We start from the raw sequence: 244,873 nt of genomic DNA, 5'->3' as shown, positions 1-244,873 counted from the left end.
CGTGTTAGTTCAGATGATATGTTCCCCCTTTCTTGTTGTAGTAACTGTTTCAAGTATGCTTCACTTGTATGTGGTGCTTTCGTAGTCTGAACTCCAATTCACTCCATAGATGTTCGATGGGATTGGTATCCGGCGACTGTTGAAGTGTTTTTAATGTGTGCGATGTGTTGCAGAGTACCCACAAACGAACAATTTCCGCCGTATGTTTGGGGTCATTGTCGTGTTGGAAGTAAAACGCATTGGAAATCCCAAGATTTTCGGCTTTTTTGCGAACGTTTGTTTCAGGATATTCAAATATTGAAATCTGCCCATGGTCTCCTCGATAAATAGCAACTCCCCGGCACCTGAAGCGGCCACTGAGCCCCACACCATAACCCCACCCCCGCCGTGCTTCACAGTGGTTACGAGGTTCTGCTCATCGAGCTCTGTTTTAGGGCGTCTCCACATTAAAATGCGCCCATCACTTCGGAAAGTATTAAATTGAATCTCATCTGTAAAGTCACTGTCGACCAAAACGCATTATCTTTCGCCACATATTCTTTTGCAAATTGTAGTCTCTTCCGTCGATTCACTTTCGTTATGTGCGGTTTCTTTCTTGGGACCCTAGATCGATACCCAGGGAGTGAAGGACCCTCCTTACTGTTTTGTGTGAAACAGCATGATGGATATATTCTGCCAGCTGCGATGCTACTGCCAAAGATGTAGTGTGTGGTTGATTTTTAATTGTGGTTACAATGAACCTCTCTTCTCGTGCGGTCAGTTTCTTCGGACGTCCACTTCTTTTCTTGCTTATAAGAACATACTGTCCTTTTAACCTTAGTATGATGCTTTGCACAGTTGGTTTACTTCTTCCAATGATGTTTCCGATCTCGAAATACGATTTTCCTTGGTGGTGAAGGCATAGAATAAGTCGTATCTCTACAACAGACGTTTCCCTAGTTTTCCTCGCCATTGGACTAGTACCGTCTATGACCAGCTGCTCAGTCCGTCTCTGTCTGCATCTACTACACAACTAATGCCACGGAACAACACAGATTTCTGTTTACTCGTTCAAACCCCATTTTTACATGTAAGGTATGAATATTTATGTCCAGACAAGTAGTGTCATAGAGTACGCATTTGTTACTATGTTATGTACTGTTATTTATTTCCAGTTTATTTTGTGCTTCGTAATGATCACTGTTGTACAAGGTATACGTTCGGGTTTGCAATTTTGACCTGTACTTAGTATTGGTCGAGCAATGAAGCATTTTGTATTGGACGGGTAGGGGTATGAATACTTTTGTCCATATCTGTATATCAGAACTTTTAATTCATGCTGCAGTAGGCTTTCAAAATGTTCTTGAAAATGACCCCCCCCCCCCCCACCTTCACATGGCTTTCAATTCTTGTTGACAGTCACTGAGCCTGAAATTGCAAGAAATGATACAGATTAGCGGAAAGCCGGCTCCACTAATGGCAGGCTATTTTTTTTTTTTTTTCATAGTAAGATTCCTTGCAACTGGTGACTTGGGACATTTAACTTATATATTTGTCTAGAGTATCAGAACAATAAATTGTGCCTGAGGTGTTTGAAGCTTTATACAACGATCTTAAGGAACTGGTAAAGGTACGAAATAAAGAAAATCTTCACTTAACTTAGTTAGGATAGTATTATTTTAATTATATACAAGTGATTATGGAAGGTTAGCTTATTCAGCAAGGAGCGAAGCTGAAAATGAAACTATATTTAGAAAAATTGTAAATGAAATGGCATACGGTTTTTAGTGCCGGGAGCGACCGAGGGTTCGCCTCTGTGGTGTAGTGGTTAATGTGATTAGCTGCCACCCCCGGAGGCCCGGGTTCGATTCCCTGCTCTGTCACGAAATTTGAAAAGTGCTACGAGGGCTGGAGCGGGGTCCACTCGGCCTCGGGAGGTCAACTGAGTAGAGGTGGGGTCGATTCCCACCTCAGCCATCCTGGAAGTGGTTATCCGTGGTTTCCCACTTCTCCTCCAGGCAAATGCCGGAATGGTACCTAACTTAAGGCCACGGCCGCTTCCTTCCCTCCTACTTGTCTATCCCTTCCGATCTTCATATCCCCATCAAGGCCCCTGTTCAGGCATAGCAGGGAGGCCGCCTGGGCGAGGTACTGGTCATTCTCCCCGAAGGCCACGGCAGCTTCCTTCCCTCTTCCTTGCCTGTCCCATCCAATCTTCCCATCCCTCCACAAGGCCCCTGTTGAGCATAGCAGGTGAGGCCGCCTGGGCGAGGTACTGGTCATTCTCCCCAGTTTTATCCCCCGACCCAGTGTCTCACGCTCCAGAACACTGCCCTTGAGGCGGTAGAGGTGGGATCCCTCGCTGAGTCCGAGGGAAAAGCCAACCCTGGAGGGTAAACAGATTAAGAAAGAGTGTCCGAGAACAAGTTCGGCTCGCCACATGCAGGTCTTTTGATTTTTACGCCAGCGCGTCATGAAGAGGATGAAATTGTGATAAAGACGACACACAGACCCAGCCACCGTACCAGCGAAATTAACTAATCATGGTTAAAATTCCCGACACTGCCGGGAATCGAACACATGACCCCTGCGACCAAAGCCCAGCACGCTAACCATTTAGCCATGCAGACGGACTCGACATTCCAACACAGTTAAAATAATATCACACAGAATTAAAAGTACTGTATATTAGAACTTTCGCTTGCGATTTGATAGACATTTTTTAGAAGAAATTAGAAAGCATCGTATTCCACGCTATGAATTTGCGTGCTGTAATTGCGTCCTCGCGCATGTGTGAACTGAAATATTAATGAAAAATTTCATTCGCAAAAATTAAAGATATTTTCTTTATCTTCTTCTTAATTTGTTTACCCTCCAGGGTCGGTTTTTACCTCGGACTCAGCGAGGGATCCCACCTCTACCGCCTCAAGGGCAGTGTACTGGAACGTGAGACATTGGGTCGGGGGATACAACTGGGGAAAATGGCCAGTAGCTCGCCCAGGCGGCCTCACCTGCTACGTGCCTCTCGCTCTGCTTTCTCTCTCCTTGCCAGGCGCTCAGTACTTCGTAAGTGCTAACCAGGCTGCTGTACTTATTAGTACGACTTCGAAAGAGCTTTTGTCTGAGCTGAGCACTTCTAAGTGCTCGCTCTTCGCTTTTCTTTTTCAGGAGTTTATTTTTCAGGAGGACCAGGATGGAAAAGCCGACCCTACCAGTGAGACTGGTTGACCACGACTACGAGGGAGCCTTCGAGAAGCTACAAGACGCGCTTTATACGATCGATGCCCCCCGCTATGAACGCCCGGGGCTGGTGGTGTTCAACCGGTGGGGGGAGGACAACCACCAGGGGGCGCTCCGAGTATACGACCACCTCAATGCGACCGCGGAGTCCATCGGGGAGCCACTCCTGCCGATCATCGGCCATATGGTCCCCGAGTGGGCGATCATCATTCGCCCTAAGGACGCAGCTAGCTTCAAGGTCTACGAGGAGAGAGCGTCCCAGTAGTTCCAGGTTGCGCGGCTACCAGGACTCAGGGAGCACCTGGACGTCTCAGGCTACCAGGAGGCAGCCATGCAGACGGAGCCGGAAACAGAGGACGACGGCGACACTCCCGAGCGCCGCGACGGCGCGAGCCCAGTTGGAAAGCTGTACTTTACGAAGTACACGCAAACCAACAAGGCCGCCAACCAGGATCGTCGTCCATCTACCAGGATGAAGTGGACGCAGATGCAGGCCTACCAGGAAGGGCCTGTTACCCGGGCCCAAACCAGGAATGCGCCCGTGATGGTGGAGAGCAGCACAGCAGTGGAGAAGGACGCCCCCTGGCGTTCTGAGGCTGCTGCCCAGGTCCAGCCTGCCTGCAGTTATGTCGAGCTGCAGACCTCGATGTGCGCCCCACAGGACAGGGAACGCAGTCGAGTGCTAGCACCGACCGACGCCGCCGCCGCCAGCCAGGAGAGGGAAGAACACGGCGACGCAGCGGAGCCACCAGCTACCCCGGGGTCACTAGGCTGGGAGGAGGGCCACCAGGACGAGGCCTCTTCCCCTGCCGAGAAACATCCCCGGGAAGAAGAAGACGACGCCGTACCAGGAAGAAGAAGGCGACGCTGGCCCATCAGGAGAGGGCAGCCCAGCCGCAACCCAGGACAGCAGCCGACCGAGAAACCAACCAGGAGAGAGCCTCAGCGGGTAGCGGCATTCAGGTGAGATTGAAACGTCCCCCTCAGCAACTCTTGCAGTGTTTCCGCTGTCTGAGGTGGGGCCACGGTCAGGTCAGCTGTGGGCTCCAAGTGAGGTGCAACCGCTGTGGTGGTGATCACCACTACACGGCCTGCGCAACACTTAAGGAGGCGCCGGTGTGCGCCAATTGCGCAGGGGGCCACCCGGCCTCCCACCGCAGTTGCCCAGTCTACCGGGCCATGGCGCGGGCAGAGAGGAAGGAGGCCCGGCGTCATGACCCACCCCCTTCCAGGAGGCCCCCGCCTCGGCGGGCTTGGCCTCATTCTCCGGGATCGGAGACTGGGTACGAGGTACCCCAAGGAGGTGGAGCCGTGCGACAGGCCCTAGTGGTACTCGACGCATGGCTCCGCAGCCGGCAAGGACCACGCTAGCCACAGCAGTGCCCAGACGGACTGATCCCCTGGCAGACGGAATGGCGAGGAATGGGTTTATGACTTGTGCATGTTACCTGTACCAAACTAACATAACCTCTGGTCTTTTTCCAGTCCACATCCTTGCATGTGCTATCAAAAGATGTCAGGTTTTATATGTAGGCTATTCCTCTTTTCTGCCTATGTGGTTTTTCCCTGACCCTTCAATACCATACTTTAACACTATCCAACCAATACAAACCTTGCCTGATAGCGTGTCTGACATGGAAACAGGCAGATACTCCTTGTACCACTTCCCACTCTTCCCTGCTATCTCTTTATTCTTAGAAATAATAGCATGTCGGAGGCCATGGAGATTGAGTCGATGGTCACGCGGGGGGAACGGGCTTCGCCCCCCCCCCTCAAAAGAAGAATTCAGCCACAAACATAATTCTATACAGAAACTTTCTGGTGTGAGTACTGTATTTACTATTGTGTGATGTAATGGAGTTGACGGTTACAAATCAGGGAAATCGTTGTACACTTTACAAAGGTTATATGTTCAGAAATTATAGGGAAGTCAACCTGGTATCGTCACCTGGGTGTGTCTGAAGGAGAATAACAAGTGTAAAGGGCGGCTGAGGCCAAGAGGCGAAGAAATACTTCATACCGTCGTTCATAAGTGTGGACCACTTGAAGAAGCGGCCTTCACAGTGAAAACGCAGGTTCAAGAGGCAAAGAAGGGAACAAGAGAAGAAGCGACTCTACTATCACAGATTTACGTGGAGGAGTTGGGTGATCTGCATAACAGGGGCTACGACTTTGTCACTGATATGCCAGCTCAAGAAACTTTAAAAAGAACAATGCGTGGGCAACGAAATCATGCACGTGGACTTCAGGTACAGCCAAAAACAAGTGTTCAGATAATTCTTAATGTAGAGGCGTTAAGGATGAAGTATGCTAGCCCGTTTCTTTTAGCTGATGACGGCGTGGGAGAAAGAATTATAATTTTCAGTGCCGAAAGAGGTAGAGAAAGTCTTAGACATTATGCGCTATTTTTTATGGATGACACGTTCAAAAGTTTCATTTTTTTTTTTTTGCTAGTTGCTTTACGTCGCACCGACACTGATAGATCGTATGGCAACGATGGAACAGGGAAGGGCTAGGAGTTGGAAGGAAGCGGCCGTGGCCTTAATTAAGGCACAGCCTCAGCATTTGCCTGGTGTGAAAATGGGAAACTACGGAAAACCATTTTTAGGGCTGCCGACAGTGGGGTTCGAACCTACTATCTCCCGAATACTGGATACTGGCCGCACTTAAGCGACTGCAGCTATCAAGCTCGGTAAGAGTTTCATCAAACAGTTCGCCCCGATATAGACCATTCACGCAGACTTTGGAGGCCGGAGTGATGAAAGCAATGTTTATCCAGTCGTCTTAGCATTCCTGCCTAACAAAAGGAAAGAAGCATTCATTTCGTTCACCTTATCTTGGAAGCGGTTCCCCAATGGAATCCTAAGAAAATCACTATTGACTTCGAAGCAGCTACGACATCAGACCTACGAGAAGTATTTCCGTCAGCAGAGTTAAGTGGCTGCTTATTCACATGAAGCAATGTCCGTGGAAAAAAGTACAGGAACTTGGCCAAACGAGCGACTACAAGGAGAACGAAATATTACGTCTCCACACCCTAATGTGCGCTGCTCCGGCATTTTTGAAGCCAGATGACGTCAGTGAGGGATGGCTGATGTTATATTCTCAGGCTCCTTCTACAGAAAAACCTACTGGCTTCTTCGAATATTTTGTAGACGTATGGCTTGTAAACAGCGAGATACCAATCATTATGTGGAGCTGTTACAAAAAGCGACATCGAACAACAAATGCTGTAGACTGTAGAGGGATGTCATCACAAGATCAACTCTTTAGTTGGAAATCCACATCCTCGATTCGACGATTTGGTGGTTTGTTTAAAGAAGGAAGCAGAAGCGACGAATTGTATGTACCTGAAATTGGAGCTCAATCTTGAAGGTAAGAGGAGGAAGAAATATGAAGAAATAGGTCCTGCTTAAAGGCAATTTTTTTACATAGAAAAACTAGCGTAATCTTCTTGCTACTTCAGGTATTCCTAATGTAAATAGGTATGTACAAAGGAACAAAATTATAACGACGCTTACCTAAAGGCGACAAAAATAATTGACGAAGCTTAGTTGCAGCTGATTTTAAACACGCCAACACGCCAAAATTATTTTAATACAATATATGCCAGTCTAAAGCCTGGATAAAGTGTGATGGGAATCAGCATTTTAAAACATATAATTTACTGTCGACCAAATTATTGTATGTACCGGTATTCGAATTCGAAAGTTGTGCCCCCCTGCGGGTGGGGGACGCAGACGAAGAATACTTCCACGGTATCCCCTGCCTGTCGTAAGAGGCGACTAAATGGGGCCCCGGGCGCTCACAACTTGAGGGCGTGGGTTGGCAGGATCGAACCTGCCAAGTTGAGGCCTCAATCGTGTGAGCCATTAAGTCTAATTCTTTCCCATCCCATTTTCTCCGAAAAATATGTTAGCGTGACGTTAGACTACCAGAAATAAATAAATACATAAATCAGTAAATAAATAAACGAAAATCCACAGCCTGTTTCCAGTCATTTGACCGGGTCAGGGATGGAATGAATGAAGCTCCCATCTAGCGGCGAGGATAGGAATTGTGGCAGCTGTCGGAGCCTGCCGCACTCCTCTGGGGCACTCCTCTGACAGATGAAATGAAATGATATTGGAGAGTATTGCTGGAATGAAACATGACAGACAAAACCGGAGTACCCGGAGAAAAACCTGTCCCGCCTCCGCTTCGTTCAGCACAAATCTCACATGAAGTGACCGGGATTCGAACCACGGAACCCAGCGGTGAGAGGCGGTGCGCTGCCACCTGAGCCACAGAGGCCAGTAAATAAATAAATAAATAAATAAATAAATAAATAAATAAATAAATAAATAAATAAGTTAATTTAATTAATTAACGATAGATTAACTTTTGTTTTTCTAAAGAATGATGACTTGTAACTAGTTTTTCTAAAAATGAAGGACTGGTGCGGAATAAAACAGTGTTTCTTACCTTGACCTACCTTTAATTTCCACGATAAATAGGCTACATAGGATGTTTATTTTTTGAATTAGCCTCTGATGTTTGTATATAAAAATTCACTTTGTGGTGTATTAGAGTTTAAATATCAAATATACCAGCTTGTTTAACTGCGTGACTGTTTATATCGTGGTAGTGACGGGACCTTTCCGTGATGGTGGTGATTACTGCTTTTGTGAGAAATTAGAACGGTGCCACCATCCTCCCTTAAAACTAACCAGAAAAAATCGAATAGGTCCGACTCTCTTTTAGGGAAAAAAAGAAGGGAAAGGCCACAAAGGACGTGAAAATGTAAGACTGCCTGGGCTTGGCAAACATCGTACCGTGGGGTCGGAAGAGAACAGGAGTTGACCAAGAGAGGCCGGATAGGAAATAGAATCGAATATATTTATTTATCATCTGCAGAATATATTGTATATTACCAGGAACATGACATGACTTATTCTTCTCCTTCACACACGCCCAGGTGACGATTTTATGTTGACCTTCCCTGTACTTTCTGTACATATAACCAGTTGCCTTATTAGTAAATGTCAAATACATTACAGCACACAACAGTAAATACTTACACCAGGAAGTTTCGATATAGAGTTTTGTTTGTGTCCGGCTCCATGGCTAAATAGTTAGCGTTCTGGCCTTTGGTCACAGGAGTCCCGGGTTCGATTCCCGACAGGGTCGGGAAGTTTAACCATAATTGGTTAATTTCTCTGGCACGGGGGCTGGGTGTTTGTGTCGTCTTCATCATCACTTCACTCTCATCACGACGTGCAGGTCGCCTACGGACGTCAAATCAAAAGACCTGCACCTGGCGATCCGAACTTATCCTCGGACACTCCCGGCACTAAAAGCCATACACCATTTCATTATGTTTGTGTCTGAAGGTATCATTCTGTAAATAATGCCGGCGAGAGAAAAATGTTGATCTGCAAGGAGCGAGCAGTAACTCAGGCAGGTTTGCGGGGATACCCCAAGATTAAGCTAATGATGCCCACCCCCTGCTGCAGTGACCGCAAATGTCCTGTGACAACTGGGGAATTTCTGTGAGTGGGCACAAGTTTACCTCAGTGACCGCAAATCTCCGTGATTTTCTGATGACCGCAATTGTCCGTGACCGCAAATGTCCGGACACCACAGGCGCGACATACTTTACGTTACATGGTAACAGGGATGATCTTGTGGGAAGAATTAAGGCAGCAAGTGAAAATGTCACACACTCTATGCTGCCGGGAGTGCCGATAGCGTTATGAGGCATATAGATCTTTGTGCAGAACAAGAGGGAAGGGTATTTTGAATATACAGGGTGTATCAGAACTACACCGACAAAAAATAATCAGGGATGCTTTCCTTATGTGAAGAATGATGGTGCAATCGAACTGGCGGAGGAAGTTTTTCTTTTAGAGAAAATGAGGTTACTTCGTTACTTCTAGGCGCGTGATTCAAATTGACGAACTCTCCGTATTTGCTGTACCAGAGTACAAGCCACTACCGTGCTTCAGACAAGAGAAGGGGAGGGAGGAGAAGTGGGGTGTATGATGGTGACAGAGATAATGCTCCGTGCGAACGCACAAGGATTATCCTTGCGTCTTATAGGCAATATCTAGAATGCATTTATTTTATTTTTTTTGCTAGGGGCTTTACGTCGCACCGACACAGATAGGTCTTATGGCGACGATGGGATAGGAAAGGCCTAGGAGTTGGAAGGAAGCGGCCGTGGCCTTAATTAAGGTACAGCCCCAGCATTTGCCTGGTGTGAAAATGGGAAACCACGGAAAACCATTTTCAGGGCTGCCGATAGTGGGAATGCATTTATTAAACAGCCGTAATTGCAGACACAGTACAAGGAAACACTGTAATTAAGACACACTTGTCAGTCAAACAATGCACCAGATCGTTTCTCCTTTTGTCTGTTGGTCGCACTAACGTCCTTTATTATTTAACATGCTCGAAGATGCAACGCTGCTGCCCCACGATTGTGTATTCCTTCATTCACAACATTGTAAATAAAATGAAATACTGAACGATGTCAACAATACGCCCAATGGTTTGCTTACAGTGCAGTAGATGTCCAATATGCCCCCCCCCCCCCTACTACTTCGATGCACAGTTCACAATAGTATAGCAGTGAACTTTGGACTCTGTTAAGGATGTGCGGTGTGCTGTGAACGACCTGGGAAGCTGTCTGTAATCTTGGTACACGTCCATCTTCTCTTTCTACGGGATTCGCATAGTAGCCAATTCGTGCAGAACAAACTGTACACTGCCTAATGGGACTGGGAAGCGACTATGCGAAATGAACGAAATACTTGTGAATTCGCACCGAGCATTATCTCTGTCTCCCACTTCCCACTTCCCCTACCTTCCCTTCTCTCCTCAGAGTCACAGCAACAGACGGCGGCTGGCTCTCTGGCATAGGAAATACGGCAATCCGCCAATCCGATTGCACCATTGTTCTTAACATAACGCGAAGTGCTCCCCTGACATTTTTTCGGTATAGTTCCGATGCACCCTGTATTTTGTCAATAAAATGATATTTAACAGCAATGAAATTGCACTGTTCATTCATTTTACCTTCATTCCATTACACGGGGCTTTCTCCTTCAGAGTAGATTCGTCCCGCTGTACAGATTCAGTTGCCAGATTACCGACACATCAGGAGTTTGGACTGAAAATAACTACTCTTAAAAGCACCTGTTACTCTAGGCAACCCAACTTACTGACTACGTGTTTCTGAAGCATGGTGTACAAAGAACAGAAGGGCCAAGAAGGTCTTAGATACCGATAGGGACTCACAAGTACACAATCACTCCAGTGTTATTGCTATTTATAGACCAAATATTCTACATAATATTCTTAAAAGTAACACTTTGCAGTAAAATAGCAAAGCAAAGTCATCTCCGTACAGGCCATGAAGGCCCTGGGAGGGGTGGAAGGTAAAGGCTTCCACTATCCGTAACTTTTTTTAAGTTATAGACATATTCATTTATCAAATACCGGTAAGCCAATTACATATTTTTTTACTGTTGCGTCTTCAAATAAATATTGTAATTTCGGTACGTACTGGATTGTTTTTTCTATGCTATTTACATTTTACTTGTTATCGTTTGTCATTCAAATGTTAGACATACCTAGGAAGTTACACAAACTAGTTTCACATAGACAAAGACGTGACTGTACTGTGTTTAAATTTCTCTCTATTGGGGTTTCAGAGTCTGTAATGTGTTCAAAATTCCTGCTGCACTTTCGCAACTCCTGTAACAAAACCAAACAAAAACACCAACAACAAAATACTTAGTAAAAAATAAAATACAAAGCACTTAGATAATGTCCACACTCGGGGAGCAACCGACTTCCATCTTGTTCTTTTCAGGTATGCACCGTAAAGTTCCTTGTCCAGGTGTCCATCAGTAGTCATTATAAAATGGACAGTGTGTCCAATTATCCAGAGTGTAAAATTGTGTTTTGTTCTTGGGTTAAGGAGGTAATCTGGTCTTATGAATTGGTTCTCTCTAGCGATTGTGAAGTTCATTTGTTGTAGAAATGCTTTTGCTTGCATATACACCGGTCGGACCCTCAGACAAGTGGTCAGTCTGTGAAGTATTGAGTCACCTTGAGCACAATATGAGCAGGAGTCCAAATCAGTCATTCGTATTCGATATAGCTGTTCCGTTATGTACTACCATATACATGTAGATCGCACTTTGGCAGGGAGATGAGAAGCACTAATGTTTTTCCAAAGTTGTCGAAAGTCTGTGTTTGAAGGGACATGATGAAATAAACGCATGAGTGTTGTAGGTGTTATACGAAATAAATCAGCATAACCCCGACGTGTTAATTGTACTTCTGGTACGAATTTGGCTTCCGTCAAATAGCACCATTCTTGCAAATAATTGCGGAGATACTTCAGGGAAGACGGGACAATCCGAAGATCAGGTGGATTGCGCAAGTCCGTCACAGCAGACCAGTGTTTCAGCCAAGCAGATGAGAAGCTCCGTTGGTTCACTTCTATTTTTCTTCCACGACTCAAGAAGAGGGCTTGACATTTAATGATGACGTTTACCAACCCAAGTCCACCAGATGTTGGCGGAAGACACAAGGTAGTTATGGGTACTCGGAAGATATTTCCACGCCAAATGAACCAGGAAATAGCACATATTATCTGTGTAGCAAACGTTGCAGGCAGTGGTAGTACTTGTGCAAGATACCAGCCTTATGATAAAAGGTATGTGTGGGCAGTCCAGATCCTTTGGATTAGAGAGACGTCTCGGCAGTAGAGTTCCTTTGCATAGACTTTTATCTTGTTAACAACAGGCCCCCAGTTTTGTTGATTCATGTCACTGGTCTTTCGAGCGTAATATATTCCAAGTATCTTGTGTGTTTCTACCGTTTGTGGCGGTGGGAGTTGAGGTAATGATGCCCAGTCTCCTAAGGGAATCACTTTGTATTTACGATAGTTAATAGACAACCCAGATACAGCATTGAACTGTGCAAGAGCATTTCGCATGTGGAGTATATCGTTATCCGATGTTAATATTACACTGACGTCATCCGCGTAAGCAGCTGCCGCGAGCTTTGCACTCCCTTGTGTTATTCCTCCTATTTCCTTACGCAGCTTGCAAATTAGAGGATTTATGGCCAAGGTAAATAGCATCATCGAATCCTGACGTCCTTGTTTTACTGACCTATTAATGGGAATGGTTTTAGTGTGAAAGCCATTAATTTACAAAATCGCAGATACGTTTGTGTATAGACACTGAATGTAAGAGATAAATGTAAAACTAAGACCATGCCATTTTAAACATTTTAGCAGATACTGATGAGTCACACTGTCAAAGGCACGCTGATAGTCCAAGGACACTAGTAAGCTCTGTGAATGAGTGCGTTCGGTGAAGCTATTAAAGCTTGTTACATGTAACACTTACACTCAGCCCAGATGAACAACAGCCTCGACGCTCACCTTAAAATCGGTGGATGTACTGTCTGAGGGAGGGTATGATAGTTGCAGGGGTTCATTCTGCAGACGCTGAAGACCGGAGAGAATGGAGGGCGAAATGGAAGAAGGCAGACCCCACATAAAATAGGAGGAAGAAGAAGAATATCTGCCGGTTCTCAACTCGCTTGTCACGCACATGCGAGGGGATAATATTTTTTTTGAATTGGCTTTACGTCGCACCGACACCGTTAAGTCTTATGGCGACGATGGGATAGGGAAGGCCTAAGAGTGGGAAGGAAGCAGCCTTGGCCTTAATTTAGGTTCAGCCTCAGCATTTGCCTGATGTGAAAATGGGAAACCACGGAAAACCATCTTCAGGGATGCCGACAGTCGGGCTCGAACCCACTTTCTCCCGGATGCAAGCTTACAGCTGCGCGCCCCTAACCGCACGGCCAACTCGCCCGGTAAATAATAATTAACGAATAAATGGAGCATCACTAGAATGAAAGGGACATAGGGAAACCGGAGATCCCGGTGGAAGCCTGTCCGACTTCTGCTTTATCATGTACAAATTTTACATGTTTTAAACACGAAGGGGCCTACGGAGTGTAATGAAAATAAATAGCGAAATCTGAAAATGCATATCAGACGTCATAATTAAATTAATACCTTACTTAGGTAATACATTGTAGGCCTATTTTATCTTCTGCAGTACTATTAGGCGTATTTGAGACCGTTAGTGGGTCTTAAAATTTAAACCTATTATATTCGAGGTTTAATAAGAATTTCCTTCGAATATGAAAACCTACGAAAATGTTTCAGATTATTTCAAAATGTTCATACCATTTCTGACAGCACCCTTAAAATTTTCCATTTGCAGAAAACGGGTATGACCGCCTCTGTGGTGTAGTTGTTAATGTGATTAGCTCCCACCCAAGGAGGCCCGGGTTCGATTCCCGGCTCTGCCATGAAATTTGAAAAGTGGTTCGAGGGCTGGAACGGGGTCCACTCGGCCTTGGGAGGTCAACTGAGTAGAAGTGGGTTCGATTCCCACCTCAGCCATCCTGGAAGTGGTTTTTCGCGGTTTCCCACTTCTGCTCCAGGCAAATGCCGGGATGGTACCTAACTTCAGGCCACGGCCGCTTCCTTCCCTCTTCCTTGTCTATCCCTTCCAATCTTCCCATTCCCCTGCAAGGCCCCTGTTCAGCATAGCAGATGAGGCCGCCTGGGCGAGGTACTGGCCATCCTCCCCAGTTGTATCCCGACCCAGAGTCTGAAGCTCCAGGACACTGCCCTTGAGCGGTAAAGGTGGGATCCCTCGCTGAGTCCGAGGGGAAAACCGACCCTGGGAGGTAAACAGATAATGAAGAAGAAGAAGAAGAAGAAGAATAAAAAGAAGAAGAGGTGGTGGAAGAGGAAGAAGAAGAAGGAACGGGTATATTATAATTTCAATCTATATTCTATACTAAATCTTTAATTGTATTAGCCATTTAGCGCCTCAAGCCAAAACAATTAAAAATTTAAAAACATAGGAAAAATAGAATAACGGAAACAAAAATAATAAAAGCAAGCGAGTTTGCAAGCATGAACAAAAGTAATATAATGATCAAAGAAGTGTGAACGATTAAAATTAAATAAATACATACCGGATTGGCTAAGGCCTAAGACAACATTAGGCCTATTATAATGAATATTAAAGCCAGCAATTAAGCTACATTTCTAGTAACAAAAATAAACGGGCATTTAGAAAACTGCTTTCGTAGCGTAACGGTTGATTTAACAGCCGTCCTCGGGGTCCAGGTTCAATTCCCGATACTGCCGGAAATTAAAGAATAATATGTGGTCGAAATGGTACATGCAGCTCACATCTATTGCGGGTGTGTCTGAAAAAAAAAAAAAAGAGCCGCACTGCCACGGGATGACGACACGAGTTTACTGTTATAATGCAATATATTTTATTACAATTCTCTTTATATCATACCGAAATAGATAGGTCTTATGGCGACGATGGGAGAGGAAAGATCTAGGAGTGGGAAGGAAACGACCGTGGCTTTAATTAAGGCACATCCCCAGCTTTTGCCTGGTGTGAAAATGGGAAACCGCGGATAGCCATCTTCAGGGCTGCCGAACCCACTATCTCCTGAATGCAAACTGATAACCACGTGGCCGAAGACCCGCAGCCGCTTCCTCGGTGATATACATTTTATGTAATAATAATAATAATAATAATAATAATAATAATAATAATAATAATACCCACCTCTACCGCCCCAAGGGCAGTATCCTTGAGCGTCAGACTTTGGGTCGGGGATACAACTCGAGAGGGGTACAAGTACCTCGACCAGGCGGCCTTACCTGCAATGCTGAACAGGGGCCTTGTCGGAGGATGAGAAGATTGGAAGAGGTAGACAAGGAAGAGGACGGAAGCGGCCGTGGTCTTAAGTTAGGTACCAACCCGGCATTTGCCTGGAGAAGAAGTGGGAAACCACGGAAAACCACTTCGAGGATAGCTGATGAGGGAATCGAACACCTTTATAGGCTAATCAGTTGAACTCCCGACGCTGAGTGGACCCCGTTCCAGTCCTCGTACCACTTTTCAAATTTCTTGGCAGAGCCGAGGAATCGGACCCGAGCCTCCAGGGGTGGCAGCTAATCACACTAACCACTACACCACAAAAGCAAATATCATAATTAAACTTGGTGATTATTTATTTTTATCTAACAAAGGTTATACTAACTTCACACAGCTGCGAATATTCTGTGGGCTGCCACTTATCACGTCACCGAGCGAGCTGGCCGTGCGGTTAAGGGCCCGCAGCTGTAAGCTTGCATCCGGGAGATAGTGGGTTCGAATTCCACTGTCGGCAGCCCTGAAGATGGTTTTCCGTGGTTTCCTATTTTCACACCTTAATTAAGTCCACGGCCGCTTCCTTTCCACTCCTAGCCTTTTCCTATCCCATCGTCGCTATAAGACCTGTCTGTGTCGGTGCCACGTAAAGTCACTAGCAGAAACTAATCACGTCGGCAATTTTGAACCCATTTTGCCCTCCTGTTCTTATCTTTCGGGAATCTAAATAACCTAGTCCCTTCTAGTAACCTAGTAACTTCTACAATTTGGAGCGACACAATAACCCATGACAACTTAATCTCACTGTAGTGTATAACCACCGCTGTCTCGATCCGGTTTCACAGTTTGAGTTTAAGCCGAAGCTTTAGTAAGCCACGCACGCCGTTTAAGCAAGTCTTACTCTTTGGCTTAAACACTACGAGTTTCACAGTAGGGGGACCATGTGCAGCTTTACTAAGCTGAACATCTCCGAAGTTGGTAATGCTTGCGCATACGCAATGATTCAATTCTCATCTTTGTTTACATCCGTAGCCTATGATTGATTGACTTGTAGGTTATACATCGCTTAAAAACGGTCACTCGCCCGTCCGTATTCTACAGTCTAAAATGGCCATAACTTCTGAACCATTCATGCAAATAATGTCCTGACAAGGTTATTGTAATCCTTATAAAATACTGGAGGAGGTCAAACAATTTATTTCCATGAGGAATTCGAGGATAATATCGAAATATTTATTTAATGTTAAGGAGTTACACTTTTTTTACCGCTGAGTATAGCATAAAATCGCTTCCAGAGGGCAAACGGTTGGAAATAGGTATATACCATCGCGGACTTTTTTGTAGAGGTTTCTATGCTCTACAATTCGCACGCTTACACTTGGGGTCTATCGTTGATGGTTCACGCAGCGTAAGCCAAGAAAGTAAGTGACCGACCGACATTTTTGTCTCTTTTACTGTATATCGGAACACGGAAACTGTATTATTTCACGAGCCTCGAAATATTTTCAGAAATATAAGTTATTTAATGTTAATGTTATTGGTTTTACGTCCCACTAACTATGAATTTGAGTACCTTCACCACAGGACTGAGACAGGATCAAACCTGCCAAGTTGGGCTATAAGAAGGCCAGCGCTCTACTATCTGAACTGAATCCTTAGCTTAAACCTGTCACAGATAAGCTCGGCTTACCACTTGCACTCCCCACTGTGAAACTCGTCCAGATAAGCTCGGGCCTTATACTGCCTGCTCTATGCCACTAGTTTAACATAGGAAGGCTCGAATAACAATATTTCTTCAAGTCGCCGTAAGAGTGCAGTAGTAGACGCACAATCTTCGCTGTCAGTGTGGGTGTAGCAGTGTGTTACTGGTGCATGAATGTGTGTGAAAAGCTGAGTTATTTCGTACAATGAGTGAACGTGTCTGGTCACTTCCATTCGTACAAGATATATTTTGTATAGGACTGTGAAATGAATTAATCATGTTACTGTATGTTTATAGATATTTCAAAAGTAGTTTTAAGGTGTACTTGTTTCTTTCCGTTTGTGCAAAGTATATTTTTTTGTAAAACTGAAACTTCAGATTCTTTCCCCGAAATATTCAACTGTTGTATACCATTTTTCCAATCTCGGCAAGGTGGTTCGCAGCCAGAAAAGGTACGACATCATGAAATACCGTCTAGAAGGGAATTAAGAGAAAAGCGGCTGTCGGCTTTATCTAGACAAGGACCTGTTAAAGGAGCTAATTGGATATCCACAGATTACTCTTTCATCTCTGCCTTTGCACCTTATTTCAGAAGGTGATGGAGCCTCCGTGGCTCAGGCGGCAGCGCGCCGTCCTCTCGTCGCTGGGTTCCGTGGTTCAAATCCCGGTCACTTCATGTGTGATTCGTGCTGGACAAAGCGGAGAGGGACAGGATTTTTTTTTCAGGTACTCCGGTTTTCCCTGTCATATTTCATTCCAGCAACACTCTCGAATATTATTTCATTTCATCTGTCATTCATTAATCATTGCCCCAGAGGAGTGAGACAGGCTTCGGGAGCCGGCACAATTCATATCCCCGCCGCTAGATGGGGCTTCATTAATTCCATTCCTGACCCGGTCGAATGACTGGAAACAGGCTGCGTTTTTTTTTTTAATTCAGAAGGTAATTAAAGCCGTGGAGGATATTGGATTCCTTGTGATAAGAATTGTGACGGACAATCACAAAACAAACGTCTTCATGTTTAGACATTTTGGACAACCTCAAATATCCAGACGATAATATCCCAATTAGACTAGAAATAGGAAAACAAATCCTTTGCGGGTATTTGGTTCGTGTTAGAGAGGATGGAGTGTGACATTTGCGTCAGCAACATCTCACTGCCTAGAGCTTCGACACCGCTAAATGGAACTGATTATGCATCAGGACAGAGAAGGAGTTCGATACCCAAAAGCCTTGTTTGGTTGCTCTGGTAAAGCAACTGCAGGAGTTCGTTAAAGGGGAGGTTGTAAGCTATTTTGGGTTCAAAAAACCCATTTTTAGATTTTTGGTAATTTTGGTACATGGAGGTCAGTTTTATAATTTGCATGTGTTTTTTTGCTGAAAAACGCCCCAAACACCATTTAAAGTCCATTTAAATGCCACATGACGTAAGAGAGCCACGCCTCCTTTCTGGATTTGTTCCTCCAAGCCTGGGAATTGCAATATTTTTTGTCTTCCAGATTAGTTCCTTTTAAATATCTAGGGGATGGGGACAGCAAGGCTTTTGCAAGTGTTGTCCAAAAGAAGCCTTATGGGGAAATAATTATTGAGAAACTGGAATGTATAGGTCATATCCAGAAACGAATGGGGTCCCGTCCCCGGAGACTGCGCAGTGAATACAAAGGGAAAAAATTGGAAGATGTTAAGGAAAGGGTAGGCTTAGTGACAAAGAAATAGATACATTACAAGACTGTTGTGGAATGGCACCATTAGTGTGGAGGAAATGAGGAAAGCTGTCTGGGCAATTTTCTTACACAAAATTTCTACAGATGAAGTTCCCCAGCACTGTCTTTGTACCAAAGGTTTGTCTTCCTGGTGTAAATATAATAGGTCCAAAGTTACAGGAGAAAGCTATTCACATAAACATTCATTGCCTATGTCTGTGGCTGATGTAATCAAGCCAATATTCAGAAGTCTAGCACATCCTGACCTTCTGAAAAAGTGCTTACATGGAAAACCCAAAACCCTAATGAAAGATTTTAATAGTGTTATGTGGGCTAGGGTTCCGAAGCGAGTATTTGTGGTGTATCAGACACTGATTCTAGGAGTTAATGATACAGTATTGGCATTTAATGAGGGAAATGTGGGGCGACTTCAAGTGCTGCAGCAGCTAGGTATTCAACCAAGAATGAATGCACTGAAGATTTTCCAAGATCTCGACGGGATGCGGGTTACTAAAGCTGATTTAGATGCAGAAAAGCTGGCAAAGAGGGCCAGGCGGCTGCAGAGGTCTAGGAAGAGAGCCAGAGATGATGAGATCAACAGTGAAAGTCCAGAATATGGCTTTGGCATGCACTGAAGGTACTGTCAACTTTAAATCAATTTTTCTCAAAATATTACCATGGTAATATATTATTGCATTTTTTCAGGAAGTTCTTTACCGAGATGTGTGAAATTTTGTATAGTTATTCTATACTTAGCTATGGTGTTACTGACTTTCTATTGTTTTGTTCCTAATTTAATCATGGAAGTTGTCCAACATTTTATGGTAAAATATGGGGAAAATTCAGTGTACTTTAAAAAAATATATAGAAATTAAACTTTTCACTCGGCATTAAAACAAAAAAGTCACTGTATTGGCAAAGCATGTATCCAGCACTATTCATAAGTTCAACCTCATAGGTTTCTTAGTTTCTGAAATAACTGCAGTCAAATTTCGCCAATTTAACATTGCCAGTATAGGGCTTACAACCTCCCCTTAAGCTGCTGTGCCCTATTGTCGAAGTCCTTCAAATGTACGAGCGGAATACGAGGACTTGCGACGACTTCCTTTTCAGAATGTGTTTTGTTACAGTGTGAGGTCAAAGAACATCAGCAAACTGTTAGTGATATTATCCTAACCAAGTTCGTAAGATCTCGTATCAACTGATATTGCGTTGACAAGAACACCAAAAAGTACCGGTACGGTACCACTCCAATTCTCCGTCCAGGAAAATCTTTAAATTGTGACTGAAACTTCATACAAGTAATATTGCCGCTCTACTGATGTAATTTACGAGCTTCGGTGAACATATGACCATACTGCATAGTGTTTTGTAGGCTGCCGTCATTCGAATAAGTTGGAAACATTGTGCGTCTATGTCTGACATCTAGCGGAGAAATTTTGTCACAGTCTATTAGCAAAAATCCTCGCATAGACAATGCCTTCGTGAAGTACAGGCCGTACTGTAGCAAGCGCGGGAAAGCAATTAGCTGATCGTTAGGGGGGAAGTTTAGCACGTGAGCTAGTTGAGTTACATGTGAATTCTTTACTGTTTTATTGAAATGTTTAACGTTGGTCGCATATTTACTCGGATATATATCGGACTGAGTCGTTATCGACTACACTATTAAGTGGAAAGTCCTCAATTAGTGAAGAAAACTTAGTGTGAGCGTGTATTCACATGAGGCTATAGGTTAAGAATATCGCTCTGCAGTGTTTTAATTGTGTAGTTTATTTGTGTAATGTTATATCCCTAGTGTAAAATGAATTGAGTTAGTGCATTCAGCGTTTTATTATCAACTATGAAGTGTATATAATTGAATGAAGATTATCAGTGAGAGAAATCACCTTGCTAAGAGTGTAGTAAATAAACAATTAAAATTCGGTACATTGATGGAATCTTATGAGACGGATGTGGTGATAGGAGTGGAATCGTGGTTGAGAGAAGGGGTGGGTAATACAGAAGTATTTCCAGAAGGGTATACAGTCTATCGTAGAGACCGAGGAGATAAAAAAGGAGGAGGGGTATTTATTCTGGTGAAGGAAACTTATTGTTCGCATGAATGGTTTACTGATGAAAGGGATGAAATATTAGGGATAAAATTAGTTTGTGATAATATGAAGGAGGTGGGAATTATAGGAACATATAGGCCTGGAAGAGAGGAAAGAGATATGGAAATATTTGAGAAGATAATAGATTATACTCATAAAAACAATAATGATACGGTAATAATTGGGGGAGATCTAAACTTGCCTGAAGTTGAATGGAATGGAAATGCAAGTGAAGTCCATGAACAGAAACTGGCAAATAAGTTAATCTGGGAGGGAGGATTTACACAAGTAGTACAAGAACCAACTCGTCTCAATAACTTGCTAGATGTACTCTTGGTTAAACCATGGGAAATTGTTGATAAAACTGAGGTAATTGAAGGAATAGGTGACCATAAGGCTGTAATAATGGATGTAGGACTCGTACCAAAAATGTTTAATAAGAGGGTCACAAAAGACAAGAAATTATACAGAAAAACTAAAGATGATGAATTTGGGACTCACCTTAAATCACAATTCAGTTGTTGGATAAGTGAAGGGAATAATGTGGATACACTTTGGGCTAAATTTAAAGGAATCATTTGGGAAGGAGAGAAGAGATTTGTACCTGTTAAGAAGGGTAAAATGACCTCAGACCCTGTTTATTACACAAGGGAAATAAGAAAATTAAAAAGAAAATGTAGAATAGTAAACAGGAAAATCAAAGAAGGTAGGGAGAATAGAGAAACTAGAAAACAACTAATGAGAGAACTGAATAGAGTGAAAAAGGAAGCAAAAGAGAATTATATGAATGGCATTCTTCAAGAGCGTAATGACCACAAAGGGAAATGGCAAAAGCTGTATTCATATATTAGGAATCAAAAAGGAAAAGGAATCCAAATTCCTACAATGGTGGGAGAAGGGGGTGAACACTATTTAACAGATACTGAGAAAGCAAACCTCTTTAGTAGGGAATTCCGAGATTCAGTAGAAGATTGTCAGGACTTGGAAACCGTAACAGAAGATAGAGAGGGTGAGAGACAGAGGGAAACAAGAAGCTTCTCATTCACAAATGAAGATATTTTCAGAGAAATCCAACTGCTTCAGCAAGGAAAAGCAGCAGGAAGTGATCAAATTACTGGGGAGGTATTAAAGACAATGGGGTGGTATATAGTGCCTTATTTAAAATTTCTCTTTGACTATGTCATAAATAATAGTGTGATACCAAAGGAATGGAAGGAATCTATAATAATACCAATTTATAAAGGAAAGGATGATAAAGGAAACCAGAGAACTACAGACAAATCAGCCTGACCAGTATAGTTTGTAAAATTCTGGAGAGTTTAATAGCAAAGTACATCAGAGGGATATGTGATGATAAAAATTGGTTCATGAGGAGCCAGTATGGATTTAGAAAGAAATTTTCTTGCGAGGCACAACTGGTGGGATTTCAGCAGGACATATCAGATCAGTTAGATTCAGGAGGCCAGTTAGATTGCATAGCCATAGATCTTTCCAAAGCCTTTGATAGAGTGGAACATGGAATATTATTAAAGAAATTGGAGGGAATAGGATTGGACGTAAGGGTTATACGTTGGATAAGAACATTTCTAAATTCAAGGGTTCAGAAAGTCCAAGTAGGAAATAATATATCACAGGAAGAGAAAGTCTGGAAGGGAATTGCACAGGGTAGTATAATCGGTCCGTTACTTTTCTTAATATACGCAAATGACTTAGGGAGCAATATAACATCGAAAATAAGATTGTATGCAGATGACATAATTGTTTACAGGGAAATAAATAACATTGGGGATTGTTCAGAATTACAAAGGGACCTTGACAGTATCCAAGAATGGGTTGAAGAAAATAATATGAAGATTAATGGAGGCAAATCAACTGTTACAACATTTACAAACAGGAGCTTTAAAACTGAATTTGAATATACTTTGGATGAGGTAGTTATCCCAAAAGATGGCAAGTGCAAATACTTAGGTGTGAGATTTGAAAGTAATTTGCACTGGAAGGGTCATGTTGATGACGTTGTTGGGAAAGCATACAGATCGTTACATGTCATAATGAGGCTACTTAAAGGATGCAACAAAGAATTAAAAGAAAAAAGTTACTTAAGTATGGTTCGTCCATTATTGGAATATGCAAACAGTGTTTGGGATCCTCACCAAGAATACCTAATAAAAGAACTAGATGGTGTGCAGAGGAAAGCAGGAAGGTTTGTAACAGGGGATTTCAGGAGAAAGAGTAGTGTATCAGAAATGTTAAAGGAACTTGGGTGGGAAACTTTAAGTAAGAGAAGGGAGAAAAGTAGACTTATAGGATTATATAGAGCCTATACATGAGAAGAAGCATGGGGAGATATCCGTGAGAGGCTTCGGTTGGAAAATAATTATATTGGTAGAACTGACCACAAGTACAAAATTAGAAGGAATTTTAGCAGAAGCGATTGGGGTAAATTTTCTTTCATTGGGAAGGCTGTGAAGGAGTGGAACAGTTTACCAGGGGTAGTGTTTGATCCTTTTCCAAAATCTGTACAGATATTCAAGAAGAGAATAAACAACAACAGAGATAATAAATTAAATGTTAGAGGGCATTCGACCAGTGCAGGATATTGTAAATAATAAATGTGTGTGATTAAATTAATTCCATCCCCTGGTCTAAGGAGTTTGGACAGCCCAAGTAGGGGACTGCCTGTGGGGATGAAGTACAGTGGGGACTTCGAGGGCCCTGGGACCGCTACGGTAGCTGTGAAGGCCCTTCAGGAACTCTGAAAAGTGGTGGCAAAAGGGGCTCTGGTTAAGACGCAGCAGGTCGTTATGCTACTTAGGTTCCAAAATGGGTAAAATATAAATATGTAAATAAATTCAATGTTAATTTTAATCTTATACCAGTTGTATAGTATTATTAGACGTAATTTCACATACCGTACTGTATATGAGTTGACTATGTTTGTAAGATATTATAAGTAGAATTTTGTAAACAATATAAATTTATTAAGGATGATGTGTGTGTTTAATAGAAAAAATTATTAGCGTAAATTGTATAATATTGTATTCTAGGAAAATTTTCTTCGTCTCCTGTTAATTTAAAATTTAGTGCTTGACAATAATGTATTTTAGTGTACCATTTGCCACCGAGGTAGACACCTCATTTGCAAATAAAGAGATTTTGATTTGATTTGATTTTGAAGAGTTGCTGTGTGCCTGGCTGCAAGGCAAATTATAAACGGGGAGAGTACACTCCAGTATTTGTGTTTTTTTTTTCAGATGAAGAAAGAGTTAGGTTATGGAAGAAGGTTATTCCTAGGGGGAAATTAATAGTTAATCACTACACAGTTGTGTGTATCAACCAATTTCCTGAAGACTAAATTCTGAGGGAAATAAGAGTGTTTCGTCCAGATGGTGAGTTAAAAATGTGTAGGCCCTATGTCAAAAACATGGGTAACATTACATATATATTTATGTAATCAGACTTAAGGCTCATTTTAATTCGGTATATCTGGATATGTATTGTGAAATAACACTGCTGAGATTTTTCCTATCAAATTTCATATCATAGGTAATGGAAAAGGGTTATTCCATGAAAACTGAATATGAAAATAATTGTATATGTATTATTTGCTGTTTAAAACCTACATTTTTGAAACAATAACTGAATTTCATGACAGTGACAGTAAATGTTTTGTTATTCTTGGAGGTTAGCATACTCGTAATCTTTCTTGTAGGTACTGAATTGGTGGTACAGAAATAATTTACATTTGTAGTATACTGTATTGGTAAATGGCTGCTTGTTTTCTATCAGTTTGTATGATGTGAATGTTCCAGTTGACTAGAAAATGGATAGAAATCGCAAGAATATCTCAAGTGTTAGCCTGTACTCACGGAAACGAACGGATATACGCGAGGAAGGATATGCATTGTATGTCAGAACTAACAAATATTTATGAATAGTTTTTGGTTTTATAAGGTGTTAACAGTTTCTTAAGTAATTTAAACGAGTGTGTTATTCAAGCGGAGTGGATGCGTATCTCCTCCAAGTCCCTCCCAAAGCGTGACGTCATCAGAGCTACAGTACGGCCTGGAGATCACGAAAGCATTGGCATAGAACAGGCAGTAAGTTTATAGGAGGATCGAGACGGCGGTGTGTGTAACACACAGTGGAGACCTTTGGTCCGAATACGGCCGCAAATAATTCTGGGAGCGTGACCAGACATTGCCCGAGTCAAATACAGTAGGGATTAATACGCGACACTGAGCGAGATATCGAGGGACAGCTACTGGAGCTCACTCTAGTGGATACACCTGAACAGTAATGATTCTCTCATAAGAGCACGTGTATTTTTGTGTGAAGTTTTTGGTGTTATTTATGCGTTTTCAGTGAGTTGACATAAATAAATAGTAGTGTGTGTCATTCCTTGATATCTCCTCTCAACATGAAGGGAAAGGTATGTGCTGTGTTTGGCTGCAGTAATTACGAAGTAGACAAAAATGCGCGGTCGTTCTTCAGGTTCCCTCGTGACAAGAACATGTAAGTAATATTGTGTTTGCATATATATTCTTCCAGTGACAGAGATTTTTATAGTACTTCATAATCTTCTGACCTGCTCGACCCATATTTTAACTGGCATAAAATGTAATACGCATATTTTATTCTATAGTGCAGCAGTTAACCTTCAATACTGATGTGTTGTTGTAGGTGTGATCTGTGGGTTTTGAAATGTCACAAGTGATTTTGATAAGGTGTACAAGAAAGAAGGGACGTTACGCTTATATAAGAATTATAAGATCTGTTCAGATCATTTCCAGGCCAGCGACTTTAAAAATCCTCGACTATACAGCCAAGGGTATGTTACATTTTTACTCTAATTGTACGTAAATATTCCTCAAAGCATCACTATCGACAACATTTTCATACTTTTCTTTCTTTTATCCCTCTTCTCACATTAAAGCCGGGATTTTATAGATTTTCTTTCTGTTAGTAGGCTTCATGTTAAGAGGAAAATTGTCCAGCTATTAAATGTTAATTCATTGCATCATATGTGTAAGGAATGTGCCGATATTTTTATTGACAAATGTCTTAATGTGATGATACAATGTTTTTAAATGAGGAAAAAAGACAAATCCAACCGTAGGAGTTCAAGCAGGAATGCTAAAGCTAAAAAAGTAATGCATAAATGAAAGATCAAGCCATTTCACAGCAGTCCATTTCACACCTTGTTTATATGTCTAATTTCAGTCTTTGAGTAATAACCTTTTAAATAATTCTTCATTCATTTATCCAGAATTGCTTTAGCAACTTCGAAGTTAATATCTCAATAACACTTTCTTTCTAGACGTAATTTATTTATCCATTTCCGTATATACATTTCCATTGATATTTGAATTTAGCGCGATTTGTTCAGGTCAAGTCACTAGGAGCGCCACCGTCGAATTGTCTCCCATTTTAGCAAGGCTAAATCCGTAAGTGACGCGTATTATCTCTACTGTATTTGCCCGAGTGAAACAGCATGCCTGAATATTGGCTGAAAGTTACTGGGGAGTTTGATAACTTTGATCAATTTTATAACTTTGCACATTCCATATGGTTGTCCCGTCAACGACGGGTACTGTAGCTAGTATAACAAATAAAGAGCCCCTAAAATTCTGTGAGTTCATGGACTAAACGAGATTTGGAAGTTCTTGATAAATTTATCATCGACGTCATATTTGCAATTAGCTACGGTACTATGTTGTGTTCTCCTGCCTAAATATGCTCTCAGATAGAGCTGGGAGCGGAGCGGGTAATACCGATGAGTAATCCGGTTGTAGCGGTAGAGCCACTGCCTTCGTAAGATCCAGGCCGTACTATACCTCTGATGACGTCACGCTTTGGGGGGCAACTTGAAGGCGATAGGCATACGCTCCGCTTGAATAACACACTCGTTTAAATTACTGAAAGAACTGTTAACACCTTATAAAACCAAAAACTATCCTCAAATATTTGTTAATTCTGAGATACAATGCACATCCTTCTCCGTAACGTTCTATTTCTCGCGTATATACGTTCGTTTGCGTGAGTACAGCATAACACTTTGAGACATATTCTTGCGATTTTATCCATTTTCTGGTCAACTGGAACATTCACATCATACAAACTGACAGAAAACATGCAGCCAATTACCATTACTATTTATTAAAAATATAAATTATTTCTGTACCTCACTGCTTCCACTCCATGAACACTGCAGCTTTCCTAGACCTCTTACAGGAAGTTACACCAGTATGGAGTAGGTCTGCTCTCTTTGAAAGCACTTTGTTGAATACACAAGTCGGTGTGAATTTTGGAGAAGTTATTAAAAAATATATATTCACCCAAATATATATAGGCCTACACTGTCCGGCCAGGTCATCCAATTTCTTCCCGCAGTCACAAATGACTAGGGTATCTGCCAACTGCATTGACTCCAAAGCCAGGGATTTTGTGACACACTTAGGATCGTCTGAATTTAGAAATTCCATCTTATATGTATCTGACACTAACACACAAAATACTTTGTTCACCTGAATTTCAAGTTCTATTGACATGTCTTATGGATACGTTAAGCTTCTTCGATTCAGGAAATTCAGATATCTTACTTCTGGAGGTAATTCATAAATAAGATATGAATCTGTCAGAAGATAAGATTTACATAAATCACACTGCTGTTTGATACTCATAATTTTTTTTGCTATTTGCTTTTCGTCGCACCGACACAGATAGATCTTACGGCGACGATGGGGCAGGAAAGGTCTAGGAATGGGAAGGAAGCGGCCGTGGCCTTAATTAAGGTAGAGCCCCAGCATTTGCCTGGCGTGAAAATGGGAAATCACGGAAAACCATCTTCAGGGCTGCCGACAGTGGGGTTCGAACCCACTGTCTTCCGAATACTGGACACTGGCCGCAGTTAAGCGACTGCAGCTATCGAGCTCGGTGATACTCATAAATAAGACTTGCATTTTCAAATACACCGAATTCAGATAAGCCGTAGGTCTGATTACATACAAATATAGAGCCTACCTAATGTTACCCATGTTTATGACATAATAAAAAAATTAACTCACCATCTGGACGGGACACTCTTATTTCTCTCAGGATGTGATTTTCAGAAAAGTGCCTGGTACACACAACTGTGTTGTGATTAACTATTAAATTCTCCCTGGGAATAGCCTTCTTCCATAACTTAGCTCGTTCTTCTTCAGAAGGAAACACAAATACCGGAGTGTACTCTCCTTGTTTATAATTGGTTTTACAGCCAGGCACACAGCAACTTAGGCATGGTGATTTCCCTCACTGATCATCTTAATTCAAGTATTTACAATTCGTGGTTAATAATAAACCACAGAGTGCACTAACTCAATTAATTCTACACTATAAATATAACTTTACACAAATAAACTACAAAATTAAAACACTGAAGAACGATCTTCTTAACCTATGGTTTCATATAAATACACGCCCACACTAAGTTTTCAACACTAATTAACGACTTTCCACTTAATAATGCAGTCTATGACGACTCATTCTCACATATATCTAAGTGAACATGCGGCCATCATTAAAAATGTCAATAAAACTGCGAAAATCTATGTTTAACTCTACTAACTCATGTGCTAAACTTCCCCCCTAACGATCAGCTGATTGCTTTCCCGCGCTCGTTACAGTACGGCCTGGACATCACGAAGGCAGTGGTAGAGCGCACCATCGATCCCCTTCGCTTACAACTGCAAGTACTCGCGGAGGACCAGAGCACAGTGCAGCGCACGACACATGTTTAACAAGCGGAGACCGCGACGTTCGGATCACGAATTATCTTCAAACTTTGTACGCCGGGCTGAGTGGCTCAGACGGTTAAGGCGCTGGCCTTCTAACCCCAACTTGGCAGGTTCGATCCTGGCTCAGTCCGGTGGTATTTGAAGGTGCTCAAATACGACAGCCGCGTGTCGGTAGATTTACTGGCACGTAAAAGAACTCCTGCGGGACTAAATTCCGGCACCTCGGCGTCTCCGAAGACCTTCAAAAGTAGTTAGTGGGACGTAAAGCAAAAAACATTATTATTATTAAACTTTGTACACTTTTCTTTTTCTATTTGCTCTACGTCGCACCGACACAGATAGGTCTTATGGCGACGATGGGATAGGAATGGGCTAGGAAGTGAAAGAAAGCGGCCGTGGCCATAATTACGGTACAGCCCCGGCATTTGCCTGGTGTGAAAATGGGAAACCACGGAAAACCATCCTCAGGGCTGCCGACAGTGGGGCTCGAACCCACTATCTCCCGATTACTGGATACTGGCCGCACTTCAGCGACTGCAGCTATCGAGCTCGGTTGTACACTTTTAGTAGTCCATTAGGTAAAGATAATGTTCAAATAGTAAGGCGTACTACTCAGGCGTTTTCGAGAAAATCGCAAGAGAATTTTCGCGTCGAATATGTACCGGTGCCTTGCGGTCACGAGCACAAGATGGCGACGGTCGAGTGATTAGCGTTCAAGCTCCGTAATCGCTGGATCACTGGATCGAGTCCCGCTCGTCGCTTTTTTGTTTTTCAACACTGGTCATCACAGCCTCTGTGGTGTAGTGGTTAGTGTGATTAGCTGCCACCCCCTGAGGCCCGGGTTCCATTCCCGGCTCTGCCACGAAATTTGAAAAGTGGTACGAGGGCTGGAACGTGGTCCACTCAGCCTCGGGAGGTCAACTGAGTAGAGGTGGGTTCAATTCCCACCTCAGCCATCCTGGAAGTTGTTTTCCGTGGTTTCCCATTTCTCCTCCAGGCAAATGCCGGGATGGTACCTAACTTAAGGCCACGGCTGCTTCCGTCCCTCTTCCTTGTCTATCCCTTCCAGTCTTCCCATCACCGCCAAGGCCCTGTTCAGCATAGCCGGTGAGGCCGCCTGGGCCCCGACCCAATGTCTCACGCTCCAGGACACTGTCCTTGATGCGGTAAAGGTGGGATCCCTCGCTGAGTCTGAGGGAAAAACCAACCCTGGAGGGTAAGCTGATTAAGAAAGAAAGAAAGAACACTGGTTATAGTCGCATATAGATTGCAGGACAGAGCGTCCAGGTACAAAGCAGTTCCGGGTACCTTACCCGATTTCACTGTCATGTATGAGGGATTTCGCAAATCACGACAGGCATATATTTTCAGGAAAACTTTATGCATTTGGTCGTTTACTTGTTGATAATTATAAATGTAAATGTAAATGACTTTATTTTCCTCCGATCTACAGCATTGAAGCCTTATTGATCTACTAAAGAGAAAAATAATAATGCCCAACCTAGGCAGCTTAATCTAACATACACATATAATAATTCCTGTAAAATAAACATATCTGACACCAAAACAAGGAAAAAAGCCATATTGATATAAATAATAATAATCAAATGGCAACGAGGGAGAATGGTCTGTTGTCCCTAGTATAAGACAGTATGGCAGTATGGCAATGAAAAACTAACTGGTAACATATTGCTATGTAGAGTACAATGTTGTGTCAGATTTGCATCTGCACTTTAAACAAAGAGTATATCACTTCCGGCCGGGTTCGCACTCAGCATATTCTTTCTTGAACACTGACCTCTCTGGTTCTCTACTTAAGTTGCAAACCTGGCTTCGTATTCCCTCCACTGTAGTGCCGGTATGCAATTTTTCACCTTACGTTTCGTTACTGTTGACCACTATTTGAAATCTATTGTCTCACTATATTTATTATCTTTAGAATCCAGACAAACCATATTCGCTCACCATTAACTTGGACCCTCAGCTCATATACCAACCATCTCCATATATTAGCTTTATCCTTAACACTATCCCATTTACAATCACTCTCTTCCTCATTCACTGCACACTTTACCGCCTACGAATTTAACCATTTAATCACTCTTGTCATAGTTACGAATAACACACAAACTCCGCAATTCTCATGTGCACACCAATTTACTTTCTACTGCAAATTGCCTTTTTTGCTTCTTCTCACTATGCCTTCGTTCAATTTGTTCTTCTTACCCCATATCTCCCTTAGGCTCAAACTTCTCCCTTTCGCCAGGGTATCCCTCCTTCTTCCTGTCTCCCAGCCGTAATTTCACTTCCTTTTTGTGCTCTTGTCACATCTTGTGTTTCCGCCCCCACAATCACTTCCTGTATCTTCCTTTCTTCTCTCCCACAGGCCTTCGTCCTCTGCTCCTTAAATAATGCCCTGGTCTCGCTGGTTTCCTTCCTTATTTCCCTCCTCATCTCAGCTGTTACCTCTCTGGCTCCTTCTTCGATTGATTTGTAAATAGCTTCTATCAAGTTAATTTCTTCTTGCTGCGTGCTTTGGTCCAGTGTCTTATTTTCCTTGGTTCTTTGTTTATCTCCAGGTCCGTCTTCACCCACTTGACTGTCTCTGACTTGCCTTTCTTCCACTCTCTTCCCCACTACCCCTTCGTTCTTCCTATTCTCTTCCATTTTCTGTAATTTCTTCGCTGTCCACACTCTAGTCCATAGTCCATTGGATACTACTAGCTGTTGCCCCTTAATGTAGGCTCTTAACCCTTGTATTTTAGCCCTAACTAAATGTTTTTTACAGGGTGTTTATATTCTTTACCCCTTCTCTTCCCATGTCCCTTTTAATCCAAATTTTTGTGCTACGTATATTATCTGCGCCTCTTATCACTACTTCCGCCATCAGGGTGGAAAACAACTTCAGTTTTATCGGCCTATCACCCCGTTTTTTACCTATCCTTTCCACATCATCAATATCAACTTCACTAAAGTTAATTTTCATCATTTTCTGAATAACTTCCACAAATTTTTAGGTTGTCAGCACTTTGTCTTCCGGCACTCCATATATAAATAAGAATTTCTTCCTGCGTTCTCGGTTGCTGTCTTCAATTTCTGCTTTCAGCTTCACCACCTCTTCCTCCATCTATTTATTTTTGCCTTTAGTGATATCATTTCTCTCTCGCTGTTTTCCACTTTGTTCATTGTCTCGTCTGTTTTTTCCTGTATCCAACGCCTCATATGTTCAAATTCCTTCATTTGTTCTTTCATCATATTTTTAATCTGCTCAAACGGGCATACTTCTTCCACCACTTCTTTCACCACTCTTCTTATGACCTCCACGTCTTCCCAGTTCATGTTGCCACTGGAAGTCGGGCCGGGGTTCACCTCCACACCTCCTATGGCTAACAGTACCATAATCACCATTGCCACCAGTATCATCTCGCCCATCATTCTTGTTTCCACTTAACCTCCTTTATTTCGACCTGTTTCCCTTTTCCATCTCCCCTGCCATCTTCCAATAGCTGCACGATATCGATCCACACCAATCACCTTCCTCTTCCCTCCCGTCTTACTTTTCGACTCACCGGTCACACTCCACACCGGCTCTACCGGCACCTCACTCAGCACGTCCGTCACCGAACGCTGAGTAGGTTAGACTGGTTGATAATTATAAGTAATATGTATTTGTTGGTAGTCAGCCTCTGTGGTGGAGTGGTTAGTGTTATTAGCTGCCACCCCCGGAGGCCCGGGTTCGATTCCCGGCTCTGCCACGAAATTTGAAAAGTGGTACGAGGACTGGAACGGGGTCCACTGAGTAGAGGGGGGTTCGATTTACCCCTTCGCATTTCTCCACCGGGCAAATGCCGGGATGTAGGCCCCTACCTAACGCAAGGACACGGCCACTTCCTTCCCTATCCCTTCCAATCTTACCATCCCTCCACAAGGCCCCTGTTCAGCAAAGCAGGTAAGGCCACCTGGGCGAGATACTGGTCATCCTTCCCAGTTGTATCCCCAACCCAAAGTCTCGCGCTCCAGGACACTGTCCTTGAGGCGGTAGAGGTGGGATCCCTCGGTGAGTCCGAGGGAAAAACTGACCCTGGAATGTAAACAGATTAAGAAAGAAATATATTTTTTTGTAATTGTAAACATTAGTAAAGAGCCAAATAACATTGGAAATCCAATAAAAGTTCATGCAAATACATCTTTTTTTTCATTATATTACCGATGAATTGTAATATATATGAAAGAATATGACCAGTATTGAAAAACAAAAGGACAAGCGGGACGCGAACCAGCGATTAAACAGCTTGAACGCTAACTACTCGACCACCGCCGTTTCGTGCTCATGATCGCACCGCATCGGTACATATTCGACGCGAAAACTTCTCTGCGATTTTCTCGAGAACGCCTTAGTAGTACACCATACTACTTGCACATTATTTTGTTCTAATGGACTACTAAATGTTTACAAAGTTTGAAGATACTCCGTGATCCGAACGTCGTGGCCTCCCCCTTAAGGGTATTGTACCTGTATTCAGTCTGTGCTCCTTAATTTGCGTCTATATTTCCTCCGCTTGTTGTGTTTTGTAGATAATGCAAAGTACACTGACTGACAGAGCAAATGCAACACCAAGAAGGAGTGGTCAGAACTTTATGCCAATTGCAGGTTAGACTGACGTCACTGAGGTATGCTCATGATGTGAAATGCGCCGCTGTGCTGCGCACGTAGCGAACGATAAATGGGACACGGCGTTGGCGAATGGCCCACTTCGTACCGTGATTTCTCAGCCGACAGTCATTGTAGAACGTGTTGTCGTGTGCCACAGGAAACGTGTATAGCTAAGAATGCCAGGCCGCCGTCAACGGAGGCATTTCCAGCAGACAGACGACTTTACGAGGGGTATGGTGATCGGGCTGAGAAGGGCAGGTTGGTCGCTTCGTCAAATCGCAGCCGATACCCATAGGGATGTGTCCACGGTGCAGCGCCTGTGGCGAAGATGGTTGGCGCAGGGACATGTGGCACGTGGCACGTGCGAGGGGTCCAGGCGCAGCCCGAGTGACGTCAGCACGCGAGGATCGGCGCATCCGCCGCCAAGCGGTGGCAGTCCCGCACGCCACGTCAACCGCCATTCTTCAGCATGTGCAAGACACCCTGGCTGTTCCAATATCGACCAGAACAATTTCCCGTCGATTGGTTGAAGGAGGCCTGCACTCCCGGCGTCCGCTCAGAAGACTACCATTGACTCCACAGCATAGACGTGCACGCCTGGCATGGTGCCGGGCTAGAGCGACTTGGATGAGGGAATGGCGGAACGTCGTGTTCTCCGATGAGTCACGCTTCTGTTCTGTCAGTGATAGTCACCGCAAACGAGTGTGGCGTCGGCGTGGAGAAAGGTCAAATCTGGCAGTAACTGTGGAGCGCCCTACCGCTAGACAACGCGGCATCATGGTTTGGGGCGCTACTGCGTATGATTCCACGTCACCTCTAGTGCGTATTCAAGGCACGTTAAATGCCCACCGCTACGTGCAGCATGTGCTGCGGCCGGTGGCACTCCCGTACCTTCAGGGGCTGCCCAATGCTCTGTTTCAGCAGGATAATGCCCGCCCACACACTGCTCGCATCTCCCAACAGGCTCTACGAGGTGTACAGATGCTTCCGTGGCCAGCGTACTCTCCGGATCTCTCACCAATCGAACACGTGTGGGATCTCATTGGACGCCGTTTGCAAACTCTGCCCCAGCCACGTACGGACGACCAACTGTGGCAAATGGTTGACAGAGAATGGAGAAGCATCCCTCAGGACACCATCCGCACTCTTATTGACTCTGTACCTCGACGTGTTTCTGCGTGCATCGCCGCTCGCGGTGGTCCTACATCCTACTGAGTCGATGCCGTGCGCATTGTGTAACCTGCATATCGGTTTGAAATAAACATCAATTATTCGTCCGTGCCGTCTCTGTTTTTTCCCTAACTTTCATCCCTTTCGAACCACTCCTTCTTGGTGTTGCATTTGCTCTGTCAGTCAGTGTATATTAGATAATAATTGTGGTATTAGTTTGATACTTAATCCCATTTTTACCTGGTATTCATGTTTTAGAATAAGGAACTGAATACATTTTTGCAGAAATTTGTACCACAAATGCCACGAAAACCGTCTGATGCATGGCAGTTCTTTGAAATTACTGATGATAAATAAACAGAAAAATGCAAATACTGCGGCCGTATTTACGCGACGGGTGGTGGCGTATCAAATTTGTGGCATCACAAGGATGAAGTGAGTAGGTCGGCTTCTCCAGCAGAAAACAACATTGCTGTATTCAGCAAAACAGTTATGTTGTGAGAAAAGGGCAATGAATTTACGTTGCCATATCAATAACGTATTTGAACGTGCCGCCACATTACATTCACTCGGTATTTCACTCGGTACAACCGGGTGATGACGTCGCAACAACTGCTCCGTCCCTCTAATTACTCTCAGAAACCTTTTCGATGCACAAATACTATAAAAAGAAGAAAATTGACAATTACTTCAACATCCAGAGAGCGCGATGCTCGGCACGCACGGAATTTTTATATCAAAATTGAGCTACGTCACGAGCTAATGTGATACTCTGTGCCGGATATACGTCATAATCCGTACAGGAAGTACGTTACACATCTGTAGTTCCAAACTCAATGGATCGTGCCTAGAACTGTCATCAAACAAGCAGCTGATGTAAAGAGACTGATTCGAATTGACAGAATGGGAAACAGTGATACAAAATTGAATTTTCGAAAAGCGGTTGTACAGCTCACGTCTAAGACTCAGGTGATCCTTTTAATAAACACCATTCTTGATATAGAATTGTATTTTGTGTTGAAATATGGTGTGTAAACAAATTGCAGGTAAAATGTCACTTGAACGATCTTGAGCTTTTAAACGAACTGCTTTTTGTCAGATTCGAATGCTAAGAATTTAGCCGGTATAACAGCCTTGTACACGTTTGGCAATTTTTGTTACTCGTTAGCGGTATCATTGCCTAACTACTTTAAATTAGTGGTTCGAATTAGTTACGGTAATTATTGCTGAGGAGTTTTCACCTACACTTTTGTGTGTCATGAAAATGTCATTGTCGCACACGATTGCTCTTCATCGTGTTTGTATGCTCCTTAATTCTTATATTGATATTTTTGTCATAAATGTTTTTTACTGTCAGGAAAGTTCCTTGTAATATCTTGGGGAGATTATGGCAAAATTCGTCTCTTGAAGGTTATGTTTTGCAGTGACATACTGCTCGTCAGTGTTAAGGCAAATGCACACAGTCTTATTTCGAAATTGTTACAAGGCTATTAGCTGTAGAGATCACCACTGTCTTTAGATTCCTGAAGTTATCAACTTAAGAATCATGGATCCTTAATCCTTGGTTATAAATATAATTGTGTCACAGTTATTCTCAGGATGTGTGAATTTATAGTTTTCAGTTAATTATTTCTGCAAGTTATGTAATTGCTCACCTTGTCCCTATTTACTTTCACAACTATGGGTATCAGGTGATATGTTAATTTTAATTTATGTACTTAACTGGTTTGCACTTTTGATGTAGGTTCTTGTACCCAATATTTAATTATAGATTCATGTTTGTTTTTTCCCTTTTTTACAAGTTGCTTTACGTCGCTCTGAGATAGTTCTTACAGCAACGATGGTATAGGAAAGATCTCCAATCACTATCTTCTCTCGAATGCAACCTCAGAGCTGCACGCCCCTAACTGCACGGTCAAATCTCTTGGTGATTCATGTTTTCAAGAGTCTGCAGTTGGTGACAGCTTAAATGCAGGTTATTCAACATATGAACCTGTACTGACCTTGAACCCTAAATAATACATTGTTCATTTTCCAACTTTTCTGTTGCAATTACACTAGACATTTTGCCCCATGACCGAGGTAACTACCTACCCCTATGTTTCCTGGAAGTGTGATAGCTGAGTGACATTGTCACTGGCTTTCTATTGTAGCAACCATGGTTCGAATCAGTCAATTCATGTTGTGAGACTTTTGAAATGAAAAGTTACATCCCCGTTGTTCAGATTCCATGAAAAAGTGGAGGTCCTGTAGTTATGATCTTGGCAACAACAGCTAACTCATCTAATGTATGTATAGCCTACATGTAGGATTTATACCCATGCTGTCCAGGGTGTAATTCAAATGGCTGCAGTGTGTTTGGGGACATATCATTGTAGAGGTGTAATGTTATATACCATACATCTCGGTATGTTTGAATGCAGACAATGAATTTCCTTGTCTCCTGAAGTGCCTTGGAAAGTACACAATATTTAGATTCTCTTTTAGAAAGGAGGAGAAATTTTAGAGCAGTATCTGTGCTCTCTTAAGCAATACTAAGCACCTTTTTTTTTTTTCCTTACCGACACCAATGGGTCTTATGGCTACAAGGGGATAGGAAAGGACTAGGAGTGTGAAGAAAGCAACAGTGGCCTTTTTTAAGGTTCAGCCCCAGAATTTGCTTGTTATGAAAATAGGGAACCACGCAAAACTATCTTCAGGGCTGCTGACAGTGGGGTTCAAACGCACTATTTCCCAAATGCAAGCTCATGGCTACACAACCCTAACTGCACGGCCAACTTGTTCAGTACTAAGTACTTTTGTCCAGCCAGAAGTTGTAATAGTTTTCCCTCGCTAATTTGCTAGAGGGGAAGAAAGAACAGTAGAAGGTACGAAGAGCATTGACACCTAGGAAAATGTAATTAAACGAATGTAGACGGAACGTACAAAAAAGTAAAATACCTACAGAATTATCCATGCAAATGACTGTACATACAAAGTGCATTAAGACATTTAATAATAATGTCATAGGTTTAACATTAACTGCTTTTATGGCCTTTGGAGGTGCCAGAATTTTGTCCTGCAGGAGTTCATTTTCATGCTGCTAAATCTATCAACTCAAGGCTGGCGTATTTGAGGACTTCAAACACCACCGGACTGAGCCGGAATCAAACCTGCCAACTTGAGCTTGGAAGGTGAGCCACTCAGCTAGGCATTAAAAACACCTTACGAGCTACTGACAGTTGATAGTAAATTGAACACCTATAAGTGCTAGAAGCTATTTGTTTGAATTGATCAGGAAAATATATGTATGGAACCAGTGACCATACTCTTGGACAGAGGATGCCTGTTCAATGTGATGGATGCTGGGAAATGGTCATCAAATGTCTTATGGTGAATTTGTCATGTTCATGGCCTCTTATCAGTATAAGCAAAGCAGGGCATAAGGTATTAGACTTCATTCATTGATTCTGGCCATTTTTATAAGCTCTTTGTTATTGAGTGAAGGATGTTATATTCAGAGTCAGGAAAACATATTATTCGTTTTTATAATATTTTAATTTAATCGCAAATTTGGGAAGTCCCTAAAATGGTGGTTATATTCTTGATGAATAGGCTACTTTATCTGGACTTGTAGAATTTGGAGATGGAATATGATTTGTCAGTGACAATAGCTTGACAAATGTCGGTTAATCCCGAACATGGCTGAAAGGTTGAGTGCAAAAGAGGAAATTTAAGAACTATAAATGTTATTGGTTTAAGTCTCCTTCTCTTCTGTAAATTTTGGGCAATTGTTTTTTGCATTCTGTAGTAGTAGAAGACATTGGAAAAAATGCTTTAAACTCAGTCTTACCAAATTATTGTATTAAATAATTTTATTTGAACTGTTTTTTGTGTCTGTGTGAGTTGCACATAAGTGAGTTCATATTGTCAAAGTAATTTCCTAGTATTTCACGTATGCAAGCCTTTATGTAAACACATTTGCCCATTCAGAGTTATGGAAATTACTTGGTAATCTGAATGCAGTCTTAAACCATATTTGCTATTCAACTATTTGCACTTTCAAGAGTTTGATGGGACTCAGATCCTGCTGATGGTGATTAATTGTAAACACAAGTGAAAAGCAGTTAGTGATGTCTAGTCACTTACACTCTAAGCATGCTTATTGGAATTATTGGTACGGGCATTTTCAGCAATGGCAGGTTACTGTAAACAAACACAGGGTTTTTCTGGGCTGAGTGGCTCAGATGTTTGAGGTGCTGGCCTTCTCACCCCAACTTGGCAGGTTCAATCCTGGCTCAGTCCGGTGGTATTTGAAGGTGCTGAATTACGTCAGCCTTGTGTTGGTAGATTTACTGGCACGTAAAAGAACACTGCGGGACTAAATTCCAGCACCTCGGCATCTCCAAAAACCATAAAAAAGTAGTTAGTGGGACATAAAGCAAACATTAACATAAGGTTGCCTGCATATAGCATGTTCTCTTCCTTGTTTAGTGATGGGCAAGGTACCTTCCTATCTAGCATGACTACTATGCTTTCACAAGTCAACAGGGGTCGAATTGTTAGTATGTGAGAGGCACATATCTCTCCAAATCAAATGGCACATGCCACAAACCTACTGTGCTGGCGTAGCAGAGGAAGAGGTGATACTCCCACATGGCACGTCCCAGGTGGTGGATAGGTGGGGAGGGGTCCTAACCAGCTTGCCAGCAGACTTAAGCGAAATAAAATAGCTCTTGTGTACCATTCACACAACCCCCTGTGGGTGGGGGACGCAGACGAAGAATACACCCACAGTATCCCCTGCCTGTTGCAAGGGGTGACCAAAGGGATGATCGAATTAGGACCATGAGACTGCTTGTAATTAGCACCATCGCGCAGGGAACAGCATGGGTCATCTTTACTTGCAAGTAGTACCACTACGTTAGGTACACAATAGGTTTGTGATTAGTAGCAACAGTGTGTGAATCAGGATCGGTTTTACAGTACCTGTGATTTGTACTACTACATGCAGAACACCACAGGCTTACGTTGCCTGTAATTAGTACCATTATGTGAGAAATACCACAGATCTGGGCGTTGCCTATGATAGTACCCACTATGTGAGGAACACCATGGGATGGTAAGAGTCCCTGTGATTAGTCCACCTATGTGAGGAACACCATTGGTCTGCGTTACATGTACGTATTACATTACCTGTGAGTAGTACCATAATGTGTGAAGAAGTACTGTTATATGATTACAGTATTTTCTACCAATAGAAAATGAATTGTTTTAGTTTTCCTTTGGGTGATTTAAATGACATTGTGTATCATGGTATATGGTCCACCTCCTTGGCTGAAAGGTCAGTGTGGTGGTCTTCGGTTCAGAGGGCCCCAGGTTCAACTCCCAGCCAGGTCGGGGATTTTTGATTAGTACCGCAACATGACAAATACCATGGTTCTACTTTACTAGCGATGAGTATCATTATGAGGGGCCGATGACCTGGATTTTTGCTCCCATTAGACAACATGCATCATCGATTGAGGATTGTGCTTTAGAAGCAGTACCTTGGTCAGTAATACTATTGTTGTACACTAGTTTCTGGGAATGTGGGGTGTTGCGGGTTGGATCCACTGATAGTTTTAAATTCATATTCATCCATTCATTCGTCATCAAGTTTTGAATTCTGGTCAGTGGATGATTTTGGACTTAGAAATTGTCATTACATTCTGTCTCATTTCGTACCATTAAGGGGCCGATGACCTTGATGTTAGGCCCCTTTAAACAAGTATCATTATCATCATCATCAAATGGCACATGCTGCAATATCATGCGAAAAAGTAATGTTATATGATTACAGTATTTTGTATCAATAAAAAATTGTTTTAGTTTTCCTTTGGGTGTTTTAAATAACATTGTGTATCATGTTATATGGTCCACCTCCTTGGCTGAAAGGTCATTCTTGTAGTCTTCGATTCAGAGAACCTCAGGTTCGACTCCCAACCAGGTCAGGGATTTTAGCCACAACTGGTTAATTCATCTAGCTCGTGAAGTGGGTATTTGTGTTAGTCTTGATACACATCTTCATTTACATACAACATAACACACTACAGACTACCACAAAAACACATAATATTGAATACATTCCTCCACATAGGGCTGGCATTAGGAAAGGCATCCAGCTGTAAAATTGGGCCACATGTATTCAGTTGATCCCAGGTAATTGGGATAAAGCAAGGAAGAGATTAATTATATAATTTGAAAGTCTTATAGAAACTAAAAGCAGTATTTAGAGATCAATTCTCTCTGCTTGATGATATTTAACTTTCTAGGTAAGGTTTAAAATTATATTTATTGTAAAGATGTTACATATGTAATTAATTTTGTTTTGTTTGAATTGTTGATGTTCCTAAAACGTTTTGCTTTCATACAACTTACGCATAGCCGTTGGTTCTCCCTTAGTTTGTCAGGATTGGTAACGGCTGCCCAACCCTCGGCCAGACAGTCGCAGGTAGTACCGTCTACTGTCGCATACGGTAGCAGGATGTACCTGACCTGACAACATAGAAAGTTTGACGTGGCTAGAAGTGGAGACAGCAAAATGTAAAATGAAAAACAACAAGACTGTGGGATTGGATGAGTTCAGTGTGGACATGATCAAAGCACTTGGAGAACCTGGAGTACAATGGTTGTACAGAGTACTAAATAAAATTTGGGAAGAGTATGAAGTCTCCAGTGACTGGAGGCAAGGAGAGATTATTCCACTATTTAAGAAAGGTGACTGAAAGAAGTGTAACATCTATAGAGGTGTAAACCTATCTCATGGGTTAAAAATGAGACCATCCTGGAGAGAAAATCAGAAAATGCACTTAAAAATGCCAAAATATGCACTAAAAATTGAAATGTACATTGGAAAAACATAAATCTCGTGCAGATTAGCAGTGTACATCATTAAAATATAAACTGCAGAATTTAAACATTGCCAAAATAACAAGTAGTACCATACCATAGTGACTGCTCCAGTTTCTCAATTACATTTACAAGTCTTGATTACACTTAACCCTCCATTGGTCGCACCTCATCTCTTAACACCGCTGGTTGCAGGTTAGCACACTGCTCACCTCTAATATAATTTGCTTTTTGCAGCCTTTGTTCTTGTTTCTTTTTGATTTTTTTAAAAAAATTTTATGGATAAGTTCAGTACAATATTTGTTGAAGTAGAATATACCTAATTATTACAAACGTCATGGTAAAGTACTTCATGCTTTATATGCCATTTTTAAATAAACTCCTTACTAGTCTACCTATGAAACATATGCTTATACATTTTTACATCAAATAAATGGAAATCAAACTCTAAAATTTTATAGAATAGATTCTTGTTGTAGATATAATTATTTTGTATTCAAAGAATACATTCAAACCATTATCAAGAAAACAATTATGTATGATGATTATATTTTGTCCATTCATGTTATGGACTCTGGGTACATTTAATCGCTGTCTTCCATGCCTACCTCAACACACTCGGTGCATCTCGTAACAAATACTGACAGTGTGTCATTGTTTTTGATTCTTCTTTGGGCAGTAGGAACATTTGTCCTACCTTAGACTGGTTTTGGTAGAGGCGTTTGCTCTTCTTGTGGTAGCCCAAGACTTTTTTGCATTCTCATTTGAAAATCTGAATGAATGTCTGTAGTACACGCTCTTGTTTCTACGTGATTCTTGGTCAGGTCTAAGGATAAGGTTTTCAATAACTTTCCTCACTTTGTCTTTTCACTTGTGTTGCTTCAGAAAACGATCTGGGCACTGGTTCCAGTAATGTAAAAAAAATAATAAGAGGCCATCGATAGCACACCCTTGCCAAGTATATTGAGCTTTCAGTTTGCCTTCTACATCCACCCCTTCCTTATTAAGGTGGTGCTGGGCTGAGTGGCTCAGACAGTTGAGGCATTGGCCTACTGATCCCAACTTGGTAGGTTTGGTCTTGGCTCAGTCTGGTGGTATATGAAGGTGCTCAAATACGTCAGCCTCGTGTTGGTAGATTTACTGGCATGTAAAAGAACTCCTGTGGGAGAAAATTCTGGCACCTACCACTACAGAATGCAAAAAAAAAAAAAAAAAAAAAAAAAAAGCCCAAAATTTACAGAAGAGAAGGAGACTAAACCAATAACATTTATAGTTCTTAAATTTCCTCTTTTGCACTCAACCTTTCAGTCATGTTTGGGATAAACCGACATTTGTCAAGCTATTGTCACTGACAAATCATATTCCATCTCCAAATTCTACAAGTCCAAATAAAGTAGCCTATTCATTAAGAATATAACCACCATTTTAGGGACTTCACAAATTTGTGATTAAATTAAAATATTATAAAAACGAATAATATGGTTTCCTGACTCTGAATATAACATCCTTCACTCAATAACAAATAGCTTATAAAAATGGCCAGAATCAATGAATGGAGTCTAATACCTTATGGCCTGCTTTGCTTATACTGATAAGAGGCCAAGAACATGACAAATTCACCATAAGACATTTGATGACCATTTCCCAGCATCCATCACATTGAACAGGCATGGTTTTCTGTGGGAGATGTACTGTCATGTCTTTTTATCTGAATCATACATCTGGCTGAAAAATATTGCAAATTTAAAGGAAAAAGAAATAACACAAATAGACATGGTAAATGGTTAATAAAACATCAAATGTTAACGATGACACATTAAAATAAACTACAATAGAATACTTATATTTTCCTACAACACTGCTCTAATTCTTCAACAGTGGACTTCATTGGCTCTTCCCAATACACCCAATATATTTTCTGGATCCATTTCTGTCTTGGTATATTGCAAGCATGCCAGTCCATTGAAGTGGTTATTTGATATACTGTTATGCAAAAAAGATTTAAGTCTATGTAATGTGGTAAAGGACCTCTCACTTGATGCTGTAGACATTGGTAGAGCGGCAGATAATTTCAGCATTCTGTGTCTAAATGGAAAAAAGTATACTATCGCACATATTTATTGTTTCGATAAAATCACTTTGTTGTATGATTTGAAAGTTCTGTCCACTTTGTTTGCGTCATTTGAATTTCAGTAATAGCCACAGGCATAGGTTGGTCTTGAGTATATTGTTCTAATAGTTTGTGCACTGTTTTTTAAGTCATTGTTTGCAAGGTTAACATATTTCCAGGGAAGATCATAACACATTTTCGTTAAGCAAGGGTTACGTAAATGAATCATATTCATTGTAATTTTTGTCCTAAGTGGAGGATAGTAATTGCTTTCATGCAAATCAGGAGTAAAATTAGTGGGAAATTAATAAATACCATTATTGCTAGAGAAATATAGATACGTAACTACAGCAACTATTTTGTTGTAGACACAATATCTTATGGTATTTCACTCCTTCGTGCTGTCTTTTGTTTCCTTCCTGAGTCCAGGGCTAGCACCGATGAATGGGAGTTCTATGTCTGTGAATTCTCAATATCTTTGTCTATCGCGACTAGCACGGGCAGTTCAAACGGGGAAAATGGAGCTGAAAAGTATATTGTAACATGAACATTATTTTTGTTGAAAGAAAAATAGCATGATCCCTGGACCAGTAATTATACTAACAGGACACAAGTCAACAACTCTCCACTAAGTAACATCAAAGAAAGCAAAGGAGTTCAAGGAAGCTAAGTGAGCAAAGACTTCACACACAAAAGTGTAACATGAACAAAAGCACACAGAAAAATGTTACATGAACAGAAGACATACTGAAGCGCTGTGAAATAGTAGAATTCATAGTCATAATGTAGCAAGGTATGTATATATATATATATATATAGCAATAATAGTACTTATTAATTTACCGCTAATTTTACTCATAATTTCCGTAAAAGCAATCATGACAAAAATCATGTTTAAATTTCATGGATACGGTTCATTCATGTACCCTGAAGCAAGAACTTTTAATCAATTTGATTAATAAAATAATAATGTAGGAAAGGTATGTAAAATTCTCTGACACCATTTGTAGCATAGTTTGACCACTGAGTTTTTTTTTTTTTTTTTTTCATTTTCTTGGAATTATAAATGGTTGTCTGGAACCCATTTTATGGCTGCATAAAAAATATAGTTGAACTTTATGGTGGATTTGCTTTTCAGATCTTGGATTTTAGACTTTTATGTGTCACCCATCTTGACTTGTAAAAGTTTTGACAAATTGTGTGTTAAGCCATGAAAAAACCTACAACCTGTTTTCCAATCATTGATGGGGCAATGAATAATGACTGACAAATGAAATGATACTGGAAAGTGTTGCTGGAATGAAAGATGACAGGGAAAACCGGAGTACCCAGAGAAAAACCTGTCCCGCCTTCACATTGTCCAGCACAAATCTCACATGGAGTGACCGAGATTTGAACCACGGAACCCAGCGGTGAGAGATCGACACGCTGCCGTCTGAGCCACAGAGGCTTATATGTTAAGCCATATAGGTCTCTTTCATAACATATCCCAATTGAAATTTAAAACTTACTTTTTTGTAAAGCAGAGTAAAAGATATGGTTCATGTTCGTGGGTTACTGTAGTCATGTCCTAGTTCGTGAACCATGGGCAACAGCTGAGTGGCCTAGTAAGTGGTCCTGAGAGTCGGGATACCAGTTGCTATGGAATGGGAGTGGGCATCTCGGACATACTCTGAGTCATGGCCCTGCTTGTGCTCAGGCGTCTAGGACTATACAATTCACTGGTGGTCCATAACCCATTAGAGGAGAGATCCTCACTTGGACTTTGTGCAAGTAGGGTAGCATCCTGCTTCGTGAATTTACGGAGCTCAGAACATTTTAAGCAAGCCTCGGACCTATGGGAGTAATGGAGTCACACTCCCATTTGACAGGCGAGAGACTCCTTGGAAACAACTTGGCAAACGAAATGGAATTCGATGGGGAGCTATCAATATTAATGGAGCTTATGGAAGAAAGAAGGTAGAACTGGCTGAGTCGGCAAAGAGGATGCATCTGGATGTGCTAGGAGTAAGTGATATTCGGGTAAGGGGAGATAATGAGGAAGAGATAGATTATAAAGTGTACTTGACAGGTGTTAGAAAGGGAAGGGCAGAGTCTGGAGTAGGGCTCTTTATCAGGAATACCATTGCAGGCAACATAGTTTCTGTTAGGCATGTAAATGAGCGAATGATGTGGGTAGATTTGTCAGTTGGAGGAATTAGGACGAGAATTGTGTCCGTGTATTCACCATGTGAGGGTGCAGATAAAGATGAAGTTGACATGTTTTATGAATCATTGAGTGACACGTGGTCAGGGTCAACAGCAAGGATAAAATAGTGCTAATGGACGATTTCAATGCAAGAGTTGGGAATAGAACTGAAGGATACAAAAGGGTGATTGGTAAATGTGGGGAAGATTTGGAAGCTAATGGGAATGGGAAGCGTTTGCTGGACTTCTGTGCTAGTATGGGTTTAGCTGTTACGAATACAATCTTCAAGCACAAGGCTGTTCACCGCTACACATGGGAGGCTAGGGGTACCAGATCCATAATAGACTATATCTTAACAGACTTTGAATTCAGGAAATCTGTTAGGAATGTCCGAGTTTCTCGCGGATTTTTCGATGATACAGACCACTATCTGATCTGTAGTGAACTAAGTATCTCTAGGCCTAGGGTAGAAAAAGTGAAATCTGTCTGCAAACGAATAAGGGTAGAAAATCTCCAGGACAAGGAAATTAGACAAAAGTACATGGATATGATTAGTGAGAAGTTTCGAACAATAGACAGTAAGCAGGTTCAGGCTATAGAAAGTGAATGGGTGGCATACAGGGATGCTGTAGTAGAAACAGCAAGGGAATGCCTAGGAACAACTGTGTGTAAAGATGGGAAAAGGCGAACATCTTGGTGGAATGATGAAGTGAGAGCAGCCTGTAAACGTAAAAAGGCTTATCAGGAATGGCTCCCAACAAGGGCCGAGGCAGACGGGGATTTGTAAGTAGATGAAAGAAACAGAGCAAAACAAATAGTTGCTGAATCCAAAAAGAAATCGTGGGAAGATTTTGGTAATAACCTGCGAAGGCTAGGTCAAGCAGCAGGGAAATCTTTCTGGACAGTAATAAAGAAACTTAGGAAGGGAGGGAAAAAGGAAATGAAGAGTGTTTTGAGTAATTCAGGGGAACTCATAATAGATCCCAGGGAATCACTGGAGAGGTGGAGGGAATATTTTGAACATCTTCTCAATGTAAAAGGAAATCATCCTGGTGGTGTTGCAAACAGCCAAGCTCATGGGGAGGATGAAAATGATGTTGGGGAAATTATGCTTGAAGAAGTGGAAAGGATGGTAAATAAACTCCATTGTCATAAAGCAGCAGGAATAGATGAAATTAGACCTGAAATGGTGAAGTATAGTGGGAAGGCAGGGATGAAATGGCTTCATAGAGTAGTAAAATTAGCGTGGAGTGTTGGTAAGGTACCTTCAGATTGGACAAAAGCAGTAATTGCACCTATCTATAAGCAAGGGAACAGGAAGGATTGCAACGACTATCAAGGTATCTCATTGATTAGTATACCAGGCAAAGAATTCACTGGCATCTTGGAAGGGAGGGTGCGATCAGTCGTTGAGAGGAAAACCAGTGTGGTTTCAGACCACAGAGGGCTGTCAGGATCAGATTTTCAGTATGCGCCAGGTAATTCAAAAATGCTATGAAAGGAATAGGCAGTTGTGTTTGTTTCGTAGATCTAGAGAAAGCATGACAGGGTACAGAGGGAAAAGATGTTCACTATACTGGGGGACTATGGAATTAAAGGTAGATTATTAAAATCAATCAAAGGCATTTACGTTGACAATTGGGCTTCAGTGAGAATTGATGGTAGAATGAGTTCTTGGTTCAGGGTACTTACAGGGGTTAGACAAGGCTGTAATCTTTCACCTTTGCTGTTTGTAGTTTACGTGGATTATCTGCTGAAAGGTATAAAATGGCAGGGAGGGATTCAGTTAGGTGGAATTGTAGTAAGCAGTTTGGCCTGTGCTGATGACTTGGTCTTCATGGCACACTGTGCCGAAAGCCTGCAATCTAATATCTTGGAACTTGAAAATAAGTGCAATGAGTATGGTATGAAAATTAGCCTCTCAAAGACTAAATTGATGTCAGTAGGTAAGAAATTCAACAGAATTGAATGTCAGATTGGTGATACAAAGCTAGAACAGGTCGATAATTTCAAGTATTTAGGTTGTGTGTTCTCCCAGGATGGTAATATAGTAAGTGAGATTGAGTCAATGTGTAGTAAAGCTAATGCAGTGAGCTCGCAGTTGCAATCAGCAGTATCCTGTAAGAAGGAAGTCGCCTCCCAGACAAAACTATCTTTACATCGGTCTGTTTTCAGACCAACTTTGCTTTACGGGAGCGAGAGCTGGGCGGACTCAGGATATCTTATAAGTTAGAAGTAACAGACATGAAAGTAGCAAGAATGAGTGCTGGTACAAACAGGTGGGAACAATGGCGGGAGGGTACTCAGAATGATGAGATAAAGGCTAATTTAGGAATGAACTCTATGGATGAAGCTGTACGCATAAACCGGCTTCGGTTGTGGGGTCATGTGAGGCGAATGGAGGAGGATAGGTTACCTAGGAGAATAATGGACTCTTCTATGGAGGGTAAGAGAAGTAGAGGGAGACCAAGACGACTATGGTTAGACTCGGTTTCTAACGATTTCAAGATAAGGGGTATAGAAATAAATAAGGCCACAACACTAGTTGCAAATCGAGGATTGTGGCAACGTTTAGTAAATTCAGAGGCTTGCAGACTGAACACTGAAAGGCATAACAGTCTATAATGATAATGTATGTATGTATGTATGTATGTATGTATGTATGTATGTATGTATGTATAGTAAAAGGTGAATGCTTTTTGAAGAAGTTTGAATCAGAATCATCTTTTAGTTCTGTCAGTGCTTTGCATACATGATCATGGAGATCATTAAACGCAAAGAATCTTGGAGCTGAACCACTGATCTCTATACATGGATCGCTGATGGCAGCTCTCCGCTGCAGGAGAAAGTACGCTAAGTTGAGCACGCGGTCTGCCATGTTGGCGTACCCACCCTAGAGCTCTCCTTATGGGGAAGCAATGATAATATAGTCAATTTTAAATCGCAGTTAATGGCGCATTGGAATAATTAAATATATAGACATTTTCACTCAAAGCATAAGGACATTGGGATCACTGACATGTCATTCCGAGGTCAGAAAATCTCTGGAATAGCAATAAAAATGGGTGTATAATAACAGCCAAAAAAAAAAAAATACTACTGCCTGAAAATGACGTGAAACTAGGGGTGTAACAATGAAAGGGTGGGGAAATGTGATCAAAACACCCTCGCCACTTGCAAGCCTATGACATTGAATAGAGTAAATTAATGTTATGGTTTTATGACTTCGTTCCAGCTCATAAATTGGTACCCTAAGTAACTATTATAGACCTCTTTAATTAAATTCAGCTAGCAAAGCAACATTGATGGTCATCATCATAAAAATGTAACACCCCTTAAAAGAGCCCCACATACCACAAACATTATAATGGGATAGCCTAAAACACCCACCACACTTTCCCTTCTCACACTACTCCAGTGTCTGAAACCCATAATTATTACTGATGTAATAAGGCCTAGAACTCCTCCAGACTTCATTCTCTAAGATTGTTATAAGATCACGTCAATTATTTCAGCTAAACCGTCAGATTAATGATGACAAATAAATAAAAGTGTGTGTAAATCCTTACTTGCAGTAAATGTTCAGAAAAATTGAAAACAGTTGGCTGTGCATCACTTCTAAGGCATACAGTTTGTCCAGTTCTATCAAAAACAGTCTTCCTCGGAGTGATCCGACCAGAGAACAGCTGTTTTAGAAGTCTCCCAGTTCTCCCGCCTGATACTCCTAATCCATGATCTTAGAAGTTCGGGTATCGACAAAGGAAACCTACAAAAATTATTTGCCATTTTGTTCCCAGAATATGCGAAATGAGATACAATAAACCTAAAACTCAACCCTAGGAAGATTATTATGTACAGTATAAAAGTCACCATCCGCCTCCGTGGTGTAGTGATTAGTGTGATTAGCTGCCACCCCCAGAGGCCCGGGTTCGATTCCCGGCTCTGCCACGAAATTTGAAAAGTGGTACGAGGGCTGGAATGGGTCCACTCAGCCTCAGGAGGTCAACTGAGTAGAGGTGGGTTCCCACCTCAGCCATCCTGGAAGGAGTTTTCCGTGGTTTCCCACTTTTCCAGGCATATATCGGGATGGTACCTAACTTAAGGCCACGGCAGCTTCCTTCCCTCTTCCTTGTCTATCCCTTCAAATGTTCCCATTCCCCTGCAAGGCCCCTGTTCAGCATAGCAGGTGAGGCCACCTGGCCGAGATACTGGTCATCCTCCCCGGTTGTATCCCCCGTCCCAGAGTCTGAAGCTCCAGGACACTGCCCTTGAGGCGGTAGGGGTGGGATCCCTCACAGAGTTCGAGGAAAAACCGACCCTGGAGGGTAAACAGATAAAGAAGATAAAACGCACCGATGAAATTATTTCTCCTTCTGCTGATCGGTTCTGTTTGTACATCCATAAGCTGAATAGTGCGGCATGTTAATAACCCGTACTCTTCATTCAGATTTCATGTAAACACATGCACATTGAAATTGAATCTTGTAATTTACAGGCATACGAGGCAACGAACCTAAATTTGTAAAGTACACCACTATTTCCTTTGCCATAACACAGCACAAAACACCCGTGGAACTACAATCAAGAAGCCTGGCATCCCTGAACTAAGCACAAACAAAGCAAGCGCGCTACTCGTGGTCTACTGCACCATGCGCTCGCTGCCATCTTATTACGCCAGTCATCTTCTGTTCGGCTTACTGCTACCCAAGCTACCAGTCATCCATGTATAGAGATCAGTGAGCTGAATCCATCAAGTTCCAAATTTTTTATAGCCTAGTTCTCTGCCTAGTAGGACTCCTTCATTGTACCGATTTTTAAGAATCTTTTGCCATTTGGCTGAGTGTCTTAAAAATGTCAACTTTCTTTTCTGTTCCTATGTAGTTTCAAATTTATAGTAAGCTACAAGCGTTACTTCAAGCTGAATTTAAACAGTAGTTTGCCGTGAGATATGATTGACAAATTACCGATTGGTAACCTTCTAATCGCGCACTCATGCTTGCTGCACAATCATATCTTTGACCGTATAAATATTCTAAATCGATGCAGACATGTTTTAATAGATTTTATTTAGCTCCTCAACTGAGGTTAGTGCCGGGAAGGGCATCCGACCATAACCATATGCCATGTAATTTCATCTCGCCTCATCCCTGATGCTGTTTCAGGAAACAGAACTAAGGTGTAGACAAACATCTGTAACAGATGTGGTCATTGCTGAGGCAAGAGCAAATCCACAGAGCTTGTATACTGGTACAAATTTGAAAAAGTCCCCATGTTATTACATACTGTCAATATATTTTGCACAACGTGATAGTTATATTCACTGTTTCATGAAGTTTTAACTAGATTAACTACTCTTTGTAAAATTAATTCCTTGCAGGCGTCAGTAATTTGATTCTGAATATTAGGACATACATATGAAGCATTACCTCTACAACTATTCATACGTCCTCTCAGAATTTCATCACTGCTATACGTGTGAAATCTTAGGTTTTGAAAATTATAATTTTCTTCTTGTCGTTGATTCAGCAATGTTCCCCTGTCATTATGACCACATAAGATATAAGACCACCAAATATAACTGTCTTACAGGCATAAGTTTTTGTCTGTTTTCCTCAGTTTTTAATTTCCATGTCAAATCTAATTGTATAATGATATAGTCTTGTTTCTTTTCAAAAACAGGAACAAAATTAACAAAAGTGTGGCTTCTCTTGTGGTAAGAAGTAGATTCATGTTGCCTAAAGACAAGTCTTGGAATTTCTCCAATAAGTACAAGCTTTAGCTAATATAGCTACTACATTTTGAACATCTCCCTTTCCCATGGCCATATTTTCACTCCAAACAAACAATAAAAGCGGAAGAGTGCTCCTAAATTTTATGAGTTAGCTCTCCAGGGAAATTTGCTTATCCCGTGTCACTGAAACTTTAAATTTATGTTATCTGCAGGAAATTTGTAGGTTTTGCATGAATCCCGTGATGTTTTAATTAACATACATCAGGTTGTCTTCCAGGTTTTTGTTATTCACATATTATAACCCAACATCAAATTTATTAGAAGTTAAAAACATCATGCCACTTGAGGTATTGCTACTGACCAAATCAGGGGTAGCTGCTGTTGACTGGCCAAGTTGAGATAGTTAAGCCTGCATCCACTAATCAAGCTTAATTGAATGTGCTTGGAGAAATATCAGTACCCACTTTCTGTGCTACTTTAAAGGAGTCTGTGATGGTTTGCTTTTTAGGCTGCCTGATTCAGATACATTCAAAAGTACTCTTGTTTTTACATTTCTTTTTCACAACTTATTTTGTCATCACAGCTTAAGCAGCAACATCTTGACTGAGCATAAATTAAAACATTACTTAATTCCACAAACCGTTGTTAAAGGTGCGGTAAGAAGTAGCAGACATAACAAACCATGCAATCTCAACAATGCAATGAACAAAACAGGGCTGGTGCATAGCTGATCATAGTTGGGCCTGGTAGGAAGGAGAATATCAATATTGGGGGTTGCAGTGGAGTTGCCAGTTAGTCACCTTGCACGACAGTGTTGCCAATTTTATCATACTGCTAACTCTGCTGACAATGAATTGTTCTAATATTTGTGCATTTAACTAATAACCAATCTGTAATGTGAAAATAAATTTAACTTAATTTTAGCCTTGTTTTGACGCATCTTTTTGTTTGTTTGGGGAGATATGTATCTGCCTCATTGCCACCACTGCACCCCCCTCCCCTTCTCCCTTTGCCTATGCCCCTGGGCACACTTCTGACACAAAAAGTGGTCAGCTCGGTAATGATAGTGCAGTCAAACAAAAGGATCACATTTTCATTGGGATTTCTTGGTTAGTTAATAGGTTTATGTATACTTAAAAAACTTATGTGTTTTTAGAACATATTGAAGTGGTAACATTCACAAAAAATGCCATAAACTCTCCTTGTCACATTTTCCTAACATAATAGAACCACACATGTTTATGAGCACAGTATTTACTGGAAAAATATGTATTAGAGTAATTCAACATTTTTTTTTTTTTTATAAAAGACCATAGCACAGCATAAAGTACATAAAGGTTTGATGTCAATTCTTCCATACAAGAGTGCGCTCCAGTTCTTGTTTCAGGAAGTGTACTTCTTGCGGATGATTAATAAAATCAAGCAATTGCTTTTGCTTGATTTTATTGTTTTTTTTTTTTTCAGCAACTGCTTGGCATTTTATAAATAGAGCCTTAAGTCAAAGGTCATGTATTCCTTCAGAAATTGTTTAGCAATAGCTAACTAACAAGCTCTTGCTTGAAAATTCTCAAGCCAGGGCATTAGGAGCTTGGAAGTGCTAGACATCAGTTCAGCATGACTGCTTTTATGAAGATTCTCACAAAGGAGGTTACAAATTGCGTCAAAATACTGCAGTTGAGGATTACAGGAGGAGAATGTATCTACTGTAGATTTAGTGAAGAGAATGAGGAATGGCTAGGAAGGTACTTCCTGGACTGGACGAGTTGGCCATGTGGTTAGGGGTGCGTGGCTGTGAGCTTGCATCCGGGAGATAATGGGTTCGAACCCCACTGTTGGCAGCCCTGAAAATGGTTTTCCATGGTTTCCCATTTTCACACCAGGCAAATGCTGGGGCTGTACCTTAAGGCCATGACCGCTTCCTTCCCACTCCTAGGCCTTTCCTATCCCTTCGTCGCCATAAGACCTATCTGCGTCGGTGCAACGTACAGCCACTAGCAAAAAACAATTTCCTGGACGCGCAAGAAGGGAAACCTGGTGGTGCACTTTTGTTCCAAGCTCCTTATAAAAATATTTTTGAATCTCGTATCCGATCCTGACTACCAGAATAGTGTGGAAGCAGAAGCAGGTGTTCATCAGAGCACTGTAAGTAAGGTCATCAAAGAAGTGACTGGTAAAATATTGTACAAAGCCAACATATGGATTAAATTTCCAAGTACACTAGAAGAGTTCAATGAAGCTCAAGAAAGCTGGTTTCAAGGGGATGAAATTCCATTTGCCGTAGGTGTAAATTGATTGTACCCATGTGCGAATACTGAAAGTGAGAGCCTATTGTAAAAGGGTTTTTCAAGCATTAATGATAATAATAATAATAATAATAATAATAATAATAATGTTATATGGCCTCCGGAGAGGCCTGGTGCAGGTCTTTTGAAATGATTCCCTACATGCGACTTACATGTGTGAGGATGGGGCCCTACCTATGATGAATTCTAATGGTGAAAACGGCACACATACCCAGTTCCCAAGCCAGAGGATATAATCAGTTAAGTTTAGAATCCCCGACCCGGTGGGAATTGAACCTGAGATCTCTTGGACTAAAGGTCAGCATGCTAACCATTTTGCTATGGAGCCAGACTTCTAAGCATAAATGTACATGCAACCTGCAATGCCAATGAATTTTTCACTAGCATGGATGCGCAGTAGCTAGGAAGTGTTCCAGACAGCAGAATTTTTAAAAACTCGGTAATATGGATGGTGTTGAAGAATTCTACATCCAACACTTTGTTCTTGGGAGATGAAGTCTACCCAATATGTACTTGGTTGATAACCCCATGGAGGAACCCAGACACTGCAATAAGGACACTACAACAGCACATTCTGCAAGGATTGGGTTGTTATTGAAAGGTGTTTTAGACAGTGGAAATGAAGGTTTCCTATTCCATGGTACTAAGTGTGACAGGAGATCCATATACGAGGATTGGGGCAAAAGTCATGGCAACTATTTTTTTCTTGTAGATATGTGAACGGATCACAAACATGTGTCGTGTGGCAGTTCTGCAGGCATAGTGTGTATGCAGAACAACAGAGGGCTCTGTGATAGCTGGTAGTAGCACAGCGAGGGCTGTGAAATCAGTCAGTTGGTGAGTGTTATGCGAGATGGAAGTAACCCCTGTTGAGCAACGCGCTTACATCAAAATAGCCGTTCTCCAAGGGAGAAATGTGATGGAAGGTCGCAGTGAATTAGTGGAAGCCCTTGTGAATAATGAATGCCCTACCATACCGTACAGTAGCACGGTGGGTAGGAAAGTTTCAGCAAGGACGAGTGTCAGCCAGTGATGAGCAACGTTCGGGATGACCCGTCATTGTGCAGACCGATGTTGCACGTGCCGTCATCTAGCAGCTCCTGGATGAATACACTACTGGAGAGAGGGCAAGTGGCATCGAGAAGTGCACCGTCCACAAGATATTGCGTAATGAGCTGCAACTGTGCAAAATCGCATTGCAGTGGATACCGCATGCACTGACAGAAGTTCAAAGGTGGGTGCACTATGCAATATGCTCCGACCACCTTGCACGCTGTCAACAGGACAGCGATCAATTCTTGTCGCTAATAATCGCCATCAATGAATTTTGGGCCAGGGCATACGAATTAGAACTGAAACGTCAGTCTGCGGAGTGGCGACATCCTGGATCAGCAAGGAGGCAGAAGGTCCATTAGAATCCTTCCCCAATCAAATTGATGATGATCGTTGCGTATGATGTCAGGGGTGTCATTGTTTGCCACTTTGCTCCACATGGCAGAACAGTGACCGCACAGTACTACAGGGACTTCCTGGTGCGACAGATATGACGTGGCGTTCGAAGAAACGTCCGGATCTTGTGGGCAGTGCAATGATCCTGCACGACAATGCCAAACCACATAAAGCAGAGTGTGTAGGGCAGCTACTGAGACGTTGGGGATGGGAAGAATTGGAGCACCCACCATACTCTCCCGACATTTTGCCCTGTGACTTTGATCTCATTCGTAAGATTAAGGAACCACTACGTGGTAGGCGGTTTGCAACACGAGAGGACATTGCTAATGCTGTGCGCCAACAGGTGACCCGATTCACACATGGTGCGGCAAATGCTGAGGCAGATGGTGTTCAGCGCCTCCCACATCGTTGGCAGCGTGTGGTGTAAGTAGCAGGGGACTACTTTGAGGGTCTTTAGGCCCAGGTTTGTCATGTCAACTTTGTGTACTGTGTTGTCATTCTTTTGCACCGGGAAGGCCATATTGCCCTGTATACTACCGTAATAAATTAGTGTGTTACGATATTTCAGTGCTATTCATTGTCCACACATGTAGTTAACACCTTGTCCTTTCATCTGTATATGTCACATTTTCCAGACTGGTATCTTCAAGAAAAAAAATAGTTGCCATGACTTTTGCCCCAACCTTCGTAATATTCCAAACACGATTGTTTGTTCTGCGGTGCTTTATCATATTGCAAAATATCTAAATGATTCAGACTTCTGTTCAAATGAAGAGGGAGAGCAAGGTCCAGAGGAATGCCACATTGCAGGAAATGTGCTTAATGAATTAGGTGCTCAAGAAAAAGACTGAATTACAGAACTAAGCTAGTTATCCAAGAGTGAGAATTACAGAAATGTTCTAAATTTGTTATCCAAGAGTGAGCCAAATTGTTTTATAATCGCTTTATTTTGTGATGTGCAGTGTTATGTGCTCATGCATTTAAGCTTATAACTTCTTGTAAGTTGAGTCCCTTCCTTTTGTAATATCGCTTTCACTGCACTTGCACATCAAAATTTTATCCTGCTGCATGCAAGTTCATTTCAGTTGTTCATGTATAAGGAGCCACTGCAATTTGCTGGTTGCCATATTCTTCGTTTCCTCTGTCTCCGGAAGAACAGTCATTTTCTTCTTACTAGGTGGGATAAAAAGTTTCCCTTTTCTGGTGGCCTCTACAGAAGGGGATACAGGGGACGTAAGTTAGTTCCCACAGGTACAGCTCCTAAAATAAAATAATGGGTATTAGCAGTGTATAGTGTAAACTAATTTTGTGAAATAATGATATTAAAGTTGTTATGAAGTTGACTTCTATTATTTATTTCATATAAGAACAAGCATATAATAGTTAATTCAACCAGCCATATCACAACTGATCGTATGCAATAATTGGTAATGTAAAATCTACCTATATTACTTTCTTCCACCTCTTAAATTTATATGTTCCCAATACATGTCCAATCAACAAAATGTTTTAATTCCTCATGTTGGGGGTATGGATTTTGAAGGTACTTCTGGACCCTCTGTTGTAGTTTGAGCTTGAATAATACAATTAGCTTTTGTGAAAAACTTTACTCCTTAATTGAATATAAACTTCTGAATCCACCTATTTAATACTTCATTTGACCATTAATATTTTAAGTCATTATATAAATTAGGGCATGTTTTGGTTCATTTTGAGCCATCTTCAGCTGGAAATATACAACTGTTCTTGAAATATTTACAAAATTTTTGCCATTAAATTGGCACATAGTATTGAATACATATTAAAATCTTACAAAACTTAAAAATATGTGAATAAATGTAAATAATTAAGTCATTAAAATATTCTCTCATTTCTGAATTGTCCAAAATAAGTTTTGTTGCATTATCCAGGCGAAGTTCACATGATGTAGTTTCCCTGGAAGAAAAATCTACATGTGGATCAGGTCCTATTTCACAAGGAGATTCATATCGGTGACATTTTTAAATGCACTGAGTCCATACGATATCAGTCAAGCAGCTCGGCTAGACATATTGAATGGCCCTGAAAGAGTCCATTGAATTTCTGTTCTTCCAGAACATTCGATACATTTTACTAGAAAAAATCTGATGAAAACCTTTTAACTACATGAACATTGCCTAACCAGTTGAATCAATTATAGCACAACTGCTGATATGAGGTTATCATATGAATGTGGTTCAGTGCTGGTAGATGTTTGCATTTTACTAAATAACAAAACCATATTATGATGTACTATAAAGTTCTAACATAGCTTCCTTATTACAGCATAGTGACACAAGTGTAATAAACTCACCAGAAAGCAAAGAAAAGCTTGATGAAGCTGCAAGGGGTCCCTCGTGGTTGTACTTGCAAGGTTTCATGGAACAAAAGCAAGCCAGATTCAAATAAAAGATTTTTATATCCCCATAGAGTTCAGAACTATTGCAAGGTGGTCAAATTATGATCTGCAGACTGATGAGATTCAAGGTCTCATACACTGTCCAAAAATCACATTGTCGGCCAAAAGTGCAGATACGAGGTTTTCATGTGGATACATAAGATTTAGATTTGATCTTTGTATAAGCTAACGTGTATAGGTGGCCATGGTTGTAGCGATCAGGAAATTTTTGTGACATACAACTCTGACAGTTGTAGCCCACAATAGAATTCTAAGAAACCATTACGACACCACGTTTTGAGATAGGCAACAGTCCAAACGTATACCTCTGTAGATGCAATAATTATAATCATTGAAATAAGACTGTAATGTTCCACACGTGTTTCATCTTTGGATTTGATCAATTAGAATTAAGATATGTTTGAATAATTAGCAAGGAATATATGATGGTTAGGAGTTTTGCAAGGTAGTGCATGACTACCCAGGGACTTCATTTAGGCTCGAGTGGTGGGGTGATACATATATATAAGGAACCCCCATGGAGCACGGCAGCTTGAATATTGCTGCTTGACTTGTTCTATACGTGGTGTTACAGCACTGTTCATTCAGCGACATGTGGCACTGTACTTGTTTTCAAAGTGTGATTGAGAACTTTAAAATCTGTGTCTGTGAGTGAATACACACATCAAAAAAGTTAAGCATTACCTACCAAATAAACGTAAGGTATTCTGTACAATGTTGAAGTGGTACTTCAAAAGTAATGCATCATCCAGTTCATTGACAACCAAAACCAAACAAATCACTTCGACTGTAAGCTAACAGAAACACAAAGCCCATTGTGTAGCAACCTGATTCAGTACAGAGTAACATATTCCCTTGCATGAATGCAAACTTGCATCCTACTTGGCATGCTGCCTGCAAGTTCATTTAACCACTGCTCATCTGATTTATCCCATTCTTCAGTGGCAATGCTGTGTAACTCCTGTAGATTTTGTTGGATATTTTCACACAGCTCTTTTTGAATTTACTCAAGTAAACATTGTGGTTTTATTTTGTATTGGTCCGTATTGACTAAAATCTCAACTCCAATAAATTCATTGTTATATTTGAAATCAGCCTTGTCAATACTTAATTATTTATTACATAATACACCGTACATGTTTCAAGGACCTGACTGTCCTCTTCCTCAGTGGTTTACTCAAACTACCAAATATCTCTTTGGATCTATTTACTTTTAATTATTGTTAAACATCAATCGCATTCTTAACAAGTCCTCTTATAACCTGTACATCATATTTAATTCTAAACATCTCTTAATTGATATATAATGTGTTTTCATAAATAAACACAAAACTACTCTCTTCTATTTACAATATTAAAATGTCAGTTTTGTCCGTTATCTACAAATACTTAGTTTATTAAAATCAGGATCTCTTAAAAATGATTGAAATCTTCCAACCCAGAGTTTACATCTGCTAAAAGTTGCGGCTACATCTGTATTATAACCATCTGTCCGCGAACACTCCCTAGAGTGGTAGCTTCTCACTCCACAATAAATTAATATTCTGTTGTACACACACAAACATAGTTGGCCTTGACCTTTAGTTGAAGTACTTCAAGGTAGCAGGCTCATATTCTTTTTGAATTGTTAGCCAACCAATGGAAGTCAGCACTTGCTCTCTTGATGTATGTGAATAATGTGCCATATCAGAATGGAGTGAAGCATTTAACATTGAAGTTAGTTCGGCCAAACTTGCTATGTTCTTCGCCCGATGTCATCATGCTGTATTCATTCGGGAACAAAGAAAAATCTTTCATGCCTGTATTCAAACCTTAGCTGTTATGGTAGGCACAAATTTTGTACCCTACAGCTGACCCACTGCACTATGTGGAAGCATGCCATGTGTTTCTAGTTTCATAGTGCTTAATGCAAGTGCATGTCGCGATGATGAGGAAGAGGACAGAGTGAGAGAGAGACTGACACAACAAATGAGAAATACAAGACATGTTGCAAAATACATAGAGCTAACTGTACAAAGCCGAACATAGCCAAAGTGGACTTCTTTATATTTCACATCTCCAGAGATAATTTTTTATTGTTCATCTGTACCTTCCCTCTACCATTAGAAGCAAACTGAAGAACTAATATTGCTCATGTCTAGTTTACCACAAAATGTACAGTTCTTGCTCATAAACTTGCTTGTCTCGATTTACCAACATGTATTTATCGGCAGTAATGCCTTATTCTGTTCACTTTGACATCATATGAGAAGTAATGGAAGTTCTGCAAAATGTTCGTTCATCAACTAATACTCTATTTGATTTTCATAGCTGGTTTCCTTATGTTTTCCACATGTTTATTTGGGGGTCGGTGGACAGATTCGAACACAAGATACTGGGGTTGGGAGTTGAATGTCCTGACACACCACCATAGTGTTATATTGGACACATGGGAGGGGATATAGATGTTGATTCCCATAGGGAATCTGAAATATTTGTCCTGAATGAGCAAATTTATAATACCAATATGAATGGTCCGTTATTGGACATTATAAATTTTCCAGCTAGCTCACTCTTGGTTGCCAGCGTTTCGCCCTCGTGTGCTAGGGTGGGCTCATCAGTTGGTACCTAGCACACCTACCAATACGCTGGCTAGTGCATACCGTGGAGGCCACTGCGTAGGCTAACTGGAGCCACCGGCAGTGCCAATGCACTAAGAGACTTTGTCTCATCACTAAAAATTGATGCCTGCTTGGCCATCAGATGATATAGATGTTGATTCCCATAGGGAATCTGAAATATTTGTCCTGAATGAGCAAATTTATAATACCAATATGAATGGTCCGTTATTGGACATTATAAATTTTCCAGCTAGCTCACTCTTGGTTGCCAGCGTTTCGCCCTCGTGTGCTAGGGTGGGCTCATCAGTTGGTACCTAGCACACCTACCAATACGCTGGCTAGTGCATACCGTGGAGGCCACTGCGTAGGCTAACTGGAGCCACCGGCAGTGCCAATGCACTAAGAGACTTTGTCTCATCACTAAAAATTGATGCCTGCTTGGCCATCAGATGATATAGATGTTGATTCCCATAGGGAATCTGAAATATTTGTCCTGAATGAGCAAATTTATAATGTCCAATAACGGACCATTCATATTGGTATTATAAATTTGCTCATTCAGGACAAATATTTCAGATTCCCTATGGGAATCAACATCTATATCATCTGATGGCCAAGCAGGCATCAATTTTTATTGATGAGACAAAGTCTCTTAGTGCATTGGCACTGCCGGTGGCTCCAGTTAGCCTACGCAGTGGCCTCCACGGTATGCACTAGCCAGCGTATTGGTAGGTGTGCTAGGTACCAACTGATGAGCCCACCCTAGCACACGAGGGCGAAACGCTGGCAACCAAGAGTGAGCTAGCTGGAAAATTTATAATGTCCAATAACGGACCATTCATATTGGTATTATAAATTTGCTCATTCAGGACAAATATTTCAGATTCCCTATGGGAATCAACATCTATATCATCTGATGGCCAAGCAGGCATCAATTTTTAGTGATGAGACAAAGTCTCTTAGTGCATTGGCACTGCCGGTGGCTCCAGTTAGCCTACGCAGTGGCCTCCACGGTATGCACTAGCCAGCGTATTGGTAGGTGTGCTAGGTACCAACTGATGAGCCCACCCTAGCACACGAGGGCGAAACGCTGGCAACCAAGAGTGAGCTAGCTGGAAAATTTATAATGTCCAATAACGGACCATTCATATTGGTATTATAAATTTGCTCATTCAGGACAAATATTTCAGATTCCCTATGGGAATCAACATCTATATCATCTGATGGCCAAGCAGGCATCAATTTTTAGTGATGAGACAAAGTCTCTTAGTGCATTGGCACTGCCGGTGGCTCCAGTTAGCCTACGCAGTGGCCTCCACGGTATGCACTAGCCAGCGTATTGGTAGGTGTGCTAGGTACCAACTGATGAGCCCACCCTAGCACACGAGGGCGAAACGCTGGCAACCAAGAGTGAGCTAGCTGGAAAATTTATAATGTCCAATAACGGACCATTCATATTGGTATTATAAATTTGCTCATTCAGGACAAATATTTCAGATTCCCTATGGGAATCAACATCTATATCATCTGATGGCCAAGCAGGCATCAATTTTTAGTGATGAGACAAAGTCTCTTAGTGCATTGGCACTGCCGGTGGCTCCAGTTAGCCTACGCAGTGGCCTCCACGGTATGCACTAGCCAGCGTATTGGTAGGTGTGCTAGGTACCAACTGATGAGCCCACCCTAGCACACGAGGGCGAAACGCTGGCAACCAAGAGTGAGCTAGCTGGAAAATTTATAATGTCCAATAACGGACCATTCATATTGGTATTATAAATTTGCTCATTCAGGACAAATATTTCAGATTCCCTATGGGAATCAACATCTATATCATCTGATGGCCAAGCAGGCATCAATTTTTAGTGATGAGACAAAGTCTCTTAGTGCATTGGCACTGCCGGTGGCTCCAGTTAGCCTACGCAGTGGCCTCCACGGTATGCACTAGCCAGCGTATTGGTAGGTGTGCTAGGTACCAACTGATGAGTCCACCCTAGCACACGAGGGCGAAACGCTGGCAACCAAGAGTGAGCTAGCTGGAAAATTTATAATGTCCAATAACGGACCATTCATATTGGTATTATAAATTTGCTCATTCAGGACAAATATTTCAGATTCCCTATGGGAATCAACATCTATATCATCTGATGGCCAAGCAGGCATCAATTTTTATTGATGAGACAAAGTCTCTTAGTGCATTGGCACTGCCGGTGGCTCCAGTTAGCCTACGCAGTGGCCTCCACGGTATGCACTAGCCAGCGTATTGGTAGGTGTGCTAGGTACCAACTGATGAGCCCACCCTAGCACACGAGGGCGAAACGCTGGCAACCAAGAGTGAGCTAGCTGGAAAATGTATAATGTCCAATAACGGACCATTCATATTGGTATTACATGGGAGGGGATCGTCCTTGACGAGGAATACTTGGGAAGCTTGTTGAGTCATTGCCATGTCGGCTCCGAGAAGTTGTTCAAGCCGATGGATACTGGACAAGGTATTAAGTCATGTCCAAACCAGTCCTTATCAGGACTAACATAATTAAAAGAACAATGCCAGATGTTGCAATGAATAGAAATACACATATATTTTGTTGACACAACATACACTGAAAGTTAAAAAAGTAACACGTAGTGCAAGACTTGAACCCTCATTCTCACATTGACAGGCTTGAATGCTTCTTCAAAGGTAACTGGCACTCACATGAACACTCTTAATATTGTAAGGCTATTCCCCGCTGTGCATGTCACGTTACTTTGTAACAGTCCAGTGATAAACTACTCACTCATTGCAACCATTTGGAAGTATGGTACAGTAGAATAGTGGTGTCTAGTAAAAGTATTCAAATCCCAGATGTCCTGGTTGATAACCAAAAACTTTTCCCTACACTAACATAGACATGCCGTGGAGTGCTTCACAACAAGCTTCACTTGCCAGACATGTCTCCCACTTCACATATTTATATAACTGTTATGGTAGTTTCTTGTCCTTTTCATTGTATTCTTTTATGTTCCAATATGAAGACATTTGCATTGGGTACTGGCAGTCTCATTTCGTCAGGAACATGTTGTTTAACAATAAGCAAGTTGTGGATGTACTGCCTCACCTGACGATGATGATACCCAATACAGGACTTTAAAATGTTTCATGCATCTTTTTTGATTATTCAAATGTACAGTTTCCTTACCATGTGATTTTTACATTGTTTAAAAATGAACTATTTGGATTGTGATATTTTTCATACAGAGGTTATTTTTGCTATAGTCTATACAGCCCTGTCTATTTAAAAAAGAAACTAACACTGGTCAACAGTAAAAATGTTTCTGAATAAAAATCAGCCAATTCTTATTCATTTTGATGTGAAATAAGCAAATATAATGCCTTGAAAAACAAGAATTTTTTTTTTTACGGTTGGACATTGTCTGTTTAGTAAATAACTTTTTTTACAAATATACTGTAAGTTGTCAACATGTGAGTAAACTATATTTTATCCCTAATTTTGTATTCTAGGGCCTCAGCTGTGTTCGAAAAAATAAAACGCGCAAAAAAACGGTGCCGCATTTTTTTGGAATTTTTATATTTATACTAAAATGACCCCCACCTATTGCTAAGTCTACAAAAAAATCTTGGTGGTGATACTTGCAACCAGTTAGTATATAGTAAATTTTTAATTTTCTGGCATGGCTTTCCAAGAGTTAAAAATTCATAACTTCTGCAGTAGGCCTATTTGGGCTAACTCAATGAAATCAGGCAACATATATCCTGTTAGATGTGAGAGCTCAGAAAGAAAATGAGAGCTCTAGTGGCATAATTTTAGGTTCTAAATGACATTTCGTGACTTCTTAATGTGGTCCTAAACTTTTGACCGGTACTGTAAATGAATAAAGGTGCATGGGGTTGAGTTCAGTACACACAAATATCTTAAAACTAGGAGCTAATAAATATGTTCTGAAGTCATATTCCCATTCCTTAACCTGTATTTTCTTGTAATTGCTTTTTTTTTAAATAAGGAAACTGGCAACTTATGTCTTCTTCGACAAATGTAATCAACTCGTGGAGTTACGGAAAAGAAAATTATCCACTGTACTGTACCTGTGTATACACTGGAATTCTAAACGATTGTTGCTTTTCATATTCCTATTTCTAGGGGGTTTTTTTCTTCAGCTACACTGATACAAAGATGTCTCCTAGTATAGAACACGAATTGATATTGCCTTCCAATTAGTCTCCTGTCACCAAGCAAAGTTGCAGTAAAATTAATTAAATTCTTTTCAAGGTCCACCTATTCAATACAATGACGTTTTATTGTGATTTAGTCACATGTCAAATAGTCAAATGGTATAGAGTAGAACGCAGCCCGGAAGGCGGTTTCGTTGCGCAGAGAGAGACAGGAGTATGAGGTGCGGTGATGCCGATTTGCCTACTCATAACAGCATGTATGTGTAAACATTTTTTTCATCCAGTTATATCTTGAATTCCAAAGCGATGACCTATATTTTCCGTGGGCTTAAACGTTTCCTAAAAGTCCAAATTAATTTTTAACATCAAACCCCGCGAAAGTGTTGAGGAAAAGTTTCGAGATATTAAGGAAGGTAAATGTAAGGTGAGAGAAGTGAAAGGCGAAGGGCAGAGAGCATAACAGCATGAATGTGTAAACATTTTTTCATCCAGTTATCTTGGATTCCAAAGCGACGACCTATATTTTTGTGGGCTTTAAAGTTTCGTGAAAGTCCAAATTAATTTTTAACATCAAACCTCGAGAAAGTGTTGAGGGAAATTTTCGAGATATTAAAGAAGTTAAATGCACGGTCCAGTTTCAATCCCTTAGGATATTTGCTGTTTTTATACATATCAAATATTGTTGTACGCAGAACATTGAAATCATCGAGGACCGTCACTGGTTTCTTCCTCTAAGGGTTCTTCTCTGGCGACCTAAACACCACATTATTTTTATTTCCGAAGCTTGTTTTATCCTCTGTATTGTTCGCAGGCCGATACCGCACGCGAGTGCTGTCTTCTTTTGAAGCGTGGCAACATGGCGTTCCTCACCTTCTCCGCCTATGCACGCCTGCTGCTGCATGCTTACAAAATACAAATACACTTTAAATACTATTTCCCTCGCCTGTCGACGGAATACTTGTCCTTTTGCTCTTCCTGGATCTACCGTACACATGCAAATAGTTCCCTAAATTCGTTGATTATGATATTTACAAATAATACTCGAAACTTTCACTCGTGACCCGCACAAACATGCACCTCTTACTGAAATGATTCTATTGGCTCAGCGGAAAGCACGTCATACTACAAAGCGCGCGAATGTTACTGCGCAACCCTCTTCAAACCGCCGTCCGGGCTGCGTTCTACTCTAGTTTCGGCATCTATATGCCATCATCAGCCTTGAGTACAAATTAAAACAAGATATATATTCCTAAAACATCTAAAACACATTTTAACACATTATAAAATAACATACAATTAATGTGGTGATACATGAAATACGATAAAATTATGATACAATTGGTGTGATATAAAATTCTTAAAATTCCGGCTGTACGTTACATAATTCAGTCTGTGTGCATCCGGGATAAGTGAATTTTTGCAGTTGTATGCTGTCTATGTGAATGACATTTACTCCTTTAGATATTAGGTGGTTCCAGGGAAGTTTACTTTGATCATGTAAGATCGTGATGTAATTAGAGATGAATTCCCACTTCAATTTGAACCTGAAGGAGAAAATAGCCAAGTTAGACGTTGGAAGCAATGTATGGAAGTTACTAGAAACATTAGAATCGTTGAATGATGATTGACTCACCTTGAGCAGCATGTAAACGTGTTGTTACACAGACGGAGCCGGGCGAAGTGTGTGGGCAACGGTAAAGGAGGCGTGGGGAGGAAAGGAGGCGGAGCACTTGCGGGGGAATGGAACTAAGGCGGGGCAGAAGGATGGGGTAGTGGGGGTAATTGACGGGAGTGTGTATTCCGGATTACTTGGAAAATCGAACTGTTTTTCGATAGTTTGGTATTTTTAAGCCAATCGATTAAAAGATCGAAAAGGATATTGGGTTTCTTGTAAATCTCATTTAAATTATAATTGGGGTTAAAATATTGGTCGCAGTTGATGTAACAACTTTCAATGATATTCATTATGGGTCCCTTGTTTACTGTTTGAAGAACTTCCATATCTTGTTCAATGTCGGTAAATTTGTGATTAGTGTCGTGCATATGTATACCCATGGCGGAGAACTTATTGTGTCTCATCGCGTTGACGTGTTCCGAATATCTAATCATAAAGTTGCGTCCTGTTTGACCTATGTAGGAGCTGCTGCATTCATTGCATTTTAGTCTATATATTCCAGATTTGGAGTAGATACTGGGGGTATTGATTGATGCAGAGTTGTGTAAAATTTCGGAGGTTCTATTGTTAGTTTTGAATAAAATTCTTATATTGTGTTTTCGGAAAAGGTTGGTGATTTTGTGGACGTCTTTATTATAAGTGAAGGTGGTTGAGATAGTTTTTCTTTTTCTTTTATGAGTTTGGTTTTAGGCCGGTACCTATATTTGTTTATTATTTGTTCTATAAACTGCCTGTTGTACCCATTGAACTTGGCAATTTAAAAAAAGAAGAAACAAACGGTTTCACTTGTAAATCAATCTAAAGAAATCAATTTGACAAAAAATATAATCAAGAAATTTCATCCCCCTGTAGTTAACCTTTCCAATGTAAACTTTAATAAAGAAGAAATCGCCGTCTTATCAAAAGGCCCTAACAAAAACTGGCCTAACATGTATAAAATAAACCTAATGATTAACATGATTATAGAATCAGAAGCTACAATAAATAAAATGCCTTTGGAGAAACAAGACGAAACTAGATTTAAAAAAAAAGAAAACTAGATAAGATAGGCACAGCTAAAAACGTAAGTAGGAAAACTATTTCCACTAACTCTAATGACGACAAACTTACCTCTGAACACAAACAAATCACAGAACTTAAAAGTAAAATAAAACATAATGACTTAGTAATTACAAAGGCAGATAAATGTAAAGCTACTGTCTTGATGAATAAAACTGATTATGTATCCAAAACTAAAGAATTTTTCAACAACAACACATTTAAAATAATTAAGAAAGATCCTACCCAAAAAATCCAGAAGCAACTAAAGCAAAATTTAAAGAACCTAACATTTCTTTTTACAGACCATGAAAAATCTAAACTGATAACCATGAATCCAGGCCTTCCTACAGTCAAAGCCCTTCCAAAAATTCACAAACCTAATATTCCTATCCGACCCATTATCAACTACAGACCCAGTCCACTCTTCAAAGCATCCCAATTCATTCAAAATTTCCTAACAAAAAAAATTATCACTTTCTCTCCAACAAATCCATTAAAAACACTACTGAACTGATTGAGAAATTAAAGGTATTAAACTTACAACCTAACCACTCCCTCCACTCCTTTGATATAGAAAATATGTACCCGAGCATACCAATTTCTAAACTTCCAAAAATCATTGAAAATAATCTAAGTAAACATAGTTCTCTTAGCAAACTAGATTTCATTCAGCTTCTAAACCTGGTTATCACCAATAACTTCTTTGTTTTCGACAAAATTATATATCAACAGAATGGACTGGCGATGGGATCACCTTCATCAGGAATTTTGGCTAATATTTATTTAGATAACTTAGAACATACAAAAATCAATAATAACAACTTTCCAAATATTCTCATGTGGGCTAGATGTGTGGACGACATATTCGTCGTTATGGATGAATCAATCAAGAACGCGGAATCCACTCTTCAAGACCTGAATAGTATTGACCCATACATTAAATTCACACTAGAGTCAGAAACCAATAAAGCAATCAATTTTCTAGATCGAACCATTATTAGAAATACATCTGGCTTGTCTTACAAAATATACAGGAAACCTACACAAACTGCTAACACTATACACAAAGATTCCATACATCCCATAATGCACAAACGTGCAGCATACAATAGCATGGTATATCGAGCCTTCGCCATACCCATGGCAAAGAAAGATCTTAATAACGAACTTAATACCATAAGGGCAATTGCCAAGTTCAATGGGTACAACAGGCAGTTTATAGAACAAATAATAAACAAATATAGGTACCGGCCTAAAACCAAACTCATAAAAGAAAAAGAAAAACTCCTATCTCAACAACCTTCACTTATAATAAAGACATCCACAAAATCACCAACCTTTTCCGAAAACACAATATAAGAATTTTATTCAAAACCTAACAATAGAACCTCCGAAATTTTACACAACTCTGCATCAATCAATACCCCCAGTATCTACTCCAAATCTGGAATATATAGACTAAAATGCAATGAATGCAGCAGCTCCTACATAGGTCAAACAGGACGCAACTTTATGATTAGATATTCGGAACACGTCAACGCGATGAGACACAATAAGTTCTCCGCCATGGGTATACATATGCACGACACTAATCACAAATTTACCGACATTGAACAAGATACGGAAGTTCTTCAAACAGTAAACAAGGGACCCATAATGAATATCATTGAAAGTTGTTACATCAACTGCGACCAATATTTTAACCCCAATTATAATTTAAATGAGATTTACGAGAAACCCAATATCCTTTTCGATCTTTTAATCGATTAGCTTAAAAATACCAAACTATCGAAAAACAGTTCGATTTTCCAAGTAATCCGGAATACACACTCCCGTCAATTACCCCCACTACCCCATCCTTCCACCCCGCCTTAGTTTCATTCCCCCGCAAGTGCTTCGCCTCCTTTCTTCCCCTCGCCTCCTTTACCATTGCCCACACACTTCGCCCGGCTCCGTCTGTGTAACAACTCGTTTACATGCTGCTCAAGGTGAGTCAATCATCATTCAACGATTCTAATGTTTCTAGTAACTTCCATACATTGCTTCCAACGTCTAACTTGGCTATTTTCTCCTTCAGGTTCAAATTGAAGTGGGAATTCATCTCTAATTGCATCACGATCTTACATGATCAAAGTAAACTTCCCTGGAACCACCTAATATCTAAAGGAATAAATGTCATTCACATAGACAGCATACAACTGCAAAAATTCACTTATCCCAGATGCACACGGACTGAATTATGTAACGAACAGCCGGAATTTTAAGAATTTTATATCACACCAATTGTATCATAATTTTATCGTATTTCATGTATCATCACATTAATTGTATGTTATTTTATAATGTGTTAAAATGTGTTTTAGATGTTTTAGGAATATATATCTTGTTTTAATTTGTACTCAAGGCTGATGATGGCACATAGATGCCGAAACTAGTACCATTTGACTATTTGACATGTGATTAAATCACAATAAAACGTCATTGTATTGAATAGGTGGACCTTGAAAAGAATTTAATTAATTTTACTGTAATCCCACTTCAATACGGAACCAATGAAATTCATAACTATAAGCCAAGCAAAGTTGACTGTGCGATTAGAGGCGTGCAGCTGTGAGCTTGCTTTTGGGAGATAGTAGGTTTGAACCCCATTGTTGGCAGCCCTGAAGATCGTTTTCCATGGTTTCCCATTTTCACACAAGGCATATTCTGGGGCTATACCTTAAGGCCATTGCTGCTTCCTTCCCATTCCTAGCCCTTTTCTATCCCATCGCCACCATAAGACCTATCTGTGTAACGTAAAGCCAATTGTGAAAGAATAAAAGTTTCCTGTGCTTATGAAATGAACCTTAGGCCTACTACACTAGTGGGATACCTCTCGTAAGCTCTGGATTAGTACCTTGCAGATCTGATTTGTAAATGGTTGCAGCCTCTAGGATTGTATTGATATTTAATAGGATCTTTCAACATCAGCAATTAAGGATTTCATTTCTTGACTGTCTTGGGACTAATATACTGGCATTGTTGAACATTTTTACAAAGAAGCTATTTCATTTGCTGCATTTTAAAGGTTGTACTGACAACCTTTTCATTCTTCTGGACAGACCAGCTTTAATGAAGCTCTACAGTTCCTGTCAATTGTTTTAGGTTCTCTGGTCAAGGTGGGGGTTTTACGAATCGTCACTACATCACCCACTGTTCATTGTGGTGCCTGAAATCTCATGGATGGAATGACTGAATCCGTGGGCACTGATAGTCATGCCCCTGTCAGGCTCACTGAGCTCTTGTACGTTAATGTCAACTGCTGCAGCTAGTAAACATTTCTACTGAACACTCATGGCTTTATACTAAATTTTCCACTAGCCCCTTAAAATTCATGAAGATACCCAATCCCAGGGGACTATCAGTGTTAGATGAGTTACGTATCTTCGTGAATAATAACGGGCTGGTGGACCACCCTGTGTAGGCTCGCAACATGCTTGAGTCATGTATGGGATTAGTTATTTTCCTTTCAGAGAATGTCTGGTCATTTATTGCATTGTAGTGTAGTGCATATGTACCTCAATTCTAGGCCCAAATATTTGGTTATAGACACTGCTAGATCTACCGTAACATAGGTTCTCACACACACACACACACACACACACACACACACACACATGGCTGAGAATTCCTTTAAATACTAGAGATGAGTAAACAGATCAGTGAAACAATTATGATTATATAGTAAAGTGTCATACACATGTCACAGGGTCAGTAGAATACAAGTACCGGGCGAGTTGGCCGTGCAGTTAGAGGCGCGTGGATGTGAGCTTGCATCAGGGAGATAGTGGGTTCGAATCCCACTGTCGGCAGCCCTGAAGATGGTTTTCCATGGTTTCCCATTTTCATACCAGGCAAATGCTGGGGCTGTACCTTAAGGCCACGGCTGCTTCCCTCCAACTCCTAGGCCTTTCCTATCCCATCGTCACCATAAGACGTATCTGTGTCGGTGCGACGTAAAGCCACTAGCAAAAAAGAAGTAGAATACAAGTACAATCCTTATACTCCTAAGTGGAAAGGAAGGGAATATGTCCAGCTTGATAAAAACAAAATCAAGAAATGAATACAGTTCATTACCATACACAAAGAAAAAGGTAAAATCAACTTCGAGGATAGCTTCATTGGGTAGTTCATTACCACTTGCCCTCAAGTTTCAGGAATGAATCCTGGACCAGTTGTTTGGCCTGTTTAATCCCCTTTCCAAATCATTTTTTTCTGTTTATGTTCCACCGACTATGATGGGGTAGGAGAGGGCTTGGACTAGGAAGTGACCGTGGCCTTAATGAAAGTATGTTTACCTGGTGTGAAAGTGTCAAACCATAGAAAACCATCTTCAGGACTGCCGACAATCGGATGCAAAGGCTATACCTCTATGGCCTTCTCAGTCTTAGCCCTATCCTATCCCAGTGTTGCTATAAAATCTGTTAGTATGAATAGCCTAGTAAAACAAATCTTGTTCCTTACCTTTGAGTTAAATTCTTGGACTCTCAAGTGGAAAGGAAGGGAATATGTTCAGCTACACAGCAGAGAGGTAAGGCATGTATTGTGTTATTTTATTGTGGACCAAATGATAACTTTCCTGATTCAGATGTGATGATTATCATGTTACTCAGTGCACACCGTTCTGTTTTGTAGTGCATTTGTAATGACTATTAATGAAGTTTTAACAAACTGTTTGCAAGGACACTACTTGTAAATCCTATGTAACTTAATTAGTGCATGCTCTGGTCTACTTGTTTGAGATCGGGCTAATGCTTATCTATTTTATTTTATTCTGTTCTGTCCCGTCAATTTCATGTTGGCTGTGAGATATGACTACCCCATCAATCAGTGCCATCTTACAGTGTTAGTCACTTGTATTATTATTATTATTATTATTATTATTATTATTATTATTATTATTATTCATATCATTATGGTGGCATATATTTCAAATTGTGTTGCTGACCACATTTACATTGTTACCATGTTTAACACTAGAGGTTATACCATATTTTTCCTAGACTGTTCTTCATTGAAAGCAGTTTGAGAAGAAATAATAAACATGGCAACATCACACAGTACCTGCGTGTAACAGTGTTGTAAACAGTACTAGGAAAGCAAACAAAAGTGTGTGGTATGCGAGCCATCAGCCGGTTTCCTGTGCTATGCAGAGCTTTGCTACGCAACAGAGAGGTGAGGCATGCTTTGTCATGCTGTCACCATGCTAGGACGACCTAGATGTTAGGCCCCTTCTACGCAGACACTTTTCACATCTGCCAGTTGGTGTTATCTGCTACAAAATAGAACATGCCAAGCCCAGAAGAATGCTAGGACTGAAAGCATGTTAGGTAAATGTGTTCTTTCCCTTAAAAAGCAATCATTATGTATATGCTGGAAAAATAGCAATGTGGGCACATATGCTTCCACTGAAAACAAGTCTTGTAAATGAGAAATGTGTTGTCAGTTTCTACCATTGTGTGCTGAAACGAATTATCAATTTCCTTGAATCACAAGGCCCATTTTCTGTGAGCAGCTGTGAGAGCACAGTTCTCTATTCTGCAGTATTTTCAACAAGTTTCAGAAAGCAGGGTTATCTCTATACAGTATTACTTGCATGAAACGTTCACATCAGCAGAAATGTTTGCATTTCCCAGTGGCGGTGAACTCTCAGGAGCACATGAACACCTAGTTCTAATGCATATTTACGCATCCATGGATAATTCAAAATTGTTTCCTTTATTTCTGCCTGATTTCATCAATTGATCGATAGTATTTGACTTATATTGAAGCTCCATTACACTGACAGCTGTTCGTTTCAGTTGACAATGCAGGGAGCACATTGGAGATTTTGCTACGAGCCTGAAGATTATACGCATGCGCATGAAGATAACGTCATGGTTTAAGCAGAGATATCTCCATAAGCAAGGAGCACGGTTAGGCGTGTGCCTTTTAGTCTACAACTACCTTCAAACAAGTGATAGTATTACAGATGACCACAAGGGTCCGCCACCTCCCCTGTTACTGTTGGCCACAGCTCCCAGAAGTTACTATTGCATTACATCGCCGGAAGATTTCGCTAGTAGGTAATTGTGAACGCACAGGAAGAAGTTTGCTTTACATTGTGGGTGGAGAATTGTTTGAATTTGAGTACTGGTAAATGTGGTAATTGCATGCACTATTTTTATGCTTGTTGTCATACTTAGGTGAACTTCGTGCTATGTAAATCCAAGAATAGCGTTCGCATCTTTTAATATTCGCTACAATACATCTTTGTAGCAAAATTGCTCTGAATTTTACTTTTACCTAACTAAGTATTGAACCTGCCAACTTGGGGTCAGAAATCCATCTGAGCCACTCAGACCGGCAATGTAATTTGTTTTGTTGTACACTCACTGATTAGTCTTGGAAAAATGCATCCTCGGTTATAGGGGTTCTACCAAATTATGAGTGGAGAAGCAACCGTACTAGGAACTTTTAGTGAAATGATTTAAGTTGTTTTGTACTGATTTTAATTTTACTTTAGTATATTTGAGACGTGAGCACACATTTTGTTGTGGACACTCTGAAAATTTTGTCACGAGCCGCCACTGGCAATTCCATTGCATATTGCACATGCACAAATGTGCTGTCTCTCAGCAGGGAGGAGTTAAGGAATATCCTGGTCAGCTGGAGTATTGGAGTAGATCCCTTCATTCGTAAAGATAAATAACATGAATGAATAAGAGAAACATTATTACATTCCTGGCCAGAGTGGAATGCTGGATTTCTTGATATCTCCATAGTTGAACTGTACTTCATTAGGCGTAGCTAGGTTTTGGGTAAGTGACCACTCGGGTTTTATTACATGGCCATCCAGTCCCCTAATGTAGCTCGGTCCTTCCTGATGCTCCCTTGACTTGAAGCAGTACTGAAGGTCCCAACCAATCCATGGGTCATTAGGAATTGCTGACTCAAGAGAAGTAAAGAGAGGTACCTGTTGAGTATTACTGTGTGCCGTCTGATGTCGTGACTTCCTGACTGCACTCAGGTTTCCATGGTTACAGGTTCGAGCTCTGGTTATACTCTCGGGAGTATGATATTTAAGTCAATATGGAATCGTAATGAGGTTTATTGTGTACAGTGTTATAACCAAGTAAGGTTAAAATCCCCAATGCAACTGGGAATTTAACCCGGGATTCCTTGGACCAAAGGACTGCATGCTAACCGTTTAACCAAGGAGCTGGGCTGTACAGTAACGTTGTTGGAATGTTCTGCTTTTGTCTCACTAACTACCGTGCATCAAGTCAGTTGAGATAACCATATGCGTTTTTTTAGGCTTTATTTCATGTCACACCCCTGCAGAGAAGTTTCATGCCCTTTTGACTTGCTCTACCATTTACTGGACACCCTTAATCTTTTTATGTTTCTTCCTGTATTTTCAGCCAGCTGATGCTGACAATGATAGCTGCTGGAATCAGTTTTGGTCTGAGAATGTGACCTATGTTCAAGACATTTTTACTTTAGTGCCTGCAGCTGAGATTCGAGCGTTGAGAGAGGAAGCACTTTCAAACCTGGCAATATTATGCTACAAAGCCGTTCAGAAATTAGTTGACAGCAGCTGCATCCATGCCACACTCCGGCTTCAAGCATTGCCAAATCCTCACTTTCAGCACAATTTCAGTGGATTACATCTTCAAAACTACACATGGGATTTTGGAATAAAGTTTAAGTTTCCTTTTCAGAGAAGTTTCATGCCCCTTTGATGTGTTCTACAATTTACTGAACACCCTTAATCTTTTCCTGTTCCTTCTTGTATTTTTAGCCTATTGATGCTGGCGATGATGGCTTCTGGGATCAGTTTTGGTCTGAGAACGTGACCAATGTCCAAGACATTTTTACTTTAGTGCCTGCACCAGAGATCCGAGCATTAAGAGAAGAAGCACCGTCGAACCTGGCAACATTATGCTACAAAGCTGTCGAGAAATTAGTGAAAGCTGTTGACAACAGTTGCAGAACTCAGCATGAACAACAAACTGGTGAGAATATATGAGTAAAATATATAAGTATACGAGCAACACACTTAACCTCCTGAAGAACACATTGTATGCAGTGATAGAAGAAAGTCCTTCCAATCAAACTTGCTTTAATTTTAAATTTAGATGGCTTGGTAATTTTTATAATTTATCTTTGAATATTGCACGTAAAGATTCTAACCACTGTCTTTTGAGTGATCCTTCAAAATGGTCAAAGGTCGTTGATGATCATTACTGTTATCAAAGGACACAAACACTGACGATGAGTTGATGGAAGACGTGAAGCACCGTGGCTTGACACACGTCCGGTGTATTACGCGAAAAAAGTCAACGGCGAGGGCGTTGCCATGGGTGCGTTCATTGTCTCCTTCAAATTGTCAGTCTTACCAGAAAAAGTCAAGGTAACAACCTATCGCTGTGATATGAGGCATTACATCCCGCCTCCCATGCGCTGCTATCAATGCTAGAGGTTCGGGCATATGGTAACTCGCTGCTTGAATCCTTCGTGTGCGGTACATGTGGCAGAGGAGCTCACGGCGCGGAAGAGTGCTCAACTCCTTACAGGTGCACTTACCGCTCTGGTCTTCATTCACCCCGAGATCGGAACTGTTCGGTATATCTCAGTGAGAAGATGATCCAGGAGATCAAGACCATGGATGGTCTTTCCTACCAGGAAGCACGCCGTAAGTTCGATTCTATGAATGCATTCGCTAAGACGCTAGACTACACAAAGATAACGCAGAGTCTTGCAGTTTCATCGTTCACAACATCAACGCCTGTTACGATCGCAGTGCCCGTGGCGGCTGTTGCTCCTGTGAGCAAAGCCTCAAAGAGTAAAAGCTTGACCACAAGGAATTCTTTGCCGGCACAGCAGGAGGGGGAAGGCAAAGTCTCCCCCACAAAGAGATCAGCGAATGCCGTGCCCATGCCGGCGGAGGCGGCATTGTCGACCAGGGGTGGGAAAATATCTCCCAGCCTGTCTAAACAAGAAAAGAAGGCAGAGAAGAGGAGCGCCCTTACCTGGCGCTCCTGCACTTCTCCTGCGAAGGGAAAATCATGACCTCCTTCTGGAGGGTACGAATCAGCGCCAGCAGGTTCGCCTGCTCCTAAACCTGCAGGCACCCCTCGTAGAAGGAAATCCCGCCCCCAAAACGCGTTGAAGTTCTGGGCATTAGTCCCCTCGTCCATTGACGACTGGATGGACGTCGAGCTTTCATCAGCATCTGCGGATGTAGATGTTGATGTTAGTGCTTAGGTTTTCATGCATCTTCCACTTAAAACCTAACACTCTTCCCTTTTAGTCCACACTATGGCACTGTTACAGTGGAATTGTAACGGTTATGATAGGCATCTTGCTGAGCTGCGCCAGCTAATTAGCAAGTTTTTGGCGAGTATAGTCTGCATTCAGGAAACTAATTCTCAGACCAGGTCATCATACGGCCTTCAGAAATTTTTGACTGTATTCGTCAGAATGACATTACGCTAACCGAGCTTCTGGTGGCGTTGGCACTTTTTTCCATTCTGATACCTACAGCGAAGAGGTTCCACTGGTGGCGTTGCCACTTTTGTCCATTCTGATACCTACAGCGAAGAGGTTCCACTAAGAACCCCGCTGGAGACTGTAGCAGTTTGCGTTCTCTTGCCTGTCATAGCAACAGTCTGTAATGTTTATTTTCAACCAGGCCAGCTTCTTAATAAAAATGATTTAACTGATCTTATAGATCAGCTTCCACCTCCATTGGGTGATTTTAATGCCCATCATTGTATATGGGTCTCTGAAACGCCTTGCCCCAGAAGAAGAGAGGTGGAAACATTAGTAAGAGCTGGATTTATGTATTTTGAATACAGGTGAACCACTCATTTCAGTGTACGTTATGGCACATACTCTCGCATAGATGTTAGTCTATGCAGCCGAACGCTGATTCCCCCGTTTCTGTGGAATACACTTGACGATCTCGATGACAGTGACCATTTTCCCATTGTTCTTACTGTGTTGAAACAGAAATCTCCCGAGACTCCTCCTCGATTGATTCTTAAACATGCCGATTGGCCAAAATTCACATCTCTAACTGTCTTTAACGACATGACCAGGCGAAGCGTAGATGGTGATATAACTTACATAACACAAGTTATTCTTGCTGCTGCTGAGAAGTCCATTCCGTCATTTTCAAGGACTCACCTCGTCAAAAACTCGTTCCTTGGTGGAACAAAGAAATTGCAGCAGCTATCAATGAATGCCGTCGCGCTCATAAACTCTATCATAGGCAGCCTACTGTGGCCAGTTTGATAACATTTAAAAAACTCCATGCTAAGGCGCTAGTCCTTATTCGACAGAATAAGAAAGCTTCGTGGGAGAGAGATGTGTCTTCTGTAACATCACATACTCCGTCTCAAGTGTGGACTAAACTTAGACGTATTTCGGGTATACAAGGATTATCTTCAGTACCAGGAATATCCATTGCAGGCTGCATCGTCACCGAACCGCTCTCAATTGCTAATCATCTAGCCAGTCATTTCGCAGATGTGTCAGGCTCCGGGAATTACCATCGTGACTTCCTTTCTCTGAAGCAGGAGGCAGAAGGTCATCACCTCAGTTTTGCCACTCAAGCTTCAGAGGACTATAATGTGCCCTTTACAAAGTGGGAACTCCGCAGCTCCTTGACGCTTTGCAAGGACACGTCTCCCAGGCCAGACAGTGTCCATAATCAGATGTTGAAACACCTTAGTGAGGATAGTCTGTTATATCTCCTTCATGTGTTCAACCAAATCTGGATAGAGGGTGAGTTTCCATCTCAGTGGTGAGAGGGCATAGTAAATCCTGTCCTCAAGCCTGACAAAAATCCTAAGTATGCTGTTTACCCTACACACAACCTTCTTAGAACAAGAGAGGAGATGATTGGGTTAAAATATTCTTTGCCTTACTAGAAGTATCTCTCTCTCTCTCTCTCTCTCTCTCTTCGATTCCGGAAAATGCAGGGATTGTACCTCACCATTAATGACCGCCTCCTCCCTGATCTGAACTCCACATGGGTTTATAGATTGATTTCACGCTCACTAGGTACTTAGGGCTGTTGACCTTGACGTCTGAAGCCCCTGAAATGAAGCAAACAGCAAGAGCTATACAGGTCAGTATTATTGTGTTGAGAGTTACCCTTTAAGTATTTTGATGTTTGCTGGGTTTTGATTCCTGCAAGAATACATTGTATGATTCCCTCAAGAATGAGTTTTCTTATTTTTATAGTTGTTAATCATCCTTTATAAAGATACCATCAACCCCTCTTCAATCCACATGCTTCTGTTTTGCAAGGAAATGAGGTTCTTTGCAATTCCAGTATGTTCCTTGTTTGGTTTTAGAGCCCCCAGTAATATCTCCATTTTGTGGATTGGTTTTCAACTTACAAAAATTCTAATTAGCTAAGTTGCTCCTAATGTTCAGAAATATTTTTTGCAAAGATCTTGCATGCTATTATAAATCAAGCTAATATTTTTCTTTTATTATCAGAGAGCATGGAGAAATGTGCCAATTTCTAACAAAGCGAACCTGTATATTGCATTTACTAATGTTCTGCATGTAGTAGTCGTTCTCTCTCCAACATCCTTGTTTTGAGCATTGTCTTCCTGGATACAAACACATTTATTCAATAGTCCTTCAGCTGGGAGAAGGTGGATAGGATGCATGTGATGGAATGCAGGTCAGAGCAAAATAACAATGGGAGCAGTGTTTGGTATTGGATAAATACAGTTCTGACTGTTCTTGCTGGTGAATTAAAAGAAGGAGTGGTTGTATATATGCACAGAAAGGAACCTTATTTCAATTAAATATATGAAATAAATTACAGGTCTGCATTATCCAAATAATGTAGGTAAAATACAGCGGCGGTCAAAGTTGAAGCAACAAATACGAACGCAGAGGTGCCAACTATTACGGGTTGTCCGTAATTATTACTGATTTCATCTCACGATTACGGCATTACGCTCAAAGGGAAAATTATTACAGAAAAGCGACATTATCACGAAAGTCATTTTGTACGGAAAAAAAGAAATAAAGAAGTAAATATGTTCAATCCTTTCCAGCTTGTCTGATAAATCCTCGTTTCATTTCTTGTGAGTTGGCAACGGTACTTATTCGATCGTAAGTATTGAGAAATTCATTGTGCGAATGAAGGAGTTTCTCTGCTCTTTTCCAGAACAAATCCTTAAGTAATGTATTTACAGAATTGAAGGCCACATTAAGCACATGTACACTGGAATCGTTTATGGTTCAGAAGACGAAAATGTCATCACAGGGTTAAGGATGTTTCAAGAATAACTACACTGCAAAGCATCTGCTGGATGCGAAACAAGTTACAAAGAATATTTTATCATTGAATTAAAAGGTACTGTGCAAATGCTATTTCGCAATATGGTATACTTAAGAATAGATTGTGTCAGGAAGGAAAAAGGGAGTATCATAATCGAAAATGGATGACATGCTCTGGACTTAAACTCGAAAATTTTCTGAAGGGCGGAGGGTGATTACTGATAACCCACTTCAAAAGTTGGCACCTCTGCGAACACATACATACAAAGTGAATGAACATTATATTTGTTGGGCATAATGCGTATTTATTACATAAATCATAAACCAAGTAGACACTCTTAACATCATTTTTTGCTCCAAGAATGGAAATAAACCTAACCAGTTATGTTTTCCAAATTTGGTGCCACTCTCACAACACCAGTGAAACAGGATACATCTGCTTAATATTTTGTTAAGGAAGCCATTCTTTTTTCAGTGTCATCTCAGTTGATATAACTTAAAAAGTTTTTTATCTGCTCAGTATGGCATATTACCACCATTGGCAGCAACTTACGCTTGACAATGTTATGGCATGCTGTAAATAAGGTCATCAGTTCCATTTTGAGGTATTAACTCCCATACTTCCTGTAGAGCAGTCCATAACTCGTGTAGTGTGATTCGTGGATGTTGATATGAAGCATCCTTAGAGCATTCCAAGCATGTTCTATTGGATTTCAGTTCAGAGAGCAGGCAGGCCAGTCCATGCAAGCAATATATTTTGTTTGTAGGAAGTTAATTACCAACTATGCTTGGTAAGGAAGGGCATCATCATCCATCAGTAAGAAGTCTGAGCCCACAGCACCTTGGAACAACCAAACATGGTGCTAAGATATCGTCACAATACCCGGCAGCGGTTCAACCTTGCTGGTTTACCCATACAGCATCATTGAAAAATGTTTGTGCTGTTATTATGCTTTCCATCACCATTATGAATCCATTTCTATATTTGTCTCTTTCCATAACATTGGAGGCCCGAAAATGTGTATTACAGCGAACCTGGACTCATTTGTAAAGAAAACATTGGCCCATTTTTAGTCGATCCATTTGACGTTCACAGCTTCACCCAAGATGACGTCTTCTGTGAATGTATCAGGGGTACACACACAGCAGGTCTCAGGCAATCAAGGCCTCTCTGCCTAAGCCTTCTCTTTGCATTGATACACCTGTTCCACTGGATGATGCGAGTCTAGTGCCAACTGCCGTGCTGTAGAATGGTGGTACCATCTTGCCTTTTTGACCAAATAAGTCCTCTTGTTCTGATGCCGCTTTGGGTCATCCATCCTCTCATCTGTGGGCTATAGTTTTGGACTCTACAAATTACTGCCACATCCAGGGAAACAACAGAACGATGCTCAGTAAGCCATCTGGCCAAATCACCTTGATACTGTCCAGCTTCCATTCTTTTTATTGCCCTCAAATTCTGGGAGTTTTCCATGCTTCGTCCTAGTGTCTTCACAGAATGTTAACTCGATGCCAGTTGATGTTCGACTGATACAAGCTATGTTCGACTGATACAAGCTATTGACTCTGAAGTAGGGCCACAGACAACTGTTGTTGTTTGAAAGGTGATTGGAATGCCATTTTCCATTTTGAATATGATTATACAGTCATATGATTACATTGTACTGGGAGTTTTTTACATTTGAATGTCCTTTGATATGATTGTGTAGTGAATTGGACACAGCATGGAGACATGTACAGTCTCTCAAAATAATAATAAGAATGTTTGTTTTACGTCCCATTGACTACTTTCATGAATTTTGAAGGCTCAACATTTTTTTTTTTAATTAGTGCATGGTCTTGTGTAAGTTCCTTGCAAGTACACATATCTTAGAAACAAACAGGTATAATGTTCTTAAAAAACCAAACCCCATGGCACTACAGCCCTTCAAGGGCTTTGGCCTACCAAGCGATCGCTGCTCAGCCCGAAGGCCTACAGATTATAAGGTGTCGTTCGGTCAACACGACGAATCCTCTTGGCCGTTACTCTTGGCTTTCGAGACCGGGGCCACTATCTCACCATCAGATAGCTTCTCAATTGTAATCACGTAGGCTGAGTGGACCTCGAACCAGCCCTCAGGTCCAGGTATAAATCCCTGACCTGGCCGGGAATCGAACCCGGGGCCTCCGGGTAAGAGGCAGGCATGCTACCCCTACACCATGGGGCTGGCAGGTATAATGTTCTTATGTGGAAAAATTAAAATAACATTTCTAGAATTTTGAATAATAGTATAATTCCAGTGATGTGTTAAAATACTTCATCTATTCATTGAACACAGAAAAAGAAACAAAGATGAAATCAATGCAAGTTTTCAAAATATTAAAATAAACAACTTTCACTTTAACACTTTTTTCCCCAGTGTATTTATTGATCATAGAAAAATCACGAGAATGGAAGGAAATGAGTTAATGATTTAATTGTATTTATCCCATTATAAATGTGCCTTACATTAATCTCTCATTGAGGCATACATCTTTACTTCCAATTACAGATTAATAAAATGAAAGTAATTGACAATGACATATCCATGAACTACCTTACCCTTCCTTCAACAATAAGATCATTCCCTTCCTATGCTCACACTAGTGATGGGCAACGCTCTTGCTCGTGACTCTCGAGACTGATGTCGCAGATCTCGAGACTCTCGCGAGAATCTTCAGACCGATCCTCTTGTAGTGCAAGGTGTGCGACGTACCAATAACTATGACTGTAAACTTGATAGTATATCGTTGGCAGTTATTGCGTGAAATAATGTTCTCGTATGAAAACGTGTAGCCAATACATTTTCTCAAAAGCCTGGAAAAGTACTGCATCTTCAACTATGAACCCCTTAATAACATTAATGAAAGTGAAAACCGTATATCAGTATCTTAAATTGTTCACGACATTTGAGGTGGACATCTTAGCTGAATAACCCTGCATAATTTGTTAATAACTGTAGATAGGATGTACACCTACTTGGATATTAGAAGCGTGCATTATTCAAACTTGAGACGGGGAAGATATGCTTTGCTACATATGCGACCCCCATTACACATGAGTGGAACGTGTAGTCTAAAATGCCCGACTTTACTCCAATTCTTTCAGCAGGGGTGATGGGCAACACTCTCGAGACTGATTCTCATGTGCTGCGAGCTGTGCGACGTCCCAGTAACTACGAGTGTAAGCTTGATAGTTATCATCAGCAGTTCTCATATGTAAACGTGTGTGAGGATAAATTTTGTCAAAAGCACTGCACGTTGAACTATGAGCTACTGGGCGAGTTGGCCGTGCGGTTGGGGGCGCGTGGCTGTGAGCTTGCATCCGGGAGATAGTGGGTTCGAATCCCACTCTCGGCAGCCCTGAAGATAGTTTTCCATGGTTTCCCATTTTCACACCAGGCGAATGCTGGGGCTGTACCTTAATTAAGGCTACGGCCGGTTCCTTCCTCCTCCTAGGCATTTCCTATCCCATCGTCGCCATAAGACCTATCTGTGTCGGTGTGACGTAAAGCCACTAGCAAAAAAAAACTATGAGCTCCTTAATACCATTAACGAAAGTGGAGACAGAATTCCAGTATCTTAAACTGTTCACGAGTTATTTCAGGTGGACTTCTTAGCTGAATAACTCGTATAATTTGTTAATAACTGTTATTAGGATGTGAACCTACTTCGATGCCTCACAGTCATTGTCGGCAGGGTAGCTTCTTGTGATTCAGACCGGGCCGGAGGTGTTCTGTGACTATTCCTCTTCATTTACGTTATGTTTTTTCCTTTTTGCTAGTGGCTTTACGTCGCACCGACACATAGAGGTCTTATGGCGACGATGGGATAGGAAAGGCCTAGGATTGAAAGGAAGTGGCCCTGGCCTTAATTAAGGTATAGCCCCAGCATTTGCCTAATGTGAAAATGGGAAACCACGGAAAACCATCTTCAGGGCTGCCGACAGTGGGATTCGAACCCACTATCTACCGGATGCAAGCTCACAGCCGCGCGCATGGTCAACTCGCCTGGTCTCGTGTGTTTTTAAGTGTTGGATCATCCCCAAAGTATTTCTGCCTACGTATTTTACTTCTTTTTAATAAACAACACAGCGGGCTGTGCTATGTGGCATCTCTTCAAAATAACCAACATCCATGACTTACATTGCGTTTCGGACATCATCTGCAAGTTGTCGTGCAGAACTAGTACAGTTTCATATTGCACCGTCATATATCGAAGTACCTAATTATGACGGGAATACTCTATAACATTGTAAGGAATTATTTCCTTCGTTACCAAAATATTGGTAAACACAAGCAGTGGTCATGTTATTGAATGTGGGGTCTGATAATGATGTACACCTACCTGTCGAAAGAATTGGAGCGAACTGAAGCATTTTAGATTACACATTCCACTCATGCGTGATGGCAGTTGCATATGCAGCAAGGCGCATCTTGCCTCGTCTCGAGTTCGAATAATGCACGCCTCTAGTATCCAGGTACGTGTACCTACAGTAGCCGTCAGGTTCTGTACTTAAACCACTCATTCGTGTACCTACCAGTGCATACAATGCCAGAATGCATATCCTTTATAATTATATTATACTGCATCAAAAAAGACCTCGGTAGAAATGAACGCCCTAGTCGCTTGTTGACACGTATTTGAGATGAAGGCCCGTGCATGGCTATTCGCATACTCGGCACAAACAACATTCAGCTCCGACTACCTGTAGGTCTACAACACGCTGCTCGCCGCACAATGCGGGGACAACGCTCTCGAGAAATCCCGAGAAATCTCGAGACCTAGTCTCAGACTGCCCATCACTAGCTCACACGCCCATAACTCAGAGCTCATCCACTCCTACACAGAGATCTGGCTCATTGAATGCTGTTTGTGCAAGCCTGTAGAAGGTGAATTTTGTTTCTTCCTTGTTAAGGTGCTATTGTGATGTTTGATTGTATTTGATTTCAGTTCTGAATTGTGTTCGCCTTCTAACCAGAGTGTTGCCATATATCTTTGAGGATCCTGACTGGCGAGGTTTCTTCTGGTCTAGTTTACCAGGTCAAGCACCAGAACAGGAGGAGCAAGAAGAAGAGCAGTCCATGCCCTTAGCTCAGTCTCTCATCAATGCTATCTGTGTAAGCTCTCATTCAAATGCTGTTTAAGAAGCAGAGATATTTTAAGTAGCAAACTGTATCAAAGAAAGAAAGAAAGATGGTGACATTGAAAGGAACACGCAACAATACTCATTTGCAAGTCGGTCTCAAAATCTATTACTCCCTCTTCCCACACCAAGCTGTCATTGTTTCTCCATGCATTTGAGTTATATAAGCCAGAAGAATCTGGTATATTACTAGGTTGGCGGATTAACTTGTGTGTTTACAACTTACATGACAAAGGCGAAGCATGTATGAATATTTATGTGTGTGCATTTCGAGATGCTATTCCGACAATTGATCAATTGTCGGATATTGATAATCAAATTATTGGTTCTAACTTGCTTACTGCTTATGCACCACAAGACGCAATGACTGCTGCTAACAAATTATGTTGGTGTTCTAAAAGAAAGGCTAAATTATGGAGGGGACACGTACAAATATTAAATCTGAAGAGAGTTCATTAAAATTAAATTTGTTTGGTAATGCAACATTATACTTTAAAGTTTAACCCTTTCCTGATTCCTATCCTTGCCTGTCTGACCAGGCTTGCCTGGGAGGTCCAACAGCCCTTTTAAGGGCTCTTCCCACACCGAGCTGTAATTGTGTTTTTCCTGTTGTGTGTTCCATATCTGAACTCCAGCTTTTTCCAGATAATAGTTTGAGTGTTACTTCCCCCTCTCCCCTTTGGAGCTACTCCTGGGTAATCCAGTGTAGACACTTTCCCAAACTTAGTTCACCAAATTAAAAATTAATGAAAGAGCAGGTGCCTACTTTCTAAGACAATAAATGTACTCTACTTCATGTGATTAGGTGAATAATTTAAAAGAAGTTTGATTCTGTTTGGACTTGTGTACTATTTTAAGTACCACTAACAGGCTGCAACTTGCTGCAAACCCCTTCAAGAATAATTTGAATTCTACAGGCTGCAGTTTATACTCGGGAAGTAAAAATCTATGTTCATAGCACATCAAAGAAAAGTGAATGGTTTTTTAGAAGACTGTGCTTAAGAATGAAACTGTTCGTTTTGAAACATAAGTAAAACTACTGTGAAACTTACTCTTTGAAGGGTTGCGCTGATTTTCAGGGTCATTAAGGAGTGATCATTACTTGCATATTCATTTTGTTGTTTTAACAAATTTCCTTTAAGAATTTGAGGCATTTTGTGTCATTAGATCAGTCCACTGTTGCAAAAATTCAAATCCTGGATTAATATGTCCATAGAATCTGAACATGTGTTTGTAATATTACTGAATATTTGTGTATTGTTTGATTTGCTGTTTGCTTCTGAGTGGGTATTGTCCATCTGAGAGTTTTGGGCGTAGAACTCTTTATGATTTTGCATTCCTTTTTCTCATTGTTTCACTGTCTGGTTTCCAGTTCAAAAGTAGTGTTTTTGATCCATAAGGACATTCTGGTTTAGTGACTGTATTGTAATGTTTTAGTTCCGTGTGCTTGGAGATACGTTTTGTTGTAGATATTTTGGGTTAGTTAATATGCGGTTACCATCTTTTGGCATCTAATTTCATTGGATTTTGTTTCTATTCCATTTTTCTGAATTGTTTCATCAAGATGTTTAAATTGTGATACTCGTTTAATTTTGCCACATTTTGTCTCCATGAGTTTTGATGTTTGTTTGTTTGTTTGTTTGTTTGTTTGTTGCTGGTCATGTGTTCTGTCTTTATAAAAATATATGTGGAGACAGACATTTTGCACAGTTTCTTTTAAGAGTCCAGTGTGATTTTGGGCTGTTGAAATATCTCGATTAAAGATTGCTGGGTTGTCTGCAAATGTTAGGCTGGGCTGAGTCGGTTGAAGCGCTGGCCTTCTGACCCCACTTGGCAGGATCGATCCTGGCTCAGTCTGGTGATATATGAAGGTGCTCAAATACATCAGCCTCAAGTCTGTAGGAACTCCTGCGGGACTAAATTCCGGTTCCTCTGCATCTTGGACAACCATAAAAATTGTTAGTGGGGCGTAAAGGAAAATAACATTATTATTGCAAATGCTTGGCAATCTATCATTGATTTTCATTTGCCTAATGTAATTGGTTGTTGAATTTTGTGGACCAATTTCTGTTTGTGCCGTTCTTGTATCGCTTTGTTAAGGATGCAGTTGAAGAGTAAAGGAGAGAGTCCATGTGCTTATCTTGCTCCCGCTTTGATTTCAAAGGTTTCAGATATTTTCCCCATGAATTTCACCTTGGACTTCCTGTCTGTCAATGTCTGTTTTATGATTGCAAGTGTTTTCAGAAACCTTCTTCTTTCAATATTTGGAAGAGTGATTCATAATCAATTTAGTTGTGGGCTTTTTTGAAATCAGTAAAAGTGCAGATTAAATTTTTGCTACAAATTCTCAGTCTTAGGATTAGCTTTCAGTTCAAGATTTGCTCTGGACCCGATGGGCCTGACATGAATCCTGCCTGATATCTTCTGATTTTTAGTTCCAGTTATTGTGCTCTTTCGAGAAGACACTGGAATAGAATTTTGTATGCAACTGACACTAGTGAGATTCTTCTGTAGTTGTTTTTATCTGTTTTGTCTCCCTTCTTGTGTGATGGGTAAATTACTGCATTCGTCCAGTCTTCTGGGATTTATTCTGTTCGCCAAATGTTGTGCATGATAGTGGTGATTTCTTTTATGTTGTTTGGGCTTGCTTATTTTAGGACTTCCGCTGTAATTCCATCTTCACCCAATGTTTTATTGTTTTTCAGTCTTTTTATCTGTCATGTGATTCCTTCTTCATCTGGTGGTAATGAATTTGGATTAGTGTTTTCAGGTTCTTGTGGAAAAAATATTTGTTGTTTCTGAGCAGTTCAGTACTTCTTTAAAATACTTCAGTTTTGTTGGTTGTTTAGTGCTAGTTGCCTATTTACTTTCTTGAGGTAGATTTTTTCTTTCTTTTTTTACAAGCTGCTTTACGTTGCACCGACACAGATAGGTCTTATGGCGATGATGGGATAGAGAATGGCTAGGAGTGGGAAGGAAGTGGCTGTGGCTTTAATTAAGGTACAGCCTCAGCATTTGCCTGGTGTGAATTTGGGAAACCACAGAAAATCATCTTCAGGCTGCTGACAATGAGGTTCGAACCCATTATCTCCTGAATACTGGATACTGGCCGCACTTAAGCTACTGCAGCTATCGAGCTCTGCCTTGTGAGGCAGAGACTTTGTTGTTGAGATCCTGTAAGCTTAGGTTTGAAGTTCTTATAGAAATTTTGTGTATTGTTTTTTCCAAATTCTTTATTGATTTCAAGTAGTTGATCATTTGTGTTTCCTTTTGGTCTGTATGATTGAGCTGTCTCTTTCCTCACTGCCAGGAATGTTTTGCAGTTATTCTGTCTTCTTGATGTTCAAATTGCTGTATGCATTCTGTCGAGATTGGATGGCTTGTTCACATTCCTCATTCAACCCAGTGTGTCTCTTTTCCTTTTCTGCAGAGGTATTAGTATTTTTGCTGTTGTAATCATTTTGCTTTTGACTTCATGCCAGTTGTTTGCCTCCTGTTTCATTAATTCTTCTGTCTCTGATGGTTGCATCCTTTTGGTGTCAAATTTTGTGATTGGTGGCTTCTTTTTTTGTGAATTTCTGAATTTAACTGTAGTTTGATTTTTCTCAGGTAATGGTCTGAATCTATGTTTTCACCCTTTCTGACTTAAACATTCATAATTTCTCTGTGGTTTAGGTAAGGGATAGCTACGTGATGAATTTGGAGTTCTCCGATTAGTGTGTTAGATGATCTCCATGTAATTTGTTTTGATGGTTTCTTTTTGAAGTGTGTTGACATGATTTTAAGTTTGAATATCCTTTAGAGTTTGACTAATCTTTCTCAATTTTCTGCTTAACATCTGTTCCTTTATTTGTATCTTGCAGTTCTTAGTTCCTTTTTGTAACTAAATATTCATTAGTTAGAGCCATTATTATTATTATTATTATTATTATTATTATTATTATTATTATTATTATTTCTTTTCAGGACCTGTTGTTTTGCCCTGACTTCACCGTGGCTGCTAATAGAAAGTCTGGACCGGTAAGTGTAAATTCATGGTTATTCTTAAATTCAATTCTTGGTATCGTATGCAATTATCTTCATGTTGGTCCGTATTGATACAATTATAATAAATAGAAATAAGGATTCCACATATTCAATAGATATTTATTACGTGTGACTATTCTTATGTCACGTTGTGGGACTAGTTTCAATCACATAATGATCATCCTCAACCACTTATGGCTAAAAAGTGACAATGCATTAGACTCTGTTTATATACATAAAACAATGACAGAACTTAAACATTATATGAGAATGGTTAAGGCATTTGTCTTTCTCATAGTGACATATGGATGTGAAAGCTGGACCATAAAGTAAGTGTGATAGACGGTGCATTGATGCATGTGAGCTATGGTGTTGAAGGATTTTGCGTATGCCTTGGACAGCCAAGGAGACAAACAAGTTGTTCATTCAGAACATCAATCCAGGTATATCTCTAAAGGCATTTATTACAAGGTTACAGCCATTTTATTTTGGACATACTATGAGGCAGTCTGAATCATTGGAAAAGGCATTCGTGCTTGGAATGTTGGAAGGGACTCGAAGACGACAGCCAGCATTGAAATGGTTAGATATGATATGTCCTTGCAAGATCTGGAAGGCTTTGTAGACAACAGAAGCATCTGAAGACACTCCATCCATGTGGTTGCCAGGAATCTATATCAACTTGATGGCACCTAATCAAGTCAGGTCATTGTCACTTAACATATTTCAGAACATACCTGCCCAAAAATTCACAAAAGTACTGTACAAGACAGCAGTCAGATTAAAGAACAGAATACTAAACAGAATCAGACCTAGATAACAAATACCCTTTAAAAGTTGGATCATTCATCTTTTACATTTCCCACTTAAGTAACTAGAATTTGTTGTTACAGTCTCATCAGAAATTCTTCCTGTACTTTCTTATCCTTAAATCTTCACACTTTTATTTTACTGTGTATCTCCTTTAATTTTTAAGTTTTTGCTATCACAACTCTATGATCTCCATTGAATGTTTCTCCTGGTTGAGCTGTTGTATCCAGCAACTGTCTATGATTTGTCCTTTCCACCAGAAAGTAATCAATTACTAATTTTATTCGTCTCTCACCCCAAACGTATCTTATAATTTTCCTGCTTTTTTTTCTTCCGAAACCATGTGTTGCCCGACCTCTTACAACTAAACTAGTTTCTCTCCTTCATTCTTTTCCCATATCCATATAGTCAAGTTACTTCTTCATTTCCTTGTCTTTCATTTCCCACCTTTGAATTCAAGTCTCCCATTATAATTACTTCCACATCAGTTACAGTGTCGTATGTCCGGCGCTCCCTTCTCGCTCCGCCTGCCAGCTGCACGCGCGCCTGTGTATCATTCTGCTAGCTTCGACGCGCAGCCCTCAGTGCGCGTGCCTGACCATCGAGTGTACTATAAATAGGAGCTCCCTGCCTGCTCACTGGCCCACTTGCCCCGGTGTCCAGCTCCAGAATACACCCTACGTCGAGCACGGAGGCTACTCCTCTTGAAAATGTGCTTCGACCAGGTGGACTGAATTTCTGGCAGTACGAGGTTTCACCTCTGGTCACCGCTCCCTTACCAGTTTCCGCTGCCTATGTTCCGTAATTCTTTTACAAGCCATTTTCATTCCCTAACTTATGCAAGCTCCCTTAGTTTCGCTAGGTGGAAATTCTTCAATCAATTGAACTTGCTTTTTAGGAATTCAGGCACTTCAACAAACAAGGACTCTCATGAACATTTATGTTAGTGTGCCAGATAGTTCTCGACTATCAAAGTGTCAATTCACAAAGACTATCTTTTCGAGATAGAAGTGTATATAAAGACTGCAAACCTGTACATATTGTATAAAGACAGACTTTTCTCAAGATTCAATATTCCTTTTTGCTTCAAAATAAATTTCAGTTATTTATGTAAATATTATAAAGTGAAGCAAATAAAGTTGTGTTCTGTAAACTTCAACCTTGGTTACAACATACAGTATTTACTTTTCTAGTTTCTCTAGGAATTCTTCGATATCCTCCTCTTTCTTCCCTGTGTACAGTGCATACACTTGTATGAAGTCCTTCACTTCATTCCTTATTCTCAGTCTAATTTTCATTATCCTTTTGCTAATGTACTCTACCATACCCACATGTTCCTCCAGCTGTTTTGAAATTATCAGGCCCACTCCATTTTTTCCTTCTCGGCCACCATTCATTATAGTTTATATCCTTTCCTCATTCACCTCTTCCCTTTCCGCTCCCATTTAACTTTGCTCAGCCCCATCATTTCTATACCCTCTTTTCTCTATTAAATCCACCACTTATTCTGCCTTTACTGTCAAGATTGTAAGGTTGATTATTCCCACCTTCATAAGGTTGGCTACTGGTTGCACATTTTTCACAGTTCTTCACTGCCAAGTTTAGAAGTACCATATTCATATTTGGGCTATTACAGTGGGTCACCACTCCCAGAGGCATTTTATCCCTACTGCCCGGTGTACCTTTACCTTTAGGCCACTCATCAGGAGTACAGACGCCTTTTGCAACCACTTCACTGAAGTGCAGACGTTGCTGACAGGAGAAAATTTTTCTGCTTTATCTGCTGTTGGGACTGGGTTTCTCTCCTGCCAACTGAACCTTTGAACACGTTCTCTTCGGTAAATTTGTGTCATTTTGTACACAAAGGCTTCACCTGGCCTCCAAAAGGAGAATTCCTCCACCCGTAGCCGTTGGTCCCACCTTTGGGTGTCAAGTTTGGTAATGGCCGTTTGATCCTCGGCCAGGCAGATGCAGATGGTACAGTCTGTCACATACGGTAGCAGGATGATCCTGACCTGACTATCTTTGATAATTCCCTGAATTATATTCCCATGTTTTGAACTAAGATGCATTGGTACTTAAATATTTAAACTTATTGTCTTAAATTCTTTTCCTGTTCATACTATCCCAGAAACCTCTGCTAAGCCCGATTAGCATGTGCTGGACATGCTCATTGTTCTTTCCACTACTTGGTTGCCTCCCTGCTAACTCTCCGGTGATTTCTCAATTAAACAGGCCCTTGATTGCTGATTGCTTGATTGCTGGAGATGTATATTTAAGCACTATGGTAGAGACCTACCCTTGGAATCTGATATCGCTGTGTGATGGTATGTACCAAATAATATGCCATCAGGTACATTACATGGTAACAGGTGCATTACACTCATTAACTTTACTATCCAGCCTTGGCTTACCTTAAAATCAGAGATTCTAAATCTTCTGTGTTACAGTTATTTTGCATACTTTAAAATGTTATACAGTGATATCACATATTCTAGAAGATCCTCTTCTACTTGTGGAAATTTACCAGTTTTCAGGTTGCACACTTTACGAGACTTACTGGTAGCCTGAAGAGCGTTTTTCCTTTCCTGCCATTACCACATATTGCTGTTGAACAGTGAAAACTTATGGCCTGCTGCCCTATTCCCATGAATCTGGGCAATATTGATTACCGTGAATTTAAATGATGCGGTATTACTGCATACTTGCCCATTGTGAATTTAATAACAAACCGTTCCAAGATCAGAGAACACTCACAAAACACTTGCTTAGACTACTGTATATACAGTAGAGTCTTGATTATCCGACCTAAATGGGACCTGGAGTATGTCGGATAATACAGAATTACTTTGAAACAAACAAACTAAAACAATAACATGTTTTACAGCACTCTATTTATTGAATTATCAATTCAGTTGTACAATACATGCAGGATTGAACGAAAACATTCCAAATATCTTACGAAAAGAAACTTGCCTACAATCAAGGATGAAAGGAGTTTCAGTGTTTCCAGCACACCTTGGTCCACTGGCTGGCATAATGTCACGTTAGGAGGGAGGAACATGAATTTGATGTCACCACTTCTAAGTTGCTGTTCATTTGGGTGTGATGGAGCGTTGTCTAGTTGAAGAAAAGGTTTTCTAGGGAGATTTTCGAAGCTAGAAATTTTTCTACATCTGGAACAAACTGTGTAACAAACCAGTCTTTAAAGATGTCAGCAGATGTCCAGGCAGCCTTCTGATTCGTGTAATAATAATAATAATAATTTCGTGTGGCTATTTCTAGCCGAGTGCAGCCCTTGTAAGGCAGACCCTCCGATGATGGTGGGCGGCATCTGCCATGTGTAGGTAACTGCGTGTTATTGTGGTGGAGGATAGTGTTATGTGTGGTGTGAGAGTTGCAGGGATGTTGGGGACAGCACAAACACCCAGCCCCCGGGCTACTGGAATTAACCAATGAAGGTTAAAATCCCCGACCCGGCCGGCAATCGAACCCGAGATCGTCTGAACCGAAGGCCAGTACGCTGACCATTCAGCCAACGAGTCGGACTCTGATTCGTGTAACGGACTGGAAGAGCATTAACAGAAATATTTTTAAATGCCCTAGGTTTCTTCCTTGCTTTACCAATCATAAGCAATTTTCCTTTTAATTACCCAGTAATATTACTACTGGCAAGAACAGTAAATATTTCCTTACTACGCTTGTAGCCATTTGCAGACATCTCGGCTTGGGCTGTGAGAGTTTTTGATGGCAGCATCTTGAAATTTCGCCCAGTCTCATCACAAGTAAAAATATGATAACCGGTTAATCCTTCAGCAAGTATTATTACTTGATATTCCTTTATAAATTTCACAACCTCATCGGATTTAGCTGACAGTTTTTCTCCACGGATATTAAGCTGCCTAATGCCGTACCGTTTTTTCCACCGATGAAGCCACCCAGCACTGGCAGTAAATTTAGGGTCCCCTTCATTAAACTCCTTCTGGAAATACACCGCCTTTTCTTGCAGAATGGGGCCAGGTAATGGCAGGCCCTTTAGTCTCCACCAGAAGTTCAAAATTAAGTCTACTTGTGTCGGATAACGTGGAATGTCGGATAAGCGAAGGTCGGTTGAGCGAGATTCCACTGTATTTGTAAAATACTGCAAGTTGTAAATACCTGGTTTCAAGATAAAATATTACTTGCCAAATGCTGCAATTTGGAAATACCCAATTTCAAAATAAAAGGACTACTGCTTGATACTCACAGAACTGCCCAGTAAAAGCTTGAGAAAATGGGTGTGTTAAATGCAGGAAAAATCCCCCCCCCCCCCACTCCACTTTGAACTAAGAAGGATCAGGGTGCTTAGATTGTGCAGTTGCAAGAAATACAGTTTTAGCAATTTTACAGTTCTTCTTTTGCTGAAAGTAATGATTATCTTATTTATTTCTACAGGATAAGGCAGAAGATCTTCAAGCTATAGACAGTTGCGAGTATATTTGGGAGGCAGGTGTTGGTTTTGCACAGTCACCTCCTCACTATCCCCACCTTGATTCAAACAGAACCGAGCTGCTGAAACTTCTCCTCACATGCTTTAGTGAAACAATGTACCAGCCTCCTGTTGGTAAGTGAACATTTTTATCATATAATTGTATTCAGATTTCCGAGAATATTGAATCATATTAGGAACTGAGGGTATCTTTAATCATCTGCCGAATGAATTTTTGGGTTGAGAAGCTGTCTGATAACCTGCTGTTATGATGTCTGTAGTAATGTATGTATCTAATTATGCAGCTATTCATCAAAGGCCTTAGTGTACAAAATTTACCGATGCATTATCCTATGTTGACCGAGCTCGATAGCTGCAGTCGCGTAAGTGCGGCCAGTATCCAGTATTCGGGAGATAGTGGGTTCGAACCCCACTGTCGGCAGCCCTGAAAATGGTTTTCTGTGGTTTCCTATTTTCACACCAGGCAAATGCTGGGGTTGTACCTTAAGGCGATGGTCGCTTCCTTCCCATTCCTAGCCCCTTCCTGTCCTATCGTCGCCATAAGACCTATCTATGTCGGAGCGATGTAAAGCAACTTGTAAAAAGAATATCCTATGTTGCTGGTCTCGGTGAATAACATGAACATACGTCATATGTTGTTCAAATCTCCATCTTTGAAATCTATAAAATATCCATTCTGTTGACATATTTTTAAAAAGAAGTTGTAGCTACCTGAATTTCATTAAATATTTTACCATGTCTATAATACTATAATACTATATTTTCTTGCATAATTCACACTTTTTTGACAAAAAATATAGGCAAAGAATTTGGGTGTGTAAAATATTGAAGGAAATGAGAGGTACAAAAAATGTATTTATGCCGTATTTACATTTTAAAAATTTACCAAATATAATATAGTAAATACAGAACTACTACGAACATGAGGGAGGAACCAGATTTGTTTGCGTGCCCATGCCACCGCCACCTAATGGAATAGTACACTCTTACCTAGATACATAAATGAATGCACTGCTCACTGTGTAAAAATATATTTATTTCCATGAATGAAAATCATTACAGATTCAATTGTTTTGGTGATGCATTTTGACAGTGCTAAACATTTTGAAGCTGTCTGTGTAAATCCCGTAATTCTACAACTAGTTATTCGGGAGATATGATCTGCCATTGAACTACATCGCCAGAAACCTTTGATGTGTTAGTGTGATGTTAAACTACTAGGAAGAAAGTACTAATCACATAACATACTGGCAAAAAAAAAAAACAGGGGGGAGGAGTGGGGGATCTTACCTTTTATAGGCAATCATCTTTGATGTTGCTACCAGCACTGCAGAAAGAATTGTTGCTGTCACTGCTTGCATCTCTCCATGAGAAGTCATCCTATCTAACATAATCAAGATTCCCATTTTCGTGAAGTGCTTTTCAATCACCTTCAAAGAAATCTTGTCTCATGCATGCAATATCCCTTCATATATTATTTCCACTGGTGGTTTCCGAATCTTGCTTGTTGGAGTACATTTGTGCACACTTTTCGCCATCCAGCACTGATAGTTTTTGCACGTTGTCCTTGAATGTTTAATCAAAATGTCCAAGGGTTGAAGTACCATTGTCAGCGCACCAGAAATTGCTGCAAGTTCAGTTTGCATGGTTTCTAATAACTTTTTAGTCTTCCATCAGGTGGCTACGAAAACTGTCCAACATGAGGAGGGCTGGGTATTGAAGGAGAGACCCTGCTCTGTTTCCCCAAACCATTCATATCCAACCTTGTACAAGTGATGCGCCCATCTGCCCTGTTTAGCTGTGATACAAAAATGGTTCCCTCACAGAAATTTTACTTTTGGCAATGCTTTTTGTATTAGAACCATGTAAGGTGCAAGCTTTCTGCCATCAGCTGTTACAGCAAGCATTGCAAATATTTCTTCACTTTCTGCTTCCCAATCCTGGAATGATTAAAACCAGTGACTTTTTGCTTGAAATAATTCAACATTCTTGGACATAATGTCCTTCGCCAAAGGGGAAGTCAATTTCTCTTCATAAAATTAATCATTCAGCCTCAGCTAACCTTGAAATCAGACTGATCTCATCTGGTTTCTTGACCTTTAAAATGCAGCATTTTGTAAGGAACGGCATATCCGTCATTATGGAACAAAATCTCATATTTCTGCTGATCCTCCTCTAGGTGCAGAAACATGCCTGTTTTTGTTGCACAAATTGCTTTGCGCGACTTGTTGGGTCACTTGAAGTGCAGTTTCTGTTTCTGCCAGTAGCATACGTTGCACTCCAACACTGAACACTTGCAGCGCGCTGCCCTATTCCCATGTCTTTCAGCATAACCGATCCTTACGTGTTTATATGATGCAATATTACTCTAATACTTGCTCACTGTGGATTAACAAATAATTTTTGAGATCTCAGAACATTCATGAACTTGAAACACACATTAAATATTTGTGAAAAACCTACAACCTGTTTTCCAGTCATTGACCGGGTCAGGGATGTAATGAATGAAGCAGTTATAGGCTATTAGTACGATGGGGTCGCCACTCCCAAAGTGATTTATTAATGACTGATAGCTGCTATGAAATGAGAATGGAGAGTGTTGCTGGAATGAAAGATGACAGCGAAAACCGGAGTACCCGAAGAGAAACCTGTCTCGCCTCCGCTTTGTCCAGCACAAATCTCACATGGAGTGACCGGGATTTGAACCACGGTATCCAGTGGTGAGAGGCTGACGCGCTGCCGTCTGAGCTCTTTTAAATATTTGTATTTGACTGAAATAAAGCGTCACTAGTAGAGTCTATGCTGATTCTCTAACTGGGCTAGTCCATTGGTAAAGTAGATTCGCAATTAACGGAGTCCCGATTAACCGAGGCTTTGGGTTTACCATTTTGTTGGAAAATAAACATTCATTTTGTATCAGTTCAGTGTCAGGTGGCGTGTCACTGAAGTTGAATGGTAATCGAAGCGATGCGCGGTTGCTGGTCAATAATTAGGTCGAACAGTGGCTGCTGGTAGATCAAATAGTGATGCGCCTGTCCTTGAGCTGCTAAGTTGAACATTGTTCCTAGAATTCGCACTGCCCACAACCCTAACCCCCTCCGCGATTCACAGAACCCTGGTAATGTCTCACTCGTCTAACATCACACTTTGTTTAGTGTCAGTTGGAGTCTAATTCCAATTACATTGTCATTGTATCCGATTTGTAGGGTGGTGTTTAAATCTGCGCAGATCTATTCTAGGCGAGTAGTGCAGTATGAGTGGGTAACGGAAAAGTTTCGTGGTTTCTCTGGAAACAACATTTAACACAATAAAAGGGGTTTTATTTCCTTTACATCATCGGCACAGTTAGGTGTTATGACAATGGGATAGGAAAGGCCTAGGAGTGGGAAAGAAGTGGCCATGGCCTTAATTAAGGTACAGCCCCAGCATTTGCCTGGTGTGAAAATGGGGTAACCATGGAAAACCATCTTCAGGGCTGCCGACCCACCCGGTATAAAAGGGTTCAATAAAGGAGTCTACTAAAAAGGATGCTGCTGATTATAGAGTTGGGAAAATGACTGTTTAAAATTGGAGACTTAAACAGAAGGACATTGAAAAGTGGGTGAGTCAAAGTGTGAGCAAGGGCAGTGGCTTAGTGCAGAAAGCTGTGAAGGAAGGTGAATATGAGCAGATGTCTGAGGCTTTATTTTTGTGGTTTTCACACTTGTGAAGTGCGGAAATTCCAGTAAGTAGTCCTGTGGTCCAAGCTAAGGCAATGGAATTTCAAAAATAAATTAAGGACGGCAAAGGAGGTTTCGCCATGAGCAGTGGATGAGTGGACACATGGAAGAGGAGACATGGCATTAGACAGCTCAGCATTCGTGGGAAAAATTGTCAACTAATTCATCTGAAGAAATAAATTTACAATTTCAATACAATACATCACTTGATATATACTTGATATATTATATTGAAAAGGTGGACCCTCTGGTCAATTTCTTATAATTGCACTTCTATACGGAACAATAATGAAATTTATTGCTTACAATAAATAATTCATCTGAAGTTGCTGAATTTCAGTCAAAAAAATAGGTTTTTTAAATTTTTATTTTTTTTGCGTGATGGACTGACATTGGATCAAGTCTTCAACTGGGACAAGTCCGGGCTATACTTCAGAATGCTACCTACCAAGACTTTGGCAGCAAAAAAAAAGAAAAAAAAAACTCCTGGGTTCAGAAAGAGTGACCATATTAACCTGTGCTAATGCATCCGACTCCATTAAGTTAAGACGACTCCTGATTGGAATTTAAAAACCAAAGATTGTTTAAAATCTTTAACGTCAGTTATCTTCCCACCATGCACAAAAAAAATATGTTTGGATGCACAGCATGCTTTTTAATGAATGGTTCTTCAAGGAATTCATTCCTTTAGTTGAGGCATTCCTAATAAGAAAAATCCCCCTAAAATAAGTGTTTTTGTTGGACAACGCACCTTCACACCCAGATGTTGGTGAACTTTATAGCGGCGATATCAAAGCCATGTCCTTGCCACCTAATATGACCTCGCTGATAGACCCTGGATAAGGGGTTCTTGAGACAGTGAAAAGGAACTACCAGTGGGGGAATCTTCAGGTGTTGATTTCCAGAAAGGTTGAAATGAATAACTGTGAATGATGTTTTCATGTTTCAAAGATAGTGCCAAAAGCTGATTGGCATGAACAAATCCTACAAAACTTGCCAGGATCGGACAATGAAAATATCTCAACTTGTCCAGCTAGCTAATGAGCTACCAGTGGAAAAGCCAATTGAAAATGAAGACATCCTCGAATGGTGTAACCCAAGATCAACAAATGGAGTTTACTGTCAATGCTATTGTTGATATGGTAATCAATCCTGAAGAAAATTATGAGCAAACATCGACAAGAGCACCCTGAAAATATCACTTTCTTAGGGATTGAAGGTGATGGAAGCTGCTATAGCCTATAGTGAACAGCAAGAAGAACCTACGCCGCTTGATCTACGTTTACAATGCAGCATACAAAATACTGTGAAAGGCTTCATCTGAAAGTAATCTTCCCATTAAATATTATCTGTTCACCTTAAAATTAAGCATTCAATGTAAATTTTAAGGAATTACATTTTAATAAACAATTTTAAGTGCTTTTTCGTAATTTACAACCTAATAGCACATAGCCTCTGTATTTTTAGAGTTTCTCTGTATCCGAGGAAGTCTTGGTCCTATTTTGCTCAGAAAATCGCGAGTCCAGTGTACTTCCTAACAGGTGATAACAAGAAGTGCGGTAGTTTGTATACCAGGTTTCACAAGAGAAAGGCTGATATTTTTATTTTGAAATTAATCCAGAACTTCATGATGAATCATCACAGAAGTAGGCGCATCAAATATGCAAACATTTCTTTTTCCCCACTTTGTACCAAAAGAAAATTGGGGTGCAAAAATTATGCAGGGGCATTAATTATGCAAGAAAATACAGTATTTATATATATTTATAATAGTTTCTATGCATTAAAATTGCAATTATACAGGAATAGAAAATGAAAAATGTAGAATTCAATTAAGAACGTGAATGAGAGCCCATATTTGTATGTAGCAGTACTACAGGGCAGTAGCACACTAGAAAATTCGAGTTCAGTGGTGTGTTAAAATCATGAAGTTAATGGTGTCCTTTGAATATCTGAGGTGTATCAGCAGTTGTACCTCTGTAGAGGTAATAATAGCGTATAGTTTCTAGTGCCATACGTTAAGCAGGGGTGGCTGCAGAAGGCGTCTGTACTCTGTTAGGAACGGCCTCATCACCTGCTGGCAGCAGCTCTAAAATGCCTTTGGCAGTGACAAACTCATCGTAATAAAAACTTAACGTGAGTGCAAATATGGTGTGGCCTCGGAAAATGCTACGGCATACCCTGCGATCGACACGCAGTTCTTCAGGTACTGGGAAGAGCTGTGAGAAGTGGGCGACCAGTATCACAATATATCTGAATCAGGGCATGCAACATCCTGACAGAGTACATAGAAGAGGATAACATAGCCATCCTTGGTCTTAGTGAAAGATGATGGCAAGGAAGAAAGGGGGGAGGGGAGGGGAACTGAAGGAAGGATACATGCTATTTTACGATGGAGGACAGGATGCACTAAATGGAGAAGGAATAATCATTAGAAAGGATGTCCAGGAATATGTGGAGGAGGTGAAGATCAATGACAGAATGATTACAGCAGGGATACAGTTTGAGACAGGAACAAGAGATATGTTGAAGTATATGCTCCACAAAATAGAAATAAGGAAGAGAATACAAAGCAATTCCTTGAAGAAATGGAAAAATACATTGAAGACAAGGAAGTAATTTCATGGGAGATCTCAACATATAAGTGGAAAGAGAGACTGGAAAGAGAAAGGATTCTGGGGCCATATGGATATAGCTACAAGAATTAAGAAGGGCATATGTTAATGGACTTTTGCCAGAGGAACCAACGAATAATGGAAAACACTTGGTTTAGTTATGGATGGGGAGACAGAGGAACAAAAACTGACTGATTGCATATTAGTGGAAAAGGGACATCAGAAAGGTCTGGATGATAGCAGCTTTGCCTGCGGAAGCCTCTGGGGGTGACCATAGAGCAGTGATAGCAAAGTTGATTTATCTCTTAACCCAACATTATTTTTGTTAGTAACCATGACTGAAGTTTATGAGCTGTTCTCTTCAGGCAATATATATAATTTTTTTTTTTTTTTTTTTTTTTTCACTCCCATATTCTACTCTTGCTATTGTGATAATGCATGCTGTTTGGGTGTTTCAGATCTTCATACGGCTCCAAATCGATGGATTCAATACTTCACATGTGCTGAGAACAGACATGCACTTCCCATGTTTACTTCTCTGCTGAATACAGTTTGTGCATATGATCCTGTTGGTTTGGGAGTGCCTTATAACCACTTGCTCTTCAGTGACTCATTGGAACCCCTTGTGGATACTGCTCTTCAAATTCTTATTGTCACATTAGACCATGATACAAGCAGCAGTGTTCCAGAAGGAGAAGAGGTAATTTTGAGTTCGATTTATAAGATATTAATATTATTACAAGATAATTTTATTTAGAGCGCTGTTTACATGAAATATGCAGGCCTCTTCTCTTTTTGTGATGATTTATTTGTTAAAAATAATACTTCATACTGAACCCATAATTCTACCTGGCTAAAAAAATTGCAACTACAAGATGGAGTGCAACAGTATTTTTTATTGCAAGCTCGTCTCGCTCTCTCCGTGGCGTGACAACTCACAGTGGGGAGCAAGTCACCAAACATTCGAACAAGGTCGGGACCTTTCTGAAGACCTCGGGTAATTAATAATGAAATTCTGGATAATAACCTTCTTTGTGAGATATTTCGGCTCTGTCATTAAGAAATAAATAAATAAGAATTTTGGGAAATATCTGACGAAGCTAAAGTCCGCAGGGTGGAAATGTATTTAATTAGGCCTGAAGAAAAGTTGGCATCCATACTAGCAGAGGGAAACACATGTCAAGGACATACAGTAAAAATACGCGGGAATTCTCCTGCACGAAATTAATTAATTACACCCGTTAGAGTAACAGGAAAAATCAGAAAACACCACAATCATTACTGGAAAAATAGGTGGAATTTCTGGAGTGAGTCTCAAAGAAATCTGTCCAATGGTCATCAGTTGGAATGATTGCACCACAGTAGATAACGCCAAGCAGAGTGTCCCTAGAAAAGGCTTAACCCTCGAACTGGTAGCTGACGATAGATCGGCAGGTGTGCGCCTGTCTCAACCGCCGGTGACGATAGATCGTCAGGTCCACTTTACCAGTAAATACAGCTAGAAGAAGTTGTGAATATTTCTGTTAGATGGCAGCATTCACCAGGCATGTTTTCTCCTTGGAATGTGGAATGTTTCGTTGTTAAATGTATCCATTTATGTGCGATATCTTTGAAACAATTGAAGGTCGCAATTCGCACAGCTTTGAAACACGTGTTGATTTTGTTGTGACTTGCTTTCATTGTTTACTGTGTGTTACGCACACACGATGGCTACATTTTCGGATTTAAATGATGAAGATATTGTAATAGAATTAAATGCATCTGTAAATTCAAGGCCTACTCCAGAAGAATGGATGTGTTGTGCCACCTCATGTAGGTTATGAACACCCACCGGTTAGAGCTCGATCAAATACCGTACTTTTTATTGAATAATTCCTGAAGTATTAACACTATTCACTTAAAATTTGCATGCCTATAATCAAAATTAACTTCTCTATAAAATGTATATTTTAAAAAATTTATGAAAAAAAAAAGATCCGTCATTTATATTTGATGTGTAAGAAAAAAATATTTCTTGATTTTTTGAAAGGGCATTTACCGGGACAGAAAATAAAAATAATATTACATAGAGGGTAAATGCAAACCACTTTTCAAATAGTCCAGTTCATGCTTAATGTTTTGGTATATTATACGTGCATATTCTGTGAATAATACATCTGTCAAAGTGACATACATCAGGTACTGCAAATTTGTGGTGCACACCCACCGGTTAGAGGTATTTCAACTACCGGTTCGAGGGTTAAATACCCTTTCCTCAACCAGGAGCGTCAGTCGTCATTCTGTGTGCCGAGAAGGTGAACCTATGTCAGGTAACATTATGAAAAAGACTTAAAGTGGGCTTGTGGAATCTCTATAGCCAGTTGGCTTGAGGGATGAATATTTTACCTTGTGATAAATGGTGAACCAAGACAAAATTAGCTATTGAATCATTGTAGTTACGACGTTTATCATGGTCAGGGAAGAGAATCATAAGTTTAATCATTATAGGATTCCTGAACTTTTCATAGGGAGACAGCAGATTCATAAATAGCTTTTGTGAATTATTGCGGACAGTGTTAATTTTTTTGTAATCGATAAGGGAGGACGATAGTCTGGCGGAGATAAGCTTTGTGTCTCACGGTCAATCACACCTGTGAAACATCTGGATACGAAGGAGTTGGGAAGATTCCGCAAACTGCATTGTTCAGTTTTCGACACAAAAATCTGTGTATATATAAGGTAATACGTAAGTGTGATAAACTGATATAACTTGAAAACAATATTCTCTCACCCATGGGTAAATAATGCAAGTATAGAGCTCGAATTATTATTATTATTATTATTATTATTATTATTATTATTATTATTATTATTATTATTATTATTATTATTATTATTATTATTATTATTATTATTATTTATGTAGTCGAATGATTGCAGTGGTTGCGAGGTTACGCCATGAAACATGTACACTGTATATAGACATTTATATAAGTTCAATTAATGAGAGAACCTGTATATAATTTATCATTACCTGTATAAATGATTTGTAATTCGCTACAGAATTGTGTAACACACTGTAACAACCAGAATGGCACTAGATCAGACGAGATGATAGTAGAATATTCTGTACATTATAACCATGTTGTTAGGCACTCAAGAATTTACGAGAAGGTACTTTTTGTAACGTATTTTTCTAGAACCTGGCCAGGCACCTATACAAGTAGGCGGTCTTGATGGTAGAGACGAGTTATTGTTTAGTAAGAGTCTTGATTTAACAGGAGTTGTTCTGATCAGGCGTGCGTCGTGTTAACGAGTGTTTGAAGTATGTGAATTGGTTTAGTAAAGTTGGTAGTCGACATGCAGTCTCCATGTTGAAGTGATAGGCAGTTGTTAAAATGGTGGGTTGTTGATGTTTTCAGAGTGAAGTGTTTTGTTGTGACGGCAGTGATTTAGGTTATGTGTATTTAATTTGTAAATAATTGTGAATCAATCCGTGTACGCAAGTTGACAGCATTTTGTGTGCGTCATTGTGGATACATCATTGGCGACCGTAGGATGAGGCGTAAGGACTTACGAGTGAATGAGTAGAAGTACAAAATGATCAAAATGAAAGGGATATCAGAAAATATGTTGGTGAAACAGCTCAAAGACGAACTCACCAAGAGAAACCTCCCGACGAACGGGAAGAAGAAATCGCTCCAGACGCGGTTACGGGAAGATCTTGCTGAAAAAGGAGAAAATCCCAAAACGTTTTTCATTGAAGTCAAAGATTCCGATGAAACATTGGAAGATGAGGTAAATATTCCCAAAATGAGTTCTAACTTAATGAGCATGATGCAGGCACTCAATGATAAAATCTCAGATGTTGATTCACGAGTTAATTCCACCTTAACGGAACAGAATGACAAACTTGCTGATCAAATTTCAAAAGTAACTGACAATATTTCAGATGTCAGGTTCGGCCTAACAGGACAGAGTGCAGATCAAATTTTGAAAGTGACAAAATTTCAGACGAAATTTCTCAAGCTAACACATTTTTAACTGGACAAATATCACAAGTGTACAGGTAGGTTTACAAAGTTGAACAGGGCCTAGAATCGAAAATTTCAACCGTAAATGATGAAATTTAATTGCAGATTAGCGACGTCACCAATTGAATAACGCAGCAGATATCGGACATAACATCAAAACTGGGACAGGTTGACCAGATCGTAGTAGAGTAAGCCAGCTGGAAGGGGATGTCTTGAACCTCAAGGACGAGGTGGAAATTCAGGTTTCTGGCAAAAAGCAACAGGTTGAGGGGAGAATTTCTACCATTGAGGGAAATTTTGAAAGCCGGATTTCGACCATCAAGGGAGATGTGCAGAATATAAGGGAAAGCTACCTTCACACAGCCGAAAATAGATTAATTCAAACAGGACGTACCGCCACACCTCTAACCCCCTCAACCCTAACCGGCAATACAGGACACCTAGACCCAAAGGTGATTATAGAGAGTCTTCCAGAATTCCACGAGTGACTGGAAGATAACCCGACCGGTTTCATCAAGGGATCGGTCAGTCTGTTAGGAAGGACTAACCTACCAGAGGATATCTTCGTGCAGCTCATCACACTGCGATTAAAGGGGCAAACCGCTACTTGGTGGAATAACTTGAAGGGTCTAAATTTAATAATAATAATAATAATAATAATAATAATAATGCTATTTGCTTTACGTCCCACTAACTACTTTTACGGTCTTCGGAGACGCCGAGGTGCCGGAATTTAGTCCTGCAGGAGTTCTTTTACGTGCCAATAAATCTACCGGCACGAGGCTGTCGTATTTGAGCACCTTCAAATACCACCGGACTGAGCCAGGTTCGAACCTGCCAAGTTGGGGTTCAGAAGCCAGTGCCTTAACCGTCTGAGCCACTCAGCCCGGCGGGTCTAAATTTAAACTGGACGGACTTCAAGAGGGAATTCCTCACTAGGTTTAATCCCGAAGGAGTGAAGAGCTCCATGAAACGGAAGCTACTGACTGAGGCACAACCCATTGGCATGAGAGCTAGCGCCTTCGTCCTACAGAAGTACCAACTCTTCAAGCGTCTGCACCCGGAAGGAAGCAAAAACGAGAGCTTAGCAGACATCACAGAGCTACTCCACGATAAGATTCGACCCCTAGTGAAAATATCACAACCGAGATCCTTTGATCTACGCAGAATCATCGCCCAGCTGGAGGAGGAACACAAGAGCAATGCTACAGAAGAGCCCAGCGCAGTTAGGAAGTGCTACCAGTGTGGAAGAGCGTGACACCTGAAGAACAAGTGCCCAGCCTTGACATCGAAAACTAGGTCCGGCCCATTTTGGATTGAGCTGGGGAGATGGGACCACGATCAGGAGTGCGCCTCAAGACCTGACAGATGAGCAACTTTGGTCAAGTAGGAGATGGATTGGTCAGATTGTGAGTAGAACAGACAACCCCGCCCAGCTATCATCTTAAGGATTGGCAACGAGAATTTTTCAGCCATACTCGACAGCCAAGCAAGCCATTCATTTGTCAACGGGACTGTTGCCAGATTACTACTGCCTATGAAGTGTCACCACCTCGGAAGGGTAGTGGGAGCAGCGGATGGGGTAACCTATTCCATCCAAGGACAGATTAACGTAACCGCTAAGTGTATGAGCATGCCTATTGTAATTGATGTTGCAGTGATTCAGAACCTGATACTTGACATATTAGGGCATGAATTTCTGGTGGAATACAAGGTGATACTAGACCATGCAACTCGCAAAGTCTTTTTGGGAAAAGACAGACGTCTGAGGGTCGCCTGGCACTATGGAAATCTCTGGAATCGACTGTGTGTGGACTTCAGCAGGTTGAACAAGAAGGCCGTTAGTGGTGCCTACCCCATGCCTGACCTGAAAGACTTGCTGAAACAAGTGGGTCTAGGATTTTCGGCACGCTGGATCTCAACTCTGGATACTGGCAAGTGGAGAGCGAGGAAAGTTCTAGACCATTGACCGCCTTCATGACAGAGAGGATTGTACCAGTTTGCAGTGATGCCTTTTGGATTGATGAATGCTCCTGCCATCTTCATGCGACTATTATTATTATTATCAGGTATTATCAGGATATGTTGGAAATTTTTGCCAAGTGTGTGTCAACGACATTTTAATTCATAGCAAGAATTTTCAAGAACAACTTGTACATCTGAGGAAAGTGCTGGAACGACTGAAAATTCATGGACTGCCTTGCCAACTGGAGAAGTGCCATGTCGCACAGTCCTGCGTAGAATATCTTGGCCATGTCCTAACAGCTGAAGGCTTAGAAAGGCAACCAGAGAAGAATCGAGCTATCGAAGAAGAAGCTGAATGCCCGCATGGTATAGCAGCTTCATGCCACACTTTGAAGAGAAGGCAATACCACTCACCAACTTACTCCATAACAACCACCCATTCCGATGGACCAGCAAGGAAGAGGCAGCATTCCAAGGCATTAAGGCTGCGATATGCAATACTCCCAGTCTAGCCAATCCCGACCCTCAACGGAAAATGTGCCTGCAGACAGACACCAGCAACTCTGGCTTAGGAGCAGTGTTAATCCAGGAGAGGAGTGACGGCGGAAGGGATATCATCGAATATGCCAGCAGGGAGCTATCTCCTACTGAACTACGCTACTGCATTGCCGAGAAGGAAGCCTTATTGCATAAGACCACTTTCATGTTTTTTGCCCGTATTGAACTTGCTAATAATAGTGACAGTTTCTTGTTTTTATGTCCACCTTATTCAATACATAAAAATGTTTGTCTCTTAAAGGACATTTACAACAATACAAACATTAAATGGGACATGTTCCGCTCGTTGTGTCGAACATCTTCAGCCATTTTGTACAATTATCTCAAGATGCACAAATAGTCAAGTATTGTGCCAGTAGATTTAACAGCAAATAAAATGACTCCTGTAAGTGAAATTTTTGCACCTCCAAAAGCTGCAAAAGTAGTTAGTGGGATGCAAGACCATCATTTGTTAGTTCAGTTTATATTTCAGACATTCTTACAATCCAGACGCTATTCATTCATTCATTCATTCATTCATTTATTCATTTATTTCAATTAATTCCAACGAGCCTGCAGGTTCATACATAGGAATTGTACAGGACATTACATACTGGCGGGCACTTAGACATCAAAATATAGTTTGTGTATATAAGATATTAGTAAACGGTTGAACATATAAACACATACAATATATAAAATATGTACATCATCAATATGAGGATTACAGAGAATTATTTCTGACTGTATTTACATTTACATAACATGAAAGTTGCAAAGGTACAAGAATGGATTATGGAGTATTTTCATTTACGTAACTTAAGAGTTGCTGAAGTACAAGAATAGATTTCAGATTATTTACAATTACATAACATAAAAGTTGCAGACGTACAGGAATTGATTACAGAGTATTTACAGTATATATACATAACACATAGTTGCAGAGGTACAAGAACAGATTACAGAGTATTTATATTTACATAACATAAAAGTTGTAGAGGTAGAAGAATAGTTTCGGACAGTTTGCAAGATTGTTTGGGAGAATGACTTAAATGACAACTGATATTTTGATTTAAACAGCACTGTACTTTTCCCAAAAATAATGCTTGACTCTTTCTTTGAATTTTGCCAAAGTTGGTGCTGTTTTTATCTCCACAGGGATGTTATTAAATAACTGGATCGCAGAGAACTTCAAGCTGTTTATACCATATTTATAAGAGCAAACACTGTATAAGGCAAAGCCATTTGCATGCCTAGTACTATATTAGTACTACATTACATAGTTACATAACAATTTCAACTTTTATGAATTTCAATTAGTTGAATATATCTGCACAAGCTGATGAATAACAGCTCACCAGGCGAGTTGGCTGTGCGGTTAGGGGCCAACAGCTGTGAGCATGCATCCGAAAGATAGTGGGCTCGAGTATCACTGTTGGCGGCCCTGAAGATGGTTTTCCGTGGTATCCCATTTTTATACCAGGGAAATGCTGGGGCTGTACCTTAAGGCCACGGCCACTTCCAACTGCTAGTCCTTTCCTATCCCATCGTCGCCATAAGACCTATCTGTGTCAGTGCGATGTAAAGCCACTAGCAAAACAGACAGAATAACAGCTGAAACAGCATCATATGAGTGTCGGCTGGTGTAAGAATGATAATGAGATATTATAGAGATTACATTACTATAAAAACTAGGCTGAGTGGTTTAGATGGCAAAAAGGCCCAATTGGTGTGTTTCATCTCAGCTCTGTATAGTGGTATTTGAGGAGTAATTAATCAATCTCGATTCAAGAAGAACTGGTGTCTGTGGTCGAGTGGGTATCTTGCTAGCTTCTTGTAACTAGGGTAATGGGTTTGAACCCATCTGAAGTCAGTGGATTTTTGGACAGGAAAATCCATAGCATGTTATGTTCAGTTCAAATTGTTAAAGAACAATGCTGAATACATTACATGTTCATTCGGTTAAATTCTCTCGGCATTCTAATCCATCTGAGCGCCGACTGTTGTTACGTGCACAACCTGTTGATAGAGAACTGAATGTCAAAATTGATATTTAAGTAGCTCACTTGGCATTGTCTCCAAAGATTTGCTTTCCATCTGTAATCATACAGTGTAATATCGTGTGAATGACATCGCATGAAATCATCTGTTTCGTGTGTTTATGGGTCTCATGGGAGATCACAAAGTATTATTATTTATTTATCGTATGATGTACACAGAAAGATTATATAAATAAGTATGCAATATATACACAATATATACAAACAGAAGCCTATAGTTCCAAATCAAGTCCATTGATCCATTTTAAGGACCTCCTCAGTTGCGTTATGAATGTCCTCCAAAGGACCTTGAAATGCTCTCTGTGGACACTCGACAATTACATGGTGGATGGTCTGTGAGGTAGCTCCACAATCACACCCAGGAGACTTCTGCCAGCCCCATTTATAAAGAGTATAGTCGCATCTTCCTTGATTGACTCTAATCCTGTTTAGAGTCCTCCATTGACGTCTGGGTAGATGGAATCCGGGGGGGTTGAACATGAGGTAGGGTCACAAGATGTTGATTGGGAACAGAAGACTGTTGCCATTGATGTAATCAGGTGTTCGTGATGGAGAACCCAGATTCTTCCAGTGTAAGTGCAGCGCGCCAGGATGGAGATCTAGACTTAAGTCGTGGAGGGGCAAATTGATTAATATCTTGATGAACGGGGAGGTTGGAGTCCTGGCTGATCTTCTTCCACAATTTTAGAAGAGCTTCAGACCTTCTTAAGCAAGGCGGTGGAATATTGCTGAGTGTAGGCAGCCAGGCCACGTTTGTAGAGCGAATGCAACCAGTTATAATGTGCATTGCTTGAATTAGTTGAGCATCAATCTTCGCAGTATGAGCACTGTTCAGCCAAGTTGAAGCGCAGTATTCGGCAACTGAATAGCAAATGGCTAGAGCAGAAGATCTCAACACTTGGTTGTTTGCGCCCCAAGAGGTGCCGGCTAATTTTTGAAGAATATTATTCCGACTTTTAATCTTAGCGGTTGTGTTGTTAATATGATTATATGTTAGGGATCTGTCTAATGTGACTCCTAAATATTTTGGGAAGGGACAATGTTGTAACAATTGATTTCTGATTATTATTGAAGGCTTGTAGTTGGCAAATTTATTTCTGAGATGGAACACAGATACAAGTCTTTTGGAGGTTTGGACGAAGACACCATTTTTGGAAATGTGTGTAGCTTTTTTAGATCTGCTGTAAGTATTTGTTCATCTTCTGGAAAACTTGGTGTTTGACTAACCAGTAGTATATCATCTGCGTAAATAAATTTCCTGGACTTAGTTGCTGGTAAGTCAGCAGTATAGAGGTTGAAAAGTAAGGGTGCCAGAACAGATCCTTGTGGAAGTCCATCATTCAGATTGTAGATTTTGCTTACTGCATCATCTGAGAAGATCTGAAAGTTTCTGTTGCTAATCATATTGCCAATGAGATTTGTAAGCTTGACACAGGGGATGGTAGAGATAAGTTTTAGCAGAAGCCCTTCTCGCCAAACAGTATCATAGGCTGCTGATAAGTCTAAGAAGACAGTCATACTAATCTTCCGATTCTCAAATCCATTTTCAATATGAGAAGTCAAAGCAAAAATTTGGTCATCGCAATTTCTTCCAGGTCTGAAGCCAGCTTGTTCTGTGGGAAGGAGATTATTGATGGTTTCTGAAATCCTATTGTATATTAGTCTTTCCAGGAGCTTTAGAGTAACACTTAGCAGTGCAATGGGTCTGTAGCTTTCCACTCTCAGAGGGTCCTTGTTGGGTTTCAAGATCGATATTACTTTGGTCTTCTTGAATAATGAAGGAAGGTTACCTGTCTCCAAAATATTGGAGAAGAATTTGGTGAGCCAAGTGATTGTTGCAGGTCCAAGATGTTGTAGAAATTCTGGGTAGATGCCATCTATACCGGCTGCTTTCCCGGATTTTATGTTCTTGATGCCTTCTAGGGTTTCCTCTCTTGAGAAAGGGCAAGAGAATTGGAATGATTGTTGTTTTGCTAATTGCTTTTTATGTTTCAGTGCTGACCAGATTTCCCTTACAACTTGTTTATCTCTATTGATCTTTGAGATAGAGATCATGTGTTTGGCTAGGTCGTTTATGTTAACACTCAGCTTCTGTCCACCAGCTGGCTTTGATGAGTCAAGCTTGCTAATGAGAGACCAGGCCTTTCTACTTGAGTGGGTAAAATCAAGAGATGACACAGTGTCGATCCAGATTTGTTTTCTATTGTCATTCAGTGATTGAATAAGTTTTGTGGCTGTTTCATTGTTGCCATTTTCCTCAAATTCTTTAAGAAGGCTCTCGCTCTCTGCAGTCCATCCAGGAATATATTCTTTATGGCATCCTCTTGGAATGCAGCGCCGAGCAGCACCTTTTATAACTCCAACAAATCTGTCATAATTATTAAAGGTTGGCTTAATCCATCTTATATTTGCATCAGTTTGTTCTGTAAATTTTTTCCAATTAGCTTTTTTAAAGTTCCATCTAGGTTTCGGATAAGATCGAATGACAGGAATATACATGCCAGTTTGGAGTATGAGAGGCCGGTGTTGACTATGAGGGAAATTGTTGAGAACTGAGCGAAGTATCTGGTTTGGAGAGTTTTAGGATTAGGTTATGAAGGAAAGATCTGGAGTATATTCCTTACCCCATCGGGCAGAGAAGGAGGTTCCTTTTTCTTTAGCATCGTAGATTAGTTTAAGATTTTCCATATCCATCCAGTCAACAATTGCCTCCCCATTTAGATCATTTTGTTGATAGCCCCAACATGTGTGATGACTTGAAGTCTCCTATGATTACGGTTGGGTGTTGTAAGGATGGTAGAGGAGGTGTGGGCCACTTTGTGTTTGGTGGCTTATATACGTTCATTATTGTTAGATTATTAATTTTAATTGTGACAGTGAAAATGTCATCACTTGAGCTACAGCCGACTACTGCGTAGTTGGTAATATTGTTTCTCACATAGGTAGCTAAGCCATACATCTCGTGATTATTGTGAGCCACTAACTTGAAGCCTAAAAAGTATAAAAGCTGCTGAAAAATATTACCAACAAAGTGTTGATCTGCATTGCATCCTCCTATCCAGTATAGAAATAGTGGATAGCATGTTGCGCATGTGACATGTTAAAATTCAGTGTTTTATCTACTCGGTGATTGCAGTTAGATTTGTAGGATAAATTTCTATGTTCACATTCCTCAATTACTATCAGCTTATGGGCCATATACCTGTCCACAATCAGGAGCATCTTTCTGCCACTATTATACAATCTCGTCTGTGATTGTTTATGTGCATATTGCTATGGGCGTGACCTCTCCATTCACCATTCTCAATTTCTGACGTTGGGCGGTCCAGCATACGTCAGCTGTGCGACTTCACAGTCGGAGCCTTGTGGGGGGAGGAGGTCGGTGCCTGTTGGTTAGACGCTTACAGTGACAGTCATTGGCTGTTGCGTCGTAAGAGGCCTCAAGGATCAGAAACTAAGATTCCCGCGGATAGAGATGTTTCTGTAACTGGGGGCTTCCACGAGCTTCACGAGGCCGATGTATCTTGAAGGGCCGGCCAAATAGGAGTGACTTGCCAGTGAGGATTTACAGTTGAGACAGTTCAGTTAGTTTGAGTGGATTTGCCAGTGATAGACAGCCGGAGTTGAGAGGGGCAGTCTGTGGAGTGTTGGTTTGTCAAATTGAGGATCATCCTATTTGTCGTGTGTGCCTCTTTGGGCTGGCCACTCTAGTAGGACATTGGGTGTTCTGGTGCAGCGTGAAGGGTACACTGGGTGCTGACATGTGTAAGCTGCGAACAGAGTTCAACCAGGGTGCGGACAGCAAACCTCATCCTGAACTATGAGACTGTCATGTGCGGGCTGTGAACTGTGGACTGTAACAACGCCAATGAGTTTGACTGAGAGGCTAAGTGAATTTGTAGTGTAAGTGTGTACGTTGTGTGAACACTCCACAGACTGCCCCTCTCAACTCTGGCTGTCTGTGTAGACTGTGTGTATCAATGTAAATAAACAGTGAGGAACTAAGAGAGCACAAACTGTGTGTGTGTCCTGTGAGCTCGCTAATCCTGTGTGTTAATGTGTAGTTAGTAAAGAGTAAATACATTTTAGAAGTAAAAGGCTACCAGGTTCTGTCTTCATTTATTTACCCAGCCAACATGTTACATTATATTTTACTGATCTGCCATGGCTCACAGGTGTGCTATATGCTCCTCATTGCACTCCTCACTTTGCCATTTGAATGTTATTACTTAGCCTGGCTTTTAATTTTTATGACGATAGTCTGCCTCTTGTCAGCACTGCAAATTTCCTTTAATGCAGAACCAAGTTCTAATTTCACATAAGCATATGCAACTATTCACTCATGACAATGCTTCCTCAACCATGGTATTTGGTATATAAATTTAAACTGTTCAAGGATTTGGTGTTGAAAATGAGGATTGTAAACAGACATTGTCATTATGACAGTTTACAAGATAAATTACTAACATCTCTGATCTCCTTTTAGGTATCTGTACCTGATAATCTCTTCATCAATTACCTCTCAAGAATCCATCGAGATGAAGATTTTCATTTTGTACTCAGAGGGTTCACTAGGCTTCTCAATAATCCACTTGTGCAGACATACCTTCCTAACTCCACAAAGAAGGTGCAGTTCCATCAGGAGTTACTGGTCTTCTTTTGGAAAATGTGCGACTATAATAAGGTACTCTTCTACTTTTAAATATTTTGCTTCATAACGTTCTGCTAAACAATAACCGACTGTAACTGTTTCTTTTTTTAGAAATTCCTCTATTATGTATTGAAAAGCAGTGATGTTCTTGAAATCTTAGTACCAATTCTCTATCATCTGAATGACTCAAGAGCTGATCAGTGTAAGTAAATGATACAAGATATATTACATTCCTGTTTTACGTCCCCTGAAGTATGTGTAATGAATGTGTACTCCATCTTTTACAGCTCGTGTTGGTCTTATGCATATTGGAGTGTTCATATTACTTCTGTTGAGTGGAGAAAGAAATTTTGGGGTTCGTCTTAACAAACCCTATACTGCAACTATTCCAATGGACATCCCTGTTTTCACAGGTGAGAATAACCCATAGAAACTTCTTTCATTCAATATGTACACTCATCGTTTTTCACCACCACCTTCCCACGTCTGTGGGTTCAACAGACAACCAGACTTAATTTAAGCACTTGGCTTGAGACTTAAGGCCGGGTGCATTTTCTGCCACCACACACTGGTCCTAGTGAAAATTCAACCCAAAGTTGCTGGAATTTGAACCTGGATCACTTGGGTTGGGAATCGATTAACTAGACTACTGCATCAGCATACCTCCTTTTAGGAAAATATGGTAATGTAATCAGGTTAGTTTGCTTCTCTGAAATTAATGTAAAAATCTAGGAACAGGGACAGGAATATATATATATAAGGATAAACACAATGGCATGTCAGTGTGTGGAAGAGGGAGCAAAGGAAAGAAGAGATGAGGACAATAATATCATAAGACTAGACAAAGTTCATATCTTAAGATTTCTCTATCTTCACAAAGATGGTCTGTCTCATCAATCTCAGTTTTACATGTTTGACATCTAACAGACTTATCTCTGCTGTTCAACTTCTTCTGGAAGTGGAGATAGGCATCCATAGTTGTTAAGAGGCCATTCATGATGGACTTAGTCTTAATGGAAGAAGTGCAACGTGAAAGTTAAGCTTGAGAAACACAAAAGCAGTGGACGTAAATATCAGAAGTTAATTCTTGTATTAGAAGACTAGAAACAGAGAACACACCCAGAAACAGGAAGAGAACCCAACCAGAACGAAAAGAGGACAAACAGGTGACTAACAGAATCAATGTAGAAACCAGGGGACAAGGTTAGAAACATGTAGAGTACTAGAAATAAGTAATGGCACACCTGAATTTTTGAATTCCCAGATTGGCTCAGACCAGGGGACTGGTATTCCCTGTAAGTCAACCATTCCTCATTATTACATCCATAAATTGGTGCTTAAAATACCAAATCTGTCATCACAACAAACGTTAAATATCGCATCCTGTCGAAAGTAGTCATGGTAACGTCTGGTTTGAGACGGAGGATATATATACAGTAGAAGTCCGTTATAGCAAGAATTCATAACAGCGAAAAATTTACTCGCTATAACGGATTGTCGTTATGTCCGATTTTTGTATAAAAGTCGGAAAACCCTTCATGCACTTTAAAATCGGTATGAAACGGCAATCAGTTTGTTCAAAACTTGCGTTTCCTTAGATGATATCCACACTACGGCTTACTTGTTTGTTATTTTTCGTAATTCGATACTACGTGAAAGTGTGTGTTTAATTTCATTCTGAAAAAAATATAGTACTGTATATCTCCGAATCCAAGATGAACCCCACTTTTTCCTTCAAAAAATTAAAATCAGGCTCAAAAAGAAGTTTGTAAAATCATATGAATGCCTTGTCTTACTGTAGGCCTACGCATTTTAGACTATTTTTAGACGCCGAACATTGACTTTCGTCACGCCGTATTTCTTTATTTTTGGAGGCTGCACAATTATTTATTTCCGCGGGTTTAAGGACCATTAACTCAACATTGGCATCATAATACCAAAGAGAAATCATTGAAAATTTTCCGGCAATACCTATTCCATGCGTCTCTACAATACAACGATCCATCAGGAAATTATTCTTGCTGTCTATAAAACTGTTACTTTTACGCAGTGTCAGATATAACTGGTTGCCGCAACACGCACGTCTCGCTTGTCTGGTTTGGCCAAATTCAGCGGCTAGCGATGTATTGGCCTAATCGCGAACGTTGAAAGTCAACGACTGAGTTTATTGCGCCACGGTATAGCCATTCCGTCCTTGCGTTTTTCGTGCACATACCTCACAATTTCATCTTCGACTTCTTTAAAGCGCCCTTGTTGCAGACCACTGAACGTATTTTTTGTACAGTACGCATTTTTTTAGCTCTTTGTCTTCACGCTAACACCAAATATTGGCTTTAGTTAGGCCTATGCCGTATTTACGTGCGGCTGCACAATTATTCTACATTACCGTGTGTTTAATAGACATTAACTTATAATTGGCATCATAATATCAACTAGAACCCGTTGAAAATTTGCCGGCAATATCTTTTCCACGTATCTTTACAATACGACTATCCATCACGAAAATATTCCTGCTGTCTATAAACCTTAATTTTACTAAGCGTCAGGTACAATAGACGCGTTATGACTCTGCCACTGAGTAGCCATGGCTTTTCTAAGAATTCGAAGGGTCGCACGCTTTGATGCCATTCTGCAGATTTGAGGAACACACAGGCTCTGTACAACTGGTTTTCGCGGCTAGCGATGTGCAGTAAAGAGGCGGTCGTTTATTGTCAACGAGTTCTGTGCGCGTGTGAAAAGAAGCAGCGTGGTTACCACGGTAGTTGCCAGTGGTATCCATTGACTTACTGTTAGGCCGCGAATGCAACAACCCTTGCGTTTTCGCATGAGATTCTGAGAAATAAAAGTCTTGGATTCTGAGAAATACGGTATCACTCCAGAGACTTTTGTGGCAAACACCTCAGCTTTCTTCTTCAAACAGCGTCACCTAACCTAACCGTATATGTAGTCTATCATGAAAACATATTTGAAACGCATGTAGAGAAATAACCTCCTTGCGAAAAATTTACATGTAAATAGCCGTAACTATACGCGAGAAGATATGAAATATCCTCTGAAATCAGTGATGTACCGTACTCTGCCATATCTTGAAGTGCATCACATTATTACTTAATTTCCGTATATAACATTAAAATTGAGAGATCGTTTACTTCAGTCTTTATTTTTAACGAGTTAACAACTGCTATCGGCCACGTTATTTATGCATTTATTACGAAAACTTGTTTTCCTCTTTCATTTCGAATTTTCTTTAGAGAACAGCAGTCAATGGGTATTACTAATAAACTCCAACATTGCCTTTGAATGTCAACGAGAGAGCTCGCAAATGCACAAAGTGAGAAAACTATACCGTACCGATGATGATCGATAGCATTTTGTTGCAAACTTTTCAGTTTTCTTATTCAAACAGCGTCACGTATCCTAACTTAACCGTACTATACGTATGATGAAAACACACTTCAAGCGCCAGTAGGGAAATTATACCTTTCTCGCTATAAATTTTCATAATAGCCTTTCCGTAATTTAACCAGACGCGACAAAATATAAACTAACGTCTGAAATCAATTAAGCACTCTTCCATATCTCAAGGTGTATCCCATTCTTACTTAATTGCAGTATTTAGCTTCAAAATTAAGCGGCGGTTTAGTCAGCCTTATATTAAACCAGTTAACAACCGTTATCGGACACGTTATTTACGTATTTATTACGAAAATATGTTCTCTTTCATTTCAAATTTTCTTTACGGAACAACTGTCGACGGATATTACTAATCGACTCCGACATCGCCTTCGAATGTCAACGAGAGAAATCGCTAGTGCACATAGCGAGGAAACGATGCCGAAGGTAATCGATCGCATGCAATATCATCGCTGGGGTGCATAAATATCGGTAACGGAAAAAATCGCGCGCACTTAATCGCTCGTAATAACGGATGCGTCAGTGATAGGGTTCTCGCTGTAACCCAAGGACGATACACAGTTTAATATAGGAATTTTGAAAGGACAGAAAAATGTCGTCGCTATAACGGAGTTCTCGTTATATGCCATACTTGCTATAACAGACTTCTACTGTATGTAGTACTAGCTGAAGTACCCGTGCTTCGCAACGGGACATAAATTATGCACGGCTGGCAGGTAGGTGTGGAGGGGATAGGTGAGGTGCGGTGTGGAGGCCGTGTTTTATAGCACAAATTTAGGTTTTAATTGCTAAACGTTGGAGATACACGAAAAGTGATAAGGACCTTTCGTATAGGAAATTAAATTTTAAACCTCGTATATGCCATCAAAAGTTTGCTATTTCTTAGCGGTCTCTTTTTATTTTAAATGGAATTACGAACGTTTGAAACCAAAGGGTGTAGTGATGTCAATAAAATGGTGTCCATCTTTAAATAGTGCAAAATATCGAAATCAAAAGTAGCCTATATGTTAACCATGCAAATAAGCTATATTCATTCAAAATTTCATGTAAATCGGACCCGTGGTTCTTGTGTGATTAACACACCATTTCATTTTTATATATTAGATAACTCCGATTTTGCATGACCTCAATTTAGCGTAAACCCGCATTTAACGGAAGAAATTTCCAGTCCCGAAAATTATTCCATAAGAGCAATGCAATTTTATATTAGATTTAACATAATTCACAATAGGGCAAAACCTGCACTTAGCATTAAGGAAATGTTAAAATTCTCAAATATTTATTTCTATTCATTTTGGTTATGGGACATTAAGAATCTATAAAAGAGACTTCATAAGCTTCCTAAGGATGATTCAAGGCAGAAGAGGTATTTAGAGCACGGGCACTTCCGGCTAAAGTGGGAGGTCGGACTGGGATACACATCCGACCGCAGTCGCTGCAGTAGAAGAGAACAGCCATTCTAATGACAATGTTATTCTAACCTTCGAAAATTCCTACGTTAATCTGTGCACTATCCTTTGGTTACAATGAGAACCCTTTTACTGATTCATCTGTTATTACGGGCAAATTCAGGCATGTTAGTTTTTATCCGTTATCAATATTCATACACTACTCCAGCGTTTATGTTGAATGTGATCGATCTTCTTCCGTATCAGTTCCTCGCTACGAGCGAGCAAGTCAATCTTGAGCGTGCCTGAGGTCTCCTCACAACTCCAACTGGTGTAAGCAAACATCGGGATAATATGTTTTCACAATAAGTGCAATGACAGCAGTTGTTAACTCCTTAGAAATAAAGGCTAAAGTAAAAGATTGCTTAATTTTAATACTACAGTCCCTGGCCAAATTAATATGACCACCTAAGGAAACCTAGGAAAATAAACTTTAAATTGCCTTTCTGTATTTCATTCATGTTTTATTTATCTTAATTGTGTAAAATGTGACTAGACTTATACATATACACACAGAATAACACAACTAATCACAAAACTCCGATTTGAACCCTCATTTAATTGTCAATACTAGTATTTTGTCAGTCCTCCTTTTGCTGCAGTAACGGCCTGCACCCTGCGAGGCATGCTATCTATGCATCGTAAGCTCATATCTTCAATTGCTGGTTGTGGTTCCAGTGGAATATGATCCGTTCAATTAAATGTATCCTCGTAGTGACATTGTCTTTTGCCACTTCCCTCTTTAACAGTTCCCATACATTCTCAATTGGGTTGAGGTCGGGAGAATTACCTGGCCAGTCCAACAGAGGAACTTCCTTTTCCTTCAAGAATCTTTTGACAGTCTTTGCCGTATGGCATAAATCTTGCATAAATATTTACTTTTCATCTCCTTTAAACCAATCCCGGAGTTGTGGAAGAAGTCGAGTTTGCAGAACATTGATGTACTGTTGTTGTTTCATTGTACCTTCAACGATGTACAGCCAACCGAAACCTCTGCCACTAATCACTGACCATATCATCACCGAAGTTGGATGTTTGATAGTCTTTATCACACAATCTTCATTGAATTTTTCCGATGGCCTTCTCTTAATAAACCGACCCTTGTTCATTAAAATCTGGAAGGTGCTTTAGTCACTAAAGCATACTTGAAAAACAAAAGCACTTTGTAAAATTTTAAAAACTATGGATAATTTTCAAATCAGAATGAAGACTTGGAAAACATATTGATCTCCAGTCTTCTACAGTGAAGTGTTTGTGCACCTTAGCCCATTCCAACCGTTGCTTCATCGTCCTTGGATTAAGTCTTGGCTTGCGAGCAGGTCTGCAGCTTTTGTAGCCCAAGTCTGCCAGTCTCCGCCGAACTATTCGGATAGACACTGGAATTCCTGCATCGTTTAATTTCCTTCTTATGTTGCTGTTCGTTGCTGCTCTATCTTCTATTATTATTTTTCTCAACATTCATTCACCGCGAGGTGACAGCACCTTTTTGCTGCCACATTTGCCCTTATGACTCGATGCCAGTGTGTTCATTTTACGTAACCTACGACTGATATTAGCCACTGAAGTTTTTGAAACTCCAACTTTTTTTGCTATTTCTCGCTGTGAAAGATTAATTTTAGTCAAAAGACCTTACATCATTCCCCCTTTTGGTTGGTGACAGGTCCTTTTCTAAGTCCATTTCTGAAAACATAATGATATGAGGTTAGAATTGGAAAATTTTGTTAATTTTCTCCCAAGGAAGCACAAACTTATCGTGAACGGGCGTGAAATATATGTACATGCAAGCAGAAATTAAAATAATTGGTTAGGTTTAATTTACCATTAGAATTTTATGTTTAAAAAGCAACTTGTGTGCAGAGAAAATGAACGCAAGAGCGACACGCATTTCCCTCCATAAGTATAAATTGGCGCCAACATGTAAACAGTGTGACCGACATACAATATTTTTCACAAATCTGCTCAAATGTTTCCTTGATATATAAATGCACTTACAGTTTTCCTACTAACACTTTCCAGTGTCGAAAATGGTTAAATGAATCCATAAAGAGAGAAAATGAGGTGGTCATAAGTAATTTGGCCAGGGACTGTATGTACTGAAATAAAATAAGAATGGTACTTCTCCTTCTCAAGATACTGCAGTGTGCATAACTAATTTAAGAGGTTAGGTATTGTACCAGGAAAAGTTTTTGGGTAAAGGGCATGAGTAGGACCTCAGGGAGTGGAACTTGGTTTTGGAGCCGATACAGAGTAGGATAGACTCGCAGAGCGAATAATAGATGGTTAAAAATTTTTTTCAAAACAATTTATTAATTCTTCACCCTGCAATATGATTATTGGACTCAAATCTGGCATTGAAATTAAAAGTTTGAACGTTATCTTCCTGATTTCTGTTCATGAAAATGGAATAAATATCACTGATTCCAAAGTCTTTCATATGTGAGAATACGAGGTATTGAATTTCCACCTAAAGTCTTTCTAAACCTAAGCACACACTTGTAATTGTAAGTTGATATGAGAAATTAAATTTCTGTTAAAAGTTTTCAGTTTTCAGTTTGTAAACCTTGATATATAGCACACTTGAAAAGCCTAAAGTCTTTCTGTGAGATATAAAAATGAAATTTGAAATTAAGTTAATCACTTCTGAGAAATTATGAGAACTTTTGTTCACACGCGGCACTGAAGTTTCCACTGTTCAAAATTAATGAAAAAATTTTAGTCAGTTTGTTACTACTCACTTACTGAAAGAAATGTTGCTACAAAATGTCGAAGGATGGACATCTGGAATGTTCCGTGGAGAATCAGGATCGGCGATGTTCCCTTAACACACCATGTTGACGTTCCCGATGAGGTGATGACGGCTGGAACTGGATCATGTAGAATTGCAGCTTGTTAGGGTGATTTTTCGCACACGAAAATTCACTTAGTGCGAGTAGTTATCACTGACACTGTCATTTACTGTTGAACACTATTTATGGCGTAATTGAATTTCAAGACGTTAAATAAAGAATCACAGTCCTTCCTGTATGAAATACTATTTAAAGTCGTTACTGAAACGTTCATAATTACACAGTTCACACTTGAAAAGGCAAATCATAGTCGATAATCACAGTCATTAAGTCACTAAGGATTATTTTCTGCTTATCTTGTTATTATAACGTCATATTACCTCAGAAAAAGTTCTTAGTTTTCACTCAAATTACTACTGTAAGTCGTATACTGATGTGGCGTAAATAAAGAAATACAGTTCAATACTCGAAAAGAAATGAGTTCTGGTGATTCTACACATTAGTTTCTGTAGAAGTTCAATATCATTTGAAGCAACCTAAGTCTACACGTAATGACATATGCTGTGAACGTTAAATATTTGATGTTTGCACTTCAATAAGTTCACTCGTATTATATTCTTAAATGTCTTTAGAATTAGACTGTAGTCGCGACGCGATGTACTAAATACAGTGCGACGTCTTTTATAATTCTGTCGGCGATATAATTTCGTGTTCCGGAAATGCGACGGCAAGTACATTCACCGTGACTGCGCGAACATACTGTACGCGGGTCGGTCTCTCCTCTGTCTCACTCACACACATCTGTATACTCGTCCTTGTACTGGCCTGCTTGCTGGCTAGCCTTGACATATATAGATACCAGCACTGGGAGGGGTAGCATCTCTTGGCCATGTGACCGTGAGTGCGTAATTTCGTTGAGACTTTAAATTATTATAACTCAACAACCATGGGATGAATTAATTCAAAATTCACAGGGATTAACTTTTATGACGTCCGCTACGATTCAGCGTTTGTCCCGTTGAAATTGGTTAAGACGTTGAAAAGCTGGCAAAAGAAAATTCTTTTCGAGAAATATCTCTAGGGGAGGTGAGCTTCGAGCGACAGGTGACGTCACTTGACTCCGCCTAGTGCACTCGTGGGGTCTGGCACATACTGGAACATTCTTTACATAGATGTTCGTACGTCGGTCGGATCTTTTATGCTGGAATAACGTTTCTTTCGATTGATATGGACCAGGACCTAGGCTTTCCTGGTACATCTTCCCCTTGGTTGGACGAAAAGAAAATACGCAGGATTTTCTTTTCCAGGCTTTACTCTTCCTGTGGTACATATTGTCATTTTATGAATTAAGTTACGAACTTCTTCTCGATATTTCTCGGGGATGGGATATGGTTTCTTCTGATAAGGGGACAAGTCATTTACATCCAGATGATATTCATAGCCAGCTATCTCTCCAGGCTTGTCATCGAATACACATGCAAATTTTTGTAGAACGTCATTTTTAGCCTCCTCCAATTTTAATTTAATTTCCGGGTCTTCAACCACACTGGCTATTGACATTATATAGTCCGGACCTATGATGGAGTTCTCATTGAATAGGGACTCTGCATCGTCCTCACTTTGGTCACCCTTTCTACTTTCTGCTACGGCTGGCGCAACCTCGCTTACAGCGGGCTTAATAATGTCACCACCGGTTTCTTCGAAACGGGCTCCCTTCTCTTGAACTTCCAGGTCACTTCGTCCTACCAGCTGTAGTCCTACGGAATTATTCTTTAATCTTACGAGGTTGGCATCATAGTCAATGGTTCCTTTGTATTTGATCATAAAATCTGATCCAAGTATTAAGTTGAAGTTAAGACGTGATACTACCAAAAATATGTGTTCGAATGTCTGACTGTTAATTTCAAACTCTAAAAATGCCTGGGATTTACATTTAAGAATTTTATCAGGAACTATCCCTCTTGCTTTAATCTGAGCTGCAGGCAATAACAAAACATTGTTCTGATTTTTAAGCGAGTCTACAAGCCTATCAGAAATTAAAGAAGCTTGCGCTCCAGAATCGATGAGCGTAATCACCTGTAGGTTGCCTGTGCGTACTGTTATGACAGGTAATGAACGTGTAATAATTGGCCTTAGTGTTTGTGCGTCTTCGAATAGTAATTCGGAATCGTCAATATGCCAGTAATTGATAACAGCAGTACAATAATTTGAAATCTCGTCCTCATCGTGTTCTGTAGTTAATCTCCCTATTGCGAGATCGGCTTTTTTTTTTTTTTTTTTATAGCGCCTGTTGGTTCAGGATCAGGTGATCTTTGTTCTCTTGGTCCGAATTGACGTTGGTATTCCAGGGATGTAGCTCCAAGCTCATCAGGATTACGATTTCTCTCCCTGATGTATTCCCGTGTATCCTTCCATCTACTTTCGAGTTCTCGTAGTCTGGCCTCACGATTTCCTTCAGGAGTGCTTTCGTGCTGTCTCCATAAATTCCTAGGTTGGTAAGGGTGTCTATCCTGATTCCTCTGACGTCTAAAATTCCGAAATCTTGTTGGGTTGGTAGGGCTTAATCTGCCTTCTTCACGTGTCCTGGGTTCCTCTCTCTCCGGCGGTTTTATTTCTGCAGAGTTCGTATTTATTTCTCGACTCCTGTTAGTTTTCGGACTAGATTGGGTATTAGCCGTATCTAACCTATGCAAAGTAGCGTCAAAATGCTCCAATGTTTTAATGTTGGCAGCGACTAGTATCTCTTGAACATGAAGCGGATATTGAAGTGTCAGGATCTGAATAAGTTCGAGATCTGGCAAAGGTGGATCTAAAAACTGTAGCTTCTTTAATTGCATTAGGCAATAATCGGAATATCGGGAAGTATTGACTGAAGTATTGTATTTACTAGAGTAGAGTTGCATCTTGACAAGGTGCGTTTAAGAAGTGCCTTTTTAAAGTCGTCATAGTTTTTAAAGTTGCTCTTAAAAGCTATGAACCATGATAAGGCTCGTCCTTCTAGAAGTTTGGATACTACTCTAAGTTTCCTATCGTCATCGACCCTATTCTCTTCCAGGTAATCGTCGACATTTAACAAAAATTCTCGAGCAGTATACTTGTAACGTCCTGAAAATTTGACTGGTTTGTCATCTGGTATTTTAATAAGGGTTGTTGTACTGTGTACTTCCCTCGACGAACCAGGAATTGTGACGTCAGTTGTATGTTCTTTGAGTTTAATTTGATTCATTTCTTCAGACAAATTTTTAATTTTAGAATTAATTGAGGTGTCTAAATTTTTTATTTCATTTCTCAAGTCAGTTTTAATGACTTGTACGTCCTTACAGAAAGCAGCTCTCTGGGTATGCGTGCTGTCTAGCTGTCCTGTAATACGCTTGTCGAGTTCTCCTTGCCTGCTCTTAATTAATCCTATCTCGCTTCGTAATTTACCCACATCGTTCTTTAATGCATCCCGCAAGGTTTCCTGCACCTGAGCTAGCTTTACTTGAGTTTGTGAGATGTTACCATGGGATTCTTGAAATTCAGTCCGTAAATCTTTGAGTTCAGTGGAAAATGCTTGAACGGAAGGAAGAACATTTCTAAGATCTTTGTCTAAAGACTTGACGACCTCTGTCTTTATTTCTTCCTTGATAGACTCTAAGTTTTCAACAAACTGATCCCGCATGGTTTTCAATGTGGCTTCGACTTGTGCACTAGAATCAGTAAGTTTCTTTTCGAGGCGAGTTCCAGCTTCACGGAATCGTTGCTCGATAAGGGCACTAGATTCAGTGAGCATTTTATTAATGACTTTATCCGCCTCAGCAAACTTAGTGTCCAAGGTCCTGTCAATTTTAGAAGTTAAGTCTTCAACCTTACTATTTGACTCAGTTAACTGCGCTTGAAGTTGAGTATTTTGTGCCTGCATTTGTTGTTGAAGTTGAGAATTAGAGTCAACTATCTGTGACTGTAGTGCGGTTATTTGTGTATTTATTTGAGCCTGCAATTGGGAATTAGACTCTACCATCTGCGCCTGTAGTTGAGAATTAGACCTATCAATCTTAGCATTCTGATCGTTAATGCTAAGCCTGAGAGCTTCGATTGCTGCAAGTAAGTTATCCATGTTTCCGGAATATTCGAATAAGTCAAATACAACAAGTTCTTCGTGTTCGTAATAGTTGCAGTCGGATCCTGTGCTCAAAATACAATTTATTATGACTTGAATCGAACCCTGAATGTTGCGATTATTACTGGCACATCATCTATTATTATGGCACGGCTCCAAATCGAGCCCCACGTTGGGCGCCATCTATTATTATTCTATCCTCTCTGTACCAGGAAACGTTTTTGGGTAAAGGGCATGAGTAAGACCTCAGGGAGTGGAACTTGGTTTTGGAGCCGATACAGAGTAGGATAGACTCGCAGAGCGAATAATAGATGGTTAAAAATTTTTTTTCAAAACAATTTATTAATTCTTCACCCTGCAATATGATTATTGGACTCAAATCTGGCATTGAAATTAAAAGTTTGAACGTTATCTTCCTGATTTCTGTTCATGAAAATGGAATAAATATCACTGATTCCAAAGTCTTTCATATGTGAGAATACGAGGTATTGAATTTCCACCTAAAGTCTTTCTAAACCTAAGCACACACTTGTAATTGTAAGTTGATATGAGAAATTAAATTTCTGTTAAAAGTTTTCAGTTTTCAGTTTGTAAACCTTGATATATAGCACACTTGAAAAGCCTAAAGTCTTTCTGTGAGATATAAAAATGAAATTTGAAATTAAATTAATCACTTCTGAGAAATTATGAGAACTTTTGTTCACACGCGGCACTGAAGTTTCCACTGTTCAAAATTAATGAAAAAATTTTAGTCAGTTTGTTACTACTCACTTACTGAAAGAAATGTTGCTACAAAATGTCGAAGGATGGACATCTGGAATGTTCCGTGGAGAATCAGGATCGGCGATGTTCCCTTAACACACCATGTTGATGTTCCCGATGAGGTGATGACGGCTGGAACTGGATCATGTAGAATTGCAGCTTGTTAGGGTGATTTTTCGCACACGAAAATTCACTTAGTGCGAGTAGTTATCACTGACACTGTCATTTACTGTTGAACACTATTTATGGCGTAATTGAATTTCAAGACGTTAAATAAAGAATCACAGTCCTTCCTGTATGAAATACTATTTAAAGTCGTTACTGAAACTTTCATAATTACACAGTTCACACTTGAAAAGGCAAATCATAGTCGATAATCACAGTCATTAAGTCACTAAGGATTATTTTCTGCTTATCTTGTTATTATAACGTCATATTACCTCAGAAAAAGTTCTTAGTTTTCACTCAAATTACTACTGTAAGTCGTATACTGATGTGGCGTAAATAAAGAAATACAGTTCAATACTCGAAAAGAAATGAGTTCTGGTGATTCTACACATTAGTTTCTGTAGAAGTTCAATATCATTTGAAGCAACCTAAGTCTACACGTAATGACATATGCTGTGAACGTTAAATATTTGATGTTTGCACTTCAATAAGTTCACTCGTATTATATTCTTAAATGTCTTTAGAATTAGACTGTAGTCGCGACGCGATGTACTAAATACAGTGCGACGTCTTTTATAATTCTGTCGGCGATATAATTTCGTGTTCCGGAAATGCGACGGCAAGTACATTCACCGTGACTGCGCGAACATACTGTACGCGGGTCGGTCTCTCCTCTGTCTCACTCACACACATCTGTATACTCGTCCTTGTACTGGCCTGCTTGCTGGCTAGCCTTGACATATATAGATACCAGCACTGGGAGGGGTAGCATCTCTTGGCCATGTGACCGTGAGTGCGTAATTTCGTTGAGACTTTAAATTATTATAACTCAACAACCATGGGATGAATTAATTCGAAATTCACAGGGATTAACTTTTATGACGTCCGCTACGATTCAGCGTTTGTCCCGTTGAAATTGGTTAAGGCGTTGAAAAGCTGGCAAAAGAAAATTCTTTTCAAGAAATATCTCTAGGGGAGGTGAGCTTCGAGCGACAGGTGACGTCACTTGACTCCGCCTAGTGCACTCGTGGGATCTGGCACATACTGGAACATTCTTTACATAGATGTTCGTACGTCAGTCGGATCTTTTATGCTGGAATAACGTTTCTTTCGATTGATATGGACCAGGACCTAGGCTTTCCTGGTACAGTATGTACTTTCATGTCTTGTGAAATTTCAGAGAGGCTGTTCCCATGTAAATTTATAGTGAACATGTTATCATTATTCTATAGGGAGCTTTAAATATGTTTTCATAATACATGTTAAACCTAGGTTAGGTGATGCAGTTTGACGTAAGAAAATGGAAATATTTGCCACAAGTCTCTGGAGTGATGCTATTACAGTTTTTAAGAAAACATGCTAATGAGTAAGTCGCTGCTTGGAAAACATCCGCAAAAATGTTTAAACAAACAGATTGTTGCTTGATACTGAGTTTAATGTGTTTTTGTGCGAGTTTGGTATCTTTCCCAACTTTTATGGAAAATCATGTATATATAATGTTGTAAGAACAATCTTAAACTGAGGCGGTGTTGCATTCACCAGCAAAAATCTGTCAAAATGAAGCACAAACCGTAACTACAGTACAATGTGTAGGGTAGATATGCCCTTATTTTATTGCTGTCACTATGTAAATTATGTATGATAGTACAGTTTATGTTAATACAGGCAAAGTTCTCTGGAAAAAGGTGTGCTTTTTATCGAAACCTTGATTTAAGGTAAACCCCCATTTAAGGTCAAAATAATGAGGTCCTTGTAAAAACGTTAAATAGTGGTTCTACTGTATGTTTGTGTTTTACACATAACATTTAGTAATCATTCGATTTTACTATTAGTGACACGAAACCACTTTTTCTTCCTATTTTTACATGCATTTGAGTATGAGTTACGATAGTATCGTGTAGCTTCAGCTGCTGTGTGCAAGCACCTTGATTTGACACCATCTAGGCTGTCTGCACGTCTGTTTTGGTGTTCTCGTTTACTCTACCAGATGACAGAGTAAACTAGATCTGTTCAGTGATCTATATGCAAGTTTTGTTCATTTTGTCAGGTAAGCACCAGTTGTTGCCAAAAATGTTTTACATGCCGACATTGGGCATCATACAACATGGAGCGCCGAGCAGACCTTTTACGTTGTTAAAAAATCTGACTGCCTCTGCTGGTTTGAGTGCATAATCTTGGGATCCAGAGGCTAATGCTGTACCACTGATCTACAGGAGGATCAACCATTTGAGGAGTCGTAATATTCGTAGTTGGTTGGACCATTGGGAGAGTAACCACGACAGAGGAGCATACTGTAGACATTAATAATAATGTTATTGTTTATACGTTCCACTGACTACTTTTGACGGTTTTCAGAGACTCCGAGATGCTGGAATTTCGTCTTTTAGAAGTTCTTTTACATGCCAGTAGATCTACCATCATGAGGCCGACGTATTTGAGCACCCTCAAATACCACCGGACTGAGCCAGGATCAAACCTACCAAGTTGGGGCCATAAGGCCAGCGCCTTAACTGTGGACGTTGAATCCTTTGTCAGTTGGGTGAATGTAGATTGGGGAAGTGTCATTTTCTCCAACGAGATGTGCATCTGAACAGACTGGCAGGGCCCTATCAGGGTGTGTCTTGAGCCTGGTACCAAATATGGTACATGCTATGCAAACTGGGGCTAGAGGTTGGCTGGTTCTAGATCTCTCGCCACGGCACTGGCATGTTAACTGCTCATGAATATATTGATATTTTGGAGAACATGTTTCTTCCTTTCGGCCCAGACATTAGACGACGTGATGAAGAATGCACACCAGTCGTGGGATCAAGTTTTCAGGATCTGGGATGATCTTGCCCAAGATGGGGACTCCACATTGTAGAGAACCCAAAGAACTTGGGAAGCCAAGGGCATGCTTTGATTTTTCCTCCTTATTTTGGGAGGGAAGACAGATAAATTTTCCAGATTTTGATGTTCCATTGTGTTACTTTCGTTTGTGCCATGGGCATGGTAAGGTCTAGAACTAGCCCAAGGGTTGTTGGGCACAAATACTTACCCATTTTGTTTTCCTATGCTGTTTTAAGGATGGCCATAAGATAGCAAGTACATTACCTGTAACGGTACTAAAAGGTGGGAGTGGGGTTTCAAACTCTTACTTTCTAAGACATGCACTTTAGACATCTGAGCTACAGAGATATGTTGGACAAAGACAAGAATATACCTCTCTTATGTGGCTCGCCCAGTCTAATATTACCCTCGTGGCATTGGGTAGAATATCTTACACATTCTTCATGAAGTTTTACAGTATGTACACCAAAATTGCCTGTTGTCAGTGTGAATTCATCCTGTTAACTTCTATGTGATGGCCGTAACACCTTGTGTAGCATGGGCTATGGGACTTCAACTTTTGCAACTACAGAGATGGGCCATTATTTGTTTTCAGTAGTGTACATTTCCTAACAAAAATTCTGTGTGGACACTTGAATCAAATGTCCAACTTCCTATACTTCATCCTATGCTCTATGGTATTCTGTAGTAATATATTTCGTGTATTACTCTTCATAATACATATGTGTCTTGCCACTTACCAGTAAACGTGCGTAGTTCTATTCATGTTAGGAAAGGACAAGGAGTGCTTAGAATAATTTGTAATGAATGCCATCATCTGAACTATTTCTGAGAGCAGAGGCGTTCACACTCTTGTTGACAAAAGATACATAAATGTCTATGTACAGTACTAACCAAGAATTTCTTGATAGTATGCTTCTTCCTTTTGTTTGTTCTTGAATAGCTGATTACTTCTTATGTTGGAAAGTGTACAAGGATAGAAATGAGAGGAAAATGGCTGTAGATCTGGAATTGACAAAGACTGCATTTTACGAAGATTTTTAATTTGTTGTAATTCTTTTGTGTTTAGGTGTGTGTTTCTTTTGCTCCTTTTTTTTTTTTTGTTGCTTTCACTTTCCATCCTGATTTGTCATTGTGTTTATCATTATGTATGTTCCTATCCTTTCTGCATTGACTTTATTCATCATTTGTTGGTTCGTTTTCCAGTGGTTATCTAAGTGGTGATGACTCCTAGCATGTACACACCTCACCCCCACAACTCTTAGGATAAGGCCACACAAAAAGCAGGTTTAAGCTTGGAGCAGTAACAAGCAAGAGCAAGCAGGGGAGGCAGTGTTGAGCTGTGCTGGTGTGTTGGTCAGAGAGAAAGCAGTATTGCAGCAGCAATTAATTATTGACAACATTCTGCCAGTGCTGTCACAGTTTGAGATTATTATTGTTTAGCAAGGTTTCTCCAGTGTGGATTGATCTGATCGACAGTCAGAGACAGTGGACTCGCAAAATTAATTTACGACGGGAAGAACATGGTGGGTTTAACTTGTATAAAGAATTACTCGCCTGCATTGAACAATTTTTTGAAAACTTGTCAATGTCTGTTGATACATGTGATAAATAAAAGAATCTGTTATTTGAGAAAGCACACATGTTCACTACAACTAATTTGGAGAAAAGGGGAGAAAAACTACCTACAGCTTCTAAAGTTCGGAATTTGTCTGGTTTTTATACCAATTATTTATCAGATCTTTTGTAATAATTCTGATCTGTTTTGAAAAAGATAAGTTTTCAAAAAAAGGAGTGATATGGGGACTGAAAGTTACTGGGCATGTGTGATTTCTCAAGTACATAAACTCTTGATAGCATAAAACATAACAAAATGAGATCATTTAATGCTTACCAACATTTAAACACACTACATATCACACTTTAATTATGTAATTAAGTTTCATCTTTAAATTTCCCTTCATACACAACATTAAAGACAAAATTAAGAACATTTCCAACACAGTCCATCTTAAAAATATCACTTATTACAGTTGTTCAGGAATATGCTCCCTTTTAACAATAATGCCAAGAGAATGTCTTTTCATGCCATTTATTCAAAGTCCTCATTTATGTGCTGTCTATGAACAGTAGGCCAGGAAAAAATATGCAGGGTCTTGGTAAAAGCCATATAATAAGGCGGACATGTATGTTTTCTCTCTGAAAGATGGGAATATATATAATTTTAATATATATGCAGTAATCCTATTTTGTCCAAAAATGGACGTGTGGTTTCTCAAATAACCGATTCAATTACATAAACTGAAACCCAGGTTGCAGAGAATGGAACTAAATTACAGAAAAAGCATCATGGCAGAGGAGAGGCTTATTGTTACCTTGAGGCAAGTAAAATGCCAACACTCATTCTATTGTATTGGAATTCGATTTTTTTAATTAACTGAAAGAGGTTTATTTTTGTATAAAGATGGAAAATGCATATATTAACTGATCTGACTTAAGCAGCGTTGAGCAGTAGAGCCGGTTCTGCTCCTTGTCTGGCCATCCCCAAGTTTAACCAGTGGCTTGATTCTATGTGCTCAGGACTGCACGTTAATGCTCGCTGCTTCAAAACGCTTTCTGTGTGGGCTTACCCTTAATTCTGTGTCTATAATTCATCAATATTTTAAAACATTAGCTGTCAATATGACCCTGCAAAACATGTGCATACTTTGTATTTGAGGGGAATGTGATGTCACAGAGTAGTATAAACAGGCATTGCTTTACCCAGAGATAATTAAGGAGTTGAAATAATACAGTTTTAATACAAAAGGAGTGTAAAACAAAGAACATAAAAGTTGACTGACATCTTTACTGTTCCTTATAAATTCAGCCATAGGTTGAGTCCCAAATTTTTTAAAAGAAGAGATCATGTCTCTGTGGTTCTTATTCTACGTAAAATGGCTGTGATCACTAGAGCCCATATTTTAAGCAGCAGTAGGTTAGAATGCACTCGTATTTGTCAAGAAGCAAATGGCGTGTAGCCCGTTCTACAGTACGTAGTTGAGATGCATACATTTAAAGTATTCTAATAGGCTGCATCCCTAATATTAATGCAAACCTTGCAGCGATTTATCTTGAAGGCAGTGAGAAACAACTTTCATTCCTTTTTGAGATTCCTTGAAAAAGAGAGGAGGACTTGAGTTTGTTGTGATTGTTGAATTATGATATTCATGATGCAGCACATAATTAAAAAATATAAAATGTTACAAAGTGATTTTGCATATAATAAAAAGGATTAGCAACTACATTCGATAATCTTGACATGACTGCAGAACCAGTGTACAGGCTGGAAGGTACTTGCTAATCGCTTAAATAAATTTGCATTTATTGCTTGAAAATCCAGGTTCTGATTATCATAATATTAACGTAAAACTACATGTTTGCATGCTTTTGAATATTAATATGTACTCTTTGTCGAATGTTAAAATCTTGCCTGTCTTTGAGGAGTTTGGATGCCTTTAATTACATATTAACGTGAATATTAATGTAAGATATCTGACTATTGCACAGCTATCTTAATATAGAAGACTGCTACCAACATTTATTACATTGCACACTTAGTGCTATTTCTACATCGTCGCGTGTAATTCCTATACTGCTGATACAATACTTTTCATCATTATATGATTAAAGAAATGCAATAATAAGCCTATAAACACATAAAATTAAAGAAACTCTATCAAAAGAAAGTTTGTATAAATACACAAATTTATGCTCTCAAGGTATATTACATACTAGCAAGATACCCGTGCTTCGCTACGGTATTATAATGAAATTTATAATTGAATGCTTAACATTTTATGTATAAACCGCCAAAATTTGTGACCTAACTCGTTTTCTGAGAGAACCCGCCAAAATTCGTGATCTGACTCGTTTTCTGAAAGATTACGGCAAAGTTCCTCCCATTTTTCAATCTTTCTTTCCAGCAATCGATTTCGTACTTCCCGGGCTAGGTCCAGGTATTCCACCCGGCCAGTTGGGCCTCTAAATCTTTGCCATCTTTTCCTATAAGCATTTTAATATGGATCAAATCCTTGAGGAGATCCGGCATGGTGTCGTCTTGGGTGCCTTGGCGGTAGTGAACCCGCGGCCGGACTGCAATCGTAGTCATTAGCCGGCCAGGACACGTTTCCAGCGCGGTCCGCACATTTTGACGACGGTCCAGAACATTATTATTATTATTATTATTAACAATTAAACGGTCAATATCATTCATATCGGTTATTTCAAATGTGTTTAAATTTTTATTTATATGCCAGGAGTATCTACTGTAATCTAACTTTATGTACTTCAAAGGAAAAGATAGTTCTTGAAATCGAACCCAGGAATGATTAAAAATGATCAGTTTATGATCAGAATAAGTACATTATGAACAGTAAAATCAACTGTTCTCAACTCCTTTTTCACCCCACTGCCGTTAAGTTGATTTACCCCCACCCCCCAAAAAAAGACGGTGTGTTTCCTTATGTTTAAAGGAGATTTCAAATACCAATGTTCATGTCTGTTACCTTCAAATCAAATCAAAATCTCTTTATTTGCAAATGAGGTGTCTACCTCGGTGGCAAATGGTACACTAAAATACATTATTGTCAAGCACTAAATATTAAATTAACAAGAGAAGAAAATTTTCCTATAATACAATATTATACAATTTACGCTAACAATGTTTTCTATTTAACACACAGCTCATCCTTAATAAATTTATATTGTTTACAAAATTCTACTTATAATATCTCCTGTACTACTTACAAATATAGTCAACTGATATACAGTATGTGGAATTACTTCAAATGATGCTATACAACTGGCATAAGATTAATATTTACATTGCATTTATTTATTTACTTTTTTTTTTTTTTTTTTTTTTTTTTTACCCGTTCTGGATCCTAAGTAGCATAACGACCTGCTGCGTCTTAACTAGAGCCCCTTTTGCCACCATTTTTTTTTTTTCAGAGTTCCTGAAGGGCCTTCACAGCTACTGTAGCGGTCCCAGGGCCCTCGAAGTCCCCACTGTACTTCACCCCTACAGGCAGTCCCCTACTTTGGCTGTCCAAACTCCTTAGACCAGGGGATGGGATTAATTTATTCACACACATTTTTTTAAATTTACAATAACCTGCACTGGTCGAATGCCCTCTAACACTTCATTTATTTTCTCTGTTGCTGTTTATTCTCTTCTTGAATATCTGTACAGATTTTGGAAAAGGATCAAACACTACCCCTGGTAAACTGTTCCACTCCTTCACACCCTTCCCAATGAATGAAAATTTACCCCAATCGCTTCTGCTAAAATTCCTTCTAATTTTATATTTGTGGTCAGTCCTGCCGATATAATTATTTTCCAACTGAAGCCTCTCACGGATATCTCTCCATGCTTCTTCTCCTGTATAGGCTCCATATAATCCTATAAGTCTAGTTTTCTCCCTCCTCTTACTTAGTTTCCCACCCAAGTTCCTTTAACATTTCTGATACACTACTCTTTCTCCTGAAATCCCCTGTTACAAATCTTGCTGCTTTCCTCTGCACACTATCTATTTCTTTTATTAGATATTCTTGGTGAGGATCCCAAACACTGTTTGCATATTCCAATAATGGACGAACCATACTCAAGTAACTTTTTTCTTTTAATTCTTTGTTGCATCCTTTAAGTAGCCTCATTATGACATGTAACGATCTGTATGCTTTCCCAACAATGTCATCAATATGACCCTTCCAGTACAAATTACTTTCAAATCTCACACCTAAGTATTTGCAGTTGCCATCTTTTGGGATAACTACCTCATCCAAAGTATATTCAAATTCAGTTTTAAAGTTCCTGTTTGTAAAAGTTGTAACAGTTGATTTGCCTCCATTAACCTTCATATTATTTTCTTCAACCCATTGTTGGATACTTTCAAGGTCCCTTTGTAATTCTGAACAATCCTCAATGTTGTTTATTTCCCTATAAACAATTATGTCATCTGCATACAATCTTATTTTTGATGTTGTATTGTTCCCTAAATCATTTGCGTATATTAAAAAAAGTAACGGACCGATTATACTACCCTGTGCAATTCCCTTCCAAACTTTCTCTTCCTGAGATACATTATTTCCTACTTTGACTTTCTGAACCCTTGAATTTAGAAATGTTTTTATCCAATGTGTAACCCTTAAGTCCAATCCTATTCCCTCCAATTTCTTTAATAATATTCCATGGTCCACTCTATCAAAGGCTTTGGAAAGATCTATGGCTATGCAATCTAACTGACCTCCTGAATCCAATTGATATGATATGTCCTGCTGAAATCCCACCACCGGGCGAGTTGGCCGTGCGCGTAGAGGCGCGCGGCTGTGAGCTTGCATCCGGGAGATAGTAGGTTCGAATCCCACTATCGGCAGCCCTGAAGATGGTTTTCCATGGTTTCCCATTTTCACACCAGGCAAATGCTGGGGCTGTACCTTAATTAAGGCCACGGCCGCTTCCTTCCAACTCCTAGGCCTTTCCCATCCCATCGTCGCCATAAGACCTATCTGAGTCGGTGCGACGTAAAGCCCCTAGCAAAAAAAAAAAAAAAAAAAAGAAAGAAATCCCACCAGTTGTGCCTCACAAGAAAATTTCTTTCTAAATCCATACTGGCTCCTCATGAACCAATTTTTATCATCACATATCCCTCTGATGTACTTCGATATTAAACTCTCCAGTATTTTACAAACTATACTGGTCAGGCTGAATGGTCTGTAGTTCTCTGGTTTCCTTTTATCACCCTTTCCTTTATAAATTGGTATTATTATAGATTCCTTCCATTCCTTTGGTATTACACTATTATTTATGACATAGTCAAAGAGAAATTTTAAATAAGGCACTATGTACCACCCCATTGTCTTTAATACCTCCCCAGTAATTTGATCACTTCCTGCTGCTTTTCCTTGCTGAAGCAGTTGGATTTCTCCGAAAATATCTTCATTTGTGAATGAGAAGCTTCTTGTTTCCCTCTGTCTCTCTCCCTCTCTATCTTCTGTTTCAGTTTCCAACTCTTGACAATCATCTACTGAATCTCTAAATTCCCTACTAAATAGGTTTGCTTTCTCAGTATCTGTTAAATAGTGTTCACCCCCTTCTCCCACCATTGTAGGAATTTGGATTCCTTTTCCTTTTTGATTCCTGATATATGAATACAGCTTTTTCCATTTCCCTTTGTGGTCATTACCCTCTTGAAGTATGCCATTCATATAATTCTCTTTTGCTTCCTTTTTCACTCTCTTCAGTTCCCTCATTAGCTGTTTTGTGGTTTCTCTACTCTCCCTACCCTCTTTGATTTTCCTGTTTACTATTCTACATTTTCTTTTTAATTTTCTTATTTCCCTTGTATAATAAACAGGGTCTGAGGTCATTTTACCCTTCTTAACAGGTACAAATCTCTTCTCTCCTTCCCAAATGATTCCTTTAAATTTAGCCCAAAGTATATCCACGTTACTCCCTTCACTTATCCAACAACTGAATTGTGATTTAAGGTAAGTCCCAAATTCATCAACTTTAGTTTTTCTGTACAATTTCTTGTCTTGTGTAACCCTCTTATTAAGCCTTTTTGGTACGAGTCCTACATCCATTATTACAGCCTTATGGTCTCCTATTCCTTCAATTACCTCAGTTTTATCAACAATTTCCCATGGTTTAACCAAGAATACATCTAGTAAGTTATTGAGACGAGTCGGTTCTTGTACTACTTGTGTAAATCCTCCTTCCCAAATTAACTTATTTCCCAGTTTCTGTTCATGGGCTTCACTTGCAGCTCCATTCCATTCAACTTCGGGCAAATTTAGATCCCCCCAATTATTACCATATCATTATTATTGTTTTTATGAGTATAATCTATTATTTTCTCAAATATTTCCATGTTTCTTTCCTCTCTTCCAGGCCTGTATGTTCCTATAATTCCCACCTCCTTCATATTATCACAAACTAATTTTATCCCTAATATTTCATCCCTTTCATCGGTAAACCATTCATGTGAACAGTAAGTTTCCTTCAGAATAAACACCCCCCTCCCTTTTTATCTCCTCGGTCTCTACGATAGACTGTGTACCCTTCTGGAAATACTTCTCTATTACCCACCCCTTCTTTCAACCACGATTCCACTCCTATCACCACATCAGTCTCATAAGATTCCATCAGTGTACCGAATTTTATTTGTTTATTTACTACACTTTGACAGTTTACCAAGAGCAATCTCAGACCCCCTTCCTCCCTAAAACTTGACTGTTGCAATTGGGTAACTTGAAATTCCTTACTATCCTGAGTTCATTCATTCATTTCATTCATTTATTCATTTATTTCAATTAATTCCAACGAGCCTGCAGGCTCATACATAGGAATTGTACAGGACATTACATACTGGCGGGCACTTACACATCAAAATATAGTTTGTGTATATAAGATAATTAGTAAATGGTTGAACATATAAACACATACAACATATAAAATATGTACATCATCAATATGAGGATTACAGAGAATTATTTCTGACTGTATTTACATTTACGTAACATGAAAGTTACAAAGGTACAAGAATGGATTATGGAGTATTTTCATTTACATAAGAGTTGCTGAAGTACAGGAATAGATTTCAGATTATTTACAATTACATAACACAAAAGTTGCAGACGTACAGGAATTGATTACAGAGTATTTACAGTATATATACATAACACAGAGTTGCAGAGGTACAAGAACAGATTAGAGAGTATTTACTTTTACATAACATAAAAGTTGTAGAGGTACAAGAATAGTTCCGGACAGTTTGCAAGATTGTTTGGGAGAATGCCTTAAATGACATCTGATATTTTGATTTAAACAGCACTGTACCTTTCCCAAAAATAATGCTTGACTCTTTGTTTGAATTTTGCCAAAGTTGGTGCTGTTTTTATCTCCACAGGGATGTTATTAAATAACTGGATCGCAGTGAACTTCAAGCTGTTTATACCATATTTATAAGAGCAAACATTGTATAAGGCAAAGTCATTTGCATGCCTAGTACTATATGGATGGTTGTCAGAATTCAGAGTATATGTAGTGTTGTGTTGTATAAATTTATGTTTTATTTTATACATGAGTACAGCTGTATTGAATTCTGCACTCATGCTTAGGGGTGGTATTTTAGCACTTAGGTATAGATATTTTATTGGTGTTAAGTAGGGAAGATTAAGTATATTTCTAACAGCTCTATTTTGTACTACCATTAGCTCATTCAAGTCGGACTTCTTACAGCGCATCCAGATTACATTCAAATATTGTAGGTGACTATGAATTAAAGAGTAGTAGATGTGTTTTAGAAGATGTTGTGGGATAAGATATCTAAGTTTCTTTAAAATTCCTGCAACAGGTGTGATCTTTTTAGTAATGTATTCAACATGGTCTGTCCAGTTCAAGTTCCTATCAATCACCAACCCAAGATATTTGACAGTTCTAACTAGTTTTATTTCAGTATTTTGCATATATATTTTACTGTGTGGGATTTCATTCTGACCTTGTTTTGTCATTATCACATAATTAGTCTTTTGCACATTAATAGTTAATTTATTCGCTTGAAACCAAAAGCACAGAGTATTGAGGTCTTCCTGCATATCCTTAACAATGGAGTCTATATTACTACCAGTATAGAACAAGTTTGTGTCGTCGGCATACAGTGTGATACGTCCTTTCAAGCGGCAAGTTGCAATATCATTGATGTAGACTAGGAAGAGAATCGGCCCTAATACTGACCCCTGTGGAACGCCATGGGTTACCCTAATTGCTGAGCTCCTACAGTTATTCAGCACTACATACTGTTTTCTATCGGACAGATAATTATCAAACCACTTCAATGCAACACCACGAACTCCTGCTCTCTCTAATTTAGCTAACAGTCTTTCATGGTCTACTGTATCAAAAGCCTTCTTTAGATCTATAAACAACCCACCAGCAAAACTATTAAAATCTATTGACTCTTGCAGCATATTTATGATATCTACGGTTGCTATTTCAGTGTTAGAGTTCTCACGAAAGCCATATTGTGCATTGTAAAAGAAATTATTTTTGTTTAAAAAAGTGAGAAGTCTCTTTTTAACAATAGTTTCTAATATTTTGGAGATTATGGAAAGAATACAGATAGGCCTGTAGTTACTAGGATTCCTCCCGTCCCCACCCTTGAAGACAGGAACTACTTTAGCTACTTTTAGCTCACTAGGTAATGTACCAGATGCCAAGGATTCGTTAATGATATCTGTTAGCATCCCACTTAAAGAATCCTGGAATTCTTTTAGAAAGTTGGCAGTTATACCATCCTGCCCACAGCTACTCTTGTTTTTTAGATTTGATATTATAGATCTTACTTCTGTTTCATCAGTTGGATAAAGGTAAAATGAGTTCAAGTAACTAGGAACTGCAAGTGTTTCAGTGTTCTGGGGAGGGATTGCTGAAGCCAGGGTTTTAGCAATATTTGTAAAATATAAATTTAATGATTCACATATTTCCTGACTGTCTGTAATTATCTTGTTATCTATTTCTAGAGATGTACAATTATCGCCTTTTGTTGTTTTTCTGTTGTGTATGATTTCATTGATTATTTTCCACGTTTCCTTTGGGTTCTTGTTATGAATTCTAAATTTTTCAGAGTAATATTTGTTTTTTAAGCTCCTTTTTAGATTTGTCACATTATTTCTACACCTGCGATATTCCTGATTGAGATTGATGTTATTCTTTAGGGTGGGATTTTTAAGTTTTGCATGTAAAATGTCACGTCGCTTAATAAGGCTGAGAAGTTCAGGAGATATCCAGGGCAAGCTACCAGTTCTTTGTGTTCGATGACTTTGTGCTTTCTGTTTTTGTGTACCAAGCGGTAGCTGGTCAATAAAGGAATTATACATTATGTCAATTCTACTAGTAGTGTTGTTTATAACTTTTGTGTTATGTTCCGTGATATTACTACTTTCAGGTCTATCATTATTTTGGTCTACATTAGTTGCTTTCAGCCTTTTCAGTTCAAGCGATTGTGATGGAGATTTAGAATTTGGCAAAAGAATATCAAATATTAATATATTATGGTCACTTATATAGCTACCAACATTTGATAAATAATAATATATTCCAGAATTATTTATAGACACATGATCTATTAAAGTGCTTGTGGTATCACATATTCGTGTTGGATATACATTATTGCATTGCTTGAAATCATAGCAAGAAAGCAGGTTCATGTATTTTCTTTTTAGTTGGTCACTAGTTAAGATATCAATATTCGTGTCACCCAAAAATAGGCATAAATTGTTAGTTGTTTTACTTATAAAATTTTCGAGTGATGCTAGAAATGGTATGGCATTATTCCTATTTGGGTTATATCCAGCAATTAAATCAATACTTTTATATTTACTACTACTAAATTTATCCCTATAAATTTCAACCCATATCAAGCTATGATCAAGTTCACAATTCATTTTCACATTTGCTTTCCAACAGTGCGAAATGTAAATACCTAAGCCACCTCCAGCTTTGCCGTCTCTGTGTGAAAAGATGCTTCTATAATTTGGTATATTATAGTATTTCGCCTCCTCACTTTTTACCCACGTTTCTGTCACAACCAATATATCTACCTGGCCTATAATGTGCAACAGAATTTCTATTTCCTCAAGTTTGTTTCGGATACTCCTGCTGTTTAGGTACAAGCACCTAACCGCACTGTAAGATTTTGACGGGCCAGTAGAGCTGTTTCCGTCCAGGTGAGAAGCAACTGTATATGAACTGATGTTCTGTAAAACAAAATTATTTATGGAATCGTATTGTATTTCATAACAGCCTAATGGAAAAATGGAATATTTGTTGTAACACTTAGGTACTGCCATTAACGAGTGTTGGTATGATATCTTGGCTGTGCCGTTACACTTGTGTCTTCGCTCTGCAACTTTCTAATATCATCAATGCTCCTAATTCGCACTGATCGATGGTTTTCAGTCCTTCTTACGTAGATTTTGCAGTCCCTTGTCCAAATATATTTATATCCATGTTGCCGTAGATCCCTGGCCATCTTGTGGAGATATTTATTCCCCGATGTCAGATGTTCGTTGATATATACAGCTCGGTTAGCTGCTTGGATACCTAAATCTTTTGAGCTTAGAGTTGATTTATTCTTCCTTGCTGCGAGCAGCTGATCCTTTTCTTTTTCTAGTTGACTGAGCCAGCTTGAAGTACAGCTGGCTCTTTCTACTAGTTTTCCTGGTCAGTATTATAACTCAAGGGAGTTGCCTGTTTTACAGTACATATCTTAAGATTAATAAAATCTAGAACAATATTTGCTATCTTTCGTTTACCTGAATTGTTTAGATGGAGGCCATGTTTTGTATAACATTATCTCTCAAAACTGCTGCATTCAATAACCTGAGTATTCCGAAAATGTTTACAAATTTTAACAATATCTGTATTGACCTTGTCCACTTCAATGTTCACACACGAGTCTCTACTCAAATCATGCCTGTGGAGCACGTTCACTACAAAAACGTTAGTGTGGGTCAGCTTCCCTAGTGTATGTTTAAGTTGTGATCTTACATTCTTGGCGTCGTCGTGAGCTACGTCGTTCGTCCCACCGATGATAAGCACTGCATCGCCGCTCCCGAAGTTCCTAGTTGCTGCTTCTACGTTTTCCAGAACACTGCTGATAGAAGCTCCTGGATATATTTCTCCGGTTGCTGCTATATTCTCGTCGTTAATCACTCCCGCAATTCCCCTTCCTTGGCTATCACCAAACACAGCTACCTTCGCTGATTTAGGCCTAACTGGGTCTTGAATCTGAATTCTAGGCCTAAATTTTAAACTCGGCACGGCAACGACAGCGGATCGCGATGATTTGGTTTCACGCGCGCGATCACTTTCTTCCAGAATTAAATTATTTAAGGCAGAAAACCTATTTCTGATGTTTATTTCCGGAAATTCAGTTGTAGATTTCTTCTTAGCCGGCCATCCACGAACTACTTGACACCACGTGCTCGAGTTTACTTGTACCGGTATATCACTCGAAGAATGGTCAGTCCCAAATTCTAGCGATCGCAGTCTTTCTTTTAATTCTTGATTTTCAACTTTAAGAGTCTCATTGTCCTTTTTTAGAATGTTTATAATTTCTAATGCACTTTTATATGCCTCATCGACTGTTTTCGGTGCTTCGTCAACGCCGTCCCCAACAACAACATTCCGAACACACTGCTCACAAATCCAGTCAACATTTTCATTAGTTTTTACGTCTCTAGGGCAATTTCCGCACTTATAATGCCACCATCGATCACATGAATCACACAACATTCCATTTTTCACTAATCTTCGACATTTTCCGCACTTTTCGTCACAGTTTACAGTTAATTTACTCGGAGAATAAAACACTACGTCGTCATTACCGGGCGCCATTTCGAAAAAAGTTCTGAGATATATGTATCCCCATAAAGAGAATTCACTTTTTTTCACTTCCTTTCACAATCCCTCCCCTTAAGTGAATTTCCCGTTAAAAATATATGTCTCTTTAATAGTAAAGGATCTTCTAAATACCAATTATCACGACTCTAACATCTTCAGTTTTTGAGATATGTGTCCACATAAAAGGAATTCAACTCCTTTTCACTCCCGCCCCTTAAGATGGTTCCCCCCCCCCCCAAAACGCATTTTTCTTTGGTATTTCGATCGCCTTTATAAACAATTTTCACGTCTGTAACAACTTTAGTTTTTATTAAATGTATGTATTATCATACAATTAATTTTTCAATTCTCCCCCCCCCCCCTTCATTGGATTTTCCGAGAATACGTGTTTCTTTACTTTTAAAGCTGATTCCAAATATCAAATTTCACGTCTGTAACATCTTCATTTTTGAGATGTCAGTAGCCTAATTAAAAGAATTCGACACCATTTTCAGTCATTTCCCCCCCCCCCCCCCCTGCCCTCCACTCAAGTAGTATTTCCGAAAACTAAAAATACACGTTTCTGTATTTTTAATAGATATAAAAAATACCATTTTTCACTTCTGTAACATGTTAAGTTTTTTGAGATATACTGTAGAAATTCTCATTTTCAAATTTCACCCCTTTTTAGTTCCCCTTAAGTGGAGTTTCCAAAAACAAATCACCTATGTTTCTTTACATTTACTGGAGATTCCAAATACCCACTTTTTACGTCTGTAACATTTTACGTTTCTCAGATATTCTGTAGATATAGCCTTTCAAAAAATTCACCCCAATTTGTCACTCCTGTTTAACCGCCATTAATTGGATTTTCCAAAAACAAAATAATACGTGTTTCTTTATTTTTAAAGGAGATCCAATATACTAATTTTCAGTTCTGTAATATCTTCAGTTTCTGAGATATATGTATCCTCATTAAAGGCATTCAACCCATTATTCACCCTTTTACACCCCTCCTATTGGGATTTACAGAAAACAAAAAAATACATGTTCCTTTATTTTTAAAGGAGATTCTAAATACCAATTTTTACATCTGTAAACTTTTAAAGTTTTAAGATGTAGACACAGTCATTTTTAAAATTCACCCCCCCCCCCCCATTAATTGGATTTTCCAAAAATAAAAAACATACGTGTTTCTTTACTTTTAAAGGAGATCCCAAACACCAATTTTCAGGTTTGTAATATCTTCAGGTTCTGAAATATAAGTAGCCTCATTAAAGACATTCAACCCCTTTTGCACCTTTTTCCACCCGTCTTATTGGGATTTTCTGAAAACAAAAGAATACGAATTTCTTTTTTAAAGGAGATTCTAAATACCAATTTTTACATCTAGAAACTTTAAAAGTTTTGAGATATACTCATTTTAAAAATTCACCCCTCTTTTCACCCTCCCATTAATTGGATTTTCCAAAACCAAGAAAATACGTGTTTCTTTATTTTTAAAGGAGATTCCAAACACCAGTTTTCAGGCTGTAATATCTTCAGTTTCTGAGATATAAAGTATCCTCATTAAAGGCATTCAACCCCTTTTTCACCCCTCCTATTGGGATTTTCTGAAAACAAAAAAATGTGTTTCTTTATTTTTAATGAAGATTCTAAATACCAATTTTTACATCTGTAAACTTTTAAAATTTTGAGATATAGAAACACTCATTTTAAATTTCACCCCCCTTTTCACCCCCTTAGCGACGGAATATCCAAAAATCCTCTCTTAGCGAGCACCTACATGTTAATATGAATGTATCCCCAAAATTTCATTTCTTTATGTTCAGTAGTTTTGGCTCGATGATGAATCAGTCAGTCAGTCAGTCAGTCAGTCAGGACAAGTTATTTTATATATATAGATTGTAAACTGTTTGACTGAAGGCAACTTGCTTGGATTGTACGATGAAGGTCACTGGGTAAATTGTTGTTTCTCAAAATAATGTCATTGTTTTCTACTTGTTTGCAATGATAATTCTTTTTAGAATGACTGTTAAAAAAGTTTTTCTCAAAATATGGCAGATTTTGGACACAACACACCCTCACTTGTCACAGAAATTGCCAAGTTTTTCAGCCTTCATTTTCAAAACATTAAAAGAAACATCCCTATGATTTCCACTGTTTATATATTTTTTCCATAAGAACATCAGCACACATACTGTGTGTGACCACAAGGACATGACTTCTACAAAAATGGTAGTAGACATATTTGTACAATTTAGAAAAAATAATCACTTATATTCGTATGGACAAACACACAACTGCTTGGACTTATACTTGATGGAAGGAAAATACATCTTTCAATCATATATTAAGGTGTAAGTTAACATGAAGTGCTCCACAACTTATTTGAGCAGATAGTGTTGTTAATTATTTGTGAATAATCTGTCAAGTATTTCCCAAAATATCTCTCTTCTCCTTATCACTAAGAAACTCAAATGTTCAGATAGCCACATCCTTACTTGAATGGTAATTGGACGTACATCCAGGCACAGTACACTTTCATCCCATATTGCAAAGAGGGGCTTACACTGCACTAACACATATTATTATTTATTATTCTGCTCCGCCAGTATTTTTACCTGGCTATGGTATTAGAAAGACTTTACAGCCAGCGATTCAGTGCAGGGTGTTGGACAGTGAAAAATAACCTGATGCCCCAAGCAGGTCAAGGGCTCAAGGCAGATGAACCCTCTTGGGAGGGTGATGGCATCTCAGTGGAGGAATGCCACTGGAAGACATCAAGTAGTGTCTGATCTTCTGTGGAGGGGCTACAAATGTTGCCTTGCGGTTCATGATTGGCTTCCCAAAGGCTGAGGGAAAGAAACTGTGACAGAAAACTGAAGCAGCGTCTGACCCAGAGTGGGCGACTGCAAATGGCGACTGTACACTGTGTCTGGTGTGACCAGTTTGAAACTGATGTCAGGCTGTGGTAACAGGCCTATTGGTTATTTTGTTGCAACTATGGATCAGAATAGAATGTGCTTAATCAACTACTGTGAATATGGCTAGGGAATCCCCCTCAAGTGACACACGATGGTATTGCTCGTCAATCATGGGCTACTCCTTCATGAGCAGAGTCAGCTAAATAAGAGAGCCCAAGCTGAATAAAGAGCCCTTCACATTGTCACCCTAAATGTAGGAACCCTGACAGGACGCACCCGCAAAATTGCTGATATACTCAAACGTCAACATGTGAACATCGCTTGTGTGCAGGAAATGCTCTGGAAAGGGCAAAAGTCATGAGATATTGGAGATGGATACAGACTCGTCTATCATGTAACAACATACACCAAAGGAATGGCTATAATCGTTGATAGCAATCTTCAGAGCCAGGCTGCTCAAGTCCATTGACACTATGATCATGTTATGTCCATCGTATTAGTCACTGTGACACGATGACTGTGTCTCTTCTTAGCGTACATACCTCAGAGTGGTTATGAGGAAGCAGAAAGGGAGCACTTTCATGCAGAATTACATCATTACTCTTCTGAATGTCCTCAAGAATGTCCTTTATCCTGTGTGGGGACTTCAATGAACATGTTGGTAGCCCTAGTAATGTGTTCAACTGTCACAGAAACAATGGCTGTAGGGCATGCAATGATGGGCGATGGACCCTTGATTTTGCTGAAGCTAATATCTTGTCATCAACAACACCTTTTTCAAGAAACTATCACATTGTCATCACCTTCACTAGTTGGAATCACAGAAGTCAAATAGATTTTGTGCTTGTCGGGCAAAATGCCTTATCCACTTTCACTGATGTAAAAGTAATCCCGTCTGATAGTGTGGCTCCACACCACAAGTTTTATTGCTGGCATGAAGATTCAGAAATGCAGAAAATGCCTTAGTCTAACCGGGCGTGATAAGATAAAGTGATGGAAATTACGGACCAGAAATCTGCCTTTGCCACCAAAATCTTATTTCCTCCAGTAAATGCTTCCTCAATTGACAATATGTGGATTAATGTATGCAGAGCTATCACCATTGCTCATCTCTTGGCATTACAAAATCTGATCATCCTCTTGTATAAACAGACATGGATTTGGACAGACGAGGTGACAAACAAGGATGAGCAAAAGAAAAAGGCATGCAAAAAATGTCTAGCATAGAGAACTGAACAGAAATGGGAGGAGTATGTCATTGCATGATGAGAATCCAAGAAAACTGTAGCTACAGCAAGAGCTGCTCACTTTTAGGGCTTATGTGTCCAGTAGGGGTCCAGGGAGGGAGAAGAGAGAATTTACCAACTTGCTAAAGCCTGCAAAAGAGCAGCCCAACACTTAGACCAATACCAGTTTGTGAAGAACAAGGAAGTAAGGAGACTATTGGGGAAACTATTGGAATGCTGGCGTGAGCACTTCGATGGTATCTCAAATACTGAAATCAATCATCCACCAATCTCTGAAGGTCGCTCAATTGCTGGACCGATTCCATCTATCAGAACACAGGAGACTGCATAAACCTGTAATAAAATAAAGTCCCTGAATGCTCCTGGATCTGATGTGCTTCCACCAGATCATTGGAAGATCTAAGAATTAAACCGTTCCGCTGTAGACTAACGACTTTCTTTAATGCCATTGTGGATGTTTGTTATGTACCCACAGACTGAGAAAATTGTGTCGCAGTCCCAGTGTTCAAGAACAAGGGTGATCCAGCCAGGTGTTCTAATTATCGTGGAATCCACTTCCTGTCAAACACAATGAATTTTCAAGAGGATTCTGATCATGGAGTTTTGGAACAACTAACTCATTGGGTTCAGATGCTCTATGTTAACACCAGCAGTAGAATACGATGTGCTGCTGGTATATCAGATAGCTTACCTTTCAAAGTTCGCGTCCATCAATATTTAGCCTTGACACCTCTTCTCTTCAGTTGTGTAATTGTCACAATCACTTGAGTTCCATGGAACTTGCTCTGTGCAGATGTCATGCTTCCCAGCACCTCCATATATGATCTGCAACACCAGGTTCAAGTCTGGAATGAGTCCCTCAGCAGATTTAGCCTTAGTCTTAACATCAAGAACATCGAAATAAATTTCATTTTGTCTTTATTGACACTAATATTGATGTTAAGTAAAATAGGAATAGTTCACCTTTTCAATACAAATAGTATTCAGAGAAGAATACAGTTACAGAATCATCTCCAGTACATGTTTTGTCCTTTTGTGAGGGTCATATTCAGCTGTGTGAAGATTAGTTTCAAAAAACCCAAATAATTACATTAAAAATTGGCTAACAATACAAAAATAAGCATGTACTTATTGAAAAAACACTAAAGAGCACTGTATGTCCATTATTGGATCAAATTATATTGGAAAGCTTGGTCCAAAAGGAGTAAATACTAATTGCTAAACAGCCAGTGAAGAGCAGAGTTTAAACATGTGTGTTTTCAACTTTGCTAGAAGCCACAAGAATACTCATTAACAAGTGTATTGAAACTTAAAGGATAGAAACTTAGAGGATACTGGACTGTTAGAAGAATATCAGAGTGAATCTGCTCTTCAGGAAGGATGGTAGAGAAAATCTGGAGAACTACTGGCCCATTAATCTGCTATCACATCTTTAGAACGTTTCGACCAAGATTTTAACTCTCTGCAGAATTGGACTTCTATCATCCAGCTGAATAAGCAGGCACATTCAAACAGTTTGACTTCTTGAGAAAACCACTGAATATATTATAGACACTTACCTGTTGTAAAGCTTTTGATTCAGTGGAAATGTTGGCAATTATATAAAGGCCCTCAAAAATGCAAGGACAAACTCCAAATACATAATGCTTTTAAAAGGCATCTTTGAACAGTCAGTGATGACTGAGTGGATGAAGATCTGATAACCGGTAAGATCGCAGTTGGCAGAGTAGTTCTACAAGGGGATACAATCTCTTTGAAGTTATTCACCCTTGCCTTGGAGGATGTGTTCAAAATTTCTGATTGTCAGCAAAGGAATAAAATTTGATGGCTTTGTTCCTAAAGCATCTTCAATTTGCTGACTATCATACTGATAAGCGAAAACCTCAAATAACTCAAGACTCAAGACTGATTCAGAAATTGAAGACTGCCTCAGCAGTGATTGGTTTGTAAATGAACAATGAGAAAATTAAAATATTAAATCCCCCCTCAATGGCACCTCAGCCCTGAAGGGCCATGGCCTACCAATCGACCGCTGCTCAGCCCGAAGGCCTTCACATTGAGGTGTCATGTGGTCAGCACGACGGATCCTCTCAGCCGTTATTCTGGGCTTTCTAGTCCAGGGCCACCATCTCACCGTTAGATAGCTTGTGAATTGTAATCACATAGGCTGACTGGGCCTTGAACCAGTCCTCAGATGCAGGTAAAAATCCCTGACCTGGCCAGGAATCGAACCCAGAGCCTCCGGGTAAGAGGCAGGCACACTACCCCTACAATGCGGGGCTGGCAAATCCCCAAAACCAACATCTCAAAATTGGGCATGATACCATTAAAGCGGTTTATGAATGCATCTACCTTGACCATAAAATAAAATCCAACTAGGAAGTACAACCAAATCATTGAAATCCCTTGAAGAATAGGGCTGAGTAGGGTTGTGTTTAGAAAACTTCTATTTGCCCTGACCAACAGTGATATTCTGCTTAGCCTGAAGACCAAATCATACAACTTAATTGCTTGGAGACAATGACTGTAATGGAGGCAAGTTCTTTAAATCTACAGCACATAAATCATACTTTGGAAAGATGGATGCTCGGTATAAGTCTTAGGGACAAAATTTGAGTGGAGGAAATGCGAAGAGGAATGAAGGTAACAGGCGTGACAGACAATATTCCAACCGGTGCACTCCCAGGATTGTTCACTGGAGACAAGAACGTAGGAGTAGTGTAGCATGTCCATAGAAGAGATACTTTGATAATGTAAAGAAGATTGCAGGAATACAGTGGTACCAGGTAGCTCAGGATTGAAGATACTCGAAAATAATGGACGAGATTGTTGAGGATTGTAAATAGACAGTGCCCTGCTATCTATCGGGGAGTGTAAGAACTTTTCATGTACAAACATACCTGTATCGATTGTGTGCATCGAGTGTTGAGTGAATAATGAAGTAAATGTATTGAAGGTGTTCTTGGTGTGTCGTGTTTTTTTCCCCAAATATTTTGGTGTCAAAACTTGGGAGTTACTTTTACAATGAGCGATATGGTTGTGCGAGAAGACGGACGACAACCTCCAGGCATTTGGACGACCTTGCGGTGAGGGAAGATTTGAAAACGATGAATTTGTAACCAGTCACTCCAGACGCCAAGAACACATCACAGAGCTAAGCCGCATGTACTTATATTTGGGACATGGAAATAATGCATAACTGGAAATACAAAAGAGAAATCGCTAATGCTTAAATATAATGCATCATAACTAGACAAAACGTTCATACTAAAAGAATGATGCCAGTGATATCTAGTAGCAGTGAGATGTACTAACAAGCATGCGGATTTGCATCACAACCCTAGCGCCGAAGACTACTCCAAGACGATTGTTGCACATTTAGTGCCATCCGTCATCAATTCACTGTACTGTAATCTCAGCCTACGATCCTCATCTAATGGCTACTTAGTGTACTACTGCTGAGCCTGTACTGTTGCTTCATCCCTCTTACGACAACTACCCCTCTTATTCTAACGAGCAGGTAGTGGAAGGGATTACCGCCAGCCGGCCCTTTACTTTCGTGCTTAAAATATTCCAGGAGACTGGCACACCATGGCAGAAGACAAGCCTGATTTACAACTGAGGAATTTGAAAAGGAAAAGGATGACTTCCTGGACACTGCTAACTAGACTTAACACTGCAGTTAACAAGACTACTGTGGACACAGTAATCAGCTACGAATACAATAGCATAATCCTTCAAGATACACTAAATAATCTTATCACCGTGGACTCTGCTATTCACGACCTTTTATCCAGCAAAAAATACGAAACTGATGCCGCCAAGTGTGAAGAGTACATTGACACAGCCAGGAGCAATTCTTAAGGCAAAACATGGGATCGAAGAGACTTTTCTCATCGGTCGGCAGTTTAAACCTCATTGCAGTCACTCCAGCAGTACCAACCCCGCAACCCTTTCCGCATACCTTGAAACTCCCTGTCATCAGATTATTAGAGCCATTTTCTGGAGACATAGAGAAGTGGTCCCGCTTCTGGGAGCAGTTCCAGTCATCAGCAGATAGCAACCCTTCAATCTCTAGCATCGGCAAGCATGTCTTCCTCCACGGGTACCTAGAGGACGAACCTAAGGATTTAGTTGATGGAATAGCAATCACTGGTGATGCATATGAGAAGACAAAATGGATCCTAATTTCACAATATGGAGACAAGAATCTTATAATCCAGGCTCATCTGGATTATCTCGAAGCCCTGAAACCGATATCGCACGCTTCTCCTGATGCCTTAAATAGCACTTACATTGAGTGTGACAGACACATACAGGCATTACGAGCATTAGGGGAAAAGGTTGACTACGGATGGATACTAGCCCGCAAGATATTACATGTGTTTCTGGAGGATATTGTCCAACAATGGATCATGTATTCTAAGAGAGAAAAGATTGCAGAAAATAATGTAATGAAACTTATGGAATCCTTGAGTAACAAGGTGGAAGGTGCCATGACCTCGTACAGAATTAGAGGAGACTGTATCTTTTCATACACGTTTGCACCCACAGCTGCTACGATTCATGTGAGTGCGAAATCAAAAATGATGGACAGAAGAACGAAGAAGAGACCATCCGCATTCTGACAATCACGAGACCACTGGGGACAAAACTGTTCCAAGGTGTCCAACATTAAGGAACGAATTGATAAACTACGAGCTGCTTATCGATGCTTCTTGTCTCACATGAGGACACAATACAAAAGATTGCAGCAAAAGAAGCAAGGTAGCTTGCTTCAAATACAAGAAATCCCATCATGCGTCAATCTGCAATGAAGAACAGGAAGTTTCAGTAGGGAAGATTGACGTATAATTGACTCACTTCACACATCTCCAGACTGCCAGTACTTGGATTACAGGTCCGACTGGGTTGGGGAAACGTACACGTTGCCTCTTCGACGGAGGAAGCCAATCCAGCTTCATCAGCATGGACCTGGTAAATCAGTTGAAGCTAGACGTCGTGGGACAGAAGGCTATAACAGTTATGGGTTTCGAATCACCTCACTCTGCATCCAGGAATAGTCTCGTCCAGTTCAGTATTACCAGAGTTTGGACAAACGCTACAGTAAACCTCTCAGCGTTTCAAGGCGAGAATACATATTCACCACATCCAGCTGTCCCACACAACATCCAAAACTTACCACCAATTAGAAAGCTGCAGCTCACAGATCCCAAGGATGACTGATATGACCATCCCACTGAAATCCTAATTGGTGGATATCAGTATTGAACGGTAATGAAAGATGATGAACTGATTCATCTTTCAAATTCTGAAGTGCTCCTTCCATCGATATTTGGTTGACAACTCTGACAACGTGAAGACATTCCAGGCAGCTAATAAGGAACTGGCAGTTGTCACCCACCCACTAGTACACTCATGAACCAGCACTTCACTCACCTTCATGTCTCCTGGAAGTTCATTGCTCCACGGACGGCTTGGTGGGGAGGCTGGTGGGAAAGAATGGTTGGAACGACCAAAGGATACCTGAGAAAAGTGTTGGGATGGTCGCAGGTTGATGAAGAGGCACTACAACCTTACTGGTAGAAATAGAAACCGCCCTAAACTCTCGACCTATTATAAAAGATGGTGTCGAGACAGACACCAAGCAATTTTTTAAATGGTGAATAACTGACAACGTTGCCCGCTGGTCCTGAGCTCAATATCCTTAAAGACCTCAGGAGGGAAGTTAGACTCAGACAAAGCTGTGCGAGGACTTCGTGAAGAGATGGGAGGAGGAGTATCTTCTCAAACTCTGGAACTACCATGCAGTCCAGAGCCCGAAAGGAAGATTGACGGAATGCAGAGTAGGACACTTCCTTCTTCAAGATGACATGAGACCAGGGCATATGTGGCGGAGAGCTTGCATCACTGAGAGAACACCTGGACGGGACGGAAAAGTGAGGAATCTCATCCTACGGACAGCTGACGGCCCATACAACTGGTCATCCACCTATAGATCGACCAGGGTGGCGAGGATGTTGAGGATTGTAAATAGACAGTGCCCAGTCATCTAACAGAGTTTAAGAACCAATCATGTACAAACATATCTGTATCGATTGTGTGTATAGAGTGTTGAGTGAATAACAAAATAAATATATTGAAGGTGTGCTTGATGTGTCGTGTTTTATCCCCCAATAGAGACCTAGAATAGACACCAGAATGTACTGCTTCTCACAATTTAAGATTGCAAAACTAAGCGTTTGTCTGTAAAGAAATGGAAAGGTAGATTGAACAGAACATAATTACTGTTGATTGTGGAACAAATAAGCCTTGATAAGTTTTTTATATTTTAATTTTTTAAACTATTAAGTGCTATGATATTGAATATACTTTTAATCATCATCATGATCTGGTAAGCCAATAAAAGTGTATGTTACTGCATACACACTCTGAACTAATTAAAGCATAGCTGGAATTATTTCATTCACTCCTTACACAAAAATTACCCACTTTCTTTCGTATGCACTGGCGGAAAAAAATATCCAAACACCATGAAGTAACGAATGTAGAATACAGAAAATTTGCAATGTATTTGTGGAGGTAACATATTTAATTGATTAAAGTTACAAGACTACAAGTTAATATCCGCGCGAGAAAAGCCATCACAAATGTGCCATGGTCGTCCATTAATAACCGGTGTATTTGCCTGATGAATGCAGGCAGGCATGCATGCATTGTGTCGTACAGATGCCGGATGTCAGTTTGTGGAATGGAGTTGCATGCCTGTTGCACTTGGTCGGTCAATACAGGGACTGTTGATGCTGGTTGTGGATGACTCTGTAATTGTCGTCCAATAATGTCCCATACGTGCTTGATTGGGGATAGATCAGGGGATCAAGCAGGCCAAGGCAACATGTCGACACTCTGTAGAGCACACTGGGTTATAACAGCAGCATTGGGGCGTGCATTATCCTGTTGGAAAATACCCCCGGGAATGCTGTTCATGAATGGCAGCACAACAGGTCGAATCACCAGATGGACGTACACATCTGCAGTCAGGGTACGTGGAATAACCACGAGAGTGCTCCTGCTGTTACAGGAAATTGCTCCCCAGACCAGAACTCACAGTGTAGGTCCAGTGTGTCGACGTCGCAGACAGGTGGAATGCAGGCGCTCATCTGGCCTCCTCCTAACCAACTCACGGTCATCACTGGCACCAGGGCAGAACCGGCTTTTATAGGAAAACACAATGAACCTCCACTCCATCTTCCAATGAGCTCTTGCTTGACACCACTGAAGTTGCAGTCTGCGGTGGTTTGGGGTAAGTGTAATGGCTTAGAACTCTCCTTCAAGTAACCGATTTCGATCAGTTTGTTGCGTCACTGTGGTGCCAACTGCCGTTCAAATTGCTGCTGCAGATACAATCTGCTGCGCCACAGCCATACACTGAATAGGGCGGTCCTCCTCCTTGGTGGTGCCATGGAGACATCCGGAGCCGGTCTTCTTGCGAGCGTACCTTCTCGTGACCGCTGCTGCCAGCAGGCATGCTCAGTGGAGACATTCCTGCCAAGTCGTTCTGCAATAGCGCAGAAGGAAAATTCACCTTCAAGTAGCCCTATTATATGGTCTCGTTGAACCGCAGTGAGCTGTTGATACTGGCCTCTTCGTCATCGTAAAGCCATTCTTGACCCACTCACAGTCACTTCGTCGAATCTCACAGGTATGTAACGCTCTCGCACAGTACAGCCGCTATTGAAAACAAACCTGATGCACAACGTCTTGGGGCTACTACTAGTGCCACGCTAATGCAATTTGCAGGATATTAGAATAAACGTCATCTTTCCAATTTATAAGGACGCCTACCCCAACATTTGTTAATCTAGCACAACCCCTTCTTGGTGTTTGGATATTTATTTCAACCAGTTTGTCAGATCATGTTTAGTTGTTCCCTTCTCCTGATTTATCCTTTTCAGATCACAGGTACACAGATGTCCAGATCCATTTTTCATTATTTGGAAAGGGCTATGTTAACTGGGACTATAGAAACACATTTGTGAACACTTCATTTCATGAAATATAAAACTGTGGCTCCTTCCAGATCAGACTATGCTGGAGAGAAATATTTATCAGGCAGGATACATATAAAAGGTACCAGTATCTTTGGATGAATTATATATTTGAATACATTTTAATTGTTGTGGCCTACAAATATTTTTCCTCGTACCTTCTTGCTTGATGACCACATAATTGTTTTAGTAATACACCCCAAAATATTGTAGTAATAAAAACGTTATTGATTTAACATGCCACTAATTATTTGTACAATTTTCGGAGATATTGAGGTGCTGAATTTTTGTCGTCAACAGCTGTTTTACATGCCAGTAAATCTAATGATTTAAGGCTGGCTTATTTGAGCACCTTCAAATACTGCTGCACTGAGCTGGGAGCAAACCAGGCAACTTGAGCTCAGAAGGCCAGCGCTCTACTGTCTGAGCCAAAATATTGTAATTCAATGTAAATATTGGGTTAGACAAATTTGAAACGTCTTATCAGAACGGTCCCGTAAAATGAATTCTCTCTCCCTTGTACTAAATCTCTGTTGTTTAGATCATTAAGTCTTAATAAGGAAAGTTTAAAACAATGTTTGCTTCACTTTGCCTGGTCTTTGGTCTGTAGAGGTTCAACACAATGACAATTTAAAAAGGAATATGATTTCCTTATTGCTTTAATCAATTTCTTTCCTTTGTAATAGACATTTGTGAGCAGCTCTAGATTTTTTAAAATAATTTTCTTGATATTAAGTTCACTATTTTAAGAGTTCTCTCTGTAAGGAAGCGTGGTAAAGCTTTTACTATAAGGCCCTCAGCATAAATGAAATGATTTTAAAAAGTAAATGATATAAATCTTCTCCAGTATTACTTGTAGGAGAAGAATTAACACTGCCTTGCTCCCAGTGGTGATTAATAATGGATTACATATAACTAATCTTATCAGCGTTAAATTTTCTTCATATTGCTAATTTGGTAGACTTCTGTGGATCATTGGCTGAAATTCATGAAACATGGCATCGATCCTGAAAAAGAAAAACTTGTGTACACATGCATGCAAAGTCTTACATATTGCTTCGCTTGGCATGTTGTCAGTAGTTGTTATCTTGAGTAAATAAATAAGTAACCTGCTAGCAACAAATGAAGCGTAAGTCGCAGTACTACTGAAAGTATTAGCTTGTATTCACTGAGGGCCCTGTTGGAAAGCTCTACCAGAAGTGTCATCTTAAGTTGGTTATCTCTTCCTCACAAGTCTATTTTTTTCATCTGGTTCATTATAAGGTGCCAGTTAACTTGAGATAAAAGTGAAGAAGAAATATAGGGTAAACCTTGGTAATTTTGTGATAATTTGGAATTTATTTAAATACTGTAAAATTGTGCCAGTATTTACAACTTTGCATGTTTTATTTCATTAGACTGACATTTCAGTCGTTAATATTTGTGGACGAAATAATAGTTTAACTTACCTGTTCTATGCACTTATTGACATTGGTTACATTGTGATAACCTAGGTAATTTCATTATTATACCTTGGTAAGTTTGTGATGCATAAATAAGTCCATTAAAATACTATTAACTCTATTATTTATTCTATAACATTAAAATACCGTTATTTTAGCGCGGCTCCATGGGTAAATGGTTAGCGTGCTGTCCTTTGGTCACAGGGGTCCCAGGTTCGATTCCCGGCAAGGTCGGGAATTTTAACCATAACTGGTTAATTCTTCTGGCACGGGAGCTGGGTGTATGTGTCGTCTTCATCATTTCATCGTCATCACGACTCTCAGGTCGCCTACGAACGTCAAATCAAAAGACCTGCATCTGGCGAGCCAAACTTGTCCTTGGACACTCCTGGCACTAAAAGTCATACGCCATTTCATTTACCCTTATTTTATTAAACGACCATTACATAGACGTGAACAGAAAATAGAATGTGCGTGTGGGGAGGGGGAAGTAATTACTGTAATACAAACACGTTACAAACATCATGATGTCACAGTATCTTTCAGCTCATCAAAATACACAATAGAAAACTTCCATATTTGCAAAACTGTCAAACCAAATCCCAGTTCCTGCATATCGTGAACACATTTATACGTATTTGTTGTTCCATCTTCACCGACAAAGCAATCCTTCGGTTAGTTTTTAAAAATATTTTAGAGTGGACACTGGATTCTCGCACTCTTTCGAAGCTTTATCAAAGAGTAGATTTGCTTCTTTACCAGCTTTACTGAATTAAACAAGGTTTTGTTTTTGTATTGGCAGTACTGTAGAGGCATCTAACATGGAAGAGAAAAATAAGGGTATGGTAAGTTCATGATTCCTTGGCTAATTTGTGATACGTTAATTTAAATAGGTGTTATGTTTAAAACATAGTATATTAACACTATTGTTTATGTAAGTCAAACAAGGCAAAATTATGGTATTAAATATGCAAAAAAGAACAAAATACATTTCATCAGTGCCATATCGGTTAGTTTTCCCACAAAATGCTAAAATTTCTATCTGAAAAGCTAAGGGTATTAAAAACAAACTGATGTTCAAAAAATATTAAAATGCATCCAAAAATTATGGTAATGTTGATTGTACCTATATACAAAATTATAACTTCTTACCTTTACTATCGTTATAGATGTCTTTTATTAAAATAATGCAAGAATTTCATAGCACAAAAGTCAACAAAAACTTTCCCATATGGTAATAATTCTATGATCCATGCTATATGAAAATAGAAAGTGGATGTTACCAGAAATAAGACATACAGCACTAACTGTGGGCAAAAATTTGTACTTCTAGGATGAAGGATTACTTCGAGAAGTAATTTCAAAAACTTATCACCAAATTACCCTACTGGTATTTAGCTGAATTCTGAAATTAAATTGCTCAATTTTGGTATTTTTATCTAATGAGCAACAATCTTGTTGTTTTGTTAAAGTATAATACACGTTGGAGCACTTATTTTATTTTAGGGATGAGTCCCTTGTTCAGGTTTTACGATGTGTTTCCTTTCTACAATATGTAAAGAAATTGATTAACTGTATGAATCTTTTTTTTAAACTAGCTTTAATTTTTGTTTTACTGTATTTACAAGAAATTGGTCCTACGTAATTATGTACTCCAAAACTGAATACAATGAAATGTAAATTTATTTTAAGAATCTCATAATAATCTTCACATGCTGTTGGATTGGCAACCCGCTGATCAGAGTTGTCATGCGGTTTGCATGAACTTGTAATTGGCTAGTTTTGCCTGTGTGTTGTAATGAGTGTACTGCCTGATATTAGCTGTGTAGGCAGCCCTGAATATGGTTTTGCATGGTTTCCCATTTCCTCACCAGGCAAATGCTGGGGCTGTACCTTAAGGCTACGGTTACTTCCTTTCCACTCCTAGCCATTTCCTATTCCATCATTGCCAAAAGACCTACCTGTTTTGGTGCAACATAAAGCAAAATTGTAAAAAGATAAAAATAAAAAACCTCTGTGGGAACATGTCTGAAATGCCTGACGATTACTATTTTTTGAAGTCTTTTTTTTTTTTTTTTTTTTTGCCAGTCAGAAGTACAACTTTCTCTGACACTTAGCCTACTTTCTTCCAGCTGCACAATTTCCATTGTTGTCTGCATTTTCACCAACCCTAAGATAATCTTCAGCCTTGAACTTGCAGTTATGAGAACTTGTAGTGATACATTATGCATGGTTTGTATTTCACTTCTAACGTCGTACTGATGCCACACAGACCAAGTCTGGACAACGCTGTGTATAACAGGATCCATTGTGTGAGGCAAATCAGTACTATCTTTATTTCAAATAATGTATGCACCCAAGTTTTTCTTCACTAAATTCCGTGGAAAAAATGTGCAGAGTACGAGGACGGTTTGAAAAGTTCTCGAAATCACCGCTAGATGTCAGTGCTAGAGCAAAGAGGTTCCCGCGCAATAATCACACATCCTTTGTGAGTGAACACGTGGCGCGTCAGTGCTCTAGCTGCAGGAGTGTGTTAGTGACGACTCTGTTGTTCCCGCGTAGTGATTTGTGACAATGGAAAAAACTGAGATTCGAGCAGTGATTAAATACTTTGTAAAGAAAGGTATGAAACCAAAGGAAATTCATGCTGACTTTCAGAACACACTGGGGGACTCTGCTCCTTCATTTTCAACTGTTGCCAAGTGGACCAGCGAGTTTAAATTTGGTCGGGAGAGCTTGGATGATGATCCGCGTAGTGGACGGCCAAAAAGTGTTACGACCCCAGAATTTATCGCAAAAGCATAAAATGGTCATGGAGGATCGTCGACTGAAAGTGCGGGAGATTGCTGAAGCTGTAGGGATGTCTTCTGAATGGGTATGTTATATTTTAACCAAAGAATTGGATATGAAAAATTATCTGCAAGATGGGTGCCGCGGCTCTTGACATTGGACAATAAACGCACCAGATTGGAAATGTCCGAACAAAGTCTGGCCCGTTTTCAGTGCAACCAACAAGATTTTTTGCGCTGGTTTGTGACTACAGATGAAACTTGGGTCCACTACTATACCCCAGAGACAAAACTGCAGTCAAAGCAGTGGAAACATGCTGATTCACCACCACCACCACCAAATAAAGCAAAGGCAGTGCGTTGGGCTGGAAAGATCATGGCCTCAGTTTTCTGGGATGCAAAAGGCATTCTGCTGATAGATTATCTTCCTACTGGCCAAACAATTACAGGGCAATACTATGCAAACCTCCTAGACCAACTACAGGAAAAGATACGTGAAACAAGGCCTGGTTTGGCAAGGAAAAAGGTCATCTTTCATCAGGACAACGCTCTGCCGCACACAAGTGTTATTGCCATGGCAAAACTTCATGAATTGGGGTACGAATTGTTGCCACATCCACCTTATTCACCTGATTTGTCACCATCAGACTTTCATCTATTCCCCAAGCTGAAAATTTTCCTCGGTGGACAGAGATTTTCCACAAGGGAAGAACTGACAGCCGAATTGGAGAGGTATATTGCAGGCCTGGAGGAATCTCATTTTCGAGATGGGATCAAGGCATTGGAACATCGCTAAACCAAATGCATTAGCCTACAGGGAGACTATGTTGAAAAATAAAAGCAGTTCCACCGAGGTAAGATACTTAATTCTAGTACATTCCGAGAACATTTCAAACCACCTACATATATGCATATGTACGGTATAATGTATGTTTGAAAGTTCTGACATGTTCTGTATTCCTCGTTTTGAAATTCCGAACAGTTCATCCGATGTAGACTAATAGACATTCATTGCAGGTAAGTTATACATACGTGTGTGCTGGATTTAATTTTAATTTTGGAGTAGATTTATATTTTCCTCTTCTGTTTTGTTCTGAGTGCTCACTTGTTCTGTCATTTTTTGAATTAGTGGACTAGGTTTTGTGTGTGTAGTTTGAATTTTTTTTGTGATGTTTGATTATTGTTATGTTTTGGTGTGTTGTGTTCTTTGTTTATTTGTGTAGTAGGCAGTTATCAGTGAATATATGTGTGTGTAATGACTAACAACTTCCAAGTAGTTTTGTTTAGAGTGGTATGTTTAGTCTGTATAACATGAACTGGGATACCGAATACTTATGTTAGATGATTTGTAGTGTCGTTAATTAGAGAGATGGGCATAGTGGGGCTTTGTATATATATCTTGAATTTAAGTTTCTGATTGTCCTTCATGGTGGTGGAAGTTACTTGTAGTATATCCTTGTAGTTATATCAGACTTGTTTCTTGCTTATGGATGTATGAAAAAGCTCTTTCTGAGAAAGGTTTATGAATTCTGACATATCCATTATGTAATTTGCTGGGCAACAATATTCAACAGTGTTTATTAGAAAGAATTTTATTCTAAAATTTTTCCTTTCTTGTTCTCATTTGTCTAGGTACACATGCTGACCTACTTATTACAGTGTTCCATAAAATCATAACTACTGGGCATCAAAGGCTGCAGCCACTTTTTGACTGCCTTCTAACCATTCTTGTAAATGGTAAGTTTTAACATGTTTACAATTCTGTTAAATGTTTATGCTCAAGACTTTGATTCCTAAATTATTTCGTGTTCCATCTTCTATCCATATTAAAGAGTACATTTATTTTAGATAGGATTTGGAAATTTATGTTAAGTGATTAATAGTTTGGAATACAGTCTTTTTCAATACTAACTAGAGACTAATTTAATATAAATACTGAACGTTTCACCTTGTCACAACAAGATACATCATCCACCAAAAAGTAATTGGACACCCATGGTGAGTTGACTTGTTTACCAAGAAGAAGAAGAAGAAGAAGAAGAAGAAGAAGACTACTTGTTTAGCCGAAATACGCTTCTCGATGTACGAGAACCAGTTGACAAGGAGATGACATGAGGTACAGAGCTTTCGGACTTTGATAAGGGCGTGGTTGTGAACAGTTGAGCAGGACAATTGCATTGATGTTAAACAGGCCCAAATTAACAGTAGCATTCATCCTGTATAAGAGGAAGGTGCCAGGTACGTAAGCTACATATCATGAAAGAGACTAAAGCTGAGTGATTTGGGTGGTGTTTGGATTTTCATAATTGGTTCTGTGGAGTGATGATTCGAAATTCATGTTTTTTAGATGTGATGGACATGCACAGATGTGGAGTCTACACAGGGAATAGCTTCTGCTGGAGTGTATAGCGCCAACTTGGAAATTCGGTCGGAGTGATGATGTGGGGCTATTTCTTGTACATCAGCATGGGACTGCTGATGTTTGTCCCTGGCAGCATGAACATAGAGGCATATTGTAACAGTCTGGCTAATGAAATTCTCCCAACATTGTGGTGTATTTACTGAATAGACCGTTGTTACTTCTGGGATAACAATGCTAGATGCCATGTTTTGGAGACCACTATGCAGTGGTACGCAGACAACAGTGTTCACTGATTGGCCTGGCCCGTCCAGAGTTCCAATCTCAATCCAATAGAAAAATCTTGGGGACAAATTAGACTGCCGGATGAGGTCTCTGAGAATGGTTGCATGAGGAATGGCGATGAGTTCCAATGGATGTCCTGCACATACTCGTCGAGAGCATGCCGGACAGGGTGGCTGCTGTTATAGCCACAAGAGGTGGGACTATGTTTGTTTGGGGGTTGTCACCCCGTTAGAACCTCATTGTGGACAGACGCCCAGTTACTTTTTAGTAGTGTACTTACGCTCTTATAGTGACACTGAGTTATTGTCTGCTGGTGATGATAATATTGTATGAGCTTATTTTGGTCAGTAGCAGTGTATTTAACTTTCCTATTTGGTAGCCACCAGCTGTACATAAATTGTCCCATGCTTTTAAAATGGTGTTTAATCCTTTAGAAACCTATGCCTGAATAGTCAAGGGAACCCTGATTTCTGGTGCCCCGACTTCCGTATTGATCTACATAGTGATTTTTAAAAAGTATTCCTGGATTGGCTGTGTTCATCCCTTCAGGAAATATTTAGCGTCCTTCATGTTGATATGGTCCTGACCCAGTAAATTCCAAGTATCACCCAAAAAGAATGTATTCATTTATATCTTCTTAGCAAGTCCAGTCAGTTACCTTCTTGCTTCATATCCTGTTTGTTTTGTTCCCTGCTCAGTTGTTTGTTATAAACTAGGGCACAATTTCTTCATTCGGGTACCAGAAAATCAGAAGAGATACCTGGGCGTGTGCTGGCAGTGATGGCCCATTGTTCATGTTCAGGCTCATTCATCTGAAGAAGTGTTTTATGCAGATTTCTAAATTACAGACTATATTGTTATGCCATACCTGAACATACAGTATAATTGCACGATCTCTATTAAGGATCTTGTTAAGAAAGTATTTTCTGAAGATAATTGTAAGTCTCAATGTGTCGACGCAACGTGGGACTCGAATAAATTCAGAATCTGTTCTGAATGACAGCATATCATAGGTTCATATGGGAAGAGTATGCACATTTAAGCCAACGGAATTATTACCGGTAAATTTCAGGACTATAATTTTGTGATATATATTTGTATTTTGGGGATATGTCAAGGGATTTGAAGAGGGAAATTAATTTGAGATCGCGTACTATCACTAGTGAACCAAAGATGGACAAGGAAGACAATAACAAGTCATGTGACGACGAGGTCATTGTTTCTGCGGACATCCAAGGTGAAATTCAGAATAGGGAGCAGGTGAAGACGATGGAAGCTTCTGGGGTAATTCAGAAAAGTGCAGAAATTGAGAAGCACACTGAAACCCAAAAGGAGATCGCGGGGGGAATGAACCAAGATTTTATAAATTTGATGATCTCCAAATTTACCGAGATCAGTAATGAAAACTGTAAAAAACTGAGTGAAAATAGTAAGATAGAGATGAAAGAAATGAAAGAATTTTTTAGTAGTAGTAGTGAAAATAGTCAGAAACGCATGGAGGAAAATAATAAAGAGATGAAAGACTTAATTAGTACTAATAATGAAAACAATAAGAAAGAAATGAAAGAGATGAAAGAATTTTTTTGTACCAATAATGAAAATTGTAATAAACAGATTAACTCTCTAAGTAGTAAAATGGAACAAGTAATTAGTAGTAATGAAAATAATAAGAAGCAAATGGAAGAGTTAATTGGCAGTAATAAAGAAAATTTTAATGTGACCAATGAGAAAATAGATGCTTTAAGTGAATCACTAAATTATAAAATAGATACTAAGATAGTAGAGGTAACTAGTCAAATATGCAAGTTAGAAAATAAATTAAACAAGGAGTGTGTTGACCTTAGAGAAGAAATGGAGTTGAATCGGAGCGAGCTTCATACTCAAATTGAGCATGTCAAAGGAACATGTACGAACAAGATCGTACTGTTAAGTAATAAAATTTCGAGTAATCAGGAAGAAATTCATAAGGTAGTCGAGAAAAGATTGGACAAAATTTACAATGCAGTTAGGGAAGATACGAGGGAACAGATTAGTAGAATTGAACAAATTGAAAGCAAACTTGTGGAGGTCACTGAACTACGGAACGAACAGGAAACGCTATCACAGCAGGTAAGAGAAAGAGAGGAAGAATTGAAGGAAGAAGTGAGAATAGTGGAAGAGAATTCTGAGAGAGCAGCGGAAGAAGAAGAAGAAGAAGTTGTAAACTGCCAGGGAGTGATACGGCAGAAAGGTACAGGTGAGACGGCGAGAGAAGTGGTAATAGCGAGTGGTTTGTTCAGTAGAGATTGTGATTTAACCAGGTTTTCTGGAGAACAGTTCAATTCTATAGAATTTGTAAAAGTAGTTGAGAAAAGATTTGATAGTAAGTTGAGGAATAATAATACTGAATGGGAATACGTACTGGAAATCTTGTCTAATGTTTTTATCGGTGAAAGTAAAATATGTTTTCGAGTGTACTGGGATAATATGTCTAATTTGGGAGAATTTAGAGAAAATTTCATTGACAGGCTTTGGAAGGAATGTGTGGAAGGGCGCGCGCGTGAGAGAGAACGCATGATGTCTAGGGAAAGTAATATTGTAGAGAGAAGGGGGAAAATATTAGCCGTGTATCAGAGAAGTAGTGATCATGATCCGCAGAGGATTAACAGTTGTGTTGATGGTGATAGTGGTCAGAAGAGTAACGAGAGAGAATCGGAAGATGGGAGGCTTATGGATTTCAGTTGTGAGAGAGAGGATCAGAAGAGTAATCGGAGAGAATCGGAAGATGGGAGGCGTATGTATTTGAGTTATGAGAGAGAAGGTCAGAAGAGTAATCAGAGAGAATCGGAAGATGGGAGGCGTATGTATTTGAGTTATGAGAGAGAAGGTCAGAAGAGTAATCAGAGAGAATCGGAAGATGGGAGGCGTATGTATTTGAGTTATGAGAGAGAAGGTCAGAAGAGTAATCAGAGAGAATCAGAAGATGGGAGGCGTACGGATTTGAGTTATCGGAGAGACTATGATAGTCTTAATATGAATGTTATCCAGGTGTCGTTATCGAGCCAGAGTATTTCAGATTCACTGGGAATCGGGTAAGTTAAGTGGACAGGTCGAAGGTAGAAGATGAACTGGTATTTAGTATATGTAGCTATGTAGTGAAAGTAGATTTAAGTATAGTGTGATTGTGACCTAAGTAATGTTAAGTGAGATATTTAAGTAGTGACGTATTCATAGATAATGAAGTAATTAATAGTAGTAGTAAGGCAGATGTAAGAAGTGTTTTGTTAAGTGATGTAAGTACTTATAATACTGAGAATATACTGTAAGTAGTGAGGTAGTAACTCCGATTATGGAAATTGTGATGTGAAGAAGGTACTATTTTATAACAGCCGTTGGGTAAGTTACAGTGAGTAAATAAGATGATAGCGGTACCAGTCAATTTAAGATATTTGTAAGTTTCAGCTATGCCTTGTACCAAACTTGTGTATTCAGTTATTTTAGGGGCTGCTTGGTTGCAAATCATGGAAGTAGAGTAGACTTTAATTTAGGTAGTGTGTGTTTGTTCTGGGAGTAATCTAGCAAAGAAGTACGTGTTAATTATGATGGTCTGAGGTAAGTGTTTGGTAACGTGTGGTCTTTGAAAGATATGAGAGGTAAGTGAAGTTGTTCCTAGTGAGAGGAAATGTGTTGAAGTGTGTCAGGTGTCTATAACGACCAGGATCTGAGGGATCGTCGGTATGAGACAGTGGCGAGAAGTAATTTGAGTGAATTACAGGAGGAGCAGTTGTGTTCGATGTTAGGTGAGCATCGAGATGTATTTAGTGGTTAAGTGAGGAAGAACATGTATTTGAACATAAATTTGTAGTAAATGACCATTGATAGTTTGTGGGAGGTAAGTACCCCAGTCAACTTAAAAATGCTAGTGAAGTCTAGGAACAAATAAACATTATGCTGGATTACGGAATAATTGAACCATCTTGTAGCTATGGTATTGAACCTTTAATTATTGTTGCCAAGGAGGATGTGATCTATTGAGATATGTAAGTTAATTAGGGCAAAATTGATTCAGTTTGAGTGACAGAGTGCTACTCAGAGTTCCATTTCATCATCTGCAGAGGCGGGAAATATGTTGAAGTTATTCTTTAGTATCAGGGGTATTTCACTCTTGTGAACCGTATCGGGAAGTGTGCATATTCTTATAAATTCAGGAAGGGGATATTGTCGCTATTTATAGTATTATATATGTAAGGAAGTACGTCACGTGAGATTTGTTGAGATAAGAATAAGATGATTAATTTTGTGAGAAACTGGCAAAATAAAACTAACATCTGCGAATTTGCATGTGAACCAAGTGTCGTATTGGTGCATTGGAAGAATAAGTGCTACATTGCCATGTTCTGTATGGCAAAAGGCGGAGAACAGGACATTGGACAGTTATCTGCGATAACAATATGCGAGAACAGTTCTCATATAAGTGATATTTCACAAAAAGTTTTGATATGTTAAAAAAAAAAGAAAAAAAGAAGAATGTAGTGTAATCATTTAAAATTATTTGTATGTGTTAAATTGAGTGCTGTACTCTTGTGATTTGTATGAGAGAAAAAGAGAATGGGACACTGAACAGTTATGTACGATGGCAGTGTGCGAGAAAAATTCTCATATGTGATGTATTATAAAATGTATGGATGATGAAAACGAAAATTATTGTTGTATACTCATTTAAAGTGTTTATATGTGTCAGTGTTATATATATATAATTTTGTTCATAAATCAATCGATTCTTTGTTCTTCGATTTATTTATGAGGGAGGCGAATTGTAACGGTTCAAATCCCGTTACAAGATGATATCTGTATTATTATTATTATTATTATTATTATTATTATTATTATTATTATTATTATTATTATGTCCGTATTATTATGTTATCTGTGATATTGTTACTATTATTGTAATTATCAGTCTTATTTAATTCGATTTTGCAATTGCCTGTTGCTTGCAAGATTGTACTTAGATGTATGCATATATACGTATGTGTAGTATAACACTCAATACCTGTACAGTGAGAATTGTTGTATATATCAGAGATTGGGTGTGACGTTGGGACATTGTGCAAGATTAGTGGCGATTCTGCCAAGTCATCGCCGCGCCATGGCTATGTCATCGTATTTATTTAGAATATGCGCTCAGAGAGTTAGCCGCCACAGGGCTATTTCACCACTATGTAATATTTGCCGCGTTGTGGGAGTATGTCATGGTTATTTCTGGAGGTTACGTAGCTGTGTCAACCAACGTCTATATAAGGTGGATGCACATTGTAGCGTCAGTCATTAGTTATACGGATGCAGTACAGTGAAGTAGTCTACTAGATCAAGAGGCCTTAGTTGGTCAGTCAACCAGTGTGAACGAGAGATGGTGAAGACTCAGTGAGCCATTATTGGTCATTGAGAGAGTGAGACCAAATGGTTGGTCCATCACTTAGTGGAAGACACGGACGTAAGGGCTTACCATGAAGTCAGAGAGGGCAACCCAGGACCTACCAAGAGGTAATACCATATTGACTTACAAAGAAGTCAGATGAGATGGAGAAGAAGCAGTCACAAGCATGTATCACCAAGTTAGGCGTGACACATCTACAGTAAACACCAGATCAAAGGAATACGTCGTATACACTAAAAGTGTTAAAGGTACAGTCAAGTGAATCAGTGAGGGAAATATTTCGTATAAATTGTTAAATGTCCGGTCAAGAAGAATTCAAATTCATGCCTAGTTTCTTTCAGTTGCAATGTCATAATTTCATATTCTCATCTGTTTTATTGCTACAAGACTCACTATTTTTTGATATATTATTTAAAGAATATATATTGTTCTATCAAACGAATTCATAGTTTCATTTCATTGACAGTAAAATATCTTAACCTCAAAATTAATGGGGAAACCGAACGCCAATCTCCTTTTCCCAGAAATTATATGGTATGTTGTCAAAAGTAAGCTTATTACCCCACACCCTAGAGATAGTCAAGAGTCTCATTCTATTATTGCTGTACTGAGTGACAGCTGGCGCCCTTCAAATAACGTATGTGTAAGTAAGCAGGTAACAAGTAAGTGTGAGTACAAGGTTCGACGAGTGTGTATTTTATTTAATGAATGTTAATTTTCATAATTTCCATTTTAAATGCAGATATTTCAGATTTTTCAAGTTAAAATGCAGTTTTATATGTTTGTAAATTCAGTCAGACAGTTAGGAGAGTCTCACTGTATATATTTTCTTTAATATACAGATTGATACAGCTGCCCCTTTTCACTCAGTTTTATGCAACCCACAGATTATAATCTAACCTAAAAATATTGACCCTGGCTGCTCACAGTGATGTCTGGTTTTACTACACTTTCTATAATTCATTTATTAGTGTCAACAAAATCAGCATTAACGATAAAATATGAAATGATTGTTAAGAATCGTGAAAATTCTGTATCGTAGAAACTTCATGTACAGAGAATATGATAGCTGAATGACTAGAAGTAATGTTGATATAACGCTGGCAAAGCACAGTTCGTGATAGCCGAGCGTGCTTGAAGTCAAAGGAGAAAAGCGGTCCTCTTTAGTCGGAGGTTCGCATCCGATATAGGACGATTTTTTAATTTTGTTGTTAAATGTTCGTGAGAGTCACATTGTTGAAGATAAATTGAAATCATGATCAGTTTTCATGCTCCAGGTACTTTGTTATGTTCATTTTAAAAGTAATCCGGCTCCATGGCTAAATGGTTAGCATGCTGGCCTTTGGTCACAGGGGTCCCAGGTTCGATTCCTGGCAGGGTCGGGAATTTTAACCATCATTGGTTAATTTCGCTGGCACGGGGACTGAGTGTGTGTTAGCTTCATCATTTCATCAACACGACACGCATGTCACCTACGGGCGTTGCGTCGAAACTGCGAAGCACGAAGTTATAACACAAAAACTCAAACACTTCATTAAAATACGTCATAACCTTAAAAGGCCTTAAAAGGCCAAGGCAAACATGTCCTCAGATACTCCTGGCACTAAAAGCCATACGCCATTTAATTTATTTCAAAGTAGCTCTTAAAAGAACTATTTGCAGTAAAATAAGCTATTAGCGACAGGGGTCCAATGGACTTGTGCATTGCCATTCGATTAATGAAGGATGTAGTGAGGAAGGACCTCTGCTATCATACTATAGTGGGTGGTGTACTATTATACAATAGTGATAGGTAATCTGAATTTCGTAGAGTGGAGTATAATAAGATATTAGAAGTACCGTAGAAAGCTCAGTGTACCAAAGTATAGTAGTGAAATAGATAATGTGAATAATAATAATAATAATAATAATAATAATAATAATAATGAATGATTTAAACCAAGGAAACACACAGTGAGAAGGAGCTAGGCCAATAGGAAGACCAAAAATATAAGGATGTGAATAGAATATATATTTAACAATAAAACATAACAAGATAAATAAAATCGAAGATAAATTTATAACAAATGGTGAAAGATGAATATACCAGAGTAGAGAAAAATCCGAAAAGTGTGCCACATTTACAAATTGAATATCCAAAAATGCATAAGGGGAAAGCCTAATAAATAATTTACCAACGTACAATAAATATAAAAACTAAATAGGACAGCAGGAGTAAAGATCAGAGAGAAAAGGATGACAAAAGAAAGGGGGAAGGGAAGTGACATAAGGATTAGGGCGGGGAAAGGATTTTCTTCACCGGGTTATTCCAAGATTTACCAGTATTTTTTTTTAAAATATATATATAGGTCCAAGAAGACATCTGAAATGATTATAAATAATTCATAATTGTCTGTAGCGCATGTTCGTATAGTGATGCAGTCTATGAGCTTTAAAATGTAGCATACCAACTCTACAGAAGAAAATTTGAACTGGCAAGAGGCCGGATGAAAATTTAAAGTCCAAATAAAGATAAATTACAATAAGTCTTGCTCACCAAATAGCTTGAAGACAGAGTCCAGATGGAATAGACATGATTTACAAGAGGCACAGTACTTTGGCACTCCACCACTCCGCTATGAAAACCCGACTCAAAGGTGGAGAAGCGGAGTGGGCAATATATAGTGGAATAGAATATTCCAGAAAAGTAGAGAAGGCTACAAGCCATTGAGTTCGAGAAACATGAGGTCACGTGTACACACAGCGCACAAGCAACGGCGAAGTGCAGCGAGGATGACATAATCACACTGGTAGAGCACAGGTGAGTAGAATGCTGATGCGGCGAGGACGAGCTTGAGGCGAACAGCAGTATGTAAGGTAGGGAAATGTGCTGTAGATATGGCGATCGTAATAAGGAAATTATAAGAATAAATTATATGACATAAGTCTTGGGACTAGTTTCAGCCACTTAGTGGGCATTTTCAGCCAAATATAACAGATTATGTGATACCTAAAACATAGTCTATAACAAAGAAAATTTTGCAGGAATAAAATTAACATTAAATTACATATAATAACAAAAATTATGGTTAAGATCTTCTTGTCATGATATGATGTCTGATGTAGAACAATCTGGAAGAAGCAGGCAGGCCATGTAACAAAGGAGTGGGCAGGGAACAGGCACTGACCTGCTGTAGGAACTGTAGGAAGCCTTCCTACAGCAGGTCAGCCTTGGCCTTTCAAGGCCTTTAAAGTTATGACGTATTTTGATGAAGTGTTTGTGTTTTTGTGTTATAACTTCGTGCTTCGCAGTTTCCTGTATTTGTTGGATTAATTACATTCGTTCCAGTGACTGGGTGTACTGCTATTAGGAAATCCCATTAAATTATAAAGAAGAATTACATTCGTTTCATCTGTGTGTGTGTGTGTGTGTGTGTTTTTTACCACGTGCATATTCTTTGTTCACGAAGTTGGCATCGTGTTCATTTAATGGTTTAGGACTTTGTTTGCTTTGACATGTTTTAATGAAGTGTTTGACTGCCTTGAGTGTTTGTTATAATTTTATGTGATGTTCAGTGATACAGGTTCCTTTTGATGTTTTCACTGCAGTAGATATCGAGATGTATGTTCTCGGACATTTTCATATGCTATATTCCTATTGTAGATTATCATGAATAAATCCGATAAGGAACAGTACTTCCAGACATTTAAAAAATCTGTTGATTTTCCGTGCATACTAAAATCAAGAAAAGGAGAAAAATTTGCCTTTTGCATGGTATGTGGGTGTGATATTAATATTGCACATGATGGAAGAAGCTATTTAAGTGATGAGTTAGTTATTGGCATTCAGACTTCGAACATAATGAATGATCTCCAAGATACAGATAAATCCCTGTTCTTTTCATCAGTGAGAAACTACTTTTGTACTGCCTGTGACTACATCATCAAGTAGTTTCCACTCGAGGATGATGCGTTAAAGCATGCTCAAGTTGCTAGGTTATACAAAATTGAAGATGCACAATTTTCTTCCATTCATTTTTTCTTGGAAAAGTTTCCTATCATGTTATGCAAGGAAGAGAATGAAACTACAGATGAGGTGGTGAATGAGCTTCAGAGGCAGTTCACAGCTCTACAGGTAGATGACACTTTGGCTGCAAATCAAGATGCTGCAAGTGATTCCTGTTGGGCACAAATATCGAGAATTCGTGGAGCCGATGGACTTCTTAAGTATAACTGAATTTCTAGAGTAATGCTCTCTATTCTCACCATACCCTATCACAATGCAGAATGTGAACCTAATTTCAGCCAGTGAAGAAAAATGGAACAGAGTTCAGATCATCCATGTCCATTGAATCTCTGGAGAGTGTTTCTATTTTGAAGACCAGGAGTTCTGGTCCCTGTTATGACAAAACATTGTCTCAAGACTTTTTGCAGGAACCTAAAAAGGCCACAACTATGACTTTGAAGTCGAACTAGCATGTGATTTGCAGTGTGTATTACATTATTTCTTGCCTGTGTTATGTTAAACAAGTTTTACTGTGTACAGCCTTTTTCAGTTATCACATATCTGCTTAATTTATCAAGGAAGTCGTGTTATGTATGCTCGAAACTAATAATCACCACGCCTACTGCTGTTTAACATGGATTTCTTCTTGATTGTTATGTTCATCTACAAATCATTGGCCCTATGATATAAGTAGATGTGATTTCATTGAAGTATCCTGTTTAAAGCATGAATTATTGTATTTTGTAGCCCAGAAGTAGTAGTATTTTTGTCAAGCCAGGGTATGTCGAAAATCATTAGATTTTTTGTTGCGCGTGAGTTTTACTGATAGCCCTTTTCAAAAGTTGGCAGGTATGATATAGTGTAATACAATTCTGAAAGATATTCGAGGTAGCCTCCATTCATTTTATGTGAACTTGGACCAAATTTCTGCATATCCACACATTGGCATATATATATTTCTTTGCAAAGTAAAAAATATTGGTTGGTGCTATATGTGGGATAGAATTCATGCTTTCAAGTTGGAACTTTAATTACTCAAAAAGCAATTATAGAAGAGATTCTGAAGGATTCCTGTCTTTAAAAACATGTGACTTGTCTGACTGTAACATTGATACTTACTGTGAATTCCTTAAACAATTTAACAGTAGTTTAGAAATGTCAAAGAAATATTGCCTGAATGAAACATTTATGATGCCATTTTTCTGTAAGTCAGTCGAATTTCAAAGAGAGCTGATACGGCTTCAGTGTAATACCATTCTGAAAGATATTCCAGGTTGCCTCCATTCATTTTATATGAACTTGGACCAAATTTCTGCATATCCACACATTGGCATACAAATTAGTTTCAATGTTCGGCACTACATACTTTTTTGAACACATTCTCTGTCATGAACCTGAAGAAGAGTAAAATTTTGTCATCTTGGTCTGGTGTTGCATTGGAAGATAGGTTTCACAAAAGGATTTCACAGAAACCACATGGTATTCTGTGTCTGATGTAGTGAGATCTTCTGAATTGTTCTGATAATGTAGGGCAGGCCATTCCATGTGGGCAGTCCCCCTGCTTGGTCCAAGGCAGTGCCGGGCCCTCACAGGTGAGATCGAGCCCCAAATGTGAGTGAGTGAGTGAGAAAGAGATGGGTGGGAATGAAGTACTATGAATGGCATAGGTATATAGGGAGAATCTGAAAGAAGTCATTAATTGCAAAATCAGCCTTTAAAAAAATGATACAACAAAATAAAACTGTCCTTTCTTTGTCATTTACATCATCACAACATTTTGATTTCACCAACTTAATGCCACGGAAAATTGTGTGGGCAGAATGATTACAGAATACAGACTACGGAAGCTGCCAAACTCTGAGGAATTTCATGGCGGATGTGACGACTGCTCCAAAGCATAATCCTCAAGTTTCAAGGAAAGGTTGCTTTGAGCATGCTCCTCAAGACCTACTTCTGGCATCAGCTGTTGTAAATTCAATGCCCCTCCTGGAGAACCCAGTATGGAGACAAAATTTAAAATCAAAATAACTGTTAGGATTGACAGTGATCCTGAAGACCACATTTAGTTTACTTAGAAAAATAGTGGAGCAGCTGTATTTCAGACAAAAGCTTTTTGATTGACAATTATAGTTAAAAGAACAATATTAAACAGCAGTAGTTCATTACGGTAGTTGCAGGTGTTGGGGCCAGGAAATTGTGGAAGTTCCTAATGAAGACATAAAAGACCACACTGGAAAGTACTTCCCCTCCAAGTCAAAAGAAAGGAAAGCATTTGTAAAGAACGAGATCCACGCATTGCTTGGATGTGAGGACACTTATGTTTGGTTTGGTTACATACAAGTAGGAAATTCTACACAATTAACAATTTATTTTCCTGTTGTGATTCTGAATTTTACCTGTAAAATATGGTTGTATTAATACTGTGTTCATTTTTTCAGTGTCCCCCTACCTGAAGACATTATCAATGGTTGCCAGCACCAAGTTGTTGCATCTTCTTGAAGCCTTTAGTACGCCATGGTTCCTATTTTCATCTCCCACAAACCATCATTTAGTCTTTTTTCTTTTGGAAATATTCAATAATATTATTCAGTACCAGTTTGATGGTAAGTACTTTACATTCACCATGCTCTTTTTGTGGTATTAAACTTCTGATTTATGTTTCGTATATTGTCTGTTGAAGAATTAGTTTGGAATGTTTGTTCTTCTTATTTATGAACATAGAACTGTAGGATGAAAGTCATCTTGTAGCAAGTCAAAACTAATTTGCATGTATTGATGTTATTACTTAAAAATATAGTGTAACCAATAGCTTATTGTAGTTTAATGTTATAATTTAAAAGTGTTGTAAGTGGTAGCTTTTTATTATTTAGATGTGTGGCTGTAGCTAATGGACTGGGTTGTGGTGCTACAAGGGTCAGTGTGCCTATTTTATATATGTGTCTTAGCTACTTAGTGTTCTGGTGCTGCGGAGCATCCTAACTCCTGGGACACCTCTCCAGGGATTGTAAGTATGGATGGTCTGAGCTTAAGGTTATGAGTGAAGACCTCAAATTTACTCAGTGGAGGAGGAGGACTTTGGTATGAAAAGTGGATTGGAAGAAACTTGCATTTCTGGGTAGTGTCTCTACTCTTGTGGACCAGCTACAAAGATGTCTGAACTTCATATTGGGAGCAGCCTAAATCCTTGCTGGCAGTAGCTCTAAAATTCTTGATGACAGACTGTGTAACAAACCAGCCATAAAAACAAATACAATAAAATCTGTATCAAAAGACCACTGTCAGTTCCAGCAAACAGTGGCCTTTCAGCAGGGTGGTTGCTTAATAGATTTTTTTACACTTATGTACATGGTACTGCCGTAAGTTCTGTCAATATTTTCAATGCATATAACTTTTAATAAAACTATGCAAACCCATTAACATATATATATTCTGAAAAATCACAAAAAAATGCTGCAGAATGCACATACTCTTATTCGAAATGATCACCATGTGCAGCAACACAGTGACGAAGACTTTGAAGCCACTCGTTGATAGCTCAGAAGGAGAGAGACTGAGTGAGTGAGAAAGAGATGGGTGGGAATGAGGTACAGTGGAATATTTTTGACAACATACGTGATGGATTTTTTTCGACTTTTCAATATTGCAGTGCCGTTTTTGACTTGCTGTCATCTCAATTTTCTCCCACAGAGAATAATATGATGGATTGAGGTCAGGACTTCCACCAGGCCAGTCAGCAGCAGCGATGAAAAACTGTGGGACATTGGTTGCCAACCACTGCTGCATCGTTTTCGCTTTGTGTGCAGGAGCGCTATCCTGCTGAAAAATCCACTATTTCCCTTCAAACAGCTTTGAATTGATACGTGGTATCACCTTTCCCACCGTTGTCTGACAGGCAGCTGCAGAAGTCTTTACTCCACCTTCGCAAAAATGCACATCCAATGCTCCCCGCCAGGAAACTGCCCACCATACCATGACAGAAGCAGGGTGATGTCCATTCTGCACACATGGAACTTTCTTTCTTGCTTCTTTGGAGAACCGTGCATACACATGATCGTTTTGCTTGTTAAACGACTCTTCCACAGTGAATATTTTTTCATCTGTGAATAGGATGTCATGAGACTGGCTCTCTCCATACGTCGTTAACAAAGCCTGGGATCGAACCCAGCGTATCTCTTTTAATTTCTCAGTTAGTAAATGCCATGTGTATATTTTATATGCACCAACACTTAAATCATCCTTCAAATTACGTGTCATAGTTCGTGGAGATATAGTCATTTCACAGGACAAAATTGTTTGTTTACGCAAAGGATTGTGTTGAATCCTTGCACGAACAGCATTCACAACTTCTTTTTAGCGTACACACCTAGACGACCTGATCTGCCGCGATCAACAGTTGCATCCGTTTGTTTAAACTGTGCTGGTATCCGAAATACAAATATTTACGGATACCATGAGGTTTCAGCGTAGAAAAAATTTCCTTAGCTTGCTTTCCACAATGAAATAATGCTAATACGTTGATGTGATTCTTATACACTCCCCGCTCCATCTTTCACGGCTGCCTGCTGTTGGCACACTGCAAGCCGGTTACTACAAAGTCGTGAAGGTGACCTTGAGGACGAAGACCTACAGCGTTGCCACGCTTCCTTATTCTCAGTTACGATATTACAGCAAGTTTACATTTTACTGACAGAACTTATGGCAGTACTGTGTATATTATACTACCACACTACATTGATGCCTGGAATGAGTTAGTACTGTATACTAGACGTCATCACGTAGTTGCTCTAGGGAGCCGGTGTTACTTGCTCCGCTCAGTACGGGTGTTTGTCACGTGACAAGAGAGCAGCGGACAGGTGAGTTGCATACCATGACCGTACTGTACTTGACACTCGGAAATGTTACCATATGAACAGCTTTTGTAATAATAATAATAATAATAATAATAATAATAATAATAATAATAATAATAATTTGCAGCATGGATCATATAAGACGAACAGGACACAGATTACGAAGTATAACAGGACAAGAAAATTATTCATTGACAAAGGAAATATACAGTAGTGTGCAATATTTCCTGAATAAATACATTTTCATGATTAACTGAAGCTTTGGGACACGTACATTTACCGAAAGAAAATACAATTTGTGATTTGTACATATTCCTTGCACTCTCATTAACATACATTTCAATATTTGTATGGCATTTATGACTATGACAATAAATTAAACATGCGAACTGAAACATATCAGTGGTGTACTCCTCCTTCACGGGACCTTTAGGATCGTTTAGGTAGCAGTGTGTCAACGTTTGGTACTATCGCTTCCGCACTGACACGTCGCAAAACACATTTCAAGTTTTCATCGGTGAGCCTACTTCTGTGTCTGGATTTACAAATCTCATTAATGAAAACATATGTTCACATAAAGAAGTTAATCCGAATATACTTACAATATGAGCATTAAATGTATACAGTCTATGAAATCTCTCCTGTGGAAAACGAACATAAAATTCAAACTGTTTGTTTTTGCAAACACATCTTTCATGTGAGTATCGCACTGTAAGTCAGTCAGTTCTAGCTGCAGTTCTGGTCTAACAGTTAGCACATCCACTGAGAAGGGAATACCGAACACCTGCAGATCCTTTTCTAACGCTTGAATATCGTGAAACCTAATCTCATAATGACATTAAAACCTCTTTATATACTTCTAACGTTTTTTAAAATGTGATTCCATATTTTATTACATATTACACATTTTGTTGTGTTATTTTCTTGAACTATTAAATACTCTTCTTCCCAAGATGATTTGAAACTTGCTGGCGTCGATGGCATACGTTGTACTGAAATCTCTTCCATAGTAAATGCAACATTAACCGACTAGAGTTGAACGTCGTGTGGTGTGAGGATAAAGTCGGAAACACACTAGTGTCACCTGTCATGAGTTCACGCGTATCGTGTCGCAATCTAACCTGTCCAAAAAAATGTGCTATAGCTTTGCACCACTGACCTGCAGTGCTTACTACGTCTTGCACTTCCCCTACTTCTTCCCCTACTTGCTCGCTAAGCTGCTCTCTTTCCTCAAGAGCGGGGAGCAAACTGGCTCCGAAAGCATTTCACTCTTGATTGACGATGCCTGCTGTATGCAACTTGAAAATGCAGTATTAATTTACTATCATTACTTCTGTTGTAAAAAATCTGAAATAGAAGTTTAATTTTAATCTTTTTGCTTTCATGATTTCATTTTCTAACTTGTCCTTTAACATGTTAAAAAGTTCATTCATATGTAATCCAGTTGCATAGACTTGGTGTTGCTGATCATTGAATTCTGTCAATGTTAAGACAAGCATTTTTGAAGCAACATTACTTCATGTGCTTACTTTACACCACCATGGCCATCAACAGATTGGTCATTGGATTTTTCTAATTATAGGGGAAAATTTGTTAAATTAAAACTTGGCAAGCAACATAATTTAAGGGGTGTACCATTAAAGTAAATTTTACCTTCTAAGAATTCCTGCGCAGCCCTCTCATCTCAGATTTCCCTCAGGTCATCAGAGAATGCCAAATATTCATCCACTTGTACAACTGCAGAATCCTTTGGATATTATAGCCACTTCAAGAACAACGTTCAAGTCTTCTGGTACTTCTTGTGCCACTGATACAGGATTTGAATCTCCAAGAAATCCATCAAGATTGGAAACACTTCATGATCATTGTTGCGCAAACTTCTTCCCGAGGTGAACTGATCCAAGAAATAGCATCACTGTTATTTCCTTTGCTAAATATGATGCGTGGGCAACTTCATTTATACACCCAATCACATAACAAATAACATGCTTCCTGTAAGCATAATTTAAAAGCTTGGTTAATTCCCTGATAAAGTGGTTATTGTTTTGCATTTGTGTTGGGTGGCATGAACTGGAGTTTCACATTTTTCAGTTTCAATTAATTGACATGGCAAGGAGCATTATCTAATTAAAAAAAACTTTTCTGTTTTACTACACATTTTTTGTTGAAATATAATGCCTATTCTTAAAAGTTTCCTCTGTCATCCAACCTTTCTTGTTTGCTTGCTAGATAAGCCTGTTTTTTTGAAGCCTCTAGGGCGGAGCTCTCCAACCTTTTCATGTCTAGGGCGCACCTGACTCTTGGCTGTGGAGGGGTGGACGCCATTTAATGATTACAGTAATAATATAAAAACATGTAGGCTAATATTAACTGATTATTTTGAACACATCATACTTATATAATTAGTGTGAAATCTGGCACTGCATGTTACCTGCATGGTACCTCACATTGATGATTAAAACTGCAGGATCTTAACCATTTAGTCATGATTAGAATCACTGCATAAAATATTATTGTGAATTAATAACTGCTGCATACATTTTGCTGTCAGTATAAATAAAAATTCAGGTCATTGAGTATAATAGCTTAAATCTGTAAATTGAAGAGGAGAGCAAATAAAATGCACTTGTAGATAATTAACACACTGCTTTTTGTCACAATACAATCTGAATTCAACTGAGGACTCCGTGAAACTGTTCCACGGCCATGAACAGCAGATACTTTGTAAGAATGATGAGAAGGAAGGATTTATGAAACATTCACATTGCAATCCTGTATTGGAAGTTGTTCTAACTGGGAAATACCGAGCATCAACATATTCACCTCCTCCCTTAGCCTTTCTCTGTATTGCCTGGCACTCAATATGACACTTGAAATAATGACCTATAGGTAATGAGGTAGGGCAATCAACTTGCTCACATTCCTTAAGGATCAGAAAAGGGCCATGTTTCCATTCAAAGAAACTTTTCCGGGTTCCTACCCATAATTCTAAACCAGCAGTTGGTGATACATTGAGCACATTTGTAACTTTATGAGGTACTCCTGTACCTGTGCCACCATTGGCTTATGGTGGTAGGCAGGAATGGCATTGTATCGAGGTAGTTACTATATTACTACCATAAGCAATACCTGTTCATTGCTTGTCATAGGCTATAACTGATGGTGGCAATGTAGAGGGAGTTGACTGAACTAAGACCCCATGTTATCTGTATAACCTGTTCTGATTAATGAATATCATCCAAAAAAAAAAATACACAAAATGTAAATTTCAGATTCCCATGCATTGCACTGTAAAATACAATAAATCTTTTGTTTGCACAGCATCACTACTTTTCAATACTTTTGATCTTCATCAATTTACAAATTCTGCTAACATTACTTGTCTCGAAAAATATGTAATGACCTGCTTGGATGAATACAACAAAAGGCATTAATTAATGAATTCCGTTGCATAGTATGTTCACTAAATCATCTGATTTTCCGTAAGTTGCTGCTGCTATTATTATTATTATTATTATTATTATTATTATTATTATTATTATTATTATTATTATTATTATTATCCTTGTAAATTGATTCCTATCTTTTGGCAACACTTACAATACTTAGATTAACTCCATGTTAGTCTTCAGCATAGTTTCTTATTGCAACCAAGTTGACCGATTTCAGTGTTTTAAATATTGTTTCAATGCTTGTAATACTTGAGATTAACTGATGTATATTACTTTTATGTAGTTTGTTATAATGTTTGTTTGTTATAATTGTTCTGTGTATTGTTCTCAATGTACATGTTATATAAATAGGATCATTACCTTCAGTGGCAAATTGTAACCAATAAATTCAGATTTAAGATCAGTGTACCTGGCATGACTTCGTGTAAAGTAATTGCATTCAGCTTAGCCCAGTGTATTCATTCCCTTTCTCTCTTTATTGCACACACCCTTCTGTTATTTTTTCCAGTACTTAATGCTAGAAATCATTCATGCTACTTTCATATCCATTGCATTCAGCTTATATGCAAAATATGGCAAGTCTACCCAGCTTTTACTTTTAGCACAGCAAAATTGATGTAAAAAATGTGACAAAGGAATGATCTGGTCTGCAAACTGGTTTCATTCATACTAAATATAAATTGTCACAGCTTGGAACTCAGTTGTTTAGTTTGACTATAGTCTGTTTCAGCCTGGCCAAGGCAATAAAGACATGCTCAGTTCACCTGGTAGGACATGGATTTGATTCCCCATCAGAAAATCAAAAAATTTAAGTAATGAGAGTTCAACTTCTGGAGGTGCACATGGTCCTGAAGTGCACCCAACCTACGCCAAAAATGAGTACCAGGTTAATTTCTGTGGGCAAAGGCAGCCAGGCATAGAGCTAACCACTCTACCCCACCAAGTGCCAGGGTTACGGATAGTGGAAGCATTTACTTTTGATGCCTCCAAGGGCCTTCATGGTCTGCATGGAGATGACATTGTTTTGCTTTTTTATAGTTTCAAATGGAAAACTGTTTCAGTTGCATTTGTTCTTATGAAGTAAAATTATTTTTGCATGGCACAAGAAGACATATAAATAAATTAAAAATAAATAAATAAATAAATAAATAAATAAATAAATAAATAAGAGGTATTCAACGTAGTGAAATTTTCCACAGAATGAAATGTTGTGAACAAGTGGGATAATGCGACAGCATAGCAGCCTCTTGGTTGGACAATTCTGACTAGAATCTCCAGGCCAAAATGCTTCCTATTTGACATGGATTACATGCATTTATTCAAGTGCTCTCCCTACACAGCTGTTCCAGTAAAGTATGTATCATAATTATTTGAATAGTCCACCTGCTCTACCTTGATATTTCCTGCCTGGAATTTAATACTCTTGGTTTTATCGCAGTGATTGTCTTCCTAGTCTTCAAAGGCATTTACTTTCTAAATTCCAAAATATGAGATTGAAAACGTTTCATAGTTGTTTGTAAAGACTGTCCTACATTTCATAACGACTAGGTTACTGGTATAAGCCAAACAGCTTATTGCGTCCAACCTTTCCACTTCAAGTCTTTCGTCAAATGATCTATGTAAACTATGAAATAGTTAAGTTGAGAAATTACGTACAGCTTTGTTTAACTCCTGAAAATGCCTTGAACTATGATCTCATTTTATTGTCAGCCCTTTTTTCAGCCTCGTTGCTTACGTACAGTAATGATTTTGATTGTCTGCATACCAGAATCATTAAGCATAGTTAATATCTATCTTGCTGGTACTTTTTTTGGTAATCTTCTCTGTATCAACACACCATAGGCATTTGCTTCTCTCCCTCTTGTGGCAGTTCTCATTTTCTTGGGACAAACTGAAAATCTGGCCATTCGATCTTCTTTATGGTCTAGAACCTAACTGATTTGGATCTTATTCACCATCTGTGATGGTTATCTTACTGTATTTCCCTTGAAAATAATAATCACCTCTGCACTTAACCTGAAATGCATTTCAAAAGGAACCAAGTGAGTGTGCCATGCAGTTAGGATTGCACGGTTTTGAGTTTGCATTCAGCCCCACCGCCGGCAGCCCCGAAGATGGTGTTCTGTGGTTTACCATTTTCACACTAGACAAATGCTGGGCTGTACCTTAATGAAAGCCATGGTCGCTATCTTCCCATTACAAGCCCTTTCCTAGCCCTGTGTCGCCAAAAACCTTTAGTGTGTTAGTGCACCATTAAACCACTAGCAAGAAAAAAGAATCAAAAGGAATAATCTGATGTTCATTGTAGGCTGTGTTCCCTTGCCTTTGGATTGTTGTGACTACTGATTTCATTACTGAATTTCATCCGTTCTTGTTGGTTTCTTTGACTACATTTTTTCATTTCCTCTCCTGAAATTTGTGATCTTAGTTTTACCACAATCATAATGTAATGCAAGATTTGTCATGTATTCCCCCTATCATTCCAGTGCCTCCTCAAGTTCTACATTGTGTTTGTTCACCTTCAGCAAAACTCTAGGTATTCATTTCTCCTTTCGGTCCATTTCTCATATTTGTTACCATGCTTCATGAGTGTTGCCTTCTCTGATATTTCCAGGCTATTTCTAATGTTCTTAAAAGCTTATATTTTGGACTCTGCAGTTATTTACATGTATCATTTCTCTCTTGTTATGTGATGCTCCCTATCCATTCCATTTCTTGGTTGAAACCATTTTTATTCCCACTTCCATTTGACAGACGTAGCTAATTCCTTTCAGTACGTGGACTGGTATTTGTTTGGACCCACTATCAATATTGGTGGGGCTTGTGGAAATTGGCAGTAAAACTGTCAACAAACAGTGTAACTCAATACGTTGGGAATAATCAATTTGCGGACAACAGGGGAGGACGAATAAGAAATAGCAAGTTGTAAAGTTTTTGCGAGCAGCGATATATGGAACAGGATAAATAATGGAGTAGAATTGTTTGTAAGATGGAAAAGGGATTTATGCATTAAAAAGAGGGTAAATTAAAGGATTTAAGTCGTCATATGGATGACTAAATATTTGTGGTACTTTTTTCTAGGGTGTGTGGTAAAAGGAAGAGACTACAAAATATTTTCAGAATGGTCTCGGGTAATTGTGAAATACAAGATTGCCGGGCTGAGTGGCTCAGACGTTTGAGGCGCTGGCCTTCTTATCCCAACTTATCAAGTTCGATTCTGGCTCAGTCCAGTGGTATTTGAAGGTACTCAAAAGCGTCAGCCTTGTTTCAGAAGATTTACTGGCACATAAAAGAACTCCTGCAGGACTAAATTCTGGCACATTGGTGTCTCCAAAAACCGTAGTAGTAGTTAGTGGGATGTAAAGCAAATAATATTACAAGTTTCTCATGACATATACTACACCTGACTTGCCTATTTACAGTGTAATTCACAGGAGAGGATATTGATAGCACCATATAAATTCATAATATATTTAAATAATAGAAATATGTACAGGAAATTACCTGTTTACTACCAAAAATGTACAACAGTGATATATAGCAGACTTGGTCTTTCCCCCAATGAAGATGGTGATATAATAATAATTGCTTTACGTCCCACTACCTACTTTTACGGTTTTCGGAGGCGCCAAGGTGCTGGAATTTTGTCCCGCAGGAGTACTTTTACGTACCGGTAAATCTACCAGCATGAGGCTGACGTATTTAAGCACCTTGAAATACCTCCGGACTGAGCCAGGATTGAACCTGCCAAGTTGGGTTCGGAAGGCCAGCGCCCCAACAGTCTGAGCCACTCAGCCGGCTCCACTGAAGATAACTAAGGTTAAGTTATAAGTAGGTTCCCACCTTCCAATACTTATCAATTTCTATATAATAGTTTTTTTTTTTTTAAGAAATTGATAAGTACTGGAAGGTGGGTAACCTACTTATAACTTAACCTTAGTTGTGTTGAGCCAATACGGGATAAAATATGAGATTTATAAGCTCCACTGAAGATAACTTGAAGAAACGTTTCTTTTAAATCTATTGTTTCATTTCTCCTATTTTGTCTTATCTTTGTCCTTAATACTGACTACTCTTGTTTTCAGTATATTCTTTTATGCATTTTACTTCCATCTTTACAGGCAACTCAAACTTGGTATACACGATCATACGTAAACGACAAGTATTTCATGCTTTGGCTAACTTGCCATCAGATTATGGTACAATAGCAAAATCTCTTACGAAACGTACTCGACGTCATTTATCTAGTTCCACTTCATCGGAGAATGTTGGAGAATTACCCAGCATGGAAGGCTCCCGTCCTGCATTACCAGCTGAACCGGGAACATTGAAAGCTACTTTGCCAGATACTCCAGGTAATGTGTCCCATTGTTACATGTTGAATATCTTGTGTAATTTAAAAGCCTCTCTTCAGTATCTTATTCTTCTTGTTTTAAAGTTGAATTAACATTTTCTTCCTTAGTTTGTAAGTTTGTATTTATTCCGGGACAGAAAAGTGTCTGTACCTATCCGCAAACCCTTCGCTGTACTGTATAATTTCAAGCCTGACTTAATTATGAGGGCAAGTCAATAAGTATCTGCAATTTTACTCTGTCTTTAGGTTGGCTTTCTGGCATTGTGTGCTCATCAGCTGCTAGATGGCACTGTTGTCTACGTCTGTGGTAGGTTTCAGCATTATCAGATCAGTACAGCTTGCACTATTGCAACATGAAAATGGCCGTGCCACTCTCTGTTTTCACCAAGGAAGAACAGTGTTCCATAATCTGTTTTTTGTGGTCTGATATACCAGGAGCAGAAATTCATAGAAGACTTTTAGCACAATACGGGGACGTTTTGCCACAGCGGATACTTCCATTCCATGCTCTGACATTTGCTCTCTGGTTCGAAATGGTGAACCCATGTTTCATCTCCAGTGCTGATCCGTTTCATAAACATTTCACCTTCGTTAGCATGATGGTCCAGTAGGTGCTGACAGATTCTCAGACAATTGCGATTCTGCTCTTCAATGATTTGTTTTGGAACCCATCTCAAACAGACTTTGTGAAAGTTAAGCCTGTTAATGCATGATTTCATATGCAGAAACATGGCTAATGTGCATATGGTTTGCCACATCATCAGCAATCACTCATCTGTTATTCAGGATCATATCACGCACTTGTTCAATATTGGCATCTCTTGAGACCGCAAATGGATGCCTGGATCTTTCCTCATCCTTCACGCTCGTGAGACCCCTTTTGAACTCTTCAATCCACTGGTAAACACTTTGCTGTGGCAAAACATTGTCCCCTTATTGTGCTGAAAGTCTTCTATGAATTTTTGTTCCTGGTACACCCTCAGACCACAAAAAAACGGATTACAGAACACTGTTCTTCCTTGGTGCAAACAGTGTGTGGCGTGGCCATCTTTACGTCGCAATAGTGCAAACTATACTGATCTGATAACGCTGAAACCTACCACAGACGTAGACAACGGTGATATCTAGCAGCTGGTAGGCACAATGCCATAGAGCCAAACTAAAGACAATTACAGCAAAATTGCAGATACTTACTGACTTGCCTACGTATTTTGGTAATACAGTACTTGTTGAATAATCTAGGGCAACCTTTAAATAAGGAATGTGAAAATTTTGCTGAATATCTCTCACATTGTCATGGTTTGTTGGAGGTAAACGCTACACATTCTGCTTGATGTATGTGTTGGGATAGAGTTCGAAAAACTTCCTGTAGATATTCTAGGAATTTTTTTTTTCGTTTGGGGCGTGATAGTCTGAGGCTTAATCACAGGCTTCTCATCAAGGCAGCCATGGTTTGAATCCTGGCCAGTGCACAAGGGATTTTTTAAATGAAAAATCACGTCCCAGTGGGTCGGATTCCATGTAAAACTGGAAGTCCTGTGGCTATGATTACGATATCAGGTCACATAAGACTACAAGCCTACCTCTTTTTCGTTCTCAAGTTTTCTTAGGGTCACTGCAGTCTTCATAGTCCTTACTTTGCCATTTTTCAGATTGTTCGAGGAAATAGGAAATAATATTTAGGACCGGTTTCATTTACAGTTTTTAAATATGTACTAACAAGTTGTTAGTTATCACTGTGTTAAAAAAATAACAATGTTTTAAGATTCTTGTTTTTCTTTAAACTTTTCCTGAAAAACGCCGTTAACTCTTGCGAGGGTTATGAACAGTGCAAATCTAGAAAGTAGTGGTCAAACCAAGTATTTTTTTAGCGTGCTCCAGTGTTATTTTGTTTGAATAAGCTTTAAAATATGGCACGTGAAGTCCGTATAAACAGGTTGTCTCAACATTTGATTCGCAATCCCTGACTTAGAATGAGAAACTGTCTTTTACAGGCCTCTATCACCCTTTCCATGCTGTTCTCTTTTTTGTCTTCATTTATTATAACAGTTTTGAGGTCTTGTTTTTTGTATGAAAATGTGAGGTTAAAAGATATCTTCTTGAAAGAGATTACCTGTCAGGAACCCTTTCTAACTTGCCCCACTTCAAACCGTGCTGTGATATGGGAGTTATTAAGAGCCATACTGTTATCTACAGAATATGGCCATCTAATAACTACATCCCTGGTTTGGAGGTTACTTTCATTAATCAATTCAGCATTAATAGAAAAAGTATCCCTTCTGATTGTGGCATATTTCAGCATATAGGATTCTTGCGAGTGTACTATATGTTGCACCTAAGTCATTAGTAAAATGGTATATTTCATAGAAGTCATGGATGCTATTGCTGCAAACATGTTATTACGAAAGAAGCCATGTATTTCAGTATTGAGTCAGTTAATGTGGTAACATTTTTAAGTTCAGTCTGTCGAACACTAACATCTGTAACACTATAACATACATGTTAAAAAAAAAAAAAAAAAAAAGAAATGAAAAAAAACCATGCTATTAAACAATGACGTATTTCATTCTTGAAAGAAGATCAGATTCTATTAAATCACACTTTTTTTAGATTGATGAAAATTGTTCAGAAATGTGGAAACATTTGTTTAAATTCTGTTTATACCTTTAAATACTTGAAAGTTAGAACTTACTATAATGAAGTGCTCCAGTAATACATCCTCTCTCGTTGCTGATCCAGAAGAGTGCGAAGTGGTGTATTGCTCTGACATGGGCATGAGACCAGCTAGCTAGTTTGTTGGTAATTTTCTGTTACATCATACTCCAGTGATGTCACCAGCTATTTCTAATTGTACTTTTAATAATAGTATTATTTGCTCTACGTTCCACTAACTATTTTTACGGGTTTTGGAGACGCCGAGGTGCCGGAATTTAGTCCAACAGGAGTTGTTTAACGTGCCAGTATATGTACCGACATAAGGCTGACACATTTGAGCACCTTCAAATACCACCGGACTGAGTGAGGATTGAACCTGCCAAGATGGGGTCAGAAGGCCAGCGCCTTAACCACCTGAGCCACTCAGCCTGGCGAATTGTACTTTTAGCTTTATAATTTATGTTGTTGTTTTTATTATTATTATTATTATTATTATTATTATTATTACTGTATTTTAATTGTTTGGGAAAATACACTTAAGAAAATGGAAATTACAACACCATGAAGGCATTGGTTGTTCGTGTTGATTTTCATGATATGGAACAATGCCATGTAGGTACATAAACGATCAAAGTTTCAGACCCATTGGATTGTTGCTACAGGTCTCCCCACGTGATTGGTCGCGGAGGAATCAGCTCCAGTATACGGACTCTGGTGTAGCGTAGTTGACTTGCAGTCTGTGCAGTGAACTGTTCCCCGTCAAACATGTCTCGATGACAGAGAAGAGCACGCTATCAACAGCTGTCGCTGTTTGAGAGGGCTCGGATAATTGGGCTGTGTGAGGCTGGATTATCGCTAAGGACTGTCGCTGCACGTGTTGGCCGACAGGCATCATTCGGATGGTACCCCATGCAACAGCAGCGTGAATTCGAGCAGCTGTGGCACCTCACGTTACACAACAAACAGTTGGTAATCGCCTGCGTGCAGCTGGCTTATGAGCCCGTGTCCCTGCAGAAGGTGTTCCATTGACCCCACAACAGTGACGTGTAAGGCTGGCCTGGTGTCGAGAAAGATCGACGTGGTTTGACGAATGGCATAGGGTGGTCTTTAGTGATGAATCGCGCTTCTGTTTTGCCCACAGTGATCGCCGGAATCATGTGCACCGACGTACCGGGGAGAGGGGCCGCCCAGATCTTATTGTCGAGAGGCACACAGGGCCAACACCAAGCATTATGGTCTGGGGAGCTATCGGCTTTAATGTGAAATCACAATTAGTACTTGTTGAGGGCAATATGACTGCTCGACTGTATGTTGATTAGGGTACTCAATCCAGTGGTTGTCCCTATGATGGCGAACATTGCTAATGGGATGTTTCAGCAGGACAGTGCCCGGGTTCACACTGCACGCATCTCCAGAGTAGCTCTCCACGACATCACAACCTTAGAATGGCCCGCCAGATCCCCGAACCTCAGTCCTATTGAGCATGTGTGGGACATGATGGGTCGACAACTGTCCAACCGTCCTCAGCCACCCACAATTCTGGAACAACTGACCCGTGCAGTGCAGCAAGCATGGGCCACAATTCCTCAGGAAGCGATCCAGGGCCTTATTGACTCCATGCCTCGACGAATTCATCAATGTATTGCAGCTTGTGGTGGGCACATCCTGTATTGATTGTTGTCCAAACTTGCGGTCAGAGGGACCTGAAATTGTAATAATCGAACCACAACCGAACACTCGTCCTGCATGTTCAATTGCAGCAATGTAGCACCACTCCTTCTGGGTGTTGCAATTTCCATTTTCTTCAGTGTATATAGTGGTTGTTTGGAAAACACGTACTGGTAATTTCTCATTATGTCAGTTTCTGGTGCATTTTCTGTGCTGTCAACACAATTCACAGAATGTATTTGTAGATTATTATTATTATTATTATTATTATTATTATTATTATTATTATTATTATTATTATTATTATTATTATTATTATTATTATTATTATTATTAATTGGACCTATTTACACAATCCATCAGATTTTATGATTCCCTTTTCTTTGCACTCCTTCCAGATGTTCTTAAGTCTTTGACTTCTCTTTTGTCGCTCTTCAACCGAGATGTTGCTTGCTTTGATGAGTTTCATCAGTGCATCCCTCATTCCCACTATTTCCTTCCTAAAGGTTTGTTCTTTCCTGTATATTTCCCTCCTGGATTTAATTAAATTCATAATTTTAAACTCTTTAAAATTGAAATGATATGTATTCTATTTTTATTTACCTTAAAGGAATTGATAAAATGACAGAGAAGGAATCTGCTCATCCTTCAGTTCACCAGCTTTGTGATCTCTCTAATACTATGACAAATGGAATGGTTACATCACCTGGAAATGAGTCATCTCTCCTTCCCTTACCATCAACTTCAACAGCTCTGTCACCATCACCGCCACCTCCACCACCACCTCCACCAGCTGCTCCAGTGTCAGTGCTTGAAAGTGCAAGACAGGGTGATGGAGAAGAAATTCCTCATTCAAGAAGTGCTGTAAGTATCATACTGAGAAAAATATGTCCCTGATTTCTACTCCTTACTTTCCAGGTTGACTGAAAACAAGGTACCATTTTCTCATGAATTTTTTTTTTTTTAATGCGATGCACCTTGTACTTCTTCAGCTTTCATCGACATCTCTTTATTTCCTTATATGGCTAAACAGTCCATATGTAGAAAATGTAGATGGCCAGTTGAATGGTACTCTCAGGTTAATCTCAGGAACTGTTAGACCCACACCCACACACTGGCTCCCTGTGCTCATCCACATAGCTCCTGTAAATCTTTGTTGACAGGATGCTTAGGTTCGTGAGCTCAGGAAGATAAACAATGACTTCAGTCTTCCACTACTGCCACTGGAAACATAAAATTCAAATCACTAAGACCCCCTATAGCCACAGCCCAAACGTTGGAGCAAGAGAACTTCCACATTACAACAGAGTTGGTTCACTCTTCCCACAGTGTCATGGCAGAATGCTGTTAGAGCTGTGTGCGTGTGCTCCCAATTTTCATTGATCAGCAGATGTAGTAAATGCGTAAGCCGTCGCGAATGTATTGAATTTCAAGTGTAAAAGTGTGTGTTGTTTGCTTCACGACATCACTCAGTGCTGTGCAGTGGATTTTTGTAAATAATAACAAAGCTTTATGATGGGAAAAGACAAGAGGAATGCGACCAGCCGAGGAACCAGGACCGAGACAGGGCCTGGAGATGGAAGCAGGAGTGAGGCGACCCTAGCGGTCAGTATTGTTCAGCAGGTAAGGGAAGCTCTACAGTCCAAAGACAATCTCTCGGCTATCATTGAGGTATTAAAGTTAAAAACTTTTTATTTTATAACCACCTATTCAATACAAAGATAATGCACTCAATTATTTATAAAATATTCATGAGGTACATTGGTTAATAGGACATGTTTCGTTCATCTTTGCGAACATCATCAGCTATAAGTAACAAAGCCTAAGGTCAGGGCCCTGAGTTTATTTAAATGGTTAAAAATGTCGTTATATTAAAAGAATGGTAAAATTGTGATAAAAGTAGTTGTATAGTATTAAAATTAGACTGTAACATAGTATAACGATTAGCATCAAGAATTTTTCATAAAGTACAATGAATATTGATAATCTGAAAAGTAAAAACAATCATAAGGGTTATTAAATTAGAAAAGATGTAATAGTAGACATTAAAAAGACTTCGATGTTTGAAGTGTGGATTAATTGTAGAGTTACCGAGCTCGATAGCTGCAGTCGCTTAAGTGCGGCCAGTATCCAGTATTCGGGAGATAGTAGGTTCGAACCCCACTGTCGGCAGCCCTGAAAATGGTTTTCCGTGGTTTCCCATTTTCACACCAGGCAAATGCTGGGGCTGTACCTTAATTAAGGCCACGGCCGCTTCCTTCCCACTCCTAGCCCTTTCCTGTCCCAACGTCGCCGTAAGACCTATCTGTGTCGGTGCGACGTAAAACAACTAGCAAAAAAAAAAAAAAAAAAAAAATTGTAGAGTTGTTGGGTATAAACTTGGAGTTTGAAATCCATTAGACCGGTGAAAATATTTGCTAGCGGTAACAGCGTGAATAGGACAAGGCAGGCCACTTGTTATTGCCTCTAGTGAATTGTGTTGGGTTGAGACGGATCCCATGATTACTATTTGTTTTGGGGATAAAAACTTTGGCAAAACTGCTTTTTTCTAGATTAAGCGTTTGTAAAAGTTTAGGTAATTGTTCGTGTAAAGGACTTCTTATTTCGATTTCGTCATTTAGATTTTTTGCAGCGTTATTGTGTTCTAAGTATCTTGTAAGAAAGCCACGGCCAGTTTGGCCAACATAAAAACCTTTACACTCTACGCAGATGGGACATTGAAGAACACAACCCCTCCCTGAGACCTTACTAGACATTTCCCTTCCAAAACCACACCTACTAACAGTTCTCCTCCTACCCCTACTCCTTCCCCTCAACTCCTACCACCTCACTCATACAACACAAGGAGTAGATGCAGAACAGCAAACAGTTGCCGTACAACCTTAGTTAACACCAAACTGTCAAATGACCGTTGGAGGGGTAAGTAAAGTTCGAGAAGTAGGCAATTAACTAGCAACACAACTTCCGATTACTTACAAGATTCCTTTTCTTATTACAGAGTAACAACAAGATAAACTACTTAACAACTTTTAACCACGATCATCAATTTACATCCCTTTCAATCGTACCTTTTTAAATCTGCAATTTCAACGTATGGTCACCGACGTCAACAAGAGCTATGTATTCAACAGCACTCGCCGTGCTCAAATGACAACAAGTGTTTAAATGTCACAAAGATCAATATTATCCTGTTAAAAGTACAATTATCAAATCGATGAGATTTTTGAATCTTTATAGACTCTTATCCTTAAGGGATATAAAACTTTCACCTGACCTCATTGCAAAGAAATTTTCAAATTTTAGTTCTTAAAATTGAATTTCAAGTCTGTCTAATATATTAGACATGCTACTTGTTTTAAGTATTTTAGAACAACTCATTCTACCACAATTTTAATGTGTCTCTCTTACTAAACCCAAGTTATTAAGATATGTCACCAAAGATTCTGGATTTTATGACACACTAGTAAATTAAGTTCGAGTTTATGAAATAATAGTTTAATAATATTTGAGTCATTGTTTACAAACGTAACCATTCTTCGAGCTTCAGATTTGGCTGATCCTGTCACAAGTTCAATCATCAAATCGACGAGATCTTTGAATCATTATAGACTCTTATCCTTAAAGGATATAAAACTTTTTTACCAAATCTCATTACAAAGAAACTTTCAAATTTAGTTCTTAAGATTGAATTTCACCTATTTCAAAGATGTTAAACATGCTACTTGTTTTAAGTATTTTAGAATAACTCATTCTACCACAATTTAATATATATCTTCTACTAAGCCCATGTTATTAAGGCATGATCAAAGTTTATGTATTTTATGATATTCTAATAGAGTAGATTAAAGTTTGTAAAAAAATGTTTCAATAGTTCTGGAGTCATTGTTTACGAACATAACCATTTGTGACGGTAGTTCTAGACTCATACACAAGTAGTAATAAATATATCATATAATAATAATAATAATAATAATAATAATAATAATAATAAATATAATAAAGTAATAAAATATGAATAAAGGAATACCGGTAGTAAATAATATAATATAGACACTTAATAATATGAATTAGGAAATAGTAAAATGATGCAGTGGCGGTGAATTCACATCAAAATGTGGAAACGTGACGAGTATCTTTAGATACGCAATATTAAATCAAATACAAGGGAGCACTTACAGGCCTAAAAATGACAACTAAGAGAGGAAAGTGGAAGGTGCTTGGAACCCTATGAGGTCTATGGGAACGTAAAACGTTTTGGGGAGAAAAGACTTACAAGAAACACCCTCTAGCTCAACTATACTAAAAATAACAACGAAAAATTACAAAACAATGTTAAATCACAAAGCAGCTGATACTTAACGCTTTTGACAAACAGATACAATTATGAATCCAAAAATACAAATGAATGAATTATTGAATTTAAAAAAAAAAAAAAAGGTGAAAGACTTGGAATTATAAACAGCGGAAATCTAGGGCAATCTCGGACATGTTAAATGTAAAACTTTAAAAATGACATTAAGCAAGGAAATACCAAAAAACCAAATTAAATTAAACAAAACCAGAAAACATTGAGAATAACATTGAAATAACACTTACCGCGGAAAGGCAGGAGTTCCCGAGGGAAGCCCTCGAGTTTGCGCTCGCTAGGGCGGTCGGATGTAAATGACGCCGAGCACACGCATCAAAATTCCGAAGCCGGCAGAAAGTCCGGAAATGGCCCGATCACAACCGACCAATGGGAAGCAATTTCTACTAGATTCCCTATATTTTCGCCAATAGGAAATCTTGTTCTAGCGAATGAAATTGCATGACCATATATGGTCATATTAAGATAGTTAGCAACTTCTCGAGATTTCCTATTGCGACACCTATTTCAACACCCATAACTGCACATGCGGTATAGGATGTTTCACAACTAAAGCCCATTTTCATTTTCACCATATTACCATTTTCATATACAAAATTACAAAAATTAATTTTCAAATAATTCTTCAAGAAATTCTTCAAGTTAAAATGTCCCAAGTGTCTTTTTACATGTTTGATGACATAAATAAAATTACCAATTACAGAAAATTTACATACAAAAAAACAACTTCACAACAATTCTAGTATCTTGCAATGTTCATTTACAGTTCCACATTATCTTGATGTTTCCCTAAAAAAATATAATTACAATTTTAAAAATATTCCAGCAGAGTCCAGATAGTTCTGTCTCATCACATGTTACACCATTCTTCGAGATTGACCTGGCTGATGATGCTCTGTAAGGGAGCGAAACATGTCCCACAAATAACTTGTCAATTAATGAAGATATTTTAAATGTGACAACATTAAAATGTATTGACCAGGTGGATTAGAATAAAAACTTTGTTATTACAAATAACACATTTCAATACGGATTAAAACATGAGATTAGTCCCCATACAATGACGCCACAAGTAGCACCACTCTGCCTGTCCAAAACATTGGAAGAACGGGACCTCTGCCCAGGTCACCATCATATTCCCAGACGATGGTCATCTGGGGTAGTGCAGAACCACGATTCATCGCTGAACACAATGCGACGTCATTCATCCGCAGTCCATACTTCCTGGTCACGACACCACTCCAGATGCAGCCGTTTGTGTTGTGTTAACAGCAGCCTACGCATGGGAAGGTAAATCCCTAGTCCGACTGCTACTAGTCTCCACCCAATGGTGCGGGATGACACAGAATGTTGCAGGGAGTCCATTGCTTGTTCTCATATGGCAGGCGCAGGTTGGAAGGTTGAATGGCGATCCCCCTTTTGGTGGTCAGATGTGGTCAACCAGAAACTTGACAAGTGTGTCTGCCATCAGTTCCCATACAGTCCAACATCGGGACACCACGGTATCCAAATCCCCCACAAATCTGGATATTGCACAGTTCGACCAGCCGGCCAAATGGAGACCCACATTGAGGCCCCTTTCAGACTCTGACAGGTGCTAATAATACTGTCCCGTAGAGTGTGCTGCATCTCCATATCCATCACTGTGATCGCTGAAAATCTGATGCGGTTCACACCCCTTATGTACCAACCAGGCCTGGCCTGGCCTGGTAATTACACTAAATATGAAGAACACTAATGCACTCTGATGGCCGTTCTACCTGTCATAGAAAATTGCAACTCTAACCACTTACATACTCTCTGGTCGCGTGTACATGTACATTACATCCGACCATTTCTTCTGGGTGCTTAAATTTCTTTGTCAGGCAGTGTATTTATTAGAGGTGTGTATGTTTTTTTGTAGTGACTCGTTACGTGATTGTATGCACCAGACCATCTCAGATTTTCATGTTCGTCTGTGTTTATATCGCCTAGTGGTCTCCTTCATGTGGTCGTAGGCCATGTCGGGGTGTAGATTTTTTTCTCTTCATGTTGTCATGTAGTACTTCAGCCCATCATTGCTTTCATCATACTTTGGGTGCCTTTCCAACAATTCCTGGCCTGTAGCCCATCTTTACATCTGTCTCTGCTTCTGCTTGCCACACATGTCCAAACTACTGTAACCAGCTTCCATACATTTTCTCCTAAATCAGGTCAGTGCTAAATCATTTTATGTCTGTTGGTAACACAGCCCATCTAGTGATGCTGGCTGACCATGTCAGCATTTTTATTACCATGATGCTCAGTTGATGTTCTGTCTCTTCTGCAGTTGGTAGTTGCAGGCCTTTGAATTCTGTTGGTTTTTCTTCTAGCGATTGAAGGCGACATTGTTTCATTCTTAGGATGCTCTTAGAGATTGTTTATTTTCAGTGTCTACCATTTGCATCTGGAAGATGGTGTGTTCGAGCCCCACTGTCGGCAGCCCTGAGGATGGTTTTCCATGGTTTCCCATTTTCACACCAGGCAAATGCTGGGTCTGTACCTTAATTAAGGCCATGGCTGCTTCCTTCCCATTCCTAGGCCTTTCCTATCCCATCGTCGCCATATCTGTGTCGGTGCGACGTAAAGCAAATAGAAAAAAAAAAACCGTAATTCACCTCCTCAGTAACAACTATCCTATCTATGACAGTTGATAGTGGGTCTGTTGAGGATCCAACCAGACTTCGGGCTAGTACTAATCTACCGAAAATTCTGGATGGAAAGTAGTAGTTGTGAAGTATGGATTCCAGCAATGGTACTTGGTGTTGCAGTTCTTCACAAATCCAGCTTGATTCTAAGTCATTTTGACAGTCTTGTGAATCTTTTTGTCCAGAATGCTTTCAGGTATCATACATCATTAGTTCTATATACTGCTTGTCTATAAACTTTTCTAGTGACTTATACAGGTCTTGAAAGTAAAGATGTATCTCAGTATTTTCTAGTGTGAGTGTGTGAAAGAAATTATGAAGATCACTGTGTCTTGGCATTGAATCTTTGCTCTTCAGTTGTACCACGGAATGTGTCTTAAGCTGGGCTGCGTAGCTCAGACGACCTTCCAACTCCAAGTTGGCAGGTTCAATTCTGGGTCAGTCTGGTGATATTTGGAGGTGCTAAAATACGCCAGCCTCATGTTGGTAGATTTACCGGCAAGTAAAGAACTCCTTTGGGTCAAAATTCTGGTACTTCAGGGTCTTCAACAGCCAGAAAAACAGTGCGGCATAAAACCAATAAGTTTATTGTTATTTATTTATTATTAATGTGTCTTATCAATCAGGGTGTTCCTTCCTTGTGTCTGGTCCTCTTGGTGGTGTGATTTTTTTTTTTTTAGCATTCTTGTCTATTTTGTGACCAAGCTTCACTGGGGTGATTAATTACAATATTACTATATTATGTATAAAATAGTAATTGCTTCAGTGAATATTGCTATCAGTTCTATGATCTCTATCGTATTTGATTCAATTTGGTTTCAGCCTGTGACTTCCACCACCCCCACCTCACCTCCACAAACTCATAGCAGAGTACCTCGTGAACCATGTGATGTGATTGGTAACGGTGCACTTCTCCCCAGGGGTATGAAGCAGCAGGTAAAACAATGTAATAGTTTCCACTTGTTGACATCTTCCCTGCATTGAATGTCTTGGCATTCTTTTAAAGTATATTATAGGATGATTAATTTATGGATTTTTAAATTTTTTATTATTAGGGCCTGGAGGAGTAGTCCCAGTCCCTGTTGTTTAGCTAGTTATTTGGTGTAGTTTGTTAGGTGCTCACTGTAGCCAAGTTGCTCTATCATTATAGTGTACAGTTGGTCAGCATTTGTGCTCAACCCAATGGCTGCCAAGATCCGATATGAGCCGATGCTCCATGACTCATAATACTGCCATGATCCAATGAGATCCTATTCTGTAGAGGTCAGTTTTGAAATATAGTTTGTTCAGGTTTAACACAACAGATGTTTCGCATCTGCATGTTAGCTGATCCATGGTATCTCTAGCTACCAGTACATGTCATTTTCTCTCTAGCAAAAGAGATCGTAACATTCTAATTTTTTTGTTTCTTTGTGAGGTTGGCATGCGGTGGCCATATCACGTTCACCACGAGCGTTGTGCATCGATTGGGATTTTTTTGCACGAGATATTTTTTTAATTGTGTTTTTGCGTATTATACTGTGAATTTGTATAGGGTAAGATGGTAAAATATTATTTAGAACACTAGTGTGATGAAGACATTCAGACTACATTGTTAGAGGGTGATGGTGATGTTATTTCTTCTAGTGTAGATGAAAACAGTGACGGACAGTGAGAGTTCACATGACAGATATTAGGCCTAATGGTGTTATCCTTCCTCAACCTCCTCCTATTTTCTTTTACGTGCCAGTAATAAATCTACCAACACGAGGCTTTTTTAATCCTTCTCTGTTATTCATATTGATAACCTTCCATCCCTTATGTTCGATAATTCAATAGAGCAGTAGTTTGTTGACAACTGTTTGAATGGTAGAATGCATTGCGGGTAACACAACTTATGATTTATCATTTTATCTTTCATCTAGAGGGAAATAGAAGGGAGAGCTGAAAATGAACCAGTAATTTTTAAATAGCGCAGCTGCTGAGCGTACTACTGGTTCTTAAATACCATTATTGATATATTTAGAACTCCCATGCTCTAATAGTGTGAATTTTAGTTGAACTAATAAACCTAGGGCCAATTTGTGCAGAAGAGTATTACAATAATGAAATCAAATAATTGTAAAATTATGGTTTTACTAACTGATTACTTAACTCAGTGATTGGCATAATCTTATCATTTCTCTGTACTAGGATGCAGTGTTCATGTGGAAACGAGGGGAATGTATATGTAGATGTAAATTTTGTAACTTGGCAAAAACTGTGTCTAGAGATTAGTTTATTGAGCTGCTGTTGCTTCATTATGCTTTGTTTATGTACTTATTTTTCTGAATTCTTTGTTATTTTGATTCTTTTCTTGTCTATGCATTATTTTTATATTGCCTTTAGTCTTGTTTATTTCATCATTTATCCTCTACATTAACTGCACTTCCATTATTTTTGTAGATATGAACTCTTCTGTTATTTTGCTTTTGATTAATTTTTATTCTTCATTTTGCATTTATTTATTTTGGTTTGCTTGGCCATATAGCACCATCACAGAATCCGCTTGACGGACACCCATTCTCTTGCTCAGGGGAGCAGTGGAAGCAGCCCACCTCAATGGATCCCTACTTCAGAGTGGGTCAACTCCTGGAAGAGTAAACTTCCTCTGCAGACTATCATGCGATTACTACAAGTTCTTGTTCCACAGGTGGAAAAGATCTGTATTGACAAGTAAGTACTGCAATTAGTTTTAAGAAAGAAATTAGAAATTTGTCTTCTAATTTAAGCAGTGCAGTAATTTTATTTATTTCTGCCAACTGTTGCCTCTCACCATTGGCACAAATTCCTTTTTCTTTCTGCCAAGCTCTGTTTTAGCACTGTGTTGCCTACAATGTGTAATTCACTTGGAAGGCTTTGGACTCTTATTTCCCTTTGGAGTTTGGAAATACAACTACGGTAGCACTTATTGCTCTGGTCCTCATTCACCCTACAACAGGAATGAATACAAGGTTAACACATTCACGACCATCATCTGAGCGGGCTATATAAAGGGCTGGCCCAGCTATTCCACCTGTTAGTGGCAGAGCAAACAACAACAAATTTTTTGTTCACAATAAGTTCTAAACTGAACAAGATATAGAAACAAAATTTTTCCACATACCTTAATAAAGTCCTCTAGTATCTTTGTAGAGTGTAGTAGGTAATGTCACACTTTCCTGGGTGAATGGAACACCACACTTTCCACAAAAATAGCGTGTTTCACTAATAATTTTATTTTTGAAGCACACTTTCCGCTTTCTTGAGGGTAACTTGACTTTATTTGATGGTGGAAACTTCAAGAGAATAAGCTCTTTTCTCTTCCCATCTAACCTAAATGGTGATCCTTGGCCGGTGCCCTTTTTGGCAGCAAAATCGCGGGACGTTGACTTGGAGCTGATGAAGTAGATGGAGCTGAGATGTCGGAGAGAGGTGACTGTACTTGTAGGTCGGGTTCACTTTTCCTCCCATTTGAGAATTCCCTTATGTTCCTTTAGATCTTTTGGTACACCCCAATCTGACTGTATTGTTCCACATACAGCAGTGTTCTGTTCCCGTAATGTTTCGCAAGTTCAATGCTATTGTAATAATTGTCCATATAGACTGTATACCCCTGGGCAAGATAATTTTCAAGCAGCTGAAAAACTGTGCTTTGTAAATTCACACAACTTACATCATTTATATTGTTCCTACATGCCATGGTTACAATTCAGAACGCAATTATACACACGCTTGTGCAATTACAAACCACCTACACAGCTAGTTGGGTCGGTGGTAGGCTACCATCAGAAACAAAACAAAAGAAGTGTATTGGGAGGGAAAATTGCCGTGGCCATGTGGTTTCTGGTGAGTATAAACATTCATAAGGGTATTACCTTCATCTACTCGCACATATTTGTGACCAAAATAGATCCCAGCTGCGTAGGAATGGCTCCAGTTCAAGGTTGCGCTTTTCCAGTCTAACGCGGATACGGTCCACAGCATGGTCACGCGTTATAGGCAATAACTAGGATACGGGCGTGAATGTGTTAACTTCTGGGCCGAAGGTGGGCAGATATAGATTTATCATCGCTATCATACTTAATGACAGGTGGATGGTGGAAAACTTAACATTCACTCTGCCGGAATCTTTGTGAGCTGGATAGCTTTGGCTTGGCTTGGCATTGCTTTGCTTTAGCAACCTGAAGGTCCTTCATTCATTTTAATTGCTAGCTTTCAAATTATATAGATTTAGATAGAGAGGAACAAGAAAAGGAACGCATAATAGGACAAACACAGTGACAGAACATTGTGGGATGAACGTTCAGGATATAATGGGTTCAAACCGCACTGTCAGCAGCCCTGAAGATGGTTTTCCATGGTTTCCCATTTTCACACCTTAATTAAGGACATGGCCACTTGCTTCTCACTCCTAGCCCTTTCCTATTCCATCGTTGCTATCAGACATATCAGTGTTGATGTGACATAAAACAGCTTCCAAATGGAAATTCTAAATTCCCATGGAGGGAATTAGATATTTTTCCACCAATAGAGCATATCAAAAATCAGATCAAAAATTAGATGTATGGCTTTTCAGGCGTCTGCTCTATGCTGGTTAGAATGCTGGTTAATAGAGCAAACGCCTGAAAAGCCATACATCTAATTTTTGATCTGATAAAACAGCTTGTAAAAAAAAAAAAAAAAAAAAGCACAGAAAGGGGACACAAGGCCAAACATAAAAACACAAAAGGACAAGGACAATCTCCACATCTTCACAGACTACCATCTTCAAAGAGATTGGCTCTGTCCTCACCAGTCCCATATCTTCAGCATCTCCTCTCTCTCTTTGTCTGTCTGTCTTCCCCCCCCCGACGAGCTTGTTTCTCCTTCCCAGCTTTATCAGGAGGGCAGGCATCAACTCTCGTCGAGGGGCCATCTTGACAGTCTTGATGCAGAAATTGTAGGATAAGAAGTAAGCCGTATAAATACAGGAAAAGGGAAGAAGCATAAGATAAAGGTAAAACAGGGGAAGAGATTAGGACCAAAGAAGAAACGGAGCCCAAGAGGATAATATCAGTATTGGAAAGGAACAAACAAGTGTCAAAACAAATCATACCGTATTTCTCTGTATCCAATACCACCCTGAATGCAGGACTACCCTCACTTTTTCCGTCAAAAAAATGTAATCAGGCTTAAAGTGCTTTGTGAAATCATAATTTTGTTTATAAAAAATTTCAAATGTAATTCAAGAAATAAAATTCACATACACACAGGTATCTTGGAAATCCTACCTACTTCCCTAATCACTTTCATTAGAGATATCTGATACCACCTTCGAAAGTTCAGGGAATTCCTATTCACGAGCCCACATTCGTATCGCATCTCATGTTATGGCCATTCTGACCTTGTGTTTTTTGCGCATCTACCTCACAATTTCATGTTTGACTTCTTTAAAGCATCCTTGTTGCAGGCCACTGAATGCCTTTCTTGTACATTACACATTTTTGGACTGCCTTTGTGTTCACAACTACGCCGAACATTGACTTTAGTTGTACCGTATTTTCTTGCAGCTGCACAGTTATTCTTTATTTCTGTGTGTTTAATAACCATTCATTTAAAATTGGCATCATAATACCGAAGAGAACCCGTTGAAAATTTGCCAGCAAAACTTGTTCCAAGTGTGTGTACAACAATCCATCATGAAAGTATTCCTGTTGTCTATAAAACTCTTACTAAGCATCAAGTACAACCGGCTTCCATTAGATGCATGTCTCGCTTGCCGGTTTCAGCAGTCTTCAGCAGCTAGTGATGTACAGTATATTAAAGATGTAGACGTTAAAGGTCGAGTTTTGTGTGCCGTGATATGGCCATTCCGCCCTTGCATTTTTCGCACACATAGCTCAAAATTTCATCTTCGACTTATGTAAGTCATCCTTGTTCTGGGCCACTAAATGCATTTTTTTGTACAGTATGCATTTTTTAAGCTATCCTTGGCTTCACGCTAACACCAAAGATTGGCTTTAGTTATGCCGTATTTTCTTGCAGCTGGCACAATTAGTCTTCATTTCCGCATATTTAATAACCATTAACTTAAAATTGACATATCAACGAGAATCTGTTGAAAACTTGCCAGTAATACCTGTTACACATGTGTTTACAATACAGTGATCCATCGCAAAAATATTTCTGCTGTCTATAAAACTGTTACTTTTACTAAGCATCAGGTACAGTAGATGAGTTATAACTGAGTAACTGTGACCCTTCTAAGGGTCACATCCTTGCTATTCCGAATCAAATGTTATTTCTTGTGCAGCTGGGGCTCGGAAGAACGGTTCGTTATGGTCGACCTTGCAATTAGCTGAATGTAGTAGGCCTAACGTTTTGATGCCATTCTGCAGATTTGAGAAATGATTTTATAAAGGCTTGTAGAATGTCATTCTGCCTTCACTAATTTCCTAGAACCAGTGACATTATACAGAGGCACCGTACAATTGACTGCCGCAGTTAGCGATGTATAATAAAGACTCAAACACGGAAGGTAGAGTTTTATGCGTGCACAGGGGGTGAAGGGAAGTAGCGTGGATACCGTGGTAGCTGCCAGTGCTGTTCAATACTGTTATGCCACAAATGCAAGACAACCCTTGATTTTTCACATGAAATTCTGAGAAAAACGGCCGTCTTAGATTTGGAGAAATATGGTATACGTAGATAGAGAGCAGCATGATAAGGAACACACAATATGACAAACACAGTGCCTGGCCAGTGTGGGAGAGGGTAGGGTTACTACATTTCCAAATGGCAAATAAGGAACATTTAAATTTCTTTATCTCCAGTGCAGAAATGATCCACCATTTAATAAATGAAAGAAGAGATCAAGAATATATTAACTAATAAGCAGTAATATACCGGTGCAAAATATTTATTACAAACTAATAACTAACAATACAAATTTCCAGTATACTACCACATGCACTATTCTCAGTGGATGTGATGTAAATCCTTTGTGATTGGAACCAGTATTAATGAGTGATAACGGGTCAGAACCAAAGAATACAAAATATTTTGTACTCTTTGATCAAAACTGCACATTTTTTATAACAGCACTGTGGTCTTGAGCGTGAGATTTTCAAATAAAGAATCCATTTTCTGAGAAACTAAACATTCAGAGCATGGTTTAAAGGGCAAACCATACGCAAAACAAAATTAGATAAAACCATACATTTGACAACTCTAGAAGAGGGAGCACAGAAAGAGGAGACAAGGACAGACATAAAAAGAACAAAGACAATCTCCACATCTTCACAAACTGCCGTCTTCAGATAGATAGGCTCTCCACTCATCAATCCCAGTTCTTCAACATTCATCTCTTCTCAGCCCCTGGCGAACTTGTTTCTGCTTCCCAGCTTTATCAAGAGGACTAGCTTCAAGAAGTATTCTGCCTTTTACCACCATTTATCCGTAGAAGTTATTATACATCCTAAGTAGAGTAACAGTTGATGTCATGAATAATTAAGAGGTATAATTCAAACAAATTTAATATTTTAACTATTGATTTAATTCGCGTAGTTGTTGTTGTTAGGTACCATGTTTTTGGTGGACCACAGAGGGGAAGAAGCATGTAGAGGTGAACAGCCAGACAAATCATAAACCAAAGTTTAATTAGTGCTAACAAAATCTATGAAACATTTTCTTTCTTTTCTTATATTAGGATCCTTTAAACAACAACAGTGAGAATAACAAGGAACACTTCACCAGAAGCTCTGAGAAGCTCAAAAAGTTACAACCAGAGAGCTCATAAGTTCAGAAAATCTTACCTTAGAAGAGCTTGTAAGCTCGGAAACTTTACAGTTTTAGGGGAATTTAACTCCCTTTTCGTAATATTTAGTTATACATTCTGTCCTGTCAGTCTCATAAATTTACACTTGCATTTAAAAAAAAGGCTAGCCTATACATAATTTGAAAGTAAAGTCAATATAGAACTGAGAAAGAAGCCATAGCTTCTATTATGACTTTACATGAGACAGGTCTCGAACCCTGGAGTCCAATTTACAATTAATTTTACAAAAGCCGTTTATCGAGCCTATAGTCCACATAAATGTTAAATGGCTAATACTTGAAGCTGCAAATACACTCTACTGTATTAAGTTACTCAGTTAATACCTTTGCTACCCTCAAAAAGGGATAGAAAAGATCTATAAGCAATCAGAGCCATAAGGCCCACACTACATGGCCACGAAAGAGAAGGAAAAAAACAGAAAGGTTACATTGAGAACAAAATGAGAATGAAGGCTGAAACTAAGCACTCCAAAGTTCAACCGATAGCACCTAACCGGGCATAACACTCGATGACACAGAGGCTAAGCCATGCTAATACGTAACTAAAGGAAGAAAATATTAAAGGCTGAAAAGAGGGTAATAAACTTAGAAAGAAAAATTAAAAACTTAGTCACCAAATAGGAAAAAGGGAAACGAGGGTAAACACTCGCGCATCCTTACGTTTTACCAAATTCCCATCACACTCGCTCACTCACTCACTCGCCCCGTAGGCTTCTGAGGAACGTGAAGTTCCCATGCTGATCTCTCAGTCCTCTTCCATCCTTTTTGATCTTGAGCCTGTTCTTCCCACTTATCAATTTGGAGGGTTCGGCATACCTTGTTGACCTCCTTCTTAAGGTACTTCAGGGTCTTCCTGAAGGTCAGGTGAGAAAAATTTAAAGTCCAAAGACTGGCCAGATAAACCTACATTTACTTGTAAGGTGAAAGGGAGAAAACCCTACATTAAAATTAAAGAAAGCTGGACGACCTAACAGTTACATGCTAAAGGAAATGCTGGAATCTTCCCTATTTTTCCACACACAGTGTGTTCACATGTTTAAAGTTCTGCCATACCTTGATATAGCCACCTACTTACACCAGCCTGCCAGTCCCCGCGTTTCACTTCTCCCCAAGGGAGACTTCCCAGTACGTAGCTCACTTATCAATCCATGGTAGTCAGATCACGAAGCACTCCATTTATATAGGGGGCTGGCAGACAATTCCAGAACAATGTCGTCACGTCTTTTGTAGTTGGTGGAAAACTACTTGAGAAGGCAAACTCTGATAAGTGGAAAAGGTAAACAAGTGATGAAAAAACCAAAATAATCAACTAAACAATTGAAGGACAATTAGGTCACCCAACTGTAAGATACAAATTTTCTCAATAATAATTCTAGTCTCCGAACACAAGGTAGTACTAGAAAACTGATACTAGGGATATCTAGTCCCGAAAGGTAAAACTTTTGCATTTTGTCCCACAGGAGTTAAAACAGTAGGGGAGGCCTAACTCATGTCACAATTCTTCTTTTTCTTCTTCCTGTGAGTTACCTGGAGAGCTGATGTGTTTCAACATCTGAAACAGCATGAAGCTCAATATTGTAACTCTGGCCATCTGTTAAGATATTATCAAGAGAATTATTTAATTCATTTATATAGTAAATTTGTATTGAAAATTTAAGTAATTTTGCTAGTGAAGTTGCATTTAACAATGAGTTGAAGGCAGTATATTAATTAGATATTCAAGAGTTTCCACCAAAAGAAAGGAGAGAAGCATTATTCTACCACTTTTGAAGATAATATAATCCATTAACAGTGTGACATTCTTTTGTGTACTTTTCAACATATAGCATCATACACCCAACTTCCTCTTGCAACTATTAAAGAATGTCCACCCACTGGGAAATTATCTTCAACCTATATCAGTATTTTGGAGCTGATGACCCAAATGTTTCACTGCTTAAAACAACAATAATAATAATGCATTTTGAAGCAGGCCGCAAATAGTAATAAGCAACAGTGATATTTATGGCATAGGAATCGTCATTATGCAGTTTATGTGGAAACTTTCACCCTAAAGGTGGTTGAAAGGTCTGAAGATATTTACCTGGCAGAGGAATTCTTTCCACCTTTCAGTTACCACCTGATATTGGACCTAGTGACAAATAAAAACTGCTGGCCGACTTGTTCCTGATGCACATGCAATATGTCACTATGAAGACACCACACGTCCGTCCAACACGAATGTATAAGACGTAACGAGTCTTTGGGTCTTCATGGACACTTGCCTGTCCACAGAGACTGATTTAGTGGAATATCATACCTTGTTAACTGGTTTCCCTATTCTATCGTCTTTGTTCTTTCCATTTCTTTGTTTTACTAATAATTAGGGACCTGAAAAAAATTGCATTTGCAATAAATGCGAATTTTTGAATCGTGTACTGAATCCAAGCCTATGGTAATTCTAATGTGGAATAAAATCATTTTTATGCGTAAACAGAAGTGCGACAAAATGCGAATTGTGACCCAAAATGCGAAATTGGTATGGATATGCGATTTTGGTGCGAATTTTGCGAAAATGTGCTATTTTGCTGGCGAAAACAACATATTTTGGCACAATAGTCAGAAATATTCAAAATATGATGCATAAATCTTTCGACCGTTCCGATCGATGAAGAAAAGTAGCCGATCGTTTGCTGCTTGCTGACTTTAATCAATATTTACAATGGGAATAGCAAGGGGAATAAGACCTGTATTGATTATTATCGAAATGTAAATCGAGTGTCACGGAAATGAGATAGACGCAGCATTGATTTCCTGTTGTTCAAAATTGAAACTAGTGAAGAGTAGAAAGTCGAGCGATCATTTAGGTTATGGGGCGCACGACTAAAACTGCGCACTAAAGGGCTCAGCAATATGCAAAGGATGGTTTATATTCCACAGATTCAGCAACAGTGTTTTGCAAGTATTGTAATTGCCGAGTTGGGTGGGGGGGAAAAGAAAATTACATTGTGAAACGAGTTAAATCTGAAAAACACGCGGGTAAGTGACGCGATAACTAAAGTTCAACCCCTGCTGCTAGTACGTCTCAAAGAAAGAAATCTTCTGTGCTTGCACAGTTAGATAATTGTAAACGACGACAAAAATTCCAGAGAGAACTTCTCGAAATGCACAGTTGAAGTATTTGGCAAAGCAAATATACCTCTGGAAAAGCTGGAAAGCAAAGAGCTAAGAGCCTGGATTACTGAGTTTTCAAATGAAGAGCTGCCATATGTGAGAACTCTATGTGAAGTATATTTACCGGGTAAGTTTTGATTTCATTGATCGGGTACGGTTTAGGTATTAAGACATCGAAACCACGTGCAAAATTGAAGGATACCGAATTTTAGTGCAATTTGCATATCGAACTATCTTATCCGTATCTTTTGATCCAGTAATTTTAAATTATTTTGTTATAATTTGAGGTCTTTCTTCCTTTCTAGAAGTTATATCTGACCACCAGAAAAGAACAGCAGAGGCTCTAGTGGGGAAGAACATCAACATACTCTGTGATGAAACTACAGATAGAATGGGCCGTTGTGTTTTTATCATCATATTCCAAGTCCCAACGGGATCGAAAAGACAGCTGCACATTGTTTTTGTGAACTATCTTGATGCAGGAAATGCCAAAAACTACTCTTGTGCTGTTTTGGAAGCTTTGCGCAGTTGTAGTGTACTATATGATGCAGTTAAAGTGTTTGTTAGTGACAGTGCCCCGTACATGACCCGGTGTTATGAAACATTAAGTGTGTTCCTAGGGGATCATTTAATGCATGTACAGTGCTGGGCACATAATATCAGCTTGGTTGGCAATAGTTGGGTCGCAGTGATGACAGATTTAAATCATGTGGTTGTGATGGTAAAGTCTGCATTTTTGAACACAAGAAAGCGAAAATATAATTATTTACAATTCTCAACATCAAAGTATGGTGCTTCAAAGGAAGCAAAGCTTTTTTCTGCACCTGTCATAACCTGATGGAATACATGGTTTCAGACTGTCTTCTATTTGAGTGCTTACTTTACTGATGTTGTTACATTTTTCAAGATGTCTTATATGAAAGACATCAACAACTGTGGTATTAAGTACCTGACTGATCTGAGTGACCATGAAGTGAATAGGCCTCACTCCCACATGGTTTTTGTCCAGATCATGCGGCTGGATTGGTGGATTGGTTGACCTCCTTACTGAACTTGAAAGGTCCCTGTATCCTACCTCTCATCTCCTTTACCCCAAACTGCATTATAACCTTGACTCCAGTTTTACCTTCATTTGTGAGGGGAATTTTTCTGCGGCAACTAATGATGCTTTAATTAAGCTCACTCCTCTACAGCAAGCTGCATATAGAGACACATTTATCAAAGCTGCTCATTCTTCACAGTGCAAGCTAGCCACATTGAAAGCTAAAGACCCCAACCATAAGCATTTTGTGTCAATTTCTCAAGCTTTGTATCCAAAAAATATAATTTTGAATAACACTGATAAATTAGATGAGCTTGAGAAATTGTTTGGCGTAACAGATCTCTCACGAAATGATATCTGGTCTGGTTACTGTTCTCTGAAAACATGCAATTCAAACCCAGAGGAAAAAATTGAAAAATGTGATGTCAAGCTTGTATTAACTGCAGTTCAGACGGAATTCAGCATATTTGCTAAATACTGTCTTGAGTTGTTGTGGACCCCAACGAACAATGTAGATAGATAGCGAGCGCGTGTTGTCTCATTACAACACAGTGGTTACAGACAGACGGTGCAATTTGAAAAGAAGCAATGCCAAAGTACTGACAATGCTTTCATTTGAACAATGAATTTGTATTGTGTGTGAACCAAGGACACTTCATAAACTTGGAATCATTAAAATTAATAATACCCTGCAATTATTTTAACTTTGTAAATAGATACTAATTTTGGAAGAAATAGATGCCAATTTCGAAACAAATAGATGCTAATTTTTCAGGTCCCTACTGAAAATGGAAAATGAAAACCTACAACCTGTTTTCCAGTCATTGACCGGGTCAGGGATGGAATGAATGAAGCAGATGTGGGCTATTAGTACGATGGGGTCGCCACTCCCAAAGTGCAGGCCCCTACTAATAATGCTTAACTTTTGAACTTTGTGGATTTTGATCATCAATTTCTGTCCTTGCCACAGTCTTGAGTTGCTGTTCCTTTCTTTTCACTATATAAGTCGCTTATGTGTTGTGCTATCCTAGGTAAATCATTTTACATTTCTTTTCACTCTTTTGTATTTTCCATATGTCAGTGTATCATGTGTTACTTTTGTAAAGCATTGTTGACTAGCACTTTTGTTCTCAGGGGCTTAACTGATGAAAGTGAGATTCTCAAGTTCCTGCAACATGGTACTCTGGTTGGACTGCTCCCTGTTCCCCACCCTATCCTGATACGCAAGTATCAAGCAAATGCAGGAACTACCACATGGTTTCGCACATACATGTGGGGAGTTATTTATTTAAGGTAAGGTGATTTTTCTTTGCAGCCTTTATTTTAATCAACTGACATGTGTTTCAAGAACAGTTTGAGCTTTTATTATGTTATGGTTAAAGATGTGTGTCAACATTTCAGAATTGTGATGTTATTCATTTGATGTAGACATTGTTACAATTGGAGTTAAAAATGTATGTACAGTAAAACATTTTTAAGATGCTTCTGCAGGGGACAAGGAAAAAAAGGAACATGTCAAGGGAGAAAACGTACTACTGAATACACAAATAAAAACTATCTAGCAGGGATATGGAAACATGAGGTATGATTTTTTCCGACATGACTTTCTACATCGCATATGCGCAGATACACTGAAAACTGTACCTACCATTTCTAAAGATGAGAGTATTAAAAGATGTGAGAAACATAAGAGGACAAATATAAAAACTGTCCTGCTCAGGCTCATAAAACAACAGTGCACTGAAAGGTGTGAAAAACATCAGATAACACACATTAAGAAATATGCACGGGGGATCATAAAAATATCATAGTACTATTGCAGATCACACTCTTTCTAAAACAAAAGTTAGTAGAAGCCTTTTATTTCGGACCAGTGCGTTATTAAACATTATTTTGTGGTCACACTCTTACACAATGTATTGGAGGTAGGTCACACTCCACCATCAACTGCAATAGAATAACTTTGGCCGCCATTTTGAATCAGACAATTCTACCAGTTCGAGTGATCGAATTGGAACTCAAAAGTGCAAGTTTTAACATTCATGTTACATCTGGACGCTTAAAGATGCGGATGCCAGTCCACTTTCTGACAGATTTTATTTTTGTCTTCATTAATAAGGAATTTCACAACATTTTCTATATTCATAACTCAGCTATCACAAGACATATGCACCACGCTAGTCAGTTTCACACAATTTATGTTCCTAATCCAGATATAGGCTATCACGTGACAAATATCCGCTACCCTTCACTGTACCACTCAACACAAAATAAATTTCTAACTTCCGAATGGAATGTGAAATACAAACGCAAACATGCTCGCTTTGTTACCGATCAAGTTGGCCTAGCGCTTAGGGTGCGCAGCTGTGAGCTTGCATTTAGGAGATATTGGCTGCCGGCAGCCCTGAAGATGGTTTTCTGTGGTTTCCCATTTTCACACCGTGCAAATGCTGGGGCTGTACCTTAATTAAGGCCACGATCATTTCCTTCCCACTCCTGGCTCTTTCTTATCCCATCGTCGCCATAATATCTATCTGTGTCGGTGCGACTTGAAGCAAACTGTAAATTTAAAAAGCTCACTCTGTTATTCAGCAGTCTCACTGCTAACCGGCAAGCAAAACTAAACATTCCTGAAGCCAACGACTTGCTCCCCGAAGATGCAACTTATCCTGTGAAGTTCAGAAATTCAAGGCCTTTTCTTGTTGTCACACAACTCTGGCTACGGCTCGTACCCAAGTTGGAAATCACTTGCCTTTCACAAGGGATGAAAAATGTTTTCAGGGCTAAGAAAAATGTGATCGTACTAAGCAGTAATAGCAAACATTCTTGACGCATTAAGTGAGGTATTTTTATTTACATTTACGACGATGAGAATCATGACTTTGAATTTATGACGTGCTAAATAGGAAAACATGTTAATGAGGAATGCATTAACGAGGTTTCAATGTAGTTAGGAACTTGGCCAGGAAGCATACTCATGTTTATCTCATTAGTGATGGTAGCCATGTCAATTCCTGACTGATTGCATTTATTGTGGCGCAAGCTTTCGTACTTGACGAACACATTCGATGCTGTGTATCAGGGGAAATCTACTACATACTTGATCCACTTGACAATTACAAAAGGTTTTCCACCAGACCAACAGTCCACCGATCTAAGTTATAGATACCCCCCTCAGCTAGTCAGTAAGTATGTAAAAATCTTAGTCTTTACTCATCAGTGAACCAACTTGTTTCTACTCGCACCATTTTTTTACAGTTGTGCTGATTAACTGATTATCACCAGACAAGAATCGGGAAGCATTGAATGGAATGACAATATTTTAATGTTCATAATGATAATTGACAAAAAGCTTACGATTTTTAAAGTGCCTCCCATCATTTTTAGATGCATTGTTTTCCAGTGTTCATATATGTTTTTAACGCGTTTGCTGCTATGCAAATTACACCTTCCCACCCCCAAAAACTGAAAATGAAAAAATGATATAAAACTTACCAAATGTTGTCAAATCCAAATATGTGCCTATAAGGCTGATACATGCCTAAATTAAAATTTCTGAAGACGTCTAAGTCTGCGAGTCAGATTTGGCCCCTCAGCACCGTGCGCTACACCACTAATTGCTACTTTGTAGAAAATGTTACGTTATAATGAAAGATATTGCGATAATTACTGTTTATGGCATATTATAAATTGGAAAACTGTAAAAGCCACATTTAGCTTTAATAATGTTGTTTTTTCACTATGTACAATAATTTACAGCTCCACCCACCTTCCACTGTTAGGTCCACTTACGTTTCTTTGTGGTACTTGTCAAAGCAACCAACCGGGCAAAGCCCCGGCATATCTGGACAGCCAGAACAGACAAACATTGATTGTTTTTTACTTCCTGCTTTATAGCAGACCCTGTACTTTTTGCATTTGGTTCCTCCTTTGGAGTCTCGCTCATCATTTTTCACCAACCGATGTAAGTTGTTCTTTCTGAGAGGAGGGCGCACTAGCTCTGCTTGATGGGGTGGCAGAAGTGATTCCACTATATGTAGGCGAAAGTCGTATAAAACCATTTTTGGATTTCCAAGCCTGGTATTGTGCATGTTGTATAAGTGGAAAGCATTGATTATCATCAATTGAATGATGTGAATAAACAATTTTTTGTACCAGCGAAGGGTTTTCCTTTCGAAAGGATAGTATACCTTGAGTTGGTCGCACCGATCAGTCCGTTGCATCCCCAGAAGATGTGAACGACGAACGACGAGCGAAAATATATCACGCCAATACTACTCTTGGTGCGTACGACATACAGGCAAAGATTGAAATAATAACATTAAGTTATTTATTAGACCACCTAATCAATACAAAATAGTCTTGGATGATTTACATAAATTTGTTAGCTAATAATGGGACATGTTTCGCCTTCCCTGAAGGCATCATCAGCCATAGTCTTAACCTTAAATTAAAAATAAGCGTCTAAATAACATGTAGTAATGAAATGAATTTTAAAAATCTTGAAGAGATTTGAAGTAAAATAACATTAAAAATAACAATGATGGTTTGAAAATACAATGTGATGAGATACAATAGTGGAAGTATTAACAAAATTAACATTAGAAGGCTGCTAAAATAAGTACAATGGATAAAACAACAGATTGTTATACAACAAGTAGTAAGATTGCATAAAAGTAAAGTTGATAGTCATGGCGGTTATAATTAGACGATGGCGAAAAATCTTATATAATCAAAGTAAAGAGGAGAGAATAAAAGTCGAAGTTAGTCGAGAGATCCAAAGTTCATCATGATCTTGAAGATAAAAGACAAAAGTCAGATGCAAATGGTGAAGTTGTAGAACACATTGAGGATATGAAGTTGGTGAATAGAAGTTGAAGAACAGTTTCAAATAGGATCACTATGGACCATCTCAAAATTTGAAGTGATGTTCAAATGTTGTAAATTGTGAGTTTGTAGATATTCTAGTTGAAAAAGCATATAAAAGTGGAATCTGTAAATGGAAACAAGAAACGTAGAGTTAATTGTGTGAAAAGATATTTGAAAAATATTGAAGTAGAATCGTATGCACTTACCATTTGACGGTGACAAAGATAGCTTGTAATATTATGAGTTAGAAGAATTTGCAACCGTAGACTTCTTGCTACGTGTGTTATAACTGAAGTTTTGTGCTGGAGGGGGATCTGTTTGCGTTGACGTAACTATTGGAGGGGGGCTGCTATTGGTGGGAGGGAAGGAAGAGAGTGTATTACTGCGCGTGTTGTAACGGTGTAAGGCTATTGGAGGGAGCGATGTTCCGGTGGGTGTGGCTATGGGTTTATTGGTTGTATTTGAATTAGAGGTACTAGCGGCGGGGGGAAGGGAGGTGGGAACTCTAATTGATGTGAGGTTGAAGATTTTTAAGAATTTGTTGGTGAGGGAAGTTGATTCTTGTAATAAAATAAGAATCTGTTCATACAAGGGGCTTTTTTTATCAATAGTGTCGTTTAGATTTTTATCTTTATTAAAATGTTGGTCGAGGAAAATAAATAAGTTTTCATATTCTGTCATGAGTTTGCTTTTATCGACTCTTTTTAGGATATGGAGGTCTTGTTCTATTGTGGTGAATTTATGCCCGGTGTCCCTCATATGGTTGGCCATTGCGGAGAATTTGTTGTGTCTTTGGACATTGTAATGCTCGGCATATCTGGTAGAGAAGCTGCGGCCAGTTTGGCCAACATAAGAAAAATTACATGTAGAGCATTTCAGTCTGTATATTCCTGATCCAGAGTAACTATTGTCTGTGATGTTGATAGAGTTGTGATTGAAGAATAAATTACGATTAGTGTTTTTTGTTGTGTAGGCTATTTTTATTTCGTGCTTCATTAATGAATTGGTTATCGGGTAAATGCTATGGTTAGTGAACGTGAATTTAGCGTATTTTGGTTTGACGGGTTTTAATGGGGTTAAATTGGTAGCTAGTTTCAGTTTAGTTTTATTGATGATTTTATCAATCATACTCGTGTTAAATCCATTGAATTTAGCTATTTCCTTGATGAATAGTAATTCTTTCTTTAAATTAGTAGAGGACATAGGGATCTTTAATGCTCTATATATTAAACTGTGATAAGTGGCTTTTTTATGTGAGTTGGGATGTAAAGAATCATTTTTTATGGTTGTTGGAGAAAAGGTGGGTTTTCTGTATATTTGGAAGTCGAATTTGTTCAATGCTCGTGTGATTTTGATATCTAAGAAGTTCAAAGAGTTATTGAACTCATCTTCTTTAGTGAATTTAATATTATTATCTAAGTTGTTGAGGAATGATAGTATGTTATTGCTGTTGTTGATTTGTTTATCAATGATAGCTATGGTATCATCAACATAGCGATGCCAAAGACAGAGTCCGTTGATGTTATTAATAATCTTACTATGTTCGAGATTATCTAAGTATATATCGGCTAGTATTCCAGACAATGGGTCTCCCATCGCTAGACCTTCTTGTTTGTAAATTTTCTTATTGAAGGTAAAATAGTTGTTGTCTAAAACGAAATTAAGTAATTTTAACCATTCATCAATTTCGATTTTACTCAATGTGCTGTGTTTCAACAGATTGTTTTTTATGATGTTAATAGTATTGTTGATAGGGATATTAGTATACATGTTGGTGATGTCAAAAGAACATAAAACGTGGTTTGGTTGTAGACTGAAATTATTTAGGGAATTACAAAGTTCGATCGAGTTCTTTATGGGGTTGGAGTTGTGAAATTTGAAGTGTTTTTTTAGGAATTTGTGTAGGAATTGAGAGGTTTTATAGGTAGGACTATTGATACTATTAATTATAGGCCGAATGGGGACATCATTTTTATGAATTTTGGGCAGTGATCTGACTGTAGGTAATTTTGGGTTCATTACAGTTAATTTCTGATAATCTTGATCATTTAAAATGAAGTTAGAATTTTTAAGAAGGTTCTTTAAGTTACGCTGTATTTTGTTTGTTGGATCTTTGTTAATTAAGGTATAGGTATTGTCTGAAAAAAAGGTTTCAGTTTTATTGATGTAATCTTGTTTGTTCATTATTACTATGGTGTTGCCCTTATCTGCTTTTGTAATTACTACGTTGTTGTTATGGATTTTGGATTTCAGGTTTAGAATTTGTTTCGAGACATTGTAGTTATTATTAGATGTTATCTCATTAATCAAAGTTGGGAGTTTCTTTTTTACTTCATATCGTACGTCATTCTGTTTATCAATTGGGATTTGTTTATCGATATTAGTTTCGGTTTCAGCGATGGTAGTGATGATGTCTTCTGCCTTTTTGTGATTGGGCCAATTATGTTTGATGCCTTTATCTAATAGATTTAATTCTTGGTTAGAGAAGGTTGCATTAGATAGGTTGATTGTAGTGGGAATGTTAGTCAAATGGGAAGGGGACACTTTGTTGTTTGTATTTTGGTCAGGAGTTTTACATTTGTTTTCTTGAAGACAAAGTAATTTATGGTTTAGGGTTTTCTGTTTCTTGTCTAATACGTAAGATAGTTTGATGTCAGTGTACCTTAAAAATGAGCTCCATTCAAGTGGGGGTAATTTCTGAGAGATGGTCAAATGAGTCCTATATAATTGTAAATTTAGTAAAGATTTCTTCTTGTATAATAGTTTAATTTCATTTTTCAACCATATGTTGTTTACTTTCTTTTGAGTGGCATTAGCTTTTGAATAGGGATGACTTTTTCTTTGTAAAGATTTGAGAAATTTAGGTACCAACTCTAATTTCAAGCAATCTTTAAGAAACTTGATATCTCTAGAAATCTTGCCTATTTTAATTTTTAGGTTCAAGTACTTGTTAGGTTTTACTATTGCCTGGTTGGCATTGACATTACATGTAATAAATATCATTTTTGGTCCGTATTGATGATATTAGATTGAAATAATAACATTAAGTTATTTATTAGACCACCTAATCAATACAAAATCGTCTTGGATGATTTACATAAATTTGTTAGCTAATAATGGGACATGTTTCGCCTTCCCTGAAGGCATCATCAGCCATAGTCTTAACCTTAAATTAAAAATAAGCGTCTAAATAACATGTAGTAATGAAATGAATTTTAAAAATCTTGAAGAGATTTGAAGTAAAATAACATTAAAAATAACAATGATGGTTTGAAAATACAATGTGATGAGATACAATAGTGGAAGTATTAACAAAATTAACATTAGAAGGCTGCTAAAATAAGTACAATGGATAAAACAACAGATTGTTATACAACAAGTAGTAAGATTGCATAAAAGTAAAGTTGATAGTCATGGCGGTTATAATTAGACGATGGCGAAAAATCTTATATAATCAAAGTAAAGAGGAGAGAATAAAAGTCGAAGTTAGTCGAGAGATCCAAAGTTCATCATGATCTTGAAGATAAAAGACAAAAGTCAGATGCAAATGGTGAAGTTGTAGAACACGTTGAGGATATGAAGTTGGTGAATAGAAGTTGAAGAACAGTTTCAAATAGGATCACTATGGACCATCTCAAAATTTGAAGTGATGTTCAAATGTTGTAAATTGTGAGTTTGTAGATATTCTAGTTGAAAAAGCATATAAAAGTGGAATCTGTAAATGGAAACAAGAAACGTAGAGTTAATTGTGTGAAAAGATATTTGAAAAATATTGAAGTAGAATCGTATGCACTTACCATTTGACGGTGACAAAGATAGCTTGTAATATTATGAGTTAGAAGAATTTGCAACCGTAGACTTCTTGCTACGTGTGTTATAACTGAAGTTTTGTGCTGGAGGGGGATCTGTTTGCGTTGACGTAACTATTGGAGGGGGGCTGCTATTGGTGGGAGGGAAGGAAGAGAGTGTATTACTGCGCGTGTTGTAACGGTGTAAGGCTATTGGAGGGAGCGATGTTCCGGTGGGTGTGGCTATGGGTTTATTGGTTGTATTTGAATTAGAGGTACTAGCGGCGGGGGGAAGGGAGGTGGGAACTCTAATTGATGTGAGGTTGAAGATTTTTAAGAATTTGTTGGTGAGGGAAGTTGATTCTTGTAATAAAATAAGAATCTGTTCATACAAGGGGCTTTTTTTATCAATAGTGTCGTTTAGATTTTTATCTTTATTAAAATGTTGGTCGAGGAAAATAAATAAGTTTTCATATTCTGTCATGAGTTTGCTTTTATCGACTCTTTTTAGGATATGGAGGTCTTGTTCTATTGTGGTGAATTTATGCCCGGTGTCCCTCATATGGTTGGCCATTGCGGAGAATTTGTTGTGTCTTTGGGCATTGTAATGCTCGGCATATCTGGTAGAGAAGCTGCGGCCAGTTTGGCCAACATAAGAAAAATTACATGTAGAGCATTTCAGTCTGTATATTCCTGATCCAGAGTAACTATTGTCTGTGATGTTGATAGAGTTGTGATTGAAGAATAAATTACGATTAGTGTTTTTTTGTTGTGTAGGCTATTTTTATTTCGTGCTTCATTAATGAATTGGTTATCGGGTAAATGCTATGGTTAGTGAACGTGAATTTAGCGTATTTTGGTTTGACGGGTTTTAATGGGGTTAAATTGGTAGCTAATTTCAGTTTAGTTTTATTGATGATTTTATCAATCATACTCGTGTTAAATCCATTGAATTTAGCTATTTCCTTGATGAATAGTAATTCTTTCTTTAAATTAGTAGAGGACATAGGGATCTTTAATGCTCTATATATTAAACTGTGATAAGTGGCTTTTTTATGTGAGTTGGGATGTAAAGAATCATTTTTTATGGTTGTTGGAGAAAAGGTGGGTTTTCTGTATATTTGGAAGTCGAATTTGTTCAATGCTCGTGTGATTTTGATATCTAAGAAGTTCAAAGAGTTATTGAACTCATCTTCTTTAGTGAATTTAATATTATTATCTAAGTTGTTGAGGAATGATAGTATGTTATTGCTGTTGTTGATTTGTTTATCAATGATAGCTATGGTATCATCAACATAGCGATGCCAAAGACAGAGTCCGTTGATGTTATTAATAATCTTACTATGTTCGAGATTATCTAAGTATATATCGGCTAGTATTCCAGACAATGGGTCTCCCATCGCTAGACCTTCTTGTTTGTAAATTTTCTTATTGAAGGTAAAATAGTTGTTGTCTAAAACGAAATTAAGTAATTTTAACCATTCATCAATTTCGATTTTACTCAATGTGCTGTGTTTCAACAGATTGTTTTTTATGATGTTAATAGTATTGTTGATAGGGATATTAGTATACATGTTGGTGATGTCAAAAGAACATAAAACGTGGTTTGGTTGTAGACTGAAATTATTTAGGGAATTACAAAGTTCGATCGAGTTCTTTATGGGGTTGGAGTTGTGAAATTTGAAGTGTTTTTTTAGGAATTTGTGTAGGAATTGAGAGGTTTTATAGGTAGGACTATTGATACTATTAATTATAGGCCGAATGGGGACATCATTTTTATGAATTTTGGGCAGTGATCTGACTGTAGGTAATTTTGGGTTCATTACAGTTAATTTCTGATAATCTTGATCATTTAAAATGAAGTTAGAATTTTTAAGAAGGTTCTTTAAGTTACGCTGTATTTTGTTTGTTGGATCTTTGTTAATTAAGGTATAGGTATTGTCTGAAAAAAAGGTTTCAGTTTTATTGATGTAATCTTGTTTGTTCATTATTACTATGGTGTTGCCCTTATCTGCTTTTGTAATTACTACGTTGTTGTTATGGATTTTGGATTTCAGGTTTAGAATTTGTTTCGAGACATTGTAGTTATTATTAGATGTTATCTCATTAATCAAAGTTGGGAGTTTCTTTTTTACTTCATATCGTACGTCATTCTGTTTATCAATTGGGATTTGTTTATCGATATTAGTTTCGGTTTCAGCGATGGTAGTGATGATGTCTTCTGCCTTTTTGTGATTGGGCCAATTATGTTTGATGCCTTTATCTAATAGATTTAATTCTTGGTTAGAGAAGGTTGCATTAGATAGGTTGATTGTAGTGGGAATGTTAGTCAAATGGGAAGGGGACACTTTGTTGTTTGTATTTTGGTCAGGAGTTTTACATTTGTTTTCTTGAAGACAAAGTAATTTATGGTTTAGGGTTTTCTGTTTCTTGTCTAATACGTAAGATAGTTTGATGTCAGTGTACCTTAAAAATGAGCTCCATTCAAGTGGGGGTAATTTCTGAGAGATGGTCAAATGAGTCCTATATAATTGTAAATTTAGTAAAGATTTCTTCTTGTATAATAGTTTAATTTCATTTTTCAACCATATGTTGTTTACTTTCTTTTGAGTGGCATTAGCTTTTGAATAGGGATGACTTTTTCTTTGTAAAGATTTGAGAAATTTAGGTACCAACTCTAATTTCAAGCAATCTTTAAGAAACTTGATATCTCTAGAAATCTTGCCTATTTTAATTTTTAGGTTCAAGTACTTGTTAGGTTTTACTATTGCCTGGTTGGCATTGACATTACATGTAATAAATATCATTTTTGGTCCGTATTGATGATATTAGATTGAAATAATAACATTAAGTTATTTATTAGACCACCTAATCAATACAAAATCGTCTTGGATGATTTACATAAATTTGTTAGCTAATAATGGGACATGTTTCGCCTTCCCTGAAGGCATCATCAGCCATAGTCTTAACCTTAAATTAAAAATAAGCGTCTAAATAACATGTAGTAATGAAATGAATTTTAAAAATCTTGAAGAGATTTGAAGTAAAATAACATTAAAAATAACAATGATGGTTTGAAAATACAATGTGATGAGATACAATAGTGGAAGTATTAACAAAATTAACATTAGAAGGCTGCTAAAATAAGTACAATGGATAAAACAACAGATTGTTATACAACAAGTAGTAAGATTGCATAAAAGTAAAGTTGATAGTCATGGCGGTTATAATTAGACGATGGCGAAAAATCTTATATAATCAAAGTAAAGAGGAGAGAATAAAAGTCGAAGTTAGTCGAGAGATCCAAAGTTCATCATGATCTTGAAGATAAAAGACAAAAGTCAGATGCAAATGGTGAAGTTGTAGAACACGTTGAGGATATGAAGTTGGTGAATAGAAGTTGAAGAACAGTTTCAAATAGGATCACTATGGACCATCTCAAAATTTGAAGCATTAAAGATCCCTATGTCCTCTACTAATTTAAAGAAAGAATTACTATTCATCAAGGAAATAGCTAAATTCAATGGATTTAACACGAGTATGATTGATAAAATCATCAATAAAACTAAACTGAAACTAGCTACCAATTTAACCCCATTAAAACCCGTCAAACCAAAATACGCTAAATTCACGTTCACTAACCATAGCATTTACCCGATAACCAATTCATTAATGAAGCACGAAATAAAAATAGCCTACACAACAAAAAACACTAATCGTAATTTATTCTTCAATCACAACTCTATCAACATCACAGACAATAGTTACTCTGGATCAGGAATATACAGACTGAAATGCTCTACATGTAATTTTTCTTATGTTGGCCAAATTGGCCGCAGCTTCTCTACCAGATATGCCGAGCATTACAATGCCCAAAGACACAACAAATTCTCCGCAATGGCCAACCATATGAGGGACACCGGGCATAAATTCACCACAATAGAACAAGACCTCCATATCCTAAAAAGAGTCGATAAAAGCAAACTCATGACAGAATATGAAAACTTATTTATTTTCCTCGACCAACATTTTAATAAAGATAAAAATCTAAACGACACTATTGATAAAAAAAGCCCCTTGTATGAACAGATTCTTATTTTATTACAAGAATCAACTTCCCTCACCAACAAATTCTTAAAAATCTTCAACCTCACATCAATTAGAGTTCCCACCTCCCTTCCCCCCGCCGCTAGTACCTCTAATTCAAATACAACCAATAAACCCATAGCCACACCCACCGGAACATCGCTCCCTCCAATAGCCTTACACCGTTACAACACGCGCAGTAATACACTCTCTTCCTTCCCTCCCACCAATAGCAGCCCCCCTCCAATAGTTACGTCAACGCAAACAGATCCCCCTCCAGCACAAAACTTCAGTTATAACACACGTAGCAAGAAGTCTACGGTTGCAAATTCTTCTAACTCATAATATTACAAGCTATCTTTGTCACCGTCAAATGGTAAGTGCATACGATTCTACTTCAATATTTTTCAAATATCTTTTCACACAATTAACTCTACGTTTCTTGTTTCCATTTACAGATTCCACTTTTATATGCTTTTTCAACTAGAATATCTACAAACTCACAATTTACAACATTTGAACATCACTTCAAATTTTGAGATGGTCCATAGTGATCCTATTTGAAACTGTTCTTCAACTTCTATTCACCAACTTCATATCCTCAACGTGTTCTACAACTTCACCATTTGCATCTGACTTTTGTCTTTTATCTTCAAGATCATGATGAACTTTGGATCTCTCGACTAACTTCGACTTTTATTCTCTCCTCTTTACTTTGATTATATAAGATTTTTCGCCATCGTCTAATTATAACCGCCATGACTATCAACTTTACTTTTATGCAATCTTACTACTTGTTGTATAACAATCTGTTGTTTTATCCATTGTACTTATTTTAGCAGCCTTCTAATGTTAATTTTGTTAATACTTCCACTATTGTATCTCATCACATTGTATTTTCAAACCATCATTGTTATTTTTAATGTTATTTTACTTCAAATCTCTTCAAGATTTTTAAAATTCATTTCATTACTACATGTTATTTAGACGCTTATTTTTAATTTAAGGTTAAGACTATGGCTGATGATGCCTTCAGGGAAGGCGAAACATGTCCCATTATTAGCTAACAAATTTATGTAAATCATCCAAGACGATTTTGTATTGATTAGGTGGTCTAATAAATAACTTAATGTTATTATTTCAATCTAATATCATCAATACGGACCAAAAATGATATTTATTACATGTAATACAGGCAAAGGTTTTTCATTTTTTTGGCCCCTTTTATTTGTGACAATGACCATTGTGTTATCAAATTGCGAGGAAATGTATTGTACTACTCGCTTGTCCCTCCATTTGCCCACCATAATTCCCTCATCGTACTGAGCAATGGTTCCACCTTTAGGCAGTATTGCCATCTTCACAATTGGCGTGTTGTGCTGCCAGTCATCTCGGAGTGTTCCTGTACTGTATGTGTTTTCTGACAGCAGCTTAGACGCTAGAGCAAAACTATTATAATAATTGTCCATGAACATGGCATGGCCATTACTCAGAAGTTGCTCCAAAAGATACATGATCACTTTTGTAGAGTGTCCTTTCCCATACAACTGGTCATTGGCTCCAGCATACACAATAAATTTGAAAGTGAGGCCCTCAGGTTCATTTAGAGCATAAAGTTTTATGCCCTACTTACGCCGTTTCCCCTTTATATACTGCTTGAAAATCAAGCGACCCCGCCAAAATTCCATCGCTTCATCAATGGGCAGCTCCCGTGAAGGATGATAAATGCTAGACTTTTTATTGTCGAAACAATCGGTAATTTGTCTCACCTTTTCCAGCCTGTCTAATGACGGGTTTGGGATCATCGATAGGTCTAGCCGGTTAAAAGTGTAAGCATCATAATATAAGTAGAAAATGATCCTGGCTCATATACTGTTGAAACGCAGGAACGTTGAAAAGCCTGTGAATTTTTCAATAATCTTGGAATCTGCTCATTTGCAATGTTCCTGTATGAATCAGCAAACCCAAAAATCTCTTTAGTTCATCGACATCCTTCCATCTCGTAATGCGCGATTTCTCCTTTGTGCTTGGCACACAAAACAACTCTCACGACAAATTCCAAAAAATTGTTATCAAGCAGCAGTAGAAACCAGTCAGTTGGCTTGTTTTCTCCTGGTATCAGCACTAGCAGTTTTTCTTTGCTAAATGGTATATTCTTCAAGCCAAATGTTCGATTTGACCAGGTTGGATTGAGTTCCGGTTCGTCCTCACTTTCCGAACTTTCCGTTTCAGATTTACTCGTAAACTCATCATCACTGCCGAACAAATCAACGTGACAATGTGCCATCACACACTCACAATAAAAACTATTTAAATATAATTCAAAGTTAAAGTTTACTGCCACAATTGTAAAAAATCCCCAGAAGATGTGAACGACGAGCGAAAATATATCACACCACTACTACTCTTGGTGCGTACGACATACATTGTGTCTTCGTCAAGAGCTGACCTCACAGTGACTGCTTATAAGTGGCATGGCAACACGGGCCGGATCCGGGTCACGTGCGTTGGTGGGAAGCTCGCAAGGGGCCGGATCCGGTCCCTCAGCATTGAACGTGTTAATAATTGTTAAACTCTTCGTCAATTTCTTATGAGATATTCGCTGATCAATAATCAATCAGTCACCATTATAAGAACCCAGTGAATTGATGGACAAAGATTTACTGCTTTCATCTTTATTGTCAACATAAACTCAAGATTTCTGTGGGTTTCACCTTTATACTTTAGTGTTATTTGCTTCAGTTATTTCAATATTGTACCAATGATGGTTCTTATGTTATAGCTGAGGTTGACCTGACAACGTAGAGGTCAGAACTTATCCTATTAATGAATACGTTATGAATAAAACCTAGTCATACCATCTCAAGCGTATTGAATACGTTGAACCACTCCTACTTCATCAACTTGAGCCAAATCTCTATCAATAGCATCATATGAACACTGTAGAGAGTTTTGGAATTGAGTCCGGGTGTTTGGCACGCAATCTAGTGCCATCCAACAATTAGAAGGCAAACATTTTTTCCACCAGCGTGACTTGAACCATCTAACCATGGTGTCAGACCATACACACTTTTGACACCTTAACAAACATGGCCACTATGCAGGCTTTTGAAAGGTGATCTCTCGGTAGACATAGATGTAAGTCATGTATATTGCCTTACTTTAAATACGCTCCCATCACATTAGTCAACGTCGAGCATTATTTTACTGCAATTAAATGTAATCTATGAGGAGGCAAAATTTAAGTTGCAAAAATTTGAGAAAACATCTTGTGGTGATGTGCAGTAATGCAAATTAATCTTTTATTAGAAAGAATGCAGTGATTTAAAACTAGACTTCAAGAATAATCTTTCAGTAATGTATAGTGTATGAAACTGTAGTTTGTTATCGGTATATCTGAAAAATGTCCATTTTTAAAAGTTTAGTGCCTATTTTGCATGTTCTCTTTGCCTGCCCATTTTAACCATTTTAATTGCCTAGACATTTGATCTCTGACAATGATTATGTATATATAAGATGATTATGAGAAACGTTATCTTTTCTGGTTTTACTGTCTGTATCAACAGTTTATGTTGTCAAGAATCCCAGTTTAATATTGTCTAATCAGTGGGCTGATCTTAAAACCTCTTCTTTGTACTGCCACATCTTGGCCATTGTTTCATGATAAAAAAATATTGACTTTTCGAGAAGGAAGTCGTACAAGAATACACCAGACTGAGTGGCTCATACGGTACTATAGAGTGCTAACTGAGCCTAAGTTGGCAGGTTGGTCACACCTCTGTCCAAGTGGTATTTGAAGTTCCTCAAATACACCAACCTCGTGTTAATAGATGCACCAGCTCTTAGAAAAAAGTATTTTGGAACCAAATTGCAGCACCTCAGCATTTCCAGCAACTGAAAAAAGTGCTATTTAGTGGGATGAAAAACCAGTATTGTTACTATTATTATTACCGTATTTACGCGAATAATACCCGCACATTTTTTAAAAAATTTGAGGCACGAAATTGGGATGCGGTTTTTTGCGTCAATGTTAGCATTTTTTTTATTTTTTTTCAAAATAAGCCTACCTAAAGTTAGGGTGCGGGGATTATTCGCGTAAATACGGTATTATTATTATTATTATTATTATTATTATTATTATTATTATTAATGATATTATATTCATATGTATATCTCTCCCCGTGAAGAATTATAATCATATTCTTTAAAAAAAATGCCAGTTGTGATATGCAGAATCCATGTTGAGCAAGAAACAATAACTATAGAGTTTGCAAACAGGAAGCTCTTTTGATCATAGCTGTATAATATGAAAATAGCAAGGTATAGTTGCTGGTTCTCCATTTTACCTCGAGGAAGAATTCTGAGAATTGAGTCTATCAGAAGCCACTTTCTGTCTAATCCTAGTCACTAGTAATAAGAGATGAATATTGTCATGGTTTATTAGACAGAATTTGAATGCACATGAAATAACAGAGAGCTTATGTTCATTGTGCCCTAAGCTCCTAAACGAAAAGAAAACTTAAGTTTTACCACCTGACTGAAAACTGAAAAAATTATTGTTTAATTAAAAACAGAATGGCATGTTTCATTCTTGAAAGAACATCACACTTTTAATTACCTGTATTATTATTATTATTATTATTATTATTATTATTATTATTATTATTATTATTATTATTATTATTATTGTTGTTGTTGTTGTTTTTCAGGTATAATCTGGCATTAAATATATTCCCTTTCAGGTGTTTCCTAACTTTAGTTATCCTGCATTAGTTTTAACAGACGGGAAAATCTCATAGTAATAGATTAACTAAGCCAAAACTCAAAAATGTTTTCCACTATAACAAAAAAGAGGAAGTCATATCAGCAGTAAAGGAATTAAGAATCATCCATAGCTAATATTTATCATTTTAACCTACACCATAGAATGTACGCCCACGAAGAGTTGAGGTATTTTTTAAGCATTCACCACACAAGCCAGGATAATCTTCTGCAGAAATTCTGTGCAATAAGATTTTCAACTCCCATGGTCAAATTTTTCAGTTACTACCTCAGTGTCAGGAAACAGTATATCCATCACAAGGGGATATCAGTATGGAGGGTTGTAACCTCTATCCAGTTTTATTTTTGTTTTTTTATTCATTATCTCCCAACTTGCATTAAAAATTTAATTTCTGTATTTTATGTAGTTGATTTTAAACGCATAAAACCAAACTCATCGCTTCAGGATTGTGAAATAACATAAACGAGGTACCACTATGGAAATGTAAGTAAACGAAATATTAATAGATCAAAGTGCTCTTCATTGTCTTTCACCAGAAGTAGAAAAAAGAAATGGAGCTGTGCTTTTGATATTCTCTTGGAATAGCTACCCTAGAATAGGTGACTGAGGTAAACAACTTTGAAGTATTGTTTAACAAGGGGCTGTGATTTGGGCACCCCTACCTACCTACCTACCTACTGTCACACCTTCGTTAGCTGATGGTTCCTCATTCTGGGTTTACTAACGAAGGTGAACAAACCATTTTTGAGCGAGAAAGCTATTACGCTGCTCTGTTCAGTCTTACACTTTCTAAGTTGGAATATTCTAGTGTTGTCTGGAACTGAAGGTGTGATAAGCATGAGCAGATGATTTGAAACTGTCCAGATATTTTTAATAATTTTCTGCTATAAAATAAATCATAGTTACCCCTATTCAATATCATTAAGTGATCAATTTAAGGTTTGACTCACTGGAGAACAGATGACAAATTTAATGACATCAAATTCATATACAAGCCAGTAAACAACTTTGTAGACAATTCTGAGCTCTTATTCGAGGTTAACAGTGTGCCAGGAATTAATTCATATAAACATCCCAACATTCAGGAATAATTTTGTAAAAAGAGTGCCACGCAGTAATTCACCTCTCATCAGATTGTGTAATACATTACAGTATTGACACCTAGGAAAGAGAGATAGATTTTAATTTAGATACGATATGAGATACTTTTTAAGGTATGTTACTGCTTCCACAAGATCATTTGTTTGCCATTTTCTCCTTATCTTCTAATAAAATTATTTGATGTTTATCTTTTTTCATAATGTTAGAAAATAAGGTATCTGGTATTATTTTGTTTATTTTTGTATATTTTATTTAGGTTTTTTTTAATACCGAGCGAGCGGTTCCGTAGTTTGAGTCACGTAACTGTCGGGTTGCATTCGGAATGTAGTGAGTTCGAACCCCACCGTCGACAGCCCTGGTGATGGTTTTCCATAGTTTTCCATAGTTTTCCATTTTTACTCCTGGCAAACGCTGGGACTGTACCTTAAGGGCACATTCGCTTCCTTCCCACTCCTAGCCCTCTCCTGTCCCATCATTGCCATAAAGCAAAGTTGTAAAAAAATAAAAATAAAAAAAGCACATTTAGTAGACTAGATTTTTATGGATATGTTATAATTGGGGCTAATCAATATTGTATACCACCTTAAACAAATAGTATATTACTTCATTTTTTTTTTTCAGAAATGTGGATCCACCTATCTGGTATGATACTGATGTTAAACTGTTTGAAATTCAGCGAGTTTGAGATTTCGGCTGCTACATTGGTGAAGTAAGTACATTGTTGCATAAAACATGTTCTCAGATTAGAAATAAAATTCAGGAAACTCAGTCGTCAAAAGTTACGATTGAGTTTCCTGAATTTTTGTTTCTAGCTATCACAATCGGAAGCCATATTTTGGTCATGCTAGCCCGGGGGGGAAATATAGCAAGTGGAGATGCAATTCTCCCCTAGTACGTTGGCACTGCATTGTGCTTATCACATGTATGGCTTGCAGTGGTGTTGCTGCCGGCGTGCTAGCCGGCCAGTGTCATGGAAAAGGTGCGGTATCCAACTGATGAGCCCATGCCGCACTCTGGGCGAAACACTGGTAACATTCGACGATTGAGTTTCCTGAATTTTATTTCTGTCTATCTCAATTGGAAGCCATATTTTGGTCTTGTTCTCAGATTAATGATCAACCACTACATTGATGTAGGTTCCACTTTTCCTGGTTACAGATACTCATGATATGCAGTTAAAACACTAGCATTACGAGCATGCAAAACCAGCACAAAACTCGCTGCAGTATATACCACTAAAGTAGAAAGAAAGTACTGCCTTTGCTTAATAGAGACCTTGCAGGATATTACGCTTTCAGCAATATCATATCCCTCCTCCTCTCTCCTCATAAACGCTTGTACATTACTCATAAAATGAAATGCGTAGTTTCTGACAACTTGTCTGCAGCACCCTTTGTCAGGGAGGTTAACACATTGCTGACCAGTTGCTCCATAGACTACACATCCTCTCTGCCTGAGCATCTTAATGCTTAAGCACATGCATAGAAGTGAATCATAACTTCACTACTCTTGTACTTATTGTAATGAAATTTACTGTGTCATTTATTGTGAGACTACGTCACTAAAATGATGGTATGCGAGTGTAACAGGTTGTTGGATAAGTCGAGTTTGACAATTGAGATCGGGTAAGGAGAGCAAGAATAATAATAAAACAGTTATTATAGCAGGCATACACAGTGGAATATCAAATCATAAGCCCGGAAGGTTCCGGGAATGTAGTGTGTGGTAACGATAGTTAAATTGAAGAAAGTGCTAGTTTCAATAATAACGTTTACTTTTACTCCAATAAATATACTGTGTATATTTCCGACCAGTGGGAGATAACATTTAACGACAGCAGGAATAATTTACAATGTGAGTGTAAGTACACAAAAAATGTTAGCCCAAGATGATTAGGTGATAACATTACAAAAGGGGGTGATGAAGACAACTTGAGTAAAGCAGTTGACCTAGGTCATACATGTACATACATCTCCGCTGGAAATTTTTAGAAACACTAATTTGCCAGTGGAATATGTTTGGACAATAAATAAGTGCTATATGAATTGAGGTAATTTAACATGATCAACAATCAAATTCACTGAAAATTCCTAGACGAATAATGAAGTAGAAGTTAAAGTTGTTAAATTCTTATACAAAGTATCATAGGAATCTATGCGCTTGATACAAAATCTTTTAGCAAGATATAGGATAGGGTGAAACACGATCAGAAGATTTTGTTGTTAAATGCACAAAGCAATGAGTCCAAAACACATGAGGATTTCCATAATACGTTAAGGTTAGAACAGTTCGAATGCACTGAATGACAATGTGAGCCCTAGAGTAGTTCAGACGTCTGTAGCCCGTTGACACAGAATGAAAAATAGTGGCCTGTAAGTCTATGATGGCCCCAACTCCATGCAACTGAAGAATGGAATAAGAGAAGTTCGCCGCCTTCTTTTCCTACCGCTTTTCCCACACGTGTGGGTTCGCACATGTGGATTTGGCCCTATTTTACGGCCGGATGCTCTTCCTGCCGCAAACCCTATATGGAGGGATGTAATCACTATTGTGTGTTTCTGTGGTGGTTGGTAGTGTACTGTGTTATGTAAATATTAAGAGGAGAGTGTTGGGACGGACACAAACACCCAGTCCCCAAGCCAGAAGAATTAATCAGAAGCAATTAAAATCCCCCGACCCGGCCGGGAATCAAACCCGGGACCCTCTGAACTGTAGGCCAGTATGCTGACCATTCAGCCAACGAGTTGGACAGAATAATAAGAGAAGATAAATCACATTATTTGCTCTCTATTTCTCACCTGGAAAATAGTTGCAGTAGATGGAGCAGAGAACGAGCTCTGTCCAAGGTAATGTGCTCGCTCATCCAGCAGGGATCCGCCTCTCATTCAGCCTGCCAGGTAAGGCAGGTGGCACATATTTATATGAATGTAAGTTGTTTGGGAAATTACGAGAAATAGAACTGACGTCAAGGAAGCAGGAGGGTCAGGTGCTTGACCAAGATGGCGGCCAGTATGTGAAGAACTAGATTGGAATAAGGTAGTTTTAGAATGAAGTACCGGGAATATGCAAAGTAAGTCCGAAATATTTGTATCACACTAGTATCTGTTCTGATCTATTGCAGCTCATTGTCTTAAGGAGTATATGGGGTTTCTCTAAGATCAGTTGACCCATGGTCCTTCCAGCATTACTTATTTACCTGTCCCATTAATATAAACAAAGCCAAAAAAATCCTGCAGTGCTAATTACTTCAGTTCACTTCAAGCTCTTAGGGGAAAATTTTATGTAATAAAGCAGTTTACTGGTGATAAAACTACCATCGTCGCCAAAAGACCTGTGTGTGTCGGTGCGACATAAAGAAACTTGTAAAAAAAAAAATTCAAGTACTGTATGTCTGCTATGCCACATATTCATAGAAATCTGTGGTAAAAATAAGTCCTACTAATTTAATGTTTTCAGATTCATCAGTTGTTAGCATTATGTATGGTACTCCTGAGAAATCCTCTAATGCCAGTGCAGTATTATTTATCCCCCACCCATTAAATGAAATTGAAATATCATTTCCTTTCAATGTCAGGTCACTTTCAACCTCGTTCTCGACCATCACAAATTCACATTGTTTTGAAGACACTGTATCTTCATCATCACTACTGATGCTCGTCTAAGCAGTTTTCATTATCGAACTTCCGTTCTTCAACATCACGTGGCCATTCAAAATAATTATCCAGATACAATTAATTAAATATTTCGTCTGGATGTAAAAACTTGATCAATCTGGGAAGCACTATCTTACCCACCACATGGCTGTTTGAATGATGTAGACATAAGGTATGAAAACAAAATAAATGAAGCATAAAACAGAAGAGCAAAAAGAAATGGTAGCATGGAATAACCAAATCCTTAAACCACCAAGATTCTGTCAATCTTGAATGCCAGTTGCTTCCACAAAATCCAGCAGTTTTCATCAAATGTACAAGTCTTATGAGCACTAGTCAACTCAGAACCAATCAGCAACGTTCAGCCAGCCTAACACAAGTGTACTCGGGGTCCTGGTATCAGTGTGTTAAAGAATTACATAATATTAAAATCCTGTGCATTTCCAGATACACTTGCATAATACACTAATGCAGTGCACAAATTTTGTTGACTATCGTCGCAACTGACCATCAAACTTTATGGGTTGCTGGCCCCTCGCTTGCTGGGAGCACTTCTCTCTGGCTTCTAACCACAGAGAGTTTAATTTCTCAGTAAATGCTGTGTAGTTCTTTGCAGAGTTAATGGATTCTTCTGGAAAAATTTTCAGTGGGCTTTTTAGACTGATATGTAGTAGCAACTTTTGGCTCATTGAGGAAATCAGGGGAAAACTACCTCACTCATTTATCTAGTGTGCCTCTTCAGTGATGCCGTGATCATTTATGACAGCTGTTGGTGTAGCTGTTGAGGATTAAACTAGCTTTCAGTCTGATTACCCAACATAACCTTCCAAATATTTGAATATTTTTCCTCAGCAGAACAGAAATAGAGGGTGAAGAACTACCATCCATAGAGTCAACAATACAGCAAGGCTTAAAACAATAATACATTGCCTGTGATTCGTTCCACGATGTAAGGAACACCACGGGAATACCGGCACCTGTGATCAGTCTCACTACATGAGGAGCACCATGGGTCTGCGTTGCTTGTGAGTGGTGCCCTTATATGCGAAACACCATGGATTTATGTTGCCTGTGTGTAGTGGCATTGTGTGTGACATACTATGGGTCTACACTACCTTTGATTAGTTCCACCATGTGAGGAACACCACAAGTCTACATTACCTCATTACCTTTGCTAAGTACCATTATGGTACCATAACCAGTGATTAGTACTGCTATGAGGGGCCGGTGACCTGGATTTTGGATCCCTTTTGAACACTAGCATTATCTCCGAAAATAAGGAATTGTGAATTGGATCCACTGATTGTTTTAGATTCGTTATCTTTTCATCTCATTCTTGTTAGATTCTAATCACTGGATACATTTTCAAGTTTTTTTTATGTCGCACCGACACAGGTCTTACGACACCGATGGGATAGGAAAGGCCTAGGAGTGGGAAGGAAGTGGCCGTGGCCTTAAGGTACAGCCCCAGCATTTGCCTGGTGTGAAAATGAGAAACCACGGTAAACCATTTTCAGGGCTGCAGACAGTGGGGTTCGAAACCACTATCTCCCGGATGCAAGCTCACATCTGTGCGACCCTTACCGCATGGCCAACTCACCTGGTTTTTGAAGTTTTAATTATAGTGTCATTTTGTTGCACTTCGTGCCATTAGGGTCCAATGACCTAGCTGTTAGGCCCCTTTAAACAACAAACATTATCGTCATCAAAGCAATAATAATAAATTTAAAAACTTGGAACTTCTGTCTTTAATGTTGAATTAGATGTTGAAAAGATGTCAGTACTTGAGTATACCTCGGTCCATATTAAAACAGTGCAGTTCATTTTATACATTATTTTAGGTGATATAGTTTAAATTAGAGATTATAAAGGCGTGGTTCAAGAAAGGAGGGATCTGTTAATTCAAGTATTGGTTTTGCTATGTTTAAATGTTGATCTACACATATTTGAAGGAAGAAGCAAACCAATCCATTCTGACATAAAAATAATATATTTGTGGATATTTCAAAAGTGAATATCAGAACTCTGAGGCTGGTGACCTGTAATTTCTCTTAGCATTGTGTTATAAAGGACATTCAGTACATACAAAATAAATAAAATAGGAATTAGGCATAGTTTATGTCCTTTACCCCCATACCATTGCAAATATAACTGTATCAAGCTTGCAGAATATGAACAAAAATGAAACACGATCAAAAAGGGGAATAGAAAACTCAAGAAGTTAGTACAGAGTGGCGGAAAGATACATGTTAGCATGCTAGAAAGTAAAAGTTTTTCTATACTGATGAGGCCAGCTAACTGATAGAATCGCCAAAAAGTTCATTATAAGTTTAGATACTGAATATGAACAGGATACTGCATGAGAGAGGAGGAGGAGGAGGAGGAGGAGGAGTAGGGGTCATCATCAATTTGTTTTGAATAGCGATTAGAAAAAAAATTGTTAGTAGTATAAAATATCCTAGAACCATTTTTTCTAATCATTTCTTCAAAATAATCTGAACTGTATTTAAAAATAAATATCCTGTTATTAGGGGTGGTGATTGTTAGAATTTTGTAGTATTTATACATTTCCAATTTAGCATTTTATAGTATTTTGAAGAAAAAATATAATATGGGATAATACTGCTAAACAAGTAATATCTTTTGAAATAATATTGAAAATGAAAATCCACAGCCAGTTTCCAGTCATTCGTCCAGGTCAGGAATGGAATGGATGAAGCCCCCTTCTAGCGGTGGCGGGACAGATTTTTCTCCGGGTACTCCGGTTTTCCCTGTCATCTTTCATTCCAGCAACACTTTCCAGTATCATTTCATTTAATTAATCATTCATTAATCATTGCCACAGAGGAGTGTGACAGGCTTCGGCAGCCGGCACAGTTCCTATCCTCGCCGCTAGATGGGGGCTTCATTCATTCCATTCCTGACCTGTGATTAGTACCACTATATGAGCGACACCATGGGTCCACCTTGCCTATGATTAGTACCCACTACGTGAGGAACACCATGGGATAGTACGAATCCCTGTGGTTAGTACACTTCTGTGCGGAACACCATAGGTTTGCGTTGCCTGTAAATGGCGCCATAATGCGAGAAACACCCTAGGTCTCTGTTACATGTGCGCATTACATTACCTGTGAGTAGTACCATAATGAGTGGAATACCGCGAGTCTACGCTACTTTTGATTAGTACCGCAACATGACAAATACCATGTGGTTCTACTTTCCTAGTGATAAGTACCATCATGAGGGGCTGATGACCTAGATGTTGGGCCCCTTTAAACAACAAGCATCATAGTCATCATCGGTTCAGCCAAAAATTAGACTAATCGTCTGGTGAAAAATTTCTAGTGAACGAGCAATTAGCTGTTTACAAAAATTGATGCAGTGATATGAGAGGCCTAGTGCAGGTCTTTCTAGTTGATACCCATGGGTGGCCTGCACCTCTGTGTGTGTGGTGGTGGTGGTGATAATGAGGTAGGAAGAGGGTAAAACTTTGTGTCAGCAAATACCTTACTCTATTGATTATATTTTCTATATTCATACTATGCAACATATTTTTTAAAGTTTGGGTTGCACATTATTCTCTTATACAATAAAAATTTTCCATTCATGTAAGACTTCCTTAAATACCAATATTAATGAGATTACCCTTAATACAACACACATTTTTCAAATGTGTTTAATCTTAGGATATGTCTGTTGGAAGCTGGCCTCTACAAGCCCACAGCCACTTTTTTATATCAACATGTTTCTAAGATGAAGTACTTAAAATTAACGTATACTTGATTTGAGAGAAAATGTACATATTTGAACTTAGCTCTTAACAGTGCCCAAGAAGGCTCTGCAAACATGTCAGCTGATGAGGCAGAATGAAGGAAAATATGTGGAGTGAGAGCAGAAGTCAAGACCAAATGGTTGCCAAATAATATAATTCTCTGTATTATTGCACATTTTTATTCTCACAACTGCCCAGATGTGTTGTTTTTGATCCATCAAATATTGCTGTCTTGTATTAGTCTTGGTATTGTTGACTCTATAATCAGATAAATTCAGTAAACCTTGAACATTTTTCTCATGTGATAGTTACACAGGAGTTTGGTTAATTCTTGGTTTGGAGTTCATAAAAGAAAGAAGAATTGTCAATCATCTGTAATAGGAAGCAAAATGAAAGTAGAATTATTTGTACTGCACAAGTCAGTCGTGGCAGAGCCAGGAGCTGGCGAGAAGAGTTACTACTATAGTAGATCACTTCTCTAGTGCTTTATTAAATAAAACAAATACCGGTACCAGTATACTGGTATTCACAGGTTACAACATGATACAGAAATTAAAGAAGCTTATAATATTTGTGACATGGCAGTATTTGATAGTCAAAACTTGAATGGCTTGCATAAATGAATTGCTAGTTTCATTAGTCTATCGTGTGGGGTCAAAAACTTCTTGCCGGGCAGTTCCACAAGAACTATCATTCACGTGTATTTGTGCTGAATAGCTACAATCAACATTTACAGATGCTCAGGATTTGCTAATTATTCTACACTTTATTATAGAGCAAAACAGCTAGCAGTAGCAGAAATTCTAGGTGAGCTACGAACAACTGATCCCTGACTCTAATTTTGATATTTCATGAGATTGCCAGAGAGTGCAGAGGGAAACAGATCCAGATTCTAGTAATGAAGATTGAATATCCTGATGGACTAAATCATGCCTGGCTTCAAAGTCAAGCACAGATAGGGATGCAGGTACCGCTAAATGATAGCTTCATCCCAGATCCTCTCGAATTCGGTTAACATACTACAGGTATTTCAGTAATGGAATGTGAAGAAATTGACAGCAGTGACTTGTGGACAAAAATCATAGTAACAAAGCAGCTGGATTATAATATTTCAGTTAGGAAATAGGTGATATAAAATTCGCTGCCGCCTCTCCATCTAACTTCAGTCATTGTGATAAGTTATTGTACATGGATGCTCTTCTGTATACATATAAGTTACTGCTTGTTTGATTAATACATGAATACTACCTGGGTTCTTAGCTGCAGCTGCAGATCGTCCCTAGGTGCCCTACAGTTCTATCAAAGAACTACAAAGATAGTTTTCTACAAATATGGAATTGCCTCAAAGGGTCAAGGCTGACTTCCAATGCTTGTAGTTACAAAGAAGCCCATAGGAAATACCACCATGCTCATTAGGCAGTAACTCAATATCTCAAGCTCTAATGAAGAATTTGTGGTAATCATGCTGTGAAAGCATGTGCTGGGTGTAATATTCCTCTTCCTGACACTTGTTTAGCAACTTGAGTGAATCTGAACACCTGCATGTTATGTGAACAAGGTATTATTGTAATGAATGAGAACAATAAACATCATTGCTGTCAAAATGCTCATTTTATATTTTTATATGGGGTGGCTGAATTGTGTTTACACCAGCATATATACAGTATATACAGTTCGTTGCAGACAAACCTTTTTATGGATCTACGTCTGTATGCGTCTCTCCACGTTTGACTTAAAGGTTTATGCATTGCAGCATAACTGGTAATAATTTGAAATGCTACACGAACTCTGTCTTTCAGCTGGTCATTATTCACATATCGTGTCTGGTGTGATGAGGTCTGGGCTTTGTGGAGGCGATGGCGATAGGGCAGGAAATTCTTGTGTTCCGCATCCAATGTAGCGGTCAGAAACAGTTCATTCAGCCATCTGCATACCCTCAGAGTAAAAAGTGGCGTCTTTGCATGTATAGAACTCCTTCCAGTTAGATATAAATTTGAACCTAATAGAGACTTGCATTTGGTTTCCCGTGAGACAGTAGTTGTGCTTCAGTGCTCCATGTGAATAGTATGTAAAGCAAGCATGTCAATCAGTGCCGCACTGAGACATTGCATGGCGTAGAAGTGACCTCGCACGTGTGCGGGCAGAACTTCTCCTCTCTAGGCAGGAGGAAGAGGAGTTGAACTGACAATACGTTCGCTCATACCAGGGGTGGATAAACTAGAACTCTTCGTACCATGTGAATAAAAGGACGATCCAAGACGAGATTGGTAAGAGGAAAAGTTACAGTAGACTTGAGCAGTAAAGTCGCACTGTTCCCTAAGTCACAAACATGAAGGAGAAGCTTAGTGTGTAAAAGGCATGTCATCTGCAAAATGTTTAATTTCAGGTGTCATTATCAGCAGTATCATGCACATCAGTATAGGATAGGAGGTTTCAGGACATTGATGTTGTGAAAGAAAAGGTGCAGCTCTTTACCGTACCGTTTAGTGTTCAACCAGAAGACGTGCCCCATAATTTACAACTGGAACTCATAGTTAATATTTGACGCGCAGATGAAGCAAGAGTATAATGAACGGGAAATTATTGACTTTCACTGAACACTTGTCTCATTACGCTTCCCGTAATTCCGAAAGTTTGCGGGAGAAGTCCTGTCAATCTTTGGAAGTATTTGTAGATGTGAAGTTCTTTTCCAGGTTGAAGATCAACAAATCACAATTCTGATCTCAGCCAACAGACATACATCTCAATGCAGGAATGAAAATAGTGTCCGACACCACCATTAAGCCTAACATGACCAGTTTATTGCCAGCAATCGTTATCAAGGTTCAGGCAATCAGTGAACATAAATGGGTCGCTTTTAGGAAACTTTTTTTTTTCAGAGGAAGCAAACCCACAGTGCCCAGGTAATGCTCACCGTAATGCTTTTAAGTTCTTACATCACATCTTTGTTTTGTCAACGAGAATACTTTTAATTTATTAATTCAATGTATCTTGAACATGTCAGAGTTTGATTCTTTGTTTAATATTTGGTTAACAAGTGTAGTGTTTAAGTAGCCGACAATCCTGTTGTCTTTGTGTATATCAATAATGTGTTTTATTACTGTATTGTTTATGTAAATTAACACCTTACGGTGTCTTATTAATGCTGTTGCTGAAGGACAGCTGTCATTTAGAGGTAGCGCACTTTGTTCGCTATGAAAGAAGGAATACTGTGCATCCCTAACGCATTTCCTTCGAATTTCTCCACTCGAGTCAGCATGTACCAGCCGTGACCGCACGGGAGTAAAGACGCGCTGCACGCAGCTTGGCTGGCGTGTGCTTGACCTTGACATGCCTGATATAAAGCTTGTCAGTATGAATGTAGCTAGAGAAATCAACACGTATGACAGTCCCTCGAGCAAACAGCTGAGTGAAATGCAACAAAGTCCGGACCTTGTGTCCCCACTATTTCCCTCCCTCACCATACAAGTAGGAGGGGTAAAGCTAACTTATCTCCTTGGCTGCTTAGCCAGACACTAGTGAACTCTATCCATCATAGAAGACATCTCTGTTCTCTTAAACACATTCTGAAGTTATAATCTTTCTTTTCCTGCCATTTATCTTAATTACCTGGGGTCAGCAAAACTTTCCTCAGCTTATATCAGTTTTTTCTGGGTTCACTGAAGCTTTCCAGGCTCATTTTGATTTTGGCCTGTGGTTTACAACTGGATGCCCTTGATGACAACACATGATTCTTGAGATCATAATCGTGACTCATGATCGACTGGGATTCGAACCTCAGCCTTCCAGGTGAGAAGCCAGCAGCTAAGCCACTGTGTTAATCATGCCCCCTTCCTAAAACTATACTGCTGATCAAAAATGTATGTTGTTGATCGTTAGTTAATTCTACTTCATTCTATTACTCTCCATTAAGGCCACGGCCGCTTCCTTCCCACTCCTAAGCCTCTCCTATCCATGTCACCATAAGACCTGTGTGTGTCGGTGCGACGTAAAGCAAATTTTAAAAAATCTATTACTTTCTATTCAGCTCATTTTCTGAAGATCTTCGAGGATTTTACAATATTGGTCTATGCATTTTACGTAGAATTTTCAGACTCCATGCTGAAAGTGCAACCCCCCTGGGCTACAGGATCACAATGCTTCTTTAACATGTAAAAATGCAATACTCTGGAAGAGACCTCGAGTTACAAAGAACGTGTACATAAAAAACATTTTTACTGGACAATTAATTATGAGTCATGTATATATGCTCCCCTTGTTTGTCAGACTAACTGTTTTACCAGTCATATTTGATTTTATTAGCTGAAGCATGCACCTAAGCCCAGAAAAGCAGCTTTATATGAAAAACTGCTAGAGTTGCAAAGAAAATGCACATTAACACTTGGTAGAAAATTGAATTCTAAGTAACCTGATGGGTTCCATTCCTTAATAGAACTGCCAGCTCAGGCAGCTTGTTCACTTTTAAAAGTCCCATATGTACATTTTCCTCTAGCTTGCTTCACTTTTCTTTTGCTGCACCACACACACACACACACACACACACACACGCACACGCGCGCGCGCGCGCGCGCGCGCTCAGGAGACAGCGAGGTAGTAAGTAGTCTATTGGTTATCCTAAGTCATATTCTTAATTGTGTGTAAAATTTAATCCAGATTCATAGTTGTTCACACCTGATAGTTCCACAAACATCCAAATGTATTATCACATTTACTATATAAATAGGGATGATTTGTGAATGATTATGTAAACAAGCCATGAAAGACTCAGATTATGCTTAGTGGACCTGATCAAGCACAACATATCGCAAAGAGGCCAAGATTGGATCTGGGTGATGATTTGGAAATGGTAGAATGATGTCTGGGAACTATATTTATCCTCACTCAGCTCCATCTGGATAAGGGGAAATGGTGGTGGTGATATTTTGGATGTGAAGTCATTGAGTTAAATATTGTTTTCAGTGGCCCTGCAATTGGGTGTTGAGTCATCCTCACTACATATGGTCTGTTGCATTGCTTCCATCACCAAGCTCGATAGCTGCAGTCCCTTAAGTGCGGCCAGTATCCAATAATCGGGAGATCGTGGGTTCGAGCCCCACTGTCGGCAGCCCTTAAGATGGTTTTCCATGGTTTCCCATTTTCACACCAGGCAAATGCCGGAGCTGTACCTTAATTAAGGCCACTGCCGCTTCCTTCCAATTCCTAGGCCTTTCCTATCCCATCGTCGCCGTAAGACATATCTATGTCGGTGCGACGTAAAGCAAATGGCAATATATAGCATTTCTTCCTGTAGTTAGTAATATCTACATGAAAGAATGGGTAGACACTGGTAGGTAGTCAGATACTAATGAGGATGACATAAAAATTGGGTCGCCAACTGAAAATGTTCAAATGTTAAGCATTGCTTTGCAAAAACAGGACCTTAAAAAAGAAAACTTAACAATTCCAATCTATACCAAAATCAAAGTTTAATGCATACCATAGCACAACACAACTTGTTTGCAACTCTGTTACCTGAAATGAATGTTCATTCCCTGCTCTAACTCTTTTCTTTGAAGCTGTATTTGTCAACCAAACCTCCTTTTGGAAGATGATAATACAGGTACAGTAAACACTACGTGATGGTCATTTCACGTCATAGTTTCAAGGTTGTGTATCCAACCTTGCCATCCCTGGTCTGTGATCATGTACCATAGTGCATACATATAAGCAAGCAATAGTGGCTCTTGCAGCTTTCAGTTTATTTATGCCTTGAATTTTTGTTTGTTCTTGCAGAGTCTGGAGTCACATTCATTATTTTGGCACACAAAAGTGTTCAACAGTTAATTTTATGACCTAGAATCTTGTTTATATCTATCATGCTATTTGAGCTACATGTTCATATTTCTGGCATAACATCCCATTTCTTCATATGTAACTTATGCATGTTTATTTTGGTTTGTGTTGTCAGTGATTGATAAATATTTGTTTTTCTGTTTCTAGAATTTCCTGAATATTATGGATTCAGTACCATTCATCTTGTGAATAATAATGATTTTACCACATCTTGTGATTGATCTAACGTCCTCAACAAGATATAAGGACAGAACCCAGAGAGTTGCGTGATATCTTAAGAGAAGTTTCTTGCTTTTCAAACCAGTTTTAGTATTTTCTTAATTGTTCTTTATTCCTGGTCTCTATAATTTTGCCATAGGACGATGGAGAATCAGGAATAGAGGATTGCTGTGATCAACGACTCTCCCAAGTATGAATATAACTGAATGTACCCCAAAGTTCCACCATCTTATAAATGGCTAGAAATTTCAGCCTTGAGCATATTTGGAGTATGAAGCAGATTCTTGTTTACTAAAGGATATTTTGTTGAAGATTTTTTTATATCTAATCCATCCAACAAGCCTTGAAAGACTTCATTTAGTCTGGATTGAAGAGTTACTACAGTAACATGCAAATTCCTCTTTAATGATTTCTTTCAATAGATGTTGGCAATGTTGGATATAAATCTAAATAAGAGCACTTGCAATATATTAAGATGATAGATATTTGTAAAATGTGACTGTGAATTATTTTAAATTTTTTACTATTTCTTTGTCCGGCTCCTTGGCTGAATGGTCAGTGTGTCGACTTTCGGTTGATTCCCATCCAGACCGTGAATTTTAGCCGCATCTAGTTCATTCCTCTTGCTCAACACTAATTATTTGTGTTGCATCTTAATACACTCCTCTTTATTTACACAAAGCATACCACTCTACCAACCATCACAGAAACTTGCAACAATGTATACATCTCTTAATGTAGGGTTGGGCTTAAATTCATATGTGTGGCTGACCCAGTGTAATTGGGAAAATGCTGGGAAAGGAGGAGAGGAATTTTACTTTTGTTTTTTCACTTTGACCTGGAAGGCAATGGGCAGTTTGAGGTGCTGTGTTTAATTTCCAATCAGGCGTTAATTCCTTAATTGTAATTATCTAGCTTTTATTTACAAATTTTGACTCTTGAAATATTAATCCTCTTAAAACAATGTCCATTGTCTGTCTTCCTCATGGAAGATCAGAGTATCAGCTCTTATTATGGCAGCTGGATAGTATGAACATCCTAGCTAATTTTTGTTGATGCTATCGCTTCAGTTGTGGTTGTGCCATTTTTAAAATTATGATGATTATCTTTACTCACCTCAGCTAGGGCTAATTTTTTTAGTAGTAATCAAACTCTGCTACATCCTTGGTCCCATTATTTCAGGCTGTAGTCATTCATTATTGTGGAGTATTAACCAAAGGAAACCACCATTTACTGTTTCGTCTAATTTTGTTTTAAAGAGACATGGTTGTCGACGAACATCCTGTTACTGTATGCATCCAGATGCAAGGTAAAGAGGGTGTGTGTGTATATATGATTCCCTCAGAAATCATTGATCACGTAATGTTTTAAGGACTGAGGCAGTTATGATCGATGCTTTTTAATACATTGGTGACGGGCTGCGAATGTAGGCTGCTACGCCCTGTTGAAAGATAGTTTAAGCTCCATTGGTGGTTGTGATTATTGTTTTAAGAGAATGTGCAACTAGGCAACCATCCTCTATTAACAATAATCAAAGGGAAAAAAATGAAAGGGGTCCAACACTTCAAAAAATGAAGGTATCTGCCCAGGAAAGACAAGGGCCATGAAGCACGTGAAAATGAAAGACTCCCTAGGCCTCGATGTCTAATACCATCGGGGTCGAAAAAGGACAAGAGTTGACCAGGTGAGGTTGGATAGGATAGATGAAATTGAGGAGCCTGGTATAAGTGGAAGGAATGCCTAGGACTCAGCTAAGGGCCCCGTAGTTCCCAACCCATGCACCCAAGTCAAGAGCCCCTGAGGCAGTTTAAACTTCAAGAACAAAATTGCTCTGCTGCACTCAAACTTTTTTTTTTTTTTTTTTTTTTTTTTTTTACAATTTGCTTTACGTCGCACCGACACAGATAGGTCTTATGGCAGTGATAGGATTGGAAAGGGCTAGGAATGGGAAGGAAGTGATCATGGCCTTAAGGTACAGTCCCAGCATTTCCTGTTGTGAAAATGAGAAACAACAGAAAAAACATCTTCAAGGCTGCAGGCAGGGGGTTCAAACCCACTATCTCCCGAATGCAAGCTGGTAGCTACGTGACCCAAACCCAAAAGCCACTTGCTCAGTTTCACTCAAATTACTGTAACTCAAAAAATATTCCAGATATCAATCTTAAACGTGGAACATCTTCTCATCAGGTTGCTTAGTACTGTACAGTGTGATACTTATGAGAACAGTACCCTTTGTGAAGAGGGACCTACGTTTCCTATGTTTTTACATCTTCATCAGCTTTTATCACTCACTGCTGTATTCCATCACACAGGATTGTTATCCATGATTTGATGTAGAAGTTATAAAATCACTTACAGAATCACTAACATCATTAGAAATACCCAATTCACGGTCACTCGGTACATCTGATAACCGGTCTGCACGTAATTAATCACAAATATCTGTATCCGTTAGTAACTGCATGCACCACACGTTTTGTTGACACAGGATAGCTCTACATTTACAATATTATTTTGTTAACTACATGAAGGTAGAAAGGAAGAAAGATGTTTCAATAGCTGCCTTACACTCTTTACTCCATGACTACACCATTTGAAACTTACTGTATAATCTTGCCAGCAACTGTAGCAGTGATCAAGGAAATATGAGGTTCATAAAGACGAGATTTCTTGGGGGCTGGCACCAACCATTTGCAAGCATACTGCAAGATTTCTCAGGGCCTGTTACCTATGCATTGAATGTTAGTGACTTCTTCAGTTCAGTCCAGATGCAGATGTTTCACAGATATACTCTTTCCTCTGTATTCTCCTATTGACTTACATTTTGTGACCTGTGGTGCTTCTATCTTGTTTGAATGGTTTTATTATTATCTAACTTGATCACCCAAATGCATGAGAGACATGATAGCTGAGTGGCAGCACGTTGGCTTTTAACCAAGGCAATTGGTATTTGAATCCCGGTCAATGCATTTTGAAGTTCAGAAATGAAATGTCATGCCCTTGTGGTTTGGATTTCACATACAACTGGAGGTAGCATGACTACATCCACAATATCAGGAGGTGCATTAAACTACAAGCTTGATTTTACTCAAGTAAAATACTTAGTTGCGTTTTTTTAAGTAGATGAATACTGGTGTATTTGATGTAAATAGACCTTTCTCTTCCTAAGAGAGACATTAATAGCTTAAATATAAATGGATGTATTGTACGTTAGCAATTCTGTTTGGATTCATTAGACTCTGTCCTTAATATATTGTTGTGACTGCATAAACTAATGCAAGGGTTTTTTTTAAGACAATACGTGAGAGAATACCAAAGAATATTGTGAACTCTGAATGAACCTAATATGCTTTGCTGTTGTATATTTCCTTAATTAAGTAGTGTATTTGCATCTGGGGACTTCATTAATGTCATGTAATTCCCTTGTTTGATCTCTGTGACCTCTTAAGACTTATATTTGTCTATTATCTTTATGTATGGATTATATTTACAATGTTGTAAACCACATCCTTCAAGAGGACAAAAACATGAAACAGAAGGGCTATTTTCAAAATGTATATTTGGCATTAAATTATTTTAAGTTATGATGAGTATTATATAAATTTAGTTCAGTTTTGGCTACTTGCATATTAGTTTAACGCCATAACATTGATATCTTTAGCTGCTGTTTCATGAGATAAAGCAGCCACTTCTTCTTCCATTCTACTTCTTGGCTAAAGTAAATTTCATGATCATCTTTTGCTGGACTCTAGCTCTACAGTATATTTAATCACTTCCCTCACTCATTTAGTTCGCATATGAAGAACTTTCCAGCAAGTTATACCTGTAGTTTTCAATAATCTTGAGTATATAGAGGCTAAGGACCATTTTCTCCAAATCGAGTTAAACCTGGTATAAATTAAACCCATTTAACTTTAGTACCTAGTTTAAACCTGCGTCCATTTTCTCCACCAATTTCTGACACTCGTTTCGTTTAAACGACAGCTCACCCGTTTAAACTAATGTCAAGTCTGCGCTAGCGTTGGCTGCACTGAAAGAATAGTCGAAGGCATGGTCGATTGGAATTGGCCAATCAGAGCCAAGTAATTCAATGACAGACATTTTTATATTAATATCAGCTGTTTGTGGTGAATTAATGCTATCGTACGTAGTGAATAAAGTAGAAATTCAGCGGGATATTAGCTCTACTGATAAATAAATAGTTTACATTTGTGCGAAGTGTTGTCGTATAATTTTACCCATTGTTGTCTACAATTTCTTGGAGAGCACTTTTATTTCTTATTATTCTGTAACATATTTTATCATAAACAAGTACCGTGGACCTAATACTCTTTTTTTTTTCTTGTCTGTATTGTCTTGTGGAAACACGGGAACATTGAAATATTAAAATCCTGGTCTTTTAGCAATATTCCTTTCCTCAGAAAATAAACATTTATGTGAATTTCAAGTAAACAAATTCCAAGCATGCTCAAGATTTATCTCCTATTAAAATCCATCGCCCTCGGCCAGGATCAGTCTCGCAAACCTCGGATCCAGCAGACAGACCAGTCAGTGCGGATGTATTATTTGGAGATGTATTACTTGATTCCATCTTGTTCATAACATAACCTAGTTCGCAATATGTAGTACTGTATGCATAATACTCTTCTTCCTATAGCATTAATATTTCTATTGCTGGTATGCTGACAATAGTTAGGATAAAACATTCTTAACTATAGTTCATTTTAATACTAGTTTACTAGCAAGCATGAATCACTTAATTATTTTTTCTGATCCCATAAATATTTATTGAAGTACAATATATATGATAGTATGAAGGGGGTGCCATACTGAGTGGCTCAGACGTTTGAGGCGCTGGCCTTCTGAACCCATCTAGGTAGGTTTGATCCTGGCTGAGTCCGGTGGTATTTGAAGGTGCCCAAATACATCAGCCTCGTGTCGGTAGATTTACTGGCACGTAAAAGAACTCATGCCGGACAAAATCCTGGCACCTCAGAGTCTCTGAAAACGGTCAAAAGTAGTTAGTGGGACATAGAAACAGTATTCTTATTAGAAATGGGGAGGGTAAACCCCGGTGTCGACATAACCTACTGCTATCCGAATAGCCCCAAGGGCTCTACTCAGGGCTTAGCGTTGCCATCCGATGGACGAATCACCATCAACAGTGTCAAATGCCCCCACTCCATATAAACACAGCAGAGAGGTTCGGGATTGATCCAGGCTTTTGGCACCCAATCTAGCCATTAGAAATTGTATACCACTGCCTCTCCTACCGTGCTGGCCAACATTCTGATTTTAAAAACATTTTCGACCACCTGGATTTGAACAGTCTAATTACAGTTTCGGATGATGCTGACCTAACGCTTTAACGACCACAGCCATCAGACATCACACGGAGAGCGGACGTATTACACCACTTATGTATGAATATTTTAATGCTTCACATTACAGTATTCATGCCACCAACAGTATTTTATATAATATTATAAGGAGACTGCAATTTATGATCTGTGGTCCCTGTCGTTAATGAGAGAAGTGCCTGCTGCATAATATCTTAAAGCAACCAGAATCATTGCTTCTAGCGAAATAGCATTATTTCGTGCAGTTGACGCTTAAAATGAATCCTTCTTTGATACAAGCCAATCCTTGCTGTTCGCTTATGAATTATAAATCCATCAAAAAACTCCCTTACATCCAATTTTCCAGATTTGTAATCTTTTGTTGGAATGCGGCTTCTTAACCTCAGTTGCACATCAGAATTATTTCCTATTTAATCAAAGACTTCAATAAATTCTTCCATTTTTCTAATGCTAATACTACGTTCTAATTTTAGTAGCTACATTTTCTATTTAAGTACTGCAGTACTGGGGAAAAAAACTAACCATTCTACTAGGAAAATCACAAATATGTTTATAAAATGTCAAGAATGCTGAATATAAACAGCAGTTTAAACCTACAATATAGAAGGTTTAACTTTTTTTTTTTGCTTTATGCGCACCGACACAGATATCTTATGGCGACGGTGGGATAGGAGAGGCCTAGAAATGGGAAGAAAGCGGCCGTGACCTTAATTAAGGTACAGCTTCAGCATTTGCCTGGTGTGAAAATGGGAAACCGCGGAAAACCATCTTCAGGGCTGCCGACAGTGGGGTTCGAACCCACTATCTCCCGATTACTGGATACTGGCCTCACTTAAGCGACTGCAGCTATCGAGCTCGGTAGGTTTAACTTTGAGCTGAGTTTAAACTTCGTACAAAGTTTAAACCAATGT

The 244,873-nt window shown here is 39.1% G+C and overlaps 1 protein-coding gene across 2 annotated transcripts; it reads left to right on the top strand.

Annotated features, from left to right (window-relative positions):
* The first annotated feature begins 34,933 nt into the window (after positions 1 to 34,933).
* Positions 34,934 to 239,891, top strand: LOC136863283 (protein HID1). 2 transcript variants are annotated; one of them, XM_067139669.2, is made up of 18 exons: positions 34,934 to 35,054; positions 74,486 to 74,699; positions 83,968 to 84,134; positions 88,127 to 88,180; positions 93,431 to 93,599; positions 100,278 to 100,519; positions 112,881 to 113,078; positions 113,157 to 113,247; positions 113,333 to 113,458; positions 160,063 to 160,167; positions 172,914 to 173,078; positions 182,899 to 183,132; positions 188,065 to 188,318; positions 195,309 to 195,422; positions 196,996 to 197,180; positions 207,631 to 207,789; positions 225,745 to 225,832; positions 238,531 to 239,891. In XM_067139669.2, the coding sequence occupies exons 1-17, from the start codon at positions 34,989 to 34,991 to the stop codon at positions 225,806 to 225,808; spliced, it is 2,607 nt and encodes an 868-aa protein (XP_066995770.2). In that variant the 5' UTR covers positions 34,934 to 34,988; the 3' UTR covers positions 225,809 to 225,832; positions 238,531 to 239,891. The 2 variants fall into 2 exon arrangements, with proteins under 2 accessions (XP_066995770.2, XP_066995771.2); XM_067139670.2 differs by lacking the exon at positions 74,486 to 74,699 and having other exon boundaries at positions 34,943 to 35,054.
* Positions 239,892 to 244,873: the final 4,982 nt, after the last annotated feature.

Source organism: Anabrus simplex, chromosome 2 (assembly GCF_040414725.1).
Source record: "Anabrus simplex isolate iqAnaSimp1 chromosome 2, ASM4041472v1, whole genome shotgun sequence".
Lineage (NCBI taxonomy): Eukaryota > Metazoa > Arthropoda > Insecta > Orthoptera > Tettigoniidae > Anabrus > Anabrus simplex.
This window is presented reverse-complemented; position numbering and strand designations above follow the sequence as displayed.

What these genes read in the sequence shown, in the direction of transcription:
- LOC136863283 (XM_067139669.2), top strand. Translation starts at nt 34,989, where the DNA reads ATGGGAAACAGTGATACAAAATTGAATTTTCGAAAAGCGGTTGTACAG. An exon ending in GGACATCCCTGTTTTCACAG is followed by an intron (nt 113,459 to 160,062) that starts GTGAGAATAACC and finishes TCATTTGTCTAG; the next exon opens with GTACACATGCTGACCTACTT. An exon ending in GAAAAGATCTGTATTGACAA is followed by an intron (nt 197,181 to 207,630) that starts GTAAGTACTGCA and finishes TTTTGTTCTCAG; the next exon opens with GGGCTTAACTGATGAAAGTG.